This window comes from Phycodurus eques, chromosome 5 (genome assembly GCF_024500275.1).
Source record: "Phycodurus eques isolate BA_2022a chromosome 5, UOR_Pequ_1.1, whole genome shotgun sequence".
Lineage (NCBI taxonomy): Eukaryota > Metazoa > Chordata > Actinopteri > Syngnathiformes > Syngnathidae > Phycodurus > Phycodurus eques.
Window position 1 is genome coordinate 10,248,963 of NC_084529.1, and position 228,800 is coordinate 10,477,762.

Here is a 228,800-nt window from a genome sequence, read left to right on the forward strand (position 1 = left end):
AAAAATAAATAAATAAATTAAAAAAAAAAAGGAAAAGTACTAAGTCCACTGAACTAAACTTTTTGAACTTATTGCACAACACTTTACTATATTTACAGGATTAACGACTTTTCCAAAGCAGATATGTTGACTTGCCAAAGTAAGAATCGCACATCATGGCAGGAGTTCATCTAAAAATGTCTTCTAAAAGCACTGCACTTAACACTTCACCCGATTAACACAAAGAAGTGTATGAAAGTGAGTTGTGCCCAGTCTAGTGTGTGAATATGAGACCAGACTGCGTGCACATCAGAAATGTTCGCTATGGCAACTGCAGATGATCTGACTAATTGATGAACCTTTTACTGCATCACCAGCTCGAGTTGTTAAATCACTCATGCACTGTTTGGCCTGCAGCAAACATGGGAACAATCGGCCATTTTGAGGAAGCAAAGTCGTCGGCTTTGTCAGCGTGGTCAAGTGATTGAGAAAAGAATGACTGGGAATCAATGAGATGAGCGCCATTAAAAGCAGTCTTGCTTTTCGTAGAACTATCCCGAGCATATGCTACAGCCTGAGGCCCGAATCCCTTTAAAATCTGTTCATCCTGCACAGATGTGCTACAACAAGTGGGCCAATCCTCATGGTTTTAAAACTTTGGAAGATTGCATTCTTGCCAGTGTTCTGGCATTGCTTTGCAAAAACATAATGTGATAAGGATATACAGCTTGCATGTGTGTTATTTCACAGAGCAGAATATTATATTTCATTATCAGGAATATTGATATATTTAATTGTTAATTGTAACTTGTTGCCGTAATTACATCATTATTTTGAATAGGTTTGGTCTTTTTTTTTTTCTACACTATATACATTGTTGGTGTAGCGCAGTTCCTGCTACTACCGCTTCCTCCAATTCACATGAACAGTGAGTAATAAGTGAAAAATAATCCATCCGTCCCCATCTATAATTTACACCCACACTTGCATCTTTATCTGGTTCCAGGTCATGGGGGAAAGCAGTCTAAATCCAAACTTCCCAGTCTGTGCCTAACCACCGGAAAGGACACTGTTCCCAGGCTAGATCAGATTTTTCTACCGGCATGTCCTAGGTCTGCCCCGAGGTCTCCCCCTGGTTCGACATGCAAAGAAAAACGTCACCAGGAAGGAGTCCAAGAGGTGATGAGGTGATTGATGTCTGCGCTACCTCAGCTGGCCACCATCGATGCGCACGGAGGAGGAGCAGCTTTAACTTGGGCCCTTTGCTAAAGTTTCTGTGAACTGACAACTTTGTCTTCCTGCTCACCTCACCAACCAACAAACAGCAATCCAAACCCAGTGCCAAGCTGTCATACATGATTGGTGCTTGGCAGATATAATAAAGTGGCAGATTGCCTCGACCAGCTGTTGAAATTATGACCGGTCTAAAGTAGATGTCAGATGGCAACACAAGAGACAGAAGCTTGAGAGACAGAAGCTTGAGCCACAGGAGGGTTCAATAAGATTAATTGTGACTCATATGGTTTGAACAAAAAGGTACATTTATTTGCAAATGTTTAACATTATCACTATTTGAATATTGTGTTGTTTTTTTTATGAGTCAAATGTCAATCAATAAATATTTCAGAATATAAGAACAATTGAAGCGGCACGGTGGCCGACTGGTTACAGTGTCTGCCTCACAGTTCTGAGGAACGGGGTTCAATCCCCGGTCCCGCCTGTGTGGAGTTTGCATGTTCTCCTCGTGCCTGCGTGCGTTTTCTCCGGGCACTCCGGTTTCCTCCCACATCCCAAAAACATGCATTAATTGGGGACTCTAAATTGCCCGTAGGTGTGAATGTGAGTGCGAATGTTGTTTGTTTGTATGTGCCCTGCGATTGGCTGGCAACCAGTTCAGGGTGTACCCCGCCTCCTGCCCGAAGATAGCTGGATAGGCTCCAGCACGCCCACGACCCTAGTGAGGAGAAGCGGCTCAGAAAATGGATGGATGGAAGAACAATTGAATTGAATTGATATACAGTGGCTTTATAAAATAGGCAAATAAATAAAATCATTGGACTCCAGAATGAAGATCCTCCATTCTTCTTGACCTAACAGCCGAACGGACAAAAAAATAATAATAATACAAAAATAAAACAATCATTGGACTCCACAATCTGTGGCTTTTCTCTTAAAATTCTTTGGGATGCCATAAAAGCTTTGTTTGGAATCTGGTCCCAAAAACAGCCCAAAAGGTCACAATTACTGTATTATTAAAGTAATGTAGTATAACATCATTCCTTTGTGTATTTTGACATTGAGTTGGTAACAGCCAGTGGATAAAAAGTTTGACGAGAAATAAACTATTATGGCTCAAAGTCGAGCAATGACAGTTTGTCCTAACAGTAGAATTGTTTTTAAATTGCTAAAATGTCTTCAAATGAAACACAATGAAGCACCATTAATATAAACACATTTACAGAACTATGTGGAAATTCCATGTTTGGTCATTGATCCTCATTGTATACATATTTGGATTTATCCACAACAAGTATAGTATGTACCTTGCCACAACATTATGACCGCTTACACACTAAAGATTCAACACGAGAGCTGTATCAATATTTCGGTTAAAAGTTAATAGGTAATAATGCTGAGATTGACACTGTCAGAGAGGTATTAATTAAACAAAATGTTTATTATTGTGGTTGCAGAACAGTGATTTAGAACCGCACTGCATACTGATAAGAGCTCATATTTTGGTTACCTCAATTATTTGAGATAGTCAAAAGAACAGTTCTATACCACTGCACAGTAAAACACACAATGATGAATATTGTTTTTAAATGAATAACGCTCGCTCTGATTGTGTGAATAAAAACTGAGCATTGTTGACTTTTTAAAAAAATATATTTGATATAGTTGTTATATTGGATATCATTATATTATGCTTGGAACTCATTTTTGCAGTTATGGTTGATCTCAGAAGGCTGTTATGACTGTGAAACCATATAAATGTTGAATTGCCTCATCATATTATTACATATACACAACAAATTGATGGATAAGTATTTATTATTTTTGTTTCTTAAATCAGACATCAAGGATAATAGTTTGTTCAACTATTGTTCAAGTTACTGTAAAAAGGGGTTTGGTAACAAAATAATGCTTGCAAAATCTCAACGTCATTATTTATTACATATCAGAATTTGAAATTTTGGTACAGATTCTAACAAGAATCATGGAAGTTGACACTCAGGAATTGCTTTCACGGGCCACATAACACCTTGACACCTGTGTTATAAGTGGTTAGAATGCTGTGGCCGGTCTGTGTTTAATTATCTTGTATTGTTCTTTGCCCAGTTAGTATTATAAAACAAAATAAAATAAAAATAAAAAATACAAGAGGCTTTCAGCTTTTCAAGACATGGGCACGCTCATTCTCTGAAGTTGCGCTAATTTTTTATTATAATTTATTTTTTTTTTTTTTTTTTTTTTTTTTTTTTTTTTTTACAAGTGACATTGTTATCCTTGGCCGTTGAACAAAAATCTGTGCCATATGTTGTGTTCTTTCATATGTTTGTTGTTCTCCTCATTGTTATTCAAGGACACACACAGCAATATTTGGCCTTTGTTTTCTGGTGAGGATTATGCTGCGGCCCTGGAAATGGCCTGATAAATATTTAAAATGCATCAATAACACGGAAAAGCTAATGATGCTATGGTGGCTTGGAGCTGACTCGAGACGGATACGCGTGTACAGACAGAGAATGCCAAGCTTGAATCAGTTCTTTGAGGTAGGAGTGTGTTCTAGTTTGTTGTGCCACCTGGCTGTCATCTGCTCCTGTTCAATAATGTTCACACATACCATGGTGCAGATATTAGGTGTTTGCGAGGGTCTCGACTGTGCGTAACTCTGTCAGCTGAAGCGAGACTGAAAACTGTTGTCTGACTTGTCTGTAAAACTGTTTCTGCTTTTTTTGCTGCACTAAAGCAGCAAGTAAATTATTAACGAGCCCCAAATATTTAAAAGATATTGATAATGTAGTACTGCTGCTTGTATCTCACTTTGGAGGACAACTTTTCTCATTTCCTCCTTTGTCGAAGAGACTCAACTACTATGTCCTACTGAGCAATACTGACCCAAAGAGATAAAATGCTATCTTTTATTAAAGAAAAAGGCTGCACGTGATAATTTCAACACTGAACCTCTTCACTTATCGACACGACCTTCATCACTAAGTGCTGACATCATCCATACACACAAACACAAGCACACAGCAGTATTGAGCAGGGGAGCCGTCTGGATCTGTGTATGTTTATTCTTGGTGTCAGATGGTGGGATCCCGTGGCTGACAGACAAATTTGGAATGGCGCATGGTCTAGTAATTTAGTGTATCAGTTACGATGTTTGGTCAGCCAGTCTGTCGTCTGTCTGGTTGGCTGGCTTGCTGGCTGTCCCCTTTGCTATATTCTTTTTATTCCTGTCTGGAATAAAACAAACAATAATGACAAAAACAGGAGCTGATATGTTTAGATTTTTTTTTTTATAAGCTAGAAAGAAACATGAATAACATGCAATCTTCCAATCTGCATCATAATTATTTAAAACACTTGAAATTAAACACTGAAACTATGACTTTCCTGTCTGAAATTAATAATGTGAGGTCCCTGCAGGGACCTAATTCAGGATTACATCTCACACACTACTGAAATGCCCTCATTGAAATGCTCTCACATACACTACTGAATCCCCCCTGCCCACTCATATATACGACTGAAACACTCTCTCTCTCTCTCTCTCTCTCTCACACACCACAGAAACACTTCAACATCCACTACTGAAAACGTTTTGCTCACACACACTACTGAAACGTAGTTTCAGTACAATATACGAACGTATTTCAGTATGGTGTGTGATAGGATTTAAGTAGTGAGTGTGAGAGCGTTACAGTGGTGTATATGAGAGCATTTTTGTGTGTATGGTTGTGTACAAACAATATCAAGCACCGTCACCTGTAGCTCAAATCAGGAGATCGTTTGCACCAAACGCATGCTTAAAACTCTTAACATGTCTATAAATATAGTATGTATACTTTCACATATACACTTACAGGCCAGTGGCCACGCCGTCTCATTTAATCCAATAGGAAACATTCTGCATTTCTTTATAGGAGGATCAATTTTAGGATTGTAATACATTCTGCATTTAATCTGTTGGATAAAATGAGATAGCACTGGGTAACCCTGTAAAGTGACCACAAACAAATCACGGAAGTGTTTCGCCGACGGGACAAGCCGCACATACTCAACATAATACTGATATAATATGCTGAAATACAGTATGTTTTTCAGTAGTGTGTATGAGACAGTTTCAGTAGTGAGTGTGAGAGGTAAACCTGAATTATGTCCAGATTGTGACGGCCGCTCATATAGTTGCAGCATTCCACTTCCTAAACTGCAAAATTATGTGGCTCCAGTCTGATTCCATTTTTGACGCAATTTGTCTCTTTGACGCCCTCATGCGGCAGTAAAAAAAAGAAAGAAAGAAAAGTGTGTTCTTGACTCCACGTGAAGTATTCTGATCACGAGCAATCGACCACCATTATTCATATGGGCTGAATAAATAATAAATAAATAAATAAATACATGGGGGGGAAAAAAAGGTCTGATTTTTTTTTTTTTTTACCCCAATCAATCTTTGTTGGACTGGTCACCATTCAAGTGCACCTATGCGCAGAAAACCATTCACACATGTTTTTGTAACGTGGCAGCAGTGGATCAGTGGGAGTAAGCCAGAGTACCTGGAGAAAAACCAAGCAAGCGCGGGGGCAGAAAACGCAAACTCACCACAGAAAGGTCTGAGCCAACATTCAAAGCCAGACTCTTTGACTGCGAGGCAGAGGATGAAGCCAAATGCCCCACCATGTCGCACACACAACAACTCGTCCGAACAAGGCTGAACTGGACAATCACAAACAAATGACCGATTGACCCTTGCAGACATACCAAGGCTGCAACGGGGAAAACATGGCGCCCCCTGGTGTTCTTATTGTACTAAACTGCATTTTTTTCTTTGAAATTGAACCAAAAACAACATGGCGCAGTTGTCAATTAAGAAGCAGATTGCTGTGGCTGCTGTAGCCGGCTATAAAACTGTTCGAAGGTTGCAAAGAAATTTCCACGGACATCTGAGTTTATTTCATGATTTGAGTTATGAACGTAACACAGTGTAATCTCAACAAAAGAGAGGGAACTTTTTTTTTCTTCAACCCTAAACGCTGCCTGGTAGATTATATATTTAAAACAGCCACTCTGAGTCATCAGAGCTGTTTTTCTCTAAAATGACTGTTTGGGAGGTGATCATTCCTGTACCACTCACACCTGAAGATGATCACGTCTGAAATGTATCGTATGTCATTTTGAAGGGTCAGTCACTCACCTGACTTCAGTGCACATGGTGTGGGGTTTCAGTTCCCATTCAGTGACCGTGTGAACGGGACTGCACCTGGTTGTCTGTCACTATGTACGTTTGAATGATGAGCAGTCTCGGGCGGAGTCAGCTGGTGAAAACTCCAGCTCCCTTTCACCTGAAATAGGATAAAAAGTAAAAAAAAAAAAAAAAAAAGATGGATCGATGAACGATCTTGTATGACAAATTTACAGAATTGGCTGTGAAGCTGCTCGAGGAGTGGAATGAAAGTTTATTTCATGATTTGAGTACAGTGTAATCTTCAACTTGGCTATCACAATGAAATCAACCGCTGGGGCACCAATAGGCCGTACGCAGGGTTCGACGTTAACGTTTTTGCTCACTAGCCGCTGTGTTTCCCAGATTTGCTAGCCACTCAGCATTTTCACTCGCCACAATTTTGAGTGTTGTATAATTATGTTTAATGTCATTATAGTTAGACTAATGGACTAGATTTACAACCCTTTTAAATGTATTTGACTCTTGTGCACAACCTGTCATGGGTGTGTGTTCCGGTTTTTGTCTTCCCCCTGTTTCACACACACCTGCTCCTGTGAGCATCTTCACCACCTGTGCCTCATTCACCCTAATTACCCCTTGTATTTAACCTCGTGTCTCATTCCCTGTTGTCACCAGTTCGTTGTACCTTGTCGTCGCGTTCAGCATTCCTTGTTTCCACGTCACAGACTCACAGTAAGACTTGACCCTGTTCCGATTATCGACCTCGCCTCTTTGCCTCATGTTTTTGGATACTGTTGCCTTTCTTGGATTGCCTGCCTGTTTACTGACGTATGTCCGTATATTAAACCTCTCTTTTTGGAAACTGTCCATTTGTTTTGGAGTCGTGCATTTTTGGGTCCTATCCTCTGTTCCGTTCATGACAGAACGAACTGGCCATAACATGGACCCAGCAGACTCAGACCCGGTGCGCAAAGCCCTTCAAGCGCAGGGTCAACGCCTCTCGAAGCAGGATGAGCAGCTTGCTGCCCTCCACCTTCATCTAGAGGCATCAGGACAATATGATGACAGGTGGCCTCGCAGTTTGAACTTCTCTTGAATCATTTTCATAAGAAGGAACCAGTTGATACCACCACGGTACCAACATTTCCATGTGAAGCAGCCACCTCCGCTGCTGTCTGCCCACAGCTCTCTCGACCGGAGAGGTTCTCTGGCGATTCTGGGAACATTAAGCCGTTCATCACCCAGTGCGAACTCCACTTTGAGCTGCAGGCAGCTGCCTTCCCCACCGAGCGGGCAAAAATCTCTTTCGTCATTTCCCACCTGACTGGTCGTGCGTGAGCTACTGCTGAATGGAGCCGCAATTCCGCCGCGTGTTATTCATGGGCTTTTTTCATAAAGACTATGGAGCAAATTTTTCAATTTTCCACACCAGATTGTGAGGCAGCTCGCTCCCTTGTCACCTTACAACAAGGCAAGCGCAGGGTGTCAGATTACGCGATTGAGTTTCGCGTTCTAGCAGCTGAGAGTCATTGGAATAATCAGGCGCTACTCGATGCCTTTTTTTCAAGGACTATCCCCCGCCGTCAAGGATCATTTAGTCCCGCTAGACCTGCTGACCGACTTGGACACTCATCGCTCTCGCCGTAAAAATCGACGAGGCTTTTGGATCGCGAGCTGGATGGAGATCGGCGGTGGGCTGCGTCACCGTGCACTTGGAGGACGAGCCTCGGTGACCAGCCAAACCAAGGCAGATCCCCGGTTTCCGGTCTCAACCCACTGGCTAGCGTCCTCAAGGATGAACCCATGCAACTGGGCAGGTTCCGTCTCTCCCCTGAGGAACATCAACGCCGGCTGAGGGAAGTGCGGTGCTTCTACTGCGGTCAGTTGGGTCATTCCGTGAGTAACTGTCACGTCAAAGGTGCCGGTAGCAAGGGCACGGGAGAGGGGAGTCTAAATTTTATTAAGGAAGACCCTACCCGGGTTCTTCCTAAAGTGACACTATGCTCTCCAGATCAAGAAATTCATATACCTGTATTTATTCACTCTGAACCTGACTTGTCTCAAGTGCCCACCTGTTACCATGACATTAAAGACGTTTTTTCCAAGGCCAAATCCCTTCCACCCCACAGACCTTATGACTGTGCTGTTGACTTGCTGCCTGGAACCACACCCCCACGAGGGAGGTTGTTCTCTCTTTCAGGGCCGGAACACAAGGCCATGAAGGAGTACGTGGAAGAATCACTGGCAGCCGGGATCATTCGCCCATCTTCAGCCCCTGCGGGAGCAGGATTTTTCCTTGTGGACAAAAAGGACAAGACCCTGTATAGCTTACCGGGGTCTCAACAAGATAACTGTAAAAAACGGGTACCCTCTTCCTTTCATCTCAACCGCCTTTGAGTTCCTGGAGGGAGCCAAGATTTTCACCAAACTAGACTTAAGAAATGCATATCATCTAGTCAGGATAAGGGAGGGGGATGAATGGAAAACAGCATTCAACACACCAACGGGACATTGAGTATTTGGTAATGCCTTTTGGACTTGCTAACGCTCCAGGTGTTTCCCAAAACCTTGTCAATGATGTCCTGCATGACATGTTGAATGTGTATGTTTTTGTTCATTTGGATGCCATTTTGATATTCTCCCCGGATGAGGAGACTCACATTATTCATGTCCGCCCTGTATTGCAGCGGTTACTGCAGAATCAACTATATGTCAAGGCTGAGAAATGAGTTCCACAAGGAGTCTGTTTCTTTTCTGGGTTTTGTCCTGGCTCAAGGTGAAGTCAAAATGGACCCTTGCAAATACGATGCCGTTATTAATTGGCCTATTCCCACATCATGCAAAGGTTCTTCGGGTTCGCTAACTTCTACAGAAAATTTATCAGAAATTTCAGTTCTATAGCCTCTCCTTTGCATGATCTTACCTCACCATACAGACCTTTTGTATGGAACCCACTTTGTCAGGCAGCTTTTCAGAAACTTAAATCTAGCTTTACCTCCGCTCCCATCCTTACTTTGCCAGATCTCAAACAGCAGTTTGTGGTAGAAGTCGATGCGTCTGATTCCAGAATAGGAGCAGTGCTCTCCCAGAAATCTCAAGGATGGTAAATTACATCCTTGTGCTTTTCTCTCCAAAAAACAGACCCCAGCTGAGAGAAATTATGACATTGGTGACCGTGAACTGCTGGCAGTCAAGGTGGCTTTGATGGAGTGGAGGCACTGGCTAGACTCTGTTTTTAGTATGGACAGATGACAAGAACCTTGAGTATATTAAATCTGCTAAAAGACTAAATGCGAGGCAAGCTAGATGGGCTCTGTTCTTCACTAGATTTAATTTCATGTTATCCTACCGACCTGGTTCTAAAAATGGTAAGCCAGATGCTTTGTCACGTATTTTCTGCAAAGAGAATTCTTTAGTAGTCTTCTTTAAGACTACTTTGTCATGTTTCATTTCCGCTTTTGTTTGGGACGCTGAAACTGCGGTTAAAGAGGCTCTGAAAAAACACTCTTAGCCCGGGAGATTGCCCTGAAAACAGGCTTTATGTGGTTTCGACCACTGGGCTCACACGAACCGTACTGTATGTCACCCAGGCATTGCCAAAACTCAATCAGTGGTCGAACAGCACTTTTGGTGGCTTAATGTTAGGAGGGATGTTATTGATTACGTTAATGCTTGCCAGGTATGTGCTGCTAACAAGTCCTCGTCAACGTCCTTCTGGGGAGTTGCGACCCCTGCCAATACCACAACGTCCTTGGTCAGACATTTCCGTAGACTTTGTGACAGGATTACCGGCCTCTAAAGGTAATACCACCATTCTTACAGTGGTTGACAGGTTCTCTAAGATGGCACACTTCATTGCACTTCCAAAACTCCCCTCACCTGTCATGGTCTGTGTTTTGGTTTGGGTTGTGTTAGTTTTGTTCCATGTTTGTCGTGTGCTCAAGTTGTTGTGTCCACCTGTTCTCGTCTACTTTGTGTCGACCAATCAGCTCTCTCCAGCCACTCATGCCTTGTCCAGATGTTCCTCGTTGTCTCGTCTACCTGTTTGTATTTAGTTCCCTGGTTTCTTTCAGTTCTTGTCGGTTCGTTGTCACAAGTCTTTGCCATGTCATAGTCGTCAGTTGTCTTTATCATTGTGGTATGTCATTTTCCCTTTCTATTCCATGTCTTACTCGCAGGTCATAGTTTGTTTTCAGTTATAGATATTCAAGTGTTTCTTTGTTACTTTGGTTTGATTATATGTTGTGGGACTTCGTTCAGTTTTGCTTTAGCCAATATCCTTGTTTCCCCTTTCTGAAGATTAAATATTATTTTGAGACTCCTGCCTTGCTTCCCTGCAATTGGGTCCACCATGTTCTTGCCTTGCGTTACTCTCCCTCGCCCTAACCACGTACGTGACAGAATGAACCGACCAGAACAGGACCCAGCGGGAGGAACATGGCGTCACCCTGGACACCACCAAACTGCCTCCCACCGTCCTCAGCCTGCCATCCATACCTACCCTCCTCCAGTAAGCCCTATCGTTCAGTCTTTTCTGTCCTTTTCATCGGGTCCCCCCACTTGTCCTAGTTATTCACCATGCCCTACTATTTTACATCCACATGTTTCTTTAGATTCTGATTGTGAAGATGGCCCCGATTTAGTTAACATTCTGACTCTGACACAGACTTTTCTGGTTCCTTCCCTAGTTTATCCAGTCCTCGTCAGTTTTTGTCATGTCTCCCCGTTTCCAACCCCAGTGAGTCCAAATCCTTTCCCTCTGAACTTTTCTTGGGCACCCATTTGGCCATCTACCCGGGACCGCCGCGTGGTGGCCAACGGAGGCGCCCAAGTAAAGGTCAAATTCTGCCCCCTCGTTTTTCCCCTGTTCACAAGTCACTTAATTTTTCACCTGTTGTTCCACGGCCCCATTAAGTCACGTCTAGTCAAACCTGCCACCATGTTCAGTACCAGCCATTTTTCCTTGTGCACTCTTCCACTCCCAAACCTCAATGGCGGCAGACTGAGGAAGCAACTGCAGGCCCCGTTCCTGCTCCCGCTCCGGCGGCGCTCGTCCAGCGGCCGCCACCAGTCCTCGCTCCGGCGGCGCTCGTCCAGCGGCCGCCACCCAACCCTATTGCCTGGCCCCTGCATTACCATTGGCTTCGGCACCGTGGCCGTCCGCCTGAATGCCCCTGTAAAGACCCTGGTGCTTGGCGTCCTGGACGACCTCCTGAACCGCTCAGCCAAGCACCTCACCTCGGGTGGCCTGGATGGCCCCCAGACTGCCCTGAGGGGTGGACTCTGTACCCTCCTCCAGGCCCCCTTCCGCCCACCCTGGGTTGGTGACTTTTTGGTTGTTGTTTGGGGAACGTCTGGGATCCGTTCCTTTAGAGGGGGGGTACTGTCATGGTCTGTGTTTTGGTTTGGGTTGTTTAGTTTTGTTCCGTGTTTTCATTTGTGTTCCATGTTTGTCGTGTCCTCATTAAGGTGTTGTGTCCACCTGTTCTCGTCTACTTTGTGTCGACCAATCAGCTCTCTCCAGACACTCATGTCTTGTCCAGGTGTTCCTCGCTGTCTCGTCTATCTGTTTGTATTTAGTTCCCTGGTTTCTTTCAGTTCATTGTCGTTGTCTTTATCATTGTGGTATGTCATTGTCAGGTGTCATTTTCCCTAGCTATTCCTCGTCTTACTCGGAGGTCAGAGTTTGTTTCCAGTTAAAGATATTCTAGTGTTACTTTGGTTTGATTATCTGTTGTGGGACTTCGTTCAGTTTTGCTTTAGCCAATATCCTTGTTTCCCCCTTCTGAAGATTAAATATTATTTTGAGACTCCTGCCTTGCTTCCCTGCAATTGGGTCCACCATGTTCGTGCCTTGCGTTACTCGCCCTCGCCCTAACTACGTACGTGACATCAGCTAAAGACACTGCTGAGTTGATGATTGATCAGGTTTTCAAGTTCCATGGTTTCCCCAAGAATGTGGTGTCTGATAGGGGTCCCCAATTCATTTCACAATTTTGGAAAGAGTTTTGCAATCTCATAGGTGCTTCTGTCATCTGGGTTTCACCCTGAAACCAACGGCCAAACTGAGAGGCTGAACCAGGACCTGGAGACTGGGCTCCGATGTCTCTCTTCACAGGAGCTGCGATCCTGGTCTCAGAAACTGGTTTGGGTCGAATTCTCCCACAATTCCCTCCCCTCTGCATCCATTGGTCGATCGCCTTTTCACTTTGTGCATGGTTACCAACCATCTCTGTTTCCTGTCATAGCCCCAGAGTCCACAGTTCCAGCGGCATTGACCTTGGTGAGACGCTGCAGGAGGACCTGGGAGCGAGCCCGCCAGATGCTGCTGCGCCAGGAACGGTCCTACAAAGCCGTTGCTGACCGTCGGAGGACACCGGCCCAGAACTACAAAGTGGGTCAGCAAGTTTGGCTCTCGACCAAACATTCCACTCCGGGTGGAGTCCAAGAAGCTCACTCCCAGGTTCGTTGGGCCCTTCCCCATCACAAAGATCATCAACCCTGTCACCGTGAAGCTTAGGCTCCCAAGGTCGATGCGGGTCCACCCTGCTTTTCACGTCAGCCTACTCAAGCCAGCCCGGGAGTCCCCTCTGGTCCCGCCTTCCAGGCCCCCTCCCCCCCCCCCCGGTTTGTGAATGGGGGCCCTGTCTTCTCTGTGAAGCGGCTGTTGTCGTCTTGTCGGAGGGGGTTTCATTATCTGGTGAACTGGGAGGGCTACGGGCCTCAGGAACGTTCATGGGTGCCGTCTGCGTTTATCATGGATGACTCACTCATTTGGGACTTCCACGTTGCGCATCCAGGGGCCCCAGGGCTGTCTGGGGCCGGCCGTTAAGGGGGGGGGGGTACTGTCATGGGTGTGTTCCGGTTTCTGTCTTCCCCGTTTCTCACACACCTGGTCCTGTGAGCATCTTCACCACCTGTGCCTCGTTCATACCTAATTACCAATTGTATTTTTAACCTCGTGTCTCATTCCCTCTCGTCGCCAGTTCGTTGTACCTTTGTTCCAGCATTCCTTGTTTCCACATCACAGACTCTCAGTAAGACTTGACCCTGTTCCGATTATCGACTTTGCCTCATGTTTTTGGATACTGTTGCCTTGCTTGGATTGCCTGTGTACCGACCTATGCCCGTATATTAAACCTCTGTTTTTGGAAACTGTCCATTTGTTTTGGGTCCCATCCTCTGTTCCGTTCATGACACAACCAAAACAAGACTATGTAAATGTTTAATGCTACCGGAACCAGCATATATTTTTTTTTATAATTATTTTCTTTGATCTCTTTTGGACTCATCCTGTCTCAGAGGGCACACTGCTGAGTGCAGAAAACCCCAACCCATGGTACATATGCTCTGATGTACTATTATGCACTCCAGCAATCCTCATCTGGAGAATTAGTCCACTAAAAAGCACTCATTAACGCTTTAAAATGTTGCTGCTATGCTCACAGTTTAGTTGTTCCCCAAACAAAACATGTTTACCCACTACCACCCTCATGTTCTGTTCGAAGGGGAATCTGTTTTTGAAGCCAATGTCGGTTGCTGTGGCAACCACAGACTAGTATAAAAAAAACGATGTCAACATATCGGTCGGTCTATAATCCCGAGATGATACTGCATGCCCACTCAGACGCCATTATACTTATATTGTGAGAGTCTGTGTGTGTTCCAGTACGTGACTCCGGCGCATCATAAAATGTGTGTTCATTTTTATTAACAAAACTAAAGTGCAGTGTCTGAGAATTCTGAGCTGGCTGGTATCCTAGCAACAGACGGGTTGGTGCTGGAGTGCTATAAATATCCATTTGATGTGTGTGTGTGAGTGACCGCACAGTCCTTCAGCTAACTATCTGTTAATAAAGTAAAAAAAGAAGTGAAAGATGGAAATATGAGAATGAAATGGACAAGGTGCTGTCAAAAAGGACAAGCATGCAACACAGAGCAGAAGGCAGTAAGTGTGAGTTGGTGTCAACGTTAATCTATGTATCACACACGCTTGTGTAGCATGAATCTCATTACACTGGATGTGGAATTTAAAGTGCTCTGTTTTGTTGTTGTTTTGGGGCTACAGAAAGAGCAGGGATAGGCCGCAACATTCAAATGCAAAAAAAAAAAAAAACTTGTTTGCCGTGTGACAAAAAAAAATGAAAAAATATGCCTACTGTGTCTGTATTCCCCCCCACCCCCCTAGTCTTGACATGAACCATATGCAGAAAAAAAAAACACAATTGGGCGTGGTGGCGCTGTGTCCACGTTTCATCACCAGATGGAGCACCTCGCCCATAGGAAATGCTTGAGACGACCAACCAGAAAAGGACCGGAAGGGCGGACGCCTGGAGACGTCCAACAATCATCCATCCATTTGCTCAACCACTTATCTTCACTTGGGTGACCTGTGGCCTATCACAGTTGACTTACAGGCGAGATTTTAGTTCTTCTTTATTCATTATTATTATGCATTCCACATCATCCAATAAATAACCTGTTTACTAAACTACTACTATTACTAAAACTACGCTTTAACTACTAGTACTACAACTAATAATAATAATAATGAGGCCGGCACGGTGGACGGCGGGTTAGCACGTCTGTCCCACAGTTCTGGGGTCCGGGATTCAAACCTGTGTGGAGTTTGGATGTTCTCCCTGTTGTTTCTTTCTATGTGCCCAGCGATTGGCTGGCGACCAGTTCAGGGTGTGCCCCACCTCTCACCCAGCGTCAGTTGGGATAGGCTCCAGCACACCTGTGACCCTAGTGAAGATAAGCAGTATGGAAAAGGGTGGCAGCACAATGTGTAGCGGACAGCACATGTGGCTCACAGCCGAGAGGATCTGGGTTTGGATCCTGTGTGGACTGCATACTTTGCCTAGCCAAAAACAGCCATGTTATGTTAATTGACGACTCGAAATTGTAGGTGCCAATATGACTGAATATTTTTCTGTACGTGCCCTGTGATTGACTGGCGGCCATTCCAGGATGTAACCACGCCTCTTGCTCACAGTCACCTGAGATAGGCTCCAGCTCACCAGTGACTGAGGACAAGTCCTAAAGAAAATGGATGGCTAGATCATCATCATAACTGCAATCATTGAATGCAGTGACAACCAACAAAGATTTAAAACAATGATTTGGAATGACAAACTCGCAGGTTTGAAATGAATGTTGATTTTGTTGTGCTGTCAATATCATCATTTAATTGTGTGATAATAATGCAAAAATAATAATGATGAAGAAGATGGAAAATGTGTGTGGATGTTCAGCAACACATACTGTGGTTAAAAACTAATAAACCACACAGACAACAGGATAACATTTCCGAAGCAATTAGGAAGAACACTGAATGCCATTGAAGGCTTTGCTTCTTTCCATCGCCTCTAATTGTGTGTCTGTCACTCACATTCTTTCTGTACTGTATGTGTTTTGAACCCAGTGAACACCAGTGACAATGAAAGACTCCTGTCTTCATGTATGAGTGAATTCTGCCAGACACATCCGCCCTAACTCGACCTCTTATTACTGTGCATCATCTACTGTTCTCTCTGTCAGGCCCGGGCTTCCTCCTCATCTCCATGTCAGTATGATCTGCGGCACGCTGCAGAAAACATATTTTCAGTTAAAATCTCATGTCTGGCTTTTCGCAATGTGTTTGAATATTTTTGGGAACTCAGTTGTAATACACCTTTTTTATTTACTGTATCTTGGGTTCACTGAAAAGCAACTTGTTTATAGATGGGTATGTGACTGGTGATCTGTGCAAGGTGCACTTTACTTTTCACTCTGGCAAATGGTGGAATTGTGGCGAGAATGTCTTCTGAGCATTAGGGTTCAATTCTGGCGTACTGCCTTCCTGTGTAGAGTCTGCAAGGTCTAACCATGCTTGAGTGGGTTTCCTGCAGGTACTCTGGCTTCCTCCCACATCCCAAAAACATAAATCATGCTTTAGCTGGGATAACCTCTAAGCCAGGGGCGTTTTTTGATTTGGGTGGCATTCTGGGGGGCGGCACACACACGAGTGGATTTTCAATGTACAGTTGCCCCTCACCTTTGTGGACTGTTGTCGATCGGCGAGAAGATCATGCAAATACAACCCCGATTCCAATTAAGTTGGGACGTTGTGTTAAACATAAATTAAAAACAGAATACAATGATTTGCAAATCATATTTAATTGAATTGAATACACTACAAAGACAATATATTAAATGTTCAAACTGATAAACTTGATTGTTTTTAGCAAATAATCATTAACTTAGAATTTTATGGCTGCAACACACAACACTGACAGACAGACAGACCTGCATGAAACTTTTGTGTTTGAGGAGTAAGTGAAATGTTGCGGCAAGATTACTGTGATTAATGCTATGTGAATGGCACAAGTGAATAACCTGCTGGAAACTGAAAAAATAAAACAACAAAAGTGAGGATTGACTATCTCAGCTACTAAATTAAACTACTACACATTTAACTTGGATAGCTGGGATAGGCTCCAGCACTCCCGCGACCCTTGTGAGGATAAGCGGCTCAGAAAATGGATGGATGGACATTTAACTTGGAAGGCCACCTGTTATATTGTTTTAGATGGAATGACTGGCCGCCATTCATTTGCAGACAACCATACACACACACAGATTCATATCATCACTGTTGGAACTGAACCTACGCTGCTTACAGAGAAGTCAGATGAGAGAACCACTATGCCATCACTGGCTTACATTATGTCAATTACTTCACCGGCAAGATAAATGATTCTCCCGCTGTCATTGCAACGGGTTTCGGCTGCCTGTTGTAGGACGCCCTCTGGAAAACAGCAAGAGCTCATTAAAATGCAATTCATGAGCAGCAGTCTTTCATGATGTGGCATGATCCTCAATCTTGTTTCAGACATGGTGCCAATGTTAATTTCGACTTTTACAAATGGTAGTGCCACTTGACATCCATCGCAGCCTGGTCATCCTGAAAGTAGGATCCCTCCGTCTGCAGCAAGAATCACTGTCCCGACTCGAGGTTTCTTATTTCTCCCCAAATGGGGTTTTGAGTTTTTCCTTGCCCAATTGGGGTGTTTTAATCAGGGGATGTTGCCAATGTTTGTAAACTGGGGGCCTGTGAAGCTCTTTGAGATTATTTTGTGATTAACGGCTATAGAAATAAACTTGACTTGACTATACTGCTCTCCAAACAGAATATATTACAAAATATACAGCAGACACATGCACACATTGACCTCTCCTGGTGCTCAAGTGCGGCCTGCTACTGACCCTGTGCTCACCGTTTTTATTTTTTGTCACCATTTTTAACTTCCCACTGTCCTCCCAAGCTGGCAATGCCGCCTCAATACACCAGAGGACACCACTTGTCACTTCGTCTTCGCTCACCTGCTGAGGCCCTTTCAGTCTTGTCTACTTGTGGACTGCCAGGAAATCCGACGGCCTCTTAAACGTGTGGGTTAGACGAAAAAGCGTGGCTCGAGGGGAGGCATGAGGCACTGACTTTAGAGATGCCGCAGCAAATTCCCGGTGCCTGTCATCACGCTGTCCAACGTCCGCTTGGTAAACAACAAACTAGATAAACTTGAGGTAAGAGCCGAGCATGACTGTGAATTCAGATGGGGAGCTATCTTTTGTGTGCCCGATGGGAACTTGAGTTAAAAATCACCACAGCAAGTCTGTTAGACTACACCACTGTCAGAGCGGACAGGAACGAGCGCACTGCACATAAATCCCTCCGAGGGAGGCTGCGCCTGTTTGTGGATGACAGGTGGGCAACAAAATACTCAGCCTCACAGTTCTGAGGACCCGGGTTCAATCCCCGGCCCCGCCTGTGTGGAGTTTGCATGTTCTCCCCGTGCCTGCGTGGGTTTTCTCCGGGCACTCCGGTTTCCTCCCACATCCCAAAAACATGCATGAATTGGAGACTCTAAATTGCCCATAGGTGTGAATGTGAGTGCGAATGGTTGTTTGTTTGTGTGTGCCCTGCGATTGGCTGGCAACCAGTTCAGGGTGTACCCCGCCTCCTGCCCGATGATAGCTGGGATAGGCTCCAGCAAGCCCGCGACCCTAGAGGAGAAGCGGCTCAGAAAATGGATGGATGGATGAAAAGAAAGCTGCTTTTTGCTCTGGTGATCTCAAAATAATGTGTGAAAAAAAGGTGACAGCTGAGAGGTAATATATTTAAGGCAAAACTTGACTACAAGAACAAAGAAGAAAGTAAATATTTTAGTGGTAATATAAAACACACTTATGGGCAAAACTAAAAGAAAGGTGACACTCCTATAGGCATCAATCAATGCTTTGTTGATGAGCTATACCCTTTCTTTTCTAGATTTAATAAAGCAGATGACAAACTGGTGTCATGATCTGTGTTTTTGTGGTTGAGTTTATATTTAATTTTGTTTCATGTCATCTTGTTTTCTTGTGACCCATGTTAATGTCTTGTCCTCCTTGTTAGGTTTTCCTTTCCACCTGTTCTCGTCAACCCTGTACCTTGTGGCAACCGGTCAGCTCGGTTCAGCTAGACGTGTCTTGTTCAGGTGTTTGTCGTTGTCTTGTCTGCTTGTATTTAATTCCCTGGTGTCTTCCAGTCTGTGTTGGATCTCTATCAGTTGTCATAGCCCATGTTATATCGCCCGGTCATGTTTTTTACTGGTCAGTATTTTGTTTCCACGTTTTTCTTTCTTATTTTGAATGAACATTTTGGACCTTGTTAATAAGTGTTTGCTCCGTCTTCTTAGAAAACTAAGCTGTCTTGTTTGCAGATTTTAGAGCTTGTGTATTCTGCACATATTGAAAGTGTTTTAACATTTCCCCCCTGTGCTTGGTTTGGTTGCTTGAGTCGTAAGTGTGAGGTCAAGCTAAAAAAAGTGTTAAAATGGTGGGTATAATTGTGGGAAAACTCCCACCTTTGCACTGACAGGACGAGGTGGAGATCTCAGAAAATCGTGGCAGACAGTTTGTCCTGTCATTTCGAGCTTTTGACGGCACCCGGAAGGTGCAACAGAGCTCCTCTGGGAAAAGGTAGTTAAAAACAAAATGCATTCCAAATGCCATCGCAATCCTAAACTCAACAAAGTCCACCGTAATGCTCCACACTGATGTCTTACTTCTTTTACTAGCTCTTATTGTGATTATATTTTTATTCTTACTTCTGTTTTTAATCTGTTTATTATATTTGCCTCTCTGTTATCAAGAGGAGTGTTGTATTTGTGCCCAACATACCTTTTGGAATTGGTTTCATTGGACCAAAATATATTTTGAACCACACACTTCTGGAAGATTTCAAGTCTGTTTTGCGAAAAAGAAGCCTGACTTGGATTTTTTCTTTGTCAGATGAGGTTTCCGTCTTGACGTCCGGTTCTTGGTAATGTCACTGCCATATTTTCTCTGTGATGATGACTGTCTTAACTGTGTTCCATGTACTTTTGAACAATGTGGACCATGGCTTGTGCCATAAAATGTGACTACAAAAATGTCAGGAAAAGACTACTAGAATATTTTAACTTTATTTCGGGTTAGAGGCACTTTAAATGATGGCAGTTGTGTGCTGACACCCATTTAACATGAGTATTAATGCGTTATCTTAATGCTGAACACAGGATGGTTAATTCTGCATACAGCCACAACCTAGTTAGAGTATAAGAGGGTGTGCGCTCTTGTGCAATCACATTATCTCAGTTGTTTAATTTAAACGCTCCCTGTCTCAAAGATTACATTTATTCTCAAATAAGTCGTAGAGGTAATATGTCACATTAATGGTGGAAATTGTTTTTGGAATTATCTAAAAAAAAACTGCCATTTAAAGAAAGGTGTGTAGACTTTTTATATTCACTGTATCTTCCCTTCACCTTCTTTGTTAACAGTTTTCTTAATATTGACTTTGTTGAGCGTGTTAAGGGAAGTAAACACATTAGTTAAATATATGCTAGTTTTACCTTAATTGTGTGAATAATTTTGGCAATGGGTGCCCTGTTTTTGGGGGCCTGTGCACCTGCCCCTTAAAATATCCGTGCATGTGCCTGATATGCAGAATATATTATAGGTGTACCCCCTCCTGGAGCCTTCACCTTGTCGTGGTGGAGGGGTTTGCGTGTCCCAATGATCCCAGGAGCTATGTTGTTTGAGGCTTTATGCCCCTGGCATTGTCACCCATGGCAAACAGGTCCTCGGTAATGGACCAGACAAAGCACGGCTAAAAGACCCCATATGACAAGTAAAACTGAATAATGTTTTCCCTTGCCTGGAGGCGGGTCACCGGGGGGCCCCCTCTGGAGCCAAGCCCGGAGGTGGGGCTCGATGGCGAGCGCCTGGTGGCCGGGGCTCCATCCACGGAGCCTGGCCAGGCACATCCCAAAAAGGCAACAGGGCCAATGGGGTCGGGTGCTTGTGAGCTGAGCGGCGGATGAAGGCGGGAAACTTGGCGGTCTGATTCCTGGTTACAGAAGCTGGCTCTAGGGATGTGGAATGTCACCTCTCTAGCAGGGAAAGAACCTGAGCAGGTATGCGAGGTCGAGAAATTCCGACTGGACATCGTCAGGCTCACCTCAACACACAGCACACAGGGTTGGACTCGCTTCCACTCTGGAGTTGCCCACGGTGAGAAGCACAGAGCAGGTGCTGGCATACTGATTGTCCCCCGGCTCAGTGCCTGTACGTTGGGGTTCACCCCAGTCGGCGAGAGGGTGGCCTCCCTCCTGAATGCTGTTTGTGCCTATGCACCAAACAGCAGCTCAGAATAACCATCCTTTTCGGAGACCTTGGAGGTGACTCCCTTGTTCTGCTGGGGGACTTCAACGCTGGTGTGGGCGATGACAGTGAGACCTGGAAAGGTGTGATTGGGAAGAACTGTCCCCCTCTGGGATTCTTGTGGAAGGCCGGGGAAGAGATCCTGGCCCAAGCGGAGGACTTCAAGTACGTCGGGGTCTTGTTCATGAGTGAAAGAAGAATGCAGCAGGAGCTCGACAGATGGATTGGTACAGCGTCTGCAGTGATGCAGACTCTGTATCGGTCTGTTGTGGTGAAGAAGGATCTGAGCCAAAAGGCAAAGCTCTCAATTCACCTGTTGATCTGTTTTCCTGAACATACATCTAAGGCTCCAATCACATGACAGGGTTCAAGTGGCACAATCATAGTACCTCCATGAGTGAAAATGCTTTTATTGTTGTTATGGCCATTTCCTTACCCCAAACGACACACTCCAATTCTACTCCCACAAGAGTCGCTTGCTTGCCTGTTCAAACCTCTAGCTCCAACTCCAGTCGTCATGGTAATGAAATCCATACTCACCATTGGACCAGCAGTATCTGGGCGGGGTCTGCAGCTGCTCATCTGCATGAGACAGGACCACCTTTTCCAACAGGCTAATGTTAGCAAGACAAGAAATAAGATGTATAAAGTATACTATAATTCTTGATCTTTGGGGTAATTTATCAAAAGTTTTAAATTGTGGCAAAAATGAGTAATTTTTTACTTTGTCATAAATGAGCTCCTTCTTGTCAGTGGATGAATTTAGTGTGAAACAATTTGAGTCATGATCTCAACCCCATCAGATACCTTTGGAACTGTTACCGCTGCAAAGGGGGTCCCAACTCAATTTTAGTCCCTGTATATACAATACATGGCCAGGTGTCCCAATACTTGTGTGCATAGAGAGTAACTTACTACGAGTTAACAACAGTGAAACATGGAAGCAGTTTCATACAGAAACGACAAATCATCTGTTTTGTTTTTGTGGTCATGAAAACAGTGGCTTTTAATGTAAACACTACATTCGATTGTTTTTTCCATCACGGACATCCCACATGAAATAACAACCATTCACTAAAGAAGGAGGGAGAGAGAGAAAAAGCTGCATTGAAAAAAAACCATTCACTGATTTGAGAACAGAATGTTAAAAAAAAATGAAGCTATCAAGACAGAAGGCAACAGAATGCCAAAAAACATATATATTATGTCTTTAAACACTTTTGCTTTCTCTTAAAAACTTGAAATCAAGAGGACAAGAGAGGGCTACATAGATATTTTGATAGATTGGTGAGGGCTAACATATAGGCATGGCAAGATAATAAATTTTTATATTTACGTATCGTGTGTGTGTGTGATGTGAGAACTGTGCTTTTCATTGTAGACCTGAAAGGTGTGTGCCAAACTAATTAGCCACAGAGGGGGGGAAATGTTTTATACATAATCACTAACAAGCAGATGCAGCAAGAAATGCGCTCCCACCCAAGTAACTGTTTTATTTGTCTGAAATAATAAAAAATAGATATTGTTATAATATAATTGAATCATTTTGAGTCCGGCTAAAGTGATAATGCAGGGAAACAGGCAAAACAGTAACAAGAGAGAGGGAGGTGGGGCACATTTCAAAGCATTACAACACATTGTCCTTTGGGAACACTGCGGCTCCAAATCAGCTTGCTGTCTATCTGGAAACAATTGCAAAACATAGTTTATTTTACAAAAGGGATATAACTAGAGGAAAAAAACGTTCTGTAGCTACAAAGCACAGGAAATATTGTAGAATTTTACAGGATCCTCGTGATGGGTATGTAATACCCATGTTAATTTCTGTGATTCCATTATTGTCCAAGGTGTGATTTTCAAAATGTTGATTTTTTTTTTTTTTTTTTTTTTAAAACAGTTTTACATTGATGTTACTACAAGAATTCCAAAATCTATGCTTGTATCGTTCCAACAGCGTCAAACAGAACCATTCAATTTTCAAAACCTTAATTGTCATACTTGATTAAACAGTAGTTGGATGCATTCAAGAAGAAACCATCTCTCTCCTTCTCAGGACATAGGATCGATCGCAACTAGAGTGTTGTGGTTGTCTTAGAAAACATTTGCCTCTCATCCAAACAGGCTATAATCAGTTCATGCGCATTGGGTAGATAAGACAGCTTTAGCCTGAGTATTGGTGTGGAAACACAACTATTTATCACTCTCGTTAATATTCCATTTGGTTGTAACAATGGTGGTCGAGGCAACTGAAAGTAGACACCTGTGGCCACTTTTGGCTCTCAAGTGGCGTGACCACCAAACATCTTCAAAGCCTTTTGAGACTCTTTTGTAATTAAGGGCTGTACAAATAAACTTAACTTGATTTCTAACACAACCAAAGCAGTCAAGTTGCTATCGATTCAATGCCTGGAATGAGAATATTCACAACTATCTCTCTCCTTTCAATTACGGCTCTCATCTTGCCATTTGATTGATTGATTGATTGATTTATTTTTTTTAAAGTGCTTTTATTTGTTTTTCCATTTTTATGACTTTTTAAAAAAATACCAACAATATCTAGGTGGATCTTTTTTCTTCTTCTTCCGGTTTTGGAGTAACTGGTCACTTTATACAACGGTTTCAGTAATGTCATGCTATCCTTGTCAAGGGCTTTGACAGGAGGATGGAGGGAGCGAGGGCTTTTGACCCCTTATGACAATCTCACCCCCTGCCCCACCTCCAACAATAGCCGGATGCGAGGGTGCCATGCATGGATGGCGCTGAGAGACGTAAAGGCATGACGGTTTATACTGTAAATGTAGAGAAACAGAGGCTCTGATATATACTGTAAAAGTATGTCTGAGACAGGATGTGATCATCAATAAATAAGTTAATAAATTAATCAACAGTTTTCAAACCAGGAGCGAACTTCCGCACACCGAGAATATTAGTAGAGGTTATAATAGTGAGAAAGGTAGTTATAACGTGTACTCACTTCTAAAGGCATTGCTATCTACAGTACAGTACCGCCATGTGTCACCATTGGCTGTCAGGCGAAAGCCAGCTAAAGAAAGAGAACGCCTCACTTCCTGTCTATGTCAGGACTCTTTGTGGAACAGTAAAGTCATACAATTTGAAAAGGAAATGTGCAATTAAGGGCTCCAAAGTGTCTCTGATAATGTAAACAAAAGACAAATGTTAAATTAATCTGTGTTTGACAGTTTCAGCAGGTCTTGAGTGTTTTTCAAAGGTTTTGATTGGCCGACCTGTTCAATATTCTTTAAGTGATAGACATTTTCACATATTTATTCAAAATTGTTCCTGCATAAACACTACTGTATCAAGAAACATAATAATATACAACATATGTGTCAGGTGAGACAAAATGTGAATACAAATCTGTGTACAGGCTGATGTAATAAATATAGACAAAATCAACAAAAATAAAACACAATTCATATCCAAGGTAATAAAAAAAGATATTTCGTTAGCAACAAAGACAACACTGGAAAGGAAAATTAGATTAGAACAGAGACTTTCATCAACTTTGTTCTCAAGTTTTCAAGGCTGCAGAGTTTTGTGTTTCCTTCTAAAACACATTTCGTTGTTTATTTGTTTGGCAGCAAGCCAGAGAGCATCAGGGGAGAAGCCACAGCAAGGGCCAAAATCTAAAAACATTACATATTATATATATATATATATATATATATATATATATATATATATATATATATATATATATATATATATATATGTGTGTGTGTGTGTGTGTGTGTGTGTATGCCTAGCATTTTATATATAATTATTCTCATTAATATTAATGTACCTAGTTGTATTACGGAAGCGTATTGCATTCACTTGGATAAAAAAAAAAACTCCTGTTTTTCTGAGTAATTGTTTTGAGGGTTTTGTTTTTCTGACTATTTTTTTCTGTTTTTCGGTCAAATTTTTTTTCCACCTGTTTTTTTTGACTATTTTCTTTTCTGTTTTTCGGACACATTTTTTCCACCTGTTTTTCTGACTATTTGTTTCTGTTTTTCGGACAAATTCTTTTTCCACCTGTTTTTTGACCATTTTCTTTCTGTTTTTCGGACTATTTTTTTCCACCTGTTTTTCTGACGATTTTTTTATTTTCATTATGTGACTTACCTTAATTGAAGCGGTAATGTAAACACGTATGGGCAGGTTGAAGGTGTGCGAGCAGTAATCCGCCATTAGTGAGTCCGCAAAGAGTCACTTGCAGTTCGCAGGTTCTCGCGTGATAACTCAGAAAAAAAATAGTCAGAAAAACAGGTGGAAAAAAATTTGTCCGAAAAACAGAAAAAAAATAGTCAGAAAAACAGGTGGAAAAAATGAGTCCGAAAAACAGAAAAAAAATAGTCAGAAAAACAGGTGGAAAAAAAATTTGTTCGAAAAACAGAAAAAAATAGTCAGAAAAACAGGTGGAAAAAAAATGTCCGAAAAACAGAAAAAAATAGTCAGAAAAACAGGTGGAAAAAAAATGTGTCCGAAAAACAGAAAAAAAGTCAGAAAAACAAAGCCCTCAAAAACATTACTCATAAAAACAGTTATTTATTTTTTTTTTTTTATCCAAGTGAATGCAATACGCTTCCGTATTGTATTTTTCTCTTTATAATTATTATTTTTTAAATAAACACCATCATTTCCACAGCAGTGTCAGAGGAATAGGGATGAGGAGGAGGACGAGGTGGAAGAGGACAGTTAGGAGAAAGGAAGGAGCGGGTGAGTGGGGATGTTACATGGGGGTGCTTAGTACAAGCCACATCCTCGGAGGTTGTTGGCGATGATGATATCGGTCACGGCATCAAACACAACCTGGATGTTCCCTGTATCTGTGGCGCAGGTCATGTGACAGTAGATTTCCTTATTTGGGGAGCGATTCTTGCTCTCAAACTGTGCTTGGATGTAAGCTGCTGCATCCTCATAGGTGTTTGGTCCTGGAGGAAGACAAGAAAAAAAAAGGGAAGACACATGTTGATCCTTAAATCTACAGTATGTCATTTTGGCCATCAAATGAAAGGGAGAGTTTGCAATTTTCCCCTAAAAAAAAAAATCACTTTTTGTCATATTTGTTGGTGTATATCTGACAGTTCGTTAAACTATCCCAGCATGGTCGAGGAAAGTCAACCAGTCGGCGACAGAAGGTGTGACCGACGACGGGTCAATCATTTGCAATGCACTCACGCTGACTTGTTTCCTCGGGCTTCAGGAGTTTTGGTGTAACTATCGTGGAATATCTACTGTATCTCTGGTTAGCAAGAAAAGTTAAAAAGAAGGAATTGGGCAGATCCCGCGACAAAACAAGGGTAAACATCGAGCTGTCTTTCGGAGTTGGAAGGGCTCCAGGCAGCTGAAAGGATTTAGAACCGACGGAGAGTAAGCAACATTTCTGTTTGACAGGTAAGCTTATCAGCACTTAGATTTTTAATTGACTGTACATTCCAAAATATAAAACTTCAAATTGATAACATTACGGACCCTATTTTCGTGACTGGTGTAACGGAGCAAATGTGTGCCATTTGTGGGTTAGACCGGTGTTGGTAATTTCATAGTTCAGCACAGCCTGGCGGATCCAAGAGTGGGCGGCAGTGTGGCTGTGTCTACAACCGACTTCATTCGCCGCCATTCAAGTCGGGCTCCTCATTCCCTTTAAATGTGGCACAATTAACTGACCGTCTTGACTGAGACATCATTGTGCGGAAGAGGACGATCCGTAATCGTAGCGATCCGTGCGTGAGTGGAGCACACCCCCCCCCCCCCCACTTTGAATGACAACAGCATTTTTGGAGTCTAACTATACAAACATTTGCAAATGGGCAAAAAGAAAAAGAAAAAAGAAAGATGCTAAAACAGCCATCTGTATGAACAGAGAATGTCAGCACACGCATTAAGCATTCGATCCAGTACATATCAGTTAAAACAATGACTGCACATCGAGCTCTTGTTGCATTTGTGCTTAGAATGCTTCTCCAGCAATGTGCACTATTATGTGTACTTTCTACATCACTAATGTGTCTAGTGGAGTCACATTACCTATCAAAGACTTAATTCATATTTCACATACAGCCCGCAAGAGTATTTTAAGGGAAGAAAACCAGTTGGTGTGGTCAGATGGGCTAGTTACCTTGTGAATAAATATACAGTAGTATGTATCTATCTATCTATCTATCTATCTATCTATCTATCTATCTATCTATCTATCTATCTATCTATCTATCTATCTATCTATCTATCTATCTATCTATCTATCTATCTTATTAAAGTATTGACCAAGTCTGTTTGGTTTTCTCAGTATAAAAAGCTGATACATGTCACATTCTCACGACTTTGCTCACTTAATTATGTAAAAATGTCGGGCTCCGTAGGCAAGAAGGTGCAGTGATTTAGATGTGTGTGTATATATATTTCTAAGAATAAATATTTCGCATGTTTAAGTAAACAGCATCAAATGAAGAATACATGCACTTTAAAATATAAGAGGAAGTTTTGACATCTAGGGTTTAATTCCCCTTTAAGTAAAAGTAAACAAGTAATGACTCATAATTGTACTTAAGTACAAAAGTAAAAAGTACAAATTTGTTTTTTTTTACCTACATCCCTGTTGATATCTTGGCACAACAAAAAAATATAAATTTTTCACAAAGCGCTAACTAATGTTTTCTCATGCTTTTATAGCATCAAAACAACTTTTCCATAGTTCTCTAACACAATGAACGGACTAACAAAAATGCAAAATAGCTAAACACACTTTACCTATTTTTTTGTTTTTAATTAGATTGATAATGAGATTTTGTGCATGTTAAGGTTGGTTGTTACTAATATGTTTTGATCGCACCCATCACCATGCATTTGTGACTGTTACCTGTGTACTCAGGGAAACAGATGCTGAGCGCCGACTTCTTTATCTTTTCTGCAAACAAATCTTTCTTGTTGAGGAAGAGGATGATGGAGGTGTCGATGAAGAATTTGTTGTTGCAGATTGAGTCAAAGAGCATCAAAGACTCATGCATGCGATTCTGTGCAAGGAGAGAGGTAAGGCATGAGAATGTTGTTTTTTTTTTACAAAGAAAATAAAACTTGTCAATTTTTCCAAAGCAAAAAAAAAACAAAAAACAGCTGCAATGTTAGTTTAACATGGGAGTACCTTGAAGAAATTCTTTCTGCAATTGTAAATTTTTTTAGCCAAAAATAATATTCACACATATCAAGTGATTCAAAAAGTCGTGCTTTATTATTATTTCAATACATTTCCAATACAATGTCAACAAATGACATCACAAGTGATGGAAATACAGTGATCCAAATGTTTCTAAATATCTTTACAATAGAGCTACTACATTCTACGTTAATAACGCTTCTTCATAAAATGAAACACTCATATACCCAAATTTGTTGCAGAGATGTAAGTGAGCAGAAAGGTTTTATGAGAGCAACACCAAGCGGAAGGATGACTACTAGCAAACACTTAACCCGCTAAAGTGGACTTTGTCCTGAAGGGCTGCTTTGAACAATTGTGAGGAACTAAGAAGCAAGATCCCAAGCAAAAAAATAAATAAAAATCTATCCCACCCATCCATCCATATTCAAATATCCATGTTAACTGGGAAGGCTGGCAGTGAATGTGTTAAAGTGGAATGGGCAGTCATTTTTGTTTGTACTTCTCAGTGGGAAGTTCCTACTGGGAGCCCTTTCTAAATTTGTATATGTATGTGAAACACTAAACTAAGGGTTTAAACAAACAAAAGCTCTAAAAATGGTTAGGTTAAGATTTGTTAAATAAAAATATGTGAAATTTTCTGAGAATTCAGTGTTGTGTCAAGATTTTGGCATTTTGAAGAAAATGGGAAATTCTAACTTTTTAAAATTTTTCTGAAGTTAAGCACTTTACTGTATTTGAAGATGTATAACTTTCTCTTTTTATTTACTTGCTCTTATTGTGAAATGCAGCCCTACTTTTATTCAGTAATTGAGAGAACATTACACAGTTGTGCTAATGTTTAACTATCAGGGCAGAATTTGTAAGATGTGTACAATTATTATCCTCTAATATTATTATATCAGTGACATATAAAAACTACAATACTATCATTTATTGTCAAAGTTTTGGGGAAAATATACTGCTCTAAAGAATTTGCTATCGTGGCAGGCCTGAACACATAATATATTGAGAGAGAGCCAGAGCAATGGATAACACAAAAATATTGTAAAAACCGTATAAAAGATAGAATAACAACAGTAATAAAACTCTGCAATATACAGTAGCAGGACCGCAAAGTGTGAACCGTGATATAGCGGAGGATTACTGTATCTGTATTCCGTGATGATAAGTTGCATTGACTCATTGTTCAAGGGCTGGGACTCATTGTTTCCATAACATGTGCATCCCGAGACACAGTCTCAAGTGTAAAATGATCTATGTTATAGACAGTACAAATACATTGACAGTAGTTTTTAGAATTATTTACAATGGTGACATTGTTTTGCCGTGGTTTTGTTTCATCATCTTAAAACACAGTTTAACCCTGGGAAGGATTACAGTAATTCTATTTCAATTACAGTATTTTCCAAAGAAAATTTTATTTCTAAATCTGATCACATTCCAGAGTTGACTGTTTTCAACCTATGAGGGTCCTCTGAAGCCCATTACCCACCTCTAAGCAACATGTTATCTCACATAAGTTACAGACATATACTCTATTAAATATTGAGTTAAGGTCTTTAAAAACATAAACTGCTATACTGTGACAATAAAGCGAATTTGTGCAATATTTCTCCTAAAAATATACTGTATCTAATTGTATGTATCTATTAAATGTATTATCTATTTACTATGTCATGGAAGTATCAGTAGAGAAGAAACAGACATACATAAAGTAAGCTGCATGACGAAGTTAAACCAACGGGTTGCGTCCCAATGAAAAATAAAAATGTAGGAAAGACAATATCACTGACTCATCTATAGCGATTTAGCTTCTTAGGCATTTATAACATTGGTAGGGAAAATAAGTGCTGTGTAGCTAAACAAAATGAACCACAGCACAAACACTGGACCCAACACTTGACTGCATAATAACAACAGCTGCAAATACAAGATGAGGAGAAGCTGCATGCTCACACAAACAAATTGCATTTCCTGGTCACGTTCTATTCAATGCCAGCGCTCATGTTTTACACCCTTATTTACAAGGGCTGTAGGGTCATCTGGCTTTTGCATTGTGTATGAAATTAACTAATTAATATCTTGAATTATTATTATTATTATTTTATCAGTCATGGTGACATTTTGAAACCCTATAAAAGCTTTGGTCATGGTTTTGTGTGTCGACAGCCAGTGTATGTGGAAAAGGTGGACAAGGGACAAGTGCCTTCTGGGTAATTAATTCACTGATACTGGCTCTACCGCTGCACTCATGGGCTCATGGTGTCTGTCACGCAACACTTTCATGCTTCACAAGCACGCAAATGCACACACTTGGCCTTTCCTATACAATCTACACACAGTCAGAACTCAGACCACAAACACATGCACAAAGCAGGTTGATCAACATCCTGAGGCAGCTCAGTGTCTCTAATTAGGACACACCATATATGGAAGTGGAAGACGTCATCTACCTGGTTTTTAAAATAGGAATTTGGATCCAAGCAGACAGGCCTTTTTTTTTTTAGCTAGAAGGCTAATTTATTTTCTATGATACTTTTAATGCTATAGATAAAAGGAGATTAAAGATAATAAACAATTTTCTAGGTGTTGCCTGCAGATAATGCAAATCTTTCAGTAGGTTGGGGACAAAACACCAGCAGCAGACCGCTAACATAATTGTGGAAACAAGAGTCCCAGTTTACAATATAACCGTACAAACGCAATCCAAGTTAGCACAGCTCAAGTTTGACTTATTAGGGTGCAGTTGCGGATAATATGGAAAAAAGACGGAGCAGCACACAATATGCTAGAAGAAGCCCCCAGGGGCTCTATAAAGTGAATTGCTCCACTGAAGCACTATCTGAGAAGTGTCAGCTTGACTCAGCACACTACCTCTCAGGCTTTAGTCTTAACTGGTTTTATGGAGGACCATGCAAAAAGATGATGGCTACCATTAGTATAATGAGCAACAATAAAGTATACAGTATACTGTCAGTGTACAGTGTACAATATACTATTCAGTGCAAAAATATAGAGATGATAACAAAAAGCTGGAGAATAAATGTTGAATAGTGTATGTCCACCCCTCCATATTACTGAGCTTGTTAAACAATGAAACCACTCTCACTCACATTCACACCTAAGAACAAATTAATAACATACAGTACATGTGTTTGGATTGAACCCAGAACCAGCCTGCTATGAGTTGACCTTGAGGTCACGACAACATCAGGCTAGGCCAGAGTTAGGCAATTAGGCTATTGGCTATGATGATGTCAGTGGCAGCGTTAAAGACTATCAGCATGTTGTTGGCGTCTGTTGCGCAGGTCACATGGGAGTAAACCTTATTTGAAGACTTGTTCTTGCTGTTGAACTGAGCTGTAATGAAGAAGATTCCTTCCATGTATGTGTCTGCACCTATGGAGACAAATAGATGACCGACGTGACATTATGACATGACATGACACATACGGTAAGTATACTTGGTCCCTTAAAAAGTGCTGGAGGAATATAAATAATTATTACTCCTACGGTGGTGCCTAGAGATACAAGTTTCATTCATTCGGTGACCACGCTCGTGACTCAAAACATCCATCCATCCATTTTCCATACCACTTATCCTCACTAGGGTCGCCGGCGTATTGAAGACTATCTCAGCTGTCTCTGGACGAGAGGCATTCAAAACATTCATATCATAATCTCATACTTTATAAAAACATGCAGTGATGACATAATTAAATAGAGTTAAACATTTTTGTCACACTGCATGAATTAAATGCTGCTCCTTCTGGTATGCCACTCGGGGCAGTATAAAACAGACAGATGGCGATAATGTTCATTGAGACATTATTAATCCCGGTGAAATAAACACACCCCGCTGCGCCGCCTAGAAATCAGTGGGACTGATAATAATGTCTAGCTCCTGTCTGAGCTCCTCAGTACAGCGGTAATATCAGTCATTCTACACGGAGGATAAAGAGTATATGACTGTGAGTACTGTTATATTGCCTGCCTAAATGTTGTTGCTGAACCATTTATGTTCTATCCGTTACTTAAAGGGTTAATGCACCGCAACATAAACACTAATTAGCTTTAGCATTAAGCTAGCGGAGCCTTTCTTCAGGCAGTTATTTGGCTCCACAAGGTGTTATTTTCTTTGTTTAGTTTGACAGTACACTTCAACTGGGAATGGCATTAAACAGCTTGAAGTCTATTTTTTGATGAATTGTTCACTAAACAGCTGCTTATTATTAAGTGTGTTGAGTTGAGTATCTCAAGTCTGAGCCTGCAAGTCAATGCAAAAAAAAAAAAAGAAATCGGTTGAACGACGGCTCACATCACAAAAAATTAAGAAACCGAGTCACTCAGATCTCAAGGCACCGCTGTATAGTTTCATGGCTTTTTAAGGCTTTTCTTTCGATTTGAAGCCTTCTATTTTAAAAAAACCAAAAACAATTTAAATCAGTGAGCCACCAGCACGCCCGCGACCCTAGTGAGGATAAGCGGTACGGAAGATGAATGAATGAATGAATGAGTGAACCACCCCAAATTATATCAGCATTATTTGCTGAAAAACCTGCTCTTTCTTGGAGCATATGCTACTGGTTACATTCTAAAAGTATACTTTTCTAATCCCAGCACCAAACACAGAAGGACAGGGTGAATTCTAAAATTAGACCTCATGTACATGTTACTTTTGACACCACAGTCTTGGACTACTGCAAACGAACAAGGTAGCAACTCTAATTTGCAGTGCGTATTGATTCATTTCACACATCCACTGCACGCCCCGTGCTTCACATCTATAATCGACTGTGACACTTAATGTGGCAAGCACTAGATTTGCAGCTTTTCACTGATTAAAATGCTGTTAGATGGAGTCAGATGGTGGTGAGTAGAGTCATCTTTGGGCCAAGTGTCACTAACATATCTGGCTCTCAGTCATTGGCAGAACTGTGGCTTGTCTGTCTGGTTCAGTTGCAACACCATCGGAACAAGCACAGAGTACCCTCTATGCCAAAAGATGAAGAAAGGAAGCGGGGAATGATTAGAATTTTAATTTTGTCTTTCTCACAGTCATGCTGTTCTGATCTCTCTCAACACTTTATTCCCACAATCTTGCTTTCTTTATTTGTTTCTGATGTTTTCTCATTTACACACTCTTGTCTTTCTCACTTTGTTGTTTTCCCTATTGTCTTCTCTCAGATTGCATCTCTTCAAAATGAGCCTGTCATTTGCTCTCTATTCGCATATTGACATGTTTATACTAGAACATAACACCTTGTTATGGATGTTATGTACAGTACATAGTCATTGATGGTGCTGTTTCTGTCGTGTTTTTATGTGTAATTATAGTTTAAATACAATATACAGTATACAGGTATATTTTAAAAATCAATGAATAATATTGGGGCGGCATGGTGACCGACTGGTTAGAGCGTCTGCCTCACAGTTCTGAGGTCCGGGGTTCAATCCCCAGCCCGCCTGTGTGGAGTTTGCATGTTCTCCCCGTGCCTGCATGGGTTTTCTCCGGGCACTCCGGTTTCCTCCCACTTCCCAAAAACATGCATGCTAGGTTAATTAACAACTCTGAATTGCCCGTAGGAGTGAATGTGAGTGCGAATGGTTGTTTGTTAATGTGTGCCCTGTGATTGGCTGGCAACCAGTTCCGGGTGCACCCCGCCTCCTGCCCGATGATAGCTGGGATAGGCTCCAGCACGCCCGCGACCCTGGTGAGGAGAAGCGGCTCAGAAAATGGATTGATGGATGGAGGAATAATATTGGGTCTCAGAGCAGAACGTTCGCCACAAACTGAACTAAATGTTGACTTGATGACACTTTGGACAATCCCTAATTTTCATTGAATAGATTAAGGAATTAATCATACTGATAAGACATTGTGATTCAAGTGTCTCATTCAAAGTGGGAAACAAACGTAAAGCTAAAAATGACGTGAAGTTAAGGGCTCCTTAAAAGTCAATAGTTTTGATGTCATATTGGTACATACCGGTATATTCAAGGAAGTAGTTAGACAGTAGATCTCCTGATCTTGCGCTTTCTTTCTGAAAAAAAAAGGATGATGGAAGTCTCCTTAAACCAGTTGCTGTTAGTGATGGAATCAAACATCTTCAGAAACTCGTGCATGCGATTCTGCAGAAGAGACATTAAGCACTGTTGAAATGGTCTTTGACATGAACCTATGTAGTCAAACATTTTTGTAAATACAGAGCTAAAGAGTCATCCAGCAAATGACAATATAAGCATGCAGATTGAAGAAAAGATTAGGCAAACAAAGAGAAAAACGTTGTACATGAAATCATGTGATTACGTAATTAAAGTGTGATAATCAAAGCGTTTTATGAGAGTGAGCCACTGCCCAGTCAATTCTAGGACCTTATACATTAGCACTTATGGTAGGTACACCGTGTTTTTTGTTGTTGTTGACACCACATTTGAAAATGAGTTCAATGAAAACGCCCAATGTTTGATTAATTAGTTAAATACATGCTATGATAATAACATTGCATAGTTCTCAATCAAAAACATTGTTAGATTAACAAAGGGGAACAAACACTTGAAAATACAGACTAATAATAACTAATTATACATATAAAATTATACGTTTTATAAGTGCTTTTCATGCACTTCTAAGACATGAATCAGAAAGTGCATTTCATTGCCAGCATGAACGCAAAACATTAATTTATTTCCCATTTCAACACACTCCGTGGGTGAACAGTGATTAATGGGGCCCAATTAGATTTGGGAAAAAATACATCTCAGGTATATCATAGTATTTGAGCAGTAACAATGGCAAATGTGGGCAGCTTCACTACATCAAGATGTGGACAGGTTAAGGATAGAGAACAGAAAGCATGCAATAAACACACACAAACTCAAAGCAATCACGCTAAATTTCTCCGCGTGTCTGCAGGGCTCTTACCTGTTGGTGGGCGGAGCATCTGTGGAACATCTGACGGGTGATTGCTTAGACAGCACAGTCGAGGGCGAGAGTGACAGGTGAAGTGGAAGGTACCAAAGGTGCTGCGAGGTGGAGCTTAAAGCAGGAAGCCAAAACGCAGGGGACACAATGTCGCCCCTCATGGGGACACACCCTCCCACACACACACACGTCACACATACAGTACATCTAATACTGAAAAGAGGAAGGAAACCAGCTTCCCTCAAAGCAGCTGTCCCATCGAAGGGCAGCAAGAGTGCCTGTGAACGTTTGTGGCTACTTGTCAAGGTGAGGAAATTGTCTTCAACAACAAGAAGGGAATAAAGAGGAGAAAATGTAAGCGTGTGTGTGTGTGTGTAAGTTGATAGCATAAACGCAACATCACACATTCAACAGAGACAAATACAATTGAAACCTCTTTTACAAAATGATATAAACGGCAAATGTATAAAAAAAAATTATCCTGTCATTCTATGGTGTACAGATTTATCTTTTGTTGAAACATTTTATTGAATAATTCCAACCAAATGCAATTATTAAAATATACTATTACCCCCTCAAATTCATATTTGCACTAGTAGACATACTGTACTGACTATAAATGTTACCTTCGAATGGGAAAAAGGAATACTTGATCTATTAAACTGAAGAAAAAGTATCTGAATACCAACTAAATGATGTGTATAGGGGTTATTATTGGCTTAGTTTGTAACTCTTTAATGTTGTGTGTGTAACAAAACAGAGGCTTTGGAATATTAAACATATCTGCTTGAGGGTTAAACTTTATTCAGTCAAACCTATAAATTATATGCATATACTGTATAGCAAATAATTTTTGACACATTCGTATGCACTGCCGCAATTGACCGTTTGGGCCGTGCTGGTGATTGTGGAGAAGTACCCCACCTCTTGCCAAACATCAGCTGGAGTAAGCGTCAGTTAACCACAACCTTCAGGAGGACAAACGGTATAGAAAATGAATGGACAGATTGTATGCACTAAACCAGAATTCTACAAATGTACTATCGTGGCTCTAGTTGATTGATTTACTTTTAAACACTATTCTTCACTACTCGGTTTTGACAGCTATGTATAAATGTCTCCGTTCAACAAAAAATCCCCAATCAAAAACAGTTGGCATTTCAATGATCCAACTCCAACAGAGTAGTATACATTTGCAACTTTGGGGAAGTGAACCAGTCTGATGTTTCATCCATAGGAGAAGAGGAACTCCATATAAATCCCATTTTGTATGTACCGTAATTTCTCGTGTATAATGCACACCCATGTATAATACGCACCCCCAAAGTTGATCACAAAATTCTGGAAAACCCTTCTATGTATAATGCATTTTTTCAATGCATAATTTTGCTTCTACCCATATGATCAAAACCTGATGTATTATCTGTATTTTGTTAGTTTTTTTCCCAAATAATAATTATTATAAAGCTAATCACTTTATTTGAACACAAAATCCTTTTTTTTTTTTTTTTATTTACTTGCTCTTATTTTGAAATTCACAGCCTGACTTTTATTTAGTAAATTAGAAAACACACAGTTGTGTTCATATGTTTGGGTTCAATTCTTTAAAGAAAACATGAAGGACCAGGTGAAATTTTAATTTCAATTGGATTCAAATTAAACGGTCAAGCATTTCAGAAAAGCATTACCATTAAACAAAACATAACCATACAGAAATTCATGATGGTTGTTGTTCAGTCATCAGTCATATTTTAAAAAAACATTTCACAAATTCTGCCAGGGTATGTAAACTTAAACAACTGTACATATATGGAGTCATACGTACCCCTGTCATATTGGAATGAAAGTGGAGGCTATACCTTTTTCATAACCACTAGGTGGCGGTGGTATTTTTGAATGAACGTGTACATTTTTTTTCATAACCACTAGATGGCAGCATACATTTATAAAATGTGAAAGTTTTTTTCCATTTGCCCCTATACCCATGTATAATGCGCACTATTGACTTTTGAAATTTTTTTGGGGAAAAAAATGTGCATTACACCTGAGAAATTACAGTACTTCAAAAAGAAAACAATAAAATGTGAAGAAAATGTGAAGAAAAGAAAACAATAAAATGTGTTGGTGTCTACATCTCAATATCTGTGACTTTACCACTAGTGGGGAGGTGTTGTGTTTATCCCACTGTGGCATATCTTTATTTATTTGTTTATTTTTTCAACTCGAGAAATACAGTGCATGTGATGGGTGTGTCTGGTTAATGAGTGATTGATGCCGAACATCCCATTTCCCCCCCTCATGCTGTAATTATACAGTAATTTCACTCGAATGTTTGTTCTTTAATTATTACACCTCATTGATTAGCACAATGTCTCATTATAGCAAGCAATGCCATTCATCAGTCTCACGGGAAACCACACGCTTAATTAAAACATTGTAGGTGTAGCACTGCAGACGGATCTGCTGACGTGTGTTTGCTGGGAATTGAAACAAATGGTTCCTGTGTAGTTGTTTGCCATTGCAGGACAATTTGAGTCAAGAAGTGAGCACGTGATCTATGTTGGAGGAGGGTGGGGGCATTTGGGGATACTGTGGCAGATCACTAAAACACTTTCTTCTAGCAAACACGATCAGAGTTGTGTTAAAAATAGCACGGTGGTTGACATCTGCACTGATTGTTATTGTCTACATCAAACCTATGACAGACTCACACAAGAGGATGCTATGCGGTGCTCCCAACTCACAAGGAGGCATTAAGACATCTGCGTAAATAGAGCAGCCACTGAGCACTAATTCTCAGAGGATACACTTTAGGACTATAAATATCAACCAGCATGCATCATATTCAAATTAGCGTCTTTGTTTCAGGTCACATGACTTGAGCTTTTCCAGCACACCAGGTTGTCTTCAGCCCCACATTTACCAGAACCTAGTAATAGGTAAATAGTTACATACTACGGCATAAGGAGACCATGGCATCACTTAGGCCTTCCATAACCTCACACTGCCAGAATGTGATTAATGATACTATTATTTTTTTGGTTGAATACAGAAAATAATGATTTCCATAGGTGATGTTAATATGTACAACTACAGTCAATATATTATGTTATTAAAACATTTTTTTCATAGCATTTGTCCTCAATAGGGTTGCGGGTAACTGGAGCCTATGCAATTAGACTTTGGTCAAGAGCTGGGTTGAACCTAAAATGCACCATAACCTTTACAGGTGAACTCAATTTGATCTTCTCTTGACTTTTGAATGCAGTTGTTCCTCTGTCAGTGTTTCAGTACGTTCCGCACAATTGAATGGCAAAATTCACAACCATGAATCGACTAATAAATGTACTGGTTCATTTACAATTTGCATTTAAACAGTCTTCTTTATCATGCTGTTGTCATTTTGATATCATGAGACCAAGTGGACACCTAACACTGATCAACAGGACCTCGCCATTGGGAGGCTTCAAACGGGATGTTCTCAGAGGGAAGTGGCAACTGAGCTGAAGGTGTCACACAGCATCGTCACCAGGTTGCAACAGAGATACCGAAAGAGTCACAGAAAAGCATACAACTGATTCTTTTGGATCAAATACCTGTTGTGATTTTTCCCTTTCAGCTCCATGTTAAAGAACAAGTTGTGCAGAAAGTACTCAAACATGGACACTCAATAGTTTGGACAAGGTCAAATTAAGTTCACCTCTAAAGGTTATCGTGCATTTTAGGTTCATCCTGACATTTCACCCAGAAGCCAAATAGCCCTAACTTTTTGGGAGTAGTGTATAGTATAGTATAGTAGTTAATTTGCTTCAGAAAAGCCACACAAACGAGGAGAATATGTCGCACCCACACACAGATATCCCAATGTAGATTTAAACTCTTATCTCACTGTGAGGCAGACATGCTAACCAGTACCCTATGGGCTGCCAAGTTATTCTAAATAATATACAAATATTGCAATATCTGTGATCCCCTGAAAATGGAGGGACTTAGAAATTGTCTGTAATCCCTAAATGGTAATACATTGTGGTAGTCATAATGCGATCAATACTTCTGGTCCTGATCTTCTTAGCTGCAATATTTTAGCTCCTCATGTAGAAAACAAAACAATAAAAAACCCTTTCAGTGTGACACTGTGATCTAAACACAGTAAACAATTTTTGAAAAGTGTTTTGTATAACAAACTAGTCAAGGTAATTTCAATGTGACCTTCACAGTAGTCTGAAAAAGTATCCATCTCATTAAAATGCACACAATGTTTTAGGAGCAAGAACTACCTTGGCAGACTAGATTAAAAAAAAAACAAAGAAACATTATAACACAGGACAGTCTAAAAGTCCATGTAATTTTGTTACTAAAAAGATTAACACAGATCATCATAGACATTTATTCCTTCTAAATAATGTATCTTGTGGTTGTGGGTCTTATAAATTTGTTATAGAAACTGAGTCACCATTAAAAGATTAATGATGGATTTATAATCCAGGTCTTAAAGCCAGATTCTGTCTATCCATCCATTTTCTACTGCTTGTACTGTTCAAGGTCACGGGGGAGCTGCAGCCTTTCCCAGCTGATTTGGGTGAGAGGCGGGGTACACCCTGGACTGCTCGCCAGTCAATCACAGGGCACATACGGCACAATTTGAACATTACGTGCCGGTTAGTGTGACTTGCCCTGACTTTCCCCCTGTGGGTTTCAAAGGCACATAACGCTAGTGGCAGATAAAAGGCATTAGTCGACTGGGCGCCGTCTGTGATTTGGGTGTTGTTTGGGTTGGTGTTGGCTGTACGCCGTTGATAGGTATACTGTTTTTCAATGACATCAACCTCAATGACTGGGTAGATCAGATCTGTTGGCTTACACTGCAGTTGGACTGTCAGATATCCCGTTTCCCCCCCCCACAAACTTGTGTGGTCTTATCTGTATCAAACATATGGTTTTCCATGTGTTTTTGGGCTTACACTGCCATGACATATACTTTATTTGAACTGAGGCACACGAGGAAAAAAACGGAACCGGGTGAGATGTAAATCCAGCGTATTTCACAGTAAACAGTGAGAGAGCGACAAAGGCGAGCATGTATCCTTACCGTGGTCTCATCCTCGTGCAACACCTGGTCGTATCCACTGAGTGCCACGCAAAAAATTATGGCAGTGACGTCCTCAAAACAATGGATCCACTTCTTCCTCTCTGACCTCTGGCCTCCGACATCAAACAGCCTGATGGATGGAAAGGAAATTTCCACGCTTACTGACAAGCCTTTAAAGCTTATTTAGGCTCAGTGAATCGTCAGGTTGTGAGTGCTTGTTTGTTTGTTTGTCTCTTTGTGCTCTTGTCTCCTGTCTGTTGACTGGTTTGCTACTTTAATTTTTACATTGAGAATTGAATGTGAAACGACTTCATATTAGCATTTTCTTGGTTCTATCAATAATGCAGCGCAATTGGAGGGGGAAACAATTTTTCCCGATTTAAGTGTCGCGACTTTCACGTGACGGACGAACATACCTTAACACCTCGGCAGAAGCAGACAAGCGCGAGTGAGAAATGATGATTAAATTCAGATTTTGCTCCTTAAAGTAGTAGCAGCTCACGATTTACTGAATGTTTGAGGTACTTGGAATAATAAGATGTACTGGGCTAGATTTATTCAAGTTTTGCAATTGCGGCTGAAAGAATAAGTTTTTTTTTTTTTTTTACCAAAACCCCCAACTGTGTCCTACTTGGACCTACTTAATGGAATTTTATTCCTGAGGTGAAAAAAGGGACAAGTCTACTTGAGATGAGGCGTTATTGTATGTTTTTTAACTAGACGAGGAAATCTCTGACAGTGATGCTGTCATTCTTGATGTTGTCATGGCCCAAGCAGTGGGTGCCGCATTTTTTTACTGCTTTATTTTCCACGTTCCGCAAGTAAACTGCACACCTTAATGTACAACATACCGGGGAAAGTAAGACTGCCTGCGTACAGGGGATGTCTGATTGAGACTTTAGGCTATTCTCTCCTTAAAACTACTCCTCCACCACTTATTGAACCATTTAGTATTGATTGTGTCTCTCAAGTTCCACTTTAGATAATTCACATTCCTGTATCACTTCTGAGTCTTCAACAGTAAAGTGATGTGGGCTGTATAAGGCAACACGTTACCTGAAGTCTAATTTGGGAAGAATCACTCACATCTATTTTTGTGCTTCAAGTACAGGAAATGAATCCCCGGTGAATGCAACCAGGTTGTATATTAGATGGATACAATGATCAGAAGGCTGGTGGATTACAGATCAGTACAGAAATACAGAGGCAGCTGTTCAGTGCCATAGTAAAACCAACTGGGCTCAAAATATTTAAGCATCTCAACAGAACACACTCAGGACAGCATTTACCTGTAATTGATTTTATTGCCTAAATATTAAAACATCAAGTCGTCTTCTAATTTAGCGTTTGGATCTAAGAATATAATCCATGTGATCTGTTTAAACAGAAAGTGCATTCATTTACACTTAGTGGCCACACCATTACGAACCGCTGCATCTAATGAGATCTAATACAAGAGTTGCATTAAAAAAATTTCTTTACACTGTCACAGAGGTATTGATTAAATAATGTGTTCTTAATTGTGTTTGTAAAACTTCAATTTGTCATACTGAGAGTTTTTTTTTAAGGTCTTACTGTTCGCAAAAGATCTAGTCTTGCTCATGTATAAAGCTTTGCAGTTTTGCTGCTATTCTAGACCTCCAGACAGAGTCAGATTCATCTATATTCCCGAAGTAGTTTAAAGGAATTTGTGTGGATCTCATTAGATCATGGAATATGTGCGGCTTCTGAGGGTACATCTGTGTACACACAAAGAAATATGTACAACCCCAATTCCAATGAAGTTGGGATGTTGTGTTAAACATAAATAAAAACAGAATACAATGATTTGCAAATCATGTTCAACCTATATTTAATTGAATACACTCAAAAGACAAGATATTTAATGTTCAAACTGATAAACTTTATTGTTTTTAGCAAATAATCATTAACTTAGAATTTTATGGCTGCAACACGTTCCAAAAAAGCTGGGACAGGTGGCAAAAAAGACTGAGAAAGTTGAGGAATGCTCATCAAACACCTGTTTGGAACGTCCCAGTGGTGAACAGGCTAATTAGGAACAGGTGGGTGCCATGATTGGGTATAAATGGAGCTTCCCTGAATTGCTCAGTCATTCACAAGCAAAGATGGGGCGAGGTTCACCTCATTGTGAACAAGTACGTGAGAAAATAGTTAGTTTAAAGTCAATGTTCCTCAACGTAAAATGTACAATTGCAAGGGATTTCATCATCTACGGTCCATAATATCATCAAAAGGTTCAGAGAATCTGGAGAAATCACTGCATGTAAGCGGCAAGGGCGAAAACCAACATTGAATGCCCGTGATCTTCGATCCCTCAGGCGGCACTGCATCAAAAACCTACATCAATGTGTAAAGGATATCACCACATGGGCTCAGGAACACTTCACAAAACCAATGTCAGTAAATACAGTTCGGCGCTACATCCGTAAGTGCAACTTGAAACTCTACTATGCAAAGCAAAAGCTATTTATCAACAACACCCAGAAACCCCGCTGGCTTCTCTGGGCCCGAGCTCGTCTAAGATGGACTGATGAAAAGCGGAAAAGGTTTTTGTGTTCCGACAAGTCCACATTTGAAATTGTTTCTGGAAATTGTGGACGTCGTGTCCTGCGGGCCAAAGAGGACAAGAACCATCCGGACTGTTATGGACGCAAAGTTCAAAAGCCAGCATCTGTGATGGTATGGGGCTGTTTTAGTGCGAATGGCATGGGTCACTAACACATCTGTGAAGTCACCATTAATGCTGAAAGGTACATACAGGTTTTGGAGAAACATATGCTGCCATCCAAGCAACATCTTTTTCATGGACGCCCCTGCTCATTTCAGCAAGACAATGCCAAACCACATTCTGCACGTGTTACAAAAGCGTGGCTTTGTAGTAAAAGATTGCGGGTACTAGACTGGCCTGCCTGCAGTCCAGACATGTCTCCCATTAAAAATGTGTGGCGCATTAAAAATACGACAACGGAGACCCCGGACTTTTGAACAGTTGAAGCTGTACATCAAGCAAGAATGGGAAAGAATTCCACCTACAAAGCTTCAACAATTAGTGTCCTCAGTTCCCAAACGTTTATTGAATGTTGTTAAAAGAAAAGGTGATGTAACACAGTGGTAAACATGACCCTGTTCCAGCTTTTTGGGAATGTGTTGCAGCCATAAAATTCTAAGTTAATTATTATTTGCTAAAAAAAGGGAAGTCTATCAGTTTGAACATTCAATATCTTGTCTGTCGTGTAATCAATTAAATATAGGTCGAACGAACATGATTTGCAAATCATGGTATACTGTTTTTATTTATGTATAACACAACGTCCCAACTTCATTGGAATTGGGGTTGTAAATTGAATTTTGAAACTAGAGCCGTCTGTCTTCATTCCCAGAGCTCCATGCTGTAATTCACTCAGATTTCTTTCAAATTATGAGTAATCATAATGTGAGATGGCAATTACAATAAAGGCAATTGAAGGCAGTACAGTAGAACCTTGATAAAACGGACCCCGATATAATGGCTGTCGGAGAAAAGAGACCATCGGGACTGAACAATGTGTCCAAAAATAGTTTCCATTTGTTACTTAAACTGTCGTTAACAAAGTCTGGCAGTTCCAGAATTGGCCGCTGTTGTTCACTGGCGCTTTGGCGCAATGCACGCAGAGAATGGGATTGACGTATTTCCGGGTCACAGATATACAAACAAAAATAGATACAATTCCAAAAGACGTTGCTCCTGTGCCTACGTGGCGGCCAAGTTGAATGTGGGGCAGTGACATGGCGGCCATGTCATGATGGATATACAGTATCTATTGTCTATTGTACATAGAGTCCGCAGCGCAGAGAGCGAGAGGAATGCAAACACAAGTCTCTGGAGTCTGGAGTATGCTATTTGTGGTAAATAACAGTTTTTTTGCCAAGCAAAGGAAGTTTTACCTCTGGCAACGGATTTGGAACTATTAAGCACACCAATTCCACGCGGCTCATGAAAGCGACTTGCCTATGATGAGTACTGTGCTTCAACAATGTCAACATGACCATCCACACCAGTGTGGTAAATTTGGATAAAATGTGAAACTTTTAAACATTTTCAAGCTTTTTTAAATATTTATTTACAATACCTATACCTATATATTAGTCCGTTCTATCGAGGTTCCACTGTATTACCAGTGTTGCGGAGAATATGTCATAAAGTCACTGTGTTTGTGCGTGCTGTGAGTAACCATTCACTTGTATTCATACCTGAAGTGGAGGTTTTTGAAGGTAAAGTGTGTCTCCACAATGCCCGTAGTCTTCACCCGGGTCCTCAAAATGTCCTGCTCTGTTGGCTGGTAGTCTGCAGCGCCAATCCGATCTAGGCTGTCTAGGTAGCTGTACAACAAAGAAGATACAAATTGTTAATTAGCAGTATTTTACATGGCAGTATTTATTTGCTTTCGTGCGTATTAAAATGAGAATCTAGTTATTTGTGAAGTTATTCACATCAACCAACCATCCAACCAACAACGAAAACAAAGCAAAACAATTTAACCAAGCCAGTGTGTCAGATCCATCCATGGGAAAACTACTGTCGTGATGAATACGTTTCAGCTGGCAACAATTATTCAACTGATATAAATTGGTTAACTAGAATAATCTCAACTAGAATGATGGAGCGCAAACCTCCATTACTTGGTGGTCTGATTAGTCAAGATTGAAGTGAGAAGAGTGGCGGCAAAAGTGATTCAGCCATGTCTTTGGTACAAGACTGGAGATTTGTAAATGCAAATTGTCATTGTAGACCAGTAAACTTCTTAACCTCTGCTGGTTGTATTTCAGAAATATTTGTCATTGCTCTGAGCTGACTGACTGGAAGCCTTGCGACCAGGACAGGGAAATATAGCCATATGCATCCATCTAGTGCGGGGGTCAGCAACCCACGGCTCTCGAGCCGCATGCGGCTCTTTGGCTCACTGGAGCCTTTTCAAAAATGTCTGAAAATGGGAAAGATAGGGGATAAAAATATATTTTTTGTTTTGATATGATTTTTGTAGGAGGACAAACATGACACAAACATTCTTAACGTTTTCCAGTGCTGTAAAAAAGTGAAAGATAGCTGAGGAGAACAGAGGATTCAACAGTTCTTGGACTGAAAAATTTGCTTTCATTGCCAACGCGGAAGGTATGCCTACATGTCTGCTTTGTAATGAGAAGCAGACATGCGGTACAGACAACGGACATCCATCCATTGTCTGTACCGCTTTATCCTCACAAGGGTCGCGGGCTGCTGGAGCCTATCCCAGTTATCTTCGAGCGAGAGGCGGGGTACATCCCGAACTGGTCGCCAGCCAATCACAGGGCACATATAAACAAACAACCATTCACGCACACATTCACACCTATGGGCAATTTAGTGTCTTCAATCAACCTACCACACATGTTTTTGGGATGTGGGAGGAAACTGAAGCGCCCGGAGAAAACCCACGCAGGCACGGGGAGAACATGCAAACTCCACACAGACGGGGCCGGGATTTCAACCCCGGTCCTTAGAACTGTGAGGCAGATGTGTTAACCTGTCGGCCACCGCTGAGAAGTTGTCGAATAACAAAAAGAGTAATATGGAAAGAAATTTCTAGGGAAGGCAAGCTACATTTGCAGCCTTGTACCCAGTTGGGAGTGAGAGAAAAAGTGTGATTGCATTACTTCTGGAGAAAAAGGAGCGCAAAGATAGATTTAAGAAGTGTATTGCATCTCCAAACTCCACTACAGCTGCTAGTTTTGTTGCAACCCGGGAGATAATAAAGCATGGAAAACCGTTCACAGATGGTGACTACATGAAGGATTAATTCATTAAAATTTCAGAGCACTTATTTTCAGACTTCAAAAACAAAACTGAGATAATATAGAAAAGCAAAGTCTCCGCAAAGACAGTGAAGGAAAGGGCCATTAAAATGGCAGGCAACATCACGAATCACCAAATCAAGGACATTAATTCAGCTCCAGTGTATTCAATTGCCTGTGATGAGTCGTGTGATGTGCACGATATTGAACAGGTATGTGAACTCTGATGGGCTGCAAGAAGAAATTATCGAATTAATACCACTGAAAGGCCAAACACGGGGTGAGGACATATGTGCAGCTGTGCTGAGGTGTTAAAATGACCATGGAATAAACACCAACCACTTGATTGCAGAAGCTACAGATGGGGCACCCAGTATGAGAGCATCACAAAAGGGGTTTGTGACTTTACAACAGAAAGCGTTGGATCGTAATCTGCTTGCATTTCACTGCATCTTTCACCAAGAAGCACTGTGTGCACAAACATTCCCACCAGAGTGTATGGAGGTTTTGAACCTTGTCATCCAGATGGTGAACAATATAACTGCAAAAGCATTAAACCACCATCAGTTCCGTGCATTGCTAGATGAAGTTGACAGCAAATATTCCGATCTCCTGCTACACAACAAAGTCAGATGGCTGTCCAGGGGTGAGGTTTTGTTTCACTTTGTTGCTTGTTTAGAACACGTGAAAACATTCCTCCATCCATCCATCCATTATCTACCGCTTATCCGAGGTCGGGTCACAGGGTCCAGACTTCCCTTTCCCCAGCCACTTCATCCAGCTCTTCCGGGGGGATCCTGAGGTGTTCACAGGCCAGCCGAGAGACGTAGTCTCCCCAGCGTGTTCTGGGTCGTCCCCGGGTCTCCTTCCGTTGGGACCTCACCAGGGAGGCGTCCGGGAGGCATCCGAATCAGATGCCCTAGCCACCTCATCTGGCTCCTCTCAATGTGGAGGAGCAGCGGCTCTCCTCTGAGATCCTCCCGGATGACCGAGGTTCTCACCCTATCTCTAAGGGAGAGATCGGACACCCTGCGGAGGAAACTCATTTCGGCCGATTGTATCCGGGATCTTGTTCTTTCGGTCACAACCCACAGCTCATGACCATAGGTGAGGTTAGGCTTAGCTCCTTCTTCACCACAACGGACCGATACAAAGTCTGCATCACTGCAGACGCTTCACCGATCTGGCTGTGGATCTCCCGTTCCATTCTTCCCTCACTCATGAACGAGAGCTCAAGATACTAGAACTTCTCGACTTGGGGCAGGATCTCATCCCCGACCTGGGGAGGGCACGCCACCCTTTTCCGACTGAGGACCATGGTCTCAGATTTGGAGGTGCTAATTTTCATCCCAGCCGCTTCACACTCGGCTGCGAACCGCTCCAGTGAGAATTGGAGATCACGGCTTGATGAAGCCAACAGAAACACATCATCTGCAAAAAGCAGAGATGCAATACTGAAGCCACCAAACCAGACCCCCTCTACGCCTCGGCTGCGCCTAGAAATTCTGTCCATAAAAGTTATGAACAGAATCGTTGACAAAGGACACCCTCGGCGGAGTCCAGCATTCACCGAAAACGAGTCCGACTTACTGCCGGCAATGCGGACCAAACTCTGACACCGGCCGTACAGGGACCGAACAGCCCATATCAGGGGGTTCTTTACGCCATACTCCTAAAGAACCCCCCACAGGACTCCCCGAGGGAGACGGTCGAAAGCCTTCTCCAAGTCCACAAAACACATGCACCCTTGAGGACCCTGCCGAGGGTGTAAAGCTGGTCCACTGTTCCACAGCCAGGACAAAAACCACACTGCTCCTCCTGAATCTGAGATTCGACTTCCCGACGGACCCTCCTCTCCAGCACCCCTAAATAGACCTTACCAGGGAGGCTGAGGAGTATGATCCCCTTTAGTTGTAACACACCCTCCGGTCCCCTTTCTTAAAAAGGGGGACCACCACCCCAGACTTCCAATCCAGAGGCACTGTCCCCGATGTCAATGCGATGTTGCAGAGGCGTATCAACCAGGACAGCCCCACAACATCCAGAGCCTTTAGGAACTCTGGGCTAATCTCATTAACCCCCGGATCTTTTTAACCACCTCGGTGACCTCAACCCCAGAGATAGGAGAGCCCGCCTCAGTGACGCCAGACTCTGCTTCCTCATGGGGAGGCGTGTCGGTGGCATTGAGGAGGTCTTCGAAGTATTCTCCCCACCGACTCACAACGTCCCGAGTCGTGGTAAGCGGCGCCCCATCCCCACTATACACAGTGTTGATGGTGCACTGCTTCCCCCTCCTGAGACGCCGGATGGTGGACCAGAATTTCCTCGAAGCCGTCCGGAAGTCTTTTTCCATGGCCTAACCGAACTCCTCCCATGCCCGAGTTTTTGCTTCAGCGACCACCAAAGCTGCATTCCACTTGACCAGCCGGTACCCATCAGCTGCCTGAGGAGTCCTACAGGCCAAAAAAGCCCGATACAACTTCATCTTCAGGTTGACGGCATCCCTCACCGTTGGTGACGTGAAAACATTCCTGAAAAGCAAAAACCTAAACTACCCGCAACTCGAAGATACCGAGTGGCTGGAAAAACTGCACTTCATGGTGGATATGACAAGTCACCTAAACATGCTGAATAAAAGTCTCCAGGGGCGGGGAAACACTGCACTGCAAATGCTGGAAGCTGTTTTGTCAATCGAGTGCAAGCTCACTGTATTCGCCAGAGATGTACAGTGAGGCACGCTCTCTCACTTCCCCTCCCTGAGAGAGTTCAAAGAAGCCCATTACGATCACACAGTCAACTGTGATTATTTAGAAGATGCGATCGTTGATATGCAAACTGCTTTTGGGAGCAGATTTAGCGATTTCCGAAAGGAAAGAAATGACACTATTTTACCCTGTCACACCCCTGGAGATTGAGCTGTCCTTGTTGAACATATTCCCAGGAGTAAATCAAGCTGACCTCAAAATGGAAATGGCCGATATACGTGACAAAGATTTATGGGTGTCCAAATTCAAAAGTCTGACAGCCGAGCTTGAAAATGTCACTCGCAAGAAAGCCCAGCTTGCCAAAAGCCAAAAATGGAGTGAAATTGAAAGCCTCGCAACACCTGAGAAACTTGTGTTTGAAACATTGAATGCCATTCTGACAGTTATAGGAACATGAAGAAATATGCATTTGGAGTATTAGCCATCTTTGGATAAACATACCTGTGCGAGCAGATATTCTCAAACATGAACTACATTAAATCCAAATACCGCAACAGATGAGAGCTTCCAGTCATGTGTCAAGATTAAAGTTACAACTTACATGCCCGATGTTGAGAAGCTGTCCAGTGATGTCCGAAAACAGAAGCCACATTAAACGGGTAAGAACACAATTCTGTCATAGGCACATATTTAGCAACAAAGTGTCTGTTTTTATAAAGTGGTTTCTTTTTGTCAGTATATATTTGGAATGACACATATTATTGTGTTTTGTTTCTCAGGTCCGAAGATGGCTGCGTTGTATTGTGCGTGTCAAAAGAGAAGAAGATGCTGCTTTTTACTTTGCACTGACTTACTTAGCATTTGTAGAACACTCAAGAGAAGAGGATAATGCACAGAAATCGAACTTAAACTGTATTATTTTAATTTTATATATTTGACCTTTTCAAAAGGCTGCTGTTTTATCTGCCTGTTGCCAAGATAAGGGGGAAAAGAGAAGAGGATTGTTTGTATTATTGAGAATTGAAGAGGACTGCATTTTATTTCCATGGGGAGGTCTGTAATGACTGGAGGCATGCTACATTTTTTTTTTGATTCCTCAAAATAAAAAAAAGATGACAAAATACAACAAATTATGTTGGCTGGAACAGTGCATTCAACACTTTATTTAAAAAGATATACTGTATTTTTTGATGTACTGTATGTTTTTGTGTATCAAGTATGAGTATGGGTTGTGTTTGCATGTTAGGCAACATTATTTGTGGAGCAAGATGCTGCACAAATAATCCTCAAGCGGACTTGAATTTATGACCTTCGGCGTGGGAGGATTGTGTTATATGTCCTCTGAAGGTGTCACACATGGCAATGCAACTTAAATTAACAGGCAGCCAGATAGAATGGTTTTCTGTGAAGTGATAATTTGTGTGTGTGTGCTTGTACATGTGTGCGTGTGTAAGTGCAGAGCATCGAAAAGTTATCTGGACAAGCTGTCAGCATCATGCTCAGAATATTCTGTTATCGGAAACACAGTACCGATCTCCTGTTTTCATCAGCCTGTATTATTGTTGGTGTTAAGAAAGTACCATCTAATGGGGCCATAGAGCATGAGGGAGGCAGAGCTAATGTATAGGCAGGTCAGCACCATCTGTCCAAGCTGGGAGCTGGAGCCTAACACAACTGACTGGGTGGAAGGATGACTACGCCCTGGAATAGTAAACAGTCAATCACAGGGCAGATATAGAGACTGATAACCATTCACGCTCACATTCATTCCTACGGTCACTGCGGGTATTGACTGTCTGTGTGGAAGTCAACTACAACACTACAAGTGACCAGGTCAGGGGCAACATATTGAAAAGCAAGACTGATGAGTTGTTGGTGACATGATGCGTCATTTACAGTATTCCACAAATTATAAATATAATATACGGCAAAACTGTATTTCACATTATTACCAATTGCATGGAAAAATACTATTTGTAAATTGTGTTTGTTTATTAATTTGTATCAGGTGTTACTGATGAGATAATGCCTTTATAATTGCCTCCAAAAATTGTAGTGAAAAGCACTTCAGTAGGAAACAAAAAGACTAAATAATGGTTTTAACTGAATCTGTCATAAACTGCCCTGCAGTACCGTTTTGGAGCCTGGATGGCACTTTGCGCCCTCTCGTCTTCTCTCTCCCCTCCCCTCTCTGTTTCAGCTTCTCCTCAAGCCACGCACCTGTCTCCAATCAACCCTCATCACCACCTACATTTAAGCCTGCCTGTTCCTGGAAATCCTCGCTAAAGTATTGCAGCCTCTCCTAGTGGTACCACGACCCACCGTACTCATGTAAGCTACTCAACGCCTCGTTCCCTTGTTAACTCTTGTGTCTCCTCGTTCCCAGTGTTCCTGACCCACGTCATTCCTGCCAGCCCCCTGTTCTGTCCACTGCCTGCCACCTCTCCACGCCGTCGCCTGTCAACACATCCAGGACCACTTCAATAACCTTTCCTCAATAAACTGTTCATTTTTTTACATCAGCCTCTGCCTGCTCTTGGGTTCAGCTACTTCCCACACCTGACAGAATACTTTGGCCACTATGGACCCAGCAACTCCGGAGGCACTGAAGAACGCCCTAACCCGCCAAGGCTCCCACATTGGACGACAGGACAAAATACTGCAAGAAATTACCGAACCGCTCCACTCCCTTTCGCAATAGGTCTCTCTCCTTTCCCAACAGATGCAATCCATTCAACCCCCTGTAAGTACTCTTCCCGAGCCCGCAGCCACCCTGCTTCCCATACAAAGAACCTCATGTCCCGCCGCCCGAGCCCTACTCCGGGGAGCTAGGTACATGTAGCCAGTTTATTCTTCATTGCTCACTCGTATTCAATCTCCAACCGTACAGTTATCCCACCGAACGTTCCAAAGTAGCCTATGTCACTAACCTCCTCCGTAGCAAAGCAGCAAAATGGTCCACTTCATTATGACACAACTCCTTCACGGTCCTCCTGTCGTTCGATTCCTTTTCTGCCGAACTCCGTACGGTTTTCGATCACCCCGTTCAGGGCAAAGAAGCCACCCGTCGTCTCCTCACACTCACTCGGGGCGCTAAGTCCGTCGCGGAATATTCCATTGACTTCCGTATCCTTGCTGGTGAATGCGGGTGGGATGACTCAGCCCTTAAGGGAATCTTTTCAAACGGTCTCTCCGAACAAATCAAAGACGAGCTTGCGGTCCGGGATGAGCCCTCCTCTCTCGAGGCTCTTATCGCCCTCTCCATCCATCTGGATAACAGACTGCGAGAGAGAGCCCGTGAGAAAGGGCTATGCTCGCGTAAACACTCTCCCACTCAGAGCACCACACAGTCGTCTTCCGCACTTTCGTCACTCCCCGTTGCATCCGATGAAGTCATTCAAATTGGTCAAACATGTTTAGATCCACAAGAACGTCAGCGTCGTGTCATCCAGCGGTTGTGTATCTACTGCGGTCAATCCGGTCACTTTATTTCCCCGTGCCCCCTCCGACCAGAAAGACCAGGCTCACCGCGTCCCGAGAGCGTCGCGGTGAGCCAAACCTCCGTTCCCGCAAGCTCTCCCTCCCGCATAACCGTTCCCGATTGCATTATCATTTCTGCTCATAACACCCCCATCGCTGCCCTTATTGATTCCGGTGCCGATGATAATTTTATTCATGAAGAAATAATTCACCAGCTCCAAATCCCTCTCCAACCACTTCCATCCTCGAAAAAGTTCACAGCCCTGGAGGACCGAGTAATTTCCCTGGTCACCCATCAAACAGTGCCCATCACACTCCTTACTTCAGGCAATCACCGCAAAAACATTCCCTTTTTGTCATTCCTTCCCCTGAGACCCCCTTAGTTCTTGGTATTCCCTGGCTCAAACTCGACAACCCCGCCATAGACTGGGCTCGTTTATCCATCACCGGATGGAGTCCTCATTGCCATTCCCACTGTCTGCTTTCTGCCGTTCCACCCTCAGAAGACCCACCACCCTCTGCCGCCCCAGTGGACCTGTCCCAAATTCCAGAAGAATATCATGACCTCTCCCCAGTATTCAGCAAGGACTTGGCCATCTCTCTACCCCCCACCGCCCGTATGATTGCGCCTTTGACCTTTTGCCGGGAGCTCCACTTCCCACCAGCCGACTGTACAATCTCTCCCGTCCTGAAAAAAAGGCTATGGAGGATTATATTCGCGACTCCTTGGCTGCTGGCCTCATACTCCCCTCCTCGTTGGCGGTCGGGGCTGGATTTTTTTTCGTGGAGAAAAAATACACCACTCTCCGCCCATGCATCGACTACCGAGGACTCAATGACATTACAATTAAAAATAAGTCACCGCTACCCCTGATCGACCCGTCCTTTGAACTCCTTTGCGAAGCCCAAATCTTTACCAAATTGGACCTCCGTAACGCCTACCACCTCATCCGTATACAAGAGGGGGGTACTAGGGGAAGACCGCCTTCAATATGCCTCTCGGACACTTTCAGTATCTGGTCATTCCATTCGGTTTAATCGATGCCCCTCCAGTTTTCCAAACATTAATTACTGACGTCCTCCATGACATGTTTGTGTACTTCGATGACATCCTCATTTTCTCCTGCTCCCCCGAAGAACACCGTATCCATGTATGCCAAGTCCTGCAGCGCCTCCTCGAGAACCGTCTATACGTCAAACCGGAAAAATGTGAATTCACGTATCCTCAGTACATTTCCTCGGCTACATCATTGCTAAAGGACAACTACAACCGGACCCCACCAAAATCCAAGCCATCATCGAGTGGCCGATCCCCGCGACCCGCAAAGAACTGCATCGTTTCCTTGGATTCGCCAATTTCAACCGCCAATTTATCCGTAATTACAACAAGGTCGCTATTCCCCTCACCAGTCTCACATCCAGCAGCTCCCCCTTTCAGTGGACCCCAGCAGCCTCACAAGCACTCAATAAACTCAAATCCCTGTTCACCACTGCTCCCATTCTGCGCCACCCTGACCCTTCCCTCCAGTTCGTGGTGGAGGTTGACGCCTCGGATGCCGGAGCTGGAGCAGTCCTCTCGCAGCGAGATCCCACGACCCATAAACTTCACCCCTGTGCTTTTTTCCCCATCGCCTACCTTCAGCAGAAAGAAATTATGACATCAGAAACTGAGAGCTGCTGGCCATTATATGGGCCCTGGAAGAATGAAGGCACTGGCTGGAGGGATCCAAACAACCATTTCTTATTTTGACTGACCACAAAAACCTCGCTTACCTCCGTACCGCTTAACGTCTCAACCCCTGACAAGCACGCTGGGCACTATTCCTCAGCAGATTCAATTTCAGTCTCTCCTTCCGTCCCGTTTCCCGTAACACCAAGGCAGATGCCCTCTCCCGTATTCACTCACCTCCTTCGAGCACAGCAAAACCCAAATCCATCCTTCCGGCCTCCTGTTTCGTTGGAGCGGCCACGTGGGAGATTGAGCAGGTGGTCAAGGCGGCCCAAAAGACCGGGCCTCCTGACCACCTGTTCGTCCCGGATTCAGCACGTTCGGAAGTCTTGCAGTGGGCCCACAACTCTAAATTAAGTAGTCACCCTGGCATCACCCGTACTACCCAGTTCATTCAACAGCACTTCTGGTGGCCCAGCCTCATCAAAGACACCCGAGAGTTTGTTCAAGCCTGCTCCGTCTGCGCCCGAGGGAAGTCTTCTCACCGACCTCCAGCTGGCTTGCTGCGCCCCCTGCCAATTCCCAGCCGCCCAAGGTCTCACATCGCTGTTACCGGCCTGCCCCCCTCTGAAGGTAACACTGTTATTCTCACAATCATCGATCGTTTTCCAAGTGTATCCATTATGTGCCCCTCCCCAAACTCCCGTCCGCCCTGGAAACTGCTAACCTCCTTGTCTTACATGTCTTCAAACTCCATGGTATCCCCATCGACATAGTCTCCGATCGAGGTCCCCAGTTTTCCTCTCGGGTCTGGAAGGAATTCTGCAAGGCGATGGGCGCAGCAGCCAGCTTATCCTCGGGGTATCACCGCAGACCAACGGCCAGACGGAGCGGGCCAACCAAACCCTGAAATCGGCACTCTGCTGTGTGGCCGCCTGCAACCCCTCCTCATGTAGTTCCTTCCTCCCATGGATTGAATACGCTCATAATTCCCTCACCAGCTCCGCTACCGGTATGTCCCCATTCATGGTTTGCTATGGTTTCCAACCTCCACTGTTCGACCTACAGGAGCAGACGGTGGCAGTCCCCTCCGTACAACATCACCTCCAGAGAGCCCAGGCGGTTTGAAAGGATGTCCGGGGAGCGCTGAACTGGTCCGCGGCACGCAACAAGCAACTCACGGACCGTCATCGCTCCCCGATGCCCGAATACAAGATGGGTCAATCTGTCTGGCTCTCTTCCCACAACCTTCCCCTTCAAACAGAGTCCCATAAACTCGCTCCACGCTTCATTGGTCCTTTTCCCATCAACAATATCATTCCCACTTCCGTCCAGTTAAAACTGCCACAGTCCCTAAAGATTCATCCCACATTCCACGTCTCGTTGCTCAAGCCTGTCTCCACCTGCGTCCTAAGCCCTCCGGCCGTACCCCCTCCGCCCCGTCAGATTATTGACAACCATCCGGCCTTCACGGTGTCGCGCATCCTCGACGTGAAGCCTCGGGGGAGGGAGGAAACTTCAGTAGGAAACAAAAAGAGTAAATAATGGTTTTACCTGAATCTGTCATGTACTGCCCTGCAGTACCGTTTTGGAGCCTGGATGGCGCTTTGCGTCCTCTCGTCTTCTCTCTCTCCTCCCCGCTCTGTTTCAGCTTCTCCTCAAGCCACGCACCTGTCTCCAATCAACCATCATCACCACCTACATTTAAGCCTGCCTGTTCCCGGAAATCCTCGCCAAAGTATTGCAGCCTCTCCTAGCGGTATCACGGCCCACCGTACTCATGTAAGCTACTCAACTCCTCGTTCCCTTGTTAACTCTTGCGTCTCCTCGTTCCCAGTGTTCCTGACCCACGTCATTCCTGCCAGCCCCCTGTTCTGTCCACTGCCTGCCACCTCTCCATGCCGCCGCCTGTCAACACATCCAGGACCACTTCCATAACCTTTGCTCAATAAACTGTTCATCATTTTACATCAGCCTCTGCCTGCTCTTGGGTTCAGCTACTTCCCACACCTGACAGAATCCATTTTAATATCATCTGATCATGAATTTGGATATGACAGTCATGCCTGGCAACCCGCTGCCAGTTTGACTGACAACACATGAACACGAACACACTCAAATTGTGGCCTTCTATGTAGAATTCTACCGATGCAGTACAACATGCAGCACATGTATTTGCATGAGTGCACTTTGTGTTCCCACATACAGTATGCCACGATCCATACTATACATGCATACGAGTCAGTCGATAAGGATCGACTGATGGTTGAGATACAATCGAAATGACAGAATTATTTATAACACCTTGTATATTTTTTCCAATAAATGTCAGTCCTTGGCAGTCTTGCTCCCTTGGCATCCCTGCTGAGAGTGGCACATGCACAGATATGACAAACATGATGACTGAGCTATTGACAAGTGCTATTCCACTAATGAGCAACAAGGAATTCAATCGTTCACAAGAGCAGCAGAGAGGAACTGATGGATTTTAAAGGTAATGATATGCAACGCTTGAGTTGAAAATAACTTCTGACTGTATAATCGGCGTTGGTGATGAAAAGCAAGGCCAATTTCTTGGTCCGTCGCAATGGGAACGCTTAACTAATGTAGGTTGTTTTAGTCAAACAAAGTTACCGTATTTTCACGACCATAAGGCGCACTTAAAAGTCTAAATTTTCTCTAAAATGGAGGCTGCGCCTTATAATGCGGCGCGCCTTATGTGTGCACCGAGTTCCAAAATCAGTAAATGTTGTTGTGTTACTTTAATGAGCGCTCCGCTTGACTGACTGGGAGCATTTCCTGCCGACACGCTGCTTACACAGAGGAAAAGCGGACGTGGCTGAGGACAGCATGCGGCCGTTAAAGGGGGGAGGGTGCGCGTGAAGGAGGACGCTAAAGGCACGCCCCCAGTAGGTATATAGCGCCGGTATGTGCATTGTGCAAAACAACATCGGTTTGGCTAAGGACGCACATACGAAGAGACACGCTTATGAAGCACAGTTTAAACTGCAAGCGATCAGTTACGCGGAGGAACATGGGAATCGAGCAGCCGCGAGAGAATTCAAGATCAACGAATCCATGGTTCGCAAGTGAAGAAGACGAAGCGGAGTTTCCGCAGAAACAAGGCGAGGTGGCCCCAGTTGAAAGACCAACTCGAGCAATGGATTAATGAGCAAAGAACAGCTGGGAGAAGCGTCTCTACACTCACCATTCGACTGAGGGCAAAAACTTGGAGCTTGCCATCATTCTGGGAGGCTTGACGAAGGAACTCCAACCGCTGGACATCGGTGTAAACGTTCAAAGTTAAGTTGCGAGCGGCGTGGGAGCGATGGATGTCAGATGGCGAACACAGCTTTACTAATCTAGGAGACAGCGCCGGGCGAGTTACACCACAATTTTTTTTTGGATGCTTGGGTTAACGTGTCTGCTTGCACTGTTGTTCGCGCTTTCGTAAAAGCCGGCATCATTTCTGAGGAGCCGCACGGCAACGAGACTGACTCCGACGAGTACGAGAGGGAACCTGGCGTGTTTGATTGAGAACTTGCCCAGCTTTTCATTTCGGATACAGAAGATGAGGACTTTGATGGATTTGTGGATGAGGATTGATCAAAAAATAATGTGAGTACATTGTTAAATACTTCAAAAAATCCAACCGAACTCAGTTTTGCTCCCGCTGCCTTTTTAAAAACATTGTTTTAGTGTGCATGCATGCTTGTGTATGTTTTAAGCTAGCCTATGTTTTACCATGCCTGTGCCCAATAATAGGGTGGGGCTTATGTATGTGTTAAATACAGAAATAGACCCCGTAACTGAGACTGCGCCTTTTAATACGGTGCGCCTTCTGGTCGTGAAAATATGGTATGCTGTAATTGTATTCAAATATGCTGTGTCTGGTTCAGACATTTAACCTAACTAATGCAGTGAGTAGTTTTTCATTTATCAAACAGATTTCAGCAGTGATATTAAAAGTTAGTAGAATGAATTTCCTCAGAAGGGCCAAATGAGTGATTTGCATCAATCAAAGAAAACAACTACCGGTAAATAAATTTCTGAATCAACTCATATTGTGTTAATAACTGTGAATAGTCATTTAGTACAGTATTATACCGTAACACCATTATATTTACAAATGAAGCGAGAACTTTTCCATACTTCACATTCTCATCTCAAGGGATTGAGACAGCTTTGGTTCTTTCTGTGGAAGAGTCCTTCAGGAAGCATGAGAAATTCTTTATTTCCACACATTGATCGAAACCTTCACGCCACTGACAATCTTCAACATGTGGAAGATTATGTGTATGAGGTTGTGACCCAACCATAATCAATATAACAAGAATGAATGCAATAACTAAATATTGGATGGATGTTGAGGGGTGAGATAAGCAGGATAGACAAGATTGTCCAAATGTTTTAATGGCGTAAATAACAAGTGTAATAAATCAAATAAATGTGTTCAATTTAAATGCAAAAGGGTGACAGTGAGTTAGATAAGACACTTCACTTTCAAGAGATCCTGTGGTCCATGATCTACGCCACAATTTCACTCCTTCAACACTACAAAGGGAAATGATGCCATACCCATATATAAGCATGTTTGCATTGTGGTAAATAGGTCAAACGATGACCATTTGAGAAAGAGGCAGAGGAGGTTTCAGGCAGTATAAAATAATAAAATATAAAATAAAACTTTTTTGCTTTCAACACTGTAACAACATACATTACACGTGCACAACCTTCGGAATTTAAACAGAACCGTCCTATTACCCGAAATCTTTATTAACTGGAATCATTATTAAAGCACATATGTCAATGTTATGTGGCCCACGAAAGAAAATCATGTGCGCCTACCTCATGTTTCCTTCTAAAATCTGTAGCAAAAGTGCAAGTTGTCTCATAACATTGAGATGTTGCAAGCATATTTTTAAATGTAATAATACGATTTCGCGATTTACATTTACAGTATATGGTTTCACAGTCATAACGGCTCTCTGAGGGAAACTAACGGCAATGTGGCCCGCAACAAAAATTAGTGTTACACCCCTAGTTTAAAGCATAAAAGCCACAGATTCTGACGTTAGAGGTTAACCTATCCATGGTTCGATACAGTACGTCTCTCTCTCTCTCTCTCTCTCTCACACACACACACACACACACCTACACACACGCACACACACACAGACTCCGCGGGTCAGAACACAATAGGAATCTCCCATCGATCTTTAATGTGACATTTACACAAATGGTGTGCATCTGTGCACACAATGTTGTAGGCATACTCACATGCTCGCTTCGAATGTTGTTTCAATTGATCACTGGCCACATGTAACTGCTAAATTGCCTAGATCAGTGGGTCTCAAACTTTTGACACCAAGTACCACCTAAAAATTTTTTTAGCTCTCCAAGTACCAAAATCATGACCATACATACAATAACATAGTAAGCCTAAGTGTTCATCAAAAATGAGGAAAATGTTTTATTCCTTTATTCCTTTTTATTAATATCATTGTCACCAACTGTAACTTCATGCCCAGTTTGAACATTAACACTACATTTTAACATAGGAAAATACACACACAAACACGCGCACACACACACAAAAATTGATCAAATGCAAATGTATTGTACTAAAAAGTAGGGCTGTCAATTGATTAATTTTTAAAATCATCACACTTTTGAATTTTGAGTAATTGCGATTAATCACAGGCGCCAATTATAAAACACATAGTAGTACAGTTTGCTTTGAGATGGTATTTAAAACTTGTGTTTCGATGAAAAGAAAGTTCAGCGCTGCACTATATACAAATTACCCAAGTCCCCAAATTTGCTGCAGAGCACACCAGTCGGAGTCGTCTCACTTGTCTTTACACTGGTGTAAGCATTGACCTGATCACTGACCTTGCACCGCATTTCAGATATCCATCCATGGTTAAAGTAAAGGAGCATGTATGATCAAAATAAATTGTAGGAATAATCAGAGTTAAGACATGATTAATGCAGTATTTTTGTTGTGATTAATCATGAGTTAATGCTATAACTTTGGTAGCCATACTAAAAAGTCGAATATAACTGAACTGTAGTTTCGCATACCACTTGAGGTACTCGTACCATACTTTGAGAATGATAAAACATTGAGATGCTGTAATTAATCTATTGTTTTCTCGAAGTGGCTTTAGCATGTGTACATTATTAGTCTTGACTACATCAGGCACAAGTGTTTAAATTAAGTTTATTTTTTTCTTTTTCATTTCTTCAAGTCACTTGCACCCCTTCTCATGTTCTCTGCTTTATTCCCTGTAATTTATTCTATTTTAAGCGGCCCTCACACTTGCTTAGCTTTACTTCTACACTCTTGTCCATTGATTTTCATCCAGACACTGTCTTTTCAGTGGTTTATTTGGTCATTTGATCATTTACTGATGTGGCTTCTACACAAAATAGCCTCTCCCTGTAATCAGAACATATTGTACAATATGTTCCTATAAGGCTTCAGGTCAGCTTCAAATGTCATAATGATCTGGCACACAAGCGCCTGACGGTACCCCCTGTGGCTACAAGAGGGCACGCAAGAGCATTTAAATATGCAACCTCCAAACTTCAACAATGGAAGGATGCTTTTGAGGCTTGATTGCATGACAGACATCTCAAATGATGAAAAGCTGCAGTAGGGAGAAAGCTTCCCTCTGAGGCAGTAAATGGAAATCACCACAAGAGACAGGCGTTGGTATTTCTCAGCCACATGACACTGTCCAGCCATCCATTTTCCATACCACTTGTCCTGTTTAGGGTCACATAGAGCTGGAGTCTATTTCATTGACTTTGGGCCAAAAGAAACTACACTCCCCTCCTTGAGCCGTCACCTTATCGTGGTGGAGGGGTTTGTGTGTCCCAATGATCCTAGGAGCTAAGTTGTCTGGGGCTTCAAACAGGTCCTAGGTGAGGGACCAGACAAAGCACGGCTCAAAGACCCCTTATGAAGAAGACAAATTATGGACTCAGGTTTCCCTTGCCCGGACGCGGGTCACCGGGGCCCCCCTCTGTAGCCAGGCCTGGAGTTGGGGCTCGGAAGAGAGCGCCTGGTGCCCGGCCGGGCACAGCCCGAAAGGGTAACGTGGGTCCCCCTTGCCATGGGCTCACCACCTGTGGGAGGGGCCATAGGGGTCGGGTGCAGTGCGAGCTGGGCGGTGGCCGAAGGAGGGGACCTTGGCGATCCGATCCCCGGCTACAGAAGCTGGCTCGAGGGACGTGGAATGTCACCTCTCTGGCAGGGAAGGAGCCCGAGCTGGTGTGTGAGGTCGAAAAGTTCCAAGGAGATATAGTCGGACTCGCCTCCACGCACAGCTTGGGCTCTGGTACCAGTCCTCTCGAGAGGGGTTGGACTCTCTTCCACTCTGGAGTTGCCCATGGTGAGAGGCGCCGAGCAGGTGTGGGTATACTTATTGCTCCCCGGCTCGGCGCCTGTACGTTGGGGTTCACCCCGGTGGATGAGAGGGTAGCCTTGCTCCGCCTTCGGGTGGGGGGACGGGTCCTGACTGTTGTTTGTGCCTATTCACCAAACACCAGTGCGGAGTACCCACCCTTTTTGGAGTCCTTGGAGGGGGTGCTGGAGAGCGCTCCCGCTGGGGACTCCATCGTTCTGCTGGGGGACTTCAATGCTCACGCTGGCAATGACAGTGAGACCTGGAAGGGCATGATTGGGAGGAACGGCCTCCCCGATCAGAACCCGAGCGGTGTTCTGTTATTGGACCTCTTCTCGTCACGGATTGTCCATAACGAACACATGTTCAAGCATAGGGGTGTCCACACGTGCACTTGGCACTAGGACACCCTAGGTCGCAGTTCAATGATCGACTTTGTGGTCGTGTCATCGGACCTGCGGCCGCATATCTTGGACACTCGGGTAAAGAGAGGGCTGGAGCTGTCAACTGATCACCACCTAGTGGTGAGTTGGCTCCGATGGTGGGGGAAGATGCCAGTCCGACGTGGCAGGCCCAGGGTCTGCTGGGAACGTCTGGCGAAATCCCTTGTCAGAAGGAGTTTCAACTCCCACCTCCAACAGAACTTTGGTCACGTTCCGGGGGAGGCGGGGGACATCGAGTCCGAGTGGACCAGCTCCGACCGGAGCTGTGGCCGTAAGGTGGTCGGTGCCTGTCGTGGCGGCAATCCCCGAACCTGTTGGTGGACACCAATGGTGAGGGATGCCGTCAAGCTGATGAAGGAGTCCTATCGGGCCTTTTAGCCCTGTGGGACTCCTGAGGCAGCTAATGGGTACCGGCTGGCCAAGCGGAATGCAGCTTTGGTGGTCGCTGAAGCAAAAACTCGGGCATGGGAGGAGTTCGGTGAGACCATGGTTTCGAGGAAATTCTGGTCCACCATCCGACGTCTCAGGAGTGGAAAGCAGTGCACCATCAACACTGTGTATAGTGGGGATGGGGCGCTGCTGACCTCGACTCGGGACGTTGTGAGCCGGTGTAGAGAATACTTCAAAGACCTCCTCTATTCCACCGACACGCCTTCCCATGAGGGAGCAGAGTCTGGAGTCTTCTCTGAGGCGGGCTCTCCTATTTCTGGGCTTGAGGTCACCGAGGTGGTTAAAAAGCTGCTCGGTGGCAAGGCCCCAGCGGTGGATGAGATTCGCCCGGAGTTCCTCAAGGCTCTGGATGTTGTAGGGCTGTCCTGGTTGACACGCCTCTGCAACATCGCATGGACATCGGGGACAGTGACTGTGGATTGGCAGACTGGGGTGGTGGTCCCCCTTTTTAAGAAGGGTGACCGGAGGGTGTGTTCCAATTACAGAGGGATCACACTCATCAGCCTCCCTGGTAAGGTCTATTCAGGGGTGCTGGAGAGGAGGGTCCGTCTGGAAGTTGAATCCCAGATTCAGGAGGAGCAGTGTGGTTTTCGTCCTGGCCGTGGAACAGTGGACCAGCTCTACACCCTTGGCAGGGTCCTCGAGGGTGCATGGGAGTTCGCCCAACCAGTCTACATGTGTTTTGTGGACTTGGAGAAGGCGTTCGACCGTGTCCCTTGGGTGGTCCTGTGGGGGGTGCTTTGGGAGTATGGGGTACCGAACCCCCTGATATGGGCTGTTTGGTCCCTGTACGACCGGAGTCAAGAGTTTGGTCCGCATATCCGGCAGTAAGTCGGACTCGTTTCCGGTGATGATTGGACTCCGCCAAGGTTGCCCTTTGTCACCGATTCTGTTCATAACTTTTATGGACAGAATATCTCGGCGCAGCTGAGGCGTAGAGGGGGTCCGGTTTGGTGGCCTCAGTATTGCATCTCTGCTTTTTGAAGATGATGTGGTTCTGTTGGCTTCATCAAACCGTGACCTCCAACTCTCATTGGAGCAGTTCGCAGCCGAGTGTGAAGCGGCTGGGATGAGAATCAGCACCTCCAAATCTGAGACCATGGTCCTCAGTCGGAAAAGCGTGGCGTGCCCTCTCCAGGTCGGGGATGAGATCCTGCCCCAAGTGGAGGAGTTCTAGTATCTTGGGGTCTTGTTCATAAGTGAGGGAAGAATGGAACGGGAGATCGACAGGCGGATCGGTGCAGTGTCTGCAGTGATGCGGACTTTGTATTGATCCGTTGTGGTAAAGAAGGAGCTAAAACGAAAGGCAAAGCTCTCGATTTACCGATCTACGTTCCTACCCTCACCTATGGTCACGAGCTGTGGGTCGTGACCGAAAGAACGAGATCCCGGATACAAGCGGCCGAAATGAGTTTCCTCCGCAGGGTGTCCAGGCTCTCCCTTAGAGATAGGGTGAGAAGCTCGGTCATCCAGGAGGATCTCAGAGTAGAGCCGTTGCTCCTTCACATCGAGAGGAGCCAGATGAGGTGGCTGGGTCATCTGATTCGGATGCCTCCCGGACGCCTCCCTGGTGAGGAGTTCCGGGCACGACCCACCGGGAGGAGACCCCGGGGACGACCCAGGACACGCTGGAGAGACTACATCCGTCGGCTGGCCTGGGAACGCCTCGGGATCCCCCCGGAAGAGATGGATGAAGTGGCTGGGGAAAGGGAAGTCTGGGCGTCCCTGCTAAAGCTACTGCCCCCGCGACCCGACCTCGGATAAGCGGTAGAAGATGGATGGATGGATGGAAACTACACTCTGGACTCTTCCCTCGTCAATTACAAGGCATACGTAGATAAGACAACATTTCACACTCACACTGTCACTGAACCCATTCTGCCTGCACCAACGTCAGGCAAGTAAACCACCAAAGCATCATTGATTCCAGTAAAAACGGTACAGTCAATTATTACATTGTTGTCAACTTGTCATTTTCCACATGAGCAAACCTTCAAATGAAGGGGTCATCGGGACATGAGGCATTACTATGTGGTTTATTTATACAGCATACGGTTAAGCGAAAGCACCTCATGATAGCAAAGGGATGGGGCTCTGTTTGCAAATTAAAACAAAATAAATCAAACAATACAATATGTAATATTCCAATATTTTGTATGATGAAGTAATGATATTATGTGACCAGTAACATGCAACCATTTATAAATCCATGCATTTACCAACAACCTCGTAACTTTTAGTCAGATGAGTTTACCACTAGTAGTCTGCCATTTTGCCCCCAGTCGGAAATATTGGAACAACAAAATTTGCTTATTTCAGTACTTATGGTTCTTCGGTTCGGTTACTTTAGTTATTACTCAAGCAGAATTAGCTAGCCAAAGTCTAAATAAATGCCACATACCTAGCTATAAGGCTAACCCTGTCCTTTCTTCCAGCCAAAGAGCAAAGAAGGTTTATGAACTAGTCAGCTGTCTTCCTTTTTTTTTCATTACTCTCAGCTAATACAGTAGGTACGGACAGTATTCAGACCCCCTTAAATGTTTCACTCTTTGTTATATTGCAGCCATTTGCTAAAATAATTTAAGTTCATTTTCCCCCTCATTAATGTACACACAACACCCCATATTGACAAAAAAAAAATGGAATTGTTGGGTTTTTTGCAGATTTATTGAAAAAGAAAAACTGAAATATCACACAGCCATAAGTATTTAGACCCTTTGCTGTGACACTCATATATTTAACTCGGGTGCTGTCCATTTCTTGTGATTATCCTTGAGATGGTTCTACACCTTCATTGGAGTCCAGCTGTGTTTGATTATATTGATTGGACTTGATTAGGAAAGCCACACACCTGTCTATATAAGACCTGACAGCTCACAGTGTATGTCAGAGCAAATGAGAATCATGAGGTCAAAGGAACTGCCTATAGAGCTCAGAGACAGAATTGTGGTAAGGCACAGATGTGGCCAAGGTTACGAAAAAATTTCTGCTGCACTTAAGGTTCCTAAGAGAACAGTGGCCTCCATAATCCTTAAATGGAAGACATTTGTGATTCCCAGAACCCTCCCTAGAGCTTGCCGTCCGGCCAAACTGAGAAATCAGGGGAGAAGAGCCTTGGTGAGAGAGGTAAAGAAGAACCCAAAGATCACTTTGGCTGAGCTCCAGAGATGCAGTCAGGAGATGGGAGAAAGTTCTAGAAAGTCAACCACCACTGCAGCCCTCCATCGGTCGGGGCTTTATGGCAGAGTGGCCCGACAGAAGCCTCTCCTCAGTGCAAGACACGTGAAAGCCCGCATGGAGTTTGCTAAAAAACACCTGAAGGACTCCAAGATGGTGAGAAATAAGATTCTATGGTCTGATGAGACCAAGATAGAACATTTTGGCCTTAATTCTAAGCGGTATGTATGGAGAAAACCAGGTACTGCTCATCACCTGTCCAATACAGTCCCAACAGTGAAACATGGTGGTGGCAGCATCATGCTGTGGGGGTGTTTTTCAGCTGCAGCGACAGGACGACTGGTTGCAATCGAAAGAAAGATGAATGTGGCAATGCAGGGATATCCTGGATGAAAACCTTCAGAGTGCTCAGGACCTCAGACTGGGCCGAAGGTTGACCTTCCAACAAGACAATGACCCTAAGCACACAGTTAAAATAACGAAGGAGCTTCAGAACAACTCCATGACTGTTCTTGAATGACCCAACCAGAGCCCTGACTTAAACCCAATTGAGCATCTCTGGAGAGACCTGAAAATGTCTGTCCACCAACGTTCACCATCCAACCTGACAGAACTGGAGAGGATCTGTAAGAAGGAATGGCAGAGGATCCCAAAATCCAGGTGTGAAAAACGTTTTGCATCATTCCCAAAAAGACTCATGACTGGATTAGCTCAAAAAGGTGCTTCTTCTACTAAATACTGAGCAAAGGGTTGGAATACTGTGTGATATTTCAGTTTTTCTTTTTTAATAAATCTGCAAAAATTTCAGCAATTCCGTTTTTTTCTGTCAATATGGTGTGCTGTGTGTATATTAATGAGGGAAAAAAAAGAACTTGAATGAATTTAGCAAATGGCTGCAATATAACAAAGAGTGAAAAAATTAAGGGGGTCTGAATACTTTCCGTACCCACTGTATATTTTAATTTCTGACAGTGTTGATTCTCATGTTATTTTCTATCAGCAGTGGTCAAAATATATTGCCATGTTTTCTTACAACTCAACAACTCGTTGAAATGATCAAAATTGTCAGTAATCCAATTAAAACGACAAGTACATGCTGCATTAGTTACATTACGGTGGGAATCTTCTGTGTACTGTGTGCTCTGCTCATGGCACTATAAAAGAGCGACTCCCTCCATCATTCTCAATCCATTTTTACTTCACGTCACTGCATGTAATTTCACTGGATGTATGGTGTGCATTTGAACAAGGACTACATGCACAAACATGGCACTTAACGTAAATGGCTCCCCCTCCCCCGCCTGCGTTTGTTGTCTTTTCTCCTGCTGTCTCCATCACCACCCACGCACAGGCACTCAGCATAAATCAGCCCTGGTACTGCTAATGGTAATTGACTGTGTGCAGTAATAGCTTGTGTATGATCACATTGAGAAAATTATAAATAATTAGTGGTGTGTGTTTGAGTGCACAATGCCCTTGCCTTTTATTTGGGATCATTTTAACTTGTACTTCAAATTGTATTCAAAAATCAGCTGGGCAGGTGGGGAAAGTTTTATTTCATAAAGTTGTGTTGGTGTTCACATTGCTTCATAGTTTCATGAGTTCTACTCAATATGTTGACAGTATGGAAATTGTGTGTGAATGGTATGAAAAACAGCTCATTCCATTAAAGTTACGCCTACTGCGAACACACTGGTATCATTTTCTAATTCATCTTTAAGAGCTAAAACCTGTTCATTCATGTTAATGACTCAATAGAAAGATTTTTTGTTGCTTTGCACGATCATTGGATTCTGTGGAATTGACCGCACATTAACTGCATATTGAAGCAACTGAAGCAGAAGGGAGGGTGGTACTTGTCTGCAATGTAGCATATAAGTGTCTGACATCTAAAATCATAAACACACTTTCCATTAGCTCCCCCAGGCTAGCAATATTGGTATATTACTATCTCTGCAATACTGCATTCAAATGCTCCCTGAAAAACTGTTGATTAAGTAATTGTTAATTTTCCTAATTGTTAATTTACCTTGAGATACGAGTAACCCGACTTACACGTTTTTGAGATATGAGTAGTCTTTCAGCTGAATCTTTGATTTGACTTGCAAGTGCAAACTTGAGATACTAGCGCTTGGTGGCAGTAAAGTCAATTCAACTCACTAATAAGCACAACTTTAACAAATGGTGAACATTTCATCAAAAAAGATTTCAAGCTGTTTAATGCCACTACCAGTTGAAGTTTATGGTCAAACTACGCATAAAATAAAGATAATTATAAATTGTCTATGTAAAAATGTAGCTCTATGGGGGGCACAAGCCAGTGCAAACTGTAGCCCGGATAAATACAGAGGGTTGCATCAGGATCAGGAAGGGCATCCGGCTTAAAACTTTGCCAAACAATTCCATACCGGATCGGTCGTGGCCCGGGTTAACAACGTCCGCCACCGGCGCCGTCAACCTGCAGGGCACCGGTGGAAATTCAGCTACTCTGGGTCCAAGTCGAACAAGAGGTGGAAAGCGGGTTCTTCGGCAGAAAGAGAAGAGGAAAGCGCAGAGCCTAGAACTGAATGTGGGGATTTTGAATGTTGGGACTATGACAGGAAAATCTCGGGAGTTGGTTGACATGATTATTCGGAGAAAGGTTGATATAGTGTGTCCAGGAGACCAGGTGGAAAGGCAGTTGGGCTAGAAGTTTAGGGGCAGGGTTTAAATTATTTTACCATGGTGTAGATGGGAAGAGAAAGGGAGTCGGGGTTATTTTAAAAGAAGAATTGGCTAAGAATGTCTTGGAGGTGAAAAGAGTATCAGATCGAGTGATGAGGCTGAAACTTGAAATTGAGGGTGTTATGTATAATGTGATTAGCGACTATGCCCCACAGGTAGATTGGGACCTAGAGGTGAAAGAGAAATTCTGGAAGGAGCGAGACGCAATAGTTCTGAGCATCCCAGACAGAGAGAGAGTCGTGATTGGTGCAGATTGTAATGGACATATTGGTGAAGTAAATAGGGGTGATGAAGAAGTGATGGGTAAGTACGGCATCCAGGAAAGGAACTTGGAGGGACAGATGGTGGTAGACTTTGCAACAAGGATGCAAACGGCTCTAGTGAACACTTTTTTCCAGAAGAGGCACGGACATAGGGTGACCTACAAGAGTGGAGGTAGAAGCACGCAGGTGGATTACATCTTGTGCAGACGATGTAATCTGAAGGAGGTTACCGACTGTAAGGTAGTGGTAGGGGAGAGTGTGGCTCGACAACATAGGATGGTGGTGTGTAAAATGACTCTGGTGGTGTGGAGGAAGATTAGGAAGACAAAAGCAGAGCAGAGAACCATGTGGTGGAAGCTGAGACAGGACGAGTGTTGTGCAGCTTTTCGGGAAGAGGTGAGACAGGCTCTCGGTGGACAGGAGGAGCTTCCAGAAGACTGGACCACTGCAGCCAAGGCGATCAGAGAGGCAGGCAGGAGAGTACTTGGTGTATCTTCTGGCAGGAAAGGAGAGAAGGAGACTTGGTTGTGGAACCTCACAGTACAGGGAATCATACAAGGAAAAAGGTTAGCTAAGAAGAAGTGGGACATTCAATTCTTTCCCATTCTTGCTTGATGTACAGCTTCAGCTGTTCAACAGTCCGGGGTCTCCGTTGTCGTATTTTACGCTTCATAATGTGCCACACATTTTCAATGGGATACAGGTCTGGACTGCAGGCAGGCCAGTCGAGGATCCGCACTCTTTTACTACGAAGCCACACTGTTGTAACACGTGCAGAATATGGTTTGGCATTGTCTTGCTGAAATATGCAGGGGCGTCCATGAAAAAGACGTTGCTTGGATGGCAGCATATGTTTCTCCAAAACCTGTATGTACATTTCAGCGTTAATGGTGCCTTCACAGATGTGTAAGTTACCCATGCCATTGTGACTAACACAGCCCCATAACATCACAGATGCTGGTTTTTGAACTTTGCGTCCATAACAGTCCGGATGGTTCTTTTCCTCTCTGGCCCAGAGGACACGGCGTCCACAATTTTCAAAAACAATTTGAAATGTGGACTCGTCAGACCACAAAACACTTTTCCACTTTGCATCAGTCCATCTTAGATGAGCTCGGGCCCAGAGAAGCCGGCGGCGTTTCTGGGTGTTGTTGATAAATGGCTTTTGCTTTGAATAGTAGAGTTTCAAGTTGCACTTACAGATGTAGCGCCAAACTGTATTTACTGACATTGGTTTTCTGAAGTGTTCCTGAGCCCATGTGGTGATATCCTTTACACATTGACGTCGGTTTTTGATGCAGTGTCACCTGAGGGATCGAAGGACACGGGTATTCAATGTTGGTTTTCGGCCTTGCTGCTTACATGCAGTGATTTCTCCAGATTCTCTGAACCTTTTGATAATATTATGGACCGTAGATGATGAAATCCCTAAATTCCTTGCAATTGTACGTTGAGGAACATTGTCCTTAAACTGTTCGACTATTTTCTCACGCACTTGTTCACAAAGAGGTGAACCTTGCCCCATCTTTGCTTGTGATTGACTGAGCAATTCAGGGAAGCTCCTTTTATACCCAATCATGACACCCACCTGTTCCCAATTAGCCTGTTCACCTGTGGGATGTTCCAAACAGGTGTTTGATGTGCATTCCTCAACGTTCTAGTTTTTTTTGCGACCTGTCCCAGCTTTTTTGGAACGTGTTGCAGCCATAAAATTCTAAGTTAATGATTATTTGCTAAAAACAATAACGATTATCAGTTTGAACATTAACATTAACATTTGTAGCGTATTCAATTAAATATAGGTTTAACATGATTTGCAAATCATTGTATTCTGTTTTTATTTATGTTTAACACAACGTCATTGGAATTGGGGTTGTACAATAAAAAATGTAATTGATTAATATGAAAGTGATAAACAGTTAGCTCAACTTGATACTCCAAGTTCTAGTAACAAGGATAGCTCAACTTGATACTCCAAGTTCTACTAACAAGGAATATTAAGGAAATTTAAGTTGTATGTACTAAATGCCTATTTGAGGTGACATTCCATTACAAATCCAACCAACAAACATGTATTTATGTACAGGTTTTTCCAACTAAGCCTATTAGTTGAATCAACATAAAATTTTAAGGCAGCCAGGTTACTTTTTCAGTAAAAGTTGAACACACTGAAAATCTTAAGTTTGATCAACACTTCCAAATCACATTATTTTTTAACTTGGAGAAGGTGTTCGACCGTGTCCCTCGGGGAGTCCTGTGGGGTGTGCTTCGGGAGTATGTCCCTGTACGACCGGAGTCAGAGTTTGGTCCGCGTAGCCGGCAGTAAGTCGGACTTGTTCCCGGTGAGGGTTGGACTCCGCCAAGACTGCCCTTTGTCACCGATTCTGTTCAAAGGGTCCTCAAGGGTGCATGTGTTTTGTGGACTTGGAGAAGGCTTTCGACCGTCTCCCTTGGGGAGTCCTGTGGGGGGTGCTTCAGGAGTATGGCGTAAAGAACCCCCTGATATGGGCTGTTCGGTCCCTGTACGGCCGGTGTCAGAGTTTGGTCCGCATTGCCGGCAGTAAGTCGGACTCGTTTTCGGTGAATGCTGGACTCCGCCGAGGCTGTCCTTTGTCAACGATTCTGTTCATAACTTTTATGGACAGAATTTCTAGGCGCAGCCGAGGCGTAGAGGGGGTCTGGTTTGGTGGCTTCAGTATTGCATCTCTGCTTTTTGCAGATGATGTGGTTCTGTTGGCTTCATCAAGCCGTGATCTCCAACTCTCACTAGAGCAGTTTGCAGTTGAGTGTGAAGCTGCCGGGATGAGAATCAGCACCTCCAAATCTGAGACCATGGGCCTCAGTCAGAAAAGGGTGGCGTGCCCTCTCCAGGTCAGGGATGAGATCCTGCCCCAAGTGGAGCGCAGTATCTTGGGGTCTTGTTCACTTGTGAATAATTGTTTTACATATCCAGGATTTACCTGTTGTTTTTTTTTACTTTTGTTTGTTTTTTGTTTGATGACCAAAATTGCCTTCGATAGGTGGGAAAATCCTGATATCAAAATGCCCTTGCTGAATTCAGTTAGCTAACAGGCTATATAAATTACAGGGAGCTAACAAGGGTAATATTCAGGATAATAGCTTAAGGAACCTGGTTTGGCAACCATTTTAACATTGCATAGAATGGCGAACTGCACCTTTATAACTTACAAAAATCTTTACTTACCTCCTTATGTCGACTCCTGATACTCTGTCTGGGCCTCCTTGTAAGAAAATGACCTCCTATCCAGGGGGCAGTCTTGACCGGTCTTGACATTTTGGCTTGTGTGGGTTGTCCCAGGGAGTTTTGCAGGGGCTACTCATATTTAATTGAGTCAACTCAGCAATCTGAGTTACCTGGACTGCTCTGATTTAACTGATGAGTTGACAATATTAGAACTTAATATTTCAAGTTGACCCAACAATTTAGGTACTTTTAGTTGGACTGATTCAGAAAAATTAGTTGAGGTAACAAAAAACAATTTTACAGTGTAGTTGCCAGGAGGAGAGTTTGTGTAAGGGAACAACCTGGAACACATCTACGCGCACACGCAGACACACGCAGACACACACACACACACACACACACACAAGCGCGCATGCATACATGCACACACACACACGGACGTACTACTGCGCTGAATCGTTGAGCTGGTACTCCCGAGCCCGGCTGAAGCATTCCTGGATCCCCGAGTCGGACCAGAGACGCATCATGGAGGACAGCAGCTCGGTGGAGTAAGGCTCTGTGTCCTCCATACGACTAACCACATCACATACCATCTTGGCATCCGCCTATGGAGAGACAAAAGAAGGTAGAGTCATGGAAAGGTCCCATGAGGATCAAATGGCTCCAACAGTTTTAAACAAAATTTAAATGCGGCAATACGATGAAAAAAAAAATATATTTTTCAGGAATGTCAAGCAGAGAAAAGAAGCCAACATTTTCACATTCCAAAAGCGTAAAATGTCCATTGATAAGAATGTGAGTATGGTATGGTTGTTTGTCACCTCAAGTCAGCTGAGATGGGCTCCTGCTTCACCCATTAACTTCCAGGATAAGTGGTGGGAAATGGCTAGATAGGTGGAGGTATTTAAAGAATAACACCTGTCCATCCAACCATTTGCTATACTACTTGTCCACATTATAATGAGCTGTATATGACCCTTTAGGGTCATGGGTGCGCTTGAACCTATCAAATCTGACTTGGGACCAGGGGCGTGCAGACAGTGACCCCTTCTGGTGCTTAGGCATTGGCTCTTTTTGTCCTGGATGAGAAAATTGTCCTTTTGCATTGTCTTTTTTAATTCATTAATGTTTAGGCACGGTGGCCGGCTGGTTAGCACATTTGCCTCACAGGGGTTCAAATCCCGGCCCCGCCTGTGTGGAGTTTACATGTTCTCCCCTTGCCTGGGTGGGTTTTCTCCGGGAACTCCGGTTTCCTCCCACATCCCCGAAACATGCATGGTAGGTTAATTGAAGACTCTAAATTGCCCGTAGGTGTGAATGTGAGTGCGAATGGTTGTTTGTTTCTCTGTGCCCTGCGATTGGCTGGCGACCGGTTCAGGGTGTACCCCGCCTCCTGCCCAAAGATAGCTGGGATAGGCTCCAGCTGCCCCCTAGTGAGGATAAGCGGTGAAGAAAATGGATGGATGCATATATATATAATATACATTTACGAACCGCAACCCAAAAAAGCAATTGGCGGTGCGGGGGATGTCAGAGAAAAATTATCAGGCATCGAGCATAGTGCTTATTTATCTTATTTAGCGCCTTTCATGAAGCCTATACGAGGTTTTGTGCTGGTTACTGACGTTAAATTGTCATGTTAACGAAGAGACAAGGGGCATGTACAGGAAGCTGTAGCAGAGAGACAAAAATATATAGACCGTCAGACAGGCGGAGAATTTAAAAATGTTTTCGCAAATTAAACAAGTTCACCAGTTATATTTCATTTAGAATTTTAATTATGTTTATGTGTAAGCCAGAAGAAGAAAAAAAGTGTGGCAACAAACACTTTTTGCAGTAGAATGACAATATTTGATCAATGCAGCATCCTGGCCAAAATTCACATCACATCAATCAAGGATATTTTTAATGCAAGCATTTACACGAAAACATTTGAGATTTTGACCACTTATAAAGTGTTTCATCTATATCTTATGCTGCTCAAAGTACTTTGGAAAGCCTCACATTCACTCATGCAACAATGGGGTCAACTGCCATCCCCACGAACAACAAATTAGGGTTCAGTGTCTTGCCCAAGGACACTTAAGACACCTGGAACCAGGATTATAACACTTTGGTGACTTGCTGTACCAAATGAGCCACAGGCGCTGTGAGATTTCGATTTACAAGTAGTTTTATGAACTATATTGCTCTATATAGTGTGATAGAGCAGCATACAAAACATCCATCCATCCATTTTCTGAGCCGCTTCTCCTCACTAGGGTCGCGGGCGTGCTGGAGCCTATCCCAGCTGTCATCGGGCAGGAGGCGGGGTACACCCTGAACTGGTTGCCAGCCAATTGCAGGGCACATACAAACAAACAACCATCCGCACTCACATTCACACCTACGGGCAATTTAGAGTCTCAAATTCATACATGTTTTTGGGATGTGGGAGGAAACCGGAGTGCCCGGAGAAAACCCACGCAGGCACGGGGAGAACATGCAAACTCCACACAGGCGGGGCCGGGGATTGTACCCTAGTCCTCAGAACTGTGAGGCTGACGCTCTAACCAGTCGTCCACCGTGCCGCCGCATACAAAACAATGCTAAATAAATCGGAAAAGCTATCTATTTGCTTTTATAAGCATAATATTAGGCCCATTGTCAAGTCAAGTTGATTCGTATCAAAGGGCCTTACAGGGCCACAGTTAACAAAGCTCGGAGACATCTTCCGAACTAGCCGCCCCAAACATTAGCATTATCATTAACTACCCAAATTTGGTTTCAAATTTAAAATCAAAGCTACATGACAGTCTGATAAGGTATATTGATATTGGTAACAATTTCATGCCAATCTTTATATTTAATTTATTCAAAGTATGAATTAATTTATTTCAGTTACTAACAGTGAGATAATGATAAAAGAGAATCAAAACATCATAAAAATCAGAAAAACGATGTTGATCATTTGCATATAGTCACGCCACTTCCTGTCAAAGTAACATATACACATATCTGAACATCAGTGAGATGACTGTTTTCAAACTTAGCCTAGCATTTACTTAGCTACGGTCATTATGCGCTAATTCATTCTCCACTGTGAGAAATGTTTTCAGACCACAGCACAGGGCACTACGCATGGGAATTGCGCACGTTTCCCGAGTGGTAAAATGTGCCCCCCCATCCGCCCAGGCTGACCGAATGTCCTCTCATTGTACGTGCTCTGACGCAGACACTGATCTCAATTATTGGCAAATGGTGCCCTTTTTTTTTGGCTTGAGCTCCTGTGCTACACAGGCTGCAAGTCTGCATGGGAAAATTATAACATAATGGGACCTATTTTCATGACCAGCGCAAATTTGCTGCAGCAGGCGCGCAAACTGTGTGCCAGGAGCTGTGTAGACTAGTGTTGGAAATTTCACAGCCCGGAGGATCCAACAGTGGGTGGGCTGTGCCACTGTTGGTGTCATGAACGGAACAGAGGATAGGACCCAAAAATGCACGACTCCAAAACAGATGGACAGTTTCCAAAAAGAGAGGTTTAATATACGGGCATAGGTCGGTACACAGGCAGCCAATCCAAAAAAGGCAACAGTATCCAAAAACATGATGCAAAAAGGCGAGGTCGATAATCGGAACAGGGTCAAGTCTTACTGTGAGTCTGTGACGTGGAAACAAGGAATGCTGGAACGCGACGACAAGGTACAACGAACTGGCGACGAGAGAGAATGAGACACGAGGTTAAATACAAGGGGTAATTAGGGTGAACGAGGAACAGGTGGTGAAGATGCTCTCAGGAGCAGGTGTGTGTGAAATAGGGGGAAGACAAAAACCGGAACACACACCCATGACAGTAACCCCCCCCACCGTTAACGGACGGCCCCTGGATGCGCAACGTGGAAGTCCCGAATGAGCGAGTCATACATGAGAAACGCAGACGGCACCCATGAACGTTCCTCAGGCCCGTAGCCCTCCCAGTCCACCAGATATTGAAACCCTCTCCCCCTCCGACGAGCCGCTTCACAGAGAAGACAGGGCCCCCATCCACAAACCGGGGGGGAGGAGGGGGCCAGGAAGGTGCGACCAGAGGGGACTCCCGGGCTGGCTTGAGTAGGCTGACGTGAAAAGCAGGGTGGACCCACAGAGAAGACAGTGCCCCCATCCACAAACCAGGGGGGAGGAGGGGGCCAGGAAGGCGGGACCAGAGGGGACTCCCGGGCTGGCTTGAGTAGGCAGGGTGGACCCGCATCGACCTTGGGCGCCTCAGCTTCACGGTGACAGGGTTGATGATCTTTGTGATGGGGAAGGGCCTAATGAACCTGGGAGCGAGCCTCTTGGACTTCACCCGGAGTGGAATATGTTCGGTCGAGAGCCAAACTCGCTGACCCACTTTGTAGTTCGGGGCCGGTGTCCTCCGACAGTCAGCAGCGGCTTTGTAGGACCGTCCCTGGCGCACCAGCATCTGGAGGGCTCGCTCCCAGGTCGTCCTGCAGCGTCTCACCAAGGTCAATGCCGCTGGAACTGTGGACTCTGGGGCTATGGCAGGAAACAGAGATGGTTGGTAATCATGCACAACGTGAAAAGGCGATAGACCAGTGGATGCAGAGGGGAAGGAATTGTGGGAGAATTCGACCCAAACCAGTTTCTGAGACCAGGATCGTGACTCCTGTGAAGCGAGATATCGGAGCCCAGTCTCCAGGTCCTGGTTCAGCCTCTCGGTTTGGCCGTTGGTTTCAGGGTAAAACCCAGATGACAGACTGACGGTAGCACCTATGAGATTGCAAAACTCCTTCCAAAATTGCGAAATGAATTGGGGACCCCTATCAGACACCACATTCTTGGGGAAACCATGGAACTTGAATACCTGATGAATCATTAACTCTGCAGTATCTTTAGCTGAGGGGAGTTTCGGGAGTGCAATGAAGTGAGCCATTTTAGAGAACCTGTCAACAACTGTGAGAATTGTGGTATTTCCTTTCGAGGCCGGTAATCCTGTCACAAAGTCTACGGAAATGTCTGACCAAGGACGTTGTGGTCTTGGCAGGGGTCGCAACGCCCCAGAAGGACGTTGACGAGAGGGCTTGTTAGCAGCACATACCTGGCAAGCATTGACGTAATCGATAACATCCCTCCTAACATTAGGCCACCGAAAGCGCTGTTCGACCACTGATTGCGTTTTGGTAATGCCTGGGTGACATACAGTACGGTTCGTGTGAGCCCAGTGGATGAGTCTTCCCCTTAAGGTCGGAACCACATAAAGCCTGTTTTCAGGGCAATCTCCCGGGCTAAGAGTGTTTTTCAGAGCCTCTTTAACCGCAGTTTCAACGTCCCAAACAAAAGTGGAAATGAAACATGACTTGGGCAAAATAGTCTTAGGGTCGGACAAAGAATTCTCTTTGCAGAAAATACGCGACAAAGCATCTGGCTTACCATTTTTGGAACCAGGTCGGGAGGACAATATGAAATTAAATCGAGTGAAGAACAGAGCCGATCTAGCTTGCCTCGCATTTAATCTTTTAGCAGATTTCATATACTCAAGGTTCTTGTGATCTGTCCATACTAAAAACGGAGTCTGTGCCCCCTCTAGCCAGTGCCTCCACTCCATCAAAGCCACCTTGACTGCCAGCAGTTCACGGTCACCAATGTCATAATTTCTCTCAGCTGGGGTCAGTTTTTTGGAGTGAAAAGCACAAGGATGTAATTTACCATCCTTGAGAGATTTCTGGGAGAGCACTGCTCCTATTCCGGCATCAGACGCATCGACTTCTACCACAAACTGCTGTTTGAGTTCTGGCAAAGTAAGGATGGGAGCGGAGGTAAAGCTCAATTTAAGTTTCTGAAAAGCTGCCTGACAAAGCGGGTTCCATAAAAAAGGTCTGTGTGGTGAGGTAAGATCATGCAAAGGAGAGGCTATAGAACTGAAATTTCTGATGAATTTTCTGTAGAAGTTTGCGAAGCCGAAGAACCTTTGTACATCTTTGCGTGACGTGGGAGTAGGCCAATTAATAACCGCATCGACTTTGCAAGTGTCCATTTTGACTTCACCTTGAACCAGGATGAAACCCAGAAAAGAAACGGACGCCTTGTGGAACTCACATTTCTCAGCCTTGACATATAGTTGATTCTGCAGTAACTGCTGCAATACAGAGCGGACATGAATAATGTGAGTCTCCTCATCCGGGGAGAATATCAAAATGTCGTCCAAATAAAAACATACACATTCAACAGTCACGCAGGACATAATTGACAAGGTTTTGGAAAACAGCTGGAGCTTTAGTAAGTCCAAAAGGCATTACCAAATACTCATAATGTCCCGTTGGTGTGTTGAATGCTGTTTTCCATTCATCCCCCTCCCTTATCCTGACTAGATGATACGCATTTCTTAAGTCTAGTTTGGTGAAAATCTTGGCTCCCTCCAGGAACTCAAAGGCGGTGGAGATGAGAGGAAGAGGGTACCTGTTTTTTTACAGTTATCTCGTTGAGACCCCGGTAATCGATACAGGGTCGCAGGGTCTTGTCCTTTTTGTCCACAAAGAAAAATCCTGCTCCCGTAGGGGATGAAGATGGGCGAATGATCCCGGCTAACAGTGATTCTTCCACGTACTCCTTCATGGCCTTGTGTTCCGGCCCTGAAAGAGAGAACAACCTCTCTCGTGGGGGTGTGGTTCCAGGCAGCAAATTCACAGTCATAAGGTCTGTGGGGTGGAGGGATTTGGCCTTGGAAAAAATTTCTTTAATGTCATGGTAACAGGTGGGCACTTGAGACAAGTCAGGTTCAGAGTCAATAAATACAGGTGTATGAATCTCTTGATCTGGAGAGCATATTGTCACTTTAGGAAGAACCCGGGTAGGGTCTTCCTTAATGAAATTTTGAGTCACCTCTCCCGTGCCCTTGCTACCGGCACCGGCAACTTTGATGTGACAGTTGCTCACGGAATGACCCAACTGACCACAGTAGAAGCACCACCCTTCCCTCAGCCGGCGTTGACGTTCCTCAGGGGAGAGACGGAACCTGCCCAGTTGCATGGGTTCATCCGTGGGGACGCTAGCCAGTGGGTTGAGACCGGAAACAGGGGATCTGCCTTGGTTTGGCTGGTCACCGAGGCTCGTCCTCCAAGTGCGCGGTGACGCAGCCCTCCGCTGATCTCCATCCAGCTTGCAATCCAAAAGCCTCGTCGATTTTTACGGCGAGAGCGATGAGAGTGTCCAAGTTGGTGGGCAGGTCTAGCGGGACTAAATGATCCTTGACGGCGGGGGATAGTCCTTGAAAAAAGGCATCGAGTAGCGCCCGATTATTCCACTGACTCTCAGCTGCTAGAATGTGAAACTCAATCGCATAATCTGACACCCTGCGCTTGCCTTGTTGTAAGGTGACAAGGGAGCGAGCTGCCTCACGATCTGGTGTGGAAAATTGAAAAAGTTGCTCCATGGTCTTTACGAAAAAAGCCCACGAATGACACGCGGCGGAATTGCGGCTCCATTCAGCAGTAGCCCACGCCTCTGCACAACCAGTCAGGTGGGAAATGACGAAAGCGATTTTTGCCCGCTCGGTGGGGAAGGCAGCTGGCTGCAGCTCAAAGTGGAGTTTGCACTGAGTGATGAATGGCTTAATGTTCCCAGAATCTCCAGAGAAACTCTCCGGTCGAGAGAGCTGTAGGCAGACAGCAGCGGAGGTGGCAGGTGGCTGCATGGTGACTGCTTCACATGGAAATGTTGGTACCGTGGCGGTATCGGGTGTTGTGCCAACTGGTTCCTTCTCTTGAATCATTTTCATAAGAAGTTCAAACTGCGAGGCCACCGGTCTCATCATATTGTCCTGATGCCTCTCGATGAAGGTGGAGGGCAGCAAGCTGCTCATCCTGCTTCGAGAGGAGTTGACTCTGCGCTTGAAGGGCTTTGCGCACCGGGTCTGAGTCTGTTGGATCGATGTTATGGCCAGTTCGTCCTGTCATGAACGGAACAGAGGATAAGACCCAAAAATGCACGACTCCAAAACAAATGGACAGTTTCCAAAAAGAGAGGTTTAATATACGGGCATAGGTCACACAGGCAGGCAATCCAAAAAAGGCAACAGTATCCAAAAACATGAGGCAAAAAGGCAAGGTCGATAATCGGAACAGGTCAAGTCTTACTGTGAGTCTGTGACGTGGAAACAAGGAATGCTGGAACGCGAACAATTTACAACGAACTGGCGACGAGAGAGAATGAGACATGAGGTTAAATACAAGGGGTAATTAGGGTGAACGAGGCACAGGTGGTGAAAATGCTCTCAGGAGCCGGTGTGTGTGAAACAGGGGAAGACAAAAACCGGAACACACACCCTTGACAGTTGGCGTGTTTACAGCCAACTTTAGTCGGTGACAATCAAAGTCGCTCCTCTCATTTCCTTTAAAGGTGGCCCAGTGTTGGCCGATGTAACTTGAACTATAGTAGCAATGGGATGGCATCTGATTTCAAGTTCGTTCCCATTGGACCAGTAAGTTGGAGTCTCGTCACTGCTCTTGGTCGTTGTGGTAACAGACAATGTGAGTGGGTACCCTTATTAAATACAGAATGAGCTGGTGTTAACCGCTGGTGACTTAAATACTGTATATTTGTGGACCTCAGTATCTGTCTGCCTATGCCACGATCTAATTAACCAAAATCATGTTAGACCAGCTGCATTTAGACATGGTCTGACCAGGTATAAATTTCGACCAACTTTCTGCCACCAAATTGACATTGATTATAATGATGAAGTTATGCTATTTTAAGTCGTACAAGGTACAAATGAAAAGTTAATAAGGTAAGAAAACACGTTGATCAAAGCCTCAATAGAACAAAAAGATTTTTCCTGTTGGTCACCAAAGCCTTTTTGGTCTCATAATGGATAGGTCACAATGGAATTCTATCTTTTGTCACTGCATAATTACAGAATTTTTACCAGACTTTTTCAAATGGCTGCCAACCTTTGACGTGGTCACGGTAACGCCACCTCCCTCTCTCTTTCCCTAGTGTCCTCTCTAATTTGTTAAAGTTGATATATGCCTTAGATGTGAGACAAAGGTTACTAAAAAAATGAAAAGATTCATATTTGATGAGCACAGTCATGCCTTGTCTGTCCTGCTGAGGAGCCTCTGTTCTGCTTATTCCCCTACTTCTTTACTTCGGCCTCTTGTCTCCTCCCTTGAAGAAAACCCCAACTCTCAGTGTCTAACTCACATCCACTTGTCACACAGTCATCCTGAAGTCATTAATCCTCACTCCATCATGAGCATCATCTCTGCTGTCGCCGCTACCATAATCTGTATGCATCACAGTGTATTTGTTCTATTTGCGTGTCCTCTCTCAATGTGCCAAGCTATCCTCTCATTTCCTCATGTCCTCTCATTGGTGGTGCTAGTCTGCGTGCCGCTTACTTTATCTTTCTACTTTTGTCACATTTCTTACAGGTCTTACAAGTGGCATTTCGATCACCACTTCATTATGCCCCTCTCTCAGTTGGCTATTCTTGCTTGATGTAACTACACAGCAGTATGATTGATACAGTTCTTCTACAACCCCAATTCCTATGAAGTTGTGTTAAACATAAATAAGAAACAGAATACAATGATTTGCAAATCATGTTCAACCTATATTTAATTGAATACACTACAAAGACAAGATATTTAATGTTCAAACTGATAAACTTGATTGTTTTTAGCAAATAATCATTAACTTAGAATTTTATGGCTGCAATACGTTCAAAAAAGAGGGGAAATGGTCATGTTTACCACTGTGTTACATCACCTTTTCTTTTAACAACATTCAATAAACGTTTGGGAACTGAGGACACTAATTGCTGAAGCTTTGTAGGTGGAATTCTTTCCTATTCTTGCTTGATGTACAGCTTCAGCTGTTCAACAGTCCGGGGTCTCCGTTGTCGTATTTTACGCTTCATAATGTGCCACACATTTTCAATGGGCGACATGTCTGGACTGCAGGCAGGACAGTCTAGTGCCCGCACTCTTTTACGACGAACCCACACTGTTGTAACTCGTGCAGAATGTGGGTTGGCAGTGTCTTGCTGAAATAAGCAGGGGCGTCTATGAAAAAGACGTTGCTTGGATGCCAGCATATGTTTCTCCAAAACCCGTATGTACCTTTCAGCATTAATGGTGCCTTCACAGATGTGTAAGTTACCCATGCCATTGGCACTAACACAGCCCCATACCATCACAAATGCTGGCTTTTGAACGTTGCGTCCATAACAGTCCGGATGATTATTTTCCTCTTTGGCCCGGAGGACACGACAGCCACAATTTCCAAAAACAATTTGAAATGTGGACTTGTCGGACCACAGAACACTTTTCCACTTTGCATCAGTCCATCTTAGATGAGCTTGGGCCCAGAGAAGCCGGCGGAGTTTCTGGGTGTTGTTAATAACTGGCTTTTGCTTTGCATAGTAGAGTTTCAAGTTGCACTTACGGATGTAGCGCCGAACTGTATTTACTGACATTGGTTTTCTGAAGTGTTCCTGAGCCCATGTGGTGATATCCTTTAAACATTGTCGGTTTTTGATGCAGTGCCACCTGAGGGATCGAAGGTCACCGGCATTCAATGTTGGTTTTCGGCCTTGCCGCTTACATGCAGTGATTTCTCCAGATTCTCTGAACCTTTTGATGATATTATGGACCATAGATGATGAAATCCCTAAATTCCTTGCAATTGTACGTTGAGGAACATTGTCCTTAAACTGTTCGACTATTTTCTCACGCACTTGTTCACAAAGAGGTGAACCTTGCCCCATCTTTGCTTGTGATTGACTGAGCAATTCAGGGAAGCTCCTTTTATACCCAATCATGGCACCCACCTGTTCCCAATTAGCCTGTTTCCCTGTGGGATGTTCCAAACAGGTGTTTGATGATCATTCCTCAACTTTCTCAGTCTTTTTGCCACCTGTCCCAGCTTTTTTGGAACGTGTTGCAGCCATAAAATTATTAAGTTAATGATTATTTGCTAAAAACAATGTTATTTTGCATTCATACATTATTTATTTTCACATTTTTAATTTTACACAAAATGAGATCAGACTGTAAAACAAATAATCCAAAATTCAAATTGAAAACATTTTTAACTTAAATATTTTTGTTTTTCTTTTGTTGAACGGTCTGTGTTTAAAATGTTTGTGCATTATCATAAAATAGTTTTAAAAAATTAACAAAATATTTTGGCATAGGCCTAAATGAAAATATTTTTTTGCACAACATTTAGTAATTTAATGAGTACCCTTTTAAATAAGCAAACAATTGCAATCATTAATACTCGCTCTCAAAATGGCTGCAAATAAGTAATGTTCCTTATAGCCAAATATTATGTATGTGGAAAAGAATTCTGCTAATTTAATGGCAAATAGGCCACTGTGGCTCATACATTTGTAAATGTGACACTAATACAGTATCAATGCCTCACCAGCCATGAACCTGAGAAAACTGAATAAACAATTTGAGTCGAGGAATTTACTCATGAATTTGATGTTTTGAACATTTTCATCTTGACAGTGAATAGACAATCATTATCATCTTCTCCTTACCTATCAACGCCACTGTATCCTCTTTATATCTCTCTTGTTCATCAAATAATCCAAAGCACTCATTGTAAAAAAAAAAAAAAAAACAGCAATTTAGCTAAACTGACATCCCAAGCAGCACTAAGGAATTGTGATTGTGATGAAGCATCATTTAGTGTTTAGTCCTGGTCAAATAAAAATATATAAAAATAATGGACACTTTAAGATAACCGAGTTTGTTCAAATTATTTTCTTGTATCTTTGAAGACAATCCCCATAAACAGCACACCTCTTTATATCGAATATTAGTGCTTCTTTCTTGACTTTAACCTTAAAGGGGAACTACAAGTAAGATGTCAAAACGTTGTTATATTTTAAATGTGTACATTCACTTTGTTTGCTGCTTTTTATTTAAATCTTATTTATTTATTCAAAATAAAATGTTTTAAAAGTCATAACTGCTTTTGTTAACTTGCTCAAGGGGGCAGCCCTTTTTAGGTCTTTTCACTCTCGCGAGATTGTGAATTTGTGAGAATGTGACGTGTATTCGCCCCGTTAATAGTAATCCCACTTGTGTTCTAGGCAGGACACGCAACGCTACAATGTGATTGGCTGCTGCGTCCAGGTTGTACATGCCTTACTGCTTCTGGAAGGGAAAAGATGTATGTGAGTTCAGTGTGGCATCATTATTATGAATCCCACTCATGCTAACCCACCCTAACCCTAATCCTAAACCATCATAACCCACCCTAACCCCAACCATAGCCCTAACCCGAAACATAACACGCTTGATTGCTTTCATTGTCTGCCAATGTGATACATATTTCGAATCGTCATCTCGTTGCATCTGAGTAGCCTGCAATGCATGAACCAATCATATCGCAGCGAGGCGTATCCTGCCTAAAACATGAGTGGGATTCCTAAAAACGCATATTCGCCAGTTCTGGCTCATTATGCAGCTCTCCAAAATCATTACTTTTCAGGAAATAAAAAATACGCCATCTTGCTTGAGTTACCAAACACCACATTGTTCAAGTTGGTATTATAATAAACAAACATCAAACACAACACTGCCCAAGATAATGTTCTATTGCTAATTTCATCCATCCATCTATTTTCCATACTGCTTAACCTCACTAAGTGTCATGGGTGTGCTGGAGCCTATCCCAGCTATCTTTGGGCGAGAGGCGGGGTACACCCTGGACTGGTCGCCAGCCAATCACAGGGCACATATAAACAAACAACCAGTCGCACTCACATTCACAAATACGGACAATTTAGAGTCTCCAATTAACCTACCATGCATGTTTTGGGGATGTGGGAGGGAACCGGAGTACCCGGAGAAATAATTAAAAACATTTTTTTTTAATCACAGTGTCATTGATTAAACTGGCACAATACAGCACCAGTGCAAGCCCTCCACATCAGAGACAAAAACACTTTAATACTTTCCAAAAGCAAACAACTGTGGTTATGTCATTTTCCAAAACTCTTTTTCGAATGTCTTGCAATGAATAACACGATAAGCTGAGTAAGCAGTTTAATTGAAGGAAATGAATTAGCATGCACTTACCTTTGTGGCTGATAAGCGTTTAGTGCACTGAAGAATTACAGTGATCCATCTTACTTACTCAAATTTATCCAACCTTACTATTTTCCCACGTTACTGTCTAAAAATCCAGACCCAATCTTGAGGTGGCAAGTATGCTATAAGGCTCCGCAGTGTGAGGGAAGAGGCTGATTTAAAAAAAAAAAACAATTTGTTTGTGGACAATGGGCACTTGCAGTGATCAATATCAAAAGACATGAATAGATGCTTGCACCAGATTTAGCAGAAGGCTAATTTCCATCTGTAGTCCACAACATAAAATAAACAAAACCAAACAAATAAAACCCCCAAAGTAGGGTACACAACAACTAACACAGACTCATAAAAATGTGTCACAGATCATTTTACAACACTTCTCGGACAGTGGAGTGTTCAAGAGTGTTAATAGATTTGTTTATAAACTGCAGTATTTTGAACACTTTGCAATGGTGACTAATAAGACAGACCAATTGTATAGCACCTTTAAAATCCATCACTCGCTGCAATCTGTCAGCCGCCACACTTAAATGAAGTGCCCTGGCATCAGGTAACTCTGTACTGGCGCTTTGACTGCAGCTGAGCAGCTGATAATGATTTTGCCCAGCATGGCGCCTCCATTACGTTGGTTCGGTATTCTGTTTAATTCTTATTCCATGAAAGCAATGTTAATCAGAGTTTTGTTCTTTGACTCGTGCTGGCACATACAATGTATTCTTGCTTTCAATTTGGGGGCTTTTAGTTCCCCTTTAAAGTAAACAAGCCATAGACATGTTCAGAAGCTAAAGCAACCAAGCCAATGAATGTAGATACAAAACACAAACAAAAGTAATCTGTATTATAACATAATAACTTCACATCAACATTGTCTGGTCAGTTTCGTACGTTTGTTCAAACACTGCACACAACTCCTTAAAAAGCATCTGAGCTAGTGCCAACAGATTATGGGATGTGTTTAGGCTGGTCCACTAATAATGAAAGTAGGGGATCTGCTTTCACTGTAGCAATTACTGTAGAAAAACACTATACAGTACTCATTAGAAGTGTATATTGAAAACATCTTAAAGCTTGTTATGGGACTGTTATGCTGTTGTAAAATGAGAGGCCTTTCTGGCACCCATGAACTCCTTTATTGTTTAGGTAGTGTGTTACAGTTCATGTTTCTACCCCAATCCGTTTGATTGCATCTTTCTTCATATTGGCAGACAAAATGTTTCACTAGACTTCTGAGTTTATTTTGCTGCCATGTGTTACATTAATAAAGATTAATGAGTCCCTTCCAGAAGAAGCCACACAAGCTCAAGCCATGACATTCGCTTCGCTGAGTTTCACAGATGGGCTTCGATGTTTGGGCTCATGAGCAGTTTCTACAGTATCATTGCAGAAACTTTAGCCTTTTCGTCACTTTATTGAAATTTCGTCTTTGTCTTATTAGTCCATAAAACTCTTTTTCTGAGAATTTGTATTACGGTATGCACCGTATTTTCACAACCATAAGGCTTGCAGTATTAAAAGGCGCAGTCTCAGTTACGTGGTCTATTTCTGTATTTAACACAAACATAAGGCGCACCGTATTATTGTGCGCAGGCATGGTAATATATACGCTAGCTTAAAACATACGGTAGCATGCATGCACGCTAAAACAATGTTTTTAAAAAGTCAGTGGGAGCAAAACTGAGTTCGGTTGTACTTTATTGAAGTATTTAACAATGTACTCACGTTATTTTTTTATTAATCCTCATCCATCAAAGTCCTCATGTTCTGTATCCGAAATGAACAGTTGGGCAAGTTCTCCATCAAACACGCCAGGTTCCCTCTCGTCATTGTCGGAGTCAGTCTTGTTGCCGTGCGGCTCCTCAGAAATGATGCTGGCTTTTACGAAAGCTCGAACAACAGTGCAAGCAAACACGTTAGCCCAAGCATCCACAATCCATTCACAAATTGTGGCATAACTCGCCCGACGCTGCCTCCTTGTCTTAGTAAAGCTGTGTTCGCCATCTGACATCCATCGCTCCCACGCCGCTTGCAACTTCACTTTGAACGCCCTGTTTACACCGATGTCCAGCAGTTGGAGTTCATTAATCCATTGCTCGAGTTGTTCTTCCAACTCGGGCCACCTCCCCTTGTTCCCACGGAAACTCAGCTTCGTCTTCTTGACTTGGCTGAGCTCGTTTTCCTGCTTCCTCCACTTGCGAACCATGGATTCGTTGATCTTGAATTCTCTCGCGGCTGCTCGTTCCCATGTTCCTCCGCGTAACTGACAGCTTGCAGTTTAAACTGTGCTTCGTAAGCGTGTCTATTCGTAGGTGCAGTTTTCGACTCCGGTCAAGCCAGCCGCCACTCGTAAAGTAGCAGTCAAGCCAGCCGCCCCTAATTTTGTTCATACTAGGCATTACGGTAATAGGTTGCCAACTTGCGGCGAAAGCCACCTTCAAAATAAAAGCTTCCCAATAATACGGACGTCAGTGCTCTTCGGTTAAGGAATGGAGTCAGCAAAGTTAATTTGAATATTGAGATATATTAAAAAATGTAGTTTATTTGATATCTTGGGAAAAATAAATGGTAAATGGACTGCACTTTTCCTCTGTATAAGCAGCGTGTCGGCAGGAAATGCTCCCAGTCAGTCAAGCGGCGCGCTCATCACACAACAACATTTATAGATTTTGGAACTCGGTGCACACATAGGGCACGCCGCATTATAAGGCGCCCTGTCCCTTTTGGAGAAAATTTAAGACTTTTAAGTGCGCCTTATGGTCGTGAAAATACGGTACTTGTTTGAGGGGCAAATTCCAGCCGTTCCTTCCTATTGTTCTTGTTAGTGAGGGGTTTGCATCGTCAAGTGCAGTGTTTCCCAACCTTTAATGAGCCAAAGCACATATTTTACAAGAGAAAACTCACACACATTTAAAAAATGTCACACAAACTACATACAGAATAGGCCTACTTAAATAATGATATCTCGTATCAATTTATACAAAGATTTATTTTTTTCAGTGTGACATCTGGTCCTGTTTAGTTGAGCACAAAGGTAAAATAATGAAGAAAGACACACACAGATATCTTAAATAATAATTTTCAGACCAATTAACATTGTTCCAATTTTTTGGGAGGGGACTGCATTGTATACTTCTTCAAATCAAATCTACAGTCTCCTCTTTCAGCTGCTGTGGCACCATTAAAATGCTCTCCTTCGATATACTGTTAAAGCTTCTAGCTTCTTCTACTCGACAACTTTCCCACTGGAATGCATTTGATTTGATATGAATATTTTTTTTCAGTGCGGCATAAAGCTGATCTTTAGCTTACTCCCGGTGATTGATGCTCCCAACACTCTCCTCACAGCCAAACAGTGCCGGATATGGAGTGTGTGTGTGTGTGTGCGTGTGTGCATCTGGATGTGTGCGAATGAGTTTCAGTGCAAAGTGAAACCCAGTCTGTTTTCTATTTGTGCGTGTATTCCTCTTTAAAGTGCTGGGCAGAGGGCCACAGACACACTTAGAAGCACTGAGCAGACCAAGGGTACCAGATAAACTGATCATATTGAATAGAGTCACTTGTGTGGGAATGTGTGCATATAATGTGTATGTGATGATTACCGCTTATCCTCACTAGGGTCGCGGGCGTGCTGGAGCCTATCCAAGCCAATCGCAGGGCACATAGAAACGGACAACCATTCGAAATCACATTCACACCTATGGGCAATTTAGAGTTTTCAATTAACCTACCCTGCATGTTTTTGGGATGTGGGAGGAAACCGGAGTGCCCGGAGAAAACCCACGCACGCACGGGGAGAACATGCAAACCCACACAGGTAGGCCCGGATTTGAACCCCGTTCCTCGGAACTGTGACGCAGATGTGCTAACCAGTCATCCACCGTGCCACCACAGTCGTCGCTCTTTAACTTATCTATTTATTTCTGTTAACACTATCAACAGAGTCAATAATACAATTGTTAGGAAAGGGGATTCCACCCCGGTCCTCAGAACTATGAGGCATATACTCTAACCAGTCGTCCACGTTGCTGCGGGTAATTTTTAAAATAATAATAATAATAATGAAAAATGAGCTGAAGCAAAAAGGGCATTTTTATTTTTATTATCCAGGGCAAAAATGGCAGGTACTTGAGCACCACTTGCTGTCTATGTTTCTATGTCTATGTGTGCATGTGCCCGCTACTTAACCATGCATACCACTTTATGATCAAGTGCCAGTCACAACATTAACATTCAAAATGACAATTAACAATACATTTTTGTACGTACAATTATTTGGTTTATAGTTTTTAAACAAGTTGATACAGCAAGTAATTATCCATCTATATGTTTTATGGCGCTTTTATCATTAAGGTCAAGGGTGAGCTGGAGATTATCCTGACTGACTTTGGGAAAGAGACTGGGTACATCCTGGACTGGTTGCCAGGCCAACAAAAGGTGACATACTGTATAGACCAGGGGTGGGCAAATACGGCCCGCGGGCCACATCTGGCTTGTTGATCATTTCAATTCAGCCCGCCAAAGACTGGTACAGAATCGTCCAAATCATATCAAAATCATTACTACATTAATTTGACCTTGCCGATGGTTCCACCAGGTTGTCCTGTAATGCCTAGTGGTTCCACCAGGTCGCGAAGTAGGTATCCATCCATCCATTTTCTGAGCCGCTTCTCCTAACTCGGGTCGCGGGCGTGCTGGAGCCTATCCCAGCTGTCATCGGGCAGGAGGCGGGGTACACCCTGAACTGGTTGCCAGTCAATCGCAGGGCACATACAAACAAACAACCATTCGCACTCACAGTCACACCTACGGGCAATTTAGAGTCTCCAATTCATGCATGTTTTTGGGATGTGGGAGGAAAACCGGAGTGCCCGGAGAAAACCCACGCAGGCACGGGGAGAACATGCAAACTCCACACAGGCGGGGCCGGGGATTGAACCCTGGTCCTCAGAACTGTGAGGCTGACGCTCTCACCAGTCGACCACCGTGCCGCCCGTGAAGTAGGTACAGTAATACATTGACTTGACTTTGGCTGTTCTATTTTTACTCTGCTACTTCTCTGAACCCTTCTTCAACCATGAGTGGGCCAAAGAAAAGGAAAGTCGACAGTGAGTGCCGAGTGTTTAATATAGAATGGACTGCTAAATACGTTTTCACTGAAGTCCGGTCAAAGGCTCTATGTCGAATTTGTTAAGAAATCATTGCGGTTTGTGAATAATAGAACAACAGTCATCACTTTTCCACCAAGCATGCTGGTTATGCTAACAGCCAATCAACGCAGGAATTGATGGCTATGGCTCAGCAGTTAAAATCAAGCTTGCAGGCTCGGCAAAACACCTTTATCTGACAAACCTCCATCCCAGATTCAGTCACACAAGACCCTGAAACAGCGCTGCAGATGGAACTGATTGATCTCCAGTGTGATACTGTCTTAAAAGAGAAGTTCAACTCTCAAACTGGATGGGTTTTATGCTTCATTAAGCGCAGACAAATTTCCCAAAATCTGGAAGATGGCACAGAGGATGCTGGTGGTGTTTGGCTCTACATATGTGTGTGAATAGACTTTTAGTGTGACAAACACCAACAAAACATCCTACAGATCACAGCTGAGTGATGAACACCTCAGATTTGTTCTGAGAATTGCCACAACAAAACTAACACCAGATTTTGATGCACTGGCAAAAAACAGTGATCAACAAAACAACACTGTTCCCATTAAAAGTAAATCTAATTATTAACACTAAAATAAATGTTTTTCTGTTTATTGTTTATATGTAAGCATCTGGTTCTGGCTTGGACTGCCTGTCAAATTTGAAAAGTCAATGTGGCCCCTTAACCAAAACGTTTGTCCACCCCTGGTATAGACAAACAACCAATTCATACACACGTTCACATCTACTGACCATTTGGAGTCTTCAATGAACCTAAAATGCATGTTTTTGGGATGTGGGAGGAAGCCAGAGTAACTGCAGAAAACCCACAAAAGTATGGGGAGAACATATAAACCTACACAGGAAGGCCAAGATTTTTACACCCCAAACCTCAGAATTGTCCGCCCGACGTGCAAACCACCAGTTCACATTGCTTGGCAAGTAATGATCTAAATTGTCATTATAAAGCCCAAGAATGAATTAAAAAAAAAAATATATATATATATATATATATATATAAATATATATATATATATATAAATATATATATATATATATATATATTTATATATATATATATATATCCATTTTTTGAGCCGCTTCTCCTCACGAGGGTCGCGGGCGTGCTGGAGCCTATCCCAGCTCTCATCGGGCAGGCGGCGGGGTACACCCTGAACTGGTTGCCAGCCAATCGCAGTGCACACATAAACAAACAACCATTCGCACTCACATTCACACCGACGGGCAATTTAGAGTTGTCAATTAACCTAGCATGCATGTTTTAGGGAAGTGGGAGGAAACCGGAGTGCCCGGAGAAAACCCACGCAGGCACGGGGAGAACATGCAAACTGGTTAGAGCATCAGCCTCGCAGTTCTGAGGACCAGGGTTCAATCCCCGGCCCCGCCTGTGTGGAGTTTGCATGTTCTCCCCGTGCCTGCGTGGGTTTTCTCCGGGCACTCCGGTTTCCTCCCACATCCCAAAAACATGCATGAATTGGAGACTCTAAATTGCCCGTAGGTGTGAATGTGAGTGCGAATGGTTGTTTGTTTGTATGTGCCCTGCGATTGGCTGGCAACCAGTTCAGGGTGTACCCCGCCTCCTGCCTGATGATAGCTGGGATAGGCTCCAGCACGCCCGCGACCCGAGTGAGGAGAAGCGGCTCAGAAAATGGATGGATGGATATATTGGGGCGGAATGAAATTCCTTTCTGACCCCAGCTATTTGTCAGCCTGGGACTGCAGTGGGATAGAAGAACGACTCAAGACTGAGGGTCATACTATATATATATATATATATATATATATATAGCTGGGGTCAGAAAGGAATTTCATTCCACCCCAAACAGACACAAGTAAGTTTTCTTATAGTCAAACAGTTCACACATTTATGTTTCACCAACATATCATGCATGTGACACACAACCGCCGGCCTCATCATTCTGTATGGCCTGTGAGAGGTTTAAAAGAATGAGATTCTTTTACAGTATGATTCGAAGCCGCTTCACATATTATAGCGACCATAAACTGTGTCCCAAAGAATATCTCTGTTTTTTGCAATTTTGCAGAAGCTTGGCCACAGGGAGAAGCGAAAGAGGGTCTTTGAATTACAAAGGCACTTCACAGGATAATTGCCGCCGTTTGTTTTTGTAAAATGTCTCATAACATAAACACAAACATATTTAAGTAACATAAAGAAGACAAACCTCTCTTTCAGATCAATACAATACTGTTTGTTCACGTCGACCTCCAATTTCTTGGTATTTTGAAAAAGGTTTTGACATGGGAAACAATAAACATGGAAATACTCTGATCCTGTCAAATTTACTGAGAAGGCAATTTTTGAAGCAAAAATGTTAACATTCTTAACTTCCATACAAACACTGCATGGTGCACATGCTCATGCTGGACAAAGGTTTATCTTGCTGATTTCAATTGAACCAAAAGGCAAATTTTACATACTATCCATGATACTATACTTAATTTTTTGTGACTGTAGTTAGGTTGGTCAATTTAATGATCACTTCTCCAGGAAGCATGTGCACGTAATGTAACAGCAATGCCAACCAGCTATCAATTAGAAAGGAAAAACAAGAAAACACTGACAGATGTCCTCCATCAACAATCCATTCCATCACCTCCACTCCTCCACCCTCTTTTCTATTTTTGGAAAAGTGTTTGCTCTTTCAATCATCTCTCCTTACAATCAAACTCTCTTTTTGTCATCTCACCTTTACTTCCTTTCACCCCATCATAAATTTAATCATATAGCCAGCATAGAAGACAAATCCACACAAATTAATTTATTATTTCACATTACCATCCCCTTCCTCAGCTGTCTGCTGCCACGCCCCACCCTCTCACTCTACCTATCCTTTTCACTCTCAACTATCCTTATACCTCTCACTCTCTCACTCGTCCACATCATGTGACTCTCTGAATGCAGTTGCCATGGTGATATCTTCACCTCCCAAGAATGCAATCTTGTCCATGTTTCGCTCTTTCTCGTGCCCTTCCCATCTATTTTGCCGCGTTTGCCTTCTCTTTCAACATTATCAAGTTTTTCCATCCTTTCATCTATTTGCCCATTCTACTCACATGATATATAAACATATTTACCAAAGGTAAGATGATTTCCGCATGGTTCTGAAATGTTTATTTGGATTTGTGTTCGAGATACTAAGGCACAAATACTCTCTCACACTCCCCCCTTCTGTGCGACAAACTGCTGAATGCTGGAAGTGGTTAAATATTTAATTGTAGCCCAGCCCTCCTATGGCCCACCTGCAGATGCATTAACACACACATGTCAAACGAATGTGTGTGTGTGTGTGTGTGTGTGTGTGGTCCAGGCTTTTTGCCATTACGGCTTCCGTTAGCACACTCACAGGGTGTCCTGCAACCACACCAGTCCTCACAGAGGAAGAAGCCAGTGGATGTTAAGCATGCAAATTCTGTGGTATTGTATGAGCGGATCGTTAAAATACACTTTACGGTGGCAAACATCACCTCGAAAGTGTGGTAAAAATCAATTCTATTGTCCTCATCTGAAGTGTAGAATACGAAGAAAGGAGAAGCAAGTTGCAGCTAACGTTTTCATTAGCTAACATTTGCTTTCATTTTATGTATTTTGTCCATGTAATACCTTAAATGTGCATCACAATTTTCAAGTACTTAGTCAGGCCAATGTGGCTAAACAGTATAAAAATCTCCTCGTCACACGTGTGTTGTTAGCCACAACATCACGTGTTTATTTGGCAAACCTTTTGCCACAATTAGCCAGTCCTCGTCACTGGAAACTAAGTCGATAAGCTTTAACAGTGTGGGCCAATTAAAACTACCTACTCATCAATCAGGAGTAGGGCTGAACGATTTGGGAAAATACTTTAAATTGCAAGTTTTTGTGTGTATTTCTTTTAAACAAATATTGGCTATACGCGACAAACAACACTGGATATACCCAACAAATAACTCTTTCCTGTAGGCCAGGCCTAAATTTTATGATGAATTGATATGAAGAACAAATCTTTATTTCACTACTGAATTGTAAAAACAAAAACCTTCCATTTAAATTCGCCATTGACGAGGTGGAAAACGGGCAGTGCGAACCCTGATAGTACTGGTAGTTATATTATCTCATCCAAGTCATGCATTACTGTATATGCAAAATGTAGATGTCGGTAGTGACTTCACACAGTCCATGACGGCTGCTTCATGCAGGTCAGGGTATTCGTTAGACAGCTGCTAGTCAGCTGCTGTGTGCCCAAAACAGAAGCTACTGTAATTGTAGCAACATCAAATAGGAATTATGCAGTGAACATTGGTAAAATTATGTGAAATTTTTATATGGGGAGCAAGCAAAAAACAAAAAACAAACCAAAAAACAAAAATTCCTTCAAATTGTCAATTGTAAACAATGTTATTCAAGAATGACCTGTGTTAGTAAACCATTTTGGAAGGACATTAGCCATTGGAAGTGAACTTGAAAGCATTTGTATCATTTAGTAGCATCAACAGTAAAAACAAGACAACTATCAACTATCTTCAGTCTTCTGTCAATTGAAGTTTAGTAGATAAAAAAAAATTATGTTGACAAACGGTATAGAAATTGTAGACAAGTGGTATAGAAAATGTTTGAATGGATGGTAGAATCATGGGAATGATCTCTTTCTGTCCTTTTCGGTGATTGTAGTATCTTTGTTGCTGACTCTCACCACACAAATCAGAATCAGAATCATCTTTATTTGCCAAGTATGTCCAAAAAACACACAAGGAATTTGTCTGCGGTGGTTGGAGCCGCTCTAGTACGACAACAGACAGTCAATTGACAGAGAACACTGAGACATAAAGACATTGACAAAAAACAGTCACTGAGCAATAAAGGGTTAATAGTTATCTGGTAATGCCGGTACATTGTTTTTTTTGACAATTGTGCAAAAGATGCAGAGTCCTCTAGCACTTAAAGCAGTTCGAATGACTAATATTGCAATAGTCCGGTGCAATGACCATTGTGCAAAGGGCGCCGAGACTTCAAGGAGTGTATGCAGTTTAAAGTGACGAGTAGCACGATAATCTGGGACAATGTTGGTTGTGCAAGTGTTGCAGATACTCCTCAATCAGTGTGCAAATGGAGCAGATGCTACTCTGGCATGAGTGGCCAGTATTGGTCAATAAAAGATATGCAAATAGTGCAGCGTGGTGAGACTACTACAGTGAGTACAAGAGTAATATATAATTGGCCCCACAGAAATGTGACAACGAACTCAAGACAAAAAAAATTGACAGCATGTTGCAATAGAATTGTAGGTTAGGTGTTTAAGAAGTTGATCGCAAGAGGGAAGAAACTGTTGGAATGTCTGCAAGTTCTAGTTTGCATTGATCGGTAGCACCTACCTGGGTGAAGGAGCTGGAAGAGCTGGTGACCGGGATGTGGAGGGTCCGAGAGGATTTTGCACGCTCTTGTCTTAGTTCTGGCAGCGTGCAAGTCCTCAAGGTTGGGTAGGGGGGTACCGACAATCCTTTCAGCAGTTTTGATTGTCCGTTGCAGTCGGAGTTTGTCCTTTTTTGTAGCAGCACCAAACCAGACTGTGATGGAAGAACACAGGACTGATTCGATGACCGCTGTGTAGAACTGCCTCAGCAGCTCCTGTGGCAGGCCGTGCTTTCTCAGAAGCCGCAGGAAGTACATCCTGTGCTGGGCCTTTTTGAGGACGGAGTTGGTGTTGACCACCCACTTCAGGTACTGAGAGACTGTAACTCCCAGGAACTTGAAGGTCTCGACGGTTGACACAAGGCAGCTGGACAACGTGAGGGGCAGCTGTGGCGAAGGATGCCTCCTGAAGTCCACGATCATCTCTACAGTCTTGAGCATGTTCAGCTCCAGGTTGTGTCGGCCGCACCACAGCTCCAGCCGCTCCACTTCCTGTCGATATGCAGACTCGTCACCGTCCTTGATGAGGCCGATGACAGTGGTGTCATCTGCAAACTTGAGGAGTTTGACAGCCGGGTGCGCTGAGGTGAGGTCGTTCGTGCAGAGAGAGAAGAGCAGCGGAGAGAGGACACAACCTTGGGGCGCCACAGTGCTGATGCTGCGTGTGGATGAGGTGGTCTCTCCCAGCCACACCTGCTGTGTCCTGCCCGTCAGGAAGCTGTAAATCCACTGGCAGATGGCAGGTGAGACGCTGAGCTGGAGAAGCTTGGTTGAAAGGAGTTCAGGGATGATGGTGTTGAACGCTGAGCTGAAGTCCACGAACAGGATCCTCGCGTAGGTCCCTGCACTGTCAAGGTGTTCTAGGATGAAGTGCAGTCCCATGTTGACTGCATCATCCGCAGACCTGTTCGCTTGGTAGACAAACTGCAGGGGGTCCAGCAGGGGACCTGTGACGCTCTTGAGGTGGTCCAGCACGAGACGTTCAAAGGACTTCATGACCGCAGATGTCAAGGCAACAGGCCTGTAGTCATTTAGACCCGAGATTGCAGGTTTCTTGGGGACTGGAATGATGGTGGAGCGTTTGAAACAGGATGGTACTTCGCACAGTTCCAGAGATCTATTGAAGATCTGAGTGAAGACTGGAGCGAGCTGGTCCGCGCAGACTTTGAGGCAGGATCGGGACACATGGTCTGGGCCTGCCGCTTTGTTAATATTTTGTTGTTTGAAGATGTGTCTCACATCCTGTTCGTGGATGGTAAACGTAGAAGTCAGAGGTGTGATTGTGGTCGGGGGTGCGGCTGGAGGGGTGTGGGGTGTGAAAGTGTCCTTTTCAAATCTGCAGTAGAAGGTATTCAAGTCGTTGGCTAGTGTGCTTTTTTTCTCAGCTTGGGGGGATTGTCGCTTGTAATTAGTCAGTGATTGGAATGCATGCCAGACTGATTTAGAGTCGTTAGCGCTAAACTGTTTGCTGCATAGTTCCTCTTTGCAATGTTAATTTCTTTAGTCAGCAGGTTTCTAGCGCGATGATACACGGCCCTGTCCCCGCTCTGATATGCGTACTCCTTAGCTAGGCAAAGCTGCTTAGGTTTGGCATTGAACCACGGCTTGTTGTTGTTGAACGTGCGAAATGACTTTGTTGGTACACAAACATCTTCACAGAAAATTATATAGGATGTGACAGTGTCCGTATATTCATCCAGGCTGCCAGCTGAATTTTCAAAGACACTCCAGTTTGTGCTGTCTAAACAGATTGGAAGTTCCATCTTTGCTTCATTGGTCCACTTTTTCACTGTTTTCACTGTAGACTTCGCGCATTTAAGTTCTTGCCTGTACGTCGGTATTAAGTGAATTAAGCAGTGATCAGACGAGCCCAGGGCGGCATGAGGTATAGCACAGTATGCGTTTTTTAGCGTAGTATAGCAGTGGTCTAAAATGTTATTTTCCCTGGTAGGACAGTCGATGTGCTGCTTGTATTTAGGGAGTTCGTGGTTGAGTTTAGCTTTGTTAAAGTCCCCGAGAATAAGAATAATGAGGGGTGAGTATATATATATATATATATATATATATATATATATATATATATATATATATATATACACACACACACACACACACACACACTACTACTGTGTGTAGCGGCTGAAATAAGTATTTAACACATCACCATTTTTCTCACTAAATATATTTCCAAAGGTGCTATTGACATGAGTATTTCACCAGATGTTGGGAACAACCCAAGTAATCCATACATACAAAGAAAGTAGAACAAATAAGCTCAGAATTTAAGTTGTGTGTGTAATACAGTGTTCCCTCGCCACTTCGCGCTTCACGTTTTGCGGCTTCAGTGCTTTGCGGGGTTTTTTTTTTTTCAAAAAATAAAAATGAAAAAATACAGCCACATCAGCAGCCATATTGCGGAAAGACGCGTTGTTTCATGTTGATGCACGAGAGAGAAGGTTTCCCTGCATGCCAAACAAAGAGATGAGTTGACTCAGAGGTACATGTACTGTACATGCCACGGGCACTCACACAAGGCCTACAAGGGTGTTGTGTTCGTGATAACGTTTTTTGTTTAAGCGATAACCTTTCTTGATTAGTTAAGCCCTTACAATGCGGCCTAAGCGTTGTGCCCCTGCAAAAGCTTCCTCAAGGGCGCCCAAGAGAAAGAAGAAGATAATGACCATCAGCCAAAAAGTTAAACTTTTAGACTTTTGATCAAAGAGGGCAGAAGTTATGCATTTGTGGCACGCCATTATGGCGTGAATGAATCTACAGTGCCGTACATCAAGAAAGAGGAAGCAAACATCCGCAAAACTGCTTCAATAAGGAAGTGAAATGCATGGTAAGTCCGCTTAATAAAAGACGGGGTTATGTCCTTGTACAGGGGAATTTTGAAGCAAAAGAAAAAACAAAGAAAACAACTACCCATCACCCTGTTTTTCTGCAAGGTAAAAACCCCAGCTACACCATCAGCGCCTCCAGCAGAAGAGTCTCCGAGTGAACTTAAAGCCTATACGAGTCAAGTGAGATCCTCTCCTCGGCTACCAACGCAAGCCTCTTCGCCTCTCTCAGAAGGCAATGTTGATGAATGTTAATTACTGTATAAGGTTTTATAATGAAATATTTAAGTAATTTATATATATATATTTATATATATATATATATATATATATAAATTAGAAAGCTGATTGCATGTAGTATATTGTATATAATATCATATTGTGTAGTAGTATATGAAAATAATGAAATAATTTTGCAATATTGAAAATGGAATGGAGACTTAAGGGTTAGGAACAGCTAAATTACTACTCCCTTTTGAACAAGTATGAGAAAGCGAGTTAATCATCACTATCATCACTCGTAATTAGGTTAAATACTGTTGCATTGTCTTTCTAGTTTGCATAAGTGACTGTTTTGATGTATATTGTTTGTTTGTATTTTTCACAAGTGTACTTATAATACCTGTTTGTTCTTTTATTTGGTACATGTTCGGAATAAAGAAATAAAATAAAAAAATAAATAAAAGAGGTGGACGAAACTGCAATCTGGTTGGACTGCTTCTTCTTCGGTGGCTCTCTTGACGGTGAAGGATACCTTAATTTGCTTTAATAAAAATATGCAGTACCCTTTTATTAGGGAAGCCCCGAGCCAAGCTTTCCACTTCCAATCCGATCCCGCTATTGCAACCAGAGTTTTGGCTGATACCAATGTCGGTCCAATCCGATTTCAGCAATATACATAATTTTCTTATTTTGAAGTATGACGTGTCAGAAAAGGCTTGATCAATCGATACTACTCAAACAGAGAACAATAATCAGTCAGAGTTGGTATGAGAAAAACTGACCCACTTATTATTAACCAATGGGTTACATAAAATAACTGCTGTGCATGTCTTGACCTCTGAGGAGCAGTGTGGTGCATGGAATGAGATAACCACTTGCAGTAACAAAGAAAGTAGATGTCACAATCGAATATTCTTATTATAACAGACGTTTTCCACAGAGTTTGAAGAATATATTAAGTATTTTTATATTAGCTGTCTGTATATGTTTATATTGTGTTTGTGTACCAATATTTATTATTTTGTGAGAAATAAGTGCGGCGAGTTCGATGCAAATTTTCATTAGCTCGTCAATGGTGTTCTTCATTCATTGTGTGTTAGCTTTGAGCTAGTGATCTTGTTTATAAAAACAAAGAAAGAAACTAAATCTGTGATGTATTTGAACATTCGATCGGTGTAAATCTTTTGTTATGTCTGTTTAGTTTTACAACTGGAGTGTCAATAAACAACTTTAGCACCTTAGCAACCTGTTGTGATCACATGGGCTCTGCATACCATCTGCTGGATAGAAGTGCTGGAATGTAGCATGGAATGGACTGGTTCCAAAAGAGTGGTAAAATCTGTGATTTTAGATGCAGTCCGATCTGATCCTTGTTTTTTTGCTGACATCGGACCGATTTCCGATGTCAAAGATTGGATTGGGACAACCCTACACTGTAATATGAGATAAAGCTTTTACCCTGACAACAAGGGAGACAATTTATCATGGATGATGAATAATTGCAATACCCTGCTGACCAGTTGCACAATGTTGCTTTTCTAGAACTGTAGTGTTGAAAATAATGTGGATACATGTAACTAGGACTTGGACTTGCACTCTAAATCCCGATTCGCTTTTCGTATTCACAGTAACAAATGACTTCTGAATCAGATTCCATTTGAATTTACATAAGTCCAAATGACGTTGGCCATGAGCAAATGCTAAAAGTGGAATGTTTTGTATTCTTTTAAGTAAATGTGGCATGGCAGCATTGCAGCTTTTTCCATAATAAAATAAGCAGTATGTTATTCTGTGATTCATTGTGATTCGAATCCAAAACGTCTGATTTGGCATTCGTTGTTTTTCGGCAGGCTCGAATATCAATTCGAGTCACGGCGTATTTGTGAATCTTTAATTAACTAATATCGGAGGACACCGGAGTACCCGGAGAAAACCCACACAGCCAAGGGGAAAACATGCAAACTCCACACAGGTGAGGCCAGATCTGAACCTGAGTCCTCAGAACTCTGAGGCAAATGTGCTAATCAGTAGTCCACCACGCCGCCCTAACAGGGAGATTCTCAACAGATTTCTCAAGAAACTACAGAAGTAATGGATGGTATGGAGATGAGGTTGTATGTGTTTAAAGTGCTGGTACTTGTCTAGCTCCAACACTTCCTCCACCATGACAAAAATGTATGTTGTGTGTCTCCATGAGTTTGAGGGCGTTTTAGTTTTCACATGGCCTTGGGCAGTACCTTTACAGTGGGCCTAGAAAGCAGCAAATATACTGTCAGAGGCTGGCTGAGTGGATGTTTTAGGAACACGCACATACACACACTCTTGCCTTTATCTCTTAGCCACTCAGCCTGTTACTAGTCGATTCAAGCTGCTTCGCTCTTCCCTTCCTGAGAACTGTCAGCTTGCAAAGTGGAGCAGCTATGGGCCGGGAGAAGTGCACACACAAACACACGCACACACACTCACACACACACACATGCATGCATGCACACACACACACATGCACACACGTGTGCGCACACACACACACACACACACACACACACACACAGGGGGCTGGGAGCACCGAGGCATATTATCGTATGCATGACAGGACTCATACAAGATTCGCCATATAGCACTGAGCTCACAAAGAACACAATAGAGTATACAGGCATTAAATCCTGCTCTGTGTCCTGCAGCGTTTCCTGCAGTGTGTGTCACCCTCTTGATAAAAAAAGTCCGTTACTTCAGTATTTATTGTCTATTGCTATTACTCTGGCTGAGCAGCACAGTGACTGTAATAAACCTTGTGTGTGGGAACTGCATGCACGGGGAGAGACAGGCATTAAGTATATAATAATATTAAATTGCAACACTAAGTACTGTATTAATATATCCATACATCCATTTCCTTTACCGCTTATCCTCACTAGGGTCGCGGGCATGCTGGAGCCTATCCCAGCTATCTTCGGGCGGGAGGCGGGGTACACCCTGAACCGGTCGCCAGCCAATCGCAGGGCACCCAGAAACAAACAACCATTCACACCTACGGGCAATTTAGAGTCTTCAATCAACCTACCACGCATGTTTTTGGGATGTGGGAGGAAACTGGAGAGCCTGGAGAAAACCCACCCAGGGATGGAGAGAACATGCAAACTCCACACAGGCGGGCCCGGGATTTGAACCCCGGTCCCCAGAACTGTGAGGCAGATGTGCTAACCAGTCCCCCACCATGCCGGCGTATTAATATACCCTGATCAAAAATATAAAGTTTTTGTCTGATTTAACTGTAGCGGGCTACACACATCTTTAAAACCTATTTTTTTTTAAATGTGAGAGACCTCACACATGGTAAGGAAAAGAAAATATATCAAGTGTGTGCTCATTGCTCTTAGGGTGTGTGGTGACCTGCACAGCACACCACACGCAGCGATATCTCCTTTGACAACAGTCTCCACCCCAAACAAGACCAACTATTTGACAGCTCTGACTGCTTACCAAGCAGATTGGGCAGGGGAAAATAAACACTCTTAAAACGCCCACACCCAATTATCATATACTCTGCCTAAACTATAAATGTGCAAAAGCTTATGTTTGATAAAACCAAAGCACAGCAAGAATTAAACAAATTATAGGGAATAAATCTTAATCAATCAATTAATCGCTCAGGGATATTATTTGACCCCTCAATTATCCCTGAATGTTAATTCTTTAACATAAAACAAAAGCAACAGTTTGCGGCGGGTTCTTTGATTAGGTAATGAAAAATATGATTAGATGAATTTGGTGTAAAAGAACTGGAGCCTTCATTCATTTAAAATACAATCCAACAAAGGATGGTCAGTGTAGCTGAGGTAAATTATCATGTCATATTTAAGCCCTCAGCTTGTTCAGAATCTTCTAATACTGCCATTATCGATAAACTGAATGACAGAATAACAGTCTTGCAGTACAGTAGTACATCACTTCAAACTTTTTATTGTCTCTCATTTTATTGTTTATAGTGGTCAGAATGTTGATCGGTGTATATCTGTAAGGTATACCATCCAAAGTGAATATGTTTTTGGAGCTCAGATCAATGAACATCACGTCTTATCACACTCAAGCACACACAGTTCTACACAAAGAACTACATACAACTCAGTGTCACAACACAACCGCAGACCCTTACTTCAGTGAGTGAAAACTCACCGGATCTATACGATTCACGCAAATGGCCTATTTTGAGTTCAAAACAGCGAATTTCACCAAAAGGCGACTGATTTGCATGTATGTTTAAGGTTACATTTTAAAAAGAAAAATAATCATCCAGTCATCCTTGATACCAACCAAGATAACCAAAAAGAAAGGGCTGGAGTTGGATTCAAGCATGTTTATGACCAAATAAATATTAACAGTATCATATAAGCACAGCTTGTTTACTTTTAGGCTAATGAGAAATATACAGCTAATCATTACTTTAGAAGTCTAACAAATAACCATATTGTAGCGCAAACGTGTAAATTTACTCAACACATACTACCTACCGTCAAAGATATAAAATATTTTATTTTAAGCATAATGATGTTAGTGGCACTGTGGCCGACTGGTTAGAGCGTCAGCCTCACAGTTCTGAGGACCCGGGTTCAATCCCCGGCCCCGACTGTGTGGAGTTTGCATGTTCTCCCCGTGCCTGCGTGGGTTTTCTCCGGGCACTCCGGTTTCCTCCCACATCCCAAAAACATGCATAAATTGGAGACTCTAAATTGCCCGGAGGTGAGACTGTGAGTGTGAAATGGTTGTTTGTTTGTATGTGCCCCGCGATTGGCTGGCAACCAGTTCAGGGTGTACCCCGCCTCCTGCCCGATGACAGCTGGGATAGGCTCCAGCACGCCCGTGACCCTAGTGTGGAGAAGCGGCTCAGAAAATGGATGGATGGATAATGATGTTACATTATTCCTAAGAGAAGAATTGCCAAAGTATTTTTTGCTTACCTTCACAATATTAATAAAACCTACCAATGTGCTTGGTAAAAACATTTGTTTTTCCTTTATTTCTGTGTAGATTCTCAGTCATCCAGGTCAAAGTAATCCACAAAGGTTGAATTGAGGCAACTGGGCTCTTCTTGTTTGTTGAATTGGTTATTTTTTCCCCAAAAAATGACTTGTGCAATTACGCTATTTGGCTAATGTACAGCATCCCCATTATCAAGAAGTTTAGCAACTAATTTAAATTTGTTTAGTTCAATTGGGGCACTGTGGCCGACTGGTTAGAGCGTCAGCCTCACAGTTCTGAGGACCCGGGTTCAATCCCCGGCCCCGCCTGTGTGGAGTTTGCATGTTCTCCCTGTGCCTGTGTGGGTTTTCTCTGGGCACTCCGGTTTCCTCCCACATCCCAAAAACATGCATTAATTGGAGACTCTAAATTGCCCGTAGGCATGACTGTGAGTGCGAATGGTTGTTTGTTTCTCTGTGCCCTGTGATTGGCTGGCAACCAGTTCAGGGTGTACCCTGCCTCCTGCCCGATGACAGCTGGGATAGGCTCCAGCACGCCCGCGACCCTAGTGAGGAGAAGTGGCTCAGAAAATGGATGGATGGATAGTTCAATTTATCCTTTTCATTGAAATCACCTCTGATATGCATTTTCTGAATTTCTCTGAAATTCAGAAAAAAAAATTATGAAATTCAAAAAAAAAAAAAAAATGAAATTCAGAAAATGCAGGCAGGGGGAGGCAAGAATTGGTTGAACGGTTTCAACCAATTCTTCAGGTTGAACGGTGCTGCCTCCTTTAAAAACTGATAACATTCCTTTGTTCTGTGAGCACACTTGTACCAAAATAAACTTCAGTACATTTGGTTTTAAGAGTGGATCCTAGAGAGACCACATCTCGCTGTGATATTTTTTACATTATTACATTACATTATTATTATTATTATATGAACAGTATTTCTTCTTGTGTAAGTGGCTACAAAAAATTATATGATATTGTCACCAAGTGTTGAAATGCAGTGTTGTCCAGTGTTGAGGGCTTTACTTTTCATGTGTGACGGGCTACAACCGTGTGTGACTTGTCCAGTTTGTGCTTCCCTGTCTATTCGTGAAATGCAAAATGTGCTAAGCCACTTTTAAAAGGTTTGGCACCTCCAAACAGACAGTCGCCTCTTTAGCATGTCATTCCTACGCCCACTATACAGGCATCAACCCAAAACTGTGACACTTTCATTGACCTCTGGCATAGAAAGACAGACCACAAGAATTTTGTGGCCACGTTATGATTATGGTTTGCCATTGCATCGATGCACAACTGTTTATGTCCACATCACGATCTATTATATAGGGCGTTATTATATATGCTGGCCATCCCAGCATGCCATGCAGAATTTGTACTGTATACAGTTGTTGTTAATTATGTTTTTTTTTTTGTTTTTTTTTATCATTAATGTTAGTTGTTAGTTTGTGATGCCTTGGAGCATAATAGTAGTTGTGCGTGTGTTCTACAAACGTGTTGTGCGTCATTTTGTTGTACCCTAAGTTAAGTTTGTGTTCTGTTTAGTTAGACCTCGATCTGTTAGCTCCAGAAATTAAAGACCCAAACATTATGTATTGGTAGTTGGCTCTTACTTACTATGATATTAATGAGTCAATATCTTCTGTGAAAAAGCAGTGGGCTCCTTTCAATCACTGGTCAGATTGAATTGGTGAACTGTCAATTGTAAAGGTGGAATAGTTGCGCTGCCCCCACTAAAGTGGGGGCTAGTCTCATTGGTAAAAACAAAACAAAACAAAACAGGAAAGAGGAATGCAATTTTTTATAGCATCGGCCAGCCCCCATAATGGTTGTCGGCCCACCGGGCAACTGCCTGCTATGCACGATTGCCAGTCCAGAACTGGACAAGAGACAGAAAGCAGGAAGGAGAGGAGCATCGGAAGGAGAAAAATCCGTTCCAACAAGCTTTCCATTAAAAGTCCAGACTTGTGGGGGCCCGTGTTATGTGATTGTCCACTCACACACATGCACGCATGTACGCACACAAGAGCCTTTCTCCACCATTTGATCAATAGAAGCAGCACTTTGCAACACTTAGACAAAAGGGATTTGAGGATAAATTACAACCAATCAAAACAACATCATCCCGCATCTTAAAGCTACTGTACACTCATGTCACCATGAAGGTTGAAACCATCCATCCACCCATTTGCTATACTGCATGACCTCATTAGGGTCGCAGGTGAGCAGGAGTCTATCCCAAGGGTACATCCTTGACTGCTCGCCAGCCAATCGCAAAGACAACACCTGAAACAACACCTGCATATCAATAAAGTAAATAAAGCAAAAAGAAGCCACCTGTTTTTGTTTCTGTTCAAAATGTTATATTGCATTCTGTACAGAGTAGTGATTCAATTGTGAAATCAATTTATAAAAATAAACTTTCCCCACTGGCATGTCAGATGACTGGTTAGCACGTCTGCCTCACAGTTCTGAGGACCTGGGTTTAAATCCAGCCTCAAATCTTGTGTGGGCCCTCCCCTCTCTGGGTAGCTCAGCCTTCTCACACAGTCCATTGTTAGGTTCATTGAAGAATATAATTGTCCGTAGTGTGAATGGGCATCTGTCTCCAAGTGTCCGTCCTGTGATTGACAGGCAACTACTACAGGGTGTACTCTCGCCCAAAGCTAGCTGGGAAAGGCTCCAGCACGCCCGCGTAAAAGATGGATGAATGAATGAACTTTCTCCACTATTCCTTTACAGGTACTTAGAAATAATTTTATCACAGTGTATGTGTGTGAGTGTGTTAGTGTGTGCGTCTGACTTGACCTGTTCCTTTCGCGGCATAGAACCATCATGGGTTTTTTTCAATTTTTGTTACTAAATGTTGAAAAGGAAAAATCACAGCACCAACAAGAGTGAATATTGTGCTTTTTTCTTTGAATGTAGCCTTTTGTGGCTGGCCCTCCATATAAAAAAAGTCAAATTCAGAAATTCAGAAGTGTCAATCTGTCTTCATACACTAAAACTGAAAATACATATCTGCATTCAGACACAGAGAGGAGCTAACACTGTAAAAGTACAGAAAGCACAAAGAACTTAGAGCTGTTTAGACTGATATATAAAAAAGAAGCTGTGTGATGCTGCTATAAAATGGACATATATAGGACAATTGAGCTCATGAATGCACAACCCTAATTCCAACGAAGTTGGGACGTTGTGTTAAACATAAATAAAAACAGAATACAATGATTTGCATATCATGTTCAACCTATATTTAATTGAATACACTACAAAGACAAGATATTTAATGTTCAAACTGATAAACTTTATTGTTTTTAGCAAATAATCATTAACTTAGAATTTTATGGCTGCAACACGTTCCCAAAAAGTTGGGACAGTGTCATGTTTACCACTGTGTTACATCACCTTTTCTTTTAACGACATTCAATAAACGTTTGGGAACTGAGGACACTAATTGTTGAAGCTTTGTAGGTGGAATTCTTTCCCATTCTTGCTTGATGTACAGCTTCAGCTGTTCAAGAGTCTGGGGTCTCCATTGTCATATTTTACGCTTCATAATGCGCCATACATTTTCAATGGGAGACAGGGTACCCGCACTCTTTTACTACAAAGTAACACGTGCAGAATATGGTTTTGTCTTGCTGAAATAAGTAGGGGGCGTCCTTGAAAAAGATGTTGCTTTTTATCAAACATAAAATTCTAAGTTAATGATAATTTGCTAAAAACAATCAAGTTTATCAGTTTGAACATTAAATGTATTGTCTTTGTAGTGTATTCAATTTAAAAAAGGTTGAAAATGATTTGCAAATCATTGTATTCTGTTTTTATTTATGTTTAACACAACGTCCCAACTTCATTAGAATTTGGGTTGTAAAAGGCAGCACAGAAGGGAGAAGAATTGGACAGGAAGATGGATGTATTCTTTCCAAGCAGAAATATAAGCCTTCTTTAAACCACCCTGCTTGCACACCCCTCACAGGGGACATCCCATTTCAGCCTAAATTATTTATGAACATATGCAGCTTTTTATGAAATTAATAATTGAAGGCGAAGCAGACGGACAGTCATGTATAGAGAGGAGGGGAACATATACAGTATTCACACCAGAATTTGACACAAAAACCCTAACCAAAGTGTGGAACTAGTATTCCATTGTCTTTCTACAACTGTATCATTGATATTCCTTTTCCCTCCTCTTTTATAGTTCCAATATCTGGCCTTAATTTTCTCTTCAGATTTCATCCTTCCTCTTGCGTCCTTCTTCCGAGGTGTCCCTGTTACTGTAGCACCAGCAGCTGAAGCACCAACAGTGCTTCATTTTTATTTCAACACAAATGAGGGCACACGTGCACACTGAAAAACACTGACATTGCACTGCATTGTGATGACTGAGTCCATGTAACCACAACATTTGTGCTTAGACACACATGCACTCGCGCAAGCACGCACACACTCACACACGCGCACACACACACGCACACACACAGACACTCACACAGACACACACACACATTAAACTATGAGAGATCAATAATTTTGGAAACAGTGACGTTTGAAATAAATCCTCATATTCATTCATAAATGTTCAGTTATGTCATTTTAAATCAGCTATGACTAACTAGCAGTTAATATTTAATGGTAGTGAGTGATTTGGGGGAGCATAAAGTCACCATATTACTGCAGCATTCATATGACATGTTAATATCATATACTGTATCGTTTTTGTCCCCAGAATTTCTGCAGAAATCCAATCAAATGCAAGATTTCATGCATAGAGGGATAACATAACATTCATTGTGCAAGATTTGCATAATCTGTAAATGACTGTGCAGTCAGCAGTGCAATAACTGCTGATAACGTGTGTGTGTGTGTGTGTGTCTCAAGACAGAGATGATTGTTCATCCATTGTGTAATTTTAGCAAAAGTGGGCTGTTGAAAAAGCACACATGTAAAGATGTGTCTGTTATGCAAACTTTGTGTTGTTTTAGGTACACTATATAATGTTGCTGCTTAAAGTACGGGACAGATCCACCAATAACAGCAAGAGGGATGGACAGAAAAAAGTAAGAGAAAGATAGTGTCATGGCGATGGTTATCTGCTAAACTTCAATTAGCAGCGGTCATCAGCAGGGCATTGATTAGCTTTTAAATGCCACAACAACACCACAAACACACGCACCCGCAGGTACACACACACACACACACACACACACACACACGGCCCGCCCACATTTTGGTCGCTGTGATGTCAGCAGCAGAAGACAAGGACATTTCTCATTAAACTATTACATGTTCTGCGATGTAATTGTCACCTCTATCCAAAAACTGGATGCTTTTTTTAGACAATAATGTGTGAAAATATGAGGTCAGATACATTTGTGTAGACTTGTGTTGTTAAAATTGATCACTGTATTGCATCGTTGCAGAAGGAATGCAGCGATAAGGTGAGGCGAGTGTCACTTTTTGGGCTTAGGGCAATTAGTTATTTACTTATTCATCAAAAACGCATTGATATTATTGGAAATGACTGCCAGTTTAACTTTCAAAAAAAGGAGAGCGAAAGGAGGAAGCGCATGAATGATCTCATTCGCCGAATCAGCGGGCGTGATTCAGTCATATGACTCAGTGGCAACCAAGACAAACTCTCGCTCTCAAACTAGTGGGCCGACTCCGAGCAACCTTCCCGGGAGTTTAACATCTTAAAAAGTGGGTTAATAGTCGCTATGGACCTCAAAGGAACGCACGTATAGTTTTTTTTTTGGCCAACAGGAAAATGACCCAGGCCACTCGATGTATGTGCTGCCTTCCCAAACGCGGCCAGTTTAAAAGTGAAGCGAAGAGAATAGAAAATGGGCCGGGCTCGCTGGCTTGAAACCCCCCCCCCAAAACACACACACACACCGATGCCGGTGGAGGGCTGCGAGCCCACTCTTCCTCGATGTGCCAGCTCAGCAACTCCGTACACCAGTTGATTGAGGCGAAATGACAACAAACCTTTTTAATCAGTCTCTTATCGGAAGGTGGCTACATGTTAGAAACTTTGAGTTCGACACTTTCAAGAGGTTTCGTTCCGAACCCAAACACACACATAATCAATGCAAGTGTGAATTTTATAGAAATTTTAATAATAAAAAGGGGATAAAATACAGACAAACACAAAACAAACAAGGTACAGACGAACATTGCTGAAGGAAGGGATTTGTGACGTGAGATGAGCAGAATAGGCGTTTAGTGAATGCGTATTGTTGAGGACTCCTGGTCTCATTAATATAAAACCAAGTATGCACCAATCTGTATTTTTAGTCGACCGCAATGTTGGATTTACGTGTCTGGAACCGTTTGAGGTAGCCGAATCAGGCTCCCGAGTGTTCGGCCGATCCGGTCTGCACCGGGAACAGGTGGATTCGACGGAAGGGAGGAAGGAAAAAAGGAGGAAAAGCAGGAGGCCAACAAGTTCTCAGGCAGGACGTCTCTCGGGTGACTGTTCGGAGCGGGCGCATTGCGTCCACCTCCGTTCCCTCAGACTGAGTTCGGGTCCCCAAACAGGGTGGCTCGGAGCGCTCGCAGGAAGCGCTGCATCCGGGGATCGTCCGATGTGTCCTTGCCACCTCGGGTGAGGTGGGCGTCCTGCCTGGCCTGGTCGGCGGCTAGACCAAAGAAAGACTTCTCCACCAAAACTCCCAAAAGTTTTTTTACTGGTCCCGGCTCCGGCCCCTTATATTTACACCCCCCCTCCTTTTCTGCCACCTTCACGAAAACCGAGGGGCTGGACTGCCTTTTGGCGTTATTTTCCATTTTAGGTTTATTTTGTGGTTTAAAACCAGTCGAATAAAATATTAATTATTGGATTTAAGATAACGAGACCATTCCCTCACCCTGCATTGTTCCACGCTCATCCTCTTTCATACCTGTAATGAATGTTTAAAATGTTGTGTGGTGTGGAGACATTACTATTTTCTTGTGGCATTTGTGGTGTGGGGTGGAACACTTCATCTGGTTCAGTTACATATTCGACGTTAAACATTCAAGTTTGCAGCAATACAGTCACTAGTGACGTTCATGCAAAGTTCTTAAAATATTAACTTCCAGTCGAGTCACAGACTGTTTTATGAACCCATGTCTGTATTGTCGTTTCGTCGCCCGTGGGTGTCGCTGTTGCCTGTTCCAACTCCCAAGTGGTGGTACTCAGCAGGGTGGAGGCGCCTTTGTTGGTGCAATCCTTCGACTGGCGGGGAGTTAATTAACTCGGGGGCGAACTCTGCATCCTTGGTTCTCCGGTCTGAAGTGCCAGTCAGCCGTGATTCACTTACCGTCAGCATGGCAAAGCAAATGTCTGTGTCTTGTTGAAGATAGTTTATTGTGTTGATCCGTTTAGAGTCTGCGTGTGACTCTGGAGTTAACGTCTACCTCGGCGGGGAGTGGCAGTAGTGCGAGGCTGGGGTGCCGGGTGGCATCTTTTGCGTGGCATGTCCGCTACACTCATTTCCCACATCCTGCCCTGCCCTTTTGTGTCCTTTCTCAACTTGTTCTCTTGGTTAGTTATAGCATGTCCTCACCGGGTGTCCCCTCCCCCATCCACAAATAAGAACACGATTTGAGTGTTGTAACGTTACTTGTGCTCAAATATCTAGACAGTCTCGCTATTGTTCTGCTTTGGTTCGCACAACCTATTACCCAAGTCCACTCTGTCCCTCTGTCTGTCCTCTAAAACACTTTTTTGTCCGGCTACATTTTCAGTAAATTTCAGGATAATTATTATTTGTTTTTTAAATAAGCAGAGGGATTATTTCAAACTCCTCTGTTGCACAGCAAAACTGTTCCAGCACAAAAGGCATACAGATCCACCATTCTGCAAGGCCGAGTAACTGAGCAGGATAGGTTTAAACAAAATAATAAAAATCCATTCATCCATTTTCTTTACCGCTTATCCTCACTAGAGTTGCGGGCTCCTGGAGCCTATGCCAGCTATCTTCGGGCAAGAGGCAGGGTACACCCTGAACCGGTCGCCAGCCAATCGCAAGGCACACATAAACAAACAACCATACGCACTCACATTCACAGCTACGGGCAATTTAGAGTCTTCAATTAACACACCATACATGTTTTTGGGATGTGGGAGGAAACCGGAGTGCCCGGAGAAAACCCACACAGGCACAGGGAGAACATGCAAACTCCACACAGGCGGGGCCGGGGATTGAACCCCGGTCCTCAGAACTGTGAGGCAGACACTCTATCCAGTCGCCCACCGTGCCGCCACAGGCAATAATAATAATATATTTTTTTAAAAAGCGACCGGAGAATTGACGATCGTATATTCACTGGAGGATGTATTCATTTTGAATAACATTTACAAAGAAAACTGTGTGCTGTCAAAGTCATCCTGACTGCTGGTGAGGCTAATGGAAGAGCTAGCTAGAATACCCCTATGGCCGCACCGTAAGTAAATTTCTCATTATCCTGTCACTGATCACCGACTGCTTTACTTACAGTATATTACCAATACCAACTGCTAATGTTGTCACCGGGCATAGAAAAAGATTCCGCGGTCATGAAGTCAGATACCATCATTGTCATAGGTAACGAAAGTAATCCTCCCAATCCTGAGTATGTTGATTCCACGACTAGCGCTAAAGAAAATATCTGCACAACACTCAGAAAACCCTCGTCAAGTCATTTAGCAACGACGGCCCTTATGACAAAGCAAGTAAACGTTGGCAAGACATAAAGAACACCATAAACTACATTTCCTTCTGCAATGTTCTCGCCAAATTTGTATGCCAGTGTGTGCTGTAGTGACAAACAAAAAGCTAGTTGGTTTAAAATATTTTATTAGGTTTACATTTAGATGTTATCTTAATTGTTTTTGTTTTGTTTTGTTACAAGAGCTCAACAAAAATACTATTGTGAAAACCTAATTTGGCATATTCTTATAGTTATTAGTTATTAATTGTATAGTTGTTAGTTATTAATTGTTAAATATTGCCATACTATATTCTTGTGCAATGTTTTTTGCAGTAGATGTATGAAGGACTTTACAAAATAAACCAATTAATGCATGTTTTTGGGATGTGGGAGGAAACCGGAGTGCCCGGAGAAAACCCATGCAGGCACGGGGAGAGCATACAAACTCCACACAGGCGGGGATTGAACCCGGGTCCTCAGAACTGTGAGGCTGACGCTCTAACCAGTCGGCCACCGTGCCGCTCGCAGTACTCATAATTACAGTAAATATTTTTATGAAAAACACTTTTAAGTGAGATCAAGATCAAACAATCAAATGAAAAACAATAAGTACAGAGGAAACGGAGTGTGCCTTCTTGTGCCGCATGTCATTTACAATCTTGTAATGTCGTATGTCTGACTGTTTTAAACTGAGAAGCCCCTGTAATTTTTTTACTAGCCATCTGCGACCCAACCAAAATGGCTCTATGACCCACTGTTGGAGCCTGACCCACCAGTTGAGAATCACTGCTTTAAGGAAGCCCTGGACTGGTCACCAATCAATGCCAGGGCATATATAGAGAAACAATTGGAAATGTGTTTAGCTCTCCTCTTCTGACTGTCATGCTCTATAGCTCTCCGTACATCTAATTTTTAACTTTCAACTAACGTAATTATTATGTTCATGTAGTGTGTTCCTGTAGCGGGTTGTATGAGCTTGTATCAAACCATCACAGCTGTGATATGTCTCTGTATCTGTATATGGACTGGGCATCTACTGTATATGTATTTGCATGCAAGAGTTTCATGACCTGTTAATACATAAGACGTCAATGTTCTCCAGTCAGATAATGTGGTGGGACACAACCACACTCACATTTGGCCAGATCAGTGACATGTATGGTTTTAAAATCTTTTAATTATATTTTAATAATTCATTTGCTGATAAAGTTTTTGCCTTTGGAGGATAAATTGGAGTCAAACATGTATGTCAGACTTATCGTAGTATTTCTGATATGTGGCCAGCATCTGGTTCGTGTTCAATCAATTGCTTTAATTTTAAAGTACACTTGTGTAAAAGCCCCACAATTTTTTTTTTTTTATCAGAATCAGAATCATCTTTATTTGCCAAGTATGTCCAAAAAACACACAAGGAATTTGTCTCCGCTGGTTGGAGCCGCTCTTGTATGACAACAGACAGTCAATTGACAGAGAACACTTTTGAGACATAAAGACATTGACAAAAAATTGTCACTGAGCAATAAAGGGTTGCTAGTTATCTGATAATGCCGGTACATTTTTTTTTTTTTTGACAATTGTGCAAAAGTTGCAGAGTTCTCTAGCACTTAGAGCAGTTCGAGTGACTAATATTGCAATGACCATTGTGCAAAGGGCGCCGAGACTTCAAGGAGTGCATGCAGTTTAAAGTGACAAGTAGCGCGATAATCTGGGACAATGTTGATTGTGCAAATGTTGCAGATACTCCTCAATCAGTGTGCAAATGGAGCAGATGCTACTCTGGCATGAGTGGCCAGTATTGGTCAACAACAGATATGCAAATAGTGCAGCGTGGCGAGACTACTATCGTGAGTGTACGAGTAATGTATAATTGGCCCCACAGAAATGTGACAACAAACTCAAGACAAAAAATTGCCAGCATGCTGTAATGGAATTGTAGGTTACGTGTTTAAGAAGTTGATTGCAAGAGGGAAGAAGCTGTTGGACTTGCTCGAAATACTGATATTCCTTCACATTAATCAGTAGCCGAGAAGTCCTCAGCATTTCCATTGTGGCCATTTTTGTATCTTGACAAGGGGGCTCAGAGATATGGTCTTAAAATAAAAACAAGTTTAATCGATTGTTTTCCTTCTCTTAGACACGGCTTTAAAAAAAGACAATCAAATGAATACAAATTAGTTTTGCCTTTAGGAATGGATTTTTTCCTCTTCTGGGATTTGTTATAAAATTGTCCTAAAAACGAAACACAAACATTGAATCATTGTTCAATCAATATATTTTCCTATATTGAAGAAACAATTTAAAAGAAAAAATGCTTCTCTTTAGGACTGATATGTACCAACAAAACTTTCACAGAACATAACATTTCTTCCATATGAAACTCTCTTGCGTCCCCTGCAACAAATTTGTACCACTTCAGGTACAGTACATCATCTACATTAGGGGTCACTGACCTTTTTGAAACTGAGAGCTACTTCTCGGCTACTGATTAATGTGAAGGAATATCAGTTTGATACACACTTCTGAAATAAAACTTCAAACTATGTTTAATTATATTTCATTATTGGTAATTAATGACTTTCATCAATGTGAAGACTGATCATGTTAATGATTTCTCACAATAATTATTAAAAAAAGTAGGAAAACATAAATATAAATATGCAGAGGTGGGACTAAGTCATTGCTTCGAGCTCAAGTGTTTGCCCTCAAGTTCTGAGTCCCAAGTCAAGACAGGCAAGTGCCGAGTCAAGTCGCAAGTCCTACACTTTGACTTTGGACTCGTTTAGAATAATTTTTCCAAAAGAATTAAAATATATATTTAATATATATAATATTTATATTTAATGAATATATATATATATATATATATATAATTTACTGCATTTATATATTTAATATTTGTTAATCCATATTTATCAAAACAAATTTGATAAACACGTGCATTGAACCTTTATACAAGTAAGAAAACTAGGGGGCTAATCAAAATGTCAAAGCCAATCGTCAAGGGGGGGGGGGCAGGCGCTTAGTTTATTGCCCCTTCAAAACCGATTGATAGCAAGTCTTCAGTTATTCTATGAAACTGCTATACTTAGAATTTGCATCCAGTAGTGCTGACAATTCTATCAGAATAATCAAGTAATCAGATACAATATATTTTTGCTTTGTTAAAGAGCAATTATGAATACACAAGAGAAAATGAGACATTTCATTTAATAATGAACAACCAATTGGTTTCCTCTTTTAGATAATCAACAGTATTTTTCTTAAATTTGCGTGCATACAGCAAGAAACTGCATTTTCTTGTCTTCAAACATTTCTAGTGAGGCAATTTCAAACAAAAATATAAATAGATTTCAGTTTAAACTTGGCATTTCTTGTGAGTATCAAAAACATAAGGTATTAATTAAAAAAAAAAGAGGAACACCATTTTGTCATCTTGTTATAAAGGTAAAATTATATCCAATTGTGGTATCTCAGTCGGAACACTAGGGGGCACTATGTAGAAATATTACACCAAAAAGAGGCCAAGAAAAGGACATGAAGAAGAATGTAGTTTCATGTCGAATAGATGCTAGCTGTCAGGTGATCGATTATTACTTTATTATTAAATAAAGTGAATAAAAAGAGAAATACAGTACAAGACTGATTCTTGAGAACACTACACTGACTAAACTAGACTGCAATGAACAGGAAGCCCAAACAGCGCACAGCCGGCCCGTCGTGTAAGCTAGCTGCTAATGGTAACAAATTCAATTCCTATACCAGAGCTGCCCAACAGGGTGCTAACTGTTAAAAGATAATAAGAAGCAACTACACATGAGCAATAAGGGTGTGGAACACTTTGACCTATTAAATAATCATTATTACCTTCAGCATTATATTGTCATATAACATATTTTCTTGCAGTAAAGCAGTAACATATAGCTATAGAAAGAGAAAGCGACAAAGTGTTGGTTTCTCAGTGTAGTGTCTCAAATGAGCAAGTATTTTCAAGTCAATGGGTTCAAGTCCAAGTGAAGTCACAAGTCATTGCAGTTCAGGTCCAAGTCAATTTTTTCTTTTAACATATTGTGAAGTCAAGTCTAAAGTCATCAAAGTCATGACTCGAGTCTGACTTGAGTCCACATCTTTGTAAATATGCAACACTTTATTTCTATAACTCTGTTTTTGTATTTTCAAATGATCCCTTCTACAATATTCCTAGGAAATCACAATGTCCCATTACTGATGAGCTATTTTTTAAAAGAGGCCCGCGAGTTACTAATGTGGTGCATTAGTGACCTACACCATACAATTACCGGACATGTATGGTGTTTCGTTGTATTGTACACATTTTTCGCAAGGAAATTAACCTTTAGGCTTTTGGCTGTTTTACAAGTTACAATGACACCTCCTGCACTGGAAACCCTCTATGGTACTGTAGCAGGGACAGAGGGGTATTTCTTGGCCTGATTTCAGTTCCCTTATTTGTGACTTGGAAGCACACCTCCTATGGTCAAAAGGCTTCATTCAACAAGTGTATAAATCCCTGTCATTTCAACGTGTACTGCAATTGAGTCTGTGATGACATTGGACTGGTCTCCTTTCTTGGCATACAGGAAATAACGTGAAAATAATTTTGCTCATGTTGTCGGTTTCCTCGAGGGAGTTTTCGGGCAGCCATTCATTATCATTGTCTTGACAATGCCAACTAGAATTACAATCATAACTCCTTATGGGAACTCGCTCCTTGTGGCAATGTTGGTAGCTTGGGCACGTCCTGCTAACTAATCATTTGTAACCTGCTTTGAGCCAATCAAAACCCTTTCTACTGCTTGTCTTTATTAGGTTCACTCATTAAAAACTGGTCGTCACCAAATCGCAGGGCACATATAGACAAACAATCAGTAACACTCACACTTTAGAAGAATTTCAATTAATCGAAGAAGCATGATTTTGGAATGTGGGAGACAACCAGAGTATCCGGAACATGGAAACTCCACACAGGAAGGCCTTGGCCTGTATTAGAACCCCCAATCTCGGAACTGTGAGGCAGATGTGCTACCTTGCCACCAACCAATCATCAGTCAATGCAAATGTTTATCTTCCCAAAAAGCTCCTATTTAAAACAGGCACCCATCCACAGTGCTAACCTCACAACATAAAAATACACAGTCACTATTCAAATTATAACTGTCACCTTTTACCCATTCCGTAAAGCACACCAAGCAAAACACAAAGTGACAGACACGGTCACACCCACCCACCAACACACAGTTAAACACTGACACACGCACACACACATCAACCACTGTACTCTGCCAAATTGCCTGGTGTCTAAATAAGAGGGAGTCATCAAATATAGATTAAAATGTCCTTCATAATTTAGATCTACAGGCCACAGCAGGAACACAAAACACACACACACACAGCAAACCCATACGTTGTCTTCTTGGTCTTTAAATACCGCATGTGACTGTGCGCACAGGGAAATTTGTACGTCACTAGGAAGGAAAAATAGAACACTAGAAAAAAATGGAAATGGGAACAGAAACAGATAAGACCAAGACAGATCTAAACAAAAGCTGTTCACTTTTGTGATCAGGTGGTACTCACTGCAGCAATTTGAAAATTTGACTTTTCTATTGTAACATCCCAACACACACATGTACAGGTGACTCAGTTTTCACTTGATCTTTTTAGTCTGTTGTCTGTTGTACTGTAATTATGTTCACCATGTACTGTGTACTGGCATTGAGGTTGAGGGTGAAAAACTATGTGCGTGCGATGGCAGTTGCAACTGGGCTAATTCTTGGTGAGCGCAACAACAAAGCCACTCTCGATCTTGATATTAGGAGTTGAGTTAGTGTTGCAGTTGTGACGGGTAGCTCGGTAGCTATGACAGTATTGTGGGGCATGTGGTTCTAGCTGAGCAATCATCCAAGCTACTTTTACAGGAGGGCAATGAACAAACCTCAGCCTCAATATAGAGTACATACTGTACACTGTATGGAAAAAAAATACTGGAACAATACAGTACACAATCATCACAAAAGTGTTTGGTGAGGCTAAAGCCAAGTCTCTCATGTTCTTTCACATTAAAACACATCCAGTGGACCTTGCTTTGGTTGTGCACTGGTGCACAGACATGCTGGAACTGAAAAAGCCTCCCCCAACTGTTACTTTTTAGAATAGTCAACAAATGATTGCTTAGCTGCAGAATTTATATTCATGTAGAACAAAAACATAGACCCCAATCCCTAATTGATCAATTAACAGATTAAAGGTCCCCTTCCATCAGAATCCATTTTTTTGTATACTGTTTTATGCATAACATAGGTCAAAATGAGTCTGTGACATGGTTTAAGTTTGACATCTGTGCGCTTTGTTGATTGAATGCAAAAGGCAATAAACAGCGTAAGGCTTGCAAAAAGGGTGGATTTGAAATCGCCGACATTGTGGCATAGTTTTTTCAATTAATATTCATGTACCTGCCCACTTTATGTTTGGTACCCACTCAACTCAGCTAAACGGCAAAACGGCATTTCCAGGTTTTAAGCGAGTGAGTCTCAGCGACACAAATAAGTTTGCACAATATGTTGTGTTTCACAACAATACTTAACTACGGTGGCAATTTTTAATGTAGCTGTAGCGGATGAAATAGCAAAGCTTGCATTCATTGTTTGTAGTGATGGTCATCACGGCAAGTTCAAATTCACATGAAGTTAAGCAGATGACACTGTCAAAATATCCCGTCTCTTTTTATTTTTACCCATGTCCCCTCTCAGCTCATGTTCCCTATTAGTTGGCCAAAAATCCAACGCTTGGTGAATTGTGCTTCACAATGATTTATACATACTGAACACACATTCATTTGTGCCACATTGGTATGCTTCTCCCACCTCTGTCCTCTTCACCGGGTCGCCAGGACGCTCGCGTCCGGTGAGAGAACGCTATGAGTGGCCACAGGGGACGGGCGTCGCCTTGGCCGCAAATGTGCATTCAAGTGTGTATAAATAACTGCCGTGAGCAAACTCTTGGAAGGGACGCGAGTCTGAACTAGGCATCGAAGGACGCAACATCGCTATATAGCAGATGCCATGATATGGACCCATAAGAGCGAAGCTGTCTTGCATATTTAAATTAGGGAAGGTGAGCGCTCCATTTAGAGCAAAGCTCATTTTGATGTTGCATAAAAATGAGAAATCCGGCCATCTCAAATGCCAGGCTTAAAAGCCCAACTAGAATGGCTTGAGAAAGGACATTTTGGGCATTTCCAACCTAAATTATCATGTAAACCGAAAAGAATATCAAAATTAAATAGAAAACCAGTGATGGAAGGGGACCTATAGGTAGTGTGTCCCAAGACTTTTGCCATCAACTCTATGTATCTACATCCTAGCACCTAGATAAAGTTCAAAGCATACGTTTCTACCATAACCTGCCAAGCAGCCACATAAATATGCTGTAATTACATTTAGTGTCTATAATAAGAAAGGTATAATTAACAAGATGACTACATTTTCCTGTGTTATTACCAGAGAAATCCATCCATCCATTTTCAACACCACTTATCCTGGTTAGGGTCACGGGGCGCTGGAGCCTATCCCAGCTGACTGCGGGCGAAAGGCGGACTACACCCTGAACTGGTCGCCAGTCAGTCGCAGGGAACATATTGACACGGACAATCATTCGCACTCATATTCACACCGTCACTGAGTGGGAACTGAACCCACGCTGCCCGCACCAAAGTCAGGCGTGTGTACCACTACACAGAGAAATACACACAACACTAATTTAGTGAGGTCAGAATGGTGACATCTATGATTTGCTTGACATTATTTGCAACACTTGTATATGTTAGCTGCCAGACGGCAAGTGGAAGAGATCTGGTGTAAAGCTTTACTTTGACAGGAGGAAAAATTTATTTGTTTCCGTCCGTGAGCCACATCGGCAATACTGTTTCTGATCCAAATTAGGATAGTTAAATTGGCAGAGGTGACCAGTCCAGGGTGCACCCCGCCTCTCACCAAAAGTCAGCTGGGATCGACTGCAGCTCACCCTCGATCCTAGTGAGCATAGGCGGGCTTGAAGATTGATGGATTGATGGAATTTTTGCGGAGGTCTTTACGACAGCTCCTGTATCAGATTTGTGCAGGTGTACCCAATGAAGTGTCCGCTGAAGCTACAGTATATACTGTATAGAGTAAAGTATATAATAATCTTTTTCTTAACTTGTCTTAATTATTTGCACAGAGTACAGAAAATAATTAAACACTGATTTCAGGTCCTTCCACAAGACAGAAATATTTTAGGAGTACCAATACGCTGGACCCTGAGGACTCAATCTCCCAATCTCTTTACTCCTCCTCCCTCAGCTCTGTCTTGGGCCTCCATCATTTTATCCCAATTACGCCTGAGGGAAATTATTTCATGTATCTCTCAAGAGATTACGGCTTGCATTCAGTCTCTCAGCACCCGAGGACTTGATCCCTGAGGTAACGTACATATGCGTACGTATGTGTGTTGTTTTTCTGTCTAGTGGATGGCAGGAGGAGGCAAGCGAGAATGTTTAAGGCTCATGTTTGTGCTACAAAGAGCAGGATTGTTCATTTCATTAGTTATCTATGTATTATTAACATTATTCTTAAAAAATGTTCCTCATGAAAACCTCATGGTGCTTCGTTTTAGCCATTAGTGTTTAACTATTTAGAGCAGGGATTTTCAACCTGGGTCCAGCAAGGGACTCTTTACAGTGGAGACATTTTTCCAAGGACCCCCTCACAATTGTAACACCAATTTAACATCTCTTTTATCTGAAAAAAAACTGGCCTAACAAGTAAAATCATAGCTGAAATGATATGAATAACAATAAGTTGCTGTTTTCTCCTTTGTTTTATTGCAAAGCAATGCAATCAATCAACGTTTTATTAAGCAGACTCTTTGTTCATTAGAAAACACATACAGTACAGTTCACAATAAGACACATAAAAGGAAAGTACATCAGGAATATCTTTATATTGAATGCCTATAATTAGTCTTTACCCAATTCCTTTACAAAAAAACAACAAGTATACAAGAAATTTCACCTGCACTGTCCAGTATGCAGACATTTATTTCACTGTCACACTGGATGAATATTTGGCTAAAAAGTTACTGAATCTATTTCCAGCCACTGATTCGTTTTGGACCGTATCGTTCTAAATGAACAAATATCGTCCTTGAATCGAATGGGCAACCATGAATCGTGATACGAATTTATTTGTTGCTAAAACGCATCGTTACACCCCTAGTAAGCATGGTGTTTTGCTTAGAAGGCAGTGCTTAACATAACAGCACTGATATTCACTGGCCTTGGGGTTACAGGAGCAAGGCATCATGGTCCTGCTCTTAGTAGCACAGTGGGCTTGGCAGGTCCATGTGCCAGTCATATGATGCTGGCATCGCCAGTCTGGTAAATACAGGGAGGGAAGTAAATGAGACTGTGAGTGTGTATGTGTGTGTGCGTTTGTAAGGGAAGTTTCAGAAGGTTCAAGGGTAAATTGTGCAGCGTGAGTTATGCATGGTTTCAGTGTGTGTTTGTTCCCCAAAAGGCTCAGAGCCTTTCTGATGTTATGCACTTTGACATGATGAACAGGCTCACTGAAACACACCCACACACACACACGCACACGCACACACAACTGTTGTTGTGTTTCAGAAAGAAAGAATATTTATATCAAGCAGAAATATTACATGTTATTCACTGGTGTCAATTATCAATCAATGTAGGTGTCATAAGGAATATAGGAAAGGCTTGTAATCATAGTCTAAAAGATTGAACAAAAATTCCACTAATGACCACACATACACACACACACACACACACATACACACACACACAAACAAACTTCCTGATAGTGCTGTGGGGAAAGTCCTGAGATGAGTGACGTTCAACACTTTTTTTCCCTCCCATAGCTCAGAGGGCTTTTGCAAATTCCAGAGCTTTCAATGTACCTAGTAATTATTGTGGGATTTCAGAGTGGACAAAAGACTTGAACAAACCCCGAGAACAATGTGATGGTGCCATGCACTGAGTGCCTGTAGGCCGCAGTCATCAATTCAATCATTTTCTATTCTGCTTATCCTGTGAAAGGTCACAACAGCTGACTTAGGGTAAAAGGTAGACTACATCCGGGACTGATCGGCAGTCAGTCAAAGTGCAATTACAAGTGGGACAGTAAATGGGAATTGATCCCATGCTGCCAATGTGAAACACAAGTCACTAATGACCTCACCAAAGGTAAGAAAAAAATAAGATAGCAAGAAAGACCTGAACCAAGATTGGAACCGTTATCCCTTCTTCCTGTGAGGTAACAGGGCAAATCCATCAGTCATCGTGCTACCTTGCTGTAGGCGTAAAAACCTTCATCTGTGTCTAAATGTCATGCATAGGTATAGATACGTAATTTTCAGGACTCCCTCTCATTCTCTAAAATATTTATCTGGTCCAAGGTTACTGGATACTTAGTCAGTGAGATGTGCTGCCATCTCAAAAGCCTGGCAGAAACACAACAATGCAAACCCAACTAACAACAAGAGGACAAAAAAGAAAAAATGCATGTCTTTCGACTGTGGAGGCTTAGATATGTGCCGGCTTCACACGGAGAGGTCCGTAGTTCTGAATACAACTAAAGAAGGGCTGCGAAACATGCAATCAAAATGATCCAGCTTTTTAGAAGCAGCCTACAGTTGAGTGATGTCACTGTATTTGGCAGTTTTCTACATCCTAGCCCGCATTTGTACAAGTCAAAACAGAAAACCCTGTCTTGTATTACTACTTGTCATGTAGCATGTGATGTTTAAAAAAAGGCACACTATTATATCTTGGTAAAATCTTTAACCTGAACCATGTTGTCTACAACTCACACACCAACCAAAATGAGTAACTCTCAGGTGTGGGATCACAGTTCTTTCAGTTGCTAGGAGACACTTCATTCTCATTCACTTTCATGAAGCCGATTTGGGTTTACTATATTCATCCTGGCTCTGTGAATGCCCGCAACACACAGATCTGCTATATTATTTTATATTAATCTTAAGGATGAGTTTCAAGATGGAACATTGGTATTCAAATAACTAACATTACTTGTACCATAGGCAGGAATAGATTAAAATGTCTATGGAACAATCTCAGTGAGTATACAGTATAAATAGGAAACTATAGAAGTCAGAGAACATTAGAACCATGAAGACTAAAGTAACAATTAGATGAGGAAGTAAGTGATGATGAGAGTCATGCTTTGAAATAAAAGATCAGTGAAGAGGAAAGGGGAAGTGCCAGAGAGGAAGCTGAAAATAACAAGAGGTGAGAGAGCAAATAGGCAGGAGCTATCAAAGCGAGCCAAGTAATGCTGGAAAGTGCTGGGTTATGTAAAACATCCAACTTATCTTCAATGGGGTCATGGGTGTGCTGGAACCTATCCCAGCCAAATTTGGGCAGATTACACCCTGGTCGCCCAAGACTGGTCGCCAGCCAATCACAGAGCATGTACAAGTGTAAGCATGTGTATAGACGTCTACAGTGAAAACAACCCTTCTGTTTTATATTCACACCTCTGGACAGTTTAGTCTTCAATTAATCTGTAAACATACAGTACATACTCCACAAACGAAGGCCACAGCAAAGATTCAAACCCTGATCCTCAGAACTATCAGACAGACAGTGTAACCACTCAAACACTGTACTGCCCTCTATGCAAAACCGAAATACAAAATTTGGAGGAGCTGTGTCAGCAGCTCCTCAGGACTTTATTATGAGTAGAACTGTGACTTTAAAGGTACATGTTTGCAGTAAATAATTAATTAGTTAAAAAAGAAACAAATACAGCATTAAGTCTGAAAACATTTCATTTACTCTTGGCAGGAGCCCATCACAGTTGACTTCGGGTAAATTGAAGACAAAAGACTGGTAGACTGATCATTGGTCAATCATGGGGCAGTTATATAAAGCACACTGATTCAGAATCGATCTCATGCCAAATGAATGGATGTCAGCTTTGTGAACCACTCCGCTATAAGTGTTTTATGAAGTAGATTCATGTTATTTGTCCACCTGCCTTCGACACCATAAGTTCCAGTTATATTGGAGAGGCTCTTTCACTCTGCACACAAAGAAAAATGAAATGACATCAGGGGCTGCAAACTAATAAATAAATAAATAAATTACTCAGTACAATCGTACGCAGGGTGATTTATGATTGGCAGTGTACGTTAAACCTTCTCCGACTTCCCATCAGGGGCTCACCACAGCGTGTCATGTTTCTAACTTCGCAAATTGTGTGGCCAAGTTTTTATGTGGATGCCCTTACTGATGCCACCCTGTAATTTACTGTATCTGGTCTTAGGATCATGACTGGAGATCTGCAGTTGCTGGGTGAAATTGAGTCTGCATCAGCTGCTGAAGAAACAACATGTACCTCTCCAATACCAAGACCCAATTATTTTGTTTACCCTGATGTACATAACACACAGTAAATAGTTAACAAAGAACTCCAAATGGAGCAGGTTTCACAGATTGTTAAAGATGTCAACAGAACACCATGTTAGCAGGTACTTTGATGAGGGTCTACTCTGTGAAAAAAACTTGCTCCCTCAAATGCAATTAAAAATTCAAAGGTCGGTGGGCCAAACTTCTAAAAATGATCTGCATCTCTAAAATCCATGGCCAGTCCATGGAATGATGAAAAAAATGTAATCAATCAATCAATCAATCAATCAACCAATCAATCAATCAATCAATCAATCAATTTTTACTTACAGGGTGGGCAAGACAAACCCAATGAGCCTTACAATGGTTAAAAACAATTATAATACAATCATTAATTGTGCAAACAAAAAAGTTCAGAGCTTTTAAAATTTAAAAGAGGAATAAAAACATGCAACTCTGAAAAGTATCATACAGAATACGTGCAGCTGCATCTTAAATTAACTGTAGTCTGTGGATGCTTGATTTGGGGAGTCCAGTGTTAAGACTAAACCATTTCAATAATTGGATCTCCTTGTTACGGATGGATGAATTCGTTTTTCTGAAGCCACCCTTCACTGTCAAAGCAACACACCATTTGGTGCAACTATATACTGTACAAGTAGTTGAATAATGTGTTTTTTTTCTTTATGTTATGTCCAAAACAAGAAAACCTGATGTTAGTTACCTAGACTTTTAACAAGGCAGATATGTTTCCATGGGCAGGTTGCTTTATTCTCTAATGACCAGATGGAAAATAGTAATCAGAGGGGCGTTGTTCATATACCCACAGTGTACAACTGCAACACGTGAACGTGCACACAAACTATCCCATCAGGAAACCATCCACCCGCCCGCCATCTCTCGCCCTCCTTTTCCCTTTCTTCTTTTCAATCTCTACATGCACAGTCTATCCCTTCCATGCATCTCTCCATTCCGACTCCCTTTCTTCTTCTTCTTCCCATCCCTCTCTTCACAAGTCCATTGAGACACAAAGTGTTTTTGTGATGTCATTTCCGGTGTGCTTGCATGCATATAAGTGCAGCTGCACACTTTATCTTCTTCAGTTGAGCTAAGATTTCCTTTTGCTTTGTGTCTGAAATGTAAAGACAGACTCCGGATGTCTTGTATTTAGCATACATACAGAAAACTGACCTGATAATAATTTGCTCCGGTCAAATTTGTAATTTCAATTCTAAAAGTGCATTGCAGTCAAAGTATCCGTTAGTGTTATTATTACGGTAAGTAAAGTGATCAAAGCCTCTCACAAACAAAATGTTTAAGATTAGGGTTTGCTTTTTCAACCTTCCTTTTTCATACTGCTGTGAAATGAACTTTAGATTGCAGTGACAACACTGTCTATTTCGAGCATGCTATCGTTTCGTTGTGTGAGTGTGTGTGAGGTGTGTGTGTTTGCGTGTGTGTATGTGTGTGTGCGCGCGTGTGTGTATGTGTGTCACGCTGCCCTTGGACAGGTTTGCGGAATGTGTGGATAGCAAGGCAAAACATCAAGTTGCCACAGCAACTAGCCAAGGCCAGGGATCAGATTTGGGGCGTTATCAGAAGAGTTTAGAACAGGGTGAATTCAAAATGTATCTCCATAATTGAGGATGATCTATCAATTTAGCTACATTATTCAGACAAAAGACATACTTATTCAATGGAGTTTGCATGTTCTCCCCGTGCCTGCGTGGGTTTTCTCCGGGCACTCCGGTTTCCTCCCACATCCCAAAAACATGCATTAATTGGAGACTCTAAATTGCCCGTAAGTGTGACTGTGAGTGCGAATGGTTGTTCGTTTATATGTGCCCTGCGATTGGCTGGCAACCAGTTCAGGGTGTACCCCGCCTCCTGTCCGATGATAGCTGGGATAGGTTCCAGCACGCCCGCGACCCTAGTGAGGAGAAGCGGTTCAGAAAATGGATGGATGAATGGACATGCTATTCTTTAACGTCCAGACTCTATTACGTACCATGTCGATGTCATGTGTCAAAACGAATTAGGCATAACCCAGTGTCAAATGTTTTCCAAACTTCAGATCCATGCCAAACCACTGTCAGCATCATACCTGTTTTCTTGTCTGTTTTAAAAAATGAGCATTTGAGCAGCATTTGTCTCTCTGAATAATGTATTTCATTTCACTTTTTATACCACAAATATTTTTCAATGATAGATACTTTGATGGTTCTGAGAAGGTGCATTCCAGCTGTGGTGTGTTTTAATGGGTTGAGTCATTTCACTTAAATTATCTCAGACACTGCACCATAGCCTTGACATTTAGCTTATCATAATATTGTCAGACTTTGTTCTCATTTCTGCAGTCCATTCCGTCGATATTTAATTCATGACAAGAAGGTTATGAATTTGTAGAAGCAGCATAAATGATCGTGCATCGGTGGGGATAGATTCATGAGGTGCGTAGACATATCTTAGTCAACCGCGGTTATCACCAGCTAATCCTGTATTTAATCAGGTTTTCTTTTGCCACACCACCCTGGTGACAATGTGTCACACAAGGATTGCTCTCTCAAAGCATGTGAGATCGTGACTGCACCTTGCTTAAAGGGAATGAATTAATTAAGTCACTTTGATTGGCGGTTAATACATTTGGCTGTTTACGCGCATTTGTTAAATGCGCCAGATGGGCGCGTTCTGCGAGATTACAATAAACCGGTCTAACTCGCACCCTAGCACAGCTAAAACATGTGTTACACTGGATTTGCGTTAGTCAGGAAAACAGAACCCAGTGTTTTTCTTGCCTCACTGACCAGTTTACTGTAGTACCTGTTCATGTAGAGTTCACTTGGTTTTCTGGTAAAAATGTGCGTTATTCATTTTTTTATTAAAACAAATTCGTGCAACCCACTGCATGCTGCCGGTTTAAATGCCTTTTGTGGATTAATTTTGGTTTTACCGTTGACTACAATGACGAGGGAGTCAAAACTGTTGACAGACATGCTCCAGTCTGACAGCACACCAGAAAAACTCCTCTGGAAGAGGCCAGCAACAATTGTCAGTACTCGTTTTTGCACATGCAATCCTTCAGTAAATCAGGCCCTATTTGGCAAGATCACCTATCTTTCTCCAGGCTCCACCCTTCACCTTTATCAGGAAATGCAATGCTACAGTGTACAGTATTAAACAAATGTATGCACACACAAACACACACACATAGATGTAATGTCCAAATCAATAGCCATGCTGTTATTTTAGTCCCCATTGATGCATATCAATCACCTCATTGCAATTAGAAGAAGACAGTGCCTTTCGGTAAGGTTACGGACATTGACTAGGGGACATGCTAGTGTGAATGTGTACTGTATGTGTGACACAATGGAAGTTAAAAGGCCTGGCAGTTTTTGGAAGGAATATTTAGGAAGGTTCCTCAATGTCCCTTTCCGGCACTTGAGTCAACATAAAAACAATTCATACTGTATCAATGCCCATGCCATTCTTAATTGAACACATGACTTTGGGGTTGAAGGACTTCAGATTTTTGAAGTGGACGCAAAGGTGGTGACAGTCGAGTCGATTTTACTAATTGATGATGTCACAAATGTTCTTTTCAGTCGTTAATTTGCTCTGTGAGCCTCCAAACATAAGCTTGCTCACTCACTCACTCATTCCCCAGCATTCTCTGTTGCACAGGCCCCACCCCTGGACTCTTTCATCCGATCACATGCAGACACTCATTAATCCAATCATATTCAGATGCCTTCATAGACAGCTGGAACTTGTAAACCTCTAACACTAATTCACGTTTCACAACTGCAGGGTCGCTACTCACGACAGTATATAATTGTAGTATATTTTGTTCTTTTTTTTAATACAGGCGGAGGGGATGATTTGCATTAATGTATTGTTGCAAGCCTGCAGTTGTGTTACGTGGATTGTTATTTTAAAATACGACTGTTTGTGAGATCCTGAAGGTGTCTGTGATCTGTGATTGGATGAGTGAGTCGGGGTGTGGCACCAGGGGTTACTAGGAATAGTTGTTGTGCTTTTGTTATACGTACTGTATATGAGGATAGACTTGTATATTTTGCAAGTGACCGTACTGTAAGTCTCATTTTTAGTAAAATATTGCAACGCGTTTGAGGCACCACTCCTAGTTTGCTGCGCAAACCCACCACCTGTTGATTTCAGCAAGGCAAAACATGAGATTGGTGATTAGTCAATAACTTCAAACAACAACCGTCATTGCAGAGTGGTAAAGCCGACATGTTGACTAGTCGACGAGTTGGTTCAATCTCTCGTATGCATGGGACACTTATTAAGTTCCATCCATCCATTTTCTGAGCCGCACTAGGGTCACGGGCGTGCTGGAGCCTATCCCAGCTATCAAAGGGCAGGAGGCGGGGTACACCCTGAACTGGTTGACAGCCAATCGCAGGGCACATACAAACAAACAACCATTCACACTCACATTCACACCTACGGGCAATTTAGAGTTGTCAATTAACCTCACATGCATGTTTTTGGGATGTGGGAGGAAACCGGAGTGCCCGGAGAAACCGGAGTGCCCGGAGAAAACCCACGCAGGAGAACATGCAAACACCACACAGGTGGGGCCTGGGATTGAACCCTGGTCCTCAGAACTGTGAGGCAGACGCTCTAACCAGTCGAAATTTATTGTAATTGATTACATACAGGATCTGCCTTCTTTTAATCCAGCTATCAACAATAAAATGCAACAATAATGACACACTTCTTGTATCCGAGATTGCATGGACAGATATCGGACATGGGTGACATTATAGGGTTGAACTCATCTTAACATGTTTTAGGATTCAAACCATGAGGGTGACTGATATGCAACCAGCGTTGCAGAACACTGAAACAGCATATTGCCAAATATAATCATATGTTTCCCAGAGGGAGACATGGCTCATGCTACCATGTAAAACTGAAACACTCCCACATTCAGAACCAACAACCAGCTTTCTTTCTTTCTTTGATAGTTTCATTTTGGGACCTAAAAATCAGTCCGACATTGTGTGTTAGTAGACATTACAACTCCAATTAACCTTCTTCCATTGCTCCCTTGGTCATGGAATTGATGCTTTTCTGTGGATTACACTCATAATCCTCAAGTAGTGTATCATATACTGAAATTGTGTGATCTAGAATTTAGCGGCTTTAGAGGCGGGCAGACTTAATTGGAAAGATGGATGTTTGGCTGGGGCTTCGCAATACTTCTTGGCAGCCAGTCACACTAGATGAATCATGCTGGCATTGACATATGTATAATTGAAACGGGATGAACCAAGGCTAAAAAAAAAATACTTTAAAATAATAATGATTGAAAAATATAAGATTTGGTTTCATGGATTTAAAGCAATTATAATGTATGTACTAAATGTTTATTTTTATATCTTATTTTAACTGCTTCAAAATTATTTGGATGGTAGTGCTAAGGTGTAATAAGGATGATAATGTCTATGTTATTTCCATCTTTAATTGTGTGTAATTTGTAGACGGTTGCTAACATTGACGGTAAGCCAAACATAGAATAAGTCGCTGTTATTGCTGTTATTGCATATACTGTTCATTTGTAGTGACAACAAATCCAGCTGCAATTTTTTTACAGAGTTTCTGAACTTGTCCTCCACATACTGCACATGTGATACAAGTAGAAAATGTAGTTATAAGGTGCGAAGGTGTGTGAACTGAATATTCAGCGAATATCAAATGTCCAGCCAGCTTTTTCTCGTTCATTGCTGACCACGCCGAGAATAATCATCAAATTTACATCAAACTTCACAGAAAAAAAATATTTTTCACTGGCCAAAACATTAAATTATTTTCCAAAGTGATGCACATTTTATTGAAAAATACTGTCAGTGCAATAATTGGACATGCAATATGTGTATGTGTTTGCAGCCCTAATTTTACATATACAGTACTTCTATAATACAATATTATGTTGGATGCAAACTGAGAGAAGTCACAGCAACATTAAACAACAGCACTAAGAAAAAAATAGTTTTATTTAACATCCATAAAATTTGGCCTCCTGCTCCTGACACAGGTCTCATGCCACAGTATTACAGCATCAGTGGGATCATACTCCCTGGCATGTGTGCATCTGTTTAAGTTTCATCATTGAACACTTTTACAGGACTTTTAAGCAGCTTGTAGGCTGAAACAGCAGGCTGTCGATGTTTCATTTAATTTGGTTTTAAAGAGTTTTGATTTTGCTTAGTAAGACTGCTTATTGTTGTATTATGAGATTATCTGAATGTTTTTAGCTTGTATTGTCTAACCTGTTTTATCTATTTGTTGTAGGGCTGTTCGATCTGGCAAAAAAATATCGTCCAATCTTGACTATTATCAAAAAATTTTTCAATTTTGTTTTTAAACTTTTTTTAAGTCACTGTTGGTGTAGTGGTACACTCGCCTGACTTTGGTGCAGGCAGCCTGGGTTCAGTTCCCACTCAGTGACGGTGTGAATGTGAGTGTGAATGGTTGTCCGTGTCTATATGTGCACTGACTGGCGATCAGTTCAGGGTGTAGTCCGCCTTTCGCCCAAAGTCAGCTGGGATAGGCTCCAGCGTCCCGCGACCCTAACCAGGATAAGCGGTGTGGAAAATGGATGGAACTTTTTTAAATAGCCAGTTTTAAAGCACCTGTACTGAAAACTAAGGAATCTTGAGAGTAGTTCAACATTTGTTGACAACACTCTTCATAGTCAATAATGAAAACAGTAACCCCAACATGATATTAGTATTCTACGCAAATAAAATACATATAGAAAAACAAAAAAACACTTCAGTCAAGAATATATAAGAATATAACACTTATTCGAAGTCCTGAGTATTTTTGGAGATACCAGATGCAAAATAAACAAAGTGCCCCCTCAGGGATTATGACGATACCTTGAACTGTAAGCATTATCATTATCCAGTTATGATGCTAAACACCAAGTTAACATTATTGTTACTTTAAATGTGCATTTTCTTTACTATCTATACAGATTAGCTAGTTTTGTCATTTTACAAAGCACATGAATATTGATTGTTGTTGCTGGTGACTTCCTCACTAGCAGTGGCTAACTGCTAATGCTACTTGTGCTGGCAACAGAGACTGACAGGCTGTACTGACTGCAATCGCATTTTGCTTTCCACATAATCACTTGGGTGGTAGTTCTTCAAATGAATAAACACAGTGTTGTCCGTTTTTAAGGGCTAGTTATAGTAGCACTGCTCCATTTCGCTTTGAAGAGGCCGCCGCACAACTGGTGTTGTGCACCCATGGACCTCCGTCGCTGAGGTGAGGTTGGGCCGCTGCCGACTCAGCAGCCTCCGAGGATGGCTAAGTTGGCGTCTCGATCACGCTACAGGACGAGCCAGCTGAGGAGGCTGCTACTTGTAAACGGAAGTGGAGCAGGAAAAGGACGGCTGTTGCCATGTGCATTCCTGTCACCTAAGATCGAGGAAATACGCACACAGCTGATAATTGAGATCGGCGTTATTAGGAATCCCACGCACTTTCCTGGCAGGACATGCCCTGCTCCAATATTACTGGCTCCAGCCCACACGCCTCTGGACTATGATTGGCGCATGTGTGTTTGTGTACGTGGGTAAAACATTCACTCGCCACGTAGCGAGTAGCGCTCTGTGATTCACTGACCAAATGGATAATTTTGTCGCATTTGGCACCTGCCGAGTGTTAATTTCTGACCCTAAAGGAAAGTATATGTTAATCCTACCGGCGTTTATAAATGCCAAGCCAACTTGTCTCATCTGCAACGAGGTTGGAGCCGGATGGCGGCTGCACGGAATGCACGGGACTTTGGCTGCGTGAAACGGAGGTCCACCGTGGCGCAGGTTTAACGGGGCACCTGCGCCGTCCGGTCTAGCCACACTGGGGCTCAATGCAAACTTTGCGTTATCTTGCAATGTTTATTATGGGAAAACGTAAGGTTATTGCAAGATAATGCTTTTTTTTTTAATTTTATATATCTTCCATGTCACCTTAGGAGTTCCATAGAATATAGACCAACTAGTCTAGTATTGAAATGCACAACAAAATTCTCACTTCCACGCGAAAAGCTACCAAAACTGATTGAGCTGTTGCACAGTGAGCAGGGTTCTGCTAGTAGTTTTCATGAAAGGCTGACGGTCAACCACTGCTTTTACGGCAAGTAAAAATTTGAATCGCTGTTGCACGTTGTCACAATGTTGCAGAGGTAACAGCCAAAATGTACATGAGCTTTAACACAAGTGTGTTTTAATATCATGTGATGCAATGCTGTTATCAGTTATACATTATGTGCATGTCTCGTACAAACTTATCTGTACATAACTATGATCAATATGTTTGGATGTTTTAAGGATAACAAATCCATTTTAGCGCATTAATTACCTTAAACTAGAAACATGACAAGATTTCCCAAAATAGAAAGTCTGTCAAATTGCTGAGTCTGGTTGGAATGGACGGTTTACCCTCAGTACAACACTTCAAGAATTTAGAAAATCGGATGAAGTGTTTCGAAGAAATATTTTTTTTAGCGTGACATAGGTTATATAGAATCTGTTTTCAAAAATAAATAAAAAAAGAACAGGAAAAAAAAGCCTTTTCTCAACATATCTCATCGACCCTTTCGTTTCAAGTTGACGCGTCAAAATTACCGCGACATTTTAAACGGCGTCGCTTGCCGTAAACAATTGACTTAAATAGGGTAAAAGGAACATTATACTTGAGAAGAGCAGTTTGGGCAGTAGAACAGGTCATGTACTCTCGTGATCTGTTTTTTTCTTCTTGCACTTATATGTTCTGGAGGATTTTAGAGGGATTTGAAGTGCTCATTCCATGTTTTTTCTAGAAAGATTCAATTTGTCACGTTGCTACTGTACTTCAACCTTGGTCCGTCAGGCAACATCCATCCATCCATCCATTGTCCCTACCGCTTTATCCTCCCAAGGGTCATGGGTGTGCCAGAGCCTATCCCGGCTATCTTCGGGCGAGAGGCGGGGTACACCTTGAACTGTTCGCCAGCCAAACGCAGGGCACATATAAACAAACAACCATTCGTGCACACATTCACACCTAAGGGTAATTGAGAGTCTTCAATCAACCTACCACGCATGTTTTTGGGAAGTGGGGGGAAACCGGTGTGCCCGGAGAAAACCCACGCAGGCACGGGGAGAACAAACCGTCAGGCAACAAATGTCATCAATTTGCCACCGTTACAAATTATGCATACTTTCAAACTATGAGGCAAATACTGTAATTGAATCTGCCTCTTCTGCTTCAAGAAAAAATATGTCTGAAATGGGGGTTATGGGCAGCACGGTGGCCGACTGGTTAGAGCGTCAGCCTCACAGTTCTGAGGTGCGGGGTTCAATCCCCGTCCCCGGCTGTGTGGAGTTTGCATGTTCTCCCCGTGCCTGCGTGGGTTTTCTCCGGGCACTCCGGTTTCCTCCCACATCCCAAAAACATACATTAATTGGAGACTCTAAATTGCCCATAGGCATGACTGTGAGTGCGAATGGTTGTTTGTTTCTATGTGCCCTGTGATTGGCTGGCAACCAGTTCAGGGTGTACCCCGCCTCCTGCCCGATGACAGCTGGGATAGGCTCCAGCACGCCCGCCACCCTAGTGAGGAGAAGCGGCTCAGAAAATGGATGGATGGATGGATGGATGGGGGTTATGAAAAAAAAAAAATTCACTTTCTTCTCCCCCAGCTGATAATCAAAGTTTATGAAAGTTTAGAGAGGCAAAATGGTAAAGCCACATGTTTATCGGTCACATTGCAAGTACATCAACAAGTAACAGATAAAGACGGTTTGACTGCAAAATTTCTTGAATCATGTGCTAGCTGTGAGCCTTTGCAGAGTGGTGACCCCACTGGGAGTATACCTTCCTCTCTGCTACACCGCTGCGTATGAGTTGATGATTGATTGTAATTCAATAGAAAGCGAATAAAAAGTCACTTAGTAGAACATTTGTCCTCCTTGTGGTAAGCAGGCGTAGTAAAATATGTTCTCCTGCATACATAACAGTCTACAGGTATGGAACAACCCAAAACCGATCACTTTTATTTAAATTTATAAAACCCAAACCCTGACAACACCGAATACTCATATAATATTGCACATGGTCAGAGCGCATACTACATGTTAATGCTACATTTACAGTTCTATGCTCCCTCAACATCTCATACTACGTGGGGTTAGTCAGCTTTTTTTGTCACTTTTAAAGATGTTTTGTCAATTCTCACAAGAGTATTGTCCTACATCTAGGAGGAACTCTATTCAAATGGAATATTGTCAAGCTAGTTGGGGAAATAGTAAAATGAACCAGTCACAGTTCGAAACCAGTCAAAATCTAAGAGACTAATTGCACAGTGAGAAGAAGCAGAAAGCCAGAGAACACTGAGAAAACCCAGGCAAACACGGGGCGTGCCACCTTATTAAGAATATCCGACCCAAAATTGGTGAGAATAATACACAGTCCGAGTAGGCTAATCGAGGCAATTATCAGCTGCTTCTTCAAAGTTCAAAAAGTATTATTTCTCTCTACGTCAGAACAAGAACTCTAATGGTAGTTTCTGATTTGTGAAAGCTTACTGTAATTTTACGTGTATAATGTGCCCCCCCAAAAAATTGTCAAAGTTTAATAGTGCGCATTATACATAAGTATGGGGGAAAATGGAAAAAAAAACTTTCACATTTCATAAATGTATGCCGCGAGAGGTTATGAAAAACGGTGTGTTTTCTCATTTACTAAATAAAATTAGGGCTGTGAATTTAAAAATAAGAGCAAGTAAATAAAAAGTAAGTATTATGTGCTTAACTTCAGAATAATTCTTTGAAAAAAACTAACAAAATATAGATAATATTTCATGTTTTGATCATATGGATAGAAGCAAAATCATGCATTGTAATAATGCATTATACATAGGTAGAGGGTTTTCCAGAATTTTGATGTGAACTTTGGGATTGCGTATTATACATGGGTGCGCTTTATACACGAGAAATTATGGTAACTCAAAAGAGCACGTTTTTTTGTTAGCAATTTATCAGTTACATTTTGTGTTGTTGATGGCTACTGTTTTCTATTTCCGGTAGCAAGCTTAACCTGGTAAAGAACTAAGGACAATCTACTGTGTTCTGCTTTTAAGACTGTAACTCTACTTACTATGTTCTTCATATGCTCTTGCAGTAGATCCAGGCTGACCAACATCCCTATTTAGCTTCATTTAGCTTATAGTTGCTTGGCAATATATACATCATTTGATGTAAAATCTGTCACTTATTTATGTGTGATAAAGTCATACAATTACTGAATATACAGTATATGTTGATTCACGGTGCATATTATGAACAAGGACAAAGACTCACCTTCCTCTCTTTATCTCCATACTCAAGGCCCAGTGTATCCATGGCACGGACGATGGCAGCCAGAGATTGGATGGTGTTGCTGTAAACAACAGGCTTGTACTGCTTTACATCATCACCAGAGAAACCATCCTCGTGGATGATCCTAAACAGAAATGTAAACAAACATTGTCAGTGGCAAGATAAATCCAATGCAACAAGTTTGATATGATTAAAAAGAGTGTATGCAGTATTAATTCAACATTAATACAGATTTAGAGATGTATAGTGTGTACTGGGATCACATAAAGGGTTAGGGTTATGAATATAATAACACAATAATAAGAATAAGTTAGAGCAGCATGAGTGGCTAGAAACAATTAAAAAACAGCCAAGAGGAAGAATCCCGAGATGACATTTAAACCAGGCAGCAGCAGCAGTGTTCTGGTCTGTCGTTTGAAATGTCATGGAGTCTTTCCCTTCCAGTAAGGAGACACAGTCAATAGACAGTTTTCCAGGCAAACAGATTTGGCAAAGAGACAGAGAGGATGAGACAAATCGGACAAAATCAAATAAGCAGCGCCAGGGCTTTCACATAGACATTTAACTCAAAGATGGGGATCAGGGACACAATACAGGCATACATATACAGGTTCGGATATTGTGGTGGTTGACAAAAGGATTTCTTCTAGCCCTGTATGCATCATTATTTATCAAAGGAAAGATCTGTCCAAATCACCTTACTCACCAAGGACAGTCACTGATGAGTCGTGTGTCAGTCGGATCATGAGTGTTCCTCAAATCAAGTTACAATTAAACAAAACGTGACACTTAGAAGACATTATGGCTGTGTGCAGTACTATTTAAAACAAGCTAAGATTAGTTGGAATCATAATCAGCATCAAAGACTGTGTAAGGTCTTGAAAGGCATGACATTTACTTCTTCAGTTATACAATTCATCCATCCATCCATGTTGCATACCTTTGACTCCAGTAATATGCAAAACCTGATTTTTAATCCATTTAACCGAATAAAATTATAACAAGAATCATTTCACCTCACTTACACCAGGTACATGCATTGTCTGATTGATATGAAATTAATAGGACAACACATAATCACTGACGTGGGCTTCAGACTCTCTAGAAAATATCAGTTTTGTAATTCATGTAAAACCATTCCTTTGCAATGCACATACAGTAGGCTATTTGTAATCTTGAGTTTCAGAGCAGTGTTTGTGTATCCAGTTAATCAGGCATCGGTTATCTTTCTGAGAGAGGGCCAATTCATCCATCCATCCATCCATCCATTTTCTGAGCCGCTTCTCCTCACTAGGGTCGCGGGCGTGCTGGAGCCTATCCCAGCTATCATCGGGCAGGAGGCAGGGTACACCCTGAACTGGTTGCCAGCCAATCTCAGGGCACATACAAACAAACAACCATTCGCATTCACATTCACACCTACGGGCAATTTAGAGTCTCCAATTAATGCATGTTTTTGGGATGTGGGAGGAAACCGGAGTGCCCGGAGAAAACCCACGCAGGCACGGGGAGAACATGCAAACTCCACACAGGCGGGACCGGGGATTGAACCCGGGTCCTCAGAACTGTGAGGCTGACGCTCTAACCAGTCGTCCACCGTGCCGCCTAGGGCCAATTCAATACAATGCAATGCAATTCAATACATACTCATGTTATTTTTTGTTTTGGCTTTTAAGGAAGATGTGATTCAATATGTGTGGCACAACATTCAACCATCTTTTATCAAAAGTAATTCTTCTGGACAGGTTCAAGTGAATCTGGAACAATATTTTGTATTGTATTAAACAGTCATACAAGCACTGTAAACTGAGTTTAAGTTGTTCTGTGGTCTCAATGGTACTTACGAGATAGAATTAAATATAAAATATTCTGTAGCTATTGACTGACAGTTGTTAGTCACATCACATCATAAAAAATATGTTGTAATAGTATCTTAACATGGCTTGCCTCTACTTCAGCAGAGTGAAAAACAGACAGACCATTTCTAGGAAGAAATGGCCTAAATGTTGTGTGTGCGTGTGTAAGTGTGTGTGCGTGAGAATCTGGCCTGCTGATGTGAGTTTTCATGCATGAGGACCTTTTCTCATTACCCACTCTACAAGCCCTTCTGTCAGCAAAAAACTGCATGTGCAAGTGTCAATGTGTGTGTATACATCTTCCCTTTGCCTTGGCATAATCTGTACAGTGACCTGAAACATAGTTTAATTCCACACTGAGCCAGACGGATGGACATACGTGCTGACATATGGGCAATTTAACCAAGATATTACACCATCATAGTCTAAGGGTGTCTCTCAACCTTAGGCAAGTAATCCTTTGGGTTGTGGGTAAATAAGAGCATAGACTTCTTTGTGAATCCCAAATATATGCTTTCTGCAAATTTTGTTCAGCAGGCCAACTGAATACAGTATACTTAACATATCCATATTTCTCTGACAACAAAAAGAACAGCACTTCATTTAATATGTCCAAGATTACGTTCGCTGTGCAATTCGACACCACTGCAAGCTACAACTACGGTAATAAAGCTCTGGTATTGAATTTTGCATGCATGGGTGTTATTTTGAAAGCACATTTAGTTTATCCACTGATTGTCATGGTCTGTATTTTAGTTTTAGATTGTTTAGTTTTGTTTCATGTTTTCCTGTATCCCATGTTGTTCATGTCTCGTGTGCTCATTTAGTTATTGTGTCCACCTGTTCTCGTCGACCTTCTACCTTGTGTTGACCAATCAGCTCCCTCCAGCCACTCGTGTCTTGTCCTGGTGTTCCTCGTTGTCTCGTCAATTTGTTTGTATTTAGTTCCCTGGTTTCTTTCAGTGCTTGTTGGTTCATTTCTGTAAGTCATGTCACGAGTAATGTCTTGTTTCCTGTTTTGGGTTTCCTCAAGTGTTTCTTTGTTACTTTGATTATTGGTTTTGGGACTTTGTTTAGTTAGATTTTTCCATGTACCTTGGCTGCCTGTTTTGGAAAATAAAATCATTTTTTGTAATTCCTGTACTCCTGGCTGGCCTCCCTGCTTCTCTACACTTGGGTCCTCCAAATTTTTACTTTCCTTCCAACACCGTGAAAGCCCCAACCTGACACTCATAGAGGAAAAGCACAGTCAAGGAGGACTTATCTGTATTTGTGGTGCATGTTTTTCTATGGCTAGATAGATAGATGCTTGATTCATCCCGTAAAGGAAATTAAATTGTCACAGCAGCAATACTTACACATACTCAGATTAATAATATAGAAAAAACAAGAGAGAAAGAAAGAAAAAGAGCAACATTGACATGGAATTAAAATAAATTCAAATCTAAGCAAGAAAAAAACTAAATTTAACAGATGCTGCATGTAATTATATAATGATGAATTATAATAGGCTACACCCACTGTGTACAGTGTAGGAAATGGTTGATATGCATAATAAGCATGCCTAATATTGCACATTAAAAGTTATATTTCAACAATGAATACAAATTGAGAAGTATAAATATAGATCAGAATCATCTTTATTTGCCAAGTATGTCCAAAAAACACACAAGGAATTTGTCTCCGGTAGTTGGAGCCACTCTAGTACGACAACAGACAGTCAATTGACAGAGAACACTTTTGAGACATAAAGACATTGACAAAAACAGTCACTGAGCAATAAAGGGTTAATAGTTATCTGGTAATGCCGGTACCAATTGAAGAATTGTGCAAGAAGATGCAGTCGTCTACCACTTACAACAGTTTGAATGACTAATATAGCAATAGTCCGGTGCAATGACCATTGTGCAAAGGGCGCCGAGACTTCAATGAATGTATGCAGTTTAAAGTGACTAGTAGTGCGATAATCTGGGACAATGTTGATTGTACAAATGTTGCAGATACTCCTCAGTCGGTGTGAAAATGAGGCAGATGCTACTCTGGCATGAGTGGCCAGAGTAATATAAACAGTGTATAGTAAGTACAGGCGTCACAGTGGACGACTGGTTAGAGCGTCTGCCCCACAGTTCTGAGGATCAGGGTTCAATACCCCGCCTGTATGGAGTTTGCATGTTCTCCCCGTGCCTGCGTGGGTTTTCTCCGGGCACTCCGGTTTCCTCCCACATCCCCAAAATCATGCATGGTAGGTTAATTGAAGACTCTTGTCTATACATATTGTTGCTGTCTGACGGAAACCTTGTGTGTCCGTATATGGTCACTTTGACATCTTTATTTTACAAATTGATAGTACTGCTCTGTCCCCATGTCGTGTGTCATCTAATTTTCTTGAACACTCAAATGTCTGAGAGGTTTTGTAAAATTCTACCTCTTCCCTTATTCTGCAGGAGCCATGTGCCATTATGTCACCTCAAGATTGAGTCTGGATGTGTTTTAGATAATAACGAATGAAAAGAGTTAGGTTAGTTCGATACATTTGAGTAAACCTGTTTTGTTATAAATGGATCTGTCATATACTGCCCTGCAGTTCCATTATTGGAGGGCGCATTGTGTCCTCTCTCTTCCCCATCCCCTCTCTGTTTTCAGTACCTGTCTTCAATCAGCCTCATCACCACGGGTGTATATAAGCCTGCCTGTTCCCGCCTAAGTATTACAGCCTCTCTTAGCGGTACCACGGCCCACCTTATGTCAAGTAAGCTATACTGTTCCTCGCTTCCCTTGTTAACTCTTGTGTCTCCTTGTTCCCAGTGCTCCCCTGTGTTCCTGACCCACGTCATTCCTGCCACCAAGCCAGCCGCCTGTTCTGTCCACTGCCTGCCACCTGTCCACGCCGGCGCCTGCCAACACATCCAGGACCACCTCCATAACCTTTCCTCAATAAACTGTTCATCATTTTACATCTGCCTCCGCCTGCTCTTTGTTCCAGCTACTCCCCACACGTGACAGAATACTTAGGCCACTATGGACCCAGCAACTCTGGAGGCTCTGAAGAACGCACTAACCCTCCAAGGCGCCCACATTGGACGACAGGAGAAAAACCTGCAAGAAATCACCGAAAAGCTCCATTCCCTTTCGCAACATGTCTCCCTCCTTTCCCAACAGATGCAATCCATTCAACCCCCTGTAAGTACCCCTCCCGAGCCCGCAGCCACCCCGCTTCCCGTACAAAGAACCTCATGTCCCTCCGCCCGAGCCCTACTCCGGGGACCTAGGTGCATGTAGCCAGTTTATTTTTAATTGCCCACTCTTATTCAATCTCTAACTGTACAGTTATCCCACTGAACGTTCCAAAATAGCATATGTCACTAACCTCCTCCGCGGCAAAGCAGCAAAATGGTCCACTTCATTATGGCAAAACTCCTCTCCGGTACTTCATTCATTCGATTATTTTTCTGCCGAACTCCACAAAGTATTTGATCACCCAAAGAAGCCACCCGTCTCCTCCTTACACTCACGCAGGGCACTAAATCAGCAGCCGAATATTCCATTGAGTTCCGGTTATTGGCAGGTGAATGCGGGTGGGACAACGCGGGGGGAATTTTCAAATGGCCTCTCAGACCAACTCAAGGATGAGCTAGCATTCCGGGACGAGCCCTCCTCTCTCGAGAATCTCATCGCCCTTTCCATTCGGCTTGATAATCGACTGCGAGAGAGAGCACGAGAGAGGAGGGTCCGCGAATGTAAGAATTCTCCCACTCAGAGCACCATGCCTTTGGCTTCTCACCCACCTCCCGCACCGTCTCCCGCACTTCCGTCACTCCCCGTAGCTACCACAGAGGCCATGCAAATTAGTAAAACGCATCTAGACCCACAGGAGCGTCAGCGTCGAGTTATCCAGCGGCTGTGCATTTACTGCGGTCAATCCGGTCACTTTATTTCCTTATGCCCCCTCCGATCAAAAGACCAGGGTCACCGCGACCCAAGAGCGTCATGGTGAGCCAAACCTCCATTCCCTCAAGCTCTCCCTCTCTCATGATCATTCCCGCTTGCATGACAGTTTCTGCTCAGAACACCCCCATTACTGCCCTTATAGATTCCGGTGCCGATGACTTCTTCATTCATGAAGTAATAATTCACCAGCTCCAAATCCCTCTCCAACCACTTCCGTCCCTGAAGAAAGTCACAGCCCTGGATGGCCGAATCATCTCCCCCGCTACCCACCAAACAATGCCATTCACCTTGCTCATTTCGGGTAATCACCGTGAGAACATCTTACGTTTTGTTATCCCTTCCCCTGATACCCCATTAGTCCTCGGAATTCCCTGGCTCAAAAAACACAACCCCACCATCGACTGGACACACTTAGCCATCACCGGATGGAGCCCTCACTGCCACTCACACTGCCTGCTCTCAGCCACACCGCCCTCTGATAAATCGCCACCCTCTTTCACGTCCGTTGACCCCTCCCGAGTCCCTGAAGAATACCATGATCTCTCTCCGGTGTTCAGCAAAGACCTGCCCATTTCTCTTCCCCCCCACCGCCCGTATGACTGCGCAATTAATCTTCTGCCGGGGGCCCCTCTTCCTTCCAGCCGTCTCTTCAACCTTTCCGACCTGAGAAAAAGGCAATGGAGGACTATATCCATGACTCTCTGGCTTCTGGACGTATACGACCTTCCTCTTCTCCAATAGGGGCCGGGTTCTTTTTTGTTGAAAAGAAAGACACCACTCTTCGCCCATGTATTGACTACCGTGGTCTCAATGACATCACCGTCAAAAATAAATCTCCGCTTCCCCTCATCGACCCCTCGTTTGAACCCCTCTGTGACACCCGTATATTCAACAAGTTGGATCTACGGAACGCCAACCACCTCATCCTTATCTGAGAGGTAGATGAATGGTAAACCGCTTTCAACACCCCTCTTGGACACTTCGAATACCAGGTCATGCTGTTTGGATTGACTAATTCCCCCGCTGTCTTCCAGACCTTCATTAACGACGTCCTCCGTGATATGCTCAACCGGTTTGTTTTTGTCTATTTGGATGACATTCTCATTTTCTCCTGCTCCCTTGAATAACATCACCGTCATATACGCCAAGTCCTCCTACGCCTCCTTGAAAACCGCCTGTATGTTAAACCCGAAAAATGTGAATTCCACCTCTCCTCCGTACACTTCCTGGGCTACGTTATCTTTAAAGGACAACTACAACCCGACCCTGCCAAGATCCAAGCCATCGTTAACTGGCCCACTCCCACCACCCGCAATGAACTGCAATGTTTCCTTAGATTCGCCAATTTCTACCGTCAATTCATCCGTAATTACAGCAAGGTTCCAATTCCCCTCACTAGCCTCACATCCACCAGCTCCCCCTTTCAGTGGACCCCGGCAGCATCCCAAACATTTAGTCAACTCAAGACCCTGTTCACCAGTGCGCCCATTCTTCGCCACCCCGACCACTCCCTCCAGTTCGTGGTCGAGGTTGACGCCTTGGACACGGGGGCAGGGGCTGTCCTCTCGCAGCGGGATCCCACGACCCAGAAACTTCACCCCTGTGCCTTTTTTTTCCGTCGTCTGTCCCCTGCCGAGAGGAACGACGACATCGGCAACCGAGAGCTACTGGCCATTGTATGGGCCTTGGAAGAGTGGAGGCACTGGCTGGAGGGGACTGAACTACCATTCATCATTTGGACAGACCACAAGAATCTCTTTTACCTCCGTTCCGCCAAACGCCTTAACCCTTGACAAGCTCGCTGGGCTCTCTTCTTGAGCAGGTTTAATTTCAGTTTCTCCTTCCGTCCTGGCTCTATAAATAGCAAACCAGATGCCCTGTCTCGACTTTATTCACCCCCCTCCAGCCCTGATGAACCTGTATTTAGACTCCATGGTATTCCCATCGATATTGTCTCTGACAGAGGTCCTCAGTTCTCATCCCTGGTATGGAAGGAATTCTGTGACACGGTGGGCACAGCAGCCAGCTTGTCGTCAGGATATCATCCGCAGACCAACGGCCTAGATGGAGCGGGCAAACCATTGAATCTGCCCTCCGTTGTGTTGCCGCACGCAACCCCTCCTCCTGGAGCTCATTCCTCCCATGGATTGAGTAGGCTCACAACTCCCTCACCAATTCCGCTACCGGTATGTCCCCATTCATGGCTTGCTAAGGTTAACAATCCCCATTATTCCAAGAACAGGAGCAGGCAATGGCAGTCCCCGCCGTCAAGGATCATCTCCGGAGAATCCAGGCAGTGTCGAAAGACGTCCGAGCGGCGTTGACCCGTTCCGTCGCACGCAATAAACATCATCGCTCCCCGACGCCCGAATACAAGGTGGGCCAATCTGTCTGGCTTTCTTCTCACGACCTCCCGCTTCAGACAGAGTCCCGGAAACACACTCCGCATTTCATTGGTCCCTTCCCCATTACCAAGATCATCAATCCCACTTCCGTCCAACTGAAGCTTCCACAGTCTCTGAAAATTCATCTCACATTCCACGTCTCTTTGCTGAAGCCTGTCTCCACCTGCGATTCATTTTCGCTTATAAAACTGCTTAGTCAGCTAATAATTTTATTTATTGCATCACTCATGGCTCTAAGGCCTTTAAGAAAGAGTTTGGGAGGATGATGTATCCAGTCGTTTGCTTTTGTGAAGTACTAAAGGATTTTTGTCTGGGGGGCATTGCCATGATCACAGACGTTGATGTGGACGGCTAGCGCTGCAACATGTCTTACCATTTTAACCTTTTTTTTTTCTTTTAGCATATTAAATTAACGATTGAACAGGATTTTGGCGTGGTGTTGTGTTGATGGTGGTGGTAGCGTTTTATGACAGCAATGTAAGGTATAATATCAACTTGAACAATGTGATGTTTGTTTGTCCTCAATCACAAATCCCTGGGGTTTGCATACAGTAAGTCTCACGTTTATTTTCCTTTGTTGTGCAGTGAACACACTGGTGAGAAGTGGGTAGTACTGAGTCCAAACTGCAGTGATAAAAATCCCCAGTTATGATGACAAGAGCCTCTGGGTGCAGGCTCTGTCACCCGGCCACACTTTATGAATTGTATCATAAGCTGCTGCCTCTGTAGCAGATGGTGGAACATACACTGTTATAATTATGATGGAATGTCCGTATTGCAACAGCAAACAGTTCAATGTGTAGTGTGCACAGAAGTTCCTTCACGGTAATGCCTCTATTACGCCACCGCTCAATCACAAGAATTGCAAGCATGCCACCCTTCTCCTTACTGCTCTGAGTCAACTCTGTCTGCCCGCAATGTCCTGAAGCTGAGAAGTGAATTACTGTTTTAATCAGTGTGCCAAACCTGTCCATTTTATTTGGGAGTCCCCACATCTACCTTGATGATAGCCAGAATGGAGGGCTAGGACTTTCTCTTTCTAACTAGCATTTTTGCGCCAGCATTGCACCCTCATCACCGCATTTGCGTCTTTCGAAGAACAATTTTTTATTTTTTTTGTTCCACTTCAGAATAGTTCAATGCTTCATTCTTAGTCATTCTTGGGTGTTTTTAGCTGTGTGTTTTGCGTCATTACCGTGTTGGAGGACGCATGACTGACAGCTGAGCCCAAAATGTCTGATGCGAAGCAGCAAATTTCGGTCAACAATGGCATGCTGGTAAATGAGCTTTCATTTTACCCTGCACAAACTTAAAATACCCAGTGCCAGATGCAGTAAAGCAGCCAAGTAATACAACCAAGGCTTGTCTATGTTTCACAGTAGGGACAGTATTCTGTTCTTAATTTTTATGTCTATAAGCACAGATACTGTACATATGTTCAGACATTTGAGTCTTGTCAATATGTATTTTGCTAAATCCATTCTTGTCAGTTTCAATTTATTTGAGTGACCATTTTTGGGTTGTCTTTCTTCAATGGAAATGTAGCAATAATTTTGCCCGTGTGTGTATATACTGTCAGAATACACGTACAATTACACTTGTGCAAAATATGAGGAAACAAAATATGAAATTATACCTAAACAAAGATAAAAGTATTGCCTTTATTGACATTGTGTCCTGATCTGTGTTTTGTTTATCTTTGGATTTTGGTAGAACGTACAAGGTACAAGGTACTTTTATTGTCAATTCTACAATAGACACATATAGAGGATTGAACTTACAGTACTGAAGGGCCCACGATGCTAAAAATGAATAATAATTGTAGCGGATATGCTCCCACAAGCGGCATGGTGAGTGACTGGTTAGAGCGTCTGCCTCACAGTTCTGAGGACCGGGGTTCAAATCCCGGCCCCGCCTGTGTGGAGTTTGCATGTTCTCCCCGTGCCTGCGTGGGTTTCCTCCCACATCCCAAAAACATGCATGCTAGGTTAATTGACAACTCTAAATTGCCATAGGTGTGAATGTGAGTGTGAATGGTTGTTTGTTTATATGTGCCCTGCGATTGGCTGGCAACCAGTTCAGGGTGTACCCCGCCTTCAATGATAGCTGAGATAGGCTCCAGCGCTCCCGCGACCCTTGTGAGGAAAAGTGGCTCAGATAATGGATCCTCTTTGGCACGCTTTCCTCTGGTGTTAACAACACGTGAAAGAGGAGAAAATGGGACACCGCGTGTGCGGCTGTCAATGCTGTGGGGTCAGAACAGCGCACGCACGCTGAACTAAAAAATAAGTGGTCAGACATGAAGGTGGATGTGAAGCGGAGGACAGCTGCCCACCGCCAAAGTGTGACCAAAACAGGCAGAAGAATCGGCGCGGAGGGCCTCACCCCGTTCGAGGAGAGAGTCGCCGCGATCATGGGTGACACTACTCTTTCGGGTGGTGGGAGCACATGTGGCTGACTCTGATCACCTCACAAGGTTAATACCATGTATTTTTCTAACTCATAAGAAATGTGTTCAGACAGTAACCTACACTCAGCCCTGTGAGATAAAGGTTCATGCGTAAATGTTGTATGTATGGTATTTGTAATAAATCTTTTGAATTCAAATCGAAGAACATCAACATATCAAAGAGGATATCAAAAACTTTGAGTCCTTTTTGATGACTCAATTTATTATTTTAATACACAGGAGAGGACACGCACGCTGAAAAAAAATGTTAAATATTTTTAGAAGAAGGGGGGTAAATTATGTCATTTCAACACATTTTAATGATGTGCAACCGATGTACATGTTCAAATTAAGGAAATTCAAAGGACTCTTTTTATGTGTAGTCGCAGCCACGCGCTACGTGTTCGGGGGATTCGTCCACCGTCTCTGTCGTCTCCTCCGGCATCCCCAGGGTCTCCGACGCAATTACGCTCCAACAAATGGCTGCTGCTGCACCCGTGCAGACTGATAAAAAGAGTCCTTTGAATTGATTTCATTTGAACGTACATCGGTTGCACGTGATTAAAATGTTAAAATCACATAATTTACCCTTCTCCTAAAAAAAAAGAAAAAGTTATTTTTACACATTTTAACCAATGTATTTGTTCAAATTCAATTAAATACATTCAAAGGATGTGCTGGAGTCACGAAGCGATTGTGAGGGCAATAGTCAGCATAAATGATCGCCTTGATCAATTAATAGGTGGCGTCACAAATATCAGTGGTTCATTAAATATACTGGTTAACAAATGAATTCTGAGTCCTTGCTTCAATTACATTGTTGAAATAAAATGTTGCCGGGCATTAATTGTTCATCAGTGCTAATTGTTCATGTGTCTCTGATGTGCAGATTTATGATAAAAGTTTCCCAGCTCACCTCTAAGTGTCGCCAAAGCACCAAAAGCTGTAGAAACGTGCGTACACCAGCCATGCAGTTGGCGTGAGGGACCGCACATTTCCACGGTCATTTCACTCTTGATACATCTGACCTTTGCCGTGAAAAAGAACGTACGCCATGTTTTTGTGCATACGCACCTTTTGTACATAAGGCCCCTGGTCACCAGGAGGGGGTGGAGACCTGTGGGCAGGTGTGCTGTGTGCCTCAAAGTGAGCAAAGAAGATGTTTAGCTCATTCAACAGGGAGGTGGAGCTGTCACAGATCTGTGGTGAGGATTTGTAGTCTGTAATGGTCTGAATACATCGCTATAGACTCCTGGTGTCACTGCTGTTACTGAAGCGGTGGGCGATCCTCCTGGAGTACTCCCTCTTGGCCTCCCCGATGCCACAGGACAGATTGGCCCTAGCTGTCCTCAGGCCCTCCTCATCCCAAGACCTAAAAGCAGCGTTGCCTGTAGACCTCCGCTGTCAGCCATGGCTTCTGATTAGCACAAACAGTGATGGACTTAGTGGTGGTGACATCAACCATGCACTTGCTAATGTCGGGGGTAACAGTCGCCGTGTACTCCTGATTGTCAGTGATGGAGTTGTGGTGGCAAAACAGTCTTGAAGCACTTCTAGGGACCCTTCTGGTCACACTCGTACCTGTTTCCTAACTGGTTGGGTGACTTTAACCAGTGGACTGTAACCTGGCATGAGCATGACAGTGAGTTGGTCTGAGGCGGGGGAGGGGAAGGGCCTTGTAGGCTCCTGTCAGGGAGGTAAAAACATTGTCCAGAGTGTTATGTCCCCGTGTTGGAAAGTCAATGCTTGAGTAGAGTTTTGGAAACACAGTCTTGGGGTCAGCATGGTTGAAATTCTCAGCCAGGATGAGGAAAGCATCTGCTGCTGCTGATATGATGGCATAGTTCACTCAGCGCCTCACTCCTTTTGTTATTATTGGAGCTGGGAGGGATGTAAACAGCCACAAGCAGTATAGCAGTAAATTCCCTCGGTAAATAAATGGCCGGCACTTCAGAACCATAAACTCCAGTAGTGGTGAGCAGGGTTGACTGACCAAGAAAGAGTCCCGGCAACAGGCAACGTTGACCTCAACACAGAGCCCGTATGTTGGCTAACATGATGGTGGGAATTGCCGGCTTGTGTGGTTTAGGTGCTAGCCTTTCTCGGATAGCTCCACGCATGGCCCCGCTTCTCCTTCCTCCTTCGCCGTTCGTGGCACCTCCACTGTGGGCGCAAAGCAGGAGTGGGGGTCGGAGTTGTTATAGGCACCCGGACCAGACTGCAGTTCCGTAGCTCCTCAGTGAGAGTAGAATTTAACTCCGTAAAAGTAGCTCTGCCTATGTCGAACAGAAACCTATGACTGTATCTGCGCCTTGGGACATGTAGACTTGACAAAGACGGGCTAAAACACTCTGACATATAAGACGATAGACACAAAAACACATTCAGTCGGGACACAGAGAAGCCACTGTGTGTGCACGCGCCGCCATTACGCCCGTAAGGTGGTTCAGATCACTTCAGTTTCCTGTTGTGATCTAGTCTCCTCCTCTTGTCTTTGTTTCTATCTATTCCTGTCATGCCTACCCCTCTAGGGTATCAACCAACCAGCTCTCTCCAACCAGTCGTGTCTTGTCCAGGTGTGCCTTATTGTCTGGTCAGTCTGTTTGTATTTAGTTCCCTGTTTTTCATTCAGTCAGTCTCTGACCATTGTCAAATGTTGCCTGTCCTGTCGTATGTTGTGCTAAGTCCGTTCCCCATGTTTATTTATTTGTATGCCAGTTGTTTTTTACTTTACATTATATATATTTTATTCCTGCTACACCATACCTTGATTTACTGCTTTTGTAATAAATACTTTTTTGAGATTCCCTTGAACTCCTGCCTTCCTTTTCTGTTTTGTGTTTACCTTATGCCTCCTCAATACTGTATCACGACGAACCCCCAAACTTGACAGATTGTTCATTATTGATGTACTCTATGTGGTCGAACGGCATGGCGGATGACTGGTTAGCACATCTGCCTCGCAGTTCGGAGGACCAGGGTTCAAATCCCGGCCCTGCCTGTGTGGAGTTTGCATGTTCTCCCCGTGCCTGCGTGGGTTTTCTCCGGGTACTCCTGTTTCCTCCCACATCCCAAAAACATGCATGGTAGGTTGATTGAAGATCTATATTGCCCATAGGTGTGAATGTGAGTGTGAATGGTTGTTTGTGTATATGTGCCCTGCGATTGGCTGGCGACCAGTTCAGGGTTTACCCCGCCTCTCGCCCGTAGATAGCTGGGATAGGCTCCAGCACGCCCGCGACCCTAGTGAGGAGAAGCGGTAGAGAAAATGGATGGATGGATGGATGTGGTTGAACTAAACATCATCAAACTATTGAGTGCTTCTAATATTTTACTGAGTTATGAAATACTGTAATGCTAAATGAAGTAGCCCCAAATATAAATATCAACCAAATTAATAACATCAATTTGTCTTTGGACGTGCTGATTTAGTCATGAGTTTTGGTGTATGATTATGTGTACAAATACTTCTCTGCTGCAAAAAAAAAAACATGCCTGCTTCTCTCCACTCTATTTCCAATTATCCTCTCCACTCTTATTTTTATCCTCACACCTACTCATAAGAAGACACACACAAACACATAGCCTACACACTGCACTGTGCAATTAGGTACTTAACTTGGTTCTGTTCTGCATTGTGACTTGACACCATTGTTTGTCCTAATACAACCACACATAACTCTTTGAGGTTGGCTCTTTATTATTGTGTTGCACATACACTCCGTTGGCAGTCTTTTGTCTACAAAGCTCTTTGTGACAAAGTGCATGCTGACCAACTCTTTTCAACACTTCTGGACAGAGTTACTGTGTGTCTTTGGGGGAGAATTAATGTTAATGGGCATAAGCCTGATTATGGTAGAATCAGAATCATTACAAAAGAAGCTATAAATAAACAGAAGTTTCAGTAATACAGCCCTTGGCCCTGATAGACTCAAATAAACTAACGGGTTATTTGAAATGCATGCCTCAGTCACTTATAATCTGGCATTACTCACTGGCATCACACATTAAGGTCAAGCAGCAACATCCTGACGGCACATACTGTACTTTCACCAACATACCTCTGTGCTCTGAGCGCAGCACCTTTTCTTTTAAACACAAAAAACATATTTTTAACTACATATTTCTGAAGATGTTGAGTGGGTGTGGGTAGAGAATGTTTTAGGTTTTGTGCCATTTTCAGTCTGTTCAGCAAAGGGTGGATCCAGTAAGGTTTAACAAAAACCTATTAAGCAGAAATTTAGCTTTTATAGGAAAAAAGAAATTACAACCTAGGGAGGTCGAACTATACAATATCCTCTCAGTGTTTATGAGCTCACAATGACAATGATTCCAATACCATAGACAAAAGATCATGATTCATTGTAAAACTGAAATCAAATTATATTCTAGTACTGTACAGTAAATGTATCAGTATAAATCAGCTCATACGCCATGTTATGCCAGTTGTTGCTTGGCCAGATAGGGGCAGCCATGGCCAGGTGACCTGCATGTGATCGAGGAGACACAGGTTAAAAAAAGCACATAAAATGGCATTAGCCAGTCATGCCCACTAGGCCGTTGCATCCATCCATCCATTTTCTGAGCCGCTTATCCTCACTAGGGTCGCGGGAGTGCTGGAGCCTATCCCAGCTGTCATCGGGCATGAGGCAGGGTACACCCTGAACTGGTTGCCAGCCAATCGCAGGGCACATAAAAACAGACATTCGCACTCACAGTCACACCTACGGGCAATTTAGAGTCTCCAATTTATGCATGTTTTTGGGATGTGGGAGGAAACCAGAGTGCCCGGAGAAAACCCACGCAGGCACGGGGAGAACATGCAAACTCCACACAGTCGGGGCCGGGGATTGAACCCGGGGCCTCAGAACTGTGTGGCTGACGCTCTAACCAGTCGTCCACCGTGTCACCTGGCTGTTGCATGTATGCAAAAATAGATTTGTTGGTGAATAGAAATCGCCATTCTTAGTTTAGACATTAAATTATAGATTCACATCGAGCACATTTCAGAGGAGGGCAAACAACTTGCATCTGGTATGTTACATACATTTCTTTTGATAGCTGATCTGTGGAATATTGATTGTGACCTGTGGAATATCGATCGGATTGTCTAGCAAATGGAATCTGACCTTTCAAATTATCTGTGATTATCTCCTGATGTTGTGTCATCAAAGTAAATGTCACCACTTTGGGACTTTTAGGGTTGCTCTTTTAAATTTTAGAATTTCACTTTCAAGTCAACCTGCATTTTCTTGCTGCTGATATCACCAAGTTGGACAATAAGAACAGAGGAAGCTGTTGTTCTTTTAACACTTTCTTACTAATTTACTTACTTACTTCTACTTCTTGTAAAACTATTGCTTTGTAATTCATGGGTCAGTTTCTGCTCGAAACATATCGTGGTGTTTTATGTACAAAATGTGTTAGGTTCCAGGAATGAAGTCACAAAAGATGTATTTCACATCCACTTTGATGTAATCCCTCTGAAGTCAATTCTCCTTCTTCTTCTCTGCCACGCCTTCATCCATCCATCCATTTTCTTCCCCTTATCCGAAGTCGGGTCACGGGGGAAGCAGCTTTAGCAGGGACGCCCAGACTTCTCTCTCGTCAGGTACTTCATCCAGCTCTTCTGGTGGGATCCTGAGGCGTTCCTAAGCCAGCCAACATAGTCTCTCCAGCATGTCCTGGGTCGTCCCCGGGGTCTCCTCCCGGTGGGACATGCCCGGAACACCTCACCAGGGAGGCGTCCAGGAGGCATCCTAATCAGATGCCTCAGCCACCTCATCTGGCTCCTCTCAATGTGGAGGAGCAGCGGCTCTACTCTGAGCCCTTCCCGGATGACCAAGATTCTCACCCTATCTCTGAGGGAGAGGCCGGAAACCTTGCGGAGGAAACACATTTCGGCCGCTTGTATCCGGGATTTCATTCTTTCAGTCACGACCCATAGCTCGTGACCATAGTTGAGGGTACGAACGTAGATCGACCGGTAAATTGAGAGCTTCACCTTTCGGTTTAGCTCCTTCTTCACCACAACGGACCGATACAAAGTCCTCATCACTGCAGACACTGCACCGATCCGCCTGTTGATCTCCTGTTCCATTCTTCCCTCACTCGTGTACAAGACCCCAAGATACTTGAACTCCTCTACTTGGGGCAGCATCTCATTCCCGACCTGGAGAGAGCACGCCACCCTTTTCCGGCTGAGGACCATGGTTGATGGTATACCGCTTCTCCCTCATGAGATGCCAGATGGTGGACCAGAATTTCCTCGAAGCCGTATGGAAGTCTTGCCACGCCTTCATGCACTCCTAAAAAGATTCCTGCAGTTCCATCATCAAGGCCATTGACGGTCATCCACATCTTCAAAATGGGTCCCCTTGATGACTCCATTGAGCTGGGGGGGGGGGGAAATCACAGAGACAGGCCGGGTTACTAGGGAGGGTGCTCCAGAACAGCAATGTTCTTCTTGGCCAGGAACTGTTGGATGCTCATAGCATTGTGTGAGCAGGTGCCTTTACATGGTGAAGCATCCATAAGTGGTCCTCCCACAACTTTCTTGGCATTGAACAAAGCAAATGTACAGGATGTCATTGTAGACATGCCGTTGATTGTCTGGCTCATATGGAAGAATGTTCAATGGCTGCAGAAAGCTGAGGTTACAGTAACAGTCGTGCCCACTATTATTGGGACCCATGAAGTTGAAGTACTAAATGTGCAATATCTCCTCACACAGAATGTGGTCTAGTCTGTGGTCTTGTCTCCATGGCCCAAATGTAGGCAATGACTTCAAAAATGGTGGCTTTGTAGTCATAGCACACTGAGTGCTGAACGATACCACTTGTCTCCTATCCTCAATGTTGTTATCAGAATCAGAATCAGAATCAGAATCATCTTTATTTGCCAAGTATGTCCAAAACACACAAGGAATTTGTCTCCGGTAGTTGGAGCCGCTCTAGTACAACAAACAGTCAATTTACAGAACACTTTGGGGACATAAAGACATTGACAAAAAACAATTGTGCAAAAAGATGCAGAGTCCTCTAGCACTTAGAGCAGTTCGAACGACTAATATTGCAATAGTCCGGTGCAATGACCATTGTGCAAAGGGCGCTGAGACTTCAAGGAGTGTATGCGGTTTAAAGTGACGAGTAGTGCGATCATCTGGGACAATGTTGGTTGTGCAAATGTTACAGATACTCCTCAATCAGTGGTCCTCCTATTTCATCTCTTTAACAACTCTATAACAACCATTCACTTTCTGTTCCACATGACACCATGTGACTTCAGAGCACTATCCACATTGCTTGCAAAAAGGTCCCTCTCCTGCGACTGTCCGTATTTACATTGTGATGTTTGCAGTGCAATAGTTATGTATTTATTATTGTATAATTTACAAAGACACCAATGGCTACAAAAAGACCTATTCCAATTTGTCCAGTGGGAAATACATGTATTATGCATACCTCCTCAATTAGCAATACTATTTCCACGGTGACATGCAGATCAAGATGCACACACAGGCATAAAAATCTAGACAGAAAGGGGTAATGATCATGATTCAGTATTACATAAGGTAAAACTGCATTAAAAATGACACTATATCTGTTTCATTGGGGCATGTTACAGTGGCTTTCTTAGCACCCTGTTCTAAAACCTCCACTCACCCCATATTCCCCATCTTTTCTCATTATAGCATATTGCTACAGAAATAGTATAGTTTTATAGGATATGATACAGTGCAACCTTCTGTCAGGATTTTCAACAGTCTCTCCAAATTGTTCAGACTTCATCTCGCATTCCACACTTTTCACTGTATCTTTAATATACTCTTTAATTCATAACCATGGTAACACCACTTCCTTATTGTTGACAAATGGACAATAGATTGGACAATTCCAATAGATGGCGCCTACCAGTGTGGTCGCCTCGGTAACGCGCTCTCTAGTATTGTCTTTGTTTTTGTGTTTTTCGTCCGTCTTTGGAGACCTTACACGACTCACTTACACAAGGGGAGACCTAACCATCAAGGAGGCTACTCCGGACTTTCTGTCACCAACCTTCGAAAATCCGCTCAGTTTTTTCCCCGAGTTACTCACCGGAGCGGCGTCCGCGGTTTTCGGCGCATGGAGGCGGAAGCGGCGCCACAGAGGGAAACGAGCCGGTATTCAGGTGAAACTCCACAAGAGAGGAAACAGATTGGCGTTCCCATCAATCCACCTCGCGAATGTACGCTCCCTACCCAACAAAATGGACGAGCTTCATCTTCTGTTAAAGACCAGTAAAGACTTCGGACGTTCCGCGGCCATGTGCTTCACGGAGACCTGGCTTTGCGACGCTGTACCCGATGGCACCGTCATGCTTCCCGGCTTCAACATTCATCGAGCGGACTGCGACATGGAATCATCGGGGAAAACAAAGGGCGGCGGGATATGCCTCCATATCAACGGAAAATGGTGTACGGACGTCACGGTGCTCAGCACACACTGCAGCCCGCATTTGGAGTCGCTGTTTTTGAACTGTAAACCATTCTACTCGCCACGTGAGTTTGCATCGTTTATACTGGCTGGAGTCTATATTACACCTCAAGCTAACACGAACGACTTGTTCGGCATTGCTAACGCTCGCCGAACAAGTCAATGAAATTGAAAAAAAACACCCGGACTCACCCCTCATTATTCTCGGGGACTTTAACAAAGCTAAACTCAACCACGAACTCCCTAAATACAAGCAGCACATCGACTGTCCTACCAGGGAAAATAATACTTTAGACCACTGCTACACTACGGTAAGAAACGCATACCGTGCTATACCTCGTGCAGCCCTGGGCTCGTCTGATCACTGCTTAATTCACTTAATACTGACGTACAGGCAAGAACTTAAATGTGCGAAGCCTACAGTGAAAACAGTCAATAAGTGGACCAATGAAGCCAAGATGGAACTTCAAAGCTGTTTAGACTGCACAGACTGGAGTGTCTTTGAAAATTCAGCTGGCAGCCTGGATGAATATACGGACACTGTCACATCCTATATCCGTTTCTGTGAAGAGGTTTGTGTACCAACAAAATCATTTCAGACATTCAACAACAACAAGGCGTGGTTCACTGCTAAACTTAAGCAGCTTCGCCAAGCTAAGGAAGATGCATATCAGAGCGGGGACAGGGCCTTGTATAATCGAGCTAGAAACCATCTTACTAAAGAAATTAACATTGCAAAGAGGATCTATGCAGCAAAGTTGGAAAAACAGTTTAGCGTGAACGACTCTAAATCAGTCTGGCATGCATTCCAATCGCTGACTAATTACAAGCGACGATCCCCCCAAGATGAGAACAATAGCACACTAGTCAACGACTTGAATACCTTCTACTGCAGATTTGACAAGGACAGTTTCACTCCACACACCCACCCGGCCGCACCCGCGACCACAACCACACCTCTGACTTCTGCGTTAACCATCCATGAACAGGATGTGAGACGCATCTTCAAACAACAGAAGATTAACAAAGCGGCAGGACTGGACCATGTGTCCCCATCCTGCCTCAAAGTCTGCGCGGACCAGCTCGCTCCAGTCTTCACTCAGATCTTCAACAGATCTTTGGAAATGTGCGAAGTTCCATCCTGTTTCAAACGCTCCACCATCATTCCAGTCCCCAAGAAACCTGCAATCTCTGGTCTGAATGACTACAGGCCTGTCGCTTTGACATCTGTGGTCATGAAGTCCTTTGAACGTCTCGTGCTGGACGACCTCAAGAGTGTCACAGGTCCCCTGCTGGACCCCCTGCAGTTTGTCTACCAAGCGAACAGGTCTGCGGATGATGCAGTCAACATGGGACTGCACTTCATCCTAGAACACCTTGACAGTGCAGGGACCTACGCGAGGATCCTGTTCGTGGACTTCAGCTCAGCGTTCAACACCATCATCCCTGAACTCCTTTCAACCAAGCTTCTCCAGCTCAGCGTCTCACCTGCCATCTGCCAGTGGATTTACAGCTTTCTGACGGGCAGGACACAGCAGGTCAGGCTGGGGGAGGCCACCTCATCCACACGCAGCATCAGCACTGGGGCGTCCCAAGGTTGTGTCCTCTCTCCGCTGCTCTTCTCTCTCTACACGAACGACTGCACCTCAGCGAACCCGACTGTCAAGCTCCTGAAGTTTGCAGATGACACCACTGTCATCGGCCTCATCAAGGACGGTGACGAGTCTGCATATCGACAGGAAGCGGAGCGGCTGGAGCTGTGGTGCGGCCGACACAACCTGGAGCTGAACACGCTCAAGACTGTAGAGATGATCGTGGACTTCAGGAGGCATCCTTCGCCACAGCTGCCCCTCACGTTGTCCAGCTGCCCTGTGTCAACCGTCAAGACCTCCAAGTTCCTGGGAATTACAATCTCTCAGGACCTGAAGTGGGCGACCAACATCAACTCCGTCCTCAAAAAGGCCCAGCAGACGATGTACTTCCTGCGGCTTCTGAGAAAGCACGGCCTGCCACCGGAGCTGCTGAGACAGTTCTACACATCGAATCAGTCCTGTGTTCTTCCATCACAGTCTGGTTTGGTGCTGCTACAAAAAAGGACAAACTCCGACTGCAACGGACAATCAAAACTGCTGAAAGGATTGTCGGTACCCCCCTACCCACCATTGAGGACTTGCACGCTGCCAGAACTAAGACAAGGGTGTGCAAAATCCTCTCGGACCGTCTGAACCCCGGTCACCAGCTCTTCCAGCTCCTTCCCTCAGGTAGGCGCTACCGATCAACGCAAACTAGAACTAGTAGACATTCCAACAGCTTCTTCCCTCTTGCGATCAACTTCTTAAACACCTAACCTATAATTCCATTACAACAAGCTGGAAATTTTTTGACTTGAGTTCGTTGTCACATTTCTGTGGGGCCAATTATGTATTACCCGTGCACTCACTGTAGTTGTCTCGCCATGCTGCACTATTTGCATATACTGGCCACTCATGCCAGAGTAGCATCTGCTCCATTTGCACACTGATTGAGGAGTATCTGTAACATTTGCACAACCATCATTGTCCCAGATGATCGCACTACTTGTCACTTTAAACCGCATACACTCCTTGAAGTCTCAGCGCCCTTTGCACAATGGTCATTGCACCGGACTATTGCAATATTAGTCATTCGAACTGCTCTAAGTGCTAGAGGACTCTGCATCTTTTTGCACAATTGTTTTTTGTCAATGTCTTTATGTCTCCAAAGTGTTCTGTAAATTGACTGTCTGTTGTACTAGAGCGGCTCCAACTACCGGAGACAAATTCCTTGTGTGTTTTGGACATACATGGCAAATAAAGATGATTCTGATTCTGATTCTGATAAAATGCTACCATACTACATATTTTACCATGCACATACAGGGACAGCCAGTTTAATTAACTGCTCGTTGAAAACAACCGCAGCATGTGACACACCTATCATCTTGCCTACAAATTAAAATGTTTGTGCCAATCAGATTCAGAATCAGAATCAGAATCATCTTTATTTGCCAAGTATGTCCAAAACACACAAGGAATTTGTCTCCGGTAGTTGGAGCCGCTCTAGTACAACAGACAGTCAATTTACAGAACACTTTGGAGACATAAAGACATTGACAAAAAACAATTGTGCAAAAAGATGCAGAGTCCTCTAGCACTTAGAGCAGTTCGAATGACTAATATTGCAATAGTCCGGTGCAATGACCAGGATCTACTAAAAATGTATCTGCCAATCATATAATTATGCTCTGTTTGAATGAAAACTCTGCATTTTAAGCATTCCTCCTGACAGAATCAGAATCAGAATCATCTTTATTTGCCAAGTATGTCCAAAAACACACAAGGAATTTGTCTCCGGTAGTTGGAGCCGCTCTAGTACGACAACAGACAGTCAATTTACAGAACACTTTCGAGACATAAATACATTGACAAAAAAAAAACAGTCGCTGAGCAGTAAAGGGTTGCTAGTTATCTGGTAATGCCGGTACATTTTTTTTTTGACAATTGTGCAAAAAGATGCAGAGTCCTCTAGCACTTAGAGCAGTTCGAATGACTAATACTGCAATAGTCCGGTGCAATGACCATTGTGCAAAGGGCGCCGAGACTTGAAGGAGTGTATGCGGTTTAAAGTGACGAGTAGTGCGATAGTCTGGGACAATGTTGGTTGTGCAAATGTTGCAGATACTCCTCAATCAGTGTGCAAATGGAGCAGATACCTCCTTCAAATAAAATTAAATTGAATTTAGGATTAACCTCTGGAAAGATCTGACCTCAGCCATGGCCAAGCAACCTTTGCCACCCCCTGCAAGATCTGAATTTTGTCATGACGATTAATGCATGTCTAATTAGGGAAAAGAAAATTGGGGGAATGTCTTATCTTGCAGTATTAACAAAGATTAAAAAAAAAAAAAATGACAATTTGCCCTACACTTTTCTTGTCTGTAATAAAGCGTGAAATAAAATAATGTTACTGTCATGGTCTATGTTTTGGTTTGGTTTGGATTGTTTGACTTTGTTTCATGTTTTTCATGTCTTGTTGTGTGCTAATTTAGTTATTGTGTCCACCTGTTCTCGTCAACCTTCTACCGTGTGTCGACCAATCACCTCCCTCCAGCCAATTGTGTCTTGTCCAGGTGTTCCTCGTTGCCGCGTCAATCTGTTTTTATATAGTCCCCTCTTTTTTCTGTCTCTCTGTGCCACGTCTTAGTTACCAGTCATGTATTGTTTCCAGTTTTAGGTTTATTCAAGTGTTTCTTTGTTACTTTGGTTATCTGTTGTGGGACTTTGTTTTGTTTGCTTTATCCATGTTCCTTGTTTGCCCTTTTTTGGGGAAATTAAATATATTTTTTTAGACTCCTGCACTCCTGCCTTGCCTCCCTGCATTTGGGTCCTCCACCTTTTTGCCTTGCCTTCCTTGCCTTCAAAAAACAATTGTGACAGTTACAAAATAGATCTTTGCTTACCCAACTTTTTAAAATTATCAGCTGTACAGATCTATACACCTATCATCTCCGCTTATCCAGTGAACGGTCACAAGATGCTCGACCCCAGTTGTAACTCTATGACCACGAAAATTTGAAAATATACTTTTAAATGTCTAATAAGATACGATATGTGCATACGACACATTTGTATGAGATTGTTTTTATTTTAATGTTTTTGTTTGTTTGTTTGTTTTGTTAGCAAATCTGGCCATTTGGTGTTGGTTTTAATTTGATGTTGAGCCTGCAAAATTACAAGTATTATGAAGCAGTGACTGCATTTCCATTTGTGAGTACAGTACCACTATGATGTTGTACAAGAAAAAAGAAAAATAGAACAATATGTTCCATTATATGCAATGTGGGTCTTTGGAAAAAAAATAAAATGAATATCCAACTAGGCAGTTATAAGGAAGCAAACAAAGCCTGAGATTTTATCCCAGTTGTCCCAGATGCAAGGTCAAACTGTAATTATTCAGTTCATCTATCCGCCCTTGTGTCAAAGTCAGTTACTTACTTTAGACGTTTATCATGGAAAGCAAAGAAAGCGCTGTTATATAATATCATAGTATAGAAAGCTAAATGCATACCGTACATTGTAATCAAAGCAATTAGTTATTCTGTTTAAGAATCTTCTGGTTTCTTGGGAAGGACAGTGATCTACAATGGTCATTGTACCGGACTATTGCAATATTAGTCATTCGCACTACTCTAAGTGCTAGAGGACTCTCCATCTTTTTGCACAATTGTCAAAATAAAAAAATGTACCGGCATTACCAGATAACTAGCAACCCTTTACTGCTCAGTGACTGTTTTTTTTTTGTCAATGTCTTTTTGTCTCAAAAGTGTTCTCTGTCAATTAACTGTCTGTTGTCGTACTAGAGCGGCTGCAACTGTGTTTTTTGGACATACTTGGCAAGTAAAGATGATTCTGATTCTGATTCTGATACCTATGAAAGAAAAAAAAACTAAAGAAAGATTGAGTATCAAATAATCATGACCCGGATCTATGATCTATGACTGCTAACATGAGAAATGAAGACACAGATATGACGTAACATCATGGAATTCAAGGCAAGAGCGCTGTAAGACATATTTAAAAAGACTTCTTAATGTCCCTTGGCAATATCAAGACTTGACTTCAAGATAGTGTTGCACTGGACCGCATCATGCAATGCAAAACATTTGAACGTTTGTAAAGCATTAAGAGTAATTTGAAGTGAATTTGACAAATTGTTCAGGATAAACTTATGTTGGACTAAACTGAACAGACTTTTATTCTACCTTCCATTCGGTTAATTGATTACAGTTAATATAATGAAGTTCGGAGGCACGGTGGTCGACTGGTTAGAGCATCAGCCTCACAGTTCTGAGGACCGGGGTTCAATCCCCGGCCCCGCCTGTGTGGAGTTTGCATGTTCTCCCCGTGCCTGCGTGGGTTTTCTCCAGGCACTCCGGTTTCCTCCCACATCCCAAAAACATGCATGAATTGGAGACTCTAAAATTGCCTGTAGGTGTGAATGTGAGTGCGAATGGTTGTTTGTTTGTATGTTCCCTGCGATTGGCTGGCAACCAGTTCAGGGTGTACCCCGCCTCCTGCCCGATGATAGCTGGGATAGGCTCCAGCATGGCCGCGACTCTCGTGAGGAGAAGTGGCTCAGAAAATTGATGGATAATGAAGTTCTCTGCCCCCTACATCAAATGCCTTGGGTAAAGCTCTACTCAAGTGTCTAATGCCACTCTTTTTTTAGTTTATTTTATTGTGATTGGTCACATCCCAAAAGCATGCGTGGTAGGTTGATTGAAGACTCTAAATTGCCCGTAGGTCTGAATGTGAGTGCGAATGGTTGTCTGTGTATATGTGCCCTGTGATTGGCTGGCGACCAGTTCAGTTCCCTCTCGCCTGAAGATGGCTGGGAAAGGCTCCAGCACGCCTGTGACCCTTGTGAGGTTAAGCGGTACAGAAAATGGATGGATGGATGGATGTGATCGGTACAATAACATTATCTTTAATCTGTATCTTTATATTTCTCACCTGAGAGGCAGGCATTTATTATCATTACCAATGTGAAGTGTTCACTTGTACATTCTCTCATAAATTTTACACTCTTTTGTTCAATTCATATAATATAAAAAACAAAAGTGTTGCATTGATATTTTCGGTGAGTGTAGTTTCTTCATCTCACCAACAAGAGATGCAAATACACAAACAAGCATGTACAGTTCATGAATCCACTTCAAAGCACCAGCCACACAGCCACCTCTGTCATCTGTCACTATAAAAAGACAACATTGTCTCACAGCGTGACTGATATTGAATCAGCCAAATGGGTCCAGGGCAATGGCTCAAAAAGACAACAATCACATGGCTACATCAACAGTTGCACACAAATAAAATCATGAGCAGAAACAACCACACAATCGCATTTGTGTATGCTGCACACAGAATAAAAACCCACACAAACTAAATAATACTAATCTGGTCTCTTACAGCCATATACGGTAGAAAGAAAGAGCTGTTGAAAAACATTCACAGCTTAGAGCTAAAAAAAAAAGCTTTGCACAAAATAGGAAAACAGCAGAAGAGAACAAAATATATACATTTAAAATCTACAGCAAGATACTAAAATCGCAGTATGGTTCATCTGATAAATAAATGGGGAGAACTCAAAGTTCAGTAAACCATATGAGATGTGCAGTGTGTGTATAGGTAGAAATAAACTACAACCCAAGTAAATATACAACTAAAACCCAGAAGTTTGGAGTGATAGTTACGTGTTTTTTTTCCCCCAAAGAACTTTTATTTATAAGCCCAACAGAAGCATATGGAAAGGGCCTGGGGTAAAGGTATTTTGTTTGTTTTTTGTCTTCTGTCTCATGTAAATGAGGCACTTTTGAGTGGCCAGTATTGGTCAAAAACAGATATGCAAGTAGTGCAGGGTGGCGAGACAACTACAGTGAGTGCAGGAGTAATGTATAATTGGCCCGACAGAGATGTGACAAGTCTCAAGACAAAATTGGTAGCATGCTACAGTGGAATTGTAAGTGAACACATTTTAATCATGTGCAACTGGAAATTAAGTCCTTTTTTCAATGATAGGAGCTAGGGATGAGCCACAAGTATCAGATAAGGGAACAGCAAGACCCCACAAAAGAATATTTGTGTTTTCACCCGTGGAGTCAATCAGCACTTCATCACCATACAAAATACAATCCAACCATTTTTTCATCATCTCTTTCCAATTACCACTTTTTTTTGTCAAATAAAACATTTATAGGATGAAATTAAACAATATTTAAATACAGGACAGAATTAAAACTTGATAATACTGTCGTTGTTTTTGCTTGACAAAATTAATCTAACTGCTAATTTTTAAGATGTACTGTAAATGCACACAGCAGCAGTCACACATACACTCGACATGCGAAGATAACAAGCTGTTATTTCCCAACTCACTCAGGCAGCCAATAAAATCATTCCAGTGGTGAGCACGCCCACAGCTATTTTTAACCAATGAAGGAAGACTATCTGCCTGACAGACTCCTTCTGATGACCAGTGAGATGCACAACAGTTGGTGCCAACATAACCCCCCCCCACCCCCACCCCCCCGGCCGCCTCTCCTCCATTTCCAACTATCACCACACTCATTCTTTCAGTTTAGCTGTTCCATAGACCAGAAGGCTAATAATTATCAGAAGAGAGCAGAGTCCATGGAATGCATGGCCTTGCAAGCTGGGCTGACAACCCTGTTCTTGGTAATACGTGTCATTTCCCCCTGCTTCAAGTACTTAATGAATGAAAACATTTAACTTGCCAATCTTTTTCCTCTCGCTCAAAAGGGGCTTTTTTGCCTCCTGGTACGACATCGCCATAATTCAGTCATATTATGTTCTCTTCTTTTGTTTGTTTTCTACTCAAGACACTTGAGAACAAATCTTCAGTTGCTTTAGTTTTTTTGTCTGAATAATTTTCTCCCCTCTCCAGTTTTTCTGACCCAAGTGATCTCTCTCAAGCCCTCTTGCAACATCATCTTTTCAACTACAAACTGTTTTCTTGTCCTTGGAAGCTGGACCGTGCAAACTTGCTCTTCTCACTCATTCTGGACAGTGGGTTTTAAAACACTTTCCCAGCCTCCCTCATCAACCCTCTTTCTTCCTCTAGTCTTCTTTACCCCCTAGCCTTTCAGCACAAAACACAGCGCCATTTTTTTCTACAACTTCCCCCCCAATCTCTCTTTTATTCTCCTGTTTTGAGGCCCAGACCTAATTATCTCCTGTTCTACAGAAACCACACACACAACTTCACAGCTCTTGCAGTGGGAAAAGCCTGTGGGAAGCATCGCAGCTGTAAGTGACGAATGTTTGTTCTCCCTTTGGCCGATCACCTCTAATCCAGTCAGCAAGGCACAAATAGATTGGAAAGCAAAATGTAAGGTTTAAAAAGTAAACTAAAACTTTGTACAATGTACCTTTGTACACGTTGTGAGTATATCTGAAAAAATACTTTGACAGTTATTGACAGAAAAGTGACTACAGTCTAATTAAAATTTCAGTCGACTTGTAAAGTGCTTTTCAGGAAACCCAAAGATACTTTACAATTGCACGCATTATTCATTCACTCCTCAGTCACACCCTGGTGTTGGTAAACTACTTGTGTAGCCACAACTGCTCTGGGGCAGTCTGACAGACGCATGGCTGCCATTCTATGCCTACGACCCTTCCGATCACCTCCACCAATAATCCATTTGTAAGCAATGTGGGTTCAGTGTCTTGCCCAGGAACATAACGACAACGTGCGCTCGGGCATGGATACGAGCAACCGACCCTCCGTTTGCAGGGCGTACGCTTATCCCTTGTGCCACGCCGTCCCCGAATGTGTATTTTATAACGCCAATTCCAATTAAGTTGGGACGTTGTGTTAATCAAAAACAGAATACAATGATTTGCAAATCATGTTCAAACTATATTTAATTGAATACACTAAAAAGACAAGATATTTAATGTTCAAACTGATAAACATTATTCTTTCTAGTAGACTTTACATTGATTTTATCGGGCTGATCGGTATCGACCGATATTTAGCATTTTATGCTGATCGGCTGATCAGCTTTAATGTCATAATTTGCCAATCCGATCAATGACGTCATTGATCAGCTCCGCAAAAGACATTTACTGCGCGTCGCCGCATGCACAGTATATTTGAATCCATAAGCTAGTTTATTTTTAGCCTTGTCGCGTGTCTTTTGACGTAGTACTGTAAATATCTGACGGCCAATGAAGTTATTTATAAAAAAAAAAAAAAAAAACACGGCGGTGGTGTGGGACAGACAACACGTCTGAGACAGACAACACTTAATGTCCGTATCAGAATACAAGACAAATTTGCTCTTTCATGATTGCACTGTCAGGCGATTGCAATAAAATCTAGTATTCCGATACCACCGCATCCCGTTTTTTACAATCAGCTAGCGGTAGCACGAACGGTTGGACGTAAACGTGCCGCCGTTCTGTCGAATCATGCTCTAAAGTTTCGGTGTGGGTGCAGTAATTTAATGAAAAATTAAGTAATTAAGTAACATATTTTACAATTGAAAAATCGCACGGAACACCAACAAACAAAAATGTCACAAAAAGTGGATACATTAATTACTGTATTTACTTCCTGCCATATAATAGAAGACCATTCATTTGTTCTGTCTGTCACTATGCCTCCCTGACATAAATAGAGGAACAAAGATACATTATTTAATATAAATATAATTTGTTGAGCAATTAAGTACACAAGTTTAAATGAACAGGTCAGTTAAATAGACACATTCCTGCATCTTGTGATCGGATCGGTGATCTGCTATCGTTTTTATAAACTCGCTGATCAGTGATCGGCCCCAAAAATCCTGATCGTGTAAAGCCTAGTTTTTTAGCAAATAATCATTCACTTAGAATTTTATGGCTGCAACACGTTCCAAAAAAGCTGGGACAGGTGGCAAAAAAGACTAAGAAAGTTGAGGAATGCTCATCAAACACCTGTTTGGAACATCCCACAGGTGAACAGGCTAATTGAGAAGAGGTGGGTGCCACGATTGGGTATAAAAGGAGCTTCCCTGAATTGCTCAGTCATTCACAAGCAAAGATGGGGCGAGGTTCACCTCTTTGTGAACAAGTGCGTGAGAAAATAGTCGAACAGTTTAAGGACAATGTTCCTCAACGTACAATTGCAAGCAATTTAGGGATTTCATCATCTACGGTCCATCATCAAAAGATTCAAAGAATCTGGAGAAATCACTACATGTAAGCGGCAAGGCCGAAAACCAACATTGAATGCCCGTAACCTTCGATCCCTCAGGCGGCACTGCATCAAAAACCGACATCAATGTGTAAAGGATATCACCACATGATCTCAGGAACACTTCAGAAAACCAATGTCAGTAAATACAGTTCGGCGCTATATCTGTAAGTGCAACTTGAAACTCTACTATGCAAACCAAAAGCCATTTATCAACAACACCCAGAAACGCCGCCGACTTCTCTGGGCCCGAGCTCATCTATGATGGACTGATACAAAGTGGAAAAGTGTTCTGTAGTCCGACGAGGCCACATTTCAAATTGTTTTTTGAAATTGTGGACGTCGTGTCGTCTGGGCCAAAGAGGAAAAGAACCATCTGACTGTTATGGACGCAAAGTTCAAAAGCCAGCATCTGTGATGGTATGGGGCTGTGTTGGTGCCAATGGCATGGGTAACTTACACATCTGTGAAGGCACCATTAATGCTGAAAGGTACATGCAAACATATGCTGTCAACGTCTATTTCATGGGAGCCCCTGCTTATTTCAGCAAGACAGCGCCAAACCACATTCTGCACATGTTACAACAGCGTGGCTTCGTAGTAAAAGAGTGCGGGTACTAGACTAGCCTGCCTGCAGTCCAGACCTGTCTCCCACTAAAAATGTGTGGTGCATTATGAAGCGTAAAATACGACAACGCTGTTGAACAGCTGAAGCTGTACATCAAGCAAGAATGGGAAATAATTCCACCTACAAAGCTTCAACAATTGGTGTCCTCAGTTCCCAAACGTTTATTGAATGTTGTTAAAAGAAAAGGTGATGTAACACAGTGGTAAACATGACCCTGTCCCAGCTTTTTTTGGAACGTGTTGCAGCCATAACATTCTACGTTAATGATTATTTCCTAAAAACAATAAAGTTTATCAGTTTGAACATTAAATATATTGTCTTTGTAGTATATTCAATTAAATACAGGTTGAACATGATTTGCAAATCATTGTATTCTGTTTTTATTTATGTTTAACACGTCCCAACGTCATTGGAATTGGGGTTGTAGATGTATGAAAAATGTCAGTTTAGCAGCTTTTACAATGACAGAACGGATGAGCAACTCAGAGCAAATATTTTTTAAACCATACAACAAAACAATTGTCATGTTTGTCATAAATAGAAAATATGTATTAACCGTAAGTGGAAAATTAACTGTTTTGAGTCTGTGATCTTTCAGCTGTTTGTTCAGGGTAAAATCATTGGATTTAACCAGTCATCCAAACTCTTGAATGGGTTTTGTTTGAGCTCCAAGAGTACACTGTACCTGTTTTATTTTTGTAGTTGGTCTGGTAGTGCTTGAGTTCAAAGGGCAGAACAATACAATAGCTCCAGGTACTCTGAGTCCTGTAAGTACCTATACATGGGATGCTGGAACAAAGTATGATAAAGCACTGGCTCCCCCGTACCGGTGTATGACTTCTGAATTTTGTAATTCAGCCTGATAACTGCAACAAAAGCTGTGAACTTCAGTTACCCTTGGCACATCTAATTCCAACACACTCCATTGTTTTATAATCAGAGTACAGTACAGTTAATGATTGAAAAGGGTATGGATATGAGAACATCCATGAACCATGTACTGTTTATCCTGATTTAGTGGGAGGGGAGTGGGCTGAATAACTCTCAACAGAAACAGGCCAGGGGGTAAAGGTCGGGTTAGTGTTAGGGCACAAATAGTATGGTGGGACATACATCTTTTACATATTAGCTTTTAACAGGGGAATGAAAATCAATTGACGGTATAAGGAAAGTTTCAAATGAATGTCTTCAGTGGTTTATCCCTTTAGGATCCCAGGAGCCTATCCCAGCTGATTTAAGCCAGGGGGTGGTTTTTAATACACCACACATATACAGGGCTGTGTGGTTCGGGTCAATCTGAAGACCCACAAAGACTAATATCAAACTCCTCTGTTGCACAAAAAAACTGTTCCGGCATAACAGATCCTCCATTCTGCACAACCAAGTAGCTGAACAGGACAGGTGTAAAAAAACAAAAACAAAAACAGGGGCACCCTGGACAGTATACTGTACATAACCAGTCAATCACGGTACAATTGTGGTTGGGGTAATAATAGGGTCCCACGGTATACAAGTAAGAATGCATTACACTTACAGTATATAGCGCTTTTCTAGGCACTCAAAGAGGCTTTACAATTTCATGCATTATTCATTCACTACACAGTCACACAACGGTGATCGTAAGCTACTTATGTAGCGACAGGTGCACTGGAGCAGAGGCGTGGCTACCATTCTCCGCCAACGGCCCCTCCGACCACCACCAAACATCCAACCACAACCACATTCATGGGCAATGTGGGTTAAGTGTCTTGCCCAGGGACACAACAACAACATGCGTTCGGCCGGGGATACGAATTGGCGACCCTCCGATCTGCGCCACGCCACCCACAAAATACAACAGAAGCACGAGACCTAGCCGTAAAAAATAAAACAATATTATATTTAGAGTTTATCTGATTGGCCTGATCGGTATCGGCCAATAATTACCATTTCATGCTAATCGGCTTATCGGCGTACGCATATCCCTTGTGCCACGCCGTCCCCGAATGTGTCTTTTACAACCCCAATTCTAATGAAGTTGAGACGTTGTGTTAACCATAAAAAGATCCATCCATCCATTTTCTACCGCTTATCCGAGGTCGGGTCGCGGGGGCAGTAGCTTTAGCAGGGACGCCCAGACTTCCCTCTCCCCAGCCACTTCATCCAGCTCTTCGGGGGGATCCCGAGGCGTTCCCAGGCCAGCCGAAGGATGTAGTCTCTCCAGCGTGTCCTGGGTCGTCCCTGGGTCTCTTCCCGGTGGGACGTGCCTGGAACACCTCACCAGGGAGGCGTCCGGGAGGCATCCGAATCAGATGCCCCAGCCACATCATCTGACTCCTATCGATGTGGAGGAGCAGCGGCTCTACACTGAGATCCTCCCGGATGACCGAGCTTTCCACCCTATCTCTAAGGGAGAGCCCGGACACCCTGCGGAGGAAACTCATTTCGGCCGCTTGTATCCGGGATCTTGTTCTTTCAGTCACGACCCACAGCTCGTGACCATAGGTGAGGGTAGGAACGTAGATCAACCGGTAAATCGAGAGCTTCGCCTTCCGGCCTAGCTCCTTCTTTCCCACAACGGATCGATAAAAAGTCCGCATCACTGCAGACGCTACACTGATCCGCCTGTCGATTTCCCGTTACATTCTTCCCTCACTCGTGAACAAGACCCCAAGATACTTGAACTCCTCCACTTGGGGCAGGATCTCATCCCCGACCTGGAGAGGGCACGCCACCCTTTTCCGACTGAGGACCATGGTCTCAGATTTGGAGGTGCTGATTCTCATCCCAGCCGCTTCACACTGAGCTGCGAACTGCTCCAGTGAGAGTTGGAGGTCATGGCTTGATGAAGCCAACAGAACCACATCATCTGCAAAAAGCAGAGATGCAATACTGAGGCCACCAAACCGGACCCCCTGTACGCCTCGGCTGTGCCTAGAAATTCTGTCCATAAAAGTTATGAACAGAATCGGTGGCAAAGGGCAGCCTTGGCGGAGTCCAACCCTCACCGGAAACGAGTCCGACTTACTGCCGGATATGCGGACCAAACTCTGACTCTGGTCGTACATGGACCGAATAGTCTGTATCAGGGGGTTCGGTAACCCATACTCCCGAAGCACCCCCCCACAGGACACCCCAAGGGACACGGTCGAACGCCTTCTCCAAGTCCACAAAACACATGTCGACTGGTTGGGCGAACTCCCATGCACCCTCGAGGACCCTGCTAAGAGTGTAGAGCTGGTCCACTGTTCCACGGCCAGGACGAAAACCACACTGCTCCTCCTGAATCTGAGATTCAGAACTTCCAGACGGACCCTCCTCTCCAGCACCCCTGAATAGACCTTACCAGGGAGGCTGAGGAGTGTGATCCCCCTGTAGTTGGAACACACCCTCCGGTCCCCCTTCTTAAAGAGGGGGACCACCACCCCAGTCTGCCAATCGTGTCAACCAGGACAGCCCTACAACATCCAGAGCCTTGAGGAACTCCGGGCGAATCTCATACACCCCTGGGGCCTTGCAACCGAGAAGCTTTTTAACCACCTCGGTGACCTCAACCCCAGAGATAGGAGAGCCCGCCTCAGAGAACCCAGACTCTGCTCCCTCATGGGAAGGTGTGTCGTTGAAATTGAGGAGGTCTTCGAAGTATTCTCCCCACCGACTCACAACGTCCCGAGTCGAGGTCAGCAGCGCCCCATCCCCACTATAAACAGTGTTGATGGTGCACTGCTTCCCCCTCCTGAGACGCCGGATGGTGGACCAGAATTCCCTCGAAGCCGTCCGGAAGTCTTTCTCCATGGCCTCACCGAACTCCTCCCATGCCCGAGTTTTTGCTTCAGCGATCACCAAAGCTGCATTCCGCTTGGCCAACCGGTACCCATCAGCTGCCTCAGGAGTCCCACAGGCCAAAAAGGCCTGATAGGACTCCTTCTTCAGCTTGACGGCATCCCTCTCTGTTGGTGTCCACCAACGGGTTCGGGGACCCAACCGACTACAGGCACCAACCACCTTACGGCCTCAGCAATGGAGGCGCGGAACATGGTCCACTCGGACTCGATGTCCCCCGCCTCCCCCGGAAAACGTGAGCAAAGTTCTGTCGGAGTTGGGAGTTGAAACTCCTTCTTACAGGGGATTCCGCCAGACGTTTCCAGCAGACCCTCACAATACGTTTGGGCCTGCCACGTCGGACCGGCATCTTCCCCCACCATCGGAGCCAACTCACCACCAGGTGGTGATTAGTTGACAGCTCCGCCCCTCTCTTCACCCGAGTGTTCAAGACATGAGGTCGCAAGTCCGATGACACGACCACAAAATCAATCATCGAACTGCGACCGAGGGTGTCCTGGTGCCAAGTGCACGTGTGGACACCCTTATGCTTGAACATGGTGTTCGTTATGGACAAGCCGTGATGAGCACAGAAGTGCAACAACAGAACACCGCTCGGGTTCTGATCGGGGGGGCCGTTCCTCCCAATCAGGCCCTTCCAGGTCTCACTGTAATTGCCCACGTCAGCATTGAAGTCCCCCAGCAGAACGATGGAGTCCCCAGTGGGAGCGCTCTCCAGCACCCCCTCCAAGGACTCCAAAAAGGGTGGGTACTCTGAAATGGTGTTTGGTGCATAGGCACAAACAACAGTCAGGACCCGTCCGCCCACCCGAAGGCGGAGGGAGGCTACCCTCTCGTCCACCGGGGTGAACCCCAACGTACAGGCGCCGAGCCGGGGAGCAATAAGTATACCCACACCTGCTCGGCGCCTCTCACCGTGGGCAACTCCAGAGTGGAAGAGAGTCCAACCCCTCTCGAGAGGACTGGTACCAGAGACCAAGCTGTGCGTGGAGGCGAGTCCGACTATATCTAGTCGGAACTTCTCGACCTCACACACCAGCTCGGGCTCCTTCCCTGCCAGAGAGGTGACATTTCACGTCCCTCGAGCCAGTTTCTGCACCCATGGGTGCAGGCCCGGCCACCAGGCGCTCTCCTTCAAGCCCCACCTCCAGGCCTGGCTCCAGAGAGGGGCCCCGGTGACCCGTGTCCGGGCAAAGGAATCCTGAGTCCATAATTTGTCATCTTCATAAGGGGTCTTTGAGCCGTGCTTTGTCTGGTCCCTCACCTAGGATCTGTTTGCCATGGGTGACCCTACCAGGGGCGTGAAGCCCCAGACAACTTAGCTCCTAGGATCATTGGGACACACAAACCCCTCCACCACGATAAGGTGACGGCTCAAGGAGGGGAAAACAGAATCCAATGATTTGCAACTCATGTTCAAACTATATTTAATTGAATACACTACAAAGACAATATATTTCATGTTCACACTGATAAACATTATTGTTTTTAGTAGACTTTACACCGATTTTATCGGGCTGATCGTTATCGGCCGATATTTAGCATTTTATGCTGATCGGCTGATCAGCTTTAATGTTATAATTTGCAATGGCGTCATTGATCGGCTTTGCAAAAGACATTTTCTCCCCGTCACCATCGTGTACAGTATATTTGAATCCAAAAGCTGGTTTATTTTTAGTCTCGTCACGTGTCTTTTTACGTAGTACTGTAAATATATGACAGCCAATGAAGTTATTTATAAAAAAAAACTTTTTTAAAACATTTCGGCGGTGTGGGACAGACAACACGTAATTCCTGGATCAGACTCCAAAACAAATTTGGTCAGACGACTGCAATAAAATCTTCACATTCCGTCTTTTAGGATCACGGGACTTTATCTTGTCAACTCAAACGCAACCGGATACACATGTTACCACGGCCAAGACAACAACAATCGATCATGTCGTGTGTATTATAAGAACAAAATGGGGGAAAACTTGCTCGGGAGAGGACTTTAATTCAAGGCTTGCTTGAGGTATGTTCACGTACGGCTCGCAAGCAGGCAATAAAACTTAATGTAGCCTCGCAAGCTAGTACTAGCACTAAGGCTTCTGCCAAATCATACTCTAAAGTTTCGGTGTGTGTGAAGTAATTTAATTACCATGTCGTAATTTAATTACAGTAAGTTAGCACCCATTATTTATGTCATATTGTAATGTTGGTTTGAACTTACTGATTAAAATACATGACCTGACAAGATATTTTTGAAGAAACTCAGTATACAGTACACAAGTATATACAGTAAATGAACAAGTCATTTAAATGGACACATTGCTCCATCTTGTGATCGGATCAGTGATCGGTTATCGTTTTTTTTTAAACTCGCTGATCGGTGATCGGCCCCAAAAATCATGATCGTGTAAAGCCTAATTATATTAGTACTGGTGCTTCTGCTCAGTTGGGCAGCTAGCGAACATTTCTCCAAAGAAGAGGCTACGTGTCCTTGCTCCTTGCTTCAAGCTGTTTTTTACTCACTCCTGTAAACAAAAAAATATTGAATTTGTGTGTGGAAATTAGAAAAGCAGACAAGCGTGCTGCAGTAGACTGTAACATACTTTATTCACCCTATGCCCCTCCCCCACACCCAGTTCGGCAAGCACGGAGGGACATTAAATGAAGCCACGATGGAGATAAAAGTCTGATCCGCAATATGCTACAGTGCCCAGTTGAAGTTTCCTGTATGAATCTGACACATCAAACATAGATAACTACAGTAAGCATTGTGTAGTATAATTAAGCACTAAAATGTTCAACGACACCACATAATTTGGTCAAATAAAAGCTCCACTCGCTTAATGCTAACATAACGCAAAACAAAATAGACAAACTAACAAAAATTTGCTTCAGTGTTACAGTAACTATTATCCTTCAAACAGAGCCCTCGGCTACGGAGGCACATTGATTAATTCACCACTTAATTAAGACACATGCTTGTAAATAATGTACGCATACAGTGGAACCTCGATAGAACTGATTAATAGGTCTGATATAGCCGATTGCCCTTTTTTTTAGGCCGTACGCACCCATATCACTGTACAGTACAAAATTATTGTTTTGTTGTTTTTTTTCGTGGCCTAAAACGCTCAGTACAGTACATAGTTATTGTAAATAAATGTAAAAACAAATGCTTGAAAATGTTTGAAAGTTCCACATTTTATCCAAACTTATCACACTGGTCTGCTTGGTCATGGTGACATTGTTGACGTACAGTACTCATCGTAGACAAGTCGCTTTCATGAGAAGTGAGGAGGTGAGGTGCTTTCTTGTTCCAAATAAGTTGCCAAAGGTGAATGGCTTGACAAAAAAAAAAAAAAAAAAATGTTACTGTACCAAAAATAGCATGTTCAAGATTCCTAAGACTTGTGTTTTGCATTTCTCAGAGCCATGCCGCTCTCTCTCTCCCAGCGCTTTAAGGGACAATAAACAATAGATAGAACCATCATGACATGGCCGCCACGTCAATGCCCCACATTCAATATGGTCGCCGGGTAGGCACGTCTTTTGTAATTGGATCTAGTCATATTGTATATCTGTGAGCCGGAAATATGTCAGTCCTATTCTCTTCCTGCATTGCCCCACAGTGCCAGTAAACAACTTCGGCCAATTCTGGAACTGACAGACTTTGTCAACAGCATTTTCAGTGACAAATGGAAAATTTTTGGACACATTGTTCAGTCCCGACCGTCCATTTTAACCAATATACGTTATATCGGGGTCTGTTTTATTGAGGTTCCACTGTGTATATGAATATATACAACAAAGAGCATGGATGTTTTTATGTCTTTATGTTTTATAGTTTGTCAGTTTTTTTGTTTTTTGTGTATTATTTTTTGTGACAGTGGCCTCTGGGATACGTAATTTCGGTCATCTGTATGTTTCACATATAGCATACATGCAAATCAGTCGCCTTTCGGTGAAATTCGCCGTTGCTGTTCACGTCGCTGTCGTCATAGGCTGTTTCGTACTTTTTTACTCCGTTACAAGGATCTAAATGTCGCCCGCTAATTTTATTTATCAATTATTGCTTATTTATCAACTATTGCGTGGGCGAGACTACGACTTCGACTTCCGCATTGGGCGCTGTTTGCGCCAATCTAATTTAAGTGCTAGTGACGTTTAAGTCTAGTTCACCAAACAAACAACAAAAGAAAGTCACATGACCTCACACGTCTTCTCTTGGGCTTCCCAGGCATCGGTATTAATACTAGATAAGCCAGCCCGGCTGATCGTCGTGCCTAAATGGCCACCATTTTGGGAAGGTCGTCGTTACCATGAAGACAATGGTGTGCTCCTCTTGTTTACATTTAAACGAGCAAAAGCAACAGCTTTCATGTATTGTAGTATTTGTCTGGCACTGTCTGACCAAACGTGGATATTTCACTTCACTTAAAACTTGAGAAACACCATGCAGTAAATTGCAAATGTTTTTTTATGTTTTTTTTTATTGTTTGTGATATTTACTCAGTACTTTAGTAATTATTTCACTGTGTACTTTTTACTCTTACTCAAGTATTTTTGGAGGACTACTTTTTACTTTTACTTGAGTCACATTATTGTCAAGTAACACTAGACTTACTTGAGTACAATATTTAGCTACTCTTGCCCACCTCTGGAGCGGACATCCTCAATTGCTACTCTTACGTTTGAACAACATTTTTGCTCATCAGATCAGCCAGTGTCGTATTTGTGGCACTGAACTTTTCTAATTTCGTGTTGAGGTGCTACGGGTCGTGGCCCTGGTTGTGGTCCCAGTGGAAATGCGAAACACACGTAACATCGGCGACAAGAGCTGATCCTAGTACATCTTGTATTAATTAAGAAACGCGCCTACAATTATCTAATTAGTTTACGGATGTTAATGTTAAATGTATTAAGTGACGGAGCGATGTTAGGGATTGTGTCACAACACAGAATGAACTAATTTAATTCAGAAATGGCCAATAAAAACAGAAAAATATTGTACTTAATATTTTCCTGGAGGGGCGGAACGGTGGACGACTGGTTAGAGCGTCAGCCTCACAGTTCTGAGGACCGGGGTTCAATCCCCGGCCCCGCCTGTGTGGAGTTTGCATGTTCTCCCCGTGCCTGCGTGGATTTTCTCCGGGCACTCTGGTTTCCTCCCACATCCCAAAAACATGCATGAATTGGAGACTCTAAATTGCCCGTTGGTGTGAATGTGAGTGCGAATGGTTGTTTGTTTGTATGTGCCCTGTGATTGGCTGGCAACCAGTTCGGGGTGTACCTCGCCTCCTGCCCGATGATAGCTGGGATAGGCTCCAGCAGAAGAATAAGCGGCTCAGAAAATGGATGGATGGATGGATTTTTCTGGAGGATTCATTTGGGATTAGCCTTTGAAGTTGGTAATAGTGAAAAATTAAGTGAAACAGACAATGATTTTAGTCAATTTTTTTCTCGAATGAGTGCCAAAAGAGGAGGATGCTATTCGTGTGGCACACCTTGAAGCAGCCATCAGGTGCAGATGGAGATGGGCCTGGCTCAACTTGGAGGCCAAAACAAAAAAGCAAAGAAATGAAGCAAATTTAATTTTAATCTTAAATTTGTACATCAACATGTACTTGAGCGGTTTTTACCTTTTAAATAATTTATTGTCAGTATTTAATATTTGTATTGCTTCTATTTGTCAAAACTATTCTCATAAGGGACTAAGGGATAATTGTTTAATCTAACCAATTTACTGTTTTTTAAATGAATTCACATTAATTCAAAAATCCCTTACCTTGTTCAGTCGTCCTCTTTAAATTGCATCACGATCAGCGAGACTCAGAATCATATTTCATTTGTGCTCCTCAGCAGAGATACTGTATTATCACTGCTTTGTCAAAAGCTTTTGTAAATCATCACTCACACACTGATTACATTAACCCAGAAGCCAATGTTTCCAAAGGACATAACCTGCGCAGGCAGAAAAGTTTGCTAAGAATCTAATAAAAACACTCAAAACAGTAACAGTATTGTAGTTGATTTTGTACAGCGCTCTAATAGACTTTATTTTCCCTTCCTGGGCTCACATGCAGTTGCAACACACAGTTCCACTCAATATAGACACAATAAAGTCTCAATCTAAATCTAATCAAATAATTTCCCTGTATCTCTCTGTGAAGAAAACACAGACACCCACCCACACATGCAGAAACCCGCATAAGGGGCCACTCGAGTGCACCCCAGATGTTCAAATCCCTGCAACAGAAAATGCAGTCAAGGCATTCCAATCGAATTCAATACTGGACATCACTGAGAAACTCTCTAAATAGAACGATGAGAATGGATCTACAGGTACAAGGATCCACAAATGACAGTGTGTCCACCCCTTTCTCAAGAATGTCAGAAGCCCATCTTAAGGAATGAGGCTTCGTCGTTGAGCGAATATGAACACTGTGGCGCCAAGATTCACAAGTGGAGCAATTATTCCAATTTTAAAACTTTCTCTTTGGTTAACACTGCATCTTGTCCCTCTCAGGCCTTTAAATGAGATGAAAGTTATAGAAGGAAATGAGAATGAATCAGCAGACAGAAAACAGGCTCCTTCACTAGCACGAGAATAATTTTAAAATTCCCTTCCACCATGTGTCCATAATGAGTGCAAACTGGCAATTCGACACTATGAACAGATTGTATTGAGATGACCAATCATTTGTTTCAGTGATTTATTACAGGCCATTGGAATCAATGCGTTGAAGAATAGTCCGTATGACAAGGTATACACTGTATGTTCGATGAACCCACTGGGAGTGTTACTAGGTGTGCAGAATGTGCTGCACTGCTAGAATAACCGTTAACAGCTGAGAGACAGGCTCATCTGGAGCCACTGAATCATGTATTCATGTAATATGCATTCATATGTCACTATGGCCATAGCCAAAGCCTATTATCGGCTTAAGTGCACTGAACTGTCTGTATAGTGATGCAACACTCGAGATTGAGGGGTAAAAAAAACAAAACACATCACGACTGGATTACAGGGAGAGTAAATTGTTAATAAAGCAGTGTGGGCAGCTGACCATTACAAAAAAACAATAATAATAATAATAATAATAACAGCTAAATCCTGTGGGCACAATATATTGGAGGATTAGTGCAATGATATAGTAAATACAACAATAGCATTATTAAAATAATGCTTGAAGACAATTCCCTCTTTGAGTTTTACATGAACGTTAAAGTCACATGATTGCAAAAAAAACACCACTTAAATTTTGTCGTGTCCTTGAAAAAAAGCAGTACAATGAGGTCAAACACAATCTATTCTCAGACTCTAAGAAACTCATGATTTGTTTGGATTTCAAAACCATTTCCCCCAAACAATGAAAATATACTGTAAATAATATGTCCCCAGGTCAAACTGTGACCGTTTAAAATGTTGATTACACGAGCAAGCTATTTCAATGTAACATAATATAAATGGTCAAACAATAAATCATGTCACATGTACAAATACCACTGTTAAGACAAATAACACAGTTAAGTCTTGATTTAAATAATAGATGACAGAATACGAAATGCGTCTCATGCCGATTTCAAGTCTAATCAGGGGTCACAATTTGTGTACTGTAGTATACAAGGGTGAGCGAGGAGCGATTAGCATCTACCAACCATATGATGATTGGATTGACTTCCCGTGGGACAGAAATTTGGCCGGCTGCAACATTGATCTCAGCCAGATGAAGCAGCGTTATGACTCAATTTTCCGAACTTGAAGACTTTTTCTATTACTATGTCTGCACAAGGTATATTTCTCCATTTTCTATACTACTTATCCTGAAGCTGGAAGGCCACATCGCAGCCAGCAGAAATCGGGCGAAAGGCAGACTACACCCTGGATCGGTCGCCCATCAATCACAGGGTACACATAGAGACAGACAACTAATCACACTCACATTCACAGAGTCGTTACACAACTCACACAGAAGTCAGGCGAGCGAACCACTGCATCCTCTGTGATAGTAGGAGCAGTATACACAAATTTGTTGTTGCTGTACATATAAATATGTACCTACAATGGTCCTCTTGTCTCTTTCTTTGACTTCTAAGAACTGACCAAAGCACAAATGATAAGCGAAGCATGACTGGGGTGAAAAAGTCTGATGTTTTGTGCAACTTGAGAGGCATCATTTTTCACAAAAGTTGCACTGCATTCTGGGTGTTCAACATTAGAAAATCCATTGCATTTTTGGGTACTTTTGGCATTCGAGATACTGTAAGAGGATGTTAACCAAAGATTTAAATGCCGCTGGGAGTGAATATTTTGAAAGGATAGGATGCGGGTGTGGCGTTATTTTTACTTCTGTAACCTATCTCGTGTGTGACATAAATTTGATGTTTTACATTCAGCTGTTAATATGAACGTGAGTATCGTAGGGTCCAAAACCCAGCTACCTCCATAGATTTTCACAAGGTTTGCTCACAATTCAACGCCCTCCGTGCATGTTGGCGTCTGTGATGTTCTAGAAAGTGAGAGACACAGACTATGCTTATGCTTGAGACTTACTTCATCTGTTTCACGATGGTGCTTTTCCCTGACTCTCCAGCCCCTGCGGGGATGAGAAAAGACATAATGTAAACTGGGTGGACTGGAGCACAAAGGTGTTCATGAATGTGTGAGAGAGCAAGATGGAGAGAATGAAAAAAGAGGAGGGGGGAGGTGGAAAGAGAGAGAGAGAATCACCCTCTTGAGTGAACAAGCTGGGTGGAGATGGCAGAAGGAGGCTGCACCCATTCTTCCCAAACATCCTTTCCATCCCCATGTACCTGGCGCCCATTAATAATTCAGAGGCCAATCAAGGAATCAGTCTACAATCTCAAGCAAACACGGTGACGCTGCTGGCCATCCACATACCTGGTACATAGTACAAGGAGGCCCACGTTCAATGAATGCATGATGTAATATCAAATTAGGGCGTGTTCAGAGGCACTCAAACAACACATTCAATGTACTCCATCAATTCCTCATTTCAATCGGTCTTTGTTTTGTTTTGTTTGTTTGTTTTTAAATCTCTGAATCACCTAAGTGGTGGTTCTGCAGAAGCCCTGGCGGATAATCGAAGCCGGGGTTCTCTTACCGAGCAGCAACAGCTTGACATCTTTGGCCGCGGTGAGGCCGTCTTCCTTGAGGTTCTTCTCGATGGCTTTGCTCCGGTCCAGAGCCGCCCTCTCCTCTGCGCTCAAAGTACATCCCATGGTTAAAGAACACAGCTTGATAGCGTGACCGGAATCGAATGGGAATGAAAAAGGCTGGGAATTGGTTGCAAATCCCGGTTTTTGCACTCCTTCGCCTCTCTCGTGCGCTCTCAAAGCGGCGCGGTACTGTTAGAACATTTAAAATCTCGACTCCTCTCGTATTGCTCCACGGAACGACACCACGTAGCCTCCGCCGCACCTATGAGTCTCTCAGACGTGGACTGCAATGGAAGCGTTTTTGTTTTTTTGTTTTTGGGGGGGGGGTGTGGGGGGGTCTGACTTCAAAATCACGGCCGGCGGCGGTTCTGTTGGTCTCCACTCCACGTTACTGGGCTGCTCGCATTATTCGCGTCGACCTTCCTCCGTTCGGATCCTCCGGTGACAGGGACTGACTGTGGACAAACTGGCGACAGCCTCCCGGTATCTCCCGTAGGGGGCTTGGTTACTTCAGTGGCTCACTTGCAGGTTGCTGACGTCAGGAGGGGCGAAAAAGTGGGAAGATGTGCGGAGAGGGAACCAGCACCACTCGGGTCCTCTCACTGGCGCGGCTTAGTGGCGCAGTCGAGTACAGTTTTGGCCAGCGGACAACCACCACAATTATTGAATTATTGACTATCAACGTGTGACTATAGTATTCATCGGGAAAATAAATAAATAAATAAAATGGGAAAAAAAATTATATATATATATATTGCATTCTTATTTTTGTTTTTTTCCATTTTATTTATTTATATATATATATATATATATATATATATATATATATATATATACGGTGATATATATATATATATATATATATCACCACGACACGAGTGAGGATAAGCAGTGAAGAAAATGGATGGATGGATGGATATATATATGCTGCCTATCAATATAGTTCCATCTATCCATCCATCCATTTTCTGAGCTGCTTCTCCTCACTAGGGTCGCGGGCGTGCTGGAGCCTATCCCAGCTATCATCGGGCAGAGGCGGGGTACACCCTGAACTGGTTGCCAGCCAATCGCAGGGCACATACACAGTCACACCTACGGGCAATTTAGAGTCTCCAATTAATGTTTTTTGGGATGTCGGAGGAAACCGGAGTGCCCGGAGAAAACCCACGCAGGCACGGGGAGAACATGCAAACTCCACACAGGCGGGGCCGGGGATCGAATCTTGCATCTTAGAACTGTGAGGCTGACGCTCTCACCAGTCGGCCACCGTCTCGCCCAATATAGTTGCTGAAGGGTTTAAAAAAAAAAAAAAAAAAAAAAGCCTGTATTTATATATATTAAATGCAGACTTTTTTTTAACTTTAAGGAATTGTACTGATAGGCAGCATATGGTGGAAGAATGGTTTTCCCCAAAAATGAGTGTTAGGTTAATTGAAGACTCTGACTCTTCAGTTCTGTTACAGAAAGAACTGCATTCTCTGTTGTTTTGGTTTTTCTTTTCTTGTTTAGGTTTGATTCAGTGGGTAGTTTGCATTTGTTTTGGTATCTGCCATCCACCTCCTTCAATTTTATTTCTGTTATTGGTAGTTTAGACTTTTCTCATTGTTTTCAATTTCTTTATTGGTTTATGTTATTTTCACACACTTCCTTATTTAATAACTTCCATTTTATTGTCCTTTTGGTGTCGTGTATTCTTTAGCATCCGGATACGGCTTATCCGCTGTTATCGACAGTTACTGTAATTACAGTAATACTAATATTACATTAGTGTTAAAAAATTTAAATAGTATTAAAATACAATTAAAGTGTCTTTATAAGTAAATGATTTATTCAGCAATATTTTAAATGTAATGTATGTTTTTAAGGTGCCTGAGTATCTGTAACAGGGTTGCACCAAACAGCAAAATATATGATAAAAGGCTAAATTGAATGTATCAACAATAAATAAATGACAAAATATCTCAGAAGTATACTGTTGATGGTTGCGCTTTCTTACCTGTTTGTCTTTAAAACAATATTTCAAAAAATGAAACTTTTTTCAAAATGTTTTAGTCAAAATTGTCATGTTAAAAAAAAAGGTTTTTCTCACCCACCCTCTCTCTCACTCTCTCTCTCTCTGTGTCTGAAATGTATACATCCATCCATATAAAATATATACTGAACAAAACGATAACCACAACACTTTTGGTTTTCATGAGCTGAACTCAAATATCTAAGACTTTTTTCTATGTACACAAAAGGCCTATTTTTTCTCAAATATTGTTCACAAATCATTCTTAACCCATGTTAGTGAGAACTTCTACTTTGCTGACATGATCCATCTACAAACCCCTATTCCAATAAAGTTTGGACGTTGTTGAAAAAATAAATAAAAACAGAATACAATGATTTGCAAATCCCTTTCAAGCTATATTCAATTAAATGATATTTAATGTTCAACTGATGAATGTTATTTTTTTGCAAATATTTTTTTCGTTTTGAATTTGATACCTGTAAGATTTAAAAAAAAGCAGGCACTGGGATAACAAAAGACAGAGAACATTTAGGAATGTTAAAAAAACATCTGTTCGGGGCATTCCACAGATGAACAGTTTAATGGGAAACAGGTGAGTACCCTGATTGGGTATAAAAGGAGCGTAACCCAAAGGCTCACTTGTTCAAAAGCTAGGATGGGGTGAGGTTCAACACTTTGTGAACAACTGCATGAGCAAATAGTCCAACAGCTAAAGAACAACTTTTCTCAATGTACAATTGCAAGGAATTTAGAGATTTTATCATCTACAATCGACAATATCATGAGAAAATTCAGATAGTCTGTAGATATAGATATTGTAAACAATAAACCCATATTACTATAAAATGATTCTCGTCTGGTGAGGCACTGGATAGTAGTTGATGACAATCATATAGTCTGTAGATATAGATATTGTCAACAATAAACCCATATTACTATAAAATTATTCTCGTCTGGTGAGGCACTGGATAGTAGTTGATGACAATGTGCTATGTGGGCTGCAACCCAGATTTCATGCTTATAGCTTGCTGGCTACGTACTGCTTACATTTGTTTCTATGACTGCTGCTCGTCCATTGTTTGTACAAGTTAATGATATACTGAGGATAACAATTAAAATTGACATACGGTAAAAACATTGATTAGATTGAGGGTGGGGTGGATCATTTGCTTGCAATACCTGCATCCAGTCTGTGACCTATTGACATCACCAAACTTGCATTCTTGTTTATTTTGTGATCCTTTCCAGGGGTAGTCTCCTCTTTATCAGGTAAAATGCACACGCATTTAATTTAATAATGGAGACTGACTAACTTGGGCAGTCTACAGCCTCCCTCTAATGAATTCATTTGTTGTTGTGGCACTATATTTTGGGTCATTATATTAATGCTGATGAAGAATCTCAAAATCAGTTTAGTTGCATCTTTCACTAAATTGACAGACACAAATTTTCTGCACATGTCTGAGTTCATTTTGATGCTTCCAACATCGATGAAGCTTGAGTACATCCCAGAAGAACATAAAATGACAGCCAGACCCATGACATTTCCTCTACTGGGTTTCAAAGAGGAACTTGTTTGGGATGCTGTGCAGATTATTTCTTTTTCTAAGCTCCACCCTTTCCAGCACTGTGGTAAAGGGTAATTTTTGTCTCATCATTCCATAAAACTTTGTCTCATATTTTCTTTAGGCTTACAGTATTGCTGTTGTTTTTGTTTAATTCGAGCCTGACCTTTCTATTCTTCTCACTAATGAGTGGTTTGCATCTTCTGGTGTAACCTTTGTACGTCTCTTCATGAAGTCTTGAAAACGATGAATTGTGCTACTTTCATTATTGCCCTTTAGCAGTTGTAGCTTATCTCACGAACAGTTATTTTAGGGTCTTTCTTTACAGCTCTCAAAATATTATTATTAATGTACTACCGATTCTACGTGTTACTTACAACCCCAATTCCAATGAAGTTGGGATGTTGTGTTAAACAAATAAAAACAGAATACAATGATTTGCAAATCATGTTCAAACTATATTTAATTGAATACACTACAAAGACAAGATAATTAATGTTCAAACTGATAAACTTCATTGTTTTTAAGCAAATAATCATTAACTTAGAATTTTATGGCTGCAACACTTTCCAAAAAAGCTGGGATAGGTGGCAAAAGAGACGGAGAAAGTTGAGGAATGCTCATCAAACACCTGTTTGGAACATCCCACAGGTGAACAGGCTAATTGGGAACAGGTGGGTGCCATGATTGGGTATAAAAGGAACTTCCCTGAATTGCTCAGTCATTCACAAGCAAAGATGGGGTGAGGTTCACGTCTTTGTGAACAAGTGTGTGAGAAAATAGTTGAACAGTTTAATGACAATGTTCCACAACGTACAATTGCAAGGAATTTAGGGATTTCATCATCTACGGTCCATAATATCATCAAAAGGTTCAGAGAATCTGGAGAAATCACTGCATGTAAGCGGCAAGGCCGAAAACCAACATTGAATGCCCTTGACCTTCGATCCCTCAGGCAGCACTGCGATTAAGACCGACATCAATGTGTAAAGGATATCGCCACATGGGCTCAGTAACACTTCAGAAAACCAATGTCAGTAAATACAGTCTGACGCTACCTCCGTAAGTGCAACTTGAAATTCAACGATGCAAAGCAAAAGTTCAAAAGCCAGCATCTGTGATTGTATGGGGCTGTGTTAGTGCCATTGGCATGGGTAACTTACACATCTGTGAAGGCACCATTAATGCTGAAAGGTACATACAGGTTTTGGAGAAACATATGCTGCCATCCAAGCAACGTCTCTTTCATGGACGCCCCTCCTTATTTCAGCAAGACAATCCCAAACCACATTCTGCACGTGTTACAACAGTGTGGCTTCGTATTAAAAGAGTTTGGGTACTAGACTGGCCTGCCTGCAGTCCAGACCTGTCTCCCATTGAAACTGTGTGGCGCATTATGAAGCGTAAAATACGACAACGGAGACCCCCGGACTGTTGAACAGCTGAAACTGTACACCAAGCAAGAATTGAAAAGAATTCCACCTACAAAGCTTCAACAATTAGTGTCCTCATTTCCCAAATGTTTATTGAATGTTGTTAAAAGAAAAGGTGATATAACACAGTGGTAAACATGACCCTGTCCCAGCTTTTTTGGAACATGTTGCAGCCATAAAAGTCAAAGTTAATGATTATTTGCTAAAAACAATAAAGTTTATCAGTTTGAACATTAACTATCTTGTCTTTGTAGTGTATTCAATTAAATATAGGTTGAACATTATTTGCAAATCATTGTATTCTGTTTTTATTTATGTTTAGCACAGCGTCCCAACTTCATTGGAATTGGGGTTGTAGTAATAATAATAAATAAACCAGGACCAATGATCATCCACAGTATTTTAAAGAAAATTATATGAATAACATGGAGGGCATAGTTAATAAATGCAATGAATATTTTGTAAATAGAAAAGACATTGCTTGGATGGAAGCATATGTTGCTACAAAACATAAGCACTGACGCACTCATCTACCATCAAATATTCTGGCATTTGAAGTTTGCTCTGATAACAATCCAGATGGTCCTTTTCTTCTTTGGAGGACACGACGTCCATGATTTCCAAGAACAATTTGAAATGTGGAATTGTCAGTCCACAGCACATTTTACCTCTTTGCTTCAGTCCATCTCAGATGAGCTTGGGCCCAGAGAAGTCAGTGGCGTTTCTGGGTGTTGTTAATATATGGATTTCGCTTTGCATGATAGAGTTTTAACTTGCATTTGTAGATGTAGCGATGAATTGAGTTAACTGACAATGGTTTTCTGACATGTTCCTATGTCTACATGACAAACTGACAATGGTTTTCTGACATGTTCCTAAGTCCAAATGACAATATCCTTTCCACAAAAATGCAGTTTTGTAAATGCAGTGCCACCTGAGGGGTCAAAGGTCACAGGCATTCATTGTTGGTTTTCGGCATTGCCTTACGTGCAACCTATTCATTCTCTCGGCTTGACGGGCAATCACTCGGCAGACTAGACTCCAGCTCACCTGTCACCCTGAGCAGGGTCAGCGGTAGAAAATGGATGCAATTTTGATGCAGTCACTCATCCTGCATGTAGACATTTTATTGGAAACTCACAAGTAGATTCCTGAGGTTCTTGTTTGCAAATCTAGGACTTGGTAGATGTCACCAGATGAAAAGCACACAAATTACTTTGGTGATGGGTCTTCTCACTAACTTAGGGTTGACGTGCCTGTGGCGCCAAGCCTCTATTTCGGATGGTGGCCTGCATGCTGTGCCCTGGGCGCCTCTGGTCTCCCACTCTGTCTCAGTTTGTGGTTCGGTAGTTGGCCCTGGATGCTTGTTGGTGTGGGTACTGCTCGAGGTTGCTTGTGGGTCCTCTGGGGTGGGTAGGGGCTGTGGCGGGTGTCTGGTGGTGCAGTCACTGCACCCTCTACCGGCCCTCCTGCCTGGGTTGAGTGGACCCCTCACCCCCTCACCTGCTCCTGGGTGTTTTAATATTCTACGTATTCTTTGTATGACTTTTGGGATTTGGGGTCGCAGAGATGCAGTTCGTGCCTTTATGTTCCTGCCTGTCTTCGCTTGTCTTGGCTTGCTTCGGTGTATCACGCCCTTTCTTGAGATAGCTTTAAATAATAAAAGTGGTCAGCGTTTTTGGTTTTTAAGTTTACAGAGGGCAGGTTCAACACACTCACACACAAAGAAATACAGTTTGTCGACTACAACTACAGAACATATTTTAACACAGTTTGCATATAATGAAAATAACTGATTCTGGACTATAGTAAATTGCTTTAAACTGATTTACTGTTATTTGTGAAACACATTTTAGAATACCATTTTAAGGAACAACTTAACATTCTAAACATATGAGTCATACAAGTTTAAAACCACTGTCAGTACAGTTGTGAAATATGAAAAGTCGAAAACACTCATTCTTAAACATTAACATTTAACATTATAACGTCATGTATGTTTGCAACTTCAGATATGGAAAGCTGTTTGAGAACTTATTTCAATAGCCTTGAGATCCAGTCCATGTAATGTGCTGTTTGGCCTCACTAGTAAGATAATTCAGCACACAAGTAGAATGACTGTCTTACTAGTAATGTTTTTCCCCACTACAAGTGCCAGTAGTAGTATACAATTAAACATTAGTAAAATACTGTGCTGCATTAGTAACACTACAAGGCTGAACTAGTAGGTGACAAGTGTCACACATCCTGGATCATACAAGTAGTACTAAAATGCCTACTAGCAGTTTTTGCCCGACTGATACCATGTAATTTTCTTACTAGTATGCCAAAGTTGTCCTACTAGTGAGGACAGAGGGCCACATTCTTCGATGCAGCCAAACCCGAATTGGACTGGACTATTGCAAAAAACAAACAAAAAAAACAAAAAACAGACAGTTGGCGCATCACACCCGCACATTGAGCAGTTTGATCTACGGACGCCCAGCAACTTTAACTGCTATAGGCTGTATGCCTTTTGAATCTGCACATACAGTATATTGTACTGTATCCATCCATACATCCATTGACCGTACCGCTCTATCCTCACAAGGGTCGCGGGCGTGCTTGAGCCTCTCCCAGCCATCTTCGGGCGAGAGGCGGGGTACACCCTGAACCGGTCGCCAGCCAATCGTTTTGAATCTGCACATACAGTATATTGTACTGTATCCATCCATACATCCATTGACCGTACCGCTCTATCCTCACAAGGGTCGCGGGCGTGCTTGAGCCTCTCCCAGCCATCTTCGGGCGAGAGGCGGGGTACACCCTGAACCGGTCGCCAGCCAATCGCAGGGCATATATAAACAAACAACCATTCGCGCACACATTCACACCTAAGGGCAATGTATCACTTTTATTAAACTATAAAGATAGAGTGACAGTCAAAGGAGAAGCAGGTTGCTACAGAGAGAGGACATTGGCGAAAATAAAAGCAAGAGTGTGAGTATAAGCCTCGCCCCCATTCACTTGAATCAGATTCAGAATCAGAATCATCTTTATTTGCCAAGTGTGTCCAAAAAAACACACAAGGAATTTATCCGGTAGTTGGAACCACTCTAGTACGACAACAGTCAATTGACAGAACACTTTTGAGACATAAAGACATTGACAAAAAAACGTCACTGAGCAATAAAGGGTTCCTCGTTATCTGGTCATGCCGGTACATTTTTTTTTTTTTTTGACAATTGTGCAAAAAGAGTGCCTCTAGCACTTAGAGCAGTTCAAAAGACTAATATTGCAATAGTCCGGTGCAATGCGTGAGTCATCAGCCAGTCATGAAGACCAGTTGCCGAACCCGGCACACTGTGCAACACTTCAGTTGGGTTTGGTGACATCGCTCTGTGTGCGGCAGTCTTAAGAGGGAAAAGGTGAGCAGTTACACGCTTTTCTTTTTGCTGAGATTTAACCATTGACTTAAGTTGTTCGTGCATCTTTATGCCATGTTCGCGTTCCTTATCCATCCAGGCCTTCTTCCTGTTTTGGCATCGGCTGAAGTGCTTAGGCTACACGCTTCAGTGGCTATATTCAGTCAAGTGCCCAGTTAAGATATCGCACTTAAAGTCATCCATTTTCTGAGCAGCTTCTCCTCACTAGGGTCGCGGGCGTGCTAGAGCCTATCCCAGCTCTCATCGGGCACGAGGCGGGGTACACCCTGAAATGGTTGCCAGCCAATCGCAGGGTACATACAAACAAACAACCATTCACACTCACATTCACACCTACGGGCAATTTAGAGTTGTCCATGCATGCATGTTTTTGGGAGGTGGGAGGACACCAGAGTGCCCGGAGAAAACCCACGCAGGCACGGGCAGAACATGCAAACTTCACACAGGCGGGGCCAGGGATTGAACCCTGGTCTTCAGAACAAGTGAGGCAGACGCTCTAACCAGTCGTCCACCGTGCCGCCTTGTACTGATCATAATATTGTCAAAGAAACTTCCAAAAATCTGTCAGGTGTAATTAAAATGCCACTGTCACAAGCAACTTGAGATATCGCCCCCATTGACGAAGACAAAGAATGGCATTTATGGCATGCCCTTTTTAGCAGACTAGAAACGTCACTGTTTCAGAGCCCTGCACTAGTTTGACGTCAATAACTGAATTCACTGCCAGCTGGTTTGCATCTTCACATCCCTTGGAGGTCTATAAAAATATTTTTTTCATGAAAAATGCAGAAGTTTCAGCTCACATTATCAATGCCTCTACCACATCAGAACCACAGACTTTTTTCCAAGAACAAGTTTTTCAAATGCACTTGATAGTTGTTCATCATGTCAGACAAAAGCTTGAAACACAAAAACAGCTCTACCTTTGTAAAATGATCCTTTGTTGTGTTGTTTTGAGAAAATATCATAGACAACCCACCTCAAACAAAATGTTCCTGGAATAGGAGTTACAGGAAAAATAAAAATAAAAAACCTTTCAGCAGCTTGCTTTGTATTTTAAACTTATGACCTTCACAAATTTGAATATCAACATCCATCCATCCATCCATTTTCTGAGCCGCTTCTCCTCACTAGGGTCGCGGGCGTGCTGGAGCCTATCCCAGCTGTCATCGGGCAGGAGGCGGGGTACACCCTGAACTGGTTGCCAGCCAATCGCAGGGCACATAGAAACAAACAACCATTCGCACTCACAGTCATGCCTACGGGCAATTTAGAGTCTCCAATTCATGCATGTTTTGGGGATGTGACAGGACACCAGAGTGCCCGGAGAAAACCCACACAGGCACGGAGAGAACATGCAAATTCCACACAGGCGGGGCCGGGGATTGAACCCAGGTCCTCAGAACTGTGAGGCTGACGCTCTAACCAGTCGTCCACCGTGCCGCCTGAATATCAACATATTGAAAACATTTTCTGTTATTCACCTTTAACAGAGAGAACTATTCTGATGACTGTCCGTTCAGTGTACACTCACTTTCAGTCTCCCCTTATTGCCACAGTGGGCAGTTTGGACAATAAAATATGCAAGAATGTTTCGCCTGTCTCTTCTTCCATTTTTATGTTGTAGAGATGACTGGCAGTTGAATCGCTTGTGCTACTGGTTCTTAAAGAAATTAAAGCAAATACCTTGTTCTGCTGTAGTTGTAAGCTGTTGTAGTGCTGCTAGTAGTTATGTATGGGAAATATAAAAGAAGACTAATTGGACCATGTGCTTCATGGCAAATATCACAACCGCTTCACATTCAAGTCACTACTGACACTCCTAAAAGTTGCTAGAATTTGTGAAATGATGGTGTCACCCTAATTTACACAAAATATGATTTTGTCAACGGTAATATTGAACTGACAAAAGTAGTAATAAGTTGCCAAAATACTGAAAATGAATGAATAATAATCAGGCATTGCTTTATTTTTGTGGTTCAACAGAATTATATAAAAAGACAAACTACTCAAAGTGGCCGGACAATTGTTTTTTAACCTAACATAATATTTTGCTGCATAATCTTTTGAGGCATCCACTGTAATCAAACAATTTCTATAATTCTCAATGAGACTTGGTCATCTCTCAACAGGAATTCGAGCAAACTTCTTAAGATACACCAAATCAGCCCCAGATCATAACTGAACCTAATCCATTTTCATAGTAGGTACTTTGTCCACTTTTACAGGTGCTTAACACTTACAATTTTTTAAGTCAGTCTGCAAGAGGTTTAAAAAAAACAACAACAAAAAGTTACACATACTCCCTGATAGTTTCTCCAAAAAAAAGCAGTTATGTAGTTGAGTAAAACTGCTACACCTTAATAACTGGCAACCTTTGACAAATTAAGAAGTAAGCGTTAAGGCATCATGTGGCGTGACGTGGTAACTAATTATTGTCATAATTATTATCATCCACATCTCTTTCAGAGCAAATTTATTTAGCATTTTGATATACTATATGTGCCATCAAGTAAAAAGTGAAATCTATCAGGCTGCGATGGCTTGCTTTTTTTTTGTGCTTGTGGAAAAACAGACTGAATCAGATCCCTGAAGCTCTGAGTAATAAAGGATTGTTACGTACATTAGCGTGCCTGGTAGCTAAAGTATTTTTAATACTAGAAACAAACTCGATCCTTTCTGCTTTTGTTTGTGTCTGCTTGGAATTTGTACTCACTGCTTTACAAATACTAAAATTTCACACTATAAAGAATACTTATTCGTTGCTCGCATTTCCTATCGCATTACAAAGCTGTGACTCCAATATATTAAATCCATGTCTTAAAATAAGTGTAGTCTTTGAGAAAATGGTCTGATTTCTTGTTCATACTGTATTTCAATGTTAATTATTATCCATCCTTCCATCCATCCATTTTCTGAGCCACTTCTCCTCACGAGGGTCGCGGGAGCGCTGGAGCCTATCCCAGCTATCATTGGGCAGGATGCGGGGTACACCCTGAACTGGTTGCCAGCCAATCGCAAGGCACATACAAACAAACAACCATTCACACTCACATTCACACCTACGGGCAATTCAGAGTTGTCCATGCATGCATGTTTTTGGGATGTGGGAGGAAACCGGAGGGCCTGGAGAAAACCCACGCAGGCACGGGGCAAACATGCAAACTCCACACAGGCGGGGCCGGATTGAACTGTGAGGCAGACGCTCTAACCAGCCAGCCTGTTATGTTGATGGATAAAAGTAAGAGTTCACATGAAACTTCAGGAGTGAACTGAACATTAATTTGCAGTCTTATATACCCATGTTTACATATAATGTATACAAAAGACTTATGTTCATGGAGAATGGGCAATTTAAAGTTTTCATTATGAGTAATCATGCATGTTTTCAGAATGCGAAGGAAGCTGGAATACCCACAGAAAATCCACACATGCACATCAGAACAGGCAAAATCCACACAGGTAGGTTCAAAAGGTCAACTTTATACAAAAATGCATACATCATAAAGTATGTACAATATGTATGAGATGAAGACGTATGATAAAAAACGATTCTGTCACGTATGGGGAGTAGCTGGATCCAAGAGCAGGCGGAGGTAGATGTAAAATGATGACGTTTATTGAGGAAAGGTAATGGTCGTGGTCCTAGGTGGGTTGGCAGGCGGTGGCGTGGACAGGCGACTGGCTTGGCGGCAGGAATGACGTGGATCAGGAACACGGGGGGAAAACACTGAACAAGGAGACACAGGAGTCAAAAAAGGGAACGAGGAATAGAGTGACTTACGTGAGGTAAATGGGCCGTGGTACCGCTGGAAGTAACTGCAATACTTTAGCGAGGATTTTCTGGAACAGGCAGGCTTCTATACCGGTGGTGATGAGGCTGATTGGACACAGGTGCTGAAAACAGAGAGGGGAGGGGGAAGAGAGAGAGGACGCAAAGCACCCTCCAGCTCCAATAATGGAACTGTAGGGCAGTATATAACAGTACCCCCCTCTCAACAGACGCCTCCCGGCGTCCTGCCAGGCTTCCCAGGGTGAGCCGCGTAGAAGTCTTCCAAAAGGGTATGATCGAGTATAAGCTTCCGGGAAATCCAAGACCGCTCCTCCGGCCCATACGCTTCCCAGTCGACCAGATACTGGAACCCCCTCGGGCACAGACTGAGCAGGCTTGGACGAACTCCCGGGTGTCTCGAACAAGGCTAGGCCACCAGAAATGCTGCCAGATGAACTGAATGGTGCGGGTGATGCCAGGATGACAGGTGATTTTGGAGTTGTGGCTCCCACTGAAGAACGTCAGAGCATGCAGAATGCTCCGACAGGCAGTTTGCCTGTCAGAGCATTGCCTGTCAGTTTGGAGGCCCAGTCTTGGGATTCGGGTGAGTCTTTTGGGCCTCCTTAACCACCTGTTCGATCTGCCAAGTGGCTGCTCCAATGAAGCACGAGTAAGGAAGAATGGGTTGGGTCAGGGCTGGTGGGGTGTGAGTAAAGTCAAGACAGGGCATCTGTTTTGCTGTTTTTGGAGCCAGGACGGAAGGAGAGATTGCAATTAAACCTGCTCAAGAAGAGAGCCCAGTGAGCTTGTCGAGGGTTAAGGCGTTTGGCGGAACGGAGGTAAGATATTCTTGTGGTCGGTCCAAATGATGAATGGTAGTTCAGTCCCCTCCACCCTGTGCCTCTAGTCTTCCAAGGCCCATACAATGGCCAGTAGCTCTCGGTTGCAGACGTCGTAGTTCCTCTCGGCAGGGGACAGATGACGGGGAAAAAAAGGCACAGGGGGGAAGTTTCTGGGTCGTGGGGTCTCGCTGCGAGAAGACAGCCCCTGCCCCCGTGTCCGAGGCGTCAACCTCAACCACGAAACAGGAGGGAGGGGTCGGGGTGGAGAAGAATGGGCGTACTGGTGAACAGGGTCTTGAGTTGACTGAATGCTTGGGACGCTGCCGGGGACCATTGAAAGAGGGACCTGGTGGATGTGAGGCTCGTGAGGGGAATAGCGACCTTGCTGTAATTACGGATGAATCGACGGTGGAAATTAGCGAATCCAAGGAAACGTAGTTCTTTGCGGGTGGTGGGAGTGGGCCAGTTAACGACTGCTTGGATCTTGGCAGGGTCGGGTTGTAGTTGTCCTCTGGAGATGACGTAGCCCAGGAAGTGTACGGAGGAGAGGTGGAATTCGCACTTTTCAGGTTCAACATACAGACGGTTTTCTAGGATACGCTGAATGACTTGGCATACATGGATGCGATGTTCTTTGGGGGAGCGGGAGAAAATGAGGATATCATCGAGGTATACAAATACGAACCGGTTGAGCATGTCATGGAGGACGTCAGTATTAAATGTTTGGAAAACTGCAGGGGCGTTGGTTAAGGCGAATGGCATCACCAGATACTCGAAGTGTCCGAGAGGGGTATTGAAGGTGGTCTTCCATTTGTCCCCCTCTCTGATACGGATGAGGTGGTAGGCGCTTTGTAGATCCAATTTGGTGAATACCTGGGTGTCATAGAGGAGTTCAAACGATGGGTCAATGAGGGGAAGCGGATTTTTATTCTTCACGGTAATATCATTGAGACCACGGTAGTCGATAGATGGGCGGAGAATGGTGTCTTTCTTTAAAAAAAAAAAAGAAGCCGGCCCCAACTGGAGAAGAGGAAGGTTGAATGAGTCCGGAAGCCAGAGAGTCATGGATATATTCCTCCATTGCCCTTTTCTCAGGTCGGGAAAGGTTGTAGAGATGGCTGGAGGGAAGCAGCAGATTAATTGCACAGTCATACGGACAGTGGGGTGGGGGGCGAGGAGGTAGAGAAATGGCCAGGTCTCTGGAGAGGTCAACGGGCGTGGAAGAGGGTGGCGGTTTACCAGAGGGAGATATAACAGAGCAGGCAGTGTGAGTGGCAGTGAGGGCTTCATCCGGTGATTGCTAAGTGTGTCCAGTCTATGGTGGGATTATGTTTTTTGAGCCAGGGAATTCCAAGGACTAATGGGGTATCAGGGGAAGGGATAACAAAAAGAGATATTCTCACGGTGATTTCCTGAAATAAGCAAGGTGAATGGCACAGTTTGGTGGGTAACAGGGGATATTATTCGGCCATCCAGGGCTGTGACCTTCTTCAGGGACGGAAGTGGTTGGAGAGGGATTTGGAGCTGGTGAATTATGGCTTTATGAATGAAATTGTCATCAGCACCAAAATCAATCAGGGCAGCGATGGGGGTGTTATGAGCAGAAACTATAATGCAAGCGGGAACGGTCATGCGAGAGGGAGAGCTTGAGGGAATGGAGGTTTGGCTCACCACGTCGCGGTGAGCCTGGTCTTTTGGCCGCAGCGGACACGAGGAAATAAAGTGACCGGATTGACTGCAGTAGATACACATCCGCTGGTTGATAAGAGACTGACGCTCCTGTGGATCTAACCGTGTCTTTGCAATTCGCATGGGCTCTTCGGTGGCTACGGGCAGTGACGGAAGTGCGGAAGGCGGGTGTGAAGTTGACTGCGCGGTGCTTGGAGTGGGGAGGTCTTTTGCGCAAGCGAACCCCCCTCTCTCGTGTACGTTGTCGCAGTCTGTTATCCAGACGGGTGGAAAGTCCGATGACATCCTCGAGAGAGGAGGGCTCGTCCCGGACTGCTAGCTCATCGTTGAGCTGCTCGGAAAAGCCATTAGAAAAAATCCCCCTGAGTGCCACGTCATCCCACCCACATTCACCTGCCAATATCCGACTCTATGGAATATTCTGCTGCTGATTTAGCGCCCTGCGTGAGCATGAGGAGACAACGGGTGGCTTCTTTGCCCTAAACGGGGTGATCGAACAATTTATGGAGTTCGTTGGAAAAGGAATCGAATGAGTGGAGTACCGGGGAGGAGTTTTGCCATAAGGAAGTGGATCATTTAGTTGCTTTGCCGCAGAGGTGGTTAGTGACATAAGCTACTTTGCATTGTTCGGTGGGATAACTGTATGGTTGAAGGTTGAAAACGAGTGAGCAATTGAATGAGTAAAAACTGGCTACATGCACCTAGGTCACCGGAGTAGGGCTCGGGAGGTGGGACATGAGGTTCTTTGTACAGGAGGCAGGGTGGCTCTGAGGCTGCGGGCTCGGAATGCGTACTTACAGGTGGAAGTTTTGATAGCATTGTCGAGGAAAGGAGGGATACTTGTTCTGTGAGGGAGTGTAGGGATTCCATGAGTTCGTGGAGAGTCTTTTCTTGTCTCCCTATGCGGGCTCCTTGGAGAGTGAGTGCGTTATCAGTGCCTCCGGAATTGCTGGGTGCATAATGGCCAAAGTATTCTGTCACATATGGAGAGCAGCTGGATCCAAGAGCAGGCGGAGGCAGATGTAAAATGATGTATAGTTTATTGAGGAAAGGTAATGGTGGTGGTCATAGGTGGGTTGGCAGGCGGTGGCGTGGACAGGCAGCTGGCTTGGCAGCAGGAATGACGTGGATCAGGAACACGGGGGAAAACACTGAGAACAAGGAGACACAGGAGTCAAAAAAGGGAACAACAAAAAGGGAATAGAGTGGACTTACGTGAGGTAAATGGGCCGTGGTACTGCTGGAAGTAACTGCAATACTTTGGCGAGGATTTCCTGGAACAGGCAGCCTTATATACCGGTGGTGATGAGGCTGATTGGAGACAGGAAAAAAGGAGAGGGGAGGGGGGAGAGAGAGAGGACGCAAAGCGCCCTCCCGGCTCCAATAATGGAACTGCAGGGCAGTATATGACAAATGCAATGAAAATGTCCCATTCAAGTCTCCCTTTTCTTTCATTTATTGGTATTTTAATATTTTGTTCACATGTGAAATACATATCCAGTTTATTTGACCCTGTGTAACATTGCACTTTAGTCTTTTTATGAAAGCCATTAAACACATTCACATTTCCAGCTGATGATGGCCCACTTTCAAAAGTATTGAAGCACTTTTATGTGTTTAATGGTAGTCATAAAATATTTCGGTGAGTAGTTAAAAAAGGCCGATGACAAGAGATGACGCATTCAATTCCCTTTTCTTTTTCATAGTGTAACAATGCTTTGGGGGGATGCCAGGCTTTTTCTTTAACAGCAGCCATATTTTCACTTGTTTAGGTACAAATACCGCACTCATCTAGGAGTATGCATCTTCACACACATCCATTCATTTCCAGTGCAAATGATAAAAAATGAAAACAAGATAAATAAAGAACACAACAGCAGCTGAATGTGTGCAGTCACTCCTGAAAAACACTCATTGTTGTAAGGAACAAGAAAATAAAAGCTATCTTAAATGTACTGTACACTTTCAAATATACAACTGTATTTTAGTGCAATTCCACATTATACATCAAAGCTAACATGCACAGGGAAGGAGGATCTACCTCAAAAGATTTTAAAGCAGAAGCCATAGTTTGTGTTTTTTGTTTTTAAATAATTTTGCAACTTCAGTGTGTTTCCATTTTACTTACAACAGGTTAAAATAGAAATCAAATATACAGTGATCAATTATAAGGCATAAATAACACTGTAATGCATCAGGGTAAAAGTTCCTTCAGCTAGATTTTTGCGAAATTTTAAAGTAAATTGCTGCTCTGATTCTCACCAACAAGAGTAAACCAAATAGAAATTCCTCCTCCCAGTCACGTTGCTCCTGCCTTGGGGTTTTTTGGACAAGCAGTCATTCTCCTTCTGCTGTGCATCTTACTTTGGTGTGTTCCACTCCACCACTCACAGTTGCTCTTTCCTACATTCCTATGGTCATCCACATATTGCATTCTGTACAGTATTGCACAATTCATATCATTTTTATAACTTCCCCTCAAGTATACTAGCGCTATAAGGAAAACTTTAAAATATCTATCAATGCAATGTTGGTATTTTAAACTGAATGGCATTACAGAGAATAAATCTACACTTCTTCAATTTATAGCTGTGTAACTGATGAAATGCTCAAGAAACCTCCTCACTGAACCCTTTTTAAAACACAGGAGGATTATCTGGAAGCTATGAAAGGCAGTGTCTAACTTTCTGACATGTTTGCATCTGCTTTAAACAAGCAGGTGTAGAATGTAATTAACAATCAACAAAATATTTTAAATATTTTACCATAACTGTATGTACTGTAGTTTGTGCAAAAATGCTGTGGTGTTGTTGGTTCAGTCAAATTGAAACGTCCATCAGTTATGTCCTGGAAACCACACATGTAAATAGACAAAACAACCCGAGCTACCTGTCAGGCTAACACATGGACAGTACATGGGTTAGTTATTAAACCTTATATGTCCTACTAATACTTAAAAATGGTTGCTGAATGGATTCTAGAGTGGCTTGACTCCATTTGTTCATTGTGAGAATATTTTCTTTTACTAAAGACAACTTGCCTTTCATTAAGTGTAACACACAAAATTAGTTTGATTGTGTCTAAATTTTTTCAGACAAAAAAACAACCAAAAACAGAAAAATACCATGACGGCCCCACGCCCCATTTGCACACACTCAGATAATCACAATATTTTGTGTTAAATAAAAATGTTCACTTGTTGTAGACGTGTATATTTGTAATAAATTCTAGGAGGAATAAGTCACTTCCATAAGTAGGAATTCCCTCTCACAGAAAGACTAAAGTGCTCGAGGCTAGATATACTTGAATCAATCTATTTAAGAAAAAGAAAAAAAGACATAATTGGTAAAAATATGATCATTTCTGCATTTCTTAAGTATATTTTTGCAAAGAAGGCAAATACAATAAATAGCCTGGCCGGCCTGAAGGATCAAATTCATGCAGGGTGAAGTGTCAGTGGCCTGAAGAGAAATTATAATTAATAGGGTCATACAAAGCAAGACATGAGATTGTACTGAAAATAGTTGTTACTTAAAGGATAACATATAATGATTAAGATGATTTTGTAGTATTTACTCGCTGTCTGATAAAAAATCTTGGTCACATTTCTGCTTTGTCCGCTGTTTTAATGTAAATTTCTGAAAACATACCAAAACAAATTTTAGACAGATTTAGCAGACAGAAAAAAACCTGCCCTCATAGTCACTGTTTTGAAACATTTAAACATCCCATATTTTACCAAATCAACTTATATTGTCTCTATGCTGGCTCAGTAGACATGTGAAATATGAATTAAAATTGGCCATTAATTTGAACATTAAATATCTTGTCTTTGTCCTGTATTCAATTGAATATAGGTTGAAATGGATTGGTAAATCATCCATTGATCCAGTTTACGAACTGCTTATCCTCACTAGGGTCACGGGCGTGCTTGAGCCTATCCCAGCTATCTTTGGGCAAGAGGCAGGGGACACCCTGAACTGGTTGGCAGCCATTCGTAGGGCACATATAAACAAACGTGCATTCGTACTCACGTTCCCACCTACGGACAATTTAGAGTCTTCAATTAACCTACCCCGGCCTGAAATCAGGTCATTCAAATTTCTCGAGCTTATCGACGTCACTAGCAAATATCTCTGACTGGCTCTCTGCCCCAGAGCCAGCACTGTCAACGTAACAAACGTGTGCTCTCACAAGTACTGAGGATTGAGTCTTCCACACTGAGGCAACCAAGTTGATTTTGAGTTATAATCAGTGTAATTCAGTTTAATAGCCAATTTTTGCTGACTAATTTTGACTTGCAGGACGCAATCCAATCGCGTTTAGCTAAGATTTACTTTTGCTCTCAATCAGCTACTCAAAACTTTACATTCATTATATAAGGTAGTCGCGACATGGTTTATTAAAACACAGTAACAACAATTGGCCTTAGTCTTCACCTTTGTTGTCAGTCTTAAAACAAAGTGAAAGGGCGAGGTGTGGTATGAAGAAAAACTACGTTTTGAAGGACAGTGTTCAACATGACCTTATAACAAAGTTTTCAATGGTTGTTTTTGGTTAAATGGTTTCTTTTACACAGGACAACACGGTTATCATCATGTACTATATGTATTGAAGACATTTGCCATTTGTCTTTCCTTGGGAAGACATAATTGTTAAAGTATTTTTGAAGAGTGTAATGCGTTAGTGTGGGTTTTAATCTTGTCATTTAAACAGAAATTCAAATCGCATTTACAGTACATTTGATTTAACATTTAATTTAAAACAAATGTCTCGGTAAAAATGTCTACCAGCTCTGGAATATAGTGAACATCAAAATAAGATTATGTGGCAACATTATTACCTTCCATTTCAAAAAGGACCACCCACTGCATAGACTGATCACTGTTTTTCACAAGTAGATGCTGGAAAAGCCTCAGGTTCTTGGTTTTGGAACACATACTGTGAAGTAATAGACATATGCACCACAATGCGGGCAATTTTAATGCTCTATCAGACATGGAAAAGCTGATTTGGGAAGTATCTGAAATAGACAAAGGGCTGACAACTTATAGAGCAAAATTTTATTCTAGAGGTGTAAAGACTCACAAAATACAAATTCAATGACTTACTGATTTGAGGTTGGTCTCCATCTCATTAAAGCTCCATTCAGTCAGAGGAAGGTTTACACTGAAGGGCTGCAAATCAGGGAGAGAAAAGCAGTGGCAAATTTTTGTTTGTTTTCAGACAGGTAATAGTGACAGGACAAATACTGTCTGCTAAGTACAGTAAATAAATTAATTAATTAAAAAGTTATACAGCTAATATATAAAGTCTACACACCCCTATTCAAATGCCATTTTTTGTGTGATACATAAGTGAGGCCAAGATCAATCATAAAAGAAAGGATGAAAGAAAGAAAGAAAGAAAGAAAGAAAGAAAGAAAGAAAGAAAGAAAGAAAGAAAGAAAGAAAGAAAGAAAGAAAGAAAAAGAAGAGAAAGAAAAGCCAACATTGACGTGTACTATAACCTGTCCAATTCAATTGATTTACTTTTCTATCTTTTGGAGAGGGGAAGTAAAAGTAAACAACTCAAATAATGTGGTTGCACAAGTGTCTTATAACTGGGATGTGGCCATATTGAGAATCAACCAACCACATTCAAACTCATGATAAATGAGAAGCAGCGCACACCTGACACCATTTAAAGTCCCTCTGATTAACCATAACTGTACCATATGCTCTCAAACAAATGTGGGAAAATACGCCATGGTCCGATTAACCCAAGGTTGAACATTTTCACGATAATTACAAAAATGTGTATGGCGTACACACAACACTGCTCATCACTAAAAGAACACCACATCTACAGTGAAGCATGTTCATGGCAGCATTGTTTTGGGACTGTTTTTCTTCAGCTGGAACTGGAGCTTAAGTCAAGATGGGGTGAATTATAAGCAATTCCAAAGAACAATCAGTGTTAGCACAAAACCTTGAGGCTACTGCTACAAAGCAAAACAAAAAGTAAGTAAAAGCCTACTAGAACATCTTAACTTTATATAGGGAAGAATCAGAGGCACTTTAAATGGTAGCAGGTGTGTGCTGACGCCCATTTAAAATTATTTTGAATGTAATTGGTTAATTCTAAACAGTCACGTCCAACTTATAAGAGGGTGTGTGCACTTGAGCAGCCAAATTATTTCAGTTTATTTTTCCCCCACCCCAACTCTCAAAGATCATGAAACGAAAATGTTTGAGTTTTACAAATGATAGGTTACATTAATGGTGGAACAAGTTTTTAAATTATTTTTTACATTTTTTTTAATTTTACTTTTTTCAAAACAAAAACATGTCTTTTGAACAGAGGTGTGTAGACTTTTTATATCCACTGTATGTGTGCATGCACTTTTTGTGTATGCATGTGTGTGCTCACATCAATAACAGTACTGGTCCCTGGATCCATGTTACTCTGCTGATGGCTCCTGAGTATCAGCTGCTGCAACTCCTCCAGGCTCATATCCATATTTTCCACTGTATCGGAAGCACACTCCACTCTGCACACACAACAGTGACAAGTTGTGTGCACATTAACATCTACTGGATGTGAGCTCTCACCTTTCCATAGCAGCTCTCTTAATCCTTCTCTCTGTCATTGTGGCGGTTGAGCCTCTCTCCTCCAAAACAGACTGCACCATTGCAACAGGAAGGACGGGAGGTTCTGAGGAGCACACCTCACAGGAGGAGCTCAATGCTAGTGTGTCTCCTCCACCAGCACTGCCTCCTTTCAGTCCTGCTCTCACTCCTGGACTGACAGGCTCTTCTTTGATAAGCATCAGGCACTTTTCCCTGATTTAAAAAAATAAAATAAAATCGTCTCTGTATACCTTTTTGTTGCAGTACAGTAATTTGGCAATGAAGGGTGCTGTTACTCATTATATCATTATATAAATATATATATAATGTGTGTGTGTATATATATATATATATATATATATATATACACACACACACACACACACACACACACACACACACACACATACATTATATCACTGTTTGTTTCGGACTGAAGTAGAAGAACTTCTGGGTTTGATGTCAGTTGTACTTTGCATGTAAACCCTGCTAGCCAGGTTTACATGCAGAGTTGTTTTGTCATTCCGATTAGAGGTCTCTGTTCAACTGTTTACATGTGACTTGATCGATTCCGATCGAGTGTATACATGTGCACTACATTAAATCGCAGCAGCCGCGTGACATGCGCGCGTCAAGGTAAACGTCACGTAATTTATCAAGATGGAGGTCAGTCAACTATTTAGCACAGTAATTGGGATTGTTTTTGCACTTTTATTAAAACTATCACTTGATTTAAAACAAGTTACAAGTGGTTGAAAACAACATCTCCATCGCATACGAGCTCTGGTTGGAAGCCGCCATATTTACGTGCATAAACGATGACGTCACCGCGCATTTCCGTCAAGACAGAGCATGCGCAGGCAGAGCGCAGTCCAGCTCCGTTCCGATTCACCGTTGACGAAAATGTACTTCTGATCCATTTTGGCAAAACGAATATTCCACCTTTGTGAAAACGAATGAAATTTCATCTGGATTCGGCCTGTTTATTCTGAATGAGGTGTTTATATGCAGCATTTTCATTCGGTTTGGGCTTCTAAACCGTTTATAATTGGAATAGAAGGCTCCATGTAAACCCCCCTTATGAGAATAAGAAGTCAACCACAAAGTATCACAGCAGATGTCCTTCATGTGTTAGTAATAAATATTTGTGCACCATTTAAGTTGTAATTACACAAATATCAATGAAAAGATAAATAAATAGACAAACAAACTGATACAAACATTAAAAAGGGAGTGCAGTATTTAAGTCACACATCCTACATTTTAATGAATGAAAAACTAACCCGGTGGCACGGTGGCCGACAGGTTAGAGCGTCTAGCTCACAGTTCTGAGTACCAGCGTTCAATCCCCAACCCTGCCTGTGTGGAGTTTGCATTTTCTCCCCGTGCCTGCGTGGGTTGGCTCCGGGCACTCCGGTTTCCTCCTACATCCCAAAAACATGCGTGGTAGGTTGATTGATTGAAGACTCTAAATTGCCCATAGGTGTGAATGTGAGTGCGAATGGTTGTTTGTTTAAATGTGGCCTGCGATTGGCTGGCAACCAGTTCAGCGTGTACCCCACCTCCTGCCCGTTGATAGCTGGGATAGGCTCCAGCACTCCTGCAACCCTGGTGAGGATAAGCGGCTCAGAAAATTGATGAAAAACTAACCCAGCACCAAACCGTGCATTCTGGAGGACGTTGCACTCAGCAGCTTATGCAGACTCTTTCACATCCCTCGCGTGTCTGGTCTGTTTCAGTGCCAAGCTGTGAGCAGAGGCGGGGCCCGCATGTACATGCCACGCTGTCATTGAGCCTGTTTCTATAGGTTTGTGGGCAAAAAGCACACAAGTGGCCTGGTGGGTGTCAGTTCATTTCTTACGCCCTGTTCTTCCTTGCACAATAGCACTTTTTTCCACGCAGGAAAGTTTACAGGGACTTCCTTATCTACCCTGGTAATTTGAGTTCCCTCTGTGTTTCTACTGAAAAAAACTACCAGGGTACAGAAAGTTCCAAGAGGATTATTTAGTTCCTCGTGCAATGTAGCTGTAGTGACTATGGCTCAGTTGTCACTGAAAGCCCCCACCAACAACTTGATAAACTAAATTCCTCCCTGCGACCCTGCTGTGCGAGACCTCAACTAAAAGACGCCTGCTGGACCTTAACCTAATTAGCAGCTTGCCGTCAAATCTGGATTCTCGTCTTCAAAGACTCCTTTCCTTCTTTTGAAGATAGAAACCAAAAGGTTGAAGGATCCTCTCTCCAATAAGACCAAGCTGGGACTTATCGACAACGGAATGCAAATACACCAATGAACTATTTGCATAATATTAAAACATGCACGCAAACGCCCATTGGGAACAATTGCTGGGACACAGGCGTCACCCGCTGGCGTTTGAGAGTTACTGCAATGTGGACTAAATGGTTTCGTTCAGTGAAGATAAAATGTCTGTTTTGATACTTCACAAACTCTGCAGAAATATTCCAAATGTATGCCTTGATGTCTGTGTCAGTGTGCCAACTTTACAGGTCCAGCTGCGAGATTTTGAGAACCGTTTGTCTTGATTTGAAGCCAAACAGCTTGAAATGTGATTGAACAATTGATCTGCCAAGACTAAAGTTTAAACAATCATTGTATGTGCTTGATCTAGGAGTAAGAGTACAAAGTTGGGATTATTTTATATGAATATATGATTTTTACACAATTTTTATGGCTAGATCGTAGACGAGGGTTCGAGTCGATGGGCGTGGTCTTCTCCGGTTTCTTTCTGTGACTTAGACACACCCCCTGGGTATTGAACCCTCAACTTCCGCCTTCTCTCGTGTGTGCCTGGCTCCCTCGTCTTGCTCTGGGTGACCTCGGCACGGCTCCGCCGCACATCCCCTTTCCTTTGTTCAAACATGCGGCTTGGCCAACGCGAGCCTTGGGGATGGAGACTCGGCTTCCTAGCCTCTGTGGATCAGCGCTGGTAAGCATCCAGAACAGTTGCTGCTGAGATACCAGATACGCTCCCAGCCAAACGTGAGTTCTCTGAACTTGCTAGCGGATCCCGAAAACAGGCAGAAAGAGAGACGGTCATATTCTCCCAACAAAGCGTGACGAACAACTTCCCTTTTTCTTCTCCCACCTGTTTTTGTTTAATTTTTCTACATCATTTTTCTTCTTCAACCAAACCTGCTTCGTTTTCCTTCTAAGATGCGCGGAGAAAAGACCATCCCCAAAGACAGACGAACCTACCACAACAAGCGTTGCTAGGCTGTACAATATTAGTGCCTAATAATTTTTGGAAAAATACTAGCTTCCCACAAGCTCCAACTTAGTACTCGCTCAACACGGTGCAGCCTATTCATGCTCAATTTTAGGCCAGCAACATATGGTCCTATCTTCCCTTTTTGTTTACCCTTAATGTTATTTTCTTTCTGTAGTTAGATCCCTTTGCGTGTTTCCCTATTGATCCCGCGTAGATTTCATTAAATAGTCTATAAAATTCCACTTTGTGTTGTGTTTTAAATTTAATAATGAGCATCTGTAATCTAGAACTCGTATTTCCTAAGTGTAGCAACCTTCAGATTATGAGATTGATAAGAGTTTTTTTGTCACTTTTACCTAAATTTTATACAAAAAGAGACGTGGTCCCCTTTCGAGACATAATTAGTTTGAATCTGACGTTAAATGTCTATCAGACTAAACCTGAAGTGAAAACAGACGTTCACCTTCGACGAATGTATTTCTTAAATAAATTACGTTATATCCAAACGCCAATATATGCTACATAGCACATAGCGGTTCTGCTACCTCGTTGCCCTTCTAAGGTGCCCTCCACCTCTCCTGAGATACTGGCCTCCCTCAAATTTTTCTCCACGCTGTCCAACTTCCTCTGTGCTGGGAGACACAGCAAAACCTTTGGCCACACCACGTATGCATGTGCCATCCTGGAGGAACTGCACTACCAGAAAAACTTCTGTTGGCGGCAAATATTATATCTACAATGCCAATGCAATAACCTCTCACTATATTGCCATTCATTTATTGTGGCTTCACTGCATGGCAGATTTTTTATTTGATCAGTACTCCCCTGCACATATCTGATACAGTTAGCATTATTAGCAATTTGTATAATGTGGCAATAATTATTTACATAAGGACAAATGGGCTCTTTTACTTTGCAAAACAAAAAACAAAAAAAAAAACAAGTTGAGTAATTTCAACTCATACATTTAGTAAGTCACCAAGTTGCTTGACATGAGTATATGCTGCTGTTTAACACACAAGCCACCTTCAGAGTTTTATGAAATATCCATCCATCCATTTTCTTTACCGCTTATCCTCACTAGGGTTGTGGGCTGCTGGAGCCCATCCCAGCCATCTTCGGGCAGGAGGCGGGGTACACCCTGAACCGGTCGCCAGCCAATCGCAGGGTACATAGAAACAAACAACCATTCACATTCACACCTACAGGCAATTCAGAGTCTTCAATCAATGCACCACGCATGTTTTTGGGATGTGGCAGGAAACCTGAGTGCCCGGAGAAAACCCACCCAGGCACCGGGAGAACATGCAAACTCCACACAGGCGGGGCCGGGATTTGAACCCCGGTCCCCAGAACTGTGAGCCAAATATGCTAACCAGTCGTCCGGCATTTTATGAAATAAATTCACAAAATACCAACCTAGCCTGACGTATAGCTGATGCACACACTCATTACAATATGGACAGGAACAAATGCAAGAGCAACTTTTTGGTTGATTTTCTACAACTACAGTACTGTAGCTAAAAAGAGCACCACAAAGAATTTTGGGAAGCAGCAGGATCTGCTGCATGGCCCAAAGTCCCGTGATGCTTTGCGCTGCATACACCGCCGGGACCATCAGTGTGGTGCACAATGCCTAATGGTTTAGCCAGGAAATTGTCTGTCTTTAGCAGGTCTGGAGGGGTTGACATTCATGTCACTCAAGCAGAGCACACCCATCTTTTGAAGGCTTGTGGATTTGTGTGAAATCTTGGATGGCGACTTCAAGAGGACAAAATACCTGTACCTCACTAATGTAGCACTTATTGACATTGAATTGCATATGTGAAATTTTAATTTATACCAACAACACAATAATCAGTTCATACTCTGTGGATTTAGTCTACTGCAGGGGGTTTCTGGAACGTAACCAACACGATAAACAAGGGATTACTGTATACCCAGAGGCGGTCCTGGACCGAATGGCTCCATCTGAGACGGCCGTTGAGTGTGCCCCCCTGGCTGATCGTAGGCGGGAGGGCGGTTGGGGGCGGAGATTTTTTGGTTTGTTTTCCAAATAGCAGTACGACGTATATGCACACCGTGCGGCGCTTGTTGATTGTGCAACCCTGGCCGATCGTCAGTAGGGGGGCGAGTGCTGTCCCTCACAGAATGCCGCCATGGCGCCCATATCACTCGTTTCAGAAACCGGCCAATGTACTGTATACTAGTGCGTGCGATGAGGTCCTTGGCTGGTGAGGCACTGACATGAGAGTCAGATTTACAAATTTATGAGCCAAACAGTTGGTATGGCAGCTTGACAAAAAAATCTATGTACAATGGGTACGGAAAGTTGTCAGACCCCCTTAAATTTTTTACTCTTTGTTATATTGCAGCCATCTGTTAAAATCATTTAAGTTAATTTTTTCCCTCATTAATGTACACACAGCGCCCCATATTCACAGAAAAAAAACAGTATTATTGACATTTCTGCTGATTTATTAAAAAAGAAAAACTGAAATATCACACAGCCATAAGTATTCAGACCCTTTGCTGTGACACACATATATTTAACTCGGGTGCTGTCCATTTCTTCTGATCATCCTTAAGATGGTTCTACACCTTCATTGGAGTCCAGCTGTGTTTCATTATACCGATTGGACTTGATTAGGAAAGCCACACCCCTGTCTGTACAAGACCTTACAGCTCACAGTGCATGTCAGAGGAAATGGGAATCATGAGGTCAAAGGAACTGCCTGAAGAGCTCAGAGACAGAATTGTGGCAAGGCGCAGATCTGGCCAAGTTTACAAAAAAACATTCTGCTGCACTTAAGGTTTCTAAGAGCACAGTAGTCTCCATAAGACTGAAATGGAAGACGTTTGGGACGATCAGAACCCTTTCTAGAGCTGGCCATCCGGCCAAACTGAGCAATTGGGAGTGAAGAGCCTTGGTGAGAAAGGTAAAGAAAAACCCAAAGATCACTGTGGCTGAGCTCCAGAGATGCAGTCGGGAGATGGACGAAAGTTCTAGAACGTCAACCATCACTGCAGCCTTCCACCAGTCGGGGCTTAATGGCAGAGTAGCTCGACGGAAGCCTCTTCTCAGTGCAAGACACATGAAAGCCTGCATGGAGTTTGCTAAAAAAAAACACCTAAAGGACTCCAAGATGGTGAGAAATAAGATTCTTTGGTCTGATGAGACCAAGATAGAAATTGATGGCCTTAATTCTGAGTGGCATGTGTGGAGAAAACCAGGCACTGCTCATCACCTGTCGAATACAGTCCCAACAGTGAAGCATGGTGGTGGCAGCATCATGCTGTGGGGGTGTTTTTTAGTTGCAGGGACAGGGAGACTGGTTGCAATCGAAATAAAGATGAATGCGGCCAAGTACAGGGATATCCTGGACGAAAACCTTCTCCAGAGTGCTCAGAACCTCAGACTGGGCCGAAGGTGCACCTTCAAAAAAGAAAATGACCTAAAGCACACAGCTAAAATACAGAAGGAGTGGCTTCAGAACAACTCCGTGACTGTTTTTGAATGGCCCAGACATGGCGCTGACTTAAACCCAATTGAGCATCTCTGGAAAGACCTGAAAATGGCTGCCTACCAACGTTCACCATGCAACCTGACAGAACTGGAGAGGATCTCCAAGGAAGAATGGCAGAGGATCCCCAAATCCAGGTGTGAAAAACCTGTTACATCATTTCCAAAAAGACTCATGGCTGTATTAGCTCAAAAGGGTGCTTCTACTAAATACTAAGCAAGGGGGCTGAATACTTATGGCTGTGTGATATTTCAGTTTTTATTTTTTAATAAATCTGCAAAAATGTCAACAATTCCGTTTTTTTCTGTCAATATGGGGTGCTGTGTGTACATTAATGTGGGGAAAAAATGAACTTAGATGATTTTAGCAAATGGCTGGAATATAAAAAAGAGCGAAAAATTTAAGGGGGTCTGAATACCCGTACCCACTGTATATAGGATACATACTCCCATAGCTGATGTGTGACTGCAGTGGTCTTCAGCTGAATTTAAAGAAGTTCTGAGCTTCTGGGGTGGAATTATAAATTTAGGCTTTTCAGGATACAATCAAGCCCACGTTGAATGCATCAGACTGTTGCTATATTCACCTTCCAAGTTGTTTTTTGAGCATGTCTACCCTTTTTTCAAGCAATTTCAAACAGCTCCTATCCAGATGGATTTGTGGGAATTGTCTGAGTCATGTTGAGTAAGATGACAGGTGTTCTAGTGCTTCATATATCAACATCACTCACCTGCTCTCATCAGGCTGCATCTGTAGAGACATGCTGGCTTGTGACATGTCTGTTACATCCGATATAATCGGTCCACCTGTTAGCCCAGTGGTAGAACATGAAGCAGTATCATTGGATGGCTGAGAAATAGGAGCAGTCAAGTTAGGTTATATTTGCAGGGCATAATCCTTAATCACAAAAGCATCTCAACTGGCTTCACAAGCCCGCAGTTCACAGAGATCAATGACACCCCGAGGTCTAAACAACCCATCCGGGCAAGGAAAAAGGATGGTGATGTTGTTCCTCAGGCAAAGTCAAAACATTATTGTGCCAACAGATGACTGTATCTCTCACGAAGCACTGCTTCCATCTAGTGTTGATATTACATAACAACTGCAGCATACAGGTGTTAACAGAGGATTTAGGATTTTTCCATGTTGGTGTGCACAATCCTTCATGTAAACCAGGGGTGATTAAAAAAAATAAAAAACTTAAAAGCATACATTACAATTAATAATAATAATAATCATGTTTTCAACTAGCGGCATGGTGGACGCCTGGTTAGAGTGTCAGCCTCACAGTTCTGAGGACCGGGGTTCAATCCCCGGCCCCGCCTGTGTGGAGTTTGCATGTTCTCCCCGTGCCTGTGTGGGTTTTCTCCGGGCACTCCGGTTTCCTCCCAAATCCCAAAAACATGCATGGTAGGTTAATTGACAACTCTAAATTGCCCGTAGGTGTGAATGTGAGTGCAAATGGTTGTTTGTTTATATGTTCCCTACGATTGGCTGGCAACCAGTTCACGGTGTACCCTGCCTCCTGCCCGATGATAGCTGAGATAGGCTCCAGCACGCCCGCGAACCTAGTGAGGAGAAGCGGCTCAGAAAATTGATGGATGGATGGATGTTTTCAACTGATATAGTGCTTTTCAAGGAACTCAATGATGCTTTACAAATGCATTATTCATTCACTGGTTGTGGTAAACTACGAAGTGTAGCCACAGCTGCCCTGGGGCAGTCTAATGGAAGCGTGGCTGCCAATCTGTGCCTACGGCCACTCCGACCACCACCAACCATCCAACCACGCTCGGCGGGGATACAAACCGGCGACCCTCCAGTTGCAGTACATACACTTACCCTCTGTGTTACGCCACCCATGATTAGCACATTCATAAACTATGAACCATGAAGATTAAATACTTTTGGTTTAAGTTACAACCCACTAAATATTTTTCCATTTAATTTGGTACACATTACATGTCACATTAATTAATTAATCAGTTAATAAAACATGATGGAAAATTAATGTTACGCATTGTTATTTACTACTATATATACTGTATGTATGTACACAATTATCCATCCATCCATTTTCTGAGCCGCTTCTCCTCACTAGGGTCGCAGGCGTGCCGGTGCCTATCCCAGCTATCATCGGGCAGGAGGCGGGGTACACCCTGAACTGGTTACCAGCCAATCGCAGGGCACATACAAACAAACAACCATTCGCACTCACATTCACACCTACAGTCAATTTAGAGTCTCCAATTCATGCATGTTTTTGGGATGTGGGAGGAAACCGGAGTGCCCGGAGAAAACCCACGCATGCACGGGGAGAACATGCAAACTCCACACAGGCGGGGCCGGGGTTTGAACCCGGGTACTCAGAACTGTGAGGCTGACGCTCTAACCAGTCGGCCGCCGTGCCGCCCTGTACACAATTATCTATATGAAAATAATTACATATATAATATACAAACCCCAATTCCAAGGAAGATGGCACATTGTGTAAAATGTAAATAAAATCAAGATACCATTATTTGCAAATCCATTTCAACCTACATTCAATTGAAAATACTACAAAGAAAAGATATTTAATGTTCAAACTGTTATTAATTTTTTGCAAATATGCTCTCATTTTGATATGTATGCCCCCAACACATTCCCAAAAAGGCTCAATAGGCTCACTTGTTCACAAGCAAAGATTGTGTAGTGTATGAACAAATAGTCCAACAGTTTAAGAACAGCGTTTCTCCATTTACAATTGACGTTTACGCTCACGTGATTACATCCGGGTACTGGTCACCACCACCGCCATACTGGATGGTTGAAGTCTTCACATTGCAACCACATATACGGCTTAACAGTGATGGCTAATTAGTCTTTAGGAAGTTATCAGAGGGGATTAGATCTCATTTGCTCCATTTGCACACTGATTGAGGAGTATCTGTAACATTTGCACAACCAACATTGTCCCAGATGATCGCACTACTCGTCACTTTAAACGGCATACACTCCTTGAAGTCTCAGCGCCCTTTGCACAATGGTCATTGCACCGGACTATTGGGGGCACAGGGTTTAATCGTTTTATGCCCAAAGTGGATATATTTTGGGGATATTTGTAAGGCCTATTGTCAATCATCCCACACACTGTCCAAAAAAGGAAAGGACCATCCTAAATGTTATCAGCGCAAAGTTCAAAAGGGAGCAACTGTAATGGTATGGGGTTGTGTTAGCGCCCCTGGCATGGGTAACTTGCACATCTGTGAAGGCACCATTAATGCTAAAAGGTACATGCATGTTTTGGAGCAACATATGATGCCATCTAAGCAACCTCTTTTTCAGGTATGTCCTTGCTTATATCAGCAAGACGATATCAAGCCACATTCTGCACGTTCTAACAGCGTGGCTTCGTAGTAAAAGAGTGTCTGTACTAGACTGGCCTGTCGGCAGTCCAAACCTGTCTCCCATCGAAAATGTGTGGCACATTATGAAGCACAAAATACGACAACAGAAACGTATGACTGTTGAGCAACTGAAACTGTACATTAAGCAAGAATGGGAAAGAATTCCACCTACAAAGCTTTAACAATTGGTTTTTCTCGGGTCCTAGGCCCTTTTTGAGTGTTGTTAAAAAGAAAGGTGATGTACCAATGGGTACCATGCCTTTGTTCCAGCTTTTTTTTAATGTGTTGTAGGGATCGAATTCAAAATGAGGGAAGGTTTGCAAAAAAAAACAAAAAACAATAGTTTATCAGTTTGAACATTAAATATATTGTATTTGTCCTGTATTCAATTGAATATAGGTTGAAATGGATTTGTAAATCATCCATTGATCCAGTTTACTAACTACTTATCCTCACTAGGGTCACGGGCGTGCTGGAGCCTATCCCAGCTATCTTTGGGCAAGAGGCAGGGGACACCCTGAACTGGTCGTCAGCCAATCGCAGGGCACATATAAACAAACTACCATTCACACTCACATTCACACCTGCGGGCAATTTAGAGTCTTCAATTAACCTACCATCCATGTTTTTGGAATGTGAGAGGAAACCGGGGCACCCGGAGAAAACCCACGCAGGCAGAGAACATGGAAGCTCCACATAGGTGGGGCCGGATTTGAATCCGGGTCCTCAGAACTGTGAGGTAGATGTGCTTGTAAATCATTGTATTCTGTTTTTTTTTATTTACATTTTACACAACATCTCAACTACATTGGAATAGGGGTTTGTAATATTATATCATATTATACCATATATATGAATGAATTTTTATTATCACCATCACCATGAGTATGTGTACGGAGCACAGCATCTTGTTATACATGTTGTTATTTATTGTAGCACATTGAATTCTGTACATGAATATGAAGATGACAGTGACAATAGGGAAGCTGCATAAAATGCATTGTGTAACATTTGCATATTCTCTCACCGACTGGATGTAGAAGGACTCATGCATTGGCTCCATTGGGTTACTATGGCTGAACTTGGAGGCAGGGGGGCTAATAGATCCGTCATCCAACATCAATGGCCTGAACAGATAATGAAGTTTTGATATGTTAGACGTCTGACTCAGAGTAGTTGCATTATCAATATCTATTAGGTAGACAACTGAAGGTTCTTGTATGTTTGAATTGACTGTAATGATATTTGCAATATGGTCAGAGGGGTCTCAAAGTTCGGAAATATAGGCACAAAATTAAAGTGCTTTTCATTAAACCCTACTGTGGTCTGGGCTGTTCGTATCTCAGCAGAAGCTGTGGCAAAAACATCGCATTTACTCATTAGAAATAACCATGATCTCCAAAATCATTTTGTCAACTTGTGGTAAAGCATGAGGCATCATTGCAACTTTGCCAGGTAGCATGCTGACCCTGTAATGCCTATGCTCTTGGCACCTTTGTGTGAGAACGTGCCTTTCCCACTGCAGCAGCAAGGCTGAACCAGCATTTTACATACATTGGCAGTAGCTGGGTCATGCACTCTGCTGTGCCTTCCATCTGTGTGTGTGTGTGTGTGTGTGTGTGTGTGTGTGTGTGTGTGTGACTGATTCAGCACTTGTCGCCATTCACACTGCTTGATGGTTCAGTTTGTCAGCTGAGCCAGCCCTTCCCTCTGCCCCACTGTGGCCCCGTTTGTCTGACTTTTGTTGATTGCCACCCCATGTGTATTTGTGTGTGTGTGTGTGTGTATTTGTGTGTGTGTGTGTGTGTGTGTGAGTACTCACAGCTTTCTCTTCAAGCTTACAGTGCCAGGTGTGTTGGACTGCATTTGACTGAACAGAAACTGAATTAGCTGGCAAAGAGAGAAAAGGCACAGCATGAATCAGCAACCCTCTCTAAGCTTTCAATCTCTCATTTCTCACTCTTTCTTTTTCTCTCTCTCACACACGCACGCACGCACACACAATACACATACATTGGATATAAAAATTTTAATATCATTACTTAAGAATGCACTGTATGTACTGGCTACACATAGTTAAAGACTAGCCAGAGTTACAACTATAACTGAACTGAGCTTGACTGCAAAAAGACAAAACAGCAGCAATATAGTTGGATTGGCTGAGGGAAAGGAGTTGTGGAAAAATTATGTTTGAATAATTACAGTATGTTTTGGAATATTTTACTAAAAGTTCAACAAAAAATGGTATTGGTATCGACAAGAGGTTTGAGGCATTTGCTTAAATACGTTTCTGTTGATGTTTAACAAAGAGAATATCTGAATGATGATGACAAAAAGTTTCAAGTATTAGCATTGGGGATGGACATAATAATTATGTGTTGAATTGTTTGTTAATTAAGGCATCTTGAAGCAATTTTGCATTCTTCAGAAGAAAAACATGACGTCAAATAGGAAAAAATTATTTAGTCAATTCAAATCAAGACCAGTAATTGTTTTATTCTACACATGACATAGACTGACCTTGTTCATGACCTTCTGCTGCTGTGTGTGGTTCTGCCTCAGTGAGACCACCTCTCTCCACAGAACCTCATTCTGCCTACAAACAGTACATGGGGGAAAAAAAAAATGATAAGATCACAAGCAAAAGGGGACATATTTATTATTAATTTTAAATGTAAGAAACAAATATTGTGTTCATATCATTAGTATTACTGTTTTTGAACAACAATTAATAGATTAGTTGATATGAAAAAGATATTCTGATTATATTCATCCTCCATGGAAGCAGACTGATTGTCTTGGTGTTTAATCAAAAGAAAACATTAGCAAACATCTGCTTTTACTTTGAAAAACAATGATCAACATTTTTGGTTGTTACGGTTGAAATTAGCAACTGAATCATAATGAACGTATTTTTGTGCATTTTCTTTCAAATTTGAAAAAATAGATTGAAATTTTAGTTTTTTTTTTTTTTAAACCAATTCCCTGATTAATGGAAAAAAATAATCAACAGATTATTTGATTATTAAAATAGTTGTTAGTTGCAGCCCTAATTGAATGGAATCACAAACCTAAGTTCAGATAAAGGCATGATTGCTATTAGGTAAGAAATACTATTTGTACCTTCCAAATTCATATAATTTTTGTGTCATCTGTTGGGTATGTCTCCAATGATCTTTTCATTATTCCAATTGCTAGAAAAAAATTTCCAGCGAGGCTGCATTCAGCCACTACTGACCGTGCCTTTGGAATAGGCTGCCAGAGGTTATCAGTACCACAAAATCTGTTGATGTTTTTAAAAGGAGACCCAAGACTCACCTAGCCTTTTAACTGAGTTCTTAAATATTTATTTAGACCTGTATTTATTACTGTACTGACTTATTTATTATTTTATCTACTAATTATTTTTATTCTTTTTATCCTATTTTGCTGTATTTCTTATTGCCTTTCAAATTTTTATTTTGTCCTATTGTCTTTTAGTCTCATTTATTTATTTATTTATTTTAACTCCAGTGTCTGTTCATGGGAGCCTCCAGACTGGGAGGTGTGTTCGGTCTGCCCGCGGGAATGTGATTCTGCAGTTTTCCCATGGCCCGGGGGAAAGAGGGACTCCAATTGCAATAATGTGGGGAGTCCACCCCATTCTTCCCGGGTCATGGTGGTCTTTGTGGCGGCATCCTCTGTGGCTGAAGGCTGTAAAACCTCTCGGTGTGGATGGCTCCCACAGTTTGTCTCTCCTCACCTGGATCCTCAGTGCCTTGCCATGTCTCTACACTATGAATCTATAGGTGCTGTGTGATCTTGTAAGGTTCTTGCAATTTTAAATGTCAGTCTTAATTCATATAAAACACTTTGTGTTGCATTTTTATGTAAGAAAAGTATGACATGGTATGATTTGATTTGATTATGAATGTGCATGCACATGTGAACACTGCGTGTGTGTGTATGTGTGTGCCAGTCAGGTGAGCAGGTGAACATTCTCTGCTCTCATTGACAAACAATACTGAGTACAAAGAAGCAGCAGCACACAAAGAACACACAGCAGCGATTGAACAACAATAGCCACCGCAGGGTAAAAAAAAAAAAAAAAAAGCTCTGTTCATGTACTGGTTGACGTGTTCCTACATACCAACAGAAGTAATGTGTTTTTCGAGCATGTATATCTGGCTGCTGGATGTATTTAGTGTACACACGACAGTATAAGGATATATATATATATTTTTTTTTTTTTTATATATATAATCCTGGTGACAATCTCTTGTCTGTCTGACAACATTAAGCACAATAATTACATACCTGAATTTTTAATGATTCATGAATTTGCTTTGTTTTTTTATTTTTGATTAGTCTAGCAGCCTTGTTCCAGGATCATGAGGAGCACACACAAGCTGTCTACTTACTGCTTCATGTCCTGCATCTGACACTCCATGTTGTCCTGTTGTGTTCTTAGGAGCTGAACTTCATACAGCAGTTTACTAAGGTCCTCCTGACGAACTTTAGTCTCTTCACTCTTCACAATTGATACCTGCGCACATGGTTATACTGTGACCCAGTTTGTTTTAGCAAAGGATTCCTTTTTCTGTGATCATTATATGTCCATAAAATACCTTCCTCTTGATGTGTTCCAGCATATGTTCATGTCCCTGGAGGAAGTACAAATGTTGGAACTCTGTATCGTCTCTCTCAGGCTTCACCAGACCACTTTGCTCAATATTTACAACTTTTCGAAAGCCGTCTAGACATACAGACGAGGCAGAATAGAAATGCGTTAGGGACAAAAGAGAAAAAAAACTATTTAATTAGAAGAAAAAAAGACTCACACATGTTGAGCTGTCGGACAAAGCTTGCCATATTATTGTGTTTAAAGTACTTTGGTAGAACTTCCTTGGCAAAGCGACCCTGATCAAATACATGGAAACTGGTCCCAGTCTGAAACAGACAAATACAGAAATTACTGTTATTACCATGTCTGGAAGGAATCCTTTTTCGGTTTTAAGAAATTATTATTGCTCTATCCAGTAAATCAATCTATCCCATCAATTTCCACACATTACTTTAAAAGACTTCATTCATATATCACATATACACTGACAAATTATATGTTAGCTGTATATACTCTTACATATACTTAGAAGAATGTAAAAAAATATATCTTTCTATAATGTATATAGATATTCGATTTTTTAGTATTGCATCTCTGCTTCTTGCAGATGATGTGGTTCTGTTGGCTTCATCAAGCCGTGACCTCCAACTCTCACTGAAGCAGTTCGCAGCCGAGTGTGAAGCGGCTGGGATGAGATTCAGGACCTCCAAATCTGAGACCATGGTCCTCAGCCGGAAAAGGGTGGCATGCCCTCTCCAGATCGGGGATGAGATCCTGCCCCAAGTGGAGGAGTTCAAGTATCTTGGGGTCTTGTTCACGAGAGAGGGAAGAATGGAACGGGAGATCGATAGGCGGATCGGTGCAGCATCTGCAGTGATGCGGACTTTGTATCGGTCCGTTGTGGTAAAGAAGGAGCTAAGCCGAAAGGCGAAGCTCTCAATTTACCGGTCGATCTATGTTCCTACCCTCACCTATGGTCATGAGCTGTGGGTCGTGACCGAAAGAACAAGATCCCGGATACTAACGGTCGAAATGAGTTTTCTCCGCAGGGTGTCCGGGCTCTCCCTTAGCGATAGGGTGAGAAGCTCGGTCATCCGGGAGGATCTCAGAGTAGAGTCGCTGCTCCTCCACATCGAGAGGAGCCAGATGAGGTGGCTGGGGCATCCGATTCGGATGCCTCCCGGACGCCTCCCGGGCACGTCCCACCGGGAGGAGAACCCGGGGAGGACCCAGGACACGCTGGAGAGACTACGTCCTTCGGCTGGCCTGGGAACGCTCCCGGAAGAGCTGGATGAAGTGGCTGGGGAGAGGGAATTCTGGGCATCCCTGCTAAAGCTACTGCCCCCGCGACCCGACCCGGATAAGCGGTAGAAAATGGATGGATGGATGGATGGATTATTTTACATATTTCTCAGTTTTCTCACTGTGACATATTTAATAACTCTGTAATAGTACCCCACTACTATTACCACTACTAATATAAACAAAATATGCCATACACACACAAATACTAGTATAAACAAAGCATATTGCCATATATACATTAGTAGTGGTAGTGGTAGTAGTGTCATTAAAATATGTCATACCTGGAAATATCAATGAACATTATAATTAAAGTAGTCTACCCTATGGCATTTTTATTATGGCATAGCATTATCATATGCTCTTTTTGACTTGTATTTCGAAGCTATATACATTGTGAAAATCCTCAGAATGCTATTGTTTTGTTATAATTAATAGATTTCTTAATGCTCTTAATGCATTAATGGACTGACCTATAGCGAACCTCTAAATCAATAATGAAGGGTGTTGCCAAGACATTTATTGTTATTAAATTGATCTTGGATTAGCATGTGCAATTGTTGTTTCTATGACTAGAATGAAATCAAAATGCCCTGTGTGTAAAAATATACTCTCTCAGAGTATTTGTTATTCTTTTCATTTCTTGACAACTATTCATTAGGGTTGTCCAAATCTGACACATTGACATCAACACTAACTCATTTGTGTTTTAGTTTATATATTTATATTAATTATATTATCGGTAACCAGCTTAACTGTGTGTCAAAAGCATGACTTTTGATGAACACAGCACATGGACACTTTGTTCCCAACCGTCCAGTAGCGTTTTTTAGGCTACTCACAGCACTCCAGCAGATTAGGTGGTTGGTATCTGGATCCTCCACGAGAGTCCACAGTTTGGTGAGAAAAGCTGGAACGTTGCTGGTGTAGCTGCCATCTACACCCATAGCACCTGGAGACTCCTGCATGCTGACTCGGTCCACTGCCACAGGAAACCAGATGTTTGATGTTTGTGTGTGAGACTGAGGAACGCCTGTATACAGTATATGTATATGTGCCAGTTCCCCACACTAGTCCATGTTGGAGAAATCCACTTGTGGAAATCGGTTACTGATATTCCCAAGTTTGCCTCAGTCTATTTGATTCCATGCCTGTCAAGCACAAGCGCACCTTGTTTGTTATGTCCAGGTTTGAATTTACCGTCACTTGTCTTCACTGGCTTGTCAAATATCCTCAAAACATCTGCATTAATCTCTCAGTACATGTTTTCAGTTATTCCTTTAGTTTTTCTACCCCCTCTCTCCTCTTTCTGCACCACCATCATTCAACTGAATGTCATCATAGAAGGTCCTTGTCAGCACCCACACAATTCAAACCCAACCCTACCACACACACGCACACGTGCATACACAAACACACACACACAGACACACACACAAGCATCCCCTGGCCTCCAGTTGACAATATAGAGTAAAACAATCAGCATCCATACAAAAGCTTTGGCAATCTGCCAATTTACAATCACCTACTAGTGGACTGTAATTCAGTACAGTTCTATTAAAGTTAGTGCTGCTGAGGTGTTCAAACATGCCTCAATGTTGTTGTGGATATAGAGTTACTAAAATATAATAATCACATTCTGACTAAGTCATTGAGAGGTCCTGGCTCTACACGATTGGGACTAAATGGGAATTTGTGTAATGACTTTGTAAACTGACTAATGTCTGTTATCAGTAGTATTAAATTAAAATTGTTTACCACTTGTGTACAAAGGATCTCTGGGCAGTGGGTGTCTTATTTCATATATAGCCTCCTCAGGCAGTTTATAGTTTTGGATGAAGGCTAACATGGATATGAATGGAAAAAATCAACTTCTTAAACACCTAACCTACAATTCCATTACAACATGCTGGCAATTTTTTAACTTGAGTTCGTTGTCACATTTCTGTGGGGGCAATTATGTATTACTCGTGCACTCACTGTAGTTGTCTCGCCATGCTGCACTATTTGCATATACTGGCCACTCATGCCAGAGTAGCATCTGCTCCATTTGCACACTGATTGAGGAGTATCTGTAACATTTGCACAACCAACATTGTCCCAGATTATCGCACTACTCGTCACTTTAACCCGCATACACTCCTTGAAGTCTCAGCGCCCTTTGCACAATGGTCATTGCACCGGACTATTGCAATATTAGTCATTCGAACTGCTCTAAGTGCTAAAGGACTCTGCATCTTTTTGCACAATTGTCAAAAATAAATAAATAAATAAATGTACCGGCATTACCAGATAACTAGCAACCCTTTACTGCTCAGCGACTGTTTTTTTTTGTCAATGTCTTTCTGTCTCCATAGTGTTCTCTGTCAATTGACTGTCTGTTGTTGTACTAGAGCGGCTCCAACTACCGGAGACAAATTCCTTGTGTGTTTTTGGACATACTTGGCAAATAGAGATGATTCTGATTCTGATTATTGACAACAAAGGTCACCATTTCTTTTCTCTGAGATGATTTTAATGCTGCGTCACTCCCTTTTGGCCTCTAAGAGGGAATAAAATACAACAACAACAACATGAAGACTAACCATTGCTTGCTAAGCAGACACAATCAAACTTGTCACATTGGATGCAGGTTTCACCCGAAGTAGAAAGGCTCCCAGTGCAAATACCCAAGTTAGAGGCCTCAGTATGCAGAAGTCTCGATGGGGTTCACCAGAACCACATGAAGAACTACTGTATTTAAGTATTGTATAAAGGTTATATACACGCAAGCACATGTCAATGAGCACAGCTCTCCCCATTAAATCCCCGTATTTAGGAACAGCTTTCCAGGCAAACACTCTCATATTCTGTTTAGCACAACAAGTCAAACTCAAAGTAAAACAAAGTAAAAACAAAGGAAACTTTGGCCAGAAAACCTTTCCCGGTCACTCACTCAACAACTCATGGCTCTTTCCAATCACATTGGATAACTAAAGCAAACCTCCTGTCCTCCGCCCATCCTCCCTCTTAATCCCGCAATCTACCTGAAGGGACCCTACAGACTGCAAGAAGGAAAACCTGATCTACTTATATGACCCAAAGGCAGTCCCTACCCTATGAGGGTGACAGTTGCTAATCTGTAAGGAACAAGGTTATTATATTTAGCGAAAACGAATGAAATAACTAAAACAAAACTTGAAAGAACATTTTTGTAAACATAATAAAATACAAATAAGATTTTTTTTTTTTTCAAAAAATTACCTGCAACGAACTATAATTATAGTGAATTAATTTCATTTTTATTTTTGTCTATTCATTTCATACATGAGCTTTCGCCAGTGATTTTAAAGAACAGCCAGAAAGACCCCAAAAATGTCTTGCAAATTTGATACATCACAGAAAAGAGTCTTTAACAAGTTAACAAAGCCGGACAATGAACGAATGGATTCATAATATTAATCACAAATTATGTGAAATCAGGTTTCGAAATGGTCAAGAACTGAGACATTCTTTCAGCTTCCAGACGCTGTGGGCGGGTCACAAATGCTATCAAAATCTCGCTTCCCCAGAATTTTTCAGCTGTCAATCAAAGATGTGCCTCCTCTCCTTTTATGCAGGGAGAGAAGAATTTGTAGCGATTGCACATGCGCTCATGGGCCGCAGAGAGACATTCTGGGGCGGCCACCCATTTGTCTCCGTAAAAATTCTGCAGGCCATTAATCAAGGGCATGGTTAGCTGTGATGGGTAGCGTGGAGGAGGTGGGGCAAAAAGTCATCCAGGCAGGGCGACTGTGGTGCACGCATTGCTGTGGCCGCCGAGGTTTAGCCTTCGGTGGCCACAGCCAGATGAATCCACCCGTCCTCCTCCTCTTACTAGTCTGCTTCCTGACTTCTGTTGAGGTGCCTGTGAGCAAGCCTTGTCTCCCCCCTCCCCCGCATCCCCCTAGCTCAAACACTGCAGCACTGTTTGCATCAAAGATATCATAACACTAGACCGAGACAGCACTTGGAGAGTGAATCGAGCGATGTGCAGAGTGGCTGCCATCTTGAGTCGGGAGTCCCATGATGTCCCATCCTCCCTCTACTTGATTCCTTTCTATTGAGACTGTGGGCATGAGCAGACTACAAAATGACCATATTATTATATATTATAATATTTTAAGTTATTTTCATGCAGTTTGTTTTGTCACAAATGCCAGACATGCAAGTTTTTGGGATGTGGGAGGAACCGGAGTACCTGGAGAAAACCCACACAGGCACGGGGAGAACATGCAAACTCCACACAGGCAAGGCCCCGGGATTTGAACACTGGTCCTCTGAACTGTGAGGCAGCGTGGGTTTCCTCCGGGCACTGCGGTTACCTCCCACATCCCAAAAACATGCATTAATTGGAGACTTTAAATTGCCCATAGGTGTGAATGTGAGTGCAGATGGTTGTTTGTTTGTATGTGCCCTGCGATTGGCTGGCAACCAGTTCAGGGTGTACCCCGCCTCGTCCCCGAAGATAGCTGGGATAGGCTCCAGCATGGCCGCGACGCTAGTGGGTATAAGCGGTACAGAAAATGGATGGATGGATTTATATATATAGTGTATATTGGCATTTGAATAAAACTTCATATTTATTTAAGAAATGAATTCTTCAAAGCAGCGACGCCTGTGTTGCTTCCGGTTTAGCGTGATTTGACGCTTAACGTTAATCAACTTATTTTGTCTCGTAAAGGGCACCACGTCTTTATATGTGTAAAATGTAGGAAAAGCAACGTGAAACCTTTTATCAGTCTCATAATCTTTATCTTTATGAAATCGAGTCCTAGATGACAGATGTTTCCTTATTAAACTCAAAAACACACACGAAACACATCAAAGAAGATATTTATAGAATATTTAATTAAATCTACAAGGAATCTATAGGGAAACACAAAGGGGTCTAACTACAAAAATAAAACACGAATAATGGTGAAAAAGAAAAATAGGCGTACGAAAAGGGAAATAGAACAGTGGCTAAAGTTGAAAATGGGAGAGCTTAATGCATTGAGTCAAAGCAAGAGCAAAGTTGGGATTTTGTGTGAAGCTCGTAATTTCCCCAAAATTAATAAGCACTAATATTGTACATCCTAGCAACGCTTGTTGTGGTACTCACGACCGTAGGTTCATTGGTCTGTGGGGTGGTCTGTCTCAGTCGTCTCTAGAACCACGGATACAGTTTTGGTTGAAGAGGAAAAAGGATGCAGAAAAATAAAACAAAAACAGGCGGGAGAACGAAAAGGGAAGTTGTTCATCACGCTTTGTTGGGAGAATATGACCGTCTCTCTCCCTGCCGGTTTTCGGGATCCGCTAGCAAGTTCAGACAACTCACGTTTGGCTGGGAGCGTATCTGGTACCTCAGCAGCAACTGGTCTGGATGCTTAGCAGCGATGATCCACAGAGGCTAGGAAGCCGGGTCTCCATCCCTAAAGGCTTCTTTATACTCGCGCGGACGGCGACCGCGCTGACATCACTGTGGCTGTTCCGCGCGTAGTTTGCCTTTATACTCTGGCGCAACCCACGTGTGCAGTTTTGAAAATGTATTGCAGTTCACCTCCAAGTCGGCGGTGTCGCTACGGCTGGTATTGGCTAGGATACCGCAGGGTGGAGTTTCCTCTCCATTTTTTTTGGGCCATTTCCGGGAGCCGTTTTTACTTTCCTTTCAGTAACAAGGAACGAAGCAACAACAATGACGACCGTGTGGAACAGTGTCTGCTAGAACAAATGGACCTAGATGACCAGATGATACGTTTAATTATGCTGTAAAATCGATCAAGAAGGCGGCGGCGTAGATAGTATGTTGAACTAAGAGGCACGCCGAGTACATAATCACAGCATGTGACTAAATCGGACCAATCACGGGAGATGATCTTCATGGCGTTCTACGCGCAGCAAAATTTTTTGCCGTGTACGCGTCAAGCGACGCAGAGGGGCCGCGCGGGCCAATTCGTTGGTCATGTGATCCAATGCGGGCGATGTCGGCCGTGCGAGCCTGGGAGTATAAAGAGGCCTTTAGCTTCGTGTTTGCCGAGCCGCATGTTTGAACAAAGGAAAGGGCAGGGGGGAGTGGAGGGGCGCCGAGGTCACCCAGAGTAAAGGCCTCTTTTTCTTCCTGCCCTCTTGCGGTAGTATTCACACCCTTTGCTATGTGCTGTGACACTCAAACTTAAGCTCACTGATTTGCACTGATCATCCTTGAGATGCTTCTACAGGTGGAGTCCTCCTGTTGTAAATTCAGCTGCTTGAACATCATTTGGAATGGCACACACCTGTGTATATAAGGTCTTAATAGTTGGCAGTGCGTATCAGAGCAGAAACCAAGCAATGTAGTCGAAGGAATTGTCTGCAGACCTCCAAGACCGGATTGTGTCAAGGCACAAATCTGGGAAGGATACAAAATAATTTCAGCAGCATAGAAGGTCCCGAAAAGCACTGCTGTCTCAATTATTCGGAAATTCAAAAAGTTTGGAACCACCAGGACCCGTCCTAGATCTGGCCGTCCAAGCAAGCCGAGTAACCGGGGAAGAAGGGCCATGGTCAGAGAGGTGAACAAGAACCTGATTGATTCCAACCTGACATTCAACAGTCATATCCAATCAATTACTAAAACTGCCTCTACCATCTGAAGAACATATCCAGAGTGAAGGCTTGCATGTGCCAAGCAGACCAGGAGAAGCTCATCCGTGCTTTTATCTCAAGTAGACTAGACTATTGTAATGGTCTTCAGACTCGACTCCCCAAAAAGAGCATTCAACAGCTGCAGCTCATTCAGAATGCTAGAGCTCGGGTTCTGACTAGAACAAAGAGGTGAGAGCATATTACTCCAATTTTAAAGTCTTTACACTGGCTCCCAGTCAGCTTTAGAATAGATGTTGAAGTTCTGCTACTGGTCTATAAATCACTAAATGGTTTACGTCCTGAATAAATGAAAGAAATGCAAATGGCATATGAACCCAGAAGGGCTCTGAAATCGAGAGACTCAGGTCAAATGGTCGAGCACAGAGTCCAAAGCAAACATGGTGAAGCAGCATTTAGCTATTATGCTCCACACAAATGGAATGAGTTGCCTACAGAAGTGGCATTAGCCCCAAGTGGGAATGTTTTTAAGTCCAGGTTAAAAACTCTTCTTTTTTGTCATTTTAGAGCATTTCCACTTTTAAATGATATTTCTTGCACTGTACGCTGTTTTAATTGTACCTTTATTTTATTTGTTTCTCTTTGTTTTAAATGTTTATAAGTGTTTTGTTTATGCTTTTAATCATGTAAAGCACATTGAGTTACTGTGTTCATGAAATGCACGCCATAAATAAATTTGCTTTGCTTTGCTTTATGGCGGAGCTCCAGCATTCCGTTGCGGAGATAGGTGAACCATCCAGAAGGTCAACCATTGCTAACGCACTCCACCAATCATGCCTTCATGGAAACGTGGCCAGACGGAAGCCACTTCTCACTAAAGGCACATGGCAGCCCGCTTGGAGTTTGCCAAAAGGCACCTTAAGGATTCTAAGACCTGCAGAAACAAAATCCTCTGGTCTGTTGAAACCAAAATAGAACTTTTTGGCCTGAATTGCAAGCGTCATATCTGGAGAAGAAGAGGCACTAGTCATCACCTGGCTAACACCATCCCTTCTGTGAAGCATGGTGGTGGCAGCATCATGCTGTGGGGCTGTTTTTCTGCTGTAGGAACTGGGCAACTAGCCCGTATAGAGGGTAAGATGACAGCTGCCAAATATAGAGAAATTCTTCAAGAGAACGTGCTCCAGATTGCTCTGGAACTCAGACTAGGGCGTCGATTCACCTTCCAACACGACAATGACCCAAACCACACAACCAAGATAATAAAGGAGTGGCTTCAGGAGCAGCCTGTGAATGTTCTTAAGTGGCCTAGCCAATCGAAAATCTGTGGAAAGACCTAATAATGGCTGTCCACCAACACTGCCCATCCAACCTGACTGACTTCGAAACGATCTGCAGAGAAGAATCGGAGAAAATGCCCCAGAACAGATGTGCCAAGCTCATAGATACATACCCAAGAAGACTTGAGGCTGTGATTGCTGCCAAAGGTCCTTCAACAAAATATTAAGTCAAGGGTGTGAATACTTATGTACCTATTATGTTTCAATGGTGACATTTTCAATAAATTTCCACAACTGTCTGAAAATATGGTTTTATGCTGTCATTATGGGATATTTTATGTAGATTAAAAAAAAACTATACTCAAATCAGATTTGGAATAAGTCTGTAACAGCAAAATGTGGAAAAAGTGAAGGGGTGTGAATACTTTCTGGTGAACTGTGTATCTATCTATCTATATATATATATATATATATATATAGATATATATATATATCTATATATATATATATAGATATATATATATATATATATATATATATATATATATATGTATATATATAGATATATATATATATATATATATATAGATATATATATATATATATATATCGACACGGTGAACGACTGGTTAGCACGTCTGCCACACAGTTCTGGGGACCGGGGTTCACACTGTTGTGTATCTTGCAGGGGTGCAGCCAGAGAATAATCAGTGGGTGGCCGGAGTGACAACAGTGGTACAAGATTTCCAAACTTTTTTACTACTACTATTCTGTACATATTTAGCGCAGAGAGAGACGACACACCCCACAGGATGCCTCCCATGCGGCTGCCCAAATCGCCCAAAACAGAAACTGCCCCTACGACACTCAGCCAATCAGGTACCCGCAGTGTTGGGAAAGTTTATTTTCTATGCAAACTAGTTCAAAGTTCAGTTCACTGTTCCAAAAAAGAACTCGTTCAGTTCATAGTTCATAATTCAAGATGTTAAACTAAGTTCACTGTTGCAAAAATGAACTGGTTCATAGTTCCTTTTTTTCCAGTACTGTATGTGGCTGACGGGCTTTTAACCATCAAAATACTGACATTTCATTTCCCCATTGTTGCCACCCGTTCAGTCCACACAAGTAGCCAGCGGCAGCTTTAACCCTACAATTTCAAAAACAGTTTGCTTCCATAGCCTTTTTAAAATTAGGAATTAAAACAAAAACAGGACTTCCTGAATGGGGAAATAAAAACACACAACAGAGTATGACAGGAACAATGGGGAAATGACATTAGTAACCAGTTTTGCCACAGTTACCTTGAATAAGTAACTTAGTTACTTTACTGATTACTTGATTTTAAAAGTAACTTAGTTACTTTACTGATTACTTGATTTCAAAAGTAACTAAGTGAGAAAAAAGTAACTTTTTTTGTTACTTTCAGCAGCTGTCAAGTGGCAGGAATATCACTTATCCACAGTAGAAAAAAAAGCATTAGCTTAACCGTACCCATTACTTGGTAATGTACACCACACAAGTTACAGAATGATGTCATCAACATGAACCAATAACTTAAATATGAGTGTAGTTGAAGCCATATTAAATGAGCAACTTAGAGCAGAATTGACGTGCCAAATAGCCACCTAAATATAAACAAGCACACCATTCACAGTACACTTCTTTAAAGACTCTAGATAGATAGATAGATAGATAGATAGATAGATAGATAGATAGATAGATAGATAGATAGATAGATAGATAGATAGATAGATAGATAGACAGATAGACACACCACACACACACACATACTGTAGCAACCCTATCGACTGTGTGGGAGTCCATGAAGGCAACTGTGTGTGTGTTCAACGAACCTTTGTATTGTCCTCTTTAGAGAAACTCGAAGTAGTGACTGTATTTCCTCCAATCCCTCGTCAGAATCGTCAGCGTCCATTGTGTTTGCGGCTCTGGCTGCTTGGGCACACGTGAGTTGACAATGTGCGGAAAACGTTCAACACGTCACGTGACGCCATTGCCCCAGACGGCTCCGTTTATAAATATTTCGCCTTTTTTCGATATTGTAGTTAGTCGTTGTGTGCATTTTAGTTACGGATAGTTAGGAATATAGTGTGTTTCGTCTGTTTTATTACTCATTACTAATACAAAGGCTGTAAATTGGTCTACACTTATGACATGCACCGTGACTGAATCAAGTGTCTTGGTTATTGACTTGCCTCATATTACCAAGCATTGTAGTTTGTCAATGGCAAGTAACTATTGCATGACCATAAATAGCAGCAGCGTTATTATTATTATTTATTTTTTTAAATTTCATCAAGATCTGATTCTCGTGAACGAAAAATACCTGTAATCTGACTACTCTCATATAAAAAGTAACAGTTTGCTTATTTATGACTTCACCGGACCACATTTTGGGGTAATGCGTTCTTTTGTGACGCGTTACCGGCACCACTGTTAATAACTTTTCATTCCTTGCATCTCTGACTAACAAAATAATTTGTCTTATCTTGTTTTATATCATGACAATGTGATCGTACAATGATTTAACAAAAGCGTTCTGAAACAAATAATTCTAACAAAGAACAGATACTCTCCCGTTTACGGAGTGTCCCTGGACACACCTCGCGCATGTAAACAAGAATAGGGGCTGCACTGAATCAGATGACAAATACAGCGTTTATCTCCCGACATATAAAGGCTATAGTGTGTTCAGACTGGTTTCACCTGGGAGTCCCTAACAAAACCTACTTTCGTTCAAAGACGCCAGAAATAATGCGTTCTCAATAGCGTTCATCAGGCAGAAATGATCCAAGTTCAATTCAGTTTTGCCCAAAATATGAACTAGTTCATCAACTTTCAGTTTCAAAGGGGCCACGTGGCTACTTATGCATACATTGTGCATTTTAAGTACTAGTAAACTGTTACTGCTAATTTTGGAAGCTGTGTTTGCTTTCGATTGAATGAAGACACATTGCCGAAGTTCTCGTAGTTGTGTCAGCGCGAATCTGACTGCGAAAATGAAAAGAACACTGACAGCTCTGTTATATGATCAGAGGCAATGATGTCTTTTCAGAATCGTATGGGGAGAGTTTTCATTTGCTTTACCTACGTTACGTTAGTTTTTATTTGAAGTTATGACAAAGATGAAAATGTTCCTCCTGTTGGTTACAGCGCAAATCTCACTGCAAAAAGTGTTTTCAGCGTCCAAAATCACACGTTTATAGGATTCGGACACAATAGAAAACTATATGGACGTGATTCACTATTATTATTCTTGTTTTCTATGACGTTTGGAGAAAATCTGACGACGCGGTTGTTCTCAGTGTGACCCGGAAAATGAGATGGCTCGAGCGCATGCCGCCAACGTTTGACGTTTAAAGGTAGCTAGCTTAGTTAGATCGGCGGCGAGCGTCGTAGTTACAAACTCAAAATCACTGGATGATTGCAATTTCATCCTCTAATTTCCAAGGGGGTTCTTTCAACACACAAATATAATCACTAATACAGTATACAAAATTAAAGGTTTGGTCAATCAAAATCATATTAAAAGTACTAATCATACACACATGCAGGGATGGTTTCTGATATGGGTAATCGGCCAGGGGGGTGCAATCAATCCGTTGCGCAGAGCGCCACATGCACGCACAGCTTCCCTTGTCATGATCTGTGCCCTGCGGTTGCTCTGCGGGGCATGGGTGGCGCTTTTTTCCATCTCTCTCCAGCACTAAATACCTCCTCACCTGCGCACCTGGTTCCAATCAGCACTTATCACTGCCTGCACTTAAGCCTGCCAGTTCCAGTGTTCCAGCGCCAAATTATTCTCGCTCCTACGTGGTACACCGACCGACAGATTGCTCATGATAGGAAGAAAAGATTCTCTGGTACCTGTGCTCGTACTTGCTCCCTGTTGTTGTTCCTCCTCCAGTGCCCTCCTGTGTCTCCTGCCACGATGCTCGCTCCAGCCGCATTGCCAAAGTTCCCTCACCTGCTCACGCTCCAGTCTCCCGTACGCTACGGACCACCATCACGCCTTTAAATTCCTTACCTCGCGATTCTCCCAAATAAACCACTTCCAACTATTTCCTCAGCCTCAATCTGCTTTTGGGTCCCGTCCCGAATACTGT

General features: G+C 42.6%; 2 protein-coding genes across 6 annotated transcripts; both read right to left on the minus strand.

Annotated features, from left to right (window-relative positions):
• Positions 1–22,599: 22,599 nt before the first annotated feature.
• On the minus strand, positions 22,600–179,924 carry gnao1a (guanine nucleotide binding protein (G protein), alpha activating activity polypeptide O, a). Of its 2 annotated transcripts, none has more exons than XM_061677457.1 (8): positions 179,361–179,924; positions 178,790–178,832; positions 135,866–136,007; positions 72,099–72,259; positions 44,546–44,674; positions 40,295–40,424; positions 27,984–28,137; positions 22,600–26,058 (listed from the first exon to the last, which is right to left on the minus strand). In XM_061677457.1, exons 1-8 carry the CDS (start codon positions 179,476–179,478, stop codon positions 25,871–25,873), a joined length of 1,065 nt encoding a protein of 354 aa, XP_061533441.1. In that variant the 5' UTR covers positions 179,479–179,924; the 3' UTR covers positions 22,600–25,870. The 2 variants fall into 2 exon arrangements, with proteins under 2 accessions (XP_061533441.1, XP_061533442.1); XM_061677458.1 differs by lacking the exons at positions 22,600–26,058; positions 27,984–28,137 and adding exons at positions 28,341–31,679; positions 34,270–34,324.
• A 15,580-nt stretch (positions 179,925–195,504) lies between these two features.
• hsf4 (heat shock transcription factor 4) lies at positions 195,505–222,207 on the minus strand. 4 transcript variants are annotated; one of them, XR_009768550.1, is made up of 15 exons: positions 221,937–222,207; positions 217,657–217,796; positions 215,730–215,838; positions 215,517–215,644; positions 215,310–215,434; positions 213,430–213,505; positions 212,732–212,799; positions 211,937–212,036; positions 208,251–208,369; positions 200,749–200,979; positions 200,567–200,687; positions 199,267–199,332; positions 198,999–199,096; positions 197,732–197,793; positions 197,596–197,616 (listed from the first exon to the last, which is right to left on the minus strand). XR_009768550.1 is itself a non-coding variant. In XM_061676681.1 (14 exons), exons 2-13 carry the CDS (start codon positions 217,780–217,782, stop codon positions 199,037–199,039), a joined length of 1,329 nt encoding a protein of 442 aa, XP_061532665.1. In that variant the 5' UTR covers positions 217,783–217,796; positions 221,937–222,207; the 3' UTR covers positions 197,596–197,616; positions 198,999–199,036. The 4 variants fall into 4 exon arrangements, 3 of the variants coding, with proteins under 3 accessions (XP_061532663.1, XP_061532664.1, XP_061532665.1); XM_061676681.1 differs by lacking the exon at positions 197,732–197,793; XM_061676679.1 differs by having other exon boundaries at positions 195,505–199,096.
• Between the last annotated feature and the right edge of the window lie 6,593 nt (positions 222,208–228,800).

What these genes read in the sequence shown, in the direction of transcription:
- gnao1a (XM_061677457.1), bottom strand. Translation starts at nt 179,478, where the DNA reads ATGGGATGTACTTTGAGCGCAGAGGAGAGGGCGGCTCTGGACCGGAGC. An exon ending in ACCATCGTGAAACAGATGAA is followed by an intron (nt 136,008 to 178,789) that starts GTAAGTCTCAAG and finishes ATTTCTGTTTAG; the next exon opens with GATCATCCACGAGGATGGTT. An exon ending in CTCAACGATTCAGCGCAGTA is followed by an intron (nt 44,675 to 72,098) that starts GTACGTCCGTGT and finishes TTTGTTGTACAG; the next exon opens with CTACCTAGACAGCCTAGATC.
- hsf4 (XM_061676679.1), bottom strand. Translation starts at nt 217,782, where the DNA reads ATGCAGGAGTCTCCAGGTGCTATGGGTGTAGATGGCAGCTACACCAGC. An exon ending in ACCTAATCTGCTGGAGTGCT is followed by an intron (nt 215,839 to 217,656) that starts GTGAGTAGCCTA and finishes TGTCTGTTTCAG; the next exon opens with ACTGGGACCAGTTTCCATGT. An exon ending in GGACCAGTACTGTTATTGAT is followed by an intron (nt 199,333 to 200,566) that starts GTGAGCACACAC and finishes CCTGATTTGCAG; the next exon opens with CCCTTCAGTGTAAACCTTCC.